At 45.2% G+C, this 288,358-nt stretch overlaps 4 protein-coding genes across 7 annotated transcripts; 3 read left to right on the top strand and 1 right to left on the bottom strand.

Annotated features, from left to right (window-relative positions):
- Positions 1–107,637: 107,637 nt before the first annotated feature.
- Positions 107,638–151,758, top strand: LOC311226305 (sodium/hydrogen exchanger 3-like). The gene is made up of 16 exons (XM_084311721.1): positions 107,638–108,503; positions 119,191–119,493; positions 120,588–120,748; positions 140,757–140,835; positions 140,989–141,166; positions 141,803–142,023; positions 142,127–142,329; positions 142,584–142,673; positions 144,089–144,159; positions 144,320–144,449; positions 144,831–144,988; positions 145,535–145,655; positions 149,399–149,572; positions 149,864–149,918; positions 150,024–150,113; positions 150,239–151,758. Exons 1-16 carry the CDS (start codon positions 107,861–107,863, stop codon positions 150,517–150,519), a joined length of 2,958 nt encoding a protein of 985 aa, XP_084167847.1. The 5' UTR covers positions 107,638–107,860; the 3' UTR covers positions 150,520–151,758.
- A 343-nt stretch (positions 151,759–152,101) lies between these two features.
- Positions 152,102–157,233, bottom strand: olah (oleoyl-ACP hydrolase). Of its 3 annotated transcripts, XM_084311724.1 has the most exons (7): positions 156,945–157,233; positions 156,612–156,739; positions 156,352–156,490; positions 156,083–156,182; positions 154,462–154,631; positions 152,615–152,697; positions 152,102–152,340 (listed from the first exon to the last, which is right to left on the bottom strand). In XM_084311724.1, exons 2-7 carry the CDS (start codon positions 156,736–156,738, stop codon positions 152,198–152,200), a joined length of 762 nt encoding a protein of 253 aa, XP_084167850.1. In that variant the 5' UTR covers position 156,739; positions 156,945–157,233; the 3' UTR covers positions 152,102–152,197. The 3 variants fall into 3 exon arrangements, with proteins under 3 accessions (XP_084167850.1, XP_084167848.1, XP_084167849.1); XM_084311722.1 differs by having other exon boundaries at positions 152,330–152,697; XM_084311723.1 differs by having other exon boundaries at positions 152,330–152,697; positions 157,095–157,219.
- Positions 157,234–157,298: 65 nt separating this feature from the next.
- Positions 157,299–240,049, top strand: LOC311227664 (protein argonaute-3-like). 2 transcript variants are annotated; one of them, XM_084313396.1, is made up of 20 exons: positions 157,299–157,435; positions 157,617–157,900; positions 173,300–173,477; positions 174,480–174,600; positions 176,010–176,218; positions 178,944–179,080; positions 185,094–185,228; positions 186,280–186,367; positions 187,244–187,391; positions 187,641–187,760; positions 217,282–217,425; positions 217,949–218,082; positions 220,893–221,077; positions 222,696–222,855; positions 223,233–223,323; positions 227,964–228,158; positions 228,308–228,442; positions 229,691–229,792; positions 238,082–238,281; positions 238,603–240,049. In XM_084313396.1, exons 2-20 carry the CDS (start codon positions 157,882–157,884, stop codon positions 238,709–238,711), a joined length of 2,610 nt encoding a protein of 869 aa, XP_084169522.1. In that variant the 5' UTR covers positions 157,299–157,435; positions 157,617–157,881; the 3' UTR covers positions 238,712–240,049. The 2 variants fall into 2 exon arrangements, with proteins under 2 accessions (XP_084169522.1, XP_084169521.1); XM_084313395.1 differs by having other exon boundaries at positions 217,916–218,082.
- A 45,399-nt stretch (positions 240,050–285,448) lies between these two features.
- LOC311226510 (free fatty acid receptor 3-like) lies at positions 285,449–286,429 on the top strand (the record flags this gene model as incomplete). The annotated part of the gene is made up of 1 exon (XM_084311932.1): positions 285,449–286,429. One exon carries the CDS (start codon positions 285,449–285,451, stop codon positions 286,427–286,429), a length of 981 nt encoding a protein of 326 aa, XP_084168058.1.
- Between the last annotated feature and the right edge of the window lie 1,929 nt (positions 286,430–288,358).

The raw sequence follows: 288,358 nt of genomic DNA, 5'->3' as shown, positions 1-288,358 counted from the left end.
CAGGGAGCCACCCCACTCCCCGCCAGGGTGGAGGCCGTGGCCAGTTTTCCTCGTCCCCGCACCGTACGGGCTCTACAGGAGTTCCTGGGCATGGTGAACTTTTACAACCGGTTCCTTCCCCATGCTGCCCACCTCATGCGGCCCTTGTATGAGGCCCTGCGGGGCAAAGTGCCCAAGGACGAGTTAGATTGGTCCTCGGGGATGGACAGCGCTTTTGGGGCTGCCAAGAACGCGCTAGCCAACGCTGCTCTGCTGGCGCACCCCTCTCCCACTGCCCCGGTCGCCCTCACGACAGACGCCTCTGACTGCGGTGGGGGCGGTGTGCGAGCAGTGGGTGGGCGGTGCCTGGCAGCCACTGGCCTTTTTTAGCAAACAGCTCCGCGACAACGAGCGTAAGTACAGTACTTTCGACAGGGAACTGCTGGGTCTGTTCCTCGCCACCAGGCACTTTAGATTCCTGTTGGAAGGCCGCCAGTTCACTGCCTTTGTGGACCACAAGCCGCTAACTTTCTCCATGGCCAAGACCTCGGAGCCGTGGTCGGGACGTCAGCAGCGGCAGCTATCGGCGATCTCCGAGTTAACCACGGACATTCAGCACGTGGCGGGCAAGGACAACTTTGTCGCCGACTGCCTCTCTCGGGCGGTCATCGGGTCCGTCCACTTGGGACTCGATTATGCCGCCATGGCGGCAGACCAAGCCACGGACTCGGACATTCAGGCCTATCGGACGGGTCCTACCGCACTGCAGCTGGAGGATGTGGTGTTCGACACAGCTAACGCCACTCTCCTCTGCGACGTCTCCACTGGCCAACCGCGCCCTATGGTGCCTACGGCCTGGCGGCGCCGGGTTTTTAACATGATCCACAGCCTTTCCCACCCAGGTGTGAAGGCCTCGACTAAGCTGGTGGGGGTCAAGTTTGTGTGGCCTGGCCTCCGGAAGGATGTTAGGACCTGGGCTAGCTCATGTGTGGCGTGCCAGCGTGCCAAGCTGCACCGCCATACCAAAGCCCCTTTGGCACCGTTTATAGTGCCGGAGAGGCGGTTCGACCATGTGAATGTGGACCTGGTGGGCCCCCTGCCCCCCTCCCATGGATATACTCACCTCCTCACCATGGTGGACAGGACCACCAGGTGGCCGGAGGCTGTTCCACTGTCCTCCACTACGGCAGCGGAGGTGGCCCGGGCGTTCATCGGCTGCTGGGTGGCCCGTTTTGGCACACCGGGGGACATCACAAGCGACAGGGGCCCCCAGTTCACTTCGGAGCTCTGGACTGCAGTTGCGGAGCACCTGGGGGTGAAGATCCACCGCACTACGGCGTACAACCCACAGGGCAACGGACTTTGCGAGCGGTTCCATAGGGACATGAAGGCCGCTCTTCGGGCTGCCCTTACGGATGGCGCCTGGGTTGACCGCCTCCCGTGGGTCTTGCTTGGTCTTCGTTCTGCCCCCAAGGAGGACCTCCAGGCCTCGTCCGCCGAGCTGGTGTACGGCCAGCCGCTGCGGGTCCCTGGGGAGTTTCTTCCGGGGGCCACAGCGTCCTGGTCCGTCGCCTCCCATCGAGCAGTGTCCCGGGGTGTTGCCGATGCCCTTATTCCCATTCCAACATCCCGCCACTGCCTTCCCCAGTCCTACGTCCCCAGGGACCTGCCATTGGCCAAATATGTTTTCATCCGGCACGACAGCCATCGGACCCCGCTGCAGCCCCCTTATGACGGGCCTTTCCGTGTCTTGGAGGCAGGCACTAAAAACTTTGTTGTGGACATGGGAGGCAGGCCAGAGCGGGTCACTATAGACCGTCTTAAGCCTGCTCACTTGGACAAGGACGAACCAGTTAAGTTGGCCCTACCCCCGCGGCGGGGGCGCCCCCCGGTTTCGGCTCAGACCCCTGCCCTATCCTCTGTTCCGGCCTTGGCCCCTTCCGTGGCCCGGCCGCTGGTTCCACTTATCTCCCTTAGTCCCCCTCTGGTTGAGCGCAGTCGGTTCGGCCGCTTGATCCGTCCCCCTCCACGTTGACTATTTCATGCTGTGATCTGTTCACTGATGGACTGTTCACTGGCTATTAATTAGTTGCAGTTTTTGTATTGGTGAATTCTGGGGGGGCCTGTGTGGTGACCTATATTAAGAGACATTCACCAAGGTGGGCTTGTGCCTTTAAGCGTGTGGGTTGTACTGTTTAGGGGACAGGTTAAATACCACTTCCGGTTCCGGGTTAGGTTTGTTGTTATTTGTAAATGCTATGTGAGTGAGAAGTAAAGTACCTCAACTCGAACCACGTCTCTGGCTCGCTACTTTCTTATCGCCACAATATATATGTATAATAGTAGAATGGATACAGGTTTTACATTTCCAGGTGATTGACTTGATACAAAATATACTATCCAGCAAGTAATTATTATTTTATTATTTTATTTTTGTTATAATACTGTACATACATTAGCTTAGCATATTTACTAAGACGGTAGAAGTATGAATACATATGTGATTAGAAGATCAAGAAAAGAGGGCAGGTTTGAGATTGGTAAATTCAAGGGCACACACACACACACACACACACACACACACACACACACACACACACACACACACACACACACACACACACACACACACACACACACACACACACACACACACACACACACACACACACACACACACACACACACACACACACACACACACAGAGATAATTGGTTTTGTGCTCTGATCCCATCACCTCCAGAACTTTGACAAGTTGCTGGCCTTCACAGCTCTTTCCCCTGTGATTGACACACAAGTCAACCAATACATATAAAAGCACTACAAAATGTTTTATTCATTACCTTCTGAAATTGAATATGAAATTCAAATTGTTCTCTCTAGGTAAATCCATCTATTAAAAGTGAATTACTTCATGCAATGCATACTTAAAGTGAGAGTAAAATGAAAGACTCTGCAATACAAGTGCACAAAAAAATACTTGATTACAATAAGGTGAGTAGCTATAATTCGTTACCTCCACCCCTGGTGATAGTAGAGCAATCAGATCTAGTCTCACTACCCATGTGACAGAGTTCTCCACCCCTGGTGATAGTAGAGAGATCAGATCTAGTCTCACTACCAGTTATGGTTGTGGTGTTCCACAAGGAAGCATACTAGGACCGCTACAGTTCCTAATTTATGCAAATGACATGTCGTCAGCTTGTGACTGCAACCTGTTCCTGTTTGCGGACGACTCAGCCCTGCTGGTCTCTGACAAGAACAAGTTACAGGTTGAAAAAACCCTCAGCTTGGAACTAGGCAGAATCTGCATATGGCTCGCTGATAACAAACTATCATTACACATGGGCAAAACAGAGTCCATTCTCTTCGGTTCAAATAACAAACTCAGCAAGACCGACAGCTTCTCAGTTACAGTGGGTGACAATATTGTCACAAGGAAAGATGAAATTATTACCTACCTGGGTTCCATCCTAGAGGCTAATCTCTCCTGTGACAAAATGGCATCCAATGTAATAAAAAAAGTCAACCAACGAACTCGATTCTTGTACCGGATCTCCTCTCTGGTAAACAAGAATACCCTGAAGACTCTGGCAGGAGCACTCATTCAAGGGTACTACGACTATGCTTGCACCTCATGGTACCAAAGCACCTCAAAGGCGCTAAAAACAAAATTACAAACATCTCAAAACAAACTGGTCAGACTACTGCTTGACCTTACTCCTAGAACCCACCTCACCCCTGCCCACTTTGACAACCTAGGATGGCTTAGAGTAGATGACAGAGTACAGCAACTTGCAATGGGCCTGGTCTACAAGATACACTACACGACCAAGGTACCCATGTACATGTCAAAATACTTCCCAAAGGTCAGTGAATACCACGATCACAACACCAGAGGGAGCTCCACAAATCATGTTAAACCCAGATTTGGCTCAAACAAGGGACTAAACACGTTTCGCAATTATGCCACATCAATGTGGAACGCCCTACCTAAAGCTGTAAAGGAATGTGAATCACTACCCACTTTCAAAACCACTCTCAAAGAACACCTACGGGAGACTGATATTCGAAACTGGCCCCTGTAAATGTCCTAACCCAACCCCCTCGATCCCAATGTACAGTTTTGCTTGTACAGTTGTACAGTGTTCCCCCCCCAACCCCGCCCTACCCAACCCCCCAACCCCTCCCTACCCCCCCCCCCCCCACACACAACCCCACCCAACCTCCTCCAATGTACAGTTTCTACGTCAAATGTATATACTCCCTTTTCTGGACTCTTTTTGTATCATAAACAGTACTGTATTTGCAAATCTGGTATGTCATAAATGTATAGATGTAGCAGTACTGTCTATCTGTATGTCGTGTATGTCATATATGTCCTGATGAATTGAAAATGGGGGACCCTGATGTAAACAAGACGAAAGTCTTTCTCTGGTCTGCATCCCCTTAACAATTGTGTGTATTGAGCTGTACTGTATTGTACCCATTCTGCAATCTGTTAATAAAGTTTTCAATCAATCAATCAATCAATCTCCAATGTACAGTAATTTACCTAGTATGGTTTTGTCAATATTCCAATGTACAGTTTTGCTTGTTTGTACAGTGTTCCCCCCCCAACCCCCTCCAATGTACAGTAAATTACCTAGTATGGTTGTCAATATTCCAATGTACAGTTTTGCTTGTACAGTTGTACAGTGTTTCCCCCCCCAACCCCTCCTACCCACCCAACCCCACCCAACCTCCTCCAATGTACAGTTTTTACGTCAAATGTATTTACTCCCTTTTCTGGACTCTTTTTTGTATCACAAACTGTCTATCTGTATGTCATGTATGTCATATATGTCCTGATTAATTGAAAATGGGGGACCCTGATGTAAACAAGACGAAAGTCTTTCTCTGGTCTGCATCCACTTAACAATTGTATGAATTGAGCTGTACTTTACTGTACCCATTCTGCAATCTATTAATAAAATGTTCAATCAATCAATCAATCAGGTATTTAGTACTGTTACATTTGTGACATATACGATATTCAAATATACAGTACTGTAACTGAGGGGTACAATTCCCTGACTGTATTAATCAAGTACTGATATCATTGAATCACTACCGACTTGTACATTACTGGCCAACACCGTACAAAGGTATTCTAGATGACGACACTCGCACAATAACAGGTTTTCCACACAAAATACTCGGTTAGAATATTTATTACATAAAAGGGAGATATTAGATTACATCACTTTGGTCAATTGCGCTTATAAGGCAAATAGAATGTGCATGTAAATCAATAATGGATATTAAGTAAGTAGATCTATGGATCTTCTGGGATAGGGGTACTACCGGTTGTAAGCCAGCAGAGGGAGGCAAAGCTCTAGGCAAGTCAATGGTTCACGGGGCGATGCCCCCTGGAGCAGCAAGGAGAACAGTGGTGATCCCAGGGTGCGCTCCGCGCAGATGAGAGCCGTCGAGCCTCTGTTACGACAGAGACAGGCTTGAGTGATGGTCTCACGGGCAGGTGTAAATCCCACAGTAGCAGTGGGGTAGGCGGTTCTCTGTTCCAGCAGCTTGGTCAAAGCAATGAAGAAGAATAATCCTTGCCCGGAGAGTGGCACCGCTGGCGGGGTGTAAGTCCTCCGTGGTGCTGCTGCTGCTCCGGTGTAAATGCTCCGGTGCGGTAATGCACGGTTGGCCTTGATGTTACTATACTATTAGCACGCGGCAATAAGTGCTCTATTATAGACACACAATTACCCACTTCACGTGGTCTTTGACTCGTAATGAAGGTTTACTAATGAATAGAGAACGATACGACAAACAGACGTATTTAGGATAACACGATTCTATCTTGGGCGATACGAGCCCTGCTATACCGCACGTTACGTAGTGGGTAAGGCTTTACTTGGTAACTGAACCAGACTGAACTGAAGGCGAACTGAAGAGGAACTGCAAGGGGGGTTCTGTATTCTTGCGCCATATTTATATCCACGGTGGACAAATAGTGCCTATCTCATTTCTGTCGCCTCTAGGTCTCGTAGCCGTGGGCGAAAAGCGGGCATGTTCAGACATATCTCGTCGGTACCTTTCAAGTCAGCTCGAGGGGGCAAGGCTTTACTCGGTACCTGGCGCCAGGGGGTCGCTTCCAATAGGGGAATGAATATTATGGTCTGTCCTGCTAGACTAAAGGGATATTCCGTGCATATTGTACAAAGAATATACAAGGGATATCAAACGATATACAAATAGTATACATGGGATCTCAGACAATAAATATATATATTCGGTTTAATCTGACCCTTTGTAACAGCCGCCCCCTAATTAGTCCCACCTAATTAGCTAAGCAGGGACAGATTAACCGCACTGTCCACTACTCAATGTCTGTGAGGGTCGGTCAGTTCACAAAGTCAGGGGTCATGGTCGTCATTAGGCAAGTCGGGGAGCCTTGGCGACTCGATCAGCCTCGCCACGGGTCGGTTGTAGATCCGCCCTTGGCCGAGCACTTCTGCCACTCTGACCTTTCCGTCGGTACCAGTGGTCACTTTGCTTACGCGGCCGGCCGGCCACGCAGCTCGGGGTGGTGACTGGTCTATGGTCATGACGACTGGACGGGATGAAGGGGGGCTTAGGAGGAAGCGGGCCTGAGACTGCTTTGATCTTGGCTTGGCTGTGCTTTCTCCTCCTCCGTCTGTTTCTCTTGTTCGCTCTGTACCCCGTGTGAGGAGGGGCCGGTCCCGGCCGCCCCGTCAAGGAGTCGCTTGGGGTGCTGGGTTCGAGGTCAGCTACGTCTGAAGCGCAGCTGAGGGGGGTGGAGTTCCGAACTCCCTCTGGTACCCACGGTTCTCTCACGGGCCTCTCGCTTAATGTCAATAGCCTCTGCTGTATGGGGGAGAGGCCGGTGTCGCTCGCCTCTGTGTGTAGGCAGCTAGTGGCTGCTGCTCGGCTGAGAGACTTAGCGAGGGGGCCTTGCAATGTCCATCCTAGGCGGGTCTCGACTGCTGCAGGACAGCCTCGGGTTCCGGTATGGACCCGGTCTATCGGGACGATGAGGTCTGCATGGTCGGAGCCTATCAGCAGGGTCGGAGTGGCGCCGTCTATGAGCGGGATAGGTAGTTGACGCAGGTGCGCACACTTATCCATCAGCTGTGGGATGGGGTAGGTGTACTGCGATAGTCCTATTTCTTGGCTGGTGAAAGCATTTGTGATCTTGTACCGTCGCTCTGGCTGCCCGCTTGCTGCGATAGTGAAGGAGACATTCTCGCCCTTTATCGTCTTTAAATCTCTCCTTATTGTCCGAATCGTCATTTGGTTCTTGCTCCCCCGCAGTCCCAGCTGGGCCGCAGCGGACGCGAGCAGAAGGGTCTTCTCTGACCCGTCATCAAGGACGGCGTAGGTGTCCATGACTTTGTCCCCGTGGCTCAGGAGCACTCTGACCACTTTGAGGAGCACACGGGGGGTCCCGCTGTGCTGGTCAATGTGGAGCACTCCTGCTGGTTGGTTGTCTTGGACCTTCTGGTGGGCTCCGCACCGTGCTGCGCGGTAAACGGCGCCCGCCTGGGCCGCTTGGCGCCACTGGTTCACTTGGACGGGGTTCAGTGTCTTATATTCGGCGCACTGTGCCAGCCAGTGTCCGCCGTCGCAGTAGGTACAGTAGGGAGCGGTCTGGTGGAATTTTGGTTCTGGTGCCACCGCCTCGGCGTGGTACATGACCGCGACGGGCCCACTCTGTTGTCCTGGGTGACGCTTGTTGATGTCGTGCAGGACCTCCAGGTGGGTGCCACCGCACCTGCTGCACTTTTTCTTCAGGTGGCACTCAGCTGCTAGGTGGCTGCGCGCGCAGCGGAAGCAGCGGCGGTGGTCCTTGACCCACTGGCTCACATCCTCCGTGGTCAGCTTCTTGAAGTCCTCGCACTGATGGAGCCGATGTTCTCCCTCACAGTACTGGCACTCAATCTTCCACTGGTCCTCTTTCGTCGAGGGGGTGTTGTGGTTGGAGTGCTGCGGTACTGACTCTGATTGGTGCATGACAGTCACCGATCTTCTTCCATCATTTATTCTCCTGGGTCCCTCTCTGGAGCCAGGGGTGCTCCGTCCGAATGTATCTAGCCGTAAGCTGCTGACTTCTCTCGCCAGGAAGTTGGCTAGATCGAGGAGGTTCGGTTCGGGGCCATTAGGGTCTCGGTGGTCTCTCTGCCGCCTAAAGCGCTCCTGTCGGGCGGGTGGCAGCTTCTCCAAGATCCTCTCTACATTTGAGTTGGCGTATAGTTCATGCCTACCCTTTTCCCTCTGCGCTCCCAGCATCCCTACCAGGGACTGCACTCTGATGGACAGGTCGTCCAGTGCTCGATTGTCTGTGGCTGGGGGTAGGCGGTCAATATGCCTTATCTCTTCTATCACGTAATCCCATATACGTCCATATCTCTGGTCCAGCGCTGCAAGGGCCGCTGTGTATGGTGTCGAAGAGGAGGTGTAGGCCAGCGCTATATTGTGCGCTCGCGGTACTTTCAGGTGCTTCAGTAATATTGCATACTTGTGGCGTTCATCAGCGACATCCACCATCATTGTCTCTAGGCACATCCGGAGCTCCGTGTACTGTGCTCGATTCTCATAGACGAAGTCTGGGATTGACGGCGTGGCAATGTATGACGCTGTGGGTGACTGATACATCGGTGAGCGTTGGGGGAGAGGCCTCCTAGGCGAGTCTCCTCTGGCGTGTCGTCTTGGGCTGGTACTTGGTGGGTACCGAAGGTCGGGTACCCAGGTGCTGTTCCTCGGGGCTGGCGGTGCGTCAAACTCACCTGTGAGTTGAGTCGGGGGTTTGTAGCGCAGGGCCTCGGGGCTGACTTCTGGGCTGTACTGGACCTCCTGGTCCTGAGTACGTGGCTGCGGGTCGGGGCTGTACTGGGCCTCCTGGGCCAGAGCACGTTGCTGCTGGTCGGCTTGACACCCCTCCTCTTCCTCCTCCTCTTCCTCTGCTAGGACCTGGAGTCGTCTGCTCAGTCTCTCGGCGTGGTCCGGTTCTGTACCCCGGTTGCTAGGTCTCGTATGGACCGGCTGGGGAGGGGGTTCAGAGACGTGGGCAGGATCTTCCTGTAGGCGGGGTCCCGGGTCGCTTCGTCGGGTAGGGGAGTGTGTCCTAGACCCGTGTCTGGACGATCTCTGAGAGCTCCGTGCGGAGTGAGGGGGTGTCGCCATGGCAACCAGTTTGTCCATCAGCTCCGCCTGCAGCCGGTCGCGCTCTGCCTCGCGCCGGGCATGGGCTGCGTCGCGCGCGGCTTCGCGCTGGGCGTTGGCGATGTCGCGCTGCGCATTGGCGCTGGTCTGGGCAGCGTCGCGCTGTGCGTTGGCGACGTCGCGCTGGGCATTGGCGGCGTGGAGCTGTGCATTTGCGACGTCGGCGCGGCTTCTCTCGATGTTCTCTTCTGTCTGGAGGCGTCTGGTCTCCAGTCTTATTCGGTCGTCCTCGCTCCTTTGTTGCGCCTGAAAGCGCTCTCGCTCACCTGCGTAATGTTCGCGCTCGCACGTCTGTTGCGCTTGAAGTCGATCGCGTTCGGTGGAGGCTGCCAGGGTGGCGATGAGTGCTTGCGCCAGCATCTTGTCCGCCTCGCTGGGGGAAGACGCCGTTCGGGGCGATCGGCTCCCGGCAGTACTGGTTGGAGATCCGTTCTCCGGTTGCGTACCGCGGAGATCCGTCTCCTGGGTGCGCGTCTCTTTAGGGTTGTCTTCCTCCCGGGGCTGGTCGGGGACTACTTCTTGGGTATTGTCTGGGGGTAAAGTCATGTCAGTTCCCTCCTGGTCCCCACCGTGAGCTTGGTCAGTTACTTTAGAACCCACTAGGGCCTCTGTTGGCGGGGTAGCCTGGTTGTTAAGGTCAGACATAATTTTACTTTCTACTTTTTCCGTGTTTAACTTCCCTTTAAAGCTAGGTATTGGACTGACAGAGTATGCCTCTAGGTAGGGAGGTGGCTGTCGTCTGCGCTGCGGGCGATCTAGCTTAGGAGAACCGTTTGTGGAGTGTTCGTCATCGGCCAATTCCATATTAATATTATATTAATATTACGCTAATTATTATCTCGGCTATCGAAGGACCAATTGTAACTGAGGGGTACAATTCCCTGACTGTATTAATCAAGTACTGATATCATTGAATCACTACCGACTTGTACATTACTGGCCAACACCGTACAAAGGTATTCTAGATGACGACACTCGCACAATAACAGGTTTTCCACACAAAATACTCGGTTAGAATATTTATTACATAAAAGGGAGATATTAGATTACATCACTTTGGTCAATTGCGCTTATAAGGCAAATAGAATGTGCATGTAAATCAATAATGGATATTAAGTAAGTAGATCTATGGATCTTCTGGGATAGGGGTACTACCGGTTGTAAGCCAGCAGAGGGAGGCAAAGCTCTAGGCAAGTCAATGGTTCACGGGGCGATGCCCCCTGGAGCAGCGGGGAGAACAGTGGTGATCCCAGGGTGCGCTCCGCGCAGATGAGAGCCGTCGAGCCTCTGTTACGACAGAGACAGGCTTGAGTGATGGTCTCACGGGCAGGTGTAAATCCCACAGTAGCAGTGGGGTAGGCGGTTCTCTGTTCCAGCAGCTTGGTCAAAGCAATGAAGAAGAATAATCCTTGCCCGGAGAGTGGCACCGCTGGCGGGGTGTAAGTCCTCCGTGGTGCTGCTGCTGCTCCGGTGTAAATCCTCCGGTGCGGTAATGCACGGTTGGCCTTGATGTTACTATACTATTAGCACGCTGCAATAAGTGCTCTATTATAGACACACAATTACCCACTTCACGTGGTCTTTGACTCGTAATGAAGGTTTACTAATGAATAGAGAACGATACGACAAACAGACGTATTTAGGATAACACGATTCTATCTTGGGCGATACGAGCCCTGCTATACCGCACGTTACGTAGTGGGTAAGGCTTTACTTGGTAACTGAACCAGACTGAACTGAAGGCGAACTGAAGAGGAACTGCAAGGGGGGTTCTGTATTCTTGCGCCATATTTATATCCACGGTGGACAAATAGTGCCTATCTCATTTCTGTCGCCTCTAGGTCTCGTAGCCGTGGGCGAAAAGCGGGCATGTTCAGACATATCTCGTCGGTACCTTTCAAGTCAGCTCGAGGGGGCAAGGCTTTACTCGGTACCTGGCGCCAGGGGGTCGCTTCCAATAGGGGAATGAATATTATGGTCTGTCCTGCTAGACTAAAGGGATATTCCGTGCATATTGTACAAAGAATATACAAGGGATATCAAACGATATACAAATAGTATACATGGGATCTCAGACAATAAATATATATATTCGGTTTAATCTGACCCTTTGTAACAAGTACTGTTACCCATAGATCCTGACAGAGTATATTCATATGATGGAGAGGGGAGGGACTGTAGAATTTTTTTCATATTTAAGCCAAATAATATATATAATATATTTCTCCCTCCCTCGCTCTCTCTCTCCCTCTCTTTCTGAATATTACACACACACAACACAAATATATATACACACACACACAGTGTGTATAGGAGGTTGCCTGCAGGTCTGGTTTGATTATGAATCAGAGAGAGATAGCCCCGATTGGCCCGTTGCCCACCACACGCTTCTAGGTCAATTACCAATTGCTGTCACGCACCTGTCGTTTGTTTGTAATCAGCGCTCCAGAGCCCTTCATATACTCGGGTCTTTCTGTCAGTCGTTGTCGGGTCGTTTTGGATTACCACTGCTGCTGCCTGTTCCCCCCGTTGTTGTGCCTCGTCTGTTTTTCTTCAGGACGTCTATGGAAGTCGCCGCTGTTGTGTTTCTCTATCTTCCGTTGGAGCTGTGCCTCGTTGCCCGCTTTGCGCATTTGCGCTTTGGTGAGTTTTTGGAACGAACCTTTTGGATTCTCTGTTTTCTGTGTGTTTGGATAACACTGAAGATTTGCCGTTTTTGTTTTGTACTGGGCTCAGCTAAACTTGTGTGTTGGTAACACTGAAGATTAAGTCACGTGTGATTATACTGGACTCAGCTAAGGAGGACTGGACTGCCTCTGTATTCCGTTGGCTTGTTTATTGACCACTCTCTCTCTCTCAGTTCCTCCCCGAGTTGGATCCTGGAGTAGCTGCAGAGCCGCAGAGGCAGTGGCGCTACGCCGCTTCACCATCTCAATACCGGGACGATCTGCAGAGCCGCAGACAACTCTGCCAAGAACATTCTCCCCTTTGTTGTTCTTATTGTTATTTAGCTCATTCCTGTTTCAGAAAAAGCCCTAGTCTTTGGCTAACTCTGAACTACCTGTCTGTGCCGTGCTGTTGGGGTCGGTTTCAAACCATAACAGCCCCTTTGAATGTTATGAATTGAAAATGGGGGACCCTGATGTAAACAAGACGAAAGTCTTTCTCTGGTCTGCATCCCCTTAACAATTGTGTGTATTGAGCTGTACTGTATTGTACCCATTCTGAAATCTGTTAATAAAGTGTTCAATCAATCAATCAATCAATCACGTTAGTTAGCATCCAAGCTAGCCATAACAGTATAGCATCCAAGCTTCTTACCTGGCCAATAATCCTCCTTGCTCCTTCTGGACAGAGGGATTTGTTAAATCATTATATCCACAGTGTGCTGGTCCTCAGTATATGTCCCGCCGGCGAAAAATAAGTGCCTAATAAAGTGCTAAATGTTTGATAATAGAATAGAGGCTTCTAAAGTGCCTACTCTGTTAATAAAATTGTCAATCAATCAATCAATCAATCAATCCTGCGAGGGGATGACGTTCAGACCTATGGTTGGTTCAGACGTTGTCACGTGACTCACGTTAGCAAATGGCACACAGAGGGGAGGCCAGACTACTTAGTCTGCTTTTAGTCCGTTTTAAGGTGTGGGCAGGTCTTTAGTCAGCTCGAATCCGATTGGCTAGTATTGGTTTTTGACTCCACATAATGGGAGGCTGGAGAAAGACACCCCTCCCCTCTCCTCTCCTCTGCTGCAGTGAGCACAGTGAGTCTGACTAGAGTCTGTGTTAGAGAGAGTGAGAAGGAGAAGAGGGAGACATTTAAAAAAATATATATATATAACACAGAGATGAAAAAGAATGATTTTTTATTATTATTGTAAACTATATAAAATAAAAATAAAATATATATTGTTTTATTTCTTTTGTTTTCATATTTCATATTTCATATTAATTCATATTTTAATAATGGGGAAGCCTGGCTTCCGTTGGCTTCCAGGAGGATTCGCCACTGCTCCTGTCTCTCCTCTCTTCCATTCATCTTGTTCCACCTTTCATCTTAATCTTCTTCTCATTTTCCCTCCTTCCCAATTACACGAGAAGCTACTGTAGGAGTCACAAGTTCTGCTTTGAACTCTGCTTCTTTTCCTCTACAATGCTACCATCTGCTGGATTGCTGCAGTTCACCATCATCTCTGATTCTTTGTTCGCCAATCTACCTACCGAGGGAGCTGAGTGAAAGCTGAAGGCCTGTGTTTTCTGTTTTCTGTTTGCTGTGCACGTCTGCATTGTCTAAGTCTGGGTGAATTTTTGTCATTCTTTGTAGAAATGTGAGCTGGTCAGGGGTCTTCCAGCTGGCTGTGACTCTGTGCTCTGTTCTCCCTGGGTTCAAATGTGAAGCCTGGTAACCTGGCACGCAGGTATCCCACTGTGTCTGCTGGTCCTGTCCCTGTCCCAGCACCCTCCTTCTAACCTTTTCAATTTAAACCCCATACCCTTTTACCTATTTCTAGGTTAAACTTGCCTCTGACTCTCCCCAGGCTTTACCACATCCATTGTCTTTTCCCTTACCCTATAGCACAAGTTTCTTTCTCAGCCCTTGAACGTAGCCCATTACTTATCCTTTCCTCCCCAGACATCTTATCCCAAGGTACGTTGTTCTTCTTTGAAGTATACTATGTTCCTTCCCTGCCGCAGGCGTGCTGCTTGTGTGGGTGGCTGACAGGTTGGCCAAGGAGAATGCCGGCTCATCTATCACGTCGATCATGCCCTTTCACTGCCCTAATCCCCCCCCCCCCCTGCCGTTCTCCTGCATCAGGGGGGTTGCCACGGTGATGTGTCATCTCCAGCTTCCTCAGTTGTTTGTCCCTCAATTTTTGGGGGACTTTCCTCCTGATCAGCAACCCTGGATATGCTGATGGTGTGATTGTATTCCTCTCTTTCTGTGGTTCTCTCTCATCCATTCTTTCTTCTGGTGCTTTTGTATCACCAGTTCCCTCTATCTCCTCTCCTCTCCTGAAGTAACGGTGTGTGGTTTACCAGGGGATAGGAGTAGACGACACAGCTGCAAGTTGTCACAGAGTATATCAAATAGCAGCATATGTGCTAACAGGCTGGGGACACTGCTTTAACACGCCCATGCATGAATTTAAAAGCAAACATACAAAGAATTTTTTTTAGTGCTTTTTATGACCGACATATCAAACATGAATCTTAACAAAACAATTTTCTTTTATAATGGCCTCCTATGGGAGCATTTCCATTATTACATGATGTCCAGTTAAAGGTTACACTACAATAACAATGTAAATAAGTAACCTGGTTAAACCCATTGTATAGTGTTCATGACATAGTATTTAATTGATTTAACTGAAGAATATGTTGTTTTTGTTGTTTATGTTTAAACCTGATCTGGTAAAAAAAAAAAACAGTTGTAGAAGATATGCCAGAAACATTTGTCCCTTCTCTTATCTCAGATACTAAATACTCAGAGGGCCAATCAGACTCCAGATGATAGTTCATGTTACATCATCACGGTGTTTACCACCATTTTTAATGCATCGCTGGAGCTGTGTCACGTCCCAGCATGCTTCAAGGCCTCAACCATCATCCCCGTCCCCAAGAAGGCCAAGGTCACGGGCCTTAATGACTACAGACCTGTCGCCCTGACCTCTGTGGTCATGAAGGTCCTGGAGCGCTTTGTCCTGGCCCACCTGAAGCTCATTACTGATCCTGTACTGGACCCGCTGCAGTTCGCGTACAGAGCCAACAGATCCACAGAGGATGCTGTGAACATGGCTCTGCACTACACGCTGGAACATCTGGACTACGTGGGCAACTATGTCAGGATATTGTATGTGGACTTCAGCTCGGCCTTTAACACCATCCTTCCACCCATCCTGGAGCACCAGCTATCCCTGCTGCAGGTGCCGGCCTCCACTCGCAGGTGGATTACGGACTTCCTGTTCAACAGGTCTCAGCGGGTGAGGCTGGGGAAGAGCATTTCCAGCTATAGGTCCACCAGCACCGGTTCCCCGCAGGGATGCGTCCTGTCCCCACTACTGTTCTCCTTGTACACCAACAGCTGTGCCTCTCTACACCCCTCGGTCAAACTCCTGAAATTCGCTGACGACACCACCCTGGTGGGTCTCATCTCCAGGGGGGACGAGTCGGCCTATAGGAGGGAGATCGAGAGGCTGCAGAGCTGGTGCAGCTGCAACAACCTGGAGCTCAATGCTCAAAAGACAGTGGAGATGGTAGTGGACTTCAGGAAGAAAGCAGCCCTGCCCCCTCCCATCATACTGGGAGGCACTCAGGTGGCCTCCGTGGATTCCTCGGCATGACCATCTCCCGGGATTTGAAGTGGGAGCTCAACATCACGGGCCTGCTCAAGAAGGCCCAGGGGAGGATGTTCTTCCTCCGGCAGTTAAACAAATATAAACTGCCGAGGACCATGATGGCCCAATTCTACACGGCCATCATTGAGTCCATCCTTACCCACTCCATCATCTCCTGGTTCCCCGCTGCAGCGGCAAAAGATCTCGCCAAGCTGCAGCGGGTGATTCGCTCCCCCCTCTGCCCCCAAGTGACACTGGCACAATGGCACTGACTGCACTGCACTAGTCCGTACTGGAACTCTGCACTCTTCACTTTATATATATATATATATATATATATATATATATATATATATATATATATATATATATATATATATATATATATATATATATATATATATATATATATATATATATATATATATATATATATGTATTTTATTGATTAATCCTCCACTGCACTGTTTCGTTTCTTGTCATGTGTCTGTGTTGGTGTTGTTTACTGTGAAAAAAGAAAAGAAAATGCATACACTGTATTGCTGCAACAATTACCAATGTGTTTTTACACAAATGGCTCAATAAAGGAATCTGAATCTGAATCTGAAGGGTCTGAATACGTTTATGGGGAGATGGTATGCTTGTAGCCTACTGTACATTGTCTGCCAACTGATATAGGGCTTGGGAACGTGATGTCAGGTATGGTCACAAGCCGCCATCTATAGAGGACTCCAGTTGACTGTGTCGACATCACCAAACTCCCCGCACAATTCCAGAGGTATTTTTGTAGACATCATCATTTGCCAACTGATATAGCGTTACTGTAGGCCTATTTGTAATAATGGCTTTTGCACAGAGAAAAGTAGCTACATTTGTATAAATGGACAAAAACCCATTTGATTCACGCCTTTTGTAATTAACGTTAACATTAGCTAGGCTTATAAGACTACTACTGTGTACCTGTGTATCATTGTACCTGACGACGGAAACAACTACAAAATGTATGCCCATGTCATTTCAGCACTTTGAATTGTAAGGTTGTTATGGATGTGTTAGCAGAGGGCCCAGGCGCAAACAGATACGAGGGAGAGGTAGATATGGATTGTCAAAAGTGAGCACTGCTCCTTTAATTTGAACACTTCGAGCCAGGGGTGAAGTGTGACCAAAAATAATCCAATTGCAAACAAGGGCAGCAACAAAGATATTACAAAAATTGTCTTTACTTCAAAAAGGGTAGCAACCAAAACAAGGAATCTCATAAATGAGAGCAGGTACAAAAACAACAGAGGAACCACAGCAGAGTTCAAGTTTCTTTAATAGTTGTCATACAGAAGTACAGAATACTTTTATACAAAATGCTTCTTACTGTTACGCCCCAGAGACTGTGCAAGACAAGATAAGTATGAAATAAAATAACATAGTATGGCATGTAAATTAGAAGTAAAAAATTAGGTCACAGTGTTCAGTATAGACATATGTACAATGTTCGATGCAGAATAGACGTAACTGAGTTACCATATACATACAATATACTATGCAGTGTACTAATATACAATACTATATAGTGCAAAGCAGAAATGGGATGAGGTACAATTTAGGTACAATTTACAGTAGGTGTGCGAGTTGTAGTGCAAATCCTTTATCAATAAATATAAAGTGTGTTAGTGTGATCTAAAGTGTGGAGAGTGGGTGCTGCAGTGTGTTGTTTGTTTAAGTGAGTGTGTGCGTGTGGGTGTGTGTGCTGTGTGCATTTGATGGTTGTTGCATAGTGTTTATTGTTTGTTGAGCAGCCTGATGGCCTGGGGATAGAAGCTTCTTCTGAGTCTTTCTGTGCTCGCCTTAAGACTCCGGTATCGCTTGCCTGACCGCAGCAGTTCAAAGAGGCAGTTGTTCGGGTGGCTGGAGTCCTTGATGATTCTCTTAGCCTTCCCCCTGCACCGCTTGTTGTAAATGTTCTGGAGGGTGGGAAGCCCCCCTCCAATTGTGCGTTCGGCTGAACGTGTCACTCTTTGTAGTCTGCTACGGTCTTGTGCAGTGCTGTTCCCAAACCAGGAGGTGATGTTGCCAGTCAGGATGCTCTCTATTGTACATGAGTAGAAGTTCCTAAGGATCTTCTGACTGACTTGGAACTTCCTTAGGCGCCTGAGGAAGTAGAGGCGTTGTCGTGCCTTCTTCACAACACTGTCAATGTGTGTGGCCCATGTCAAGTCCTCGGATATGTGGGCTCCGAGGTACTTGAAACTGTTCACTCTCTCCACCGGTGCCCCGTCGATGCTGAGGGGGCTGTAGTCCTTGACCCCCGACCTCCTGAAGTCCACAATCATCTCTTTTGTTTTGCTGACGTTCAGGGAGAGGCAGTTATCCTGACACCACTGTGACAGATTCTCTACCTCTTCCAGGTAGACCCTCTCGTCGTTGGCAGAGATCAGGCCCACCACTACTGTGTCATCAGCAAATTTGATATTGTGTTGTTGTTCCGCTGTGCCACGCAGTCATGTGTGTACAGGGAGTAGAGGAGGGGGCTCAGAACACAGCCCTGGGGGGCCCCTATGTTGAGAGTGATGGATGAGGAGGTGCAGTTGCCTGCTCTTACCACCTGGGGTCTGCCCATCAGGAAGTCCAAGACCCACTGGCAGAGGTCATAGTTCAAGCCCAGGTCCCTGAGCTTGGCTATGAGTTTGGAGGGGACTATGGTATTGAATGCTGAGCTGTAGTCGATGAACAGCATTCTCACATAGTTCCCCTGCCTCTTGTCCAGGTGTGATGCTGCTGTGTGCAGCACATGGGCTATGGCGTCCTCTGTGGACCTGTTGGGGCGATATGCAAATTGCAGGGGGTCCAGGTTGATGGGGAGGGAGGAACAGATGTAGCCCTTCACTAGCTTCTCAAAGCACTTCATGGCTATGGAGGTGAGGGCTACAGGGCGGTAGTCGTTGAGGCAAGGGGGCGTAGATTTTTTGGGTACAGGGATGATGATGGACTTCTTCAGACAGGTGGGGATGACAGCCTGTTCTAAGGACAGGTTAAAGATGTCAGTGAATACCGGGGCCAGTTGGTCGGCACAGACTTTTAGGACGCGGCCGGGGATGCCGTCTGGTCCTGCTGCCTTCCTGATATTCACTTTTTTAAAGGTCCGCCTCACCTCATGCTCTGTTACCCTGAACACTGAGTCTCCATCAGCAGACCCCCCCCCCATTGCCGTGGTTTCTAGGCTGGTGTTGTTATTCACAGCCTCAAACCTCGCATAGAAGGTATTGAGATCATTTGCTAAGGAGATGTCACTGTTCAGTTTGAGGGAGGTGCCTTTGTAATCTGTCATTGTTCTGAGGCCCTGCCACATACCTCTAGAGTCAGCCTGTTCAAACTGAAGTTCAACTTTGTCCCTGTAATGCCGTTTTGCCTCTATTACTGCTCTCCTGACGTTGTATCTTGCCGTCTTGTGTTCTTCCATGTTGCCTGTCACCAGCCCGGTGTTGTAGGCTGATGTGCGCACTTTCAGAGCCTCACGGACGGATTTATCTACCCAGGGCTTTTGATTTGGGTAGATTCTAATTGTGGTAGAGGGGATTGTTTCTTCTACCAGAGTACAGACAAAGTCAAGCACCGTTTCAGTGTATTCGTTAAGGTTGGCTGTGTTGTCACGGAATACATTCCAATCTGTGCATTCCAGCGCAGCCTGAAGTGTCTCCTCTGACGTCACAGTCCAACGCTTAACCTCTCGCGATACTACAGGCGTTCGCTTGAGACTTTGTTTATACTTTGGCAAAAGAAAAATGGCGGCGTGATCGGACTTACCGAAAGGGCTAAGAGCCTGTGACTTGTACCCATTCTTAAATTGCGAGTATACATGGTCTAATATGTTCTCGCCTCTGGTGGGACAGGTCACATGCTGATAGAAATTCGGCAACACCTTTTTAAGACGCGCGCTGTTGAAATCGCCCAGAACCAAAATGGCAGCGTCAACGCTAGCTATCTGGAGTTTATTTACCTCGTCGTGTAACTTTGAAAGTGCGGTCCCAGTGTTCGCGTGTGGTGGAATGTACACTCCGATGAGGATGATGGACGTTAACTCTCTCGGGAGAAAGAAGGGTCGACATTTGATCGTGATAAACTCCAGGTCTGGGGAGCAGTGGTTAGACAATTCCTTAGCGTTGCCTATATCGCACCACTCCTTGTTTATCATGAAGGCAATGCCGCCTCCTTTCATCTTTAGTGACTCTTCTGCCGTCCGGTCTTTGCGGAGAACGAAGAAGTGATCTGCCGGTTCTATTGCATGATTCGGGACATCTGGAGACAGCCAAGTTTCTGTGAAACAGAGGACATTACAGTCCCGAATGTCCCTCTGGAATTGGATCCGTGCTCTGATGTCATCCAGTTTGTTCCCTATCGATTGCACATTGGCCAACAATATGCTTGGCAATGTGGTTCTGTGTCGTTTGGACCTCAATCTGTTTCGGATCCCAGCTCTTCTTCCTCGCCGGCGCGCCTTCTCCTTGCCACGACCACAACAAAGGATTTCGGTGGGCCACTGCTGTTGTTCAGCAATCCGATCCAGAGAGCAATCCAGACGGTAAGTTTTTCTTAATCCAATGTCTATGAGTGACTGTCGGTCATACACATATAATGCACCAACAGAGCTGGTAGGGGAAGGCACAACTAATCTACAAAACAAACACTAAGAAAACGAGACTGTAAAAACGAAAACAAAGATGACAATACAAACTGAAAAACTAGACTTACTGAAAAATAGGGAGACAAGGAACGAATGACAGCGCAAGGACGAGGGTAACAGCAAGGACAGGATACTCAGGAACATCAAGACAGGGATCTCAAAACAAGGAACTCCAATAATGAACCGACAACAAGAGTAGGGAAACACACACCAGATATAGGGGGAACAATTAACACTAGAGAGACAGCAGGGCAATTAGCAAAACGAGACACACATGAGGGAAATGCAGAACTAACACAGGGCTACAGGAAAACACAAGACCAAACACAATGGGGAATATAAACAGGGAAGCACACAGAACTAACTACACAAGAAGACTGAACACTAGACAGAGTAAACAAAACAACATACAAGGAACTAATAAATAACAATTAACAAGGGAACAAGAGACAATGTAGCAGGGGAAGGGCACAGAGAGACATGTAGACATTGAATATACACCAGTGCACCAGGAGGGTATGCATGAGTGAGACAAGGGGAAGTTCAGATGAATGTCCAGCAGGGGGAGGTACAGATGGGAAATGTCTGTGCAAAGGTGGGGGTAAATGTGGGGGTTGTTGAAGAGTACAGGCAGGGGGGAAGGGTCCTAGAATAGGCAGAGGAATATTGTTCATGAGTGGAGGGAGACCATGGGAGAGAATGTGAAAAGGAGGGGGCTCTTGAGGAGTACAGACAGGGGAGAAAGGTCCAGGGACAGGTGGACCCTTACAAAGGTATTCCATCCAAATTGTGAAATAATCCTCACTTATAAATGGTAAAATAATCCAGTCGGGCCTTCACCCAATTTGACTCATATATCTGACTATATTCAATATCCAAATTGTCATGGTCAATCATATCCAATAATGAAAGGTAGAACATCTTTCAATGGTTTTATTCCAAGAAGTGAATCAACACAAGTTACAGACAGGTATACGTTCGTATGGCATTGATTTTGATAACACAGCCGTCAATGGCTACAGTGTACAAGTAAGGGATAGTATCTCCAAAAGGACAAGTTTTGCAACACAATGCATTGTCAATAGTTTGGCTTGGTCCCAGCATCATGAAAAAATTAAGACACACGGTTTCTACACGACAATGACAATATTTTCTTTTTTTCAAAAAGTTTGTAATTGTACTCAAAATTACCCACCCAATACCAGAGTTCTACTACTGTGTTGTTTGCACAAACTGCCATTTATGAACAAAGGATGGTAGCAGAGAACTCTTTTCTAGGGGAGATTGAGACCGATTGTTCTTAAACCATTTTCTGCCTGAGACCCCAATTGGTAAATTCAGCCTAGTCCAGGAACCATTAGGCTGGTACATATAATGTGTATTTTCAACTATTTAAATGACTCCTGTTGAAGTTATGTGTTATGTATGATTGCATATAACTGCCTAACTGTTTCCACAAGAGGGCGCTATAGGCGTAGCTATTGAAGCTGACGCCAGGTAAGAGGTATAAAAGGAGTTGTTACCTCCCCCTCGATCTCTTCCTCCATCGCCTCTCATAAGGAGAAGGTCTCGTGTACTGTTGGGTGCAATGTGAATAAACCACGCCAAAGGCTGAAGAGAGAAACCTTGTTGTCATGAACCTATTATTGTCGCTCCACAGCTGACTGTCAACAACTCCCAACTATGGAACATGTTTGTTAATTTTCTTTCTTTCTAAATCACATCATTTGCAGCACCTCCTTTCTTCCCGTGCTGTTTCAGCTGCCAGAAGACATGGAGACCACACACACACACACACACACACACACACACACACACACACACACACACACACACACACACACACACACACACACACACACACACACACACACACACGATGTACATGTTTTATGTATTTTAGTAGTTAAATAATTTTGTAATGGGCCTACATAAGATTCAAATATTTCAGAGAGTTATTAAAGGCACAGTTCTGATTTTTGGAACCCTGGCCTTTGGAAGTCCTTTCTCACCAATCCATGCTGTTGCTCATACTAGCTCTGGCTAGTTAGCCACAAACCAATGCAAAGTCAATGGGGTCAAGCTCCTGTCGGTGCACACAGTCAGCACACTGACTGAAGACAACTGAAATCTACTCCACAGTGCACACAAAGTCAATTTCAGTTGTCTTCGGTCAGCCTGTACAGACAAGACCTTGGCCCCATTGATTTTTGGCTAACTAGCCAAAGCTAATTTATTTTATGAGGAACAGCATGGATTGTGCTGAGAAAGGATTCTACCAATGAACAACATCATTGGTAAATAGCCAAAAGTACTAGGGTTCCAAAAATCTGAAACATCCCTTTAAAGGTTACATAAAGCACAACCCCATTCACATGGCCATGCTTCCTATTACAGCAGAAATGGTAGAGAATCTTGATACCTGTTTGGCCCTTGTAGTATGAGCCTTCAATATTTCAGAAATTAATAGCAATGTTGTAGATAATATTAGGGGCTGATGAATAAGAGCTCTAATATGTGTAGCTCATAGCTAATACATGTTAAAAGAAGCTTGAAGTGCAGTACATCTTTATAACCTACAAAAACAAAAACAACAACAACAACAACAACAACAACAACAACAACAACAACAACAACAACAACAACAACAACAACAAATAAATGATGTAGAGATTCAAGTCCACTTATTGAGTTCCAGTTCAATAAAGCGCTATACTACACACAGTTTTGCAAGTAGTATCTTTTGAGGTTTGTCTTTTCAGTTCATGCCCTTGGATTTCGTATGTATTCTTTGTATGTGAACATGAAGCCATATGAAGCTATGAGTGCAGTAGTTACACAAGATGGTTGTCAGCGGAAAAAAGAAGACGTAATTTTAACAGCTGTAATACTGTGGCTCATTATTATTATTTTTTTTTTATTGATCTTTTTCCCCCTCCATTTTCCTCCGATTTTCTCCCATCCCAATGTTAGTCGTATGCCAATTCCCAGTCCCTTCCTGGTCGCTGCGCACTTACCCCCCACAGTCAGATCATCTGGGAGAGTGGAGGCTACCACGTGCTTCCTCCGACACACGTCCAGCCAATCACCGCTTCTTTTCACCTGGCAGCGCGGATTCTCATCGAGAGGGCGTAGCGTGTGGGAGGACCACACTATCCCCCTCAAGTCCTATCCGCGCTTAGCAGGCGCCCCGACCGAACTGTAGGAGTCGCTGTTTACAACGACCCGGACCCACCCCGCCAGCTTCTCCCACCCTCTAATACAGCCAATTGTATTAGTGCAGACGGCCAGCCAAGCTGGTGACAACCCCGGAGCTGTGAGCTGGATTCGATTCGAACAGGCGAATCCAGCTCACAGCTCCGGGGTTGGTGACGAACGCAATCTCCGCTCGGCCACCTAACCGCTTTACTGTGGCTCATTATAAACTATATACTCTATACTGTATATCATTTGCATTTTTCATGGAGTGAAAATAGCTCACATGTGTACAGGTAGGCAAAAGAAAACCAGAAGAACACAGTTTGAGGGAGAACATATCGGTTTATTCCATTTCTCAATACCTCCTTCAGTTAGAGTTGTTTGGGAGTTATTGTGTCCAAACATGTTATTAACAATCTGTGTATTGAATTCACATCACTGAAGAGGGAGTCTAATGAACTGTTGTGTGGTGTGTATTGTAAGTATATGGCTGAGTACAGGTATGTGTGCCTAATACCACACATGTACTGTATGTATGTGTGAGTGGTGTGGGTGTAACGTGTGCATGTTTAGTTGTTTTGCATGATGCTGATCCAGCTGGTGTAGCTGCACACACGGACGTAGATGCTGGGGTGTCCCGGCATGGCACAGTTGAAACCCCAGGACACCACACCCTGCAGGACGCCGTTACACACCAGGAATACAAGGTAAGTAACCGTTATTTAAATAGCACGGTACAATTGTGTAACAAGCATTACAATCTACATTTTAAAACATAGAAAGAAAAACACTTACCACAAACTCACACAAAACAAATAGTCAATAATTGGCCTGTGAGCGAATCCAAAGAACTTTCAAAGGGAGACTAACTAAGTCATTCTCACTTGAGACATGAGCTACACAAGCCCGTTGTTTGGATTTCCTAGGAATTGGTGAGTGTGCAACTAATTGTAACAATGCCCCTAATCACAACCCTAACTTTAACCATAATCAAATTATGAAATTTGTCTGCAGGAAATCCCAAATTTCTACTGCTTCTTGCTGCCTGGATATGTGCTTTAATCTGTGCATTGTATCCATTATCTTGCAATTATCTAGTGGCAAAGACCAGTGTTGTACACTAAGGATAGCTGGACAGTGTAGACGTACAGTGTACAAGTAATGGCTTTTCAAACCTGTACATTTTCTGTTCCCTGTTCCCCCCATGGTCTCATGTTCCTTTTGTTTTTGTTGCTTTGTTGTTTCTTTGTTTCTGTTTCTTTGCTTTTGTTTCTTTGTTTTTACTTTGCTCCCGACTATTGTCAGCGACTTCGGGTTATTGAGAAGCGCTATATAAATTAAATGAATTATAATTATTGTAACTGAGGGGTACAATTCCCTGACTGTATTGATAAGTATGGTATCATTAAACCACTACCGCTTTATGTACTTTAATTACTGGCCATACAGTACATGATATATAAATATGATGAACACTTCCCACATTGAATCGGTTCCACACAAAGGTATAATCAAGTATTTATTGCAGCAAAAGGTACATAATATACTTCTCTATTATACTTTGGATGCGCTTATAAGGCAAAAGAATGTGCGTAGGCAAATCAACAATGAATGTCCATTCTCTGGTTACGCAGGAGGTAATTATACAACCTGAATCTTAGGGAATTATATCTATGGTACACTAGTAATATATAGCGGGAGATACTGGAAGGGTCCCCCCGGTTGTAAGCCAGCAGGGGTAGAGGATCTGTCGGTAGTAGAGAGTCTGGTCAACGATGACTAAGGAGACTCCAAGTACAGGAGACGGTGCAATAGTCTCTTGATCCACAGACGAATACAGCTGTTCTCCGTAGACTGTAGCTCCACAGTGAAGAAAGCTAGCCGGCCTCAGGCTCTCTGAGGCGCCGACTCGACCTGGCTCCTCACAGGGTAAATCCCACACGTGTAGGCGTCGGCGATTCTCCGCTCCATAAATCACAGGACCAAAGCAAATATAATCCAGCCGCAAAGGGCTATGTAGTCGTCGGGTAGATTAATCCAGTGTACATGTCCACACGGTTCTCGTCTAGGTCTCCTCGGGTGAAAGCGCCATGAAAGCAGCCCAGCCTGGATAAGCACTCTAGCTGGTACGAGGAAGCGTTGGTGATGCTGGTCACTGTAGAACTTTAGCCGCACGATACACTATACACAAATAGACTATTACTGACTTAATAGAAATATGTCGCACTCGACGGTATAGCGCCAAACTCTGACAATTCAGTTATTAATTTGCACGCGGTCTCAATGCTCTATTTTGGGGCCAAACAGGCCATACTTCACCGCACAAAGTATCGTGGGTGAGGCTTCAACTTATTGGGTAACTCTACTTCTGTATTCACCTGCGCCATATTTATATGCACGGCGAACAATCTAGTGCCAACCTCATTTCTGTCGTATCCCTGGGCAAGGCCGGGCATGTTCAGACATGTCTTGACGGTGGCCTTGAACCTGACTCTGGAGGCATGGCTCTGGCGCCTGTGGACCGCTGTCCAATAGGAGAATGAAATATTATGGTCTGCACTAGGCTAAAGGGACATTCCGTGTATATGTACAAGGAATATACAAGGGATATCAAACGATATACAAATACTATGCAATATATATCAATCAATAAATATATATATTCGGTTTAATCTGATCCTTTGTAACAATTATAATTATAATAATAATAATAATAATAATTATTATAATTATTATTATTATTATTATTATTATTATTATTATTATTATTATTATTATTATTATTATTATTATTATTATTATTATTATTATTATTATTATTATTATTATTATTATTATTATTATTATTATTATTATTATTATTATTATTATTATTTTGACCTTTGATTATAGCTCCACCATTAGCCCAACATTTTTTATTTTTATTTATTTTGGGACTGGGAGGGACTGACATAACTCTAGCATAATGCAATAGTAAGAGGATGAGATAATCCTTATAATTGTTGATTATATGAGAAGGTCAGTGTTGATGGAATAGACAAACACTCCTGTACCACCTGACCACCCAACCCCCGTTTTCTCCATGGTTTAGTCCAGCTCACCTGGCAGCTGCTGGCTCCTCCACTCATGAATCCGGAGCAGAGCATACCATTCTCATTGAACAGGTGTTGGTAGGCACTCTTGCAGATTCTGTCGTCGATGATGGGCTGCCTCAGGCACTGCAGCCTGTCAGGGTAGTTTTCTGAGGAGAGGGAATGAACCAATATGCAAGTGTGCTTGCCAACCAAACAAATATGCTCACTGTATTAATTTGTCCTTACTTCATGGTGTGGTGCCAATAAACATCAAAATTGGGAGAATAATACCCATATATAAATCAGGTGACAAAAATAGTATCAATAATTACCATCCAATATCCGTGTTACCGGCTCTATCCAAAGTGTATGAAAGAGTTGTGTATAACAGATTAAGTGAATACACTACCAAGCTAAATATACTCACCAGTTCTCAATACGGCTTTAGGAAAAAGAGAACAACATATATGGCAATATTAGACCTCATTGAAAAAATAAATTATGCCATTGATCAGGGTGAATGTGGGGTGGGCGTTTTCTTGGACTTATCAAAGGCCTTTGACACCATTGACTTCACTATTCTACTTGGGAAACTGCACCATTATGGCATAAGGGGTCTGGCTCTCAACTGGTTCCGTAGCTATTTACATGGTAGGCAACAGTATGTCGATATAAACAATCACAAATCAATAAAAATGGACATCAAATATGGGGTCCCCAGGGGTCAATTCTAGGGCCTTTACTATTCATTCTATATATAGTAAGCATCACACCTGGACAAGAGGAAGGGGAACTATGTGAGAATGCTATTCATCGACTACAGCTCGGCATTCAATACCATAGTCCCCTCCAAACTCATAGCCAAGCTCAGGGACCTGGGCTTGAACTATGACCTCTGCCAGTGGGTCTTGGACTTCCTGACGGGCAGACCCCAGGTGGTGAGAGCAGGCAACTGCACCTCCTCATCCATCACCCTCAACATAGGGGCCCCCCAGGGCTGTGTTCTGAGTCCCCTCCTCTACTCCCTGTACACACACGACTGTGTGGCTCAGCGGAGTAACAACACAATCATCAAATTTGCTGACGACACAGTAGTGGTGGGCCTGATCTCTGCAAACGACGAGAGGGCCTACCTGGAAGAGGTCAAGGTCCTGGCGGGATGGTGCCAGGAGAACAGCCTCTCCCTGAACATCAGCAAAACAAAGGAGATGATTGTGGACTTTAGGAGGTCGGGGGTCAAGGACTACAGCCCCCTCAGCATCGACAGGGCACCGGTTGAGAGAGTGAACAGTTTTAAGTACCTCGGAGCCCACATATCCGAGTTATTGACATGGACCACACACATTGACAGTGTTGTGAAGAAGGCACGACAACGCCTCTACTTCCTCAGGCACCTAAGGAAGTTCCAAGTCAGTCAGAAGATCCTTAAGAACTTCTACTCATGTACAATAGAGAGCATCCTGACTGGCAACATCACCTCCTGGTTTGGGAATAGAAAGAGTGACAAAGAGTGACACGTTCAGCCGAACGCACAATTGGAGGGGGGCTCCCCACCCTCCAGAACATTTACAACAAGCGGTGCAGGGGTAAGGCTAAGAGAATCATCAAGGACTCCAGCCACCCGAACAACTGCCTCTTTGAACTGCTGCGGTCAGGCAAGCGATACCGGAGTCTCAAGGCGAGCACAGAAAGACTCAGAAGAAGCTTCTATCCCCAGGCCATCAGGCTGCTCAACGAACAATAAACACTATACAACAACCATCAAATGCACACAACACACACATCCACACGCACACACTCACTTTAAACAAACAACACACTGCAGCACCCACTCTCCACACTTTAGATCACCTAAACACACTTTATATTTATTGATAAAGGATTTGCACTACAACTCGTACACCTTACTGTAAATTGTACCTAAATTGTACCTCATCCCATTTCTGCTTTGCACTATATAGTATTGTATATTAGTACACTGCATAGTATATTGTATATTATATGGTAACTCAGTTACTGCAACAAAAAAAAATCTTTAAAAAAAATATATATATATATTTTTTTCTTTCACAGTAAATTATTATTTTTTATTTATTGTTATTTGTTGACTATTTTATATTGTTCTAAATAAACGATTAATTCATTCATGGCCAGATGCCCATTTAATCCTTTCACTGCCACACTGCAGAAGGTTAACCCTTTACTATCAAACCGTCTGTAGTGTGATAGTAAAGGGTTAACCTTCTGTAGTGTGGTAGTGAAAGGGTTAAACTGCTGTTGTGTGGCAGTGAAAGGGTTAACCTTCTGTATTGTCGCAGTGAAATTGTTAACCCGTTGGTAGTGTAGCAGTGAAAGGGTTAAGCCCACTTTCAAGATCATGTTCATATAGTCTATTTGCCATCCCATAGAGCCCCATTGTGAACCCGGAAATTTTGGAACCACCAACGTTTTATGATGGATATGGATAGTACGGGTCCCCAGCACTCAGAAACTGCCGGATGCTAAGTTGTAAATGTTGGGCAACTTTTTTTATTTGCATAATTAGCATACATTTGCATAATCGCCTAAATGGTGACATGACAATGTTGGAGTTGTTTTGGGGGTTATTCAGGATGCTGAATCCATTTATGATACTTAAGAGAAGAAACCAGTTTCAAAATTGAGATCAATATAAAAAAAATTCGCCATGGCATTCATAATTCATATACCCACCCCCGGTGCTGCAGCTGGACCTTAGATGTGACTGCAATGACAGCTCAATACCGCCGCCTGGTGGATGGTCGGGCGAGTTTTGATTGATTGATTGAAAAGTTTATTAACAGATTGCAGAATGGGTACAGTACAGTACAGCTCAATACATACAATTGTTAAGGGGATGCAGACCAGAGAAAGACTTTCGACTTGTTTACATCAGGGTCCCCCATTTTCAATTCATCATAACATATATGACATACATGACATACAGATAGACAGTACTGCTACATCTATACATTTATGACATATCAGATTTGCAAATACAGTACTGTTTGTGATACAAAAGTGTCCAGAAAAGGAGTGTATATACATTTGGCATAGAAACTGTACATTGGAGGAGGTTGGTTGGGTGGGGTGGGGTTGGGTGGGTTGGGTGAGGGCTGTACATTGGAGGTGGGGGGGGGGGGGGGGGGTTGGGAAGGGGACACACACACATTTTACACTGTACATTTGAATATTGACAAAGCCTTACTTGGTCATTTACTGTACAACTAGGTTAGGACATTTGTAGGGGCCAGTTTCGAATTGCAGTCTCACGTAGGTGTTTTTTGAGAGTGTTTTTGAAGGTGGGTAGTGATTCACATTCCTTTACAGCTTTAGGCAGGGCGTTCCACATTGATGTGGCATAATTGCGAAACGTGTTTAGTCCCTTGTTTGATCCGAATCTGGGTTTTACATGATTTGTGGAGCTCCCTCTGGTGTTGTGATCGTGGTATTCACTGACCTTTGGGAAGTATTTTGACATGTACATGGGTACCTTGGTCGCGTAGTGTATCTTGTAGACCAGGCCCATTGCAAGTTGCTGTACTCTGTCGTCTACTCTAAGCCATCCTAGGTTGTCAAAGTGGGCAGGGGTGAGGTGGGTTCTAGGAGTCAGGTCAAGTAGTAGTCTGACTAGCTTGTTTTGAGATGTTTGTAATTTGTTTTTTAGTGCCTTTGAGGTGCTTTGGTACCATGAGGTGCAAGCATAGTCGTAGTACCCTTGAATGAGTGCTCCTGCTAGAGTCTTCAGGGTATTCTTGTTTACCAGAGAGGAGATCCGGTACAAGAATCGCGTTCGTTGGTTGACTTTTTTTATTACATTGGATGCCATTTTGTCACAGGAAAGATTAGCCTCTAGGATGGAACCCAGGTAGGTAATTTCATCTTTCCTTGTGATAATATTGTCACCCACTGTAACCGAGAAGCCGTCGGTCTTGCTGAGTTTGTTATTTGAACCGAAGAGAATGGACTCTGTTTTGCCCATGTGTAATGATAGTTTGTTGTCGGCGAGCCATATGCAGATTTTGCCTAGTTCCGAGCTGAGGGCTTTTTCAACCTGTAACTTGTTCTTGTCAGAGACCAGCAGGGCTGAGTCGTCCGCAAACAGGAACAAGTTGCAGTCACAAGCTGACGACATGTCATTTGCATAAATTAGGAATAGTAGCGGTCCTAGTATGCTTCCTTGTGGAACACCACAGCTCACTGTGAGGGGGGGGGATAGTGTACCGTTTACTTCCACCATCTGTTCCCTCCCCTCCAGGTAGGATTGTATCCAGCTCACTGATAAACTATCAAAACCAATTGCTTTTAGCTTGTCAATCAGAATGGTGTGATTGACAGTGTCGAAGGCCTTTTGTAGGTCCAGCATGACCATGCCGCAGTATTTGCCCGCGTCCACCTCTTGTTTGATGTGGTCGTTCAAGTAGAGAAGGCATGTGTCAGTGGAGTGGGATGTTCTGAAGCCAGATTGGAATTCGTAGATTAGATTTTTTTCCGCGAGGTACTTTTCGATCTGTTCGTATACTATTTTTTCCATGACTTTCGAGATGGATGTAAGGATAGAAACAGGGCGGTAGTTACCCGGGTCTAATTTGCTGCCCTTTTTGTGCAGGGGTGTTACTCTCGCAATTTTGAAGTCCTTGGGGACGTGTCCCTGTTTTATGGAGAGGTTTATTATGTGTGTGATGACTGGGGTGATGGCTGCTGCTGAGTCTCTGAGGAATTTGGAGGGGATGTTGTCATGGCCAGTGGCCTTGTTTGGTTGGAGGGCGCTCAGTTTTTTGAGTACCTCATCTGTAGTTACTATTTCCAGTTTGAAGTCGTCTTTGTGGACGCCTAGGTTCTTGTAGTATGCTACTATGTGTTCTACCCCATACTGCCCTGAGTGGGAGGGTAGTTTGTTTACCAGTGTTGTGGCTATGTTTGTGAAGAAAGTGTTTAAGTAATTGGCTACATCCAGCTTGTCTGTGATGAGCGTGTTGTCCGTCTTTATGTTTATGTTTGAGAACCTGGTTTTGAGTTTTTTACTGCAGCCTAGTTGATTGTTGAGTAATTTCCAAAGTTCACATGGTTTATTTTTGTTTTCCTCGGTTTTGTCATTGATGACATTTTTTTTTGCAGTTTTGATCATGGAGTTTACGTCATTTCTTAGTCTGTTTCTTTCTAGTTTGAGTTCAGTCACGTGGTCTTGGAGTTCACTGCTCGTGCTTTTGGTAAGCTTTGACTGACTTTTACGAAACTCAGAGCATTTTTTGTCTCTGGCTTTCATAGCGGTCAGTATTTCAGTGTGCATCCATGGCTCAGCGCGATTTTTTACCCTGGTGGTTCTTAGGGGGGCCATGTTGTTTAGTATTGATGAAAATTTGGTTTTGAAGCCAAGCCAAGTTTCTTCAACCAGTGTACCATTGAGTTCATCTGACCAGTCCAGACTCTCCAGTTCAAGGTTAAAGGCCTCGCTAGAGTAGGTTTTGAGGTCTCTAGATGTGACTGTTTTGTGACAGCCAGCCTTTAGTTTTAGCTTTTTGCGGGTACAGAATATCATATAATGATCACTTAACCCGCATGCTATAACCCCTTTATTGGATATCTTGGACTTGTCAGAGGTCAGTATGAGGTCAATGGTAGTCTGAGTTGATTCACATATCCTTGTGGGTTGGGTGATTAGTTGGCTGAGGCCGTGCAGATCACAAAACCTATTGAAGGATTTGAAGACGGGTGCATCTTTTTGTTGCATATCCGTGTTCCAATCCCCAATAAGAATTTTTTCCGCATCCTCAGCTCCAGCTAAGCACACATCCATAGTATCATAAAAGCCAGTTTGATCTGGCGGTCTGTATATTGTGCCGACTAGAACAGATTTTGCCCTTTCAAATAAAATTTCCACCCATACGGTTTCAATTGTCTCATGATGAAGGTCAGTACGGGTAATGAATTTGGTGTCCTTATGTATGTACATACAAACACCACCTCCATACTGGTTTCTGTCATTACGGACTATAGTATAGTTCTCTATTTCTATTTCAGGGTCTGTTACAGATGGATCAAGTTTAGTTTCAGTAAAGCATAATAAGTCTACCTTACCGCTCATAAACAGGTTTCTTATTTCGTCCAGCTTATGCTTAATGCTGTTCACATTAAGGTGAAAGATGTGTAGTCCGTTTTTATTAGCTGTGTTATTGATGTCTTCAAGTTCCAGGTAATGGTTTTCTGGTGCTGCTGTGGGGGAGGGAGGGGGGGGGCTTTGTTGTTGTCTCCGTGAGGTCTGTGTGCTGGTGTGTGGGGAGGGGGGATCCTTTGTCCTGTCTTTTCTGGCGGCAACCCTTTGTTCTCCTGGGCTGGTAAACATAGCCAGCCTGGCTAGGTTGGCTAATTTATCAGGCGATTTGTCCGTGGGGTTGCCGGTTGGATTTCTTGTGATTTGCACCGGTGTTGTAGCCTCTGGTTCATCCCGTCTAGTTCTGGTCCCTCGGGCGTTCCGTTGTAGTTGCGCCGGTGATCCAGTAGTGGGCGGTGGAGGGTTGTTGATGTTGGATGATGCATTGGTCGCAACGGTGGTCGTCGCTGTTTGCGTCTGTAGTCCGAGTTGTCTCGCTTGGTACCGAGTGATAACTGGACCTGGGTTCAGCGGAATGTCTCCCGAAAGAAGCAGGTATAAGAAGATCATTGATCTTCTATCAAACCTGCCCGATGGGGGTAAACTCTTTCGTCCCGGATTCGACGTTAACACGCTGTGTATTGCTGCAGTCCCCATGCAGTCCCCTCGCCAACAGGATGTGCCCATCAGTGCATCGATGAAACTCAGTCACATCTCGTTACGGGACTCCCGACAGACACTATGTACATAATGGATCGCTTTCTAAACTTAATAATCAATATGATTTCGGCATTTATTGCGATATACAAACCGGAAATGGACGGTAACTAATGTTAATGCAAGCATAGCTTAGCTATGTTAGCAATGTATGTCATGACATGAATGTGTGATTATTACCCGTTATTATTACCTAGCCTCGCGTCACCAGGCTCTATCCCTCGTCACACAGAGAAGCATCAAGTTTGATTCTAAATATTGTATAGAGTATTCATATGGTACTTTTGCTCTCCTTAATGTAGAATTGTGTGATAGAAGATCTGAGGCACTGAGGCAGAGAAAGAGACCCAAAAGGTAATGCAAATACCAGTTTGGATACCAATAACATGGGAAATACATGTTTTCATTGGAATAGTGAACAGCCCATCCGAAATGTACATCCTGGCAATGTATCCATATTGCTCTGTAATGTAGAGTGTGTGGTAGTGCAGAGACGGAGGATACAAATAGTGCATTCTTCTTTTGTTCATTTCAGATTGACATGTCAAGGAAGAAATTCCTATTTGAGCCCTGTGACGGCAAGGACAATGACTTCAAGACATCTGGACGAAAAGGCATTACAGCTTTGCTTCAGAGGAGTGAAGAGCTTGACGATTCAGCTACAACTGAGACTTTATCGAACATCATTTGCTACCCATATGGTGTGTCAGCATCTGTAGTTTGTCACAAATCATGTTATAGCTCATATACCTCTAAGTCTAGAAATGCAACCAAACGCAAACTCAGCTCATCTGATGGTCAGCTAGGGAAACGTATGTCTCGTTCTCATGCCTTTGAGTTTTCTAAACAATGTCTGTTTTGTGGTATCATTTGCGAACCCAAAGACACCAAACACCCTGATAGATGGAAGCCAGTGAAACAATGCCAGACTGTTGAGACACCAGGAATGCCATCCTTCAAAAACATCATCTTGTCTAAATGTGATGAGCGCCAGGATCAATGGGCTGAGGAAGTGGCTCTACGGGTAAATGCCGTCCTGGACCTGCATGCAGCTGATGCCCAGTATCACACCAAGTGCTACGATGACTTCAAGAGAGTTTCCTCAAGTGCAAGTTCCCAGTGCAGACCGTTTGATAGCTGTTTAGCTGCTGTCATTGACCACATGAATGCAGACAAGTCATCAACCTGGACAGTGTCAGAGTTACATGATATATATGTAGCCAACTCCGGGCACATCTGCAGTAAGCAGATGCTATCTAACTTGTGTGACTTTTATGGTGATGCTGTAGCTGTCATGAGGGTGGAAGGGTGCCAGACATTCCATGAGTAACTCACTCACTCAGTCACTCAAACTGGTAAAACGAGATAAATCCACTGCCACTGATGAAGTTATCACCAAGCTTGTGAAGAGAGTGCAAGCTGAGATGCAGAATATTGCCTTGGACCGTGAATATGACCTTGGCAGCTTCCAGCATGACAAGATCATACAAGCCACAAGTCCATCCCTTTTGAAGTTTGTCTCCCGTCTGGTATCAAAGGAAGGAAAAGTGACCAAACCATCACTAACACTCGCTCAGTGCATACAGCAGCACATCAGTGGGAGCTGGAATCAGACAACCCTGGGGCTTGCCATAAGACTCCACCATAAATATGGTAGCACAGAGCTGGTCAAGAATCTTAACGAGCATGGCATGGTCACCACCTACGATGAAGTCATACAGTTCCGGAAGTCAGCTGCCAAATATGCTTCAGAGGACCCAGATAATTATCTGCGCACAGTTGGAGAGGCAGATTGGCCCCATCCACAGTTGGGGTGACAATTTTGATCTTGTGGTCTTCACACCGAACGGTGCCACACGACTCATGCCATGGCCACTCAGTTTGTGCAGAATCCTGCAGGTATTCTGTTCCCTGGAGGAGCCACTCCTGGTGGTGGGGTCATGACTCATGTCACTAAAACGACCTCGTCTGACAAAGCTTGACGCCAACTACTGCTTCTGCAAAGGCAATGACAGCACATGGTGCAACTCACTGACACACTCGCAGCAAAAAGAAGATGACATTAAAGTAAATTCAGAGGAAGATGAAGACAGTGGGGAGGAGTTTGATGATGAGGATTTTGATGATGTGGATTCAGAGTTCTGAACTTACTGAGTGAGAAGTTTCAGGAAGACTTACAATCCAAAACAAGTAATTATCTATTATTAGGCAGTAGGAGGAAGCGCATATTGTTATTTTGTGGCCTATATGCTTGAGTAATGTAAATACCTTTCTTTTGTTATTTCTGTTTTATTAAGCTATGTTATTGTATTAAGGAACACAGTTTGACCAGTTTTAGTGTTTTTCCAATTTGCTGTGACGTTACAGGTAGTAAATAAAATAGCGGATGCCCTTCACATCTGAGTATTTGTCTTGACAACGCAGATCTTTATACACCTGCCTATCTAGTATCTACTGTACTATGACAATATGACATTACCATAGGAACTATTTGGGGTCAGTAGAGATATTGTGAATACATAATGTCTGTGCTATCCAAATGTAATCATTTCAGTATCCTCTAAAACTTTCTAATTGACTGAAAATGCACCAAAATTGCACCAAAATTTGTTGAAATTTGGTAATGTCCGATATCATCGGCCTACCGATATTATCAGTATTATAACCTTTATTTACCCAGGCAAGCAAGTAAGAACAAATTCTGATTTTATTTATTGTCAAAAGTATGCATAATGTTGTGTTAATTCCACAACAAGAGATATGTAATGTTAATTACCTGAAATTATTCCATTTGGGGGGGGGGGGGGGGGAACCCTGCATATATCGGTATCGGTTGATATCGGTATCGGAAATTAAGAGTTGGACAATATCGGTATATCGGTATCGGTAAAAAAGCCAATATCGAGCATCCCTAGTAAATTCCAGTAAATATTGCAATATCGAAACTCTTGAGTATCATAAATGGATTCAGCATCCCGAATAACCCCCAAAACCCCTCCAACATTGTTGAAATTGATCAAGTAGTTTCCTAGATTTGTCCATTTAGGTGATTATGCAAATGTATGCTAATTATGCAAATAAAAAAATGTGCCCAACATGTACAACTTAGCATCCGGCAGTTTCTAAGTACTGGTGACCCATACTATCCATATCTATCATAAAAGTTTGGTGGTTCCAAAATTTCCGGGTTCATTGTGTTGGCAAATAGACTATAAGCTTACAATGGAACTAAGAAAACCTTGCTCTTACCAAAACGCAATGAGGAATGCAGTAAGGACGGTAACATTAGGTACAACCATCAGTTTATTCATGGCTTGCCTTGGATAATCCACCACTAAAGCCTATAGGTCACACAGTAGTTTCAAGTTTCTTTAATAGTTGTCATACAGAAGTACAGAATACTTTCATACAAAATGCTTCTTACTGTTACGCTCCAGAGACTGTGCTAGACAAGATAGTATCAAATAACATAGTATAGCATGTAATTTAGAAGAAGAAAATGAGGTCACAGTGTTCGGTATAGACATATGTACAATGTTCTGAGTTACCATATAATATACAATACTATGCAGTGTACTAATGTACAGTACTATCTAGTGCAAAGCAGAAATGGGATGAGGTACAATTTAGGTACAATTTACAGTAAGGTGTACGAGTTGTAGTGCAATCCTTCATCAATAAATATAAAGTGTGGGGAGTGGGTGCTACAGTGTGTTTGTTTAAAGTGGGTGTGTGCTATAAAGTGTGTGGAGTGGGTGCTACAGTGTTGTTTGTTTAAAGTGAGTGTGCGTGTGGATGTGTGTGCTATGTGCGTTTGGTGGTTGTTGTTGTGTAGTGTTCATTCATTGTTCGTTTAGCAGCCTGATGGCCTGGGGATAGAAGCTTCTTCTGAGTCTTTCTGTGCTCGCCTTGAGACTCCGGTATCGCTTGCCTGACCGCAGCAGTTCAAAGAGGCAGTTGTTCGGGTGACTGGAGTCTTTAATGATTCTCTTAGCCTTGCCCTTGCAACGCTTGTTGTAAATGTTCTGGAGGGTGGGGAGCCCCCCTCCAATTGTGCGTTCGGCTGAACGTGTCACTCTTTGTAGTCTGCTTCGGTCTTGTGCAGTGCTATTCCCAAACCAGGAGGTGATGTTGCCGGTCAAGATGCTCTCTATTGTACATGAGTAGAAGTTCTTAAGGATCTTCTGACTGACTTGGAACTTCCTTAGGCGCCTGAGGAAGTAGAGGCGTTGTCGTGCCTTCTTCACAACACTGTCAATATGTGTGGTCCATGTCAAGTCCTCGGATATGTAGGCTCCGAGGTACTTAAAGCTGTTGACTCTCTCAACCGGTGCCCCGTCGATGCTGAGGGGGCTGTAGTCCTTGACCCCCGACCTCCTGAAGTCCACAATCATCTCCTTTGTTTTGCTGACGTTCAGGGAGAGGCTGTTTTCCTGGCACCATCCCGCCAGGACCTTGACTTCCAGGTAGGCCCTCTCGTCGTTGGCAGAGATCAGGCCCACCACCACTGTGTCGTCAGCAAATTTGATGATTGTATTGCTACTCCGCTGAGCCACACAGTCGTGTGTGTACAGGGAGTAGAGGAGGGGACTCAGAACACAGCCCTGGGGGGCCCCTATGTTGAGGGTGATGGATGAGGAGGTGCAGTTGCCTGCTCTCACCACCTGGGGTCTGCCAGTCAGGAAGTCCAAGACCCACTGGCAGAGGTCATAGTTCAAGCCCAGGTCCCTGAGTTTGGCTATGAGTATGGAGGGGACTATGGTATTGAATGCCGAGCTGTAGTCGATGAATAGCATTCTCACATAGTTCCCCTGCCTCTTGTCCAGGTGTGATGCTGCTGTGTGCAGCACATGGGCTATGGCGTCCTCCGTGGACCTGTTGGGGCGGTATGCAAATTGCAGGGGGTCCATGTTGATGGGGAGGGAGGAGCAGATGTAGCCCTTTACTAGCTTCTCAAAGCACTTCATGGCTATGGAGGTGAGAGCTACAGGGCGGTAGTCGTTGAGGCAAGCAGGCTTGGATTTCTTGGGTACAGGGATAATAGTGGACTTCTTCAGGCAGATGGGGATGACAGCCTGTTCTATGGACAGGTTAAATATGTCAGTGAATACTGGGGCCAGTTGGTCGGCACAGACTTTTAGGACGCGGCCGGGGATGCCGTCCGGACCTGCTGCCTTCCTGATATTCACTTTTTTAAAGGTCCGCCTCACCTCATGCTCTGTTACCCTGAACACTGCGCCTCCATCAGCAGCCGACCCCCCCCCCCATTGCCGTGGCTTGTGAGCTGGTGTTGTTATTACCAGCATCAAACCTCGCATAGAAGGTATTGATGTCATTTGCTAAGGAGATGTCACTGTTCAGTTTGAGGGAGGCGCCTTTGTAGTCTGTCATCGTTTTGAGCCCCTGCCACATAGCTCTAGAGTCAGCTTGTTCAAACTGGAGTTCAATTTTATCTCTGTAGCGCCGTTTGGCCTCTGACACTGTCCTCCTTACGTTGTATCGCGCCACCTTGTGGTCATTCATGTTGCCTGCCACTAGGCCGTCGTTGTATGCTTTGGTGCGCTCTCTCAGAGCTTCACGGACGGATTTGTCTACCCAGGGTTTTTGATTTGGGTAAACTCTCATTTTGGTAGTGGGGATTGTTTCTTCCACCATAGTACAAACATAGTCCACCACTGTCTCCGTGTAGACATTAATGTTATCTGTGTCGCGGAACACATTCCAGTCTGTGCAGTCAAACGCAGACCGGAGCGTCTCCTCTGACGTCAAATCCCATTTCTGCACCTCTCGCGAGACTACAGGAGTACTTTTGATTCTCTGTTTGTACATTGGTGAAAGAAAGATTGACGCGTGATCTGATTTACCAAAGCCACTATCAGAATGAGCCTTGTAGCCACCTTTAAATTGCGTGTAACAGTGATCTAGGATGTTACCGCCTCTGGTGTTGCAAGTCACATGCTGATAGAAGTCAGGTAATACCTTTCTCAGATTGGCGCTATTGAAATCACCCAGCACCAAAATGGCGGCGTTAACGTTCGCCACTTGTATTCTATTTACCTCGTCGTGGAGTCTGGAGAGCGCAACGTTGTTACTGGCTTGCGGTGGAATATACACTCCGATCAGGACGATCGCCGTTAACTCCCTCGGGAGGAAGAAAGGACGACACTTGATGGTTATATATTCCAGGTCTGGGGAGCAGTGGTTGGATAATTCCTTCACGTTAGTTGGATCGCTCCAATTTTTGTTAAACATGAAGGCAATACCTCCTCCACGTTGTTTACCGGACTCTGCTGTCCGATCCTTGCGATGGATAAAGAAGTGATCGGCTGGTTGGATTGCGTGGTCTGGAACCTCCGGCGTGAGCCACGTTTCGGTGAAGCAGAGAACGTTGCAGTCCCTAACGTCTCTTTGGTATTGAATCCTTGCTCGGATGTCATCCAGTTTATTGTCAATTGATTGTACATTGGCTAGCAATATACTGGGCAATGGTGTTTGGTGGCGTCTGGATCTCAGCCTGTTACGGATCCCAGCTCTCTTCCCTCGCCGTCTGATTCCTTTGTCTCTGGGGGCGAGATCCGGTCCTGATGTCCTCAAGATCTCAACAGGCCATTGTTTTGGTTCAGAGAGCTGATCCAGAGAGTAATCCAGTCGGTAAGTTTCCCGTAATCCAATGTCTATAAGTGACTGACGGTCATACACATTAAATGCACCTACTGTTGGTACAGACAAAACTCTTAAAACTATAAATATTAACAAAAGTAAGCACAGTCTCGACGGAGCGCACAGACAGGCAGCCGGTCGTAGCTGTAGCTACTGTAGAGAATGTCTATCGGTCTTCTGAGGATGTTTCTGCTCTTTGCTGCAGTGAAGTCAATCTTTCTGCATTCCTTGTACTCCACCTTTGACATTGCAGTAGGCAACAGCCAATACGCCTTTTCCTGCGTCACTGTCTTTGAGTCCCTCAACTTCACTGTTGCTTCAATGAGAAACAACAATGCTGCTACATGTGTGCAGGTCTCGCCCAGGCCAGCCATACATGTACAGTGGGCTCCAACAACCCTACCAGACTTTTCAGCCATTATCCAGGGCTCCAGGGGTTTTTCTCTTATTCGTTGGGAATGGAGTACCTGAATAAAAGACAACCAAATATAAGCTTGTAAATAAAAAGCGAGTTTGAATGAATGAAAACTTTATTTAACAGATTGCAGAATGGGTACAATACAGTACGGTTCAATACACACAATTGTTAAGGGGATGCAGACCAGAGAAAGACGTTTGTCTTGTTTACATCAGGGTCCCCCATTTTCAATTCATAGTGACATTTATGACATACACAACATACATGACATCATGACATTTATGGCATAGGGACATACATGACATACAGGTATATAGTACTGTTACATTTGTGACATATACGATATGCAAATATACAGTACAGTGTTACCCATAGATCCTAACAGAGATATGCAAATATACAGTAGCCTACTCATCAATTTACTTATTTAATAGGGTTTAATTGTTTATATGTTTATGACCGATCAGCATTTTGATCCAAAAATGTGTACTAGTAGACTATTAGAAAATAATCTTAGGTATTACAATTTCCTAAATGTAAAGATCAGTTGATCTAGTAACGTTATGTGAATCACCTACCTTGGCTTTCACAAGACACATATCATCGATTATCTGGTACTGTGCATCTCTCACCCATCCACACACAATCTGGTTGTAGGCATCCAACCCTTTGTAAGACTTAAGATCTTCATTCGTGTATGGGCTTGGCGAAAATACTAGGTAGTTGACTATATCTGGATAGGCAACAGAAGGCAAAATTGTGGGGTCGCAACTCCAAGACGACGCAGCTAACTCGTAAGGATCTTTATCACCTATTCGTCTGAGTTTGTCACAATATCGCGCCCTTTCCTGCTGACCAAGTCCTTCTCTATATGTTCGAGCAGCTTCCAGGCTCCAGCTTACTCTTTTTGGGTTTAGACATATCTTAAATATATAATTCATCGCGCAATTCATTCATTCGTTCATTCTATCACCTGTTGTTTACATTGCAGTATAACGCCATTCGTGACGTCGATGCAAACACTCTATACAGCATGTATTAAAGTGCACAACTGCAGAAGCCTTCAGCATGGTGCCCCCCACCCTCTGGAACTCTCTTCCAGCTGTTCACAAAGGCTACTTGTGTCCTTGTAATTTATTGTTATTATAATTTATTTGGTTTATTCCTTATGTGTCTTTTTTGTTCCCTATAAAGCGCCATTGGGTTTCTTGAAAGGTGCTATAAATCCAATTATTATCCAATTATTATTACATTATTAAATAGTCCATTTATCGATCACTGTAGTAAAAATGCCATTTTGTGATGTTAGGTGTGAATAGGTGTCAACTATTTCCTCTTCATCACTACTTCATACTGTTTTGTTCCCAAGTGTCATTATATTATCTGAACTTAAAGTATAAAACTGGCAATTTAATAATAATCCATTGAACCCTAATTTTTTAACACCTTCTGAATAACATTTACCTGCTTTGATTTCAGTTGGACTTTAAAGTCATAAAAATGCAACATCAACTATGACTGCTGCTATTGAACCTGGACAGCTACATACAGTACCCAATGTGCAATACTGTTGTTTACTTTAAGATTTGTACACAAATCCTCATTGTCACATATGTATAAAGTGTCACATTCTATTTATCTCATTCCATTCTCCCATACCCATATGCTCATACCATACAAACACATGTATTTCTACTAAAACCTTGCTAACAAAAACATTTCCGGTTATGTGTTGCCTTCAATGTACACCTTTGTCTGTAATTATGTCTCACATAATGTAAAGGGTTATCAAATAAAACTTTTTTAGAGGGGTGAGGTCAGGGGGTGACAGGGACATACATTTACAGGACATACATTGTGGCTCATGTAAATAATGTTTACTAGTCTATATTTTGGTGTGTATCAGGTGTCTCGGCTGGCCATGGCTGTTTTGAACCCTGCTTGCATGGAGGCTGCCGGTCTGTATAACACCTTTATTATCCCCAAAAGGGAAATTTGTTAATACTGTTTTTTACCACTATTTAGAGATGTGGTTGATGTATTGACCTTTGTTGCACATAGGGGTTGAGTTGAGAATATGTGGCTAGCTGTGTTTTGGATGTAGCATTTGGAACCCCAGTGTGACCCCTTGTATGCAATGAAAAGGAATCCATCATTCTCATATTTCGGCATAGACATGCTGACTGACACGACACTATAACGAACCACAGTCAGTAGAGGAGAGACAAAGCCGCTGCTTTGAATTTAAATTTTTTTCTGAACACAACATTGCGGACCTATGCAGTGAGTTTGTCCGTGCAGCATGCATAGGAAGGGACAGGAATGTTTGCCTACTTGAGGCTAGCCGTGGCATGTTTAGTTTTGTCCTCAAATGAACCAGTGAGTGTTGGTTTAACATAATAAATAGGCCCCATAATCCTTGTTTGAATGAATCACTGATTATTTGTGTTTAATATGTCCATTGTATATAAAAAGTACATTAGGACATTAATATGATACTTTAAAACCTGTTAAGCGACTATATAATCGTGCCTACAAGTTCTGTGTAAGGCCGAATCCCAATACCCCCCCCCCTCTTGTCCTATACCACTTTGTCCTATACGCCTCCATTTAGCATGTGGCCGCGTAGGGTTCGAGTTATCACCTGAGAGTTTAGTTTAGTTTATTCGGATCCCCATTAGCCATTGCCACTATTAAGAGCGCTATATAAATCCAAGCCATTATTATTATTATTATTATTATTATTATTATTATTATTATTATTATTATTATTATTATTATTATTATTATTATTATTATTATTATTATTATTATTATTATTATTATTATTATTATTAGTATTATTATTATTATTATTATTATTATTATTATTATTATTATTATTATTATTATTATTATTATTATTATTATTATTATTATTATTATTATTATTATTATTATTATTATTATTATTATTATTATTATTATTATTATTATTATTATTATTATTATTATTATTATTATTATTATTATTATTATTATTACTGGGGTCCACACAAATCAATACAATACAATAAAATCAATACAATACAATCAATACAATAAAACAATACAATACACCTCAATAACACATACAAATATTATAATAAAATATCTAAGTTCACCAATCACACATACCCATCTTCTTAATCACCCACTATGTTTACTTAACTGACAGTACCATTCTTTCTTATATGATTTTTAAGGTGTTTTTTAAATGTCTGTTTTTCTTCAACCCTAGTTAGTGCAGGTGGTAAGGAATTACATGCAGTCATGGCTCTATACATCACAGTCATTTTCATTGCATTTGTTCTTGGCATCCTTACAGTCAGGGCCGCCTCAGGGGGTGTGCGAGCAGTGCGGTCGCACAGGGCCTCGCGGGAAGGGGGGCCTCGCATTTTTTTTTTTTTTTTTTTTTTTTTTGCGAGGCCCCCCTTCCCGCGAGGCCCTTTTTCATCACAGACCTAAAATCTAGTTTTGCTTATATGCTTATATATTTCACATTAGACACGTTTGTAGAATGTGTCTGACTTCCTGCCTCTGCGGCTCTGCAGACTGCAGTTTTCCGGTTTCTGCGGATTTGCTGCTCTACAGATTTTAGGATAGTGTTTCCGGCCCGTCCGCCGTAATACCAAATAGAAGAAGAAGACACACGAGGTAGATAATTCAGCGCTATTCAGAGGAGCGAGGCGAGTGGATGTCTTTTCAAAAGCCGCATGGATCAGAAGAAATTACACCGTGGGCCAAGAAAGTCTCCTTCCAACTTTACCATTGGCGCCGCTGCCGCCGCATTGATACTGCGTTATGGTGAGTCAACCTATGATTATATTCCCGCCGTGGACCTATGCTCTCTTTCTCTCTCTCTGGAGCCAAACTGGTCGACTAGCTAATATAGTACTACTAGTAGCTAACGGTGTGTGCCTGGTGTCAGCGCCTGTATTGCTTTTCTCATGTTGTAGTTTCAGTGGTAGTGCGTTAGCTAATGGTTAGCGATAGCCGGGTTGAGCTAACTGGCTAACTGATAGCATCAAAGTAACGTGCGCAGCCAGCAGCTAACGTCGTAGCTAGCTGCCGGCTAGCTGCCGGCTGCGCACGTTACTTTGATGCCATCAGTTAGCCTAGGCTAGAGTTAGCTGTTAGCTTGTGCTACGAGTCGACCATTGACATTAGCCGTGAGAATAGCAGGGGGTTCTGGCTTATTTTGTCCCGCCAGCGAGAGGCCTTTCGTCAACGTGGAGACCTGTGTTGCGGCCTTTCGCCCTGCGTTCCTTTTGTGCAGGTAAGATTAATGAAAATGTCATGACATTACCCCACTCTTCCTTCCTTCCCCTCCCGAATGTTTTGTTAATAACGATGTTTTTTTCCAGGCAAAACATATGCTACTTCACAACATTTGGAGATACGACATGTGCTGTGTGTGAATGTCTTGGTCGCTTGTGTAGCTTGGGTAGCGTTGGGCCGTTGGCCAAAGCTGTGTGTGGCCTGGTGTCACAGTACCTGGCTAGCCTATTTAGCTGATGTCGGCCATTGGCTCCTTGCTGCTTTGGTTTCTCTGGTATAGACCCTCTTCTTGTTGGATTTAAGTGTTGATCTTTGTCCTTTTGGATCTCTCATACATGCTCTAGTCTCTCTCTAACACACACACACATGACAAACACACATGTTCTCTCTCTCTCTCTCTCTCTTTCTAACACACACAGTCTGCCTATGGCGGCCTTTCTCGATGGCTAGGCTGTGCTCAAGGATCTTCAGTCACAGTGCTCAGGTATTCTGCCACTGTGTACTCTCTGTTTAGGGCCAAATAGCATTTCAATTTCTTTCCAATGTGCTCTCTCTCTCTCTCTCTCTCTCTCTCTCTCTCTCTCTCTCTCTCTCTCTCTCTCTCTCTCTCTCTCTCTCTCTTGGATTTAAGTGTTGATCTTTGTCCTTTTGAATCTCTCATACATGCTCTAGTCTCTCTCTAACACACACACACACATGACAAACACACATGTTCTCTCTCTCTCTCTCTCTCTTTCTAACACACACAGTCTGCCTATGGCGGCCTTTCTCGATGGCTAGGCTGTGCTTAAGGATCTTCAGTCACAGTGCTCAGGTATTCTGCCACTGTGTACTCTCTGTTTAGGGCCAAATAGCATTTCAATTTATTTCCAATGTGTCTCTCTTTCTCTCTCTCTGTACACTGTATATTGACTGTAGAACGGGAGCTCTCTCTCGCTCTCTCTTTTGCTATATGTTGACTGTATCATGCCCCGCCTCGGGCAGCGCTATTATTTAAGAATATGTTGACTGTATAAAAAAAAAAAAAAAAAAAAAAAGTATATATATATATATATATTTTTTTTTAACCTTTTGGGGGGGGGGGGGGGGGGGGGGGCCTCGCGTTAAATCTCGCACAGGGCCTCGCATTTCTCCCAGGCGGCCCTGCTTACAGTACATCTTTCCATTGACACATGCCTGGTGGAGTAACTGTATCTGTTTATTGTGAATTGTATCTTGTCATATAGACAAGCAGGTTTTTTGTTCTTATATATATTTCTAAAAAACATTATGATATTTACATTTAGTCTTTGTTCTACCATTAACCATGACAGTTTTTCATGCTTACTATGTTTGACCTTTTCCTACAATTCAGAGCAAGGCGCGCTGCTTTGTTCTGTGTCATTTGTAGTTTTCCCAGTTTTTCTCTTCCAGCACTTCCCCAGATCACCGGACAGTAATCCAGATGTGAAAGGATCAGAGCCTGGATAACATGGATCACTGACTCTGGAGTTAGGAATTCTGCACATCTTCTAATTAACGCCAGCCCTCTCCCCATTTTTTTTGTTATGTTATTTATATGCGTTGACCAGCTCAGATGACTGTCCAATGTTATACCTAGTAGCTTTGCTTCTTCTACCTGTTCAATTTCAGTTCCCCCCATCATTATTTTTAATTTTGGATTAGCAATTGACATATGGTGAGAACCCATTAAAATACACTTTTAGGCCCACTACTAGGCTGGGACAGCGACCCATTGGTACTGACTGACACTGGGCTGGCCCAATCACATCTCTTACTAAGCACCCCCCGCCAGTCGTGCAGGTACATGCACATACATGACTGAGATGGGGCCGTGGTACATGACTGAGATGGGGCTGTGGTACATGACTGAGAGGGGGCTGTGGTACATTACTGAGAGGGGGCTGTGGTACATGACTGAGAGGGGGCTGGTATACAGAACTGAGAGGGGGCTGGTACATGACAGAGGGGGGCTGGTATACATGACTGAGAGGGGGGCTGGTACATGACTGAGATGGGGCTGTGGTACATGACTGAGATGGGGCTGTGGTACATGACTGAGAGGGGGCTGTGGTACATGACTGAGAGGGGGCTGGTATACAGGACTGAGAGGGGGCTGGTATGCATGACTAAGAGGAGGCTGGTACATGACTGAGAGGGGGCTGGTACATGACTGAGAGGGGGCTGGTACATGACTCAGATGGGGCTGTGGTACATGACTGAGAGGGGGGCTGGTACATGACTGAGATGGGGCTGTGGTACATGACTGAGATGGGGCTGTGGTACATGACTGAGATGGGGCTGTGGTACATGACTGAGAGGGGGCTGTGGTACATGACTGAGAGGGGGCTGGTACATGACTGAGAGGGGGCTGTGGTGTACATGACTGAGAGGGGGCTGGTAGATGACTGAGAGGGGGCTGGTATACATGACTGAGAGGGGGCTGGTACATGACTGCAGGGGCTGGTACATGACTGAGAGGGGGCTGGTACCATGTATTGTGCATCATTGTAGGTCAAACTATTAAAAAGTTTATTTCCACGGCAGCCATTTTGGATTTTGGTCTCTCACAAATTTCCCCCGCCTTTTTAAAAAATACACCCTGGCTAAATTAGTTTATTAGCCCTCCTAGATGACAAATCCATTGAGAAACGAAGTGCCACAGATGACCCAACTACTAGGTCCATATTGTATCATCATAATATTATTTTTAAATCATTAGGATAAGGGTTCCCTTGATAAAGATGCATGAAAAGGCTGTATCTCAACTGTAGCTGTAGCTCAACTGCAAAAACTGCTTTTTTGATTTGATTAGATTTATTTGGAAATTAAAAACACATCACATAAAAACAAATTATCTTGACCAATTTGTATTCCTGAGGATATCACCTAAAAGCATTCATTAAAACACTTATTTCCAAGGTGGTCTTCGATGGAAGACATAAAAACACAGCACATATAGCCTACTCAACTGCAAATTTTTGCTCAACTGCAAAAATGTATGCCTACTTACTGTATGTATTAGCCTACAGGGAAAACACATTCACAACAGGCAGCAACGTTTATTTTCAGCCAAGTATAGTAATAAGGTAACTATTAGGATGTATGGATTACTTACTCTTTTTTTTTTTTTATCAATTTTTTTTTATTATTAATTACATGAAACAGGACAACACAATAACCACAGTAACAAAAAACATAACTTCACAGGAGAATAACAAACAATAATAATACAGAATAATAAATTATAAAGACAAAAAGAAAAAGAAACAGCGTCCAACCTATCAAATATAGATGGCTACTTCAATAACAAAAAGGGTCTTCAAAACATGGCAACCTTTCCCCACCTTTACAAAGTGGAGTGACTTAAAAGATTGTTTATGAGAGTGTTGCCGCAGATTTACTGTAGATAGCCTAGGTCCCTTACACCTGCTCAAGACTGCCAAACTCGCAGAAGGTAAAATGTAAGAAGAAAGAAATTCTTCCTCCAAGTTGGTTGACAGGTCAATCAGTCTGCCAATATTAGTTCCTTGGGGAGATGGCATGTGAATTGACATATAGCGCAGAATAGCTAAATACCAACCCCCCCTAAAATCCCCCCAGTCAAAGTTAAGAAGGACAAGACAAAAGGGCGGTTAGGTGGCCGAGCGGAGATTGCGTTCGTCACCAGCCCCGGAGCTGAGCTGGATTTGCCTGTTCGAATCCAGCTCACAGCTCCGGGGTTGTCACCAGCTTGGCTGGCCGTCTGCACTGATACAATTGGCTGTATCAGAGGGTGGGAGAAGCTGGCGGGGTGGGTCCGGGTCGTTGTAAACAGCGACTCCTACAGTTCGGTCGGGGCGCCTGCTAAGCGCGGATTGGACGTGAGGGGGATAGTGTGGTCCTCCCACACGCTACGCCCTCTCAATGAGAATCCGCGCTGCCGGGTGAAAAGAAGCGGTGATTGGCTGGACGTGTGTCGGAGGAAGCACGTGGTAGCCTCCACTCTCCCAGATGATCTGACTGTGGGGGGTAAGTGCGCAGCGACCAGGAAGGGACTGGGAATTGGCATACGACTAACATTGGGATGGGAGAAAATCGGAGGAAAATGGAGGGGGAAAAAGACAAAAAAAAAAAAAAAAAAGAAGGACAAGACAAAAACCAAGACAGACAAGACATTTCCTCCTCCCCCTCCCCAGAGACCGCCGGACCCCCCCGATCAAGCGCCCCAACCCCGCTCAGCCGCACACGGCGGTCTTTACCTTCTCAGCTGCTGCGAACCACAGGTCAATTCCAGCCTGCCCTACCCCGATCACCCGGGCCGTGGATATCTCAAGATAAATCACATCCAATAGAGTTAGGGACCAGTTAATCATTGTAAGCTTCTCAGGCTCCTTCCATCTCATTGCTATTAGCTTCTTTGCTGCTATGACGCCCGCTAGGACAACCCTTTTCAGTTGTACGGACGCGGGTAGTGTCGTTATATCGTTCAGGAGTAGCGTAACAGCTGTGAATGGGATAGTTAAGCCACACAGATCTGAAAGTTTGTCCGTTATTGACCTCCAGAAGCGGGCCACTGGTGGGCAATCCCAATACATATGCATATAAGTGCCAGTGGCCTTTTGAGAACACAAAGTGCACCGAGAGTCGGTTATCAGTCCCATAGCATATAGCTTCCTAGGTGTAAGATAGGTCCTATGAATATAATTAAAATTAATTTGCTGGTGATTGGGGTTGCGGGAAGATAATGCCACATTTGCCCAAACATCATCCCAGTCAAACTCGGGGTCCAACTCCGGGATATCCACACGCCAGATTGTATCCAATGATACATTTTTATACGTGGATTGAATTAAGAGCGTATAAAAGTCGGAGACAAACCCTCTGGATGTCGTCCTGTCCACTATGAGCCTGAGGAAGGGGTGTGGGTGCAAGGCTTGAGCCCACGGTACGCCATGCGCCCTCAGTGCTGACCTTAGTTGAAGGTAAAGAAAGAAGGACTCGCCGGGAAGATCATAAAATTCTCTTAAGTCCTGAAACGCACGGAGGCCGTTCTTATCATAAATATCCTCCAGAGTATGCACTCCCCTCCTTTGCCATTGAGGAATATTAACCGGCTTGTGTCCAACAAGTAATTGCTGGTTATTAAAAATTGGAGAGTCCAGGTGCCATGGGCATTTAACCCCACACGACCTCTGTACATTACGCCACGTTTGGATCACGTGAGTTATGATCGGTCCATACCTCAGCCGGCATTTCGAAATAGAGACAGTGGAGTACACTACATCCTGCAATCTTAGCGGAGATACCGCCGCCGCTTCTAAGGAGCGCCACGATACAGCCTCTACAGGGTCTAGCCAGCACATCAGAGGTCTCAGTGAAAAGGACCAGAAATAAAGTTTAAAATCAGGGATTGCGAGGCCCCCATCTTGTTTTCTACGTTGAGTAGTAGCCCTTTTGATTCTCGGGCGTTTGTTATTCCAGATAAACTTAGATACCATCGATTGTACCTTGCGCCAGTGGTCTATTGGAGGGGGCAGGGGGAGCATTGAGCTAATAAAATTTATCCTAGGCAGGATGTTCATTTTGATTATGGAAGCCCGGGCTTGTAAGGAGTTAGGAAGGGACGACCACCTGTCTAGATCCTGGCGTATTTTATCATAAGTACCCGTGAAGTTGTACTTAGTAGTTTGGTTCAGCGTGGGGAATATCTCTATGCCCAAGTATTTAAAATGTTCTACTATGGGGATATCAGCTGGTAGTCGTACCGCCTTGGCCAGTTCATTAAGAGGTAGGCAGGCTGATTTGTTCCAGTTAATCTTAAAGCCTGATAATTTACCAAAGTCGTCGATTATCCTCAATAATTTTGTGGCCGACCGGGAGGGGTCGTCCATGAAAATCAGCAGGTCATCCGCATAGAGAGCAATTTTGTGTGGAGTATTATTGACCATTATGGGGACGATGTCCTCCGATTGCCTAATAAATTGGGCCAAAGGTTCGAGGGAAAGCGCGAACAGTCCTGGGCTCAGAGGACAACCCTGTCTAGAAGATCTGGAGACTGGAAAGAGTGTGGAACAGTTTTTGCCTGTGTGGTAAATTCCCACAGAACTTCTACAATAATTTGAGGTTATTGTAGTACAATACAATGAGATTGATTATCTGGAAGGAGGAGGAAGGGATCATACTTGATAGAATTGTTGATCTCCTCATCTGACTTAAGCAGATGAGAAATAAACGTGTACGCCAGACAAACCAGAACTGTAGTTCAACTCAACTGATTTATTTGAGCCAGGGCCAAGAGTGAATAGAAGGTTGCCTTTCACATACAAAAGATTATCAGAGAACATTAACAGGGCTGTCTGTGTACAGAAATATCACAATCAGGTTTGCATCTCAAACCTCAATAATGTACATAAAACGGTCACTTGGTTAACATAATCTGAACATACATTAACCATACTGCACACATTATACATGAGTAAATCTGGTTTCAGACATTAAGCTTAAACAACAAATGGTGTTTCCCATGTATTTACTCACATAAAATGCAAACAGCACAGCAGTCTCTCGATGGTGGAGGGGTGGAGCCGCAGACCCCTGGGGTTGGTTCGGTCTGGGCTCCTGAACTACCCATTTGTCTCCTCCTATATACCCTAATTTCTAGCCAATAATAGCTTTACATAATACAGTTGGTCCGTGGGCGTCTTCTGTGAGCGGTGGCAGCCCCCACCTCCGGGTTTCTCTGTGTGTTGTCTCACGGGTGGGGGCTGGCCTGATGTCCTCTGGTGGGGGGGGGTGTGAATACACTTTGACCCTTTGGGCCAAATTACCATACAGTACTAATCTGATCACCTAGTGGGGGTGGAGAATAGCTCTCTGTCACCCCTGTTTCATCTATATTTAGCACTGAAAACCCACTCTGCTAGCCAGTATACAAGGTTATTTATGAAATTCAACTCAATATTACCACATTTCCCCGTTTTGACGATTCTTATCGTCACATATGATATATTGACTTGATTTTCTATACCTACAAACCATACAATTTAACAAAATAACAAAAATCATAAATTTTGAATTTTTCTCAATTTTTTCTTCTCAATTTTTTCCATTCTTCTTTCGTACATCTCATCAATTTTGGCCTTCTTGTTTTCTTCTTTTCCCACAATTTAATCTAAACATTACACATTTAAAGTATAATCCATCACAATTTTTTAAAATTACAGTATTCGTTTACATGATCTGGGGAGGACACAGAAATTATTATTCATTCTTTCATACATTTTGCTTCTCCTCTCTTGTTAATTCCTTTTCCAAGTCAGCCCAATCACATTTTGCATAATCAACTCAGTTGGTCTTCTCACCTCTCCCCCCTTTATGAACATCCCATGGACATAACACCTACCACCTCAGCGCACAGTCGACAGGGAGGGCGGAGCATCACTCAAGGGAAAAAAAAATTTCACCAGAAATTATCGGCCATAATCTACACCTAATATCCTACCTATGTGTATGTGTTTAGTACTCTTGCGTTGTGTCATAATCTATACCAGTCGTTACCGTTCAGTCACCTCCCGTTCAACATACCAATCAATCACACAGAGGCCCTTGTTCAACGCTTTGGTTGCACAGTCTCTGACCGTTTTCGCCCCCCCCCCCCTCCACCCCATGTCGGCCAGCCTCAGCTGAAGCCAATGTTTGTCGGCCTGTGACCTCGTCATATTTTGTCCCATGACTGTATTTCCATGGATCTACAGACGACTCCGTCAGTCTGGAGGCTTGACCCAACCTCCGGCCTCTGTATCCAGGGCCATATTGAAGGAGGGGCAGCGTCTACAAGCAACCTCTCTCCACAATCCAACAATCTCCCACAGGAACTGACTGAACGGGTTCACACCATTGTGTCATAATCTAATGAAATGTATTCCTACACATTTTTCCCATGATCCCTCCACTTGTGATGGTCCATCCTCCCCCTCCGACTGAACTGCAAGGGAACAAAACACAAAACAAATTTTCTTCACACAATATGTCAAATATTCTCAAGAGAAGCCAAATGTTCAATCATTATGCAAACGTGATGGGACCACTTAACTGCCATCGATCTGATCCAATGCATCCCAGCCTCGATCTGTCCCAATGCATCCCAGCCTTCAACAGTCCTCTCACCAGATCATGACAGAGAAACAACAAAAGGCAAATAATCAAAAAAACATTCCAACAGATGTGAAAGCAAATCAATGAAATTAACCAGCTCCAACCGCAGACCACCCCAATGGTTATTTGGAAAGAAAAGAAAAGAAATCCAAAACCCTACATCTAAACCCTTCATACCTAAAACAGTAAACCAATGAAATAAAATAAAAACCAGGTTTTCCAAAACCACCCATTCAACATCTCATCACCCAACCGTTCCATTCACACATGTCAGTGACTTTGACACCTCTTAAGCCAGCACATTTACCCTCTACAGGCCCCATTCACACCCAATCAGGCCACACAACCATAGATCAAAAATAGACAAGAAATTTAAATTCAATACCCTCATCCAATTGATTACATCAACACAGATACATCATACCTAAACACATTTTGTTATTTTTAAGACTAGTTTCACCTTAAGTGAAAGCTAAGTTGTGTGTGTGTGTATGTATGTGTGATCAGACTGTGTGAATGTGTGTCTGTGTGTGTCTGTGTGTGTGTGTGTCTGTGTGTGTGTGTGTGTGCGTGTGTGTGTCTGTGTGTGTGTGTGTGTGTGTGTGTGTGTGTGTGTGTGAATGGGTAATTAAGGCTTCCTGGCCCCCATCCCCCGCTCAATCATTCACTGAAATCAAAAGGACATCTCAATCTCACACATACATACAAAAATTAAATTTAAATAAAAAATAATATCTGTACCAACTCAACCAAACATCCAATTTCACAGTGTCACAACACATTCAATCCTGAGAGCTTTTTTTAAAAAAGAAATAAAAGCAAAACCCAATCAAACATCACAATTCAACATCATCCACCCTTCATTCATATTATAAACATATACCTTTCACCACACTCGTTAATCACTTCACATCTCTGACAAACAAAAGGTTAGTTCTTCTGCGCTCAACTCTTCTGCTCTGATCTCAGGCTACTGTTGGGGAAAATGTGGATACGGGGGTGGAGGTAGGAAAGGGGTTAGTCTTGACTAGTTTAATATAGGTCAACTAGCAGGGCTCAAAGACACTAGGGCGACAGTCTGGCTGATGTTCTTAAAACAGCCTCAAGATAGGCAGATGGACATTTTAGTACATCATATCGTGTGCTCTAATCTTGTGTCTTTTCTCTCTTACACACATACACAGCACACACACACAGACACAGCACACACACACAGACACACAGACACACACAGTCACACAGACACACAGACACACACATACACAGCACACACACACAGACACAGCACACACACACAGACACACAGACACACACAGTCACACAGACACACACACACACACACACAGCACAGACATACACACCGACACACACACACACACACACATTCCCTGTGACACAATACACACACGTCTGTACACAGACGCACACACACACAGACACACACACACATACACACACACACACACACACACACACACATCTCACTCTCTCTTCAATGTTCTTAATGTTTTACATCATATCGTGTGTGTACATCATATCTTGTTTATCTCTCTTCGATGTTCTTAATGTTTTTATCTAAATCTATGTTCTTCTTAAAGTCTTTATCTCTCTTCATGTTCTTAATGTTTTTATCTCTCTCCGATGTTAAATCTACGTATCATCTTAATGTACGTCATGTCAGATCTGACATGATATGATACGTCATCATATCTGTCATGGGGGGGCAGGACTGAGAGGGGATTTAGGGGACAAGCAGAGGGATTGGGAGTGAGAGTGTTTTTTGTTCAAGCTGTGGTGATCCTCTGCTCGATCCATAGCTTTTGCTGTTAAGAACTTCTTTTCCTAAATAAATTACCTACTTGTTACAATTGGAAATATCGTCTCCTGCTGTGTTAAACAACCATCAGCCACAACATTTGGTGACCCTTGACCTGTAGACCGCCCTGCCGGGCCCCCTCACACGGCCAGCTCCGGACCTCTCCCGTAGAAATTCTGGCGGTGTCGACAAACAAACACAGGTGAGCATTTTTGCTTTTGATTAGAATATCCGTAAGAGATTCTGAGGGAGGAATAAGTTGAGCTGACTGTGTGACGGGGGTCTGGATGGACGGCTAAAACGAACACGACTGGTGAGGTGTTTACACTGGGGCGATTCCTCTTTTAACAGGCTATAAGGGCGCCACTAATCAATTTTAATTGCATGTTTTCGACCTCTGGTCAAATTTTTCTCCATCTCTTCAAACCTCTCCCCGACCCCTTTCCCTGATTTCTTTACGACACTCTCCACATACACACATAACTGTGCCTTCTGTCCTCTGTAGATAAGACTCTCAATTTTCAAAACAAAAACCGGTACCGCTCTGCTGTTATTCAAAACACACTATCACAGCTGGCATTCTCTGTGTCAAACTAATTACGTTTACGGATACACTATTGTTCGTTTTCTTATTGGCTTGTGAGGTTGTTGCTACAGAGAGGCTAGCTGTCCTACACACACACACACACACACACAGTCACACATACAATACACACACACACACACACACACACACAGACAGTCACACACACACACACACACACACAGTCACACATACAATACACACATACAATACACACACACCCCCCCATCGCTTAAAAAGTTAGCTATTACACCCCAATAGGACGCACCAGGTTGGGGAAAAAGTAGGGTTTGGATCAGATCAGGCCCCTGATCTCTCTCTCTCTCTCTCTCTCTCTCTCTCTCTCTCTCTCTCTCTCTCTCTCTCTCTCTCTCTCTCTTCTTTCGTACATCTGTAGAAGATAACTCATTCTGGGCGTAGAGCCAGCTAGCAAATCTGGGCGTTGAGCCAAGAGAGATAGCTCTCTCTCTCTCTCTCTCTCTCTCTCTCTCTCTCTCTCTCTCTCTCTCTCTCTCTCTCTCTCTCTCTCTCTCTCTCTCTCTCTCTCTCTCTCTCTCTCTCTTTCTTTCGTACATCTGTAGAAGATAACTCATTCTGGGCGTAGAGCCAGCTAGCAAATCTGGGCGTTGAGCCAAGAGAGATAGCTCTCTCTCTCTCTCTCTCTCTCTCTCTCTCTCTCTCTCTCTCTCTCTCTCTCTCTCTCTCTCTCTCTCTCTCTCTCTCTTTCTTTCGTACATCTGTAGAAGATAACTCATTCTGGGCGTAGAGCCAGCTAGCAAATCTGGGCGTTGAGCCAAGAGAGATAGCTCTCTCTCTCTCTCTCTCTCTCACTCTCTCTCTCTCTCTCTCTCTCTCTCTCTCTCTCTCTCTCTCTCTCTCCTGGGTTTGCTGACCCCTGTTGGTGGGCCAAGGTGTAGCATACAGACTCATCACATCTCTTTCTCTCTTGGGTTTGCTGACCCCTGGTGGTAGACATACATACATACACACACACACACACACACACACAGTCACACACACACACACACACACACACACACACACACACACACACACAGTCACACACACACACACACACACAACCACACACACACACACACAGTCACACACACGCACACACACACAGTCACACACACACACACACACACACACAGACACACACACACACACACACACACACACACACAGACACACACACACACACAGTCACCACACACAGACCACACACAAACACACACACACACCGACACACACACAGACACACACACACACAGTCACTACACACAGACACACACACACAGTCACACACACACACACACACAGACACACACACACACACACACACACAGACACACACACACCGACACACACACGCACACACACATTCCTGTGTCCCGGTAGACAGCGGGTTGTGACGCACACACACACAGTACGCACACACACAGTCACACACACACACACACACACACAGTCACACACACACACACACACAGCAAAGACACACACACACACACACACACACAGACACACACACACCGACACACACACAAACACACACACATTCCTGTGTCCCGGTAGACAGCGGGTTGTGACACACACACACACACAGTCACACACACACACACACACCGACACACACACACACACACACACATTCCTGTGTCCCGGTAGACAGCGGGTTGTGACGCACACACACACAGTCACACACACACACACACACAGTCACACAAAGACACACACAGTCACACACACACACACACAATCACACACAAACACACACACACACCGACACACACACAGACACACACACACACAGTCACACAAAGACATACACACACACACACACACACACACACACACAGTCACACAAAGACACACACACACACACACACACACAGACACACACACACCGACACACACACGCACACACACATTCCTGTGTCCCGGTAGACAGCGGGTTGTGACGCACACACACACAGTACGCACACACACAGTCACACACACACACACACACACACACACACAGTCACACACACACACACACAGCAAAGACACACACACACACACACACACACAGACACACACACACCGACACACACACAAACACACACACATTCCTGTGTCCCGGTAGACAGCGGGTTGTGACGCACACACACACAGTCACACACACACAGTCACACACACACACACACACAATCACACACAAACACACACACACACCGACATACACACATACACACACACACACACACAGACACACACACCGACATACACACACACACACACACACACACACACACAGTCACACACAGACACACACACACCGAGTTGTAGTAGCGTTGTAGTGGTAGATCTAGGTTAACTGTGTCCTGGGGTAGAGTAGTGGTAGATCTAGGTTAACTGTGTCCTGGGGTAGATTTAGGTTAACTGTGTCCTGGAGTAGAGTAGTAGTAGATCTAGGTTAACTGTGTCCTGGAGTAGAGTAGTAGTAGATCTAGGTTAACTGTGTCCTGGAGTAGAGTAGTAGTAGATCTAGGTTAACTGTGTCCTGGAGTGGTAGTTGTAGAGTAGTAGTAGTTGAAGTACAACCACACACACACATACACAACACAATAAACACACATACACACTAAACAACGATGCATACAGCAGAGGACATACTGTTAGACCGGAACCCGCTCATAAAGAACCTAATTCTTAAGGTTGGTGTCCGGTGGCAGAGGCGTACAAAGGCCGGGGACACAAAATGGCCTTCCGGAGGTACTTTTGATCTCGACGTATGCGAAGAGATGAATGTAATGATTCGTAACCACAAGCCAGGCGACAGCAGCAAAAAGAGGTTGAAAAAGAGGACAGAAGAGTCCCAGAAGGGGAGAGCATACAGGCAGGAAGCTTTAGCGCTAAATCAGAGAGAGACGGATATAGGGAAACCAACATCCCCACCTTATGTCACGCAATTGCCGGTGGGCACTGTGACAATAAGAGGAGAATATGAGGAGACGGAATTAGGGACCCCCGCTAGGTCAGAAACCCCCGCTAGGTCAGAAACCTCCGCTAGATCAGAGACCTCCCTTAGGCGAGATACCCCCCCCAAACTGACCCCGCAGGATCTCTATCCGAAAGTCCTGGCGGCATATGGCGAGACAGTACGTCGGAAGTTGTATGATGCAGAGGAAGAGGAGGTAGAGAACCTGGGCAGGCAGAGGGAGGGAGTCGGGGGGAAGATAGAGGAAGAGGCCCGTCAAAATATGGCACAGCAGACATCAGGGAAACACGGGGCGTGTGGCCACACCAAACTGTTGACTGATGAGGAAGATGAGAACGACACGAAACCAGCACAGGAGAAAGGAAACATTACAGGAACCCTGACTTTCGCCCCTACATTCCTGGGAAGTGTGACAAGTACAGGCCAGTTTCCCCTGCTAATAAAGGGGAACGATATCTTTCACATGCCATGGTCACCTCTAGACATCGATGGCATAATAGCAAGACTACCGGACCTTTCAGAAGGAGCCTCCAGGTGGATCACGCAGTTTGAGGAAAATACGTCATCTTTTCTGCTAGCAGTGGGTGACGTCAAATCCCTGTTGACGCGCTTGCTAGGAATTGGTGCCTGCCGGGACATCATGGGTGATACATCGATGCGAGTGGCATGCGACACGCAGGCCCATGATGGAGACATATTCAACGCGCATAGAGCGGCGTTGTGGTACAAACTCAGGAATCAATATCCATCACGTATTAATCCGGCAAAACTGGCGGGCAACCCCATAATGGAGACGGAAGGGCCTGGCACCTATGTGAACAAAATACTGAAGGAGTGGAGAGGTGAGCTAGGACACAACCCAGAAATAGACCCGTTGCAGAGGGCGATGTTTAGAGAAAGTGTGATGAGAGGGCTTCCAGAGGTGGTTAAGAATAGACTGGAAGACGTGGTGGGGTTAATGGACATGACTTATCCTTTGTTCTGTGCACATGTAACACATAGTGTGGAGAAGCAAAGGGCTCAGGAGCAGAAAGTCAGGGATCAGGATAGAAATGACTCAAGGAAGTTAACTCAGCAACAACTGCAGCCCCAAAGGAGGTTGCAGGCAGTAATGGTGTCATCTGCTACCTCTCCACCCATGCAGGACCAGGGACCCCCGCCTGCACCTCAGGTAGTGAGAAGCTATGGCTATAGTTCACAGAACCAGGCGTCCAGGCGGCAGGCAGGGAATGGGCAATCAGGCCCACGGTTTACACAGGGACCGGGGAACGAACAACAGTTTCCCCGTTTCCACTGTTGGAACTGCGGCATGCAGGGACACAGGGAAATGAGATGTAGGCAACCATACCGTCCCGGCTCGGAGTATGGAAGACCCGTGCGCCAGGGGGAGTCACAAGGGCCTCACGACCAGGGGGAGACAGGAGGGCCCCGAAACCAGGGGGGTAATCACTAGGGGTGCCCAGAGAATGCGACGGGGGGAAATCAAATGATTGTGGTTTCCAAGGGAGCTGAGCAAGAACCTATTCTGCAGGTCCTAGTGGAGGGCAAATTAACAGAGATGATGGCAGACACTGGAGCAGGTTTTTCCTGCATAAAGCAAAAATACGCCGCTCACTTACCCCAGTCTGGACAGTATGTTCGGACGGTCGGATTCTCGGGAAAAACACAATTAATACCCACATCAGATCCAATCTCTATGACGTATAACAACAAGACCATAACAATACCTGTATTAATTTCGGACAGCACCCCGCGCAATCTCTTGGGACGAGATGCAATGTGTAAACTAGGCTGTAAAATCCTATGTACGCCTGAGGGGATTCAAATTGAACAAGACGTGTACCAAATGATGCTACAAGGGACGGGGGAGAAAGAGGCCACTGTGTTCTGGCTGGGCAACATAGATGCAGAGCTGCAAAGGGTCTGTGACCCCTGGGAGCCATTTCTGAAAACCCAACTGCCTCAGTCTAGACAAACAAACATGGAGGCACATTGCACACTACAATATTTGACGAATAGTGACCTAGTTAGGAACAAGGCATGGTTGCAGGGACAGCCCGAGCAGGTGCAGATTGACTCATCTACGATAATTGTAGGGAGACAGGGCGCGCCGTTGAGGGTTAACACGGGTAAGTATCTACGGGAACAACATAGACTAAGAGACGCCGCCCCACACATCACTCTGAGAATAAATCCTGGTTACGAATCCGAACATCTAGGTTCAATGATACAGGAATCCGAGACTCAAAGGTGGGTCTCCACGGAATCTCCGCTAATTTGGAACAGCGCAGATGGGAGTTTCATAAAAATAATGATTTCCTTTTCAGTTTTGGCAAAACCGCAAGTAATCAGATTACCAGGAGACCCTTGCGTTATTCCAGAGGCGGATGCTTTGCTGGAACAGGACATGTTGGCGCGCACCCCGGAACGGTTGTGGTCAAAACACGACACAGATGTGGGTCTAATATTGTCGGCACAGCCAGTGAAGGTCAGGTTAAAGAAGGGTTGTAGACCACCCTTTATCAGACAGTATACAATGAAGCCAGAGTCGGAGGAAGCTATATCACATCAGATTGAGGGACTGTTAAAGGGGGGAGTGCTCGTCCCTTTCAAATCCAGATGTAATACACCTATCCACCCAGTGCTAAAGGCGGATAGGGCTAGGTACAGACTGGTACACGATTTGAGGGCGGTGAACGACGTGGTGTCTGGACCAGAGGCGGAAGTCGCTAATCCACACACCCTCCTGACAAACATCCCGAGTAGCTCGCAGTACTATACGGTCATTGATCTCACGCAGGCATTCTTCAGTGTTCCATTGGAAAAAGAGTCTCAGTATCTGTTTGCTTTTACCCACAGGGGGAACAATACTCTTACACCCGGTTGCCACAAGGGTTCGCGCACTCGCCGCATTACTTCTCGAAGGCGCTCAAGGAAGACTTGCAAGGAGTGTGCGACACACTACTCAGCACGGTTTTACTGTATGCAGATGACATTCTAATCTGCTCGGATACACGTCAGCAGTGCCATGAGGACTCCATCAAAGTTTTGAGTGGATTAGCCGTGGGAGGCCACAAGGCATCCCGTTCAAAACTGCAGTACTGCCAGCCAAAAGTTGAGTACTTGTCTCGCGTCATTCAAAAGGGCATAAAAAACATCTCACCCACGCAACTCGAAGCTGTATCCAAGGCACCTAGGCCATTGACGGTCCGACAGATGATGACGTTTTTAGGGATGACTGGGTACAGCTCTGAGTGGGTGGAGGACTATACGATAGCGACAGCGCCGTTGAGGATGATGATAAAAGAGGCGGGTACAGACAAGCTTCGCGCTCCCTTGACATGGACCGAGGAGGGGGAGGACGCGTTCATAAACATTAAGCGTCTGTTGTTACAGGCCCCTGCCCTGGCGCTGCCGGATTATGAGAAGTGTTTCCACCTATTCGTCTCACATAGAGCGCAGCATGCGACAGCTGTCCTGACTCAAACACAGGGGGGGAGTGGGAAAAAACAACCGATAGCATATTACTCTAGAGCTCTTTCGCCGGTGGAGCAGGGTCTGCCACCTTGTTATCAGGCCCTGGCCGCAGCACATTTGATGTATGAGAAGGCAACGGCCGTGACAATGGGATATGACATTTGCATTTGGACACATCACAAATTGGCAAACTTGATTGAAAGAGGCAAATTTTTTCTGACCAGCCAACGGCAACAGGCTTACATGAGGCTCCTGCAGTACTCGGACGTTACGATAAAAACATGCCACGGCAGTAACCCGGCGGATCTGGTACCACTCCCGAGCGAGGGTCAACCGCATGAGTGTGAGGTGGAGGTACAGGCTTTCGTGAAACTCCGTCCTGATTTGGGAGTCGACCCGCTCGCGATAGCAGAACTCTCACTTTTTGTGGATGGGTCCTGCTATCGGGAGGGGGAAAATTTAAGGTCAGGATACGCCGTCGTACAGTGCAAACCTAACGGAGAAACACTAACAAGAAAGGCCGGACAATGCATGCAACCATGTTCGGCCCAGCTTGCAGAACTAATAGCACTAACAGAAGCATGCATAATAGCTAAAGATCGCACGGTTAACATCTTTACAGACTCTGCGTATGCGCATGGCGTATGCCACCTATTCGCGGCCATTTGGAAGGCAAGAGGCTTTAAGAAATCGGACGGCTCACCGATCCTTCACCACAAGCAGGTTGTGGCGCTTATTCAGGCTGTAAAGTTGCCCAAAAGCATTGCTATCGTAAAGTGCCAGGCACACAGAAAAGACCTGTCCTTTGTGACGACGGGAAACAACGCGGCGGACGAGGCCGCGAAGGCGGCGGCTGCGGTGCCGTCCACGGCTGTTCTGATGTTTGCGGCCGAACTGACGACTGAGGTAACTGAGGATAATTTGAGTGATCTTCAGGACTCAGCCACGCAGGCCGAGAAACAGTCGTGGACGGAGAGGGGGGCTGTAAGGGGGGCAGATGGTCTGTGGAGGAGTCATAACGGTTTGATAGTCGCCTCCATCGATCTTCTGTCCTTAGTGATACCTGAGGCTCATGGTGTTGATCACTGTGGAAGAGCAGAGACCCTGAAACGAATCACGAAAATGGGATTTTGGTCCCCAAAGCTTCAGGCACAAATTGACGTTACACTAGCCAGGTGTTTAACATGCTTACAGGGCAATGTGCGCAAAGGAGTACCGACAGTGGCGGCTTACACACCCCTCCCTGAGGGACCATTCAGACATCTGATTATGGACTATACAGACATGATAACGCCAGTGCAGGGCAAACGATACCTCCTGGTAGTAGAGGACTGCTTTAGTCGCTGGATTGAGGCCATTCCATCTAAACACAAGAACGCGGACACAGTGATCAAGTTCCTGTGTCGCGAGGTCATTCCGAGATTTGGAATTCCCACGATATTACAAAGCGATAATGGCCGCGAGTTCATCGACAAGGTGGTTAAAGGGCTGATGCAGAAATTAGGTATAAGACAGCGCCTTTCCTGTGTCTATAGTCCCGGGTCGCAGGGGAAGGTGGAAAGGGCCAATCTGGTCATTAAAAACAAACTGTTGAAAATCTGTATGCAAACTAAGCTTAACTGGATTGATGCTTTGCCACTTGCTCTGATGGCCAACCGGAGTGTTGAATGTCCCGTGACTAAGACGGGGAGGACGTGACCCTCTTGCGCCGCCCCTGTGCCTCAAATAGATCCGCTATCAACTCTATCTTTAATCTTTCAAAATGTTCAGTTGCTATCGCTATTAGCTCTATCTTTAATTTTTCAAAATGTACAGTTGCTATTGCATGCACTCATCTGTGTCTCACCACACACATGAGTGCATGCTTACCAACTGTCCGTCTGCAACACTACTATCACCGACATCTAAGAAGGGAGATCCCCCCTTGAACGGCCCTTCTAAGGTTTCTCTCCTCCACATTGCCTGTGGAGCTTTTTTTCCCTATTGTTAGGTTTTAGTGAGTTTTTCCTTACCTTCGCGTGGGGTATGTCTGGGAGTGCTTGCATTCTTTCATTTATTTGCATTCATCTAAAAAATGTTTGGACCCTATGGTGTTCTTGTTCTGTTCTTGACTTATTGTTATGTTGTCTTCTTGACTTGTTTAAAGAAGACCTGTACGGCCCATGGGGACATTAACGTGTGTTGTCGGGCCCTATAAATAAATTTGATTTGATTTGATTTGATTTAGAAGCAGCGTAAACCGCCAAACACAGCTAACACCGCATGAAATGCTTACAGGCCGCAGCATGCCAGCACCGCCATTTAGACACCTGGCTAGGGGCCCGGCATTAGATATTTTTGAGCAAGATCTGAAAAAATATCTTCAGCAAGTGACTAAAATACATGAAGCTGTGTTTCGACAGGAGCAGAGAAAGGAGAGAAAGGGGGTGAAGGAGGCGGAGAAGGAAGCCACCAAACCGAGACTGATCCCTGGGGACTTGGTCTTCGTAAAGGTCCACAAGAGAAAGTGGTCATCACCCCGGAGAGAGGGCCCGTACGAGGTGATCCGATCGACTGGAACGGCAGTCCAAGTCAAAGGATCAGCGACCTGGTTCCACTTCAATCACTGCATAAAGGCCAGCGGCGATCTCTTGGGGGATACAATCGATCGCAGTTATGCAGAACCCGACATGGAGGGTCCGAGACGGCAACTGGAAGGTGCAGTGCCTGCTGATGCTCCCGCAGATGTTGGCAGCAGTGTGCGGACGGTCGGCCGGGCACAACGACGTCATTGAGAACCGTCACGGTCGACCCGTCCTTGAGGATGACGGGTTTGAGTGGGTAGGAGTCCCACGGGGTCCCGCTCAGGCTCAAGTACCAGCAGGCTTTCATGACCAGGCTCAGAATCAGGCGCCCCCTCTTCCCTCCATCGAGGAAGGGGGGGAGAAGATAAGACTACAACCAAAAGGGGTGTTTCCCGTAGGACTGCAAGGGCATGTTTTTGATTTTGACCATTCCCCCGTTACAGGCGGGGATACTTACCATTATACTAACGAGGATCGGGTTGTGGGGGTAGATAGGAGGGTTGAGCCTGTCCCGAACCAATCACAGGGGACAGGGGTGAGGGGAAAAAGGGAGGTCAAGGACACTGAGTCGGAAGAGGTGGGGGGACAGGATATGTTCCAGAGGACAGCCGGAACGTTGAGGGACTCAGTGGGCTCACTCTGGGCCAGGTTGAGGGGTTTGCTTCCTTCCGGGGAACAAGATGGGGGCGACTATGACTATGACGAGGAAGACCCGGAGGCTGACCCGATGTATAGGGCGGCTTTAGGGAATGAGTGGTTTAAGTGGGTCCAGTACACGAGCGCGCAGAATCAGATAGAGGATTGTTATGTCTGCTCCAAGGCACGTCCGGATAGGCTGCTGGTGAAGGGCACAAAGTTCAGTTGGGCTCAGTGTGACAGGGACGCAGAGGCATGGGAGGGGCCCCATAATAGTCGCCCTTGGTGCGAGGCAGAGTGTTTGGGGTTTCTCGGCTCTAGTCGTTTTAAGGCGGCAGGAAACGTCACGGATTTCAAGGATATCACTATGCGGGAACGTTGTAGGAAATTGGATGTACGTGTGCAGGGGGTAGCGACGGGGTTGCCAATACCCAGAGGTGTCAAACTATGGCTGACCAAGGATTTCGAGTGCTTGCAAAAGGAGGGGACCCGGGATGTAGGGGAGGTGGCAGAGGGGCGGTGCACTACTATTTGGAGCATCACGACTAACTGCACGAAAGAAGGAAAGTGTGGACACGGGGTCGTGTTAAAGGGAGTGGATACCAACCCACGGCCTGTAGCTTGCCCTTTTCATGTCCAGGATATGGCACTGGCGGACCAATACTGGCTCTGCGGCGGTAGGAGGTTGAGGAATACACTTCCTTTAGATTGGTCAGGTAGATGTGCCCGGGTTCAGGCGATCATGCCAATGGTGGTTCTACCATTATCAGTGACGGAAGGACCTTCTGAGTCTCCTATCTCTCGAACGAAGCGTAGCTACAAGGCAGACCCAAGGGTGTATCTGGACAGCATAGGACAGCCAAGGGGCATTCCAGCCGAGTTCATGGCTAAGAATGAGATTGCGGCAGGGTTTGAGTCTATTCTGCCATGGATATCGGTCAATAAGAACACCGGGTGGATCAACTATTTGTTTTACAATCAGCAGCGGTATCTCAACTACACCGAGGAGGCGTTGGATGCAATGGGGGACCAGATGCACGCGACCAGTACGGTGGCGTGGCAGAATAGACAGGCTCTGAACTGGTTAATGGCGGAGAAGGGTGGAGTCTGTTCCATGTTTGGACAGTACTGCTGCACATTCATTCCGACGAATGTGGGGCCAGGGGGAAAGTTCTCCGAGGCCATGGCTAAGCTGAAGGATTTGAGGGAGGAGTTGAGGGGGAATTCTGGCCGGAATGAAGAATGGTGGGGGAGTGGGGTGTTGGAAAGATTGGGACAGTGGGGAAGCATAGTGATGCAGACGGGGATATCCATTGGGGTGGCAGGGTTGATATTGGTTCTCCTTTTCTGTTGTGGTATGCCTCTCTTGGGTAGGCTGGTAACTTCACATGTAACGAGCCAAATGCTGATGGTGGGACAGAAAGAGATTGAGCCACAAATCGGGCCATATCCTCAGCTTTATGCTGCCTTAGACGGAGACAAGGGGATAGAGGATTAGGGGTATGGTGAGGTAGGGACATTTTCTTTTTGTTGGTTCTTTCCTTTAAGAGTGACGGGGGATGGTCTGAGTGCAGTTTTGTTGGTTTATTCCTTTAACTAGGAATTTTAGTCTGATTTTCTAATGATCCTTCGGCATAGAGATTGCAACCATTGAAAATCATTGCATTATTTTTTATTTTGTTTTATTATTATTTTTTGTTTATTTTACTCGTGGTCCTGGTCAAACCGGAATGGGAAGGGGCATCGGCAGAGTGTCGGTTCTGAGCCTGAGGAAGCATTGAGAAGAAGTGGTCTGGGGATCGGTTCTGGGGACTGGAGGGACAAAGGGGGGGGCTAACGCAGTGGGCAAGATGGGCACCTCCCGTCGAAGATGGGGGGACACGTGGTGAGGTCGGTACCAGCGCCTCCCGTCCAGGCATGGGGACATGCTTCTACGAGGACTGGAGGTGTGGCGTGGTGGTTGCTGTATTGGCAAAATGTGACTTTTGGCAATACGGTGAGGAGACTATGGCGTGGGCATGGAAGGGGGGCTGAGCGATGGACACTGGGACTCAATGTTATGGAAGAGACAATGTCATTTTTTTTGGGAGGGATGTTCTATGTTTAGTTCTGACGGTCAACTTCTCCTTTCCCTGATGAGAGTCGCGGTTTCCGGCCGGAACTGTGGCTCATTTGGTAAGCGGTGGAGGTTGGGGGGATTTGTCTGTCAGGTTAGGATTATAAATTGGGGTATTTTGTTGATTAGGGAGGGGGTAGGCTCCCCGAACCTCTAGTCAACAACAGGCGGCAGTGGGCTCGCAAGAGTCTGGGCGCACGTTAAACACATACCTATAGTGCTGGGGAGAAACTGAAGGCCCTCGTGCGTAACGAGGTATGAAATAACATACCACTGTGGTACCGTCTAGTCGGCCCAGGAAACGTCGCACGTAAGTTGGTGTGGGCACTGGGTGGTACGTGGGCGACAGTCCACACCTAGGAGCAGGGCGGTGCACCGGAAGGGGCACAGCTCCTGCCGTGAACAGGCAAGGCTGGCGAAAACGGTCAATATTTCCATGCCCAGAGCAAGTGGGGTGGGGACAAGACCGTCGGTTTCTAAACTGAGTGGCTGATAGGTACTACGGACAGTCAGCCGCTTGGGGTCCTGACTTGATGACGGACTATGAGGTCGCTATCGACTGGGTCGCCAGCCGGTTGGGAGAGCGTTATGACCCTGTTTATAGTCACAGACACGCGGGATGTGGGACCGTGAGTGACTGGACAACAGTGGCATGAATGCACCTGGCTCAATGTACAGTCAGGCCACAGTAACCTTACTAACCGATACAGGGTTAGTAGGCGAGTTGTGCTTCTGTGATCAGCAGGTTTGAAAAGAACCACTGGGAAGCAGAAGGATAAGGGGTGTCAATTCAGAGGAATCTGGATTGTCTCTCCTAAGGTTGGAAAGGGACCCAGCCTTAAACTGCACCTGAAGGTAAAATAAGGGGACTGCTTCCGTTCATGAGAGGAGACCTTACCGCCGGAAGTGGAGACCTGCATCTCTGTTGGGGGAGAGGGGCCGACGTCGGACAAGGCAGTCCTGAGAAAGGAGCTGGTTGTTGCGTCGTAGCGGACTGCCTAAACCTTACGGGGAGAGGTGCATCTAAGTAGGGGAAGGAGTGCATCCGAACGGGAGGAGGGTACTCTTAACTGGAAGGAGGTTAAAAGGGTCAAAGCGAAGAACGGTAGTCAGCCTTTGTTGGTCCGTTAGGGGTCCAGTGAATGAAGTAAGGTTTCTGGTTTAGATTAGGCATTTAAACTTTTATTATATAATTGTGGTTTCTCGTTTAGTTAGACGTTCACATTTTCTTGGTTATATGATTTGGGTGGGACTAGGGATAGCCCCAAATGGGGGAATGTTGGGGAAAATGTGGATACGGGGGTGGAGGTAGGAAAGGGGTTAGTCTTGACTAGTTTAATATAGGTCAACTAGCAGGGCTCAAAGACACTAGGGCGACAGTCTGGCTGATGTTCTTAAAACAGCCTCAAGATAGGCAGATGGACATTTTAGTACATCATATCGTGTGCTCTAATCTTGTGTCTTTTCTCTCTTACACACATACACAGCACACACACACAGACACAGCACACACACACAGACACACAGACACACACAGTCACACAGACACACAGACACACACATACACAGCACACACACACAGACACAGCACACACACACAGACACACAGACACACACAGTCACACAGACACACACACACACACACACAGCACAGACATACACACCGACACACACACACACACACACATTCCCTGTGACACAATACACACACGTCTGTACACAGACGCACACACACACAGACACACACACACATACACACACACACACACACACACACACACATCTCACTCTCTCTTCAATGTTCTTAATGTTTTACATCATATCGTGTGTGTACATCATATCTTGTTTATCTCTCTTCGATGTTCTTAATGTTTTTATCTAAATCTATGTTCTTCTTAAAGTCTTTATCTCTCTTCATGTTCTTAATGTTTTTATCTCTCTCCGATGTTAAATCTACGTATCATCTTAATGTACGTCATGTCAGATCTGACATGATATGATACGTCATCATATCTGTCATGGGGGGGCAGGACTGAGAGGGGATTTAGGGGACAAGCAGAGGGATTGGGAGTGAGAGTGTTTTTTGTTCAAGCTGTGGTGATCCTTTGCTCGATCCATAGCTTTTGCTGTTAAGAACTTCTTTTCCTAAATAAATTACCTACTTGTTACAATTGGAAATATCGTCTCCTGCTGTGTTAAACAACCATCAGCCACAACACTACTCTGATCTTAGGCTCTACAGCCTCTCCTCACATCAGCTCCTCTACTCTCACTTCAAAGACGGACTGGAATCCATCTTTAATTCAGACCTATCCATGCCTTCCAGTGCACAGACAGATCCAAATATTCCCTTATCAAAACAGTTAACATTCATAAGTCATAACCCCAAATGAATGCCTACTTTCTTGATTGTCTCACTCACTAACCCAGCTGTTCCCTGACAAACCTTCCCCTGTCTCACCTTCCTGTCACTTCCTGGCCCCCTGGCCCAGTACCCCCACTTCCTGTCCTCTGCTCTAAAAATAACGCCATCTGTTATCTCACTTTGACTGTTCCCTCCTATCTCCACCTGTGGCCTCTTTCCTGTTGCATCTAATCTCACGCCATCCTGTCATAAAAAGAACATGTAGCAGCTCTACATCTCGACCCCCCTTGGGCCGTTTACTGCCTCAAAGGGATTCCTACCCCCCGGGCAATATAACCTCCTCAACTTTTGTCTCTTTCATGCTCCATGCATACAGTCTCCCCTGAGCATAAAGGCTTTTGACACAAAGACCCTATCTCCTCACTTCATGAAATAACTCCATCTGTAAATCATTAAATGGTTAATCACACTTCTCATCTTCCCAGAGGCAAGCCGCCCCCCAGAGTCTAAAAGTAATACATTTTCCCGTCCCTAACAGCCAAACACAGAAAAATTACAGACTAAACAGCAAATCATTACAATTACTGCAAAAACACCATCATACAGTCATCAAAACAGCATCTAAACCAAACCCCTTGTCACTAAATTATCCCACTGTGACCCAAGGATTTTGCAATCAATTCCTAATATAAACCATCAGCTTATGTACATCAATGGCATTAAAGATATAACATTCTAACAGTATTTCAGCATAACAATGCAACCAAATAACATATACGCCCACAAGCCTACATCATAAAATTATAATCTCCTATAAGTCGGAGGCTTGTGTCAACATTTTAACAGTGTATTAAAGATTTACCAATCTAAAACAAGCATAAACACATGTCCTAACCATATCAACAGTGTATTAAAGATTTAACAATCTAAAACAAGCATAAACACAACCTCATTCATCTCTGAACAATTGCACTCTAAACAGATTTTAAAACTCACATCTTCACAAAACAATATTTATGCATATTACAAACACCAGCATCTTTCATTTAGAAAAACATTACTAGTGGTTAGGTCCAAATGCTCCTTTCTCCATACACGAGTGATAAATTGATTCTACTGCATTCTACTTTGTAGAACATTTTACCAATTTTCAATAAAAGTTATGATGTATTTAAAACGGGTGACTCCGTCTCTGGTCTGCCTCCCCTTAACAACTGTATGTTTTTAACAACTGTATGTTTTTAACTAAACAATATTTTTAATCAATCACTACTCATTCCCCCCTGGTTAAAAATATACCCCTGTGTATCAAAGACAATAATACAACCTACCCCGTATAGCCGGTTTGTGAACTCCAGATTTATCATAGGCAATGTATCCATTACTTCATTTCTCCTCAATAGGCTCACTGTATTGTTTGCAGCCTAAGTAAACCCTTACTGACCATCTCCCCTAACCTAACCACCATATATGTTACATCTCTTCCCCTGTTTACACAAAAATACAATGTACAATATACAAATACCGCCATATTACATAATGCAGAATATTCTCTTACCCGTTATTTCTGTCCCCTGAGCGAACTATCACGAATGCACTAGACCCAATCCACGCTGTACCGCGCATGCGCAGTAGCAACCGATGCGACCGTTATAACGTTGCCACGACAACCAAAATCTGCCACGACATTCATAACATGCCCCGTCATTCATAACCTGCCACGACATTCATCACGTTCTCTACCCCTTCCCCAACATCATTCTCAAAACTCGAAACGTAACATATGCCGCACGCAAACGCCACACAACACCGGCACGCAAGCTAACTAGCTTAGCCAGCTCTAATGCGACGTTCAAGGCCCTCACGGAAGCCGTGCCTTTCAAGATCCGTTCATCCACGCAATTCGCTCAGTACCAACCAAAGCATTAACAATTCACACAAGCTTAAAACAACCAACCACTCTAACAGAAAATCATTTTTAAAACATTCACACAAACCAACGCCGCACACATAATTCAACACGAATCCTCTCTCCTACCTACTCCGCCTCACTCCATAGCACCGCGAACGTTACACACTCTCCACAACACCATGACGTCATCAAGCAGCGACTCCTTAATACCATACACTATCGCTACCGCATCAATAATAACCCTCAAAACGGCCACAATCTCTCCAGTCTACGTCTAGATTCGCCTCTTACCTGCAATCGCCGCCACAGTGTCTAATCATTTCCCTCATAACGCCATCGTAACGTCCCCAGTTTCACCGCGGACTCTTCCACAGAGCTAAGCTAGCTAGCCCCAACCACCAGTAGGACTCGCCTCCGACCTATGTTCGTTGGTCATTAAAATATCACAACAAAACAACAATAAGCTCCCACGTTTCGCCAATCATTCATAACCATAGCCATAGTCCCCCATACAATTCCTAACCATAGCCATAGTCCTCCATACAACCATTAAGTACTTATCAGTCATTTCGACCGAACCGTTTTTGTATCACAGCGAACGTAATCGAATCAACAGGCCGGTTTCGCTCAAGATTAAAAAGGACCACCCGATCCGTTCGATACTATGCCTAAGGACGACATATATAACTTCATTTAAATTAGGCCGACTGGTCCCTGCCGACACGTACCATCCATTATCGAGCCTTCTTGAACACGCCGGCACCCTCATCTTCTATTAATTACTACGTGTTAATCCTGTAATCGCACAGACCCCTGCGCTGATCATGTTATCTCACTCCTCCTTACCATACCTGACTTGCATTGTTCTGAATAGTAGCAGAGCTCTGCACTCTTCCCATATTCTCTGTACTTCAGTTCGTCCCATAGAACTATTCCCCGTACCCTATTACACATAGCTGTCCCCCCATTCAGAACAATTAAATCAATCCAACTCACCCGCGCCCCCTTCCTGAGAATAATTTTAGGGCAATTATATACTCAGAACGCGCCCCTGTCGTATACACCAGACAACCGTGCTTCCTAGCCAGAAAAGCCTTTTATCTGCCGTCATGCGACGCTAATTCCAATAACCATGATTAGATAGTCTGTGCCCCACCAATACGTCACCCCATTACATGCCGTATCTTCTTGGTGCAACTCCCCCGTACAGTTCATAAAGTATATTCCATACGAGTTAACCAACCCAACCCCCGTGGCCCGCATAGGCCGAGACCGGCCTCCTGTGTCTGAATAAACATACAAACATAAAAAGCCCACGTTTGCATGTTCACTGCACAACAAGCGCAATCTCCATACCTCCGGACATCCTAACCTAAGACACCGCACCCCCAACCCTGCATGCAAAAGCCATATTCACCGTGGGTCCCAACCAGCGGCGTACACAACCAACCTTCATCCTGTCCCTCTCTCTCCTCCATTCAGACAACAAGCCCATCGTCTATCACTCCAAACGCAGCAACACCCCAGCTCTTTGCCCCGTGTCCCCAACACACAGCAAGGTCCAGATTTGATATGACAAGACCCTACCGCACCTTTCCAGGGGGAGACACAAAGGGTGGGAAGAACGGCACCATTTCTGTGGTAAATTCCCACAGAACTTCTACAATAATTTGAGGTTATTGTAGTACAATACAATGAGATTGATTATCTGGAAGGAGGAGGAAGGGATCATACTTGATAGAATTGTTGATCTCCTCATCTGACTTAAGCAGATGAGAAATAAACGTGTACGCCAGACAAACCAGAACTGTAGTTCAACTCAACTGATTTATTTGAGCCAGAGCCAAGAGTGAATAGAAGGTTGCCTTTCACATACAAAAGATTATCAGAGAACATTAACAGGGCTGTCTGTGTACAGAAATATCACAATCAGGTTTGCATCTCAAACCTCAATAATGTACATAAAACAGTCACTTGGTTAACATAATCTGAACATACATTAACCATACTGCACACATTATACATGAGTAAATCTGGTTTCAGACATTAAGCTTAAACAACAAATGGTGTTTCCCATGTATTTACTCACATAAAATGCAAACAGCACAGCAGTCTCTCGATGGTGGAGGGGTGGAGCCGCAGACCCCTGGGGTTGGTTCGGTCTGGGCTCCTGAACTACCCATTTGTCTCCTCCTATATACCCTAATTTCTAGCCAATAATAGCTTTACATAATACAGTTGGTCCGTGGGCGTCTTCTGTGAGCGGTGGCAGCCCCCACATCCGGGTTTCTCTGTGTGTTGTCTCACGGGTGGGGGCTGGCCTGATGTCCTCTGGTGGGGGGGGGGTGTGAATACACTTTGACCCTTTGGGCCAAATTACCATACAGTACTAATCTGATCACCTAGTGGGGGTGGAGAATAGCTCTCTGTCACCCCTGTTTCATCTATATTTAGCACTGAAAACCCACTCTGCTAGCCAGTATACAAGGTTATTTATGAAATTCAACTCAATATTACCACACCTGTCAGTATCATCGCAGACGGCGAGGCATACAGGACTTTAATCATATGAATAAAACTCTTCCCAAGACCCATGACCTCAAGTACCTTCCACAGGTATGACCACTCAAGTCTGTCAAACGCCTTCATGGCATCCAAAGACAGAACTGTGGATGGAGTTGTATTGTCTTTACTGTTATCGATTACATGCAACAGCCTCCTAAGATTATCTGCAGCCAGACGCCCCGGGATAAAACCAGTTTGATCGCAGTGCACCAATACAGACATAAATCTCTGCAGGCGACGGGCCAGCACCTTGGCAAACACTTTTAAATCGGCCCCGAGAAGACTCAAGGGTCTATAGCTACCACAATCATTGGGATCTTTGTCCTTCTTGAGAAGTAAAGAAATCAACGCCATATTGACATCTCTTGAGAACTCCCCTTGTTCGATAGCGTAATTGATCATATCGAGCATCAATGGACCCAGTTGGTCCCAGAAAGCTAAATACACTTCGGGTGGAATACCATCCCAGCCTGGTGCCTTACCCCTCTGCATTTCAACAATCGTCTCCCTCAATTCCACGAGAGTAATCGGTCTCCCCAGTTCCTTGGCCTCTTCCTCAGAAATGTGGGGTATCTCAAGCCCGCCAATGAACGATTCAAATTTAGAGTCATCAAGATTACCCTCTGAGCTATATAACTGTGTAAAACTCTTTAAAAGTGTCATTGATCTTTTTCGAATCAGTAGTGACTGCACCCTGGCTCGTCCTAATCGAGGGGATATCCGAGAAATGATCATTTGAGCGTATTTTCATTGCCAATAGATGGCTAGGTCTGGAGCCGTGAAAATAGTAATTTTGTCTTGTCCTATGTATCAAGAACTCAGACTGTTGTTTAAGTATGGAGTTTATTTCTTTTTTGACTATCTTACGTTGTGTGTTTAGTCGTTCATTATAGTTAGTTTGCAAGGATGCGTATAGGTCCGCATATAATGATTCCAGTCCTTCTAGCTTTTTTGACCGGGATTTTCGCAAATTGGAGGCAAATAGTGTGACATGACCCCTGATAAATCCTTTCAATGCGTTCCACAGGACCCTAGGGTCATCTACTGTGCCAACGTTGATCTGCAAAATTCAGCTAGTTTACTCCTAAACTCAGAACAGAAGTCATCGTTCTTTAGCAAGGTCGAATTAAAACGCCATCTGGGAGCTCTTGCGGAGAGCCTGCCAAAGGTTGCCGTAAGGAAAATCCCCTTGTGGTCTGAGAGAGCCAAGGGAACCAATGAGACATCGAAACTATCAAACATATTAGGGGACGCGAATGCATAGTCAATTCGAGAGAAGCTTTTGTGTCTGGCTGACAGGTGAGAGTAATCTTTGAGGGTGGGGTTGGATAAGCGCCAAAGGTCTGTGAGCCCCGTGTCCTTGGCCCACATCCTAAGGGCCTTAGAGGCCCGTTTTTGGTCGCTCGTTTCAGAGGGCCCGGACCTATCCATCTCCGCATCCCAGCACGCATTAAAATCGCCACCCACAATGAGAGCGTATCCATTAAGTTCCAACATATTCTTCGTGATTGTATTATAGAACGCTGAATCAAATGTGTTAGGAGCATACAATGCTATTATAGCCATCTTCCTATGCAAGAATTCAACTTTTGCTATAGTAATCCTTCCCTCCGTGTCCGACCATACATCCAAGACTTTGATATCAAGGTTACGTCTTGTAACTATGACTACTCCTTTCGTCTTATCATCGGCTGAGGATGAGGAGATAACGTGATATTGCCGATTTGCCAGTCTTGACACGTCACCTACCAATAAATGCGTCTCACTAAGGAGAGCAAGGTCAATATTTCTCCTCTTCAATAGCCAAAGGACACTGGCACGCTTGTGTGGGGCGTTAAGCCCTCCTGCGTTCCAAATTAAAATATTCAATTTAGCCATGGTCGAGCTCGTCTAAATGCGTAGAGAACATACCAGTGCAGCCAGGCCGAGTACAGAGGCGCTGATCCAGGCGGGCCCAGACGGTCAATCCCAGGAGTTCAGAGGAGGAACAATTACACACATATAAGACAACAGTACATAAAACACATAAAAATACCACCCCAGCTACAACCCCCCCTCCTTCTACTCTAAACCCTAACCCACCCGTCCTATTATAAGCCCCCCTATACCCACTCTCCAATCCCCACCCTATGCCCCATCCACTGAGGATGGTCATCTTCCTATCACTTCCCACTAGAGACATGGATCCAAAAAGACGCTCCCCACTCCAACCCCCCTCTAGATAAACCCCTGAGTAAACCCCCACTAGTCCAATAAACACAAATAATAATAAAAATAAAATTCAATAAAGATATCGGTCGAAAACCACCTGAGCCCTGGCCCCAACATAAGACAACCATAATGGTAAAAATAGCCATTATTAAATAATAACTCCACATCAACCTGCAACCATCTATTTCCGAATCTGCGCTTCAACGTCGCAATGTTATAGCCCAAATGGGTACAGGAAAATTCAAAACAAAATTAAATTAAAGCATCCCAGCCGATAGTCTAAGGCAGGATCGGGTCACAGGTTAATTGTGCAAAATTGTGTGAACAATGTCAATTAAACAATGACAATAATAAGAAAGGGAAAAAAGGGGTTATGGTTAAAGTGCACCCCTGAAGCAGTCCCTCTGATCAGGCACAACGGCTGAAATGACATAACTTATGTAAGAATCGACAATAATAGGAAAAGGAAAAAGAGGGTTATGGCTAAAGTGCAAGCAAAGTTAAACCTGACCCAGCCTGTTATCACATATTTATGTATATTCGTTCGAGAGCCAACGTGAACCTTGGCCCTAACATGACAGCTATAATGGAAAAATTAGCCATTATTATATAATTACTCAACATCAACCCTGTGACCATCTACCTCGTAGTCTGCATATTAATGTTGCAACATTATAGTATAAATGGATAAAGGAAAATTCAAAACAAAATCAAAGCATATCAGCAGTTAGTCTAAGGTAGGATCGAATCACAGTTAAATTGCTCATTCAAATGCCATTAAAACAGCGACAATAATAGGAAAAGGAAAAAGAGGGTTATGGCTAAAGTGCAAGCAAAGCTAAACCTAAGCCAGCCTGTTATCACATATTTTATGTATATTCGGTCGAGAGCCAACGTGAGCCTTGGCCCTAACATGACAGCTATAATGGAAAAATTAGCCCTTATTATATAATTACTCAACATCAACCCTGTAACCATCTACCTTGGAGTCTGCATATTAATGTCGCAACGTTATAGCACAAATGGATCACGGAAAATTCAAAACAAAATGAAGGCATATCAGCAGTTAGTCCAAGGTAGAATCGGATCACATTTAAATCGCGCATACAGATGACATAAAAACAGCGACAATAAGAAAAAAAAAAGGAAAAGAGGGTTATGGCTAAAGTGCAAGCCATATAACCATATAGCCATAAAGTGCAAGCCATACCCGACCAAACCTGTTATCATATATTGTATATGCATATTCAACCGACCTTGGCTTCTACTATTGGATCCCAAAGCTCAAAACAACCTGGATATAAAAATAAAAGCATACCAGAAGTTAGTTAAGGACCCGATCACTCTTGAATTGTGCAAACCAATGTCACTTTGAACAGCAACAGCAACCAAAATACGTAACCATTAACGGGTCTCGAATGTCTCAGCGCAGACGATAGACGAAGCCCGCTCAGCTAGCCCGAGGCTAGCGCGTAAGCTAGTGATGAATCCGGATAGCACGTTAGCCTATTATGTACATTGTTCAGCTAGCTCGTTAGCTTCCAAAGAGGCGATACACAAGTACGACCATGAGGTCAGCTTTAGCAAGTAACAGAAGTCATTGGGAAGCCCCGCTAGTTGGATGGGCAGTGGGCAGTTAGCATGTCTGGGCATGACAGCAAGTATTTGTGAATAGTCGGCCTAATCATTGTATATAGGCCCACACCGCCAAGTCACTCACCCGACATAGATATTAAGCAACAGTCCCGGGTATCCCCGCGAGATATTCCTTCGCTTTAGCCAACGACCAAAATGAACGCTGACCATCGACCTTCTCCAATACAGATAATTTTGCGGGAGCGAATAACGTGGGCCTCAGGCCTAGTTTCCATAGCTTAGTCAGGACCACCTTGTATTCGCCTCTCTGTGCTTGAACCTCCGGCGTAAAGTCTTCGAAAATGGCCACTTTGTGATCGCCAAGCCTCAGATTACCCCTTCTGGTACGAGCCGACCGCATGATGAGTTCTCTCTGCTGAAGCCTGTTCAGCTTGACTATGATGGGCCTCGGCTCTTTGTTCACGCCGGGAGAAAACCTGCCCGCTCTGTAGGCCGACTCACAGACAGGAGGCGAAGGGAGGACGTCCGTCCCTAGTATTTTCTGCAGCAGTTCGGGCATGGTCTCAGAGAGACGGCCTTCACCGCTGGCCTCCGGTACTCCAACAATCCTGACGTTGTGGCGTCTATCCCGGGACTGCATCTCCTCCATTGCCGACTGTAGTTTGTTGACTTCAGCCTGCCTAGCCAGCAGGGCGGATTCGAGACCCGCCATCTTCTCGCACTGTAATGATACCTCCGTCGTTAGCATGGCTAGTTCGTTAGCATTAGCCGATGAGGCAGCGTGAATCGACTCCATCTTGTCTGTCAGCGGGACCACCGCCAGCCGTATCTCTTCCGATATCTCACGACGGAGGTTGACACAAAAATCCGCCAACACTTTCTTCTGTGCTTCAGCGACGCGTGCCTCAGAGTCTGCGTGTAGCTTGGTCATGACCAAGAGCACAGCTTCGCTTATTTCCCCGACACCGGACGACGATGCGGCCAGGCCCGGTGGTGGTGGTTTGCTGGTTGGGGCGCTCATGGCTCTAGTTTCCACCCCCGTCATTGCAGAAAGTCAAAAAAAGGCGATGACAGTATACTAAACACGACGACCTAGCAAACAGATAAAAAACAAATAAAAATAAAATAAAGACTAATGGGGAGAAACGTATATTCAGCACGGTAGAAGGGAGCTCATGTGAAACACGTCTACTCCATGATCGCTCAGCTCCGCCCCCTTATGGATTACTTACTCTTAATAACTTATTACTATCTGTGGTAGCTCTAGTCTCCACCTACACAAATTGTTTTGTGCTGTCCATTGATCATGCACCTTCACGTGGTAGGCACATTAACTGTAGGTCAAACTCCCCAAACAAACACACCATTGATTTAATTGCCATATAAATCACATACAAAGATCTGACTATTACTCCTCTCTGAACATGAATATAAAACAAGAAGGTGATCTATTAACTGTGTAAACCTTATGCAATATATTCATCATTGTTATTTGAATACTTGAAATCTGTATGAACTGAGTAGTTAGTATCAAATGAAATAAGATGGAACAGCTCCATGCATTCATTGGATAAACAACTATTTGCTCATTACCAGTAGGTATTGTTTAAATTGTACAGCTTTTTGCACATCTTTGTCAGGGAATTCCAACAATTCTGGACCTGAATGTACCAGTTAATTCTAATCATCTCTCTCTCCTTATGTCTAGTCAAGCCAGGTTGTGGAGGAGAGAGACAGGGATGAACAGGCTATAGACTACTTTGCCCATCCTGAGCCTGCTATGATGCAGGTGTTTTTACATCACCACCCAAAACAAGATTCAGCCACTTGTCCATGGCACTTACTACCCAGCTTTGTAGTGGGTTGGGGGAATAGTACAGTAGGTACGCATATTTAAGGGACCGCAAGGATGGTGTACTGGTGGGTGGTGTCCGACCGATTATAGTGGGCCGGTCTGGGCCAAAAAAATAAATGGACCTCCCTAATTTCTAAACCCTGGCTACGGCCCATCTTCCACAGAGGACGACGCCATGTACAGGGTTGTATCGTCCGCATATATAGCCACCTTCGCTTGCTCTAAAATTTACGGCAAATCATTTGTATAAATGGTGAATAACAGAGGTCCAAGGCAGCTTCCCTGCGGAATTCCATACTTAACTTTTTTCGCTTCAGATAGGCTACCGTTAAAAAATACTCTCTGGTTTCTACTGTATAAGTAGCTAGTTATAAATGGCTGATGCGTACATATATAACTCCTGTTAAATTGCATAAGTTTAATGATAATATTCCAGATACTTGTATTAAGTGTAGTGAGGCAAGGGGGACACTGTTCCACTGCATATGGGAATGTGTGAAAGTGAAAACCTTCTGGCAAGATGTTATTGATCTGATCGATAAAATTTTATCAAAGAAGTTGCCATTGAATCCCAAGCTTTTTATTCTTAGTTTATATCCTACCCCACATCTACAACGCAAAGAGTTTAGATTTTTAGATATGTGCATATTACAAGCAAAACGTGTAATAGCTCTTAATTGGAAAAATGTTGATGGACCAAGAATTGGTATGTGGATTAAAGAAATGGCTTCAAACATGTCAATGGAAAAGATGGTGTATATTGTTAGACGTAAACAAAACATTTTTGATAATGCCTGGGGACCGTTTGTGTACTTCTTAAAGCATAATACGAATGTTGGGAACTTGCTTCAACAAGAACAGGATTAGGGGGAGTACTGTGGGACAACTCTTATTATTGTGTTAAAAACGACAAGAAACACCCTTTACTTAATGTGTAAAACATTTTGGTTGTATTATTATTTATTTATGTTTATTTTTTATTTTTTATTATTTAAATCTGTATCCTTCCTATGTGAACCTGTTTTTGAAGTTAATTATTATTTTGTGGGGTGGGGTTAGGGGAGGGAGAACGGGGTGAAAATGTTTGCTGAATACTGCTCTGCTGATATACATGTTGTAATTTGCAAACTAAAACCCAATAAATATATTGTTAAAAAATAATAAGTAGCTAGTTATCCATGAAACTGCCGATGAAGCAAAGCCATAGTCTTTAAGTTTCCCCAGTAGTATTTCATGATCCATGACATCAAATGCTGCACCGAAGAGCTATGGGGGCCCCCGAAACCGCACGCCGCCAGAATTTCGCTTGACTATTTTTTCACATATTTAGAGGAATATCTCATTAGGATTAGAGTCTAATACTAATGATGAGTAATGACATCACACAACAGTCTTCATTAGACTATTGTGTGATGTCATTATTCAGTCTCATTCTTAACCATCAATATTTGCTAATTTTCTTACTCACCTCTGATATATAATGCCATATTTACTTATTTGCATTTTGCATCTGATAAAATACAACAATTTAATTTGACAAATGAGACAACATTTATGAACTTGAATGAACATTTATTTAACTCTGTCTCTGCACTTATAAATAACAAACAAACAAACAAAAACTAATGGAAAATACATTGTTGTATGGCACTTAACAGCAGCATTTATCAGGATACAGTAACATTATCATCTGATAGAACATGCATAAATACTTGTATAAATCTAAATAAATAAATAATGTTATAAACAAATGTGCACAGGTAATCAAGAACTGAATAAAAAAATGTATTGCACTGAACAGAAGCATAATTTCAGTAGCAGCATCTTCTTAGAACAACAATAAAAAGTAACTACTGCAGCATGTCACCAAATAAGCAGCAACATTACGAGTAAACAACAGTAATAAAATGCATTCTTCAGTCTTTCTCAGCTCTATTCAGTCTCAGTTCAGCTCTCTTGTCTTCCTCAGTTTCAATTTATATTTTTGGGTGCAATTATTCCTTTAAGCCATGTATGCCTACATATCTTTCACCAGGCCATACCCATTATAATCTAAGCATGTCTCCAATCCCATGTCAATGTGTGGCGGCACGGTGGTGTAGTGGTTAACACTGTCACCTCACAGCAAGAAGGTCCAGGGTTCGATTCCCGCTTGGCGACCAGGTTTCCATGATGCCAGTTACCCAGGTGGGGTATCTCCCAGGCCTTTCTGTGTGGAGTTTGCATGTTCTCCCCGTGCTCGCAAGGGTTTCCCCCCCGATAAGATAAACCCAATGGAAAAACATGCACAACAACAAGATCGCTAACGCTGTGGCGTCCTTGACGAAGACGGACAGGAGCACTTGGATTGGTCCCCTGGCGCGGCTCACGTTGACGCCTGTCTGCTCCCGGCTGCCCTTGGGGGGGAAGGACGACGGGATGGGTTAATCGCAGATACGAATTGCATGCATGCATCGCATGTGTGCCAATTGATGACCTCGGAGCAGGTCCTAAAATTAAAAAAAATTAAAAATGAATGATGATTGGATTTTTTTTTAAATAAATTTGTGAAAAATTTGGCAAGAACACATGATGCTCAGCTTGATTAGAATCTAGTGTTTCTTAAGTAGCTGTTTTGCTGCTTCTTCTTCACCAAATGGGTTGGAGTAGCGTTAGTAGACACGCTCATGGGCGACGCATAGCTTGGAGGTGAAATGCAGCCTATTCCACAACATTAATTACTCGGTTCTTTTAAAAACTGAAAAGAAAAATATTATCTATTAACAATTTATTTAGGTAACATAAATAATACAAATTCGTACATTGAAAAATATATATATAAAAGAAAATTTTAAACTTTTTTATATGTATATGTATGTATGGGATATGTATATTTTGTATGTATCAGCCTATTTGTTTTTTGCAGAACTTGCTATAACATATTTCCCTTTGAGGAAATACGCTGAATTGCATGTAGCTTTTTTCCATCTCACTTTTCTCCAGATGCACACCGTTCCAAAAAATTCGTTTTCTGCATTTATTATGTTTTTATTTATACAATGTACAGGTGATTAAACTGGGTATAAAATATATAAACTAGTGCTACTGGGTGTAGTGCTAATCAGATGTACAGAGTTGTAATATCAATATGTACAGTAATACAGGTATAAAGACAGTATGGTCGTAGTCATACTGGCCCGCAGCGTAACTAGTAAGAGTAGGTAAGGGATATGTACAGATATATAGATATAGTATCTACAGATATGTAAAAGGATTATATGCAGGTATGTACAGACAGGTGGATAGATATATATGGTAAGAATAAATATATATATACAGCATTATTGTACATGCTATCATACAGAGTTATACAAGTTATATGTAGGTGTATACGTAGGTATATAGGAGAATTATGTGCAGGTATATTCAGACAGATATGGATATGTATATAGGCGGTAGGCTACATATAAATATATAATGTATTGTGGCAGATCTCACCCCCCCTCTCATGGATATGTGAAGGATGGGAGATACTTTTGCCACGGAAGGAGTAGAGAGAATTAGGTAGCTGATTAGTACTGATAGAACACACCTGCGCATCATTAGTCCACCCACATCTCACGTGCACACGCCCAGACCCACACACTACAAAACCACTAGGTTAGTTAGGAGTAAGTTGAGCGGAGGTGAGGTTGGAGTTGTTGTTTATTGAGAGAGAGAGATTGTAGTATTCGGAGTTGTGAAGGTGAGAGGTAGTGAGAGGAGAGGTGAAGGCGAGTAGGTGTTCTTTGTGTACTGGACCCTGGACTGGCTGAGAAAATCCCTTGTGTATAGACCCTGGACTAGACGACTACCCTGAATAGTGAACAATCCCTTTTTCTGTCGACGAGCCTGTTTTGTGTTTTTGACCCTCTGACTGAATCACAACCATTCTTTTGCTTTTTCCCGCTGGATTCTGCCTTGAATTCAATAAATACTTGTATTGATTGATATTGCTCTTGTGTGGACATTCAAATTTGTTTGTATTTGAACCCCACCAGGCTCGTCACAGTATATATGTGGTATACACAGCACTGTTGTACATGCTATTATAGAGTATATGGGTAGACTATAGTGGGGTGGGCAGTTAAGATTATTATGATTACTATGATTACAGTGTAGGGAAGCTGTAGACAGTGAAAGCACTAGGTAGGTATAAATTGAGTAGGCAACAGAGTTCATTGGAGGATACATCCTGGAAACCGGCCCCGGTAAATGTCCAACCCCCCCCCCCCCCCCCCCCCCCCCATCCCCACACACACCCACCCAACCCCCTTCAAATGTATATATATTTTTTATGATCTCTCTTTCTTAAACAGTAGGCCTACTGTATATTTGTACGTCTTGTATGTCATAAATGTCTTGATGAAACAGTACTGTATGTCCTGTATGTCATAAATGTCTTGATGAATTGAAAATGGAGGACCCTGATGTAAACAAGACGAAAGTCTTTTTCTGGTTTGCATCATCTTAGCAGTTGTTTGTATTGAGCCGTACTGTATTGTACCCATTCTGCAATCTGTTAATAAAGTTTTCAATCAATCAATCAAATCCACATCCATGCAGCATTTTAACATGTTCTCATGAACCGGTAAGCGAGGGGTAGTGATGATGGATAAACTGGAATAAATAACCCACTTGGATGGATAGATTTTACAATAGAAATCCAAAACATTGGGTCACTCAAGGTGTCATTATCAGGCCAAACAACAGCTGTGTGCAGAAGTTGCCATTTGTCGTTCTGAATGGCATCAACAAAGACGGCTCAAGGTCTCTCTAAAATTAACTGAAACCCTTTTACGAGGGTGAACACACAAAGGTGCCCTGAAGACAAGGCCAGTCAAACACCAGACTGTGTGAAGTCTCCTTGATGGAATGCCCGCTTGGGGATGACTCAGCTCTGTGTAGGAACAGGTGTTAAATGACTCAGCATGGGTATGATGGCCACAATGTGAGTGTGTTTTGGACTAGTTTGCACCCATATGTATACCCCAATTTATTAATTATGCCCATTCCCTTCCTGGTTGCTGTGCTGCCCTGTTGTCATGTGGAGTTGACAGCCACTTCGACAGCTAGGAGTTTCACTGGGAGAGCGTAACACACATGCTATCTCCCCCATATCTCCTCCCTGCTGAACAGGGACCCCGGCCGTCCAGTAGGAGTTGCCATTGTAATGACCAGAACTCATACCCACCGGCCCCGAACACTGCCAATATTGTGTTTGTAGGGACAACTGACTGACCAAGCCGGAGGTATCGTTGACACCTGGATTTGAACCCCGGGTCTCTGTCGGAGGCAAATTCTGAGATTTGTTCTTCCTGTATAAAAACATCTCTAATTTAATGGAACATATGATGCTTTTGGTTGTGTTTTATATTTTATATTTCCCATTCCAACCATTTTCTTAAAAAAAAAAAAAAAATTCTACTATGAAACTTCAGGTTGGTACAAAGAAGGTCAATTCACTGGTCAATTTAGTCGTTATGCCAATTCCCCCCCTCCCCTACCTGGTTGTTGTGCGCATGTTCCTCCTACTGGTCGGTACAAGGGAACCCTGAAGTCCACCACATGCTTCCTCCGACACATGTGGAGAGACAGCCAGTGGCTCTCTTCTCACCTGGCAGCGAGGACTCTCATTGGTGAAGCGTAACACGTGGTGGGAGGTCACGCTGCCTTCACCATTTCCTGCCTTTCGCTGAGCAGGCGCCCAGACCTAACCTGTAGGTGTTGCTGTCCACAACGGCAGATTACTACCCTCGACTTCCCTCCTGCTAACTCAGCCAAACGAGTTAGTATGACGATCGGCCCAAGCCGCAGGGCAATGCTGACTCCGGGAGTCGAGACCGCAGCCTCTTGCATTGGTGACGAGCGCAATCTCCGCTACGCCATCCGACCGCACACTGGGCTTATGTTGACACAATATCTCTGTGCCACTTCCTCTAACTCTAACCTGGAAGGATGTCCTTCATATCCAACTGATCTCCATGCTGGTTGATAATCACTGTTTTTATTTAACATCCTCTTCTGTGACACCATAAACAATTGTGTGATGGATTGACACAAAATGGAGGCGACATTTCGCTCCACACTGATGCAGTCTTAAACTGATGCAGTTATACTATATTTGTTATATTATTTGTTATAGTTATACTAAGTTATATTTATATGAATTTGTTATAGTTATACTATAGTTATACAGTTATACTATTTCTGCCCCCCTCCTCCAAACACACACACACGCACGCACGCACGCACGCACGCACGCACGCACGCACGCACGCACGCACGCACACACACACACACACACACACACACTTACACACTTTCTTATTTGTTTTGCCATAACAAGACACAGCACTGCAGTATCATTTTAATGGCAAATATTTAGACAAACCAAAAACAATCACTACAAGGATTAGGTGCAAATATGAAAACGGACTATTGTGTTTTGTCATAACAAAAACTGCACTTCACTGTCAAACGTATGTGGCAAAGATGTAGCGGAGAGACAAACAACACACTTCATTAAAAGCGTATTATGGTTTACGTTTAACAATGAAGGAATCCTTGAATTTTCATTCATTAAAGAGGCACTTCACCAAAAGACAATGTTGATTTATTTCACACATACTGTAATCTCACACACGTAAAAAAATCTAAAAAAAAATCTGCACACGTTAATTTAGTTTGACAGTTATTGAGGGTAAATGTGTTGCCCACCATGTCATCGGGGATACTGAATCCTTTTGTTGTGTTAATTACAGCTCAATGAAATTATAAGGTAGCAGTCCCTATAAGACATGGTATTGCTATTTTTGCATCTTCATTTCATTGAGCTGTAATTAACACAACACAACACAATGATTCAATGACCCCGATGACATCACTGGTGGCCATATTCAAACTAATTTAGTCTCAATAACTGTCAAACTAAATTAATATGTGAGAAAACGGAGAGTTTAGAGTTTTTGGATGTGTGTGAGATTATGTGCAAAATGAATCAATGTTTTTTGTATAGTGCCCCTTAAGAGTTATAAGAATTGTTTGGGTACTGACACACACACACACACAAAATATAGGAATACTGTTATAGCATTGTACCCTATTAAAAATTCCAAGTAAAAGTATTGAGGTACTTGTAAAAGTAACACTTGCTCCACATTATTATTAACTTTCTTTATGTAAAGCTAAAATAATTGGTTGTCATGTTATGGTTGCCCTAATGGCTTCTTCTTTGAGTTGACTGGCTCAAACTTAAAAAAGTATGAATTGATTGCATATTTTGTATGAACCCTTTTATTAAGAATTACTTATATGTGTTACAGACAAATGTAGCAGCATGAAATGAAGGATATTTTCTCTGAAGTCCCCTTCATTTGTTCTTAAGTGCAGTACTTACTTCACCCCGGTAGAAAACTTGTTTTAATGACCACAAACAAAAGAATGAGGAAGATGGCAAGAATCTTTCCAGTGGGTGTTTGAGTCTAGGAGACAGGAGCGTTTTTGTTCTCCCTGGTGTTCAACCCCAAGGGAATGGTCAAATTCTTGTTATGGTTTCCTCTTTTACATGACTCACCTTTCATCGCATACAGACTCACCTGTTAGGAGCTGAGACGCAGTCACATCTGAAGGGCCTCAAAGAGAAAATCCAATCTGAAAATAATCTTGGAACTATTCAGTTTTCATTTGTAAAACGTAAATGTAAAAAGGGCCGCCCAAATTTAGATGGAAGAGAACCAGTGTCAGAGCATGTTCCTCTCCATCCAGTGGACAATGTAGTTACGTTTAAGTTTAAGTTAAGTTAAGTTATTTATTTATTACCCAGGGACAGTGCACATTAATCAACATCTTCAGTTTCCACATCAATGTAAATGTGTCAAAATTAGCTAATTATCTAGTTTTCATCTGTAGTCCCTGCCTACCATGCATGTCTTTATGGTGTGGGAGGAAACCAGAGTACCTGCAGGAAACCCACGCGAACACAGGGAGAACATGCAAACTCCACACAGAAAGGACCCCTGCTGGGGTAATTTGCTGAAGATGTATAGTATAATCTGCTCAGTTCTTCTGTGTTGTAATACAATTTTTGGGGTCATGAAATATATGTTAAGATGTTTCGATATAAGGGATAATGACGACAAGTATAATTTTTTTTTTTTTTTACATATTACTAGGGTGGCAACCGAAAACGCTCTCACAAGGAAGTGCATGGGCTCAGGTGGTACTGATGGAGGGAGAATGGATGGAAGTAATTCATAAGATCTATGTGATGGAAAGGTTTACGTACGCACTGAGACAACAGAAGGAAAGGTGGATGGCTCCTGAGGCCGGACTTTGTGTGACTGTGTGAAATATGGAGAGAAATGATGAATGCCCCTGTGTGTTATTTTCATTTATTTGTTTGTCATTTCTTATTTTTCTTCGTTTCACGAGTGTAGTTTTTGTTTGCATGTTTATATTAAAAAAATATAATAATTACCAAAAAAAGGAGATACATGTACATGTGTTAACGTGTATCACAAGCAGGTGTGGCCTTTGATATCCATTATGTAAGGGATAATGTATAGCTACAAGGTCATTGTCGCAAAATAATTGACCGACACGGAGTTTAAAATACCGAGGCGCCTCGCCAAGGTGTTTTAAACGTCAGTGAAGGTCAATTATTTTGCGACAATGACCGAGTATAGGCTATACATTATCCCGCTTATTACATGGCTAACTTACTAACAATATACCTAATTTATTTTACACCATCGACAAGACGAGATCAAATGCAGACGCAGTTCTGTTCTGTTTGCACTGATGACTGAGTGCAGCTGTGCATATGCTGAGCAGCTTTCATGACTGCGATCTGTGTGTCAGTGGGATTGATTGGTCCAGCTGCGCACAGCGGTCATTATTGCTCGGCAGAGGTCCATTATCGAGTAATAACGGACCTCTGACGAGCGCTATTGACCAATCACAATCAAGCATTTCGGCGAATGTTAAAACGCCATGTAATAATGATATATAAATAATGGATTTTTGTTCAGTTATACCTTATTATGGGTGGATTGTATGATGAACTATTCATGTTCATGAACATTGATTCAACTGTCTACTGTCATTGGAATGTGAATTCTGTTTTGTGGTGGATTTTCCCTTGATGCTTCCTTAATCCTTTCTCAGCCTCTCCTTTTGTAAATACAGTGCAGTATTAATTGATTTAATTGATTGAAAACTTTATTAAGATTGCAGAATGGGTACAATAAAGTACGGCTCAATACACACAATTGTTAAGGGGATGCAGACCAGAGAAAGACTTTCGTCTTGTTTACATCAGGGTCCCCCATTTTCAATTCATCATGACATTTATAATAATAATAATAATAATAATAATAATAATAGATCAAATTTATATAGCGCCTTTCATAGAACCCAAGGTCGCTTTATGACATACAGATATACAGTACTGTTACATCGAGACATTTATGACATACAAGATATACAAATATACAGTACAGTTTAATAGACAGAGATTATAAAAGAAAATATTCGAGGGGGAAGAAACTGTACATTGGAGGGGGTTGGGTGGGTGGATGTGGGGGTGGGGGGTTTGGACATTTACCGGGGCCAGTTTTGAATTGCAGCCTCCCGTAGGTGTGAGGATTGGTCCGATTCCGCACGCTTCAAGGTACCAATTACCTTCGCGCACCTGAAGTGAGTTCTAATCAGCTCGGTGGAGCACTTATATACTCTGGTGTTCCTAACGTTCTGTGTCGGGTCGTTTTGGATTACCACTGGCTGCTGCTTGTTCCCGTGTTGTACCTCGTCTGTTTTTCTCCAGGACGTCTATGGAAGTCACCGCTGTTGCTTTTCTCTGTCATCCGTTGGATCTGTGCCTCGTTGCCCGCTTTGCGCAATTGCGCCTTGGTGAGTTTGGAACGTACTTTTTGGATACTCTGTTTTTCTTCGCATCTTCCTGACTCGGGACCTTTCTGTTTTTGTGTGTTTGGGTAACACTGAAGATTTGCCGTTTTTGTTTGTACTGGACTCAGCTAAACGTGTGTGTTGGTAACACTGAAGATTAAGTCACTTGTCAAGTCAAGTCAAGTCAGTTTTATTTGTATAGCACATTTCCAGGCAGCGGCAGCTGACACCAAAGTGCTTCACAAGCAAGTTGATAAAAACAAAATAGTGTGAGGCAAGGTATAAGATTAAAAGAAAGAAAAAAAAACATAGCAAAGCAATGAAAGCAACAAAAACAAAACAATATGGTGCAAGATATAGGATTAAAAACATAATAAAGCAATGAAAGTAATAAAAACTGGTAGGACACAGTAAAACAAAGAGGATAGAAGGGCCAGGGGTCTAGTGGTGGTTAAGTAGGGGGGAAGGCCAAGGAGAACAGGTAGGTTTTCAAGAGTGATTTAAAAGCCTGTACGGTCTGGGCAGTCCGTACGCTGAGGGGGAGGCTGTTCCACAATCTAGGCGCTGCGGTGGAGAAAGCTCTGTCTCCCCTAGTCTTGAGCCTGGTTCTGGGTACCACCAATAGCATCTGGTCAGCTGATCTGAGGGATCGTGGGGGGTGTGGCGGTGCAGGAGCTCGGACAGATAGGAGGGAGCCGTGCTATTTAATGATTTAAAAACATTTAGTGCTAATTTAAAATCGATCCTGAAGCTAACAGGCAGCCAGTGGAGCGAGGCCAAAACTGGGCTGATGTGTTTGTGTTTTCTTGTTTTGGTGAGGAGGCGCGCGGCTGCGTTCTGCACCAGTTGTAGGCGGCGGAGGAGGGACTTGTCGATGCCTGTGTACAGAGCATTGCAGTAGTCGATGCGGGTGGTGACAAAGGCATGTATCACCGTCTCTAGGTTACTTTGGGAGAGGTATGCCTTTGTCTTCGCCAGGAGTCTAAGGTGGTAAAAGCTGTTTTTAACTACGGCGCTGACCTGTTTATCGAATTTAAAATTGCTGTCGAAGATGACCCAGAGGTTCCTGACAGAGGTGGAGAGGTTTGGGCCCAGGGGACCAAGTGCGTCAATGAGGGGGAGCGGGGGGGCACTATTAAAAACAATGACCTCGGTTTTCCCTTCGTTCAATGTCAGGGAGTTTTCGGACATCCAGCACTTGATTTCTGCCAGGCAGTCAAGCAGTGGTTCTATTGACGTCTTCCCTTGGGTGGGCTTTAAGGGGAGGTAAACCTGCACGTCGTCGGCGAAGCAGTGGAATGAGATATTGTGTTTTGCCAAGATCTGGCCTAGGGGGAGTATGTATAGGAGGAAGAGAGTGGGACCCAATATCGAGCCTTGGGGCACCCCGCAGGTGAGGGGGGCCACAGAGGAAGTGAGATCACCGAGTTGGACAGAGAAGGTCCCTTGTGTTTATACTGGACTCAGCTAAGGAGGACTGGACTGCCTTGTATTCCGTTGGCTTGTTTGTTGACAACTCTCTCTCTCTCCGTTCCTCCCCGAGTTGGATCTTCGAGTAGCTGCAGAGCCGCAGAGTCAGAGGCGCAACGCCGCTGTGCCGTCTCTGCACCGAGACGAGCTGCAGAGCCGCAGGCTACTCTGCCAAGAACATTCCCCACTTGTGCTTTTGTTGTTTCTTCTATCCCCTGTTATTTTGGAAATAAATACGCCCTGGTTTTTGGCTAACTCTGAACTACCTGTCTGTGCCGTGCTGTTGGGGTTGGTAACAAACCATAACAGTAGGTGCTCTTTGAGAGCGGTTTTGAAGGAGGGTAGGGATTCACATTATTTTACGGCTGTGGGTAGGGCATTCCACATTGTTGTACTCTTTAAGTTATGCTATGACGGCATATTTTAAGTGATATATATATATGTCATATTGAACATCCGGATGAAGACATTTGATTTGCTATCATGAGCAGTGGTGCAGTCGTAATATGGGAACTGGTAACACGCCACGCCACGTGCGCGCGCGGGTACGTGCATGCGCACAGAACTGATTTATACACACACACACACACACGCACGCACACACACACGCATACACACACACACACACACACAAGCGCATATACGCAAGTGCAATCTTTCTATCATACAAGCTCTTCTTGCTCTCTATTTGTGTGAATGTGCGCGTGGAAAGCTGGCGCGCAGCACAGACGCTTGATTCAATATCATAAGCAGGTAGACCCCCATCACGAATTCCGAGCCACATTAGTATTCACCTCCACTGCCTGTGTCACACAGAATGAAGGGGGAGATGCATTCAGATAGCCAACACCCAGACACTTAGTCTACCTGCGCTTTTTGTTATGTAAAACGGTGGCCGGGTACTTAGTCACAACGAATGGATACAGCGCATTTTTGTGTGCGCGTACACGCGAGTACACATCCGTGCGCGATCGCGCGTACTTCTGCCTCAGTGATCTGGTAACACGGCGTGTAACCGGGTGTGACCACAACTGCACCACTGATCATGAGCGCCTTTCAATGGTTCAATCGTTTTTTCAGAATGAGAATCAGAATCAGAAAGGTCTTTATTGCCCCCATCCGCGACAACACAATATTACAATTGTGTAACAATATTAATGACTACACGGAAACAGTGCTAGACTTTGTTTGTACTTTGGTAGAAGAAACAATCCCCTCTATCACAATTAGAGTTTACCCAAACCAAAAGCCCTGGGTAGACAAATCCGTCCGTGAGGCTCTGAAAGCGTGCACCTCAGCATACAACGACGGGCTTGTGACAGGCAACATGAATGACCACAAGGCAGCAAGATACAACGTAAGGAGGACAGTAATAGAGGCAAAACGGTGCTACAGGGATACAATTGAACTTCAATATGAACAGGCTGACTCTAGAGGTATGTGGCAGGGCCTCAGAACGATGACAGATTACAAAGGCACCTCTCTCAAGCTGAACAGTGACATCCAATTGGTAAATTATCTCAATACCTTCTATGCGAGGTTTGAGGCTGTGAATAACAACACCAGCCTACAAACCACTGCAATGGAGGGGGGGGTCACTGCCGATGGAGACTCAGTGTTCAGGATAACAGAACATGAGGTGAGGAGGACCTTTAACACTTTGACTGCCGGGACCCGTCTTTAGACGTCTTTCCTGGCCATGCTAAAGTTGCCGGGGGACGCTGTACAGCGTCCTTATATCAATATTTCAAAAATCTGCGATCGGATTCATAATGTCCCTCCGCTGGCCTGAGATCCACCAGCAGGACCCACTGAGCTCTCTGGCGGTTCAGGAGCGCCATCTGGTGGCCGATCGGCGCAACCGCTTAACAGGAAGCGCAGTAGAGGTTTTGCTGGTCGGCCATATTACTTCCGGGCACTCGGTATAGGTTCCGGCACTCTAGCTCGTCACACTACATAGCGATCGATTGCCAATAACTCGATAAACAACATGATTTGGACGTATATACCATTATACAAGCTGGAGATGGACCGGGTAATAATATATCCCATAATGATACAATTTCTACTCGACGATGATCGCCCAACGGTGCGCGGAGACTGGGGTGAGTTTCAGCGTGTAACGTTACCGTCTTCGATAATAACTGATATTATCAACATTTGACCCACATTAGATGATTGGTATAACGCTGCCCACGGAATTATAAACGCCCCCTCGCCCATCCGGTCAACATCAGATGACGTGTAGTAACTTCTAGAAGTACGTCTAGTTGGAATTTTTTATATCGCGCTGATTGCCATCAAACTGTATTTCATCATCAATATAATGCATTTGGGGCTATATATCACGTTCTGGAGAAAGCTGCAGAAAGAGATGAAAACATACTTATACATTAGACCATACTTTACTATGAATATGTGAATGAAAAAGTTTAACGTTGCTACACAATGAACAATACATATAGGACTTTGAATGGGCCCTAATAATGGCAATGTAGCAATAGAATTTAAAAAGTTATAGCCCTGCAAAGAAGGGGACTTTCTCCATAGACAAATAGCGCTGGCAATCTATGGTATATCATTAATTTAACCTTAGGCAACCAAAGTGTTAAGAAAGTGAATATCAGGAAGGCAGCAGGACCGGATGGTATCCCCGGCCGCGTCCTAAAAGTCTGTGCCGACCAACTGGCCCCGGTATTCACTGACATATTTAACCTGTCCTTAGAACAGGCTGTCATCCCCACCTGTCTGAAGAAGTCCACCATTAACCCTGTACCCAAAAAATCCAAGCCTGCTTGCCTCAACGACTACCGCCCTGTAGCTCTCACCTCCATAGCCATGAAGTGCTTTGAGAAGCTAGTGAAGGGCTACATCTGTTCCTCCCTCCCCATCAACCTGGACCCCCTGCAATTCGCATATCGCCCCAACAGGTCCACAGAGGACGCCATAGCCCATGTGCTGCACACAGCAGTATCACACCTGGACAAGAGGCAGGGGAACTATGTGAGAATGCTATTCATCGACTACAGCTCAGCATTCAATACCATAGTCTCCTCCAAACTCATAGCCAAGCTCAGGGACCTGGGCTTGAACTATGACCTCTGCCAGTGGGTCTGACGGGCAGACCCCAGGTGGTGAGAGCAGGCAACTGCACCTCCTCATCCATCACTCTCAACATAGGGGCCCCCCAGGGCTGTGTTCTGAGTCCCCTCCTCTACTCCCTGTACTAACATGACTGTGTGGCACAGCAGAACAACAACACAATCATCAAATTTGCTGACGACACAGTAGTGGTGGGCCTGATCTCTGCAAACGACGAGAGGGCCTACCTGGAAGAGGTAAAGGTTCTAGCGGGATGGTGTCAAGAGAACAGCCTCTCCCTGAACGTCAGCAAAACAAAAGAGATGATGGTGGACTTTAGGAGGTCGGGGGTCAGGGACTACAGCTCCCTCAGCATCGACGGGGCACCGGTTGAGAGAGTGAACAGTTTTAAGTACCTCGGAGTCCACATATCCAAGGACTTGACATGGACCACACACATTGACAGTGTTATCAAGAAGGCACGACAACGCCTCTACTTCCTTAGGCGCCTAAGAAAGTTCCAAGTGAGTCAGAAGATTCTCAAGAACTTCTACTCATGTACAATAGAGAGCATCCTGACTGGCAATATCACCTCCTGGTTTGGGAATAGCACTGCACAAGACTGTAGCAGACTACAGAGAGTGGCCCGTTCAGCCGAACGCACAATTGGAGGGGGGCTTCCCACTCTCCAAGACATTTACAACAAGCGCTGCATGGGTAAGGCTAAGAGAATAATCAAAGACCCCAGCCACCCAAACAACTGCCTCTTTTAACTGCTGCGGTCAGGCAAGCGATACCGGAGTCTCATGGCAAGCACAGATAGACTCAGAAGGAGCTTCTATCTCCAGTAGGGATGTGCATCTCCATCACTGAGGCCGATGCGATGCGCATCTCGATACGGTGCCAACGATACGATACATTAACGATACATTTGAAGCACCGGGCGATGCGATACGATTCACCCCTGTTGAGATACGATACGATTTGATTCAACATAAGGCGATTTGGGGCGATTCGATGCGATTCAACACAATGCAAAATAATGATACAATTTTATGGTATGACAGAGGATTTGGTTGTATTCCTTATATGCAGCTTATATTATTATTAAAAATAAAAGAATCTACTGTAAGACAATTTATATAAAAACACACATATACACACTACTGTGAGACAATAATAATCACACACAAAGGGATAATGGCTTATAGCAGACTTAACGATTTTATAATATTTCAGATAATGAAATTAAATGTTTATCATCAACTATCCAGTTAGTATTTATATTGTAACGTTTGGCCACTTTAAATCATTGAGAGAGAGAGAGAGAGAGAGAGAGAGAGAGAGAGAGAGAGAGAGAGAGAGAGAGAGAGAGAGAGAGAGAGAGAGAGAGAGAGAGAGAGAGAGAGCGCGTTTGAGTTTGAGCGTTCTGATGCTCCGTAGCTAACCACACCATGATGGTATTTTGTCAACAACACAGTTTGGACCTGGAGGAAGCAATATAAAGAAACGAATTGCCAATAAATATGAAGTTATCTTTGTTTCAGTTTTTTATCATCAATTACTAATGTCCTCATATGAAACCCTCCACCTAGACTCCGTCTGGAGGAGGGATATACCAGACCTGGAAAGTGATTTTGATTGGCAAGAAGCTTGGGCAAATGTTCGACTCACATCAAGGAACCCGGACCATCAACAAATCAATCTTAACTATATTCACAGGACATACTTGACTCCTATAAGACTGAAAAAAATGGGTCTTATACAAGACTCCAAATGCTCTTTATGTACAAATGGGGACGAGGGGACATTTATGCACATGTACTGGGACTGCCCACCAGTTAAGATATTCTGGAAAGAGGTGACCCAGCAATTATCAAATCTCTTAACTTGGAATATACCTGTACACCCCTCTGTATTACTGCTGAATGATGTTTTTGAGTGTGCAGTACATCCACAGCTAAAGAGATTGGTTTTATCGGGTAACACTGTGGCTAAAAAGCTGATAGCATCAAGATTGTTCCAACCGGAAAAAATTTGCCGAAAGGTCTGGATTATTACATATCTCGATGTGATCTATCAAGAAATATCTACAGCAAGAATTTTGGGTCTCAATGAATCCAAAATGACATTGTGGTTAGAAGTGGTGGAGAAAATAAAAGCTAGCATATAATGGTAATGTCTGGTTAGGAGCGAGGGAAAATGGATGGATTATCCAATGGGGGGTCCGGGAGGGGGGGGGTACGAGCTGGAGCATATGTGTGTAGGTTTTTAGATAACAGGTATTAAGGGTATATCCTATATATGACAATTAACTAAAATGTGATTTCATTGGATGTGCACTGTCAACTAATGCTTGTATATCTTATCGTGTGTTGTCATGTTTGTTTATGTGTTTGTTTAAAAAATAATAAAAAAATAAAATACAAAAATATGAAGTTATCTTTGAACCTGTTGTCAAGCGTCGTCAATATACCCCCCCCCCCCATTTCCTCACTAATGGAACTGGTGTTGCAGAGTCACGTTAGTTAGTTAGATACTGTAGTTTAGCGTTAGCTGAACGGCTAACGATAGGTTATGACTATAACCAAGTTCTGTTAATTAGGGGTGACGCTTGGCATCACTCATGCACTCCCTCGCGTACGTGCACGCGCACTGAATAAATTCCACAAATGTACCTTTAATACCAGTATTAGTCTGACCACACCCAGGTTTCAGGTTTCAGGTTTTTATTTAGACTCCACAACATAAACAGATCATTAATCCAGCTTACATTGCTGTCAAGGATAGTAACGTAAAAGCCTCTTGACTTATTTCCATCGTTGTCCTTGGGTGTCAAGGATGCCAGAAACACACAACTCATTACAGAATTAATCACAATTATTATCTTTGCATAATAATAATGGCACAACCCTAAATTAATACAAAACAAAGCACATTTGTTGATACAATGTTCATTTATTCATCAGCTTACCTTCATAAGCAGGTGTGTGGTCACCTGCTCCCCTCCTACCCAAGCTTTCACCACAAGGTGAGGTCAAGGGCTGCAGCGGTGTCGGATGCCAAGCGTCACCCCTAATTAACAGAACTTGGTTATAGTCATAACCTATCATTCTGTATCATTAGGGGATCCGCTTGGCATCACTCATGCACACAGGGAGGCCAAGCGGAGCCACTGGCCGACAAATACACCCCGCTGAAGGCCCCCCACAACCAACAGAACAGGGAGGGCCGAGCCCCCCCGACCCCCCCTAATGGAGGGCACCCCCCCTATTAGAGGTTTCCCGGGAGGGCGACGGACCCGACCGTGCGAAGAGGCACTCAAGCAACTCAACGCACAGGGTGAGCAGACCGTGGCTTGACCCCACGACTACACACACGCACAACCCGCATGCCACCCGGGAACGAACGGAGGGAAACAACCTCGTTACTGCCCCCAGAATCCCGGGGTCAAGGGCAAACCCAACCCCGTGGCAAGGCCGTAGCAGCGGAGCGCGAAGGAAGACCCAGACCCACCAAAGGGACTGGACCCCCTGGAACGGGGGCCCGGAGAAGTCCATGATGCCAGCATCAAGACCCCACCAGGTGGGCACGTAGTGCCCCGCCCCCCACATCGCCAGCGTATTCGGACAAAAGGCCCCTCAGCCGAGCGGGCCCTGTCCTCCCCAATAGTACACTGCCTGGCACACTGACCCTGCAACAGGCAGTCAGCATGGCCGTAAGCACACAAAAAAGGTTAACCAACGGAAGCAGGCAGCGCACCGAGGAAAACCAGGCAACAGGCTGTTAACCCTAGCCTGGAGACTGCGGACGAGACAGGCGCCAGAAAGGACAGCTGAACACAGCCGCCCCGGCGGAAGGGGCGTATGCTGGCGTAGTTGCATGACCAAGGCTTCATCCAAAAAAAAAACACCCAGAGGGGTCGAGGCAGAGAAGGCTGACACGATTGGCAGACGTCATGAACGTGCAGGGGCACCCTCAACCGGTTAACCCGGGAGTTGACACTGCAGCAACACACCAGAGAACCAACCACCCAGGTGTCACCCCATGCGGTGGTTGGTCCCATAACCCCTCAGGAAAAAAAGCCCAAAACACACCTGCGCTGTCGCAGCCCGTGTTCCAGTTTCCAACAGGGTTATCCCGGGCCTACGGGTCAACGAAAACATTACTTCGGACCGGGCCCCGTGATACGGGGAGCACAGGGTCCCCCGAGGAGGTCAAGACCACCCCAACAGGCCCCTCTTCGCCATGCGTAAGAGAAGAGCGTAAGAATGGAAAACCAGCCCCAGCACCCCGTACTTGGTATTCCCAGGAGGTCACCCAACCAAGTACTAACCAAGACCAACCTGCAAGGCGGCCGAGATCCGACGAGATTGGGCGCGTACAGGTTGGCACGGCCGTAAGCCATTACGACAGAGTAGAATACAATGTACCCAACAAGGCTTCCATAGCGCTCAACCCTGTGACACCCGGACCGACCTAGCATTTTTCCCCCTGAAAAAAACCCAAGTCCCTCAGGGTACCAGAACAGCAGATCTGCATCCCCGGCGGACAACGGGTCCAACTGATCCGGACCAGCGCGACCAGAACCAGTCCCGTGCCCTAACCACGCCGACATGCCAACTCCAGGAGAAGGGGCAGATATGCGTGTTGATCTTAAACATAAAAAGAAGGCGCCACTCAGACGTTCCGGTGCGAACCGCGCCCGGCAGCCCACCCCCAGGGCGTGAGACCCTTCCACATATGTTCAGATCCATTCCGTTATCATCCCCTGATATGAACGAGAACCCGTCGACAACCACACAGGGCGTCGGAAGAGGAAAAACCCCCATCCCGATTGCTCTATAAAAACGCTGTTTTAACCCCAAGCAATCATGGCGCGCCAGTCAGTTACCTAATGTCCAACAGAACATCCTGAGTTAGCACTATGTGTGCGTTGGGCATATCCACATCAATAATAGGCTATTTAGACCATTTTATTGAATCCCCAAGACGCCCAGGGGAACGACAAGAGGGCGGGATGCAACCAACTCCATGAATGAATGAATGAAAACTTTAACCAACAGATTGCAGAAAGGGTACAACATAGTACGGCTCAATACACACAATCGGTAAGGGAAGGCAGACCTGAGAAAGACGTTAGTCTTGTTTCCATCAGGGGCCCCCATTTCCAATTCATCTAGACACATCCAACTCTTTATAATAATAAAGAAGAAGCATCACCCGTATGAACCCAACTGCACAGCTGGGAGTAAAAAACCCGTTTTCACATGATTTTACATCCAGTCACTCTTTTTTAATCAGAGAGTAAAGACTAGACCCTCCCAGAAAAACCTTCCCACACGAGTGGTAGTCATGAGAAAGACATGCCAACTGTGAGTCACGTGACCAACTGACTCAAGTTTACACATAAATCGAGCGCAGCAGACCCGTGAGCCCTACGCTCTAACTCGACACCTTAAGACACCGTAACTCATGGAAGGCGTCGCCATAGCAACACCGCTATGACGGGGGGAAATTCTGCCGGCTCCTCTCTGTAATAGGAGTTGGCAGGATAACCCCCCCCCCTGCCAAGACGTCTCACCGGCTCGGCCCTGACTGGCTCAGCAGAAGAGATAAAAATCTCCTAAACCAATCAAGTGGGAAGGAGGGGTTTATTCGACACCCCCTCACAAAAAAAACCTTCGTTCCCTACACACAGAACAACCGTAGCCATTTTGAAAACCTCCGGTTGAATGCTAATGTATAGCGTAAGCTAATACAATGCCCGCTACCCACAAAATGTGAACAGGATTTACAACAAAAACAAGTCGCATGTGTGTGAATCCTACACCCGTTGACTATGTCGTACATAGCAAAAAACGCTGACCGAGAGTAACGGCTAGGCCGTGGAACGTGTGTGTACGAGTATTACTGCAACTAACAACACAGCATTGTGAGACACATATACTTAGTTCAAGCAATGGAATAACACCAGTTTCTACCTGCATGTGGAGCGTCAGGCTAATAGAACCTATTACTGAGTGTATGTTGCAGACCTTGCTTAATCTCGTAACACAACACGACTCATCTCACAACGTAAAAGTGCAGATCCATATTTACACAACCCCACCATATGATTTGTTGAAGAAACACACAGTTTGTTCGGCCAAAACATAGTCCCCCTTATGTCGGGGAACTTCTTTATTATCACAAGTTGTTTTAAGGCACAAAATCATAGAGGGGCCGGGGAGGGTGTAAAGGAGAGGGGACACAGAGGGGAAAAGTCACTCTCAGCGGCGTCTGCCACCTCGCGCCGCTCGAGTCTTGCCACCCCGAGGAGCCCCGGAGGGACGGTAGGTTACTGTCTGCTGGTCACGACGTTCCCTACCGTCTCCTCCGGTCGTGGATGGGCCGGCGGTAGCAGAAGCGCCGTCTCTTCTCCTGGCCTTCTTGGAGGGGCCAGCAGCGGCGGCGGAGGCAGTGGTAGGGACGACGGAGACAGCTCGACGTCGTGGAAGCCTTCTGACTCCACCGGCAAGGACGGGAGGCGGAAAATGGGGTTGGAGGATGGATCTCTCCTCTGCCATCTCTCTGCATGTTGAGGTCATCAACCGCAGGGCTTTCCCGAACAGACCAGCGTCGGAGAGGGCGGACGTCAGAAGAGGGGCTCTCTTCCGTTCCGGCACACGGGCCTGCTCCAGCCAAAGATGACGCTGGCCCAGGGTAGCCAGGGCGCGCACTTTCCCCATGGCTATGGCCAGCACCTGGGAAAGGTGCAGGACAGCTCCTGCCGCCTGGGTGATCTGATCGCATTTTACCTCGTTCAGATCCGTGCCGCCCGTCATAATCCCCGATACAAATCTAGCCAGGTGGGCGATGTTAGACGCCGCAGCCAGCGATTGTGTACCAGCGATGAATGACTGGTCACCCCAATATGCCAATCGCCTAGCCGATTTACCCTGGAGGACCGGCTTGCATAAGGGTTCCCACACCATATCCGGACAGAGGAGAGCGGCCATCGGACTGTCAAGCCGAGGCACGCCCTCCCCCATACCTTTGACTAACCCCGACACCCGCATAACTGGTACGTAGGCGGGGGTTAGTCCCATGATGTTGGCAACCGCCTGACCCTGACGAACATAGGCCCCCATTGAGGGGAAAAATGGGTAGACAACATCCACCCCTCTCACTGGGCGACGCTGCCAGCGATGACCTATGAGATCATCAGGGACAGGTGCAGGCAATGGCAGCGGCAGCGGCACGCCGTTTGCGGCAGCGGCTACCGCCATGAGCTCGGGAAACAAAGCCTGCAGTTCCCCCTACGGACCTTCCTCCACCGAACCCGCATCCCTCACATGCAGCAGGCTGCAACTGGTCAAGGAGCCACAGTCTGATGTGGCCGATAGTAGGGCATCCTGCTGATGAGGCCAAGGTGGTTCCTCGACATCCTCGAACAGGGAGTCCCATGGAGCCATTTCTCCCCCCTCCGGTGTTTCTTGGATAAGAGGGATACTCTCCTCCACGGGACCATCATACAAGAATCCGTCCGCCTCTTCCATGAAGTCCTCAGTTTCCATCGGAAATCCAGAGCCGGACGCATCCTCGCTGGTCTCCAGCAGTTCCCCAAACCCAGGCCGTTCGCGCCTGCATGCTACCATCTTGCGACGTGAACGGGCAGACGCGAAAAGTTTGCGTCGCAAATCCTCCGGCTCCAGGACAATCCCCCGTTCACCAACGGACGATTCCCTGGAACCAGAGGAACCAGAGTCGAGATCAGGCCATCGCCGGAGCGACGGCACAGACTCCTCGGCTCTTCGGAGAGGCAAACTATCCATCGCTGTCTCCTGGGCTGGGTCGGCAACCACGAAAGTGGCAACAGCCCAGCACCAGAACGCACGACGGAGGCGGGAATGGAGAACCGCTGGTGAAGAGTAGGTCTAGTGGGTCTACTCTCCGCAGAATACATTATGACCCAAACTTTTTCTTTACAACAGATATGAGAGAAGAAAAAATTTAGCACAATGTAGACTTGTCACAACTCTTTTCAACTAATCAACACGTCAAGTGGGGTACTACCGAGGCACTTCCTTGTGGTGAAAGCGAGAAGGAGGGGAGCAGGTGACCACACACCTGCTTATGAAGGTAAGCTGATGAGGGGTGTGGTCAGACTAATACTGGTATTAAAGGTACATTTGTGGAATTTATTCAGTGCGCGTGCACGTACGCGAGGGAGTGCATGAGTGATGCCAAGCGGATCCCCTAATGATACAGAACTGGCTAACGTTAGCCAGCGGCTACTAACGTTAGCCAGTTGATCAATTCTATTCATGTCTCGACTTCCACTGTTTGTTGATAACTGTGACGCGGCTCTCGCCTTCTGTAGTAGCGAAGCAAAGATAGTATCTGCTGTGTGCACTGCACTGCTGACAGAAGTGGATGAGAGGAAATTATGAATGAATCGGTTTTGACCGATGCAAGTTGCAACAGATGCTACAACAGATGCATCGCGAGTTCAACCTGAATTCTAGCCGATGCGCACTTATTCCACCGGTGCACTTGCATCGTGAAAGTTTATGCCGGTGCACCGATGCGAATCGGTGAATCTTAACATCACTAATCCCCAGGCCATCAGGATGCTCAATGAACAATAACAAACCATCAAATACACCCACAGCACACACATCCACACGCACACACTCACTTTAAATAAACAACACACTGTAGCACCCACTTTACCCACTTTAGACACTAACACACTTTATATTTATTGGTAAGGAGATCTGCACATCAATCTCATACCTCAGTGCACCTCACCACCACAAGGTGGCACCACAAGCTAAGCTATACCTCACCATTTCTACACTGTACTGTATCTGCATTGTATATACTGTACATTATACTGTATATATGTATATTGAAAATGTTTGTTTTGTTTACACTTGTTTACGTACTTGACTTTCTATTTTATACTTATATTATACTTATTTTATACTATCTTTTTATTTTATCTAGCACACTCTCAGGAGCAAAACAGAAAGAAGCATTTCATGCAAAAGTATTCTGTATTTCTGTATGACAACTAATAAAGAAACTTGAACTTGAACTTGAAGTAGTTTTCACATACAAGGAATTAGCTTTGGTCGTTTTCAGACAGACAAACAGACAGATAATAAAATAAAGAGGTGGAGTAAAATAAAATTACTTAACTTAACTCTTGAGGACGATTTGCACGCCAGCGCCCAACGCCACTTTGGCGACCTCTAGTGGCTCGGGTGTGCATATTTTTTTATCCGTTCAGCAGTTCTCGAGTTACATGCCGATATGTAAGGCGTGCGCCAAAGTCTTTAGCAGACCTTTTATTTTTTTGAATACCACTCCCGACTCCCGTGGCTCTACCTCCGTCAATCATTTGGCGATGTCGAACATTATAGGACAGGGTTGTAACCAATGAGTGTGGCTTTCCAATGCTATCCCACGTGGGGATGAGCGAATCAGGGATCTAGGTAAAAAGTCACAAGCGAAAACAGGAAGAGAAATTTCCGCCGAATGCATTGAAGTCAATGAGGAAATGATTAACTGCAGACCTTTTTTTTCTCACATTTTACCAAAATCGCTCTACATCACTCATTTCTGAACGGATTTTTATGAAATTTGGACATGTACTACACAAGACTTCAGTTTTTTCAGCCATACCAATTTTTTTGGAAATATACTTTTGGATATTGCAACTACAAGTTTGTCTACAACTTTTATTTTTTTATTTAACCTTTATTTATCCAGGCAAGCAATTAAGAACAAATTTCATTAGCACTAAAAGTGAATTATCTTTATTGTATCAGAAACTTCAGAATGTTATCTTTCAAAAGAGACCAGGGTCATGCATGTGCTATAAGTATAAAGTATAATATTTTGGTTTGCAAAAAAAGTATGCAGTCCTCAAGTTCAAGTAAAAGAATGGCCACGTTTGGGGGCGCCAGTTAAGAGGTTAAGCACAATAGAATATAATATAATTATGAAATAAAATATAGGCCAGGGCTGTACAACTGTAAATAAAGAGGTCAAATAGAAAAATATGGGATATAAACTAAATTAAATATAGCACAATAGAATATAGTACAATTATAAGTAAAAAAATCTAATAAGAATAGGAATAGGCCAGGGCTGTACAACTGGGCAAGATGTGGTCATGTATATACACTAATTACAATGAAATAACAATACAGTGGGATGGGATAATTTAGCAGTATTTTATCAATTAAAATATAATGGGATATTTGATGTATAGATTTGGTATATTTTAGTTGTCTGTAAAAATGTCAATGCCAATGCCAAAAGAACGGAAGTCACTTGCCACTATCACTCATGTTGGCAACTGCTAACAGAAAAAAATAGGCTTCCCAATTTGAACAATTTACTCATAAATAAAAAATATATTCCCATGTACTGTTTCCATAGACCTAGCGTTCCAAATATAGTCCCTTTAAGCGCATTCCTCACACGCACTTATAGGTTGCCTATTTCCAAACCCATAATAATTCTTTGCTTGGTGCGAGTCTGATCCGGTTCTCACTGACCCCTGACTTAAAGTGGTCAGGTCAAACCCACATACTCCCCTTCACTCTGCACTGTCCTTGCCCTGGCAACTTTCCAATCACCACTGACCTTAGATAAATTACCCAGTGTCTACATCATGAAGCCCGGATAACACTGTCAACAGTGCTGTCGTACGAATAGCTCTCCAGAGATCCACACTGGTGCTTGTAAAAGAGCCTTCGTACCAACACTGCAGTGGTTTGGATCTGGGTACCAAAGGCAAAAAAGTTTGATCTGAAAATCAAACTTAATGTGCACTGTAATCACAGAAACACTAAGCACGGAGTGAGTTTGGTCATTACAAGACATGTCAGAAGGATATGCTCCACGAAAAAAAAGCTGAATTAGGAATTCATATCAGACTTTTGCCTACAGCTTTATTTGGTCTTTCCCTCATTTACCAACAGAGGCACAAATGATGTAACAGCAACACACACTGTTCAGTAGTTATGCTCTAGTGATGGGAAGGCTACTAATGTAATAACTCTGATATGCTACCCTGGTGAACAGGAAATAAACTAGTTCTGAATCCTGACTAATCGTGTCTATGTGGGGAATTCAGCTGAACTAGGTTCATCCTGATCATGGCAAACACTTCCTTGTTCTTCAGAATGCTCATCTTTACACAGACTAATCCTGAGGTCACGGTTAATGAGAATACGCACTGATATGGCTGTTTAAATTGTAACCGAAAGGGATTATTCCAGATTGGAGAGAAAACAAACTCTTGGTTAACACACCTGGTGGAAAGACCTCTGTGCCCAGACTAAGGTTCATTTACAATTCTCTTGTCACCTAAACACACGTTGTATATAGTGGCAATGGAGGCTCAACACGGTCCCTGTTGCGTGGCACGAGAGGCGAAAAGGGATCAGGCACAGGTGGCTTGTTCATCATGTGGGGGACAAATGAGTCAAACGTTTTCATCGTCACACACACACACACACACACACACACACACACACACACACACACACACACACACACACACACACACACACACACACACACACACACACACACACACACACGGTTTGGATCTCTTGAGAAGCATTAATAGGGGGAATATCACTCAATTTAAGAAATCAGGACAGTCAAAGCAATATTTGTGAACATTAACAAATTTTCCCAAAGCCAGAAACGAGGGAACAGTCTTGTGATGAAATCAGGTATAAAGATTTTGTGGAGCCGTAGAATGTTTGAGTTTTTATACCCATATGAGCATTTTTCTATTGTAGTGTTATTAGTTTAGAAAATCCCCATGGGTGCTCTCCCTACCACCTTTACCATGGGACCATATTCACACAGTGGCCATTTTTCTCTTATGTCTCAGGTTGGGCTTCCTTTCCTCTCTCTTGCCACCTTGCCAACCTGAGCATGGCATAAGCGCAAAATGGCTGCTGTGTGCATTAGGTAAAACATGTATTGTTTTGGTTGTGTGGGTTGGAGTTTAGTAACTTTTTATACTGCACAATTCTGCACACTAGACGACCAAAACAGACTAATTTAAACAAAATCAAAATGCAATGCCAAGCAGGGCTTTGCCTAGATGTCGCTGTTTGACAGCATTACAAATTCTACCTTTAACTTACATGACAAGATAATTATTACTAGTTTTGCTCTATCATGTTACGTTTTTATTGCTTGCTTGCCACCACAGTCAGGATAGCCGAAACCTGTCCAATCTTCCGCCGCAGACTAAAAATGCACTTCTTCAATCAATATCATAAAGAAAAAATAGATAGTCTTTCACTGTTATGCACTTTACTACTAAGTAATCTACTGTGCCTATATTACTACCTATGCTAATATGTCTATACCACAATGCACTGAAGAGTGTAGCACTCAAGTTCAATACTGTTTGACGAACAATGTCACTTACCCATTACACATTACCCATTACCCATTACACATTAATTACCTACCTGGGTTCCATCCTAGAGGCTAATCTTTCCTGTGACAAAATGGCATCCAATGTAATAAAAAAAGTCAACCAACGAACTCGATTCTTGTACCGGATCTCCTCTCTGATAAACAAGAATACCCTGAAGACTCTGGCAGGAGCACTCATTCAAGGGTACTACGACTATGCTTGCACCTCATGGTACCAAAGCACCTCAAAGGCACTAAAAACCAAATTACAAACATCTCAAAACTAACTAGTCAGACTACTGCTTGACCTGACTCCTAGAACCCGCACCTCACCCCTGCCCACTTTAACAACCTAGGATGGCTTAGAGTAGACGACAGAGTACAGCAACTTGCAATGGGCCTGGTCTACAAGATACACTACACGACCAAGGTACCCATGTACATGGCAAAATACTTCCCAAAGGTCAGTGAATACCACGATCACAACACCAGAGGGAGCTCCACAAATCATGTTAAACCCAGATTCGGCTCAAACAAGGGACTAAACACGTTTCGCAATTATGCCACATCAATGTGGAACGCCCTACCCAAAGCTGTAAAGGAATGTGAATCACTACCCACTTTCAAAAACACTCTCAAAGAACACCTACGGGAGACTGCAATTCGAAACTGGCCCCTACAAATGTCCTAACCCAGTTGTACAGTAAATGACCAAGTATGGCTTTGTCAGTATTCCAATGTACAGTGTACAGTGAGTATTATTATTATTATTATTATTATCATTATTATTATTATCATCATCATCATCATTACTATTATTATTAAACAGCATTCTATAAACTTTAATTCCTTGAGGGGAAGAAAAAAAAGTTTTTGGAACTGATTTTTATTTTTTATTTTTTATAATTATTTTTAATTTCCTTTCTTTTCCACAAAGAACAAACCAAAACTCAACACAGTAACAATAATAATAAACAAGACTTCACAATACAACAACAATAATTTGAACAGAGTTTTTAAAAAAAAAATTATTGGTGAAGTGATGGCCTCAAAAAGCATATTCAGTCATCTGAATGGACAAAAGTACCAAACCTCCCATTGAGGAAGTGGTCAAACTAGCTGGTCTGGCTACAAGGTGGGAGGGAACACAAGAGCATCATGGGTTGAGCTTCACCTGCTGTGAAAAGGTGTATCCTTGGCAGAAAGAGAGCAGAAAGGGGGCAACGTGCACAGACCAGGCAGGTGGTGTTGACATATACCTGAGAACTCTGAAGAGAGAGAGAGAGAGAGAGAGAGAGAGAGAGAGAGAGAGAGAGAGAGAGAGAGAGGGAGAAAGAGACAGAGGAGAGGAATGAGAGCATTTATGCACTTATCCATTTCATCCACTAACCCCACTAATAGTGAATAGCTGTCTGTGAGTGCATGGGAAGTGTATCTTACCAGAACACGGCAGCTATGTGGCGGTTTGCACTCTTTCTGTTGATGTTACTGTTAGTCATCGGTGGACCGAGTCTGGCCAGTGATTCCCGGAGAGAAGACAACCATGACACTGAGACCAGCATGGGACATGGCACCGGGACAGGTACTGAAAGTAGGAGAAGCACAAGGACTGATCATAGCAAGGAACATGGAACGGACTCAGGCACAGGCCATGGAACGGACTCAGACACAGGCCATGGAACGGACTCAGGCACAGACCATGAAACGGACTCAGGCACAGGTCATGGAACGGACTCAGGCACAGGCCATGAAACGGACTCAGGCACAGGCCATGAAACGGACTCAGGCACAGGCCATGGAACGGACTCAGGCACAGGCCATGGAACGGACTCAGGCACAGGCCATGAAACGGACTCAGGCACAGGCCATGAAACGGACTCAGGCACAGGCCATGGAACGGACTCAACAGACCATGGAACAAGTCACGGCAATGGGACAGAACCCGGGGAACATGGGCACGGAGGACCCATCACCACCTTGCCCATTGTCAGCTGGAAGTGGCACCATGTCACCGTCCCTTACCTGGTAGCCATCTGGATCCTGGTCAGCTGGCTGTGCAAACTCAGTGAGTTCCACTTAACCTTTTGTCCACAACAAGCTGCTCAATCCACAGTGGTATTTACTGGCGACTCTGGACTTCACCAACAAAGTGATGTTACTTATCGCTGCTGTCCAGCGAAAATCTGGTATCTCCAATGTTGATTATTTTTTACTTGAATTGATTACATTGGTCTCTTAAGTTGTGAACAAATTTCATGACCCTTCAAGACCATGAAACCCATTCAAAACCCGACATACAACTCTCAAAATACATGGGGTGTATATCTTTTATATAATTAGGGGTGAAAGCTTCAGTTTCTTCAATTCATTGAATAATGGTTAACCATAGCTGTGGATGAAGATACACTGTTTTATTACTTTAAATTGCAGTCAGTTAAAATGTTTCATCTAATTGGAATAAATTGTCTGTTTAGGTTCATATTCAAGTTTGGAGACAAAGTAATCTGAAAGTAATCAGATTACATTACTGCATTACTACATGTCTGACAGGCTTGGCAATGAAAAGAGAACGACAAGCCAACATTCGTTAGTTCTCTGCCTGAGAAGCGACAAGCGACGCTCGATTTCATGGAATTTCACTATAATGTAAGTTTACAAGAAGTATAACATATTCACATTATTGAGTGATTGTCGCTTTGGAGCTGCAGTGTTGTTGCATTGGCACACGTTTCACATGTTGGGCAAGACGTCTCGCAAATCTTTGTTGCAGACGGTAGATGGTGAACGACAGCAACAATCAACAATCGCTCCAAAAGTGGAAATATTTTCTACTCTGCAGGGTTGCCTCGCATGCATGCACATGTAGATGCAGAGAACAAACCAATGTTTGCTTGTTGTCTTATTTTCATTGAAAATAAGTGGCACACTTGCAATGTCATCAACTGTTTGTTGAGCCCATTGTGGGCTTGGCAGACAATAATCTCGTCACTTATTGTCCTCTTCCATTGAAGATGAATGGGACACTTGCAATCGAGCCACAATTTTAAGCAGGTATTATATAATATATAACAGATAACCTTTTCAAAGGAACCTTCGCAACTCTGAATATGGGTGATTTGATTGGATCTGCTAAGGGGTTGATCTAGAGATGCATTAGATAACGTAACGAAATAATGAGTTGGACAACAAATGTGTGGCTTGGCCTCTGTAAGGTTTGGGTCAGTCTGAGGTTCCATCAATGGGCCATGAACACCTGTCAGGCTCTTTTTTGGTATGCGCTGTTGTGGTCACAAAACATGGCCATTGGCACCTCCTGTGTACACAACAGATGTAACTGAGATATAACACAATGGACAATGTGTTATGTCATTTACAACGTACTGTAAATGTGTATATGTGAGTATGTATTTGTGTGTCTGTGTGTGTGCGTGTGCGTGCGTGCGTGTGTGTACGTACCACAGTGTGCATAAATATGGGAGTGATTGCCTGCCTATGATGGAGGAAACACATTTAAGCAGATTTCAAAGGAATTGTAATAAATCCCTTTAATAAACACAAACAAAAGAAACCAAAGTACATACAGTATGTGTACAGTTAAACGCAGACTTTCTGCCTTCACTTTGTAGTGTAAACAGAGGCACAGACAACAGTGTATTTTATTCAGAATAAGGAGGGTGCAGCTTTTCCAACCTCTTCACTGCGAGCTTCACTTCTCAGTCCATCTATTCCTCCTGGTTTTAATTGGGAGACAGTAGACAATGGATGCTGCTGGTTGGTTTACACACCTTGTGGGGCTAGGTATTTCACTCTCCACCGTTTTGAGTAAATACACATAATTTCTCTGCTTTATAGGCAACTAATATGAATAATTTCTGCAAAAATACCATTTTCTATTCATTTTCTAGTCACCTTAGTTGATCCATTTTGCTATTCAAGTTAAGTTCCGTTATTAATCCCCTTGTTGGGGAAATGCAGGTGTCATAGTAGCATGGGGGAGGGGGAGGGGAGGTATGGCAGGGGAGGTATGGCAGGGGAAAAGATAATCATAGAAATAGTAATATAATGATATTAGAATGTATAATGACAATAGTATATAACATAATAATAATGATAATGATAATAATAATAATAATAATAATAATAATAATAATAATAATAATAATAATAATAATAATAATAATAATAATAATAATAATAATAATAATAATAATAATAATAATAATAATAATAATAATAATAATAATAATAATAATAATAATAATAATAATAATAATAATAATAATAATAATAATAATAATAGATTGTTCACTATGAAACTGTGTGTGTGCGTGTGTGTCACCAAAGCCTTTATTTAGAAAATATGCATATTTTGGACCTGAAATGGACTGTTTGGTTTGAGTCCTCGCTAGTGAAACCATAACAAAACTAAAGTGTGCATTGACCATATTCATATGGCGGCCATTTTGCTCTCATGTCATGCTCAGGTTGGGTTCCTTTCCACCCTGTTCGGGAATAACATGACAGAGAAAAATGGCCGCTGTGGGAATATGGTCAATGACATTCTATACCAGTGTAATATAATGTAACTCCCAGCTTGAAAATAACCTTTGTCTGACCTTTCCCATTTTACCATGAAGTTGACCTCTCTTTCTGTGTGTTTAAAATCACATACAAGGCTCTATGGTCATTTAATAATGATTGAAAGGCTTTAGTTAAGGGCTGGCTGCTGTTTAAAATGAAATATGAGGTCATTAGTTGATATGGCTAATTGTGTGAATTGACGCATGGCATCTTAGTTCTTTGTCCTTGGGCTGAAGTTAAGCATTCAGCCGTGAAGGTGCAGATATTAATCCACAATCTTAAAACGGTAGCTATGATAAAGATCAGAAAACAACATCTCACGCTCTGATTGATTCACTGATTCAACTTCTGATAGCATATTACACGTTCAGAATGTTTCATGATTTGTAAATGATAGAACAGGCTTGACATGAACACATTGGATGCCAAAAACGAGTATACTCGTTATTGCCTGCCATGCGTTGTGCGCCAGAAACGAGTTAACTCGTTTTTGGGATCAATATTTCATTTTTTCGCCATGGCATTCATAATTCATCCAGCCTCCCTCCGAGACTGCAGCTGGACCCTGTCTGATATTGCAACGCCTCAATACCGCCGCCTGGTGGATGTTGGGCGAGTTACACTTCAAGCCAAACCGGAAGTAGCGCTCGGTGCATCGAGGAAATTCCTCCGGCAGTAATATCTTGTAACGTGGGTCTAGATACACACTCGAGTGTATGGGATCGCTTTCGAAATGCAATAATCAATATGATTTTGGCGTTTATTGCGTCATACAAACGGGAAATGGATCTAGCAGATCGACGTCAAATAATTGGAATATTTTTCCTCCAATCTCATCGGCGAACGGTAAGAGGAATATAACGTTATTTCCAGCCCGATTGTTTATTCATTTCACGGCAATCCATCTGATCAACATATCAACCCATACAAAATAAAGCCGTTACTGACGATCAAGGAATTATAAACGACCCCCCCCCCTTTCCTTCACGCATGATGAAGCATAATGTATACCGATCATATAGATTTGAATTTTTGAATATAGCGTGTATAGGAAAGAAACGGCAATCGATAATCTATCATATGCGTCAGGGCCTATAACTTTTTAGGAATTACTGCAGAAAACCTTAAAAACATACTTATATTCACGAGGGTACTAACACGACAATGTATGAATGAAAAAATATAACGTTCCCACATCCGGAACGATAGATACCCGATGTTGAATGGGCCGCGTGAATATTTTAGGCAACCAACTTGCGTCTAGCCACGCCCCCGCAGCGACGCGGCAGCGGCAGAGCGGAGCGGCAGACCATAGTAATGTCGATATAGCTATAATATTTTAAAAGTTATAGCCCTGCAAAGAAGGTAAACATCTCCATAGGGTTACAGCACTGGCAGACTGGGCATAAGGATGGGCACAATGCCTGGCAGACAATGTGTTAAGGCTTGTCCTATTGTCCGGGACAAGTAAAAAAAATGGTCGGACAAGCACAATACAATTGAACTTGTCCGACCGGACAAGTAAAAAAATAAATATATATATATATATATTCCCCAAACAAATAGTAACGTTATTCCATCTGATCAGAAAGTGCCTGTCTCACAGTGTCACACTGGAAACTCTCAATCTCTGTACGTCAATATTACTTGTCCCGGACAAACAGTGAGCGTCTTCTGAGTACTCGCTTAGTAGTTGACAGTGGCACGAGACCCGCGAAAATATCAGAATGTTTAATAAAAGTTCCCGCGGGGCGGCCGGGTGGCGCAGCGGACTAAGCGTCTGCCCACCACCACAGAGACAGTGGGATCGAATCCAGCTGTGGTGCTTCCGGGTTGGCCGACCGTCCATACTAACACAATTGGCAATGTTAGAGGGTGGAACACCCTGCAAGGGTGGGTCCTGGTCGTTGTAAACAGCGACTCCTACAGTTCGGTCGGGGCGTCTGCACAGCGAGGGAAAGACCTGGGGGAGGTAGTGTGATCCTTCCACACGTTACACTCTCCCAGTGAGAGTCCGCACTTCCAGGTGAAAAGAAGCGGTTGATTGGCTGCACATGTGTCGGAGGAAGCATGTGATAGCCTCCACTCTCCCAGACCGACGGGGGTAGGTGCGCAACGACCAGGAAGGGGATTGGGAATTGGCATTACGACTAACATTGGGATGAGAGAAAAAAGGAGGGGGAAAAAGATCAATAAAAAAATATAAAATAAAAGTTCCCGCGATACTGGCCATTCTCTCAGTCAAGGGAGTACTTTATGAGCACAAAATCATAATAATTGTCCAAATCTCTTGTCGGTTTTATTTATTTTTTAATAGGCCTTTATTTTCACAAGTACATTTTGGACAAGTAAGTTTAGCTTTCAGACAAGTAAAATATCTCAAAAAGTTAATGTCAAACCCTGGAACACTATTGTAAAATTACTCAAATTAATGATAGCAAATGATTGTAAGTAAGTAAGTATTTTGGAATCCGAGTGATCTCAGGTTTGTTAGCTTCAATCAGGCTCTAACTACATGGTATGCACCTGTGTGAGAACCTGGGTGTCATGGAACTGGGGAAGTCTTACTATTTGTGTCTTAACATCAATAGGGCTATTGTGCCTTGTCTTACTCAAATGGAACTGGGCAGTGTGCCACAGAAAGCAAACAGCTCCAAGTAATGTTTATGGGAATACATATATACTTTATAAGATTGTATATATAGTTTTGTTTGTTATTAAACAAAGTTAAACGTAATTAATCATAATAAAATAAATCATAATCATTAACTCATAATGTCACACAGTTTTGCATTTGAGCTCAGCATGTGACACTTTGAAAATAAAACCGAGTAAGAAAGAATGTGCAATTGTCACCCATGAGTTTATGCCTTCACCTCAAGACAATGACATGGTTTAACCAATACTGAGTAATGTCCATGTCAATCATTACTATGGAAAGTTTTGAGATATAAATATGACTGCCCCCCCCCCCCCCTGCCAGTAGACATGCACGCGCGCGCACACACACACAACACACACACACACACACACACACACACACACACACACACACACACACACACACACACACACACACACACACACACACACACACACACACACACACACACACACACACACACACACACACACACACACACACACACACACACACACACACACACATTCTTGAACAATAAATACCAAGTGTGAATATAGAATAAACATATATAAGAAGTCTACAAATCAATTTAAGAAAAAATCCACATGCGCGTCATGATGACAAATTAGTACGTGAGGTAGAAATGGATGAACAGGAAGACCAACAATGCAACAGCAAGGTGTCAAAGATGACTCAATAACCAGAAGGCTTCCAGAGAAGCTGTTCATCTGCCCCCCCTCCTCCCACCTCCAGCTGACATACTGTATAAAGGGGCTGAACCGGTGGATTGTGCACACCTCTGTACTTACTGCACCACTGACCACAGACAGTAAAGGGAAGATACAAAGTCAGCGAGAGAGAGAGAGAGAGAGAGAGAGAGAGAGAGAGAGAGAGAGAGAGAGAGAGATAGAGAGAGAGTGAGAGAGTGAGAGAGAGAGAGAGAGAGAGAGGGGGGGGGCATAGGAGATGATAGGAAGGTGAGCGAGTGCCGGTTGGACTGTGCAGCGATTATTGCACACTCACACACATTATATTCTGTACAAAATACCTGCAAAACAGTTGGGATGCCAGGACAAGACGACACTGGACATTTGGGGGCTTAAGGGCAACGAGGAGAAGTCAACCGGCATCGACTCACTCACTCAGACTCAGGACTTTTAATTGATTTATTCTATTTATCTACGTTATTCATTTGATATCAAAACAAAAATGAAATGCTGCCGGACCACATACCTCTGGCTGTCGGGGGCAGTGTTGCTGGGCTGGCTGGTCTCGGGGGTTGTAGTAGTGGAGGGTTGTGAGGCGACACGCCAGAGGTTGCATCCGGGGCCGGGATTGAACCACAACCACAGCGGAGGGGGACACGGCTCTGACATCACAGGGATACCGGTTGTGACTTTTAAGTGGCACCATGTGGAGGTCCCCTACCTGATCACACTATGGATACTAGTGGCCGGCGTGGCCAAATTGGGTAGGTACTGTTGTGTAATAATGCAGGATGAACAGCACGTTGCTAAGATGCTGGAAGCATCAAGTCCAAACTGAGAGAAGAGATCTCCGCGCACGTAGATCTATGCACTTCATTTTTAGCTTTCGGTCCTTCAGACCTTCATCAGAGCATGCATCATACATCACTGTTTTGGTGTATTTTTGGATGGTTTTGTTTGATGGTCCTGGTTAGTCTTTCTTCTATTTCTTTTTTCCTCTTATCTTCATTGAGGGTTAAGGTCAGGGATTGGTGTTCCATTATAATGTGGGCCTGTGAAGCCAGTTGAGACATGGAACACTGATAATAATGGACTTCAAAATACTATGGACAACAAATGAACGTCACTTGACTTGGAAATGGTAGATGGACTGAAGTCAACAAGACAATTAAATCATATGAGAAGGGGACATAAGTTGATATAGCTGGTATCAAAAAGGAGACCACAATAGCAAGGGTAGATAGTAGACCTTGCAGGGTCAATCTCTGAAACTTATGGAGTAGTTTGATGAATGTTACAGGCTGAAAACTGCCCCATCAGGGAACATACTTTGTTGGCTGCTATGACTCAAGCTGATCTTTAATCCAGAGTAAAAAGATGATGAGCATGCTGTGAAATTGTTGCAGCTGAGAATAAGAGAGAATTGACCTTGACTGATAATATATATATATATAATATACCACTCAACTGAGTCTATTGATATCTGTCTACCAGCCAGACACAAAACAACACCAAATAACCCTATCTGAATTCTTCACAGAAAAAAGTGCAAGGAACCTTAACTTAACTCTCTGTTGTATGTGCCTTGTACAATCTTAACAGTTCAACAATCAACAAAATGATGAACTTGCACCTTTTTAGACCGTTTACCAACTTGATCATGACAATGGTTTTGATTGAAATTGATTGATTGAAAACTTTATTAACAGATTGCAGAATGGGTACAGTACAGTACAGCTCAATACATACAATTGTTAAGGGGATGCAGACCAGAGAAAGACTTTCGTCTTGTTTACATCAGGGTCCCCCATTTTCAATTCATCGTAACATATATGACATACGTGACATACAGATAGACAGTACTGCTACATCTATACATTTATGACATACCAGATTTGCAAATACAGTACTGTTTGTGATACCAAAAGGTCTGAACAATGGGCCTGTCAGTTTAGTCAGAGCAGATTATCTTACTTAGATGACAAATAAAACAGTCTCAAAGTTTGTGTTCCTTGTGTTATATATAGTGTGCTACTGCTAAATTTAGTTTGATTACATGTAGTGAAACTCTCCAACGCTGATCATCTATTCCCTCACATCACAAGAATCAGCTTCAGTAATATCACCCTCCCAAAACACAAAGACATGCCAAGTAAACATACAAGGTGTTAACAGCAAGATCAAAGGGGACATGGTTGTTTCCCTTTGCAAAACTGATTTCACGTTGCAGTGATATGCCATAAATAAGCCTACTGTAACAAACAGTAGCCAAGAGTAGCCCATCTTAATGTTATCAACACAGAAAGTGATCCCTGATTGTCTAGAGTTTACAATCACGAAATCTTTGACTATTTGAAATCGTTGAAAAATCACGAATCTTTGACTATTTTAATATTTAGCTCATTATATTGAGTATTTCATATTTTATCTCACTCACACAGCTTCCATGTGCTACGGCATAATCACTAAGAGAGAGAGAGAGAGAGAGAGAGAGAGAGAGAGAGAGAGAGAGAGAGAGAGAGAGAGAGAGAGAGAGAGAGAGAGAGAGAGAGAGAGAGAGAGAGAGAGAGAGAGAGTAGTCATTTATCAACAATGCTAATCTATTTGTTTTCTTAACTTTGAAATAACTTTAACTCAGATCCGGTATAAGTAACTATTTCCACATAGGTTTTGAAACAAGCTAAATATTTCCCAACACAGATAGCCATGGGAAATGGAAACCCATTAAAACCAAAGAATCTTCTAACTTAATCTTTAACAGAGTTTGGTCTACCCAAGCACATGAAACGACGAGCAAATACATATGTAGAGCACAACACGTTGCCCATGAATGATAAAATATCAAAATAGAAAGATTTACAGAGTAGTCTACATTAATGTATGAGCTGAGCTGTGGTTAGATGGAATCAAATAAAAAGGTAATCTCAAGCCTAACTGAAAGCTTCTGAAGAGTGATTTGTGTAGTCTTATACACGCTACCATACTGGTTAATAATATGCCAAGAACAAAAAAAGTTATACTTTTTCAGACCCTGAAACCGGTTGATCATTTGCAAATTTCGTAACCTCAGAGGAGTTTTGGTTTTAGTTGTGTGATACTTAGTTTGACCACCTTGCTTTCTATGCTCGAGAGTGGTGTCAGGTTAGGAAGGGCAGGTAATAATCATGTCAGTCTCATGCGGTCTGATCTGAAAAGGGAGAGTAGTCCTTGATACGGCACATAGTCTTTAACCCTTTCACTACCACACTACAGACGGTTAACCCTTTCACTACCACACTACAGACGGTTAACCTTTCACTACCACACTACAGAAGGTTAACCTTTCACTACCACACTACAGACGGTTAACCCTTTCACTACCACACTACAGACGGTTAACCTTTCACTACCACACTACAGAAGGTTAACCCTTTCACTACCACACTACAGACGGTTAACCTTTCACTACCACACTACAGACAGGTTATCCGTTGTGGTGGACCCACAACATTATTGGGATTTTGAAACAATGAAGCCATAACAATTCATGTAAAGATAACATATGTTAACTTTATCTCAATTACAAGCAATATAGACAGCATATTATGCTTCATATTTGCCATTTACCTCTGCTGGATCACATTGATCAATACAAATATGAGAAGTGCTATTCGTTTTGTGTGATGAAATGTGATGTCTGTAAAAAAAAACTAAAAACTACAACATTATAATTAAGACATGAATGGAATAAATCATGTTTAACAAATATAAATGAAACAAGGTGGAGGCAGACAGTGAAGGTACACAGTGAACATTTTTGTTTAATATTTACCATGTTTAAGCTACTTGTTTTCACCTACAATTTCCACACTTTTGGGTCCAGTGGACCCCATTACCACGTATGGAATATAAATGTATATAATGATGGCGGCTGGGTGGCGCAGCGGACATTGCGCTCGTCACCAACGCAAGAGACACCGGTATCGAATCCGGCTGTCAGCGTTGCCTCCGGCTTGGGCCGGCCGTCATACTGACTCAATTGGCAGAGCCAGCGGGAGGGTAGTCGATGGGTGGTAGTCTGATCGTTGTAAACAGCGACTCCTACAGGTCGGTCAGTGTGAGCCTCCCACACGTTACACCTCGCCAATGAGAGTCCGCGCTGGCAGGTGAAAAGATGTGACTGGCTGCCTCCACATGTATCGGAGGGGACATGTGATTGGCTTCTATCCTCCCTACGACTGGCCAGTGGGGGGCACATGCGAGCAACGATCAGGACAGGGGAGGGAGAATTGGCACGAGAGGTAAATTGGGTTGGGAGAAAAATCACAGAAAAAAGAGGAGAAAAAAGTTGATAATTTATTTTTTATATAATGTATATGTATATAAATGTGTAGGGGGGTGTGCACAGTGTGTGCTCAATGAAAATGAGCCAATGCCAATGAGTCTCAGGTTGAAAAAATAATTTATTGTATCATTTTTCTTTTAGTAAACATTGAAACACCACACAAGGGACCAGTGGTTGCCATCCGTCTTTTTTTCAGGGGCTAGGAACTTAGAAAGTTTGAGAACCACTGTCCTAAATCATCACCTCTCTTCCCTCAATGGCAAAGCCCCTTCCTACATTTCTGACCTACTCACCCCCTACTCCCTCCTGTGGTAGGACCCTTAGATCGGCCAATCAGGGGCGTCTTAAGGAACAGAGGGCCAATCTCAAGACCAATGCCTGCTTACCTGCCTTTGTAAAGCACTTTGTTTGGCTTGTGTCATGTAAAACGTGCTATATAAATACATCTGATTGATTGATTGATTGATTGATTGATTCCCTGTATCTTCCCATGCAGTCATCGAGTCCAACCACCATGTGACCAGTGTGATCCCGGAGAGTGCACTGCTCATCTGCTTCGGCTTCATCCTGGGCGGCATCATCTGGGGGGCGGACAAGATGCAGACCTTCACCCTGACCCCCACCGTCTTCTTCTTCTACCTGCTGCCACAGGTCATCCTGGACGCCGGCTACTTCATGCCCAACAAGCTCTTCTTCAGCAATATGGGGGCCATCCTCACCTACGCCGTCATCGGGACCTGCTGGAATGCCGCCTCTGTGGGGCTCTCGCTCTGGGGGTGCCACATGGGAGGGGCTATGGGTAAGAGAGGTCACCTCCTCTGTTGAGCAGACCGATGACTTACAAAACAGCAGAGCCCCTTGTACTGAGACATGAAAGGAAGGATGCATGTATAGATATGCCCTGTCCCGATCAGCTGACCTGATGATGATATTCCTAAAATGTACACTCAGCACTCAGAGATAGTGTAGTGGTTAAGACCAACACCCCTGGGACCAAATGTCCCTCAAAATATACACTCAGCACTCAGAGATAGTGTAGTGATTAAGAACCATGCCTCTGGGACCATGAGTCCCTCAAAATGTACGCTCAGCACTCAGAGATAGCATAATGGTTAAGACTAGGGATGTCCCGAAGACTCCCGATCGCATTTTTTTGCTCCCGATCTGATCCCGATCATGTGATTTTGAGTATCTGCCGATACCGATTTTTCCCAATCCGATCTTTCGGCAATGCATTAAGAAAAAAGAAAAGAAAAAAATGCAATCAAGTTGACCCTTAAGGTTGTTTTTTTATTTAACAGTATCCCCAATTCCGATCTTCTGAAAATCATGTGATCGGCCCCGATCTCCGATCACGTGATCAGATCGGGACATCCCTAGTTAAGCCCCACATCTCTGGGACCATGTGTCCCTCAAGATTTACACTCAGCACTCAGAGATAGTGTAGTGGTTAAAGACCCACACCTCACTGGGACCACATGTTCCCCTGCTGGCCTGGGATTTAATCCCACCAGAACCTTCTCTCCTGTGTCTTCCTCTCAGCCTTCCTACTGTCTCGATATTTTAATTCCATGCACACACACCCACATTGATCTGAATATATAGGACTCATGTTGAATGCGCATTAACATCAGTCAAATGTTTACAAATCTATGATGTCTTGTGGGCAAATGTACACTTGACTTCCAGCAAAAGGAGAGATAATTGAGGTATTTCCAGGAGCTTAACCCTTTCACTACCACCCTACCAAAGGGTTAACCCTTTCACTGCAACAGTACAGAAGGTTAACCCTTTCACTGCCACACGACAAAGGGTTAACCCTTTCACTACCACACTACAGACGGTTAACTGTATCATGTCATGTATCTTCTTTTTCTGCCCTATATACTGTAGGTGACATAGACATTGGCTTGTTGCAGTACCTTCTGTTTGGCAGTCTGATCGCTGCTGTGGACCCAGTAGCCGTGATAGCTGTGTTTGAGCAGGTCCACGTCAATGAGGTCCTCTTCATCATGGTCTTCGGGGAGTCACTCCTCAATGACGGTGTCACAGTGGTTAGTGTTCCGTCTTCAAATACTAACAATAACCTTAATAAAAAGAAATAAAGTAAAGCAGAATGGACCTGGACAAAACTGTATAGAACAGAATAGAATAGAATGTTTGGTCTTGGTCTATTATTACTATTTCCCCAATTATCTCATTCGCTTGTCTTAACTGGCCATTTCTTTTACTTGAACTTGCAAGACTGCATACGTTTTTGCAAACCAAAATACTATACTTATAGCACATGCATCCGCCTGGTCTCCTTTGAAAGATAACAATAATGAAAATCCACTCTTAGTGCTAATGAAATAGAGTAACATAGGTCTGAACTTGAGTTGTAGAAAAACTTGTTACGCATGTTTTCTTTCTGTAGTAGTTGCAATATCCAAAAGTATATTTGCAAAAAAGTTGGTATGGCTGAAAAAACACACTGGGTCCATAGCCTGAAGTATTGTGTAGTAGTACATGTCCAAATTCCATAAAAATCCATTCAGAAATTATATAGAGCAATTTTGGTAAAATGTGAGGAAAAAAAAGGTCTGCAGGTTTCCATGTTCTCATAGACTCCAATGCATTTGGCAAATTTTTTACTTCCTGTTTTCGCTTGTGACTTTTCACCTAGATCCCTGATTCGCTCATCCCCACTTGGGGTATCATTGGAAAGCCGCACTCATCGGGTTACAACCCTGTTCAATAATTGTCAAGATCGCCAAATTATTGACGGAGCTTGTCGGGAGTCGGGAGTGGTATTCGAAAAAATTAAAAGTCTGCTAAAGACTTTGGCGCACACCTCACATATCGGCATGTAACTCGAGAACCGCTGAACGGATTTTGTCGCCTGAAATGGCAATCAACAGGCAACAAATAGGGCATTAAAAATATGCACACCCGAGCCGCTAGACGTCGCCAAAGTGGCGCATTGCGCCGGTGGGCAAATCGTCCTCAAGAGGGCCTGTATAAGAGGTTATTAAAGGGATAGTTGATTTTTGTATCCCTATTTCCTCCTTATCAATGATGTGGTCAATCAGTGGAGTCCTTTCTCAGCACAATCCATGCTGTTCCTTGTACCAGCTCCTGCTAGTTACAGTAGCCACAAACGAATGCAAAGTCAATGGGGTCGAGCTCCTGTCTGTACAAGCTGACTGAAGGTATTTATTTAATTTATCAACCTTTATTTAACCAGGAAGAGACCGAAGTCTCTAATTCCTATAGGGAGACCTGGAAGGTAACGAAATCTACTCCACAGTGCACACAAAGTAGATTTCAATCACCTTCAGTCGGCTTGTGCAGACAGGACCGCATTCACTTTGCATTTGTTTGTGGCAAACTAGCCAGAGCTAGTTTCCGGTTCGCTTGTTAAAGTGTCCATGACACTGAAACCCTCCTGACTAGCAGTTTGGCGCCTTGCATGGTTGCCTCCGCCATTGGTGTGTGTGTGCGTGTGTGTGTATGTGTGTGTGCGCGCACAAGTGAGTGAATGGGTGAATGTGAGGCGTAAGTTGCAAAGTGCTTTGGATAAGAAGCGGTATGCAGTCCATTTACCATTTTAGGCGAGTCAATATATGGTTTAACCCCAAAAAAATTGATACAAAAGGTTTTTCAATGGATTCTGGTAGTATTGGGCGTGCTAAATAACATACTAAAAGTCGACCAAAATCGACCCCTCCGAAAGCCGTCATTTCCAAGATGGCGTCCCAGATGGCGCCGGGGCGATTAAAATGGCTATATCTCAAATTAAGAAAATGGTGCAAAGGATTTATCAACTGATTCTGGTACCTCTGGGCATGCTCACTAACATACTAAAAATCTAGGAAAATACACCTTCCAGAAAGGCTTCATTTTCAAGATGGCGTCCAAAATTGCGGCTGGCCAAGCTTAAAATGGCTATATATATGTCAATATAAAAATTATATAAATGATTTTGTCATTTGATTCTGGTACCCCAAGTACCCCTAGACATACTTAGGAACATACTAAAGTTTTAGGGAAATACACCTTCCGAAGAGGCTTAATTTTCAAAATGGTGTCCAAAATGACGACTGGGAGCTTAGAATGCCTGTATCTCAAATGGGAAAACATTTCTAAAGGATTTATAAACTGATTCTGGCACCTCTATACATTAATAACTAGCTAAATATATCTGCTAGGAATGCATCATTTGCATCATCAAAATGGCTGCCTGTAGCTTATTTTGGCTAAAATTAAAATTGGTTATTATATTCAACCTAGAAAGCTGGCTTTGGTGTTGAACACAAAATAAATGACCCACTTATTGTGGTCTTTAGGCCTACTCATCATCATCTTCAGGATCCTCTGGGAGAAACTTGTTATGTGGATTGTCACATTCATGAAGTTGACATGGTCCACAGACAGTAGTACAAGGTAGTCCATATTTTCTGCATGAGCAGCGAAGTGTCTTGCAGGCAGTGGTACAGTTACAATGAATGACCTTCAAGAGACTGTCTGGAGCAGCATTCATTGTTGACATGAGTGGGACAAATCTATTGTCCTGCAGGTTCCAGCCCCAGTCTAGAGCATCTATACCATCATCTGTTCCCATCCAGACCATGACCTGGTAGTATGCTCTACGACAGTGGAATTTGGTAGCAGATTCAGTTGGTGGTAGACGTTCAGGCGTTACCGTTGATGAAGCTGAGACAACCTTCTTGCTGAAAATGTTATATCTCATTTTTGCAAGCGAATCTGTGCACTTTCCACCAAAAAAGACAGCCATTGCTTGGCACCCAAGGTCATCGATCACATCTGTTGTCTGGTTTGGTACAGTGAATGCATTGGCACAAGCCTGAAGGACAGGATCCCCTTTTACAAGTTTTTGGAATGCTGTCTTTTTGCCAACTCCGAAGATCCGGGAAGTTGTGTCACAGCCAGTCACAGCATGGACGGACAGCAACTGAGAACACACATCCTGTCCGAGTACTTCTTTCAAATGGTTTATGGCGTACACTTTAAAACTGCCATCAGCTTTCGACTTGTCTGATCTGAAATAAAGGCCCTTGCTATCTCTCTGTGCATAGTAAAGAAGTAAGACGACGAGATCAGTATCTTCTCCAATCAGCATCGTGGTGTGAAGAAGAGATGATCCCACTGCGGCCCTTACTATGTCTACATCAGCATCTCCAAGTGAATTGACCACAGTGCAATCCCGTTCTTTCAGTTCATCACTTATCATGTGGATCAGTTTCTGTTTATTCAGATCTCTTGACAGGAACTCCTCCTTCTTACCTGAGAACTCTGTCTCAGCAGTGAAGTTGACAATGGGATGAATATTGTTTCCTCTTCTTTGATGTGTGTTGTCTTTAATGGATGGCCCATCCTCATAGCCATCAAACACAATGGTTGTAGCTGAGCCATAATGTTGGATGGTGAAGTCTGCATATGACTGTGCAATTTTACCATAGCTTTGTCCGTGCTTCCATTGTATTCGGTGAAGGAGTGAACCACCATCAAGAACATAATGCTCCGTTTCTGGTACAGAATCTAGGATTGCATCACTTGCATGATCACAGATCGCGTGCGCTAGTTGTGGTTTATCAGCTTTGCGGAAGACGTTTCCGGCTTCAAAGAGGGCAGGAGGGAAAGGACTGAGTTCGTAACGCATAACCTCCTCCAATGACAGCTCTCCAGTTTGGGAGACAATAAGGAAACGTTGAAAAAGAAGTGCAGAATCAATGATTCGATCAGGAGCAACCTTGATAGACGATTTTTGTCCAAGGGTTATGGCTTTATCCTTTCTACTAAATGAAAATGTGAATGCCGGCTGTCCGATCATTTTGTGCATGATGTTGCGTCCAACAGAGTCATAATCATGCACGTTCACTCCATCCTCAGCGACAACACCTGTAACAACATTCCTTAAAGAATAGTCTGGAGAGAAAGGTGAACATATAGCAAGTTTTGAAGTGATCTTCTCCAGGTCAGCAGCATCCCTTTTCATCCTTGCCTCTGTTGAATCCTTGTGCTGTTCTGATGTTGTGTATGTCTGGTTTGAGAACTCCTGCAGTGTTATACTCTGATGTTATACCCTTTGACATTGTCCAAAGGGATCTCTGATTGTTGGTCATTCCACTTCCATGTGTCATCCCTCCTGTAGTCTTCAATGACCTCATCAATGTTGTTTCGATTACAAGATCTGAGCTGAGGCCTGCCCATGATTGGCTGCTGCGACGGATAACATGAAAACCCTTTTCAAATTGTCTGAAGACATCTGGGTGGTTGATGTGAAGCTGACTCATCTCTTGGACATAAAAGTGTGCCGATTTCAAGTAATTGTAATGCCCAGCCGCAGCGAATATCGGCATGCATTCAGAAACAGCGCGTAGGTGCAAAAGCCAGGAACCTGTGCGATCTGCTGTTATCAGTGACCTAGCAACTTCTAACATGTGTTGGTAATTTAGCCACAACTGACTAGTTTTGGATCTAGCACACAGTTCCATCTTCCTTTTTCCCAGCTCTTAATTTATTGTAATGAGGGTCTCTGATGTGAACACTGTTTCCAATGGCATTTCACCCTTAACTATTGAGGTATACATTGCTTCAGACTGTTCAACCATTGCTGCAAATTCATGACTATCATCTACCATTTCTGATATTATCATGCGGTTAAGACATTTGTCAACCAGAAGATGGCCACGGAATGCTCTCTGAACTGATTTGCCTGTCATCATATGGGCTACTGAGTTCTCCCCCTAGAATGTCCTTAAGTCCTGTACCGTCCATCAGTGTACCAATTGCTCCTAGCAAATTCATAAATGTGTGAAATCCTCCTAGGAGCAGGACAAAGGACTTGAGGTGACTGCACTGTGGTGAATCTAGGATTATCTCTGCTGCTTTCCAATATAGGGGTTGGTCAAATGTAACTACTGGGGCAAGGTGGTGTTTGGATGCCAGACCACAAATGAACTCCAGTGTTGACAGAATGCATGTTTTGTCTCCGGAGTACATGTCTATCATTGGTAAGTATCTCACTGAAGACTGCCCTGGATGTTCATCTCCCTTATGAATAATGTGCATCATCCCCTGCCAACCAGGTGCAGGCTGTTTGAAATTGAACGATAACTCCCAAAGCAGATCAACCATCTTGTTACATTCTGCAAGTCTTGGAAGTTCTTTAAATGTGGTGTCTCTGCAAAAGTGTTTGGCAAAGTGATAATCTATTATCACAACTTTTGACCTCTGCACAAGATTCAGTTCATTAATTCTGAACCTCGGAATCCTTTGGTCTGTCTTCTGTCCTGGTGTCAAGGCAGCTATCATGTCCATCCCATGAAATGTCCCTTTCCCATCAATTGTTAGAATATTATGATCTACATTGTCTGCAGCAAATAAGACGGTCGTGTTCAACAAATCAATATCCTTACCAAGCATGTTTGGTGCAGTACAATTTGCAGCATTCATTTCAAACCTCTGCAGTTCAGAATAGGAAGAGCAGAATCCCATCTTATTCAGCATATCTACAATGAACCGAGACCGGTTTAAGTGGTGCATTTGCACTGCTAGGCCAATTTGCAAAGGGGCAAGGACAGCTCGTGGTCGGACTGCCTGTATGATTGCGTGGCCAATACTAGCAATTTTCTGCTCTGTCTCTTTACCGACAAACAAAGCTTTTAACACAATGTGGAGTGATTGTGGAATATAATCAAGGGCATTCTGTAGTTTTAGTGTCTCTGTAGTCGGGTACTCATTAACAGGTGGAACATTAGTCATTATGTCACTTTTTATGAGTTTTGCAGCTGTTTCAAGTAAGTGTCTCTTCTCAGACTCTTCATCACTGTTTTGTTTTGTGTTGTTATAGTAGGATCTGAGTATGTCTGATGTTTTCTCTCTTATTGTAACAATACAATCCAAGCCATCTCCTTCTGCAATAAATATGCTATTTGCATATCGTTGCATCAGCAATGTTTTTAGGTATTGATTACTATATGGGATGGAATCGGCCTTAGACAAATACTCTTGCATTTTACACCTAAGTGCAGAAACGGTCAGCTGTCCATCATCATTCGTTTCAAAGTAAGCACACATTTTTGAGAAGGCTTGTTCTTGGTCCTCATTCTTTGGCCTTCCAGACTTTCTCCGCTTTGGATTACAATCAGGCTGAAATTCCATGGGAACATCACGGTCACACCGGAAATGTGTGCTACAAGCATTATGATACACACAGTCTGCAGCATGTAGATCACTATTATAGTATTCAATTCTACCTTTGACTTTGAATGACCACTCATCATTTCGTTTATCACAGCTTTGCAATATAGACTTTGCAAAGTTGTCTGTTTTCACGTAACTGTAGTCGGCACGTCCTTCATGAACATTTGTGCCGCAGAAAAGGCAATCAGTTTGGCTATTGAATAGAGCTTCAGACTGCCTAGTACTAGTCCTTTTATTAGTGGTACTTGATTCACCGCTCTGTTTCCTCTGTAAATGTAAATCAATATCTCGGCTATGTATGTACATTTTGCGGCATTCTGAATGTACTTTCATGCCAGCAGTCACATGAACAGTGTCACCTCTTTTAACACTAGCTTTATTGATCCCATCAGCACCTTTCTGACAAATCTCAACAAAATCACTTCCATCTTCCAATTTACAAATGGGACAGATCTGGGCACTGAATTCACTCATCACTTTAGAAATCAGATAATGGTCAAAAAGAAGGATTCAACTATGCTAGCTTGAGAGCTGGAGAGTGCAAACACCTCTGGCAAAGACTAGGATGAAACTGGGGCTTAAATAACACTGCCAGGCCAGACACGCCCAGGCATGCCCAAACACAGGACTAGGTCAGAAAAGAAAGAAAGAAACTGATTCAGAAAAAGAAGGCTTCAACTATGTTAGTTTGGGAGCTGGAGAGTGCAAACACCTCTAACTATAACAACTATAATGGTCAAAAAGAAGGCTTCAACTATGCTAGCTTGAGAGCTGAGAGTGCAAACACCTCTGTCAAAGACTAGAATGAAACTGGGGCTTAAATAACACTGCCAGGTCAGACACGCCCAGGCATGCCCAAACACAGGACTAGGTCAGAAAAGAAAGAAAGAAACTGATTCAGAAAAAGAAGGCTTCAACTATGGTAGTTTGGGAGCTGGAGAGTGCAAACACCTCTAACTATAACAACTATAATGGTCAAAAAGAAGGCTTCAACTATGCTAGCTTGAGGGCTGAGAGTGCAAACACCTCTGTCAAAGACTAGAATGAAACTGGGGCTTAAATAACACTGCCAGGTGTCGGGTTCAGTTAATTTGACCTTGGAGAGACGGTAAGGAGAAGGTTTTAGGTTCAAGGATTTATTACAGAGTGAATAAAACAATATTACAGAGAATACACATCACAGCTGTGGAGTGGACACAAAATCAGTACTTAGCTCAGGCTTCGCAAAGACGTGTGTCCAAATACTTCCTCCCTTGTCAATTTATACTCCATGCAACACGTCTAAACAAGGAGACAGACTGTAAACCGAGAACATCACTATTTTAGCTTTGTCACAGGTGGTTCATTAGTGAAGGACATACTGTGGGTCGAATTAGTGCATTTCTATATGACCATGGCCTGCTTTAATACAGTAAACAGCACATTTTGTAATAGTATACATATTTGTAGATGGTTGTCTATACATTCTTACAATGGATAACTGGAACAGTAGATTGATTCTTATGGCATATATTTATGCATACTGTAACTAGCTTATCTTAGTAGGCCAAATCCTGCCTTCTCTGCCTGTGCTTCCTACCAACAGCTGCATGGCCTGGTCAGAAATAGCTGTTGGTATTGCCACACACTAGAGGAGATTTTCAACACATAAGAATGATAGAAGAATAATTGTATTAATGTTGACAATCCCTCCTTTCACACCAATTTTATGGTGTGAACAACTGAAAACCACAAACCTACCATAATAATTACCAAACCATAACAGAAGTTAATATGATATGCCAAATCCTCCAACCCTATTGTGTGAGAGCGAAAACCCCTGCGGGACAGTACGATTTGGTCAAGGGGAAACTCTACTCACCATCTCTCTGTCCAGACGAAGGTATTTTTTAATACACAATGGGTGAGACCGCATAGGCAGTAAAATATAAGGCATAAGCTTCTGACATTGGCGTATGGTTGGCAATTATACATGGTGTAATAACTAATGAAAACATCCATATAACAACCGTATATTATATCTGCAGTATAAAGAAATAAATATGTGGTGTTCCACACAGTAAACACACGTGCAGCATGCTAACAATGCATTAGCCAAATCTAATAACATCACCAAAAACCGCGGAAAAAATGTGAAGAAGGGATGTCATGCCTGGAAGGTCACACTCCATCCCTCCTTTGCGTAGGGCGCAAAAATATAGCAATAAACGTACGAAAAAATCTTCTTATCGCTGGACCCATCTTCTTCACGTGAGTGATCTCGGAATTATTCTGATAATAATTAGATTATTTGCATTTTATCATTATCACCTTCCATCCATTCCATGTCATTCACTCAACTCGTCTTTCATTTTACCAGTAGGGCAAGCTTGATTTGGAAACAATGGCCCCGATTTATTCACTTCCCATCTGGTGTTCTTTCATACTGGTGTTCTTTCATACTGTTTCAACAGGTTCTAGTCATGTTATTAATAATAATAATACATTTGATTTATAAAGCACTTTTCAAGAACCCAAAAACGCTGACCGTGAGTAAAAACAAAGAAACAAAGAAACAGAGAATCACAGGGAATGAGCAACAGTATGAGGACAGAGGACCTTTAACCACGGGTAAACAAGTAACAGATGCAGAGTCCAGTAGTCAGGGAAGTAAGGAAGCCGAGGGGAAGGGGCAGGTGAGGGAGAGGAAGTAGGGAAGGGGAAAGGGAGGTGGTAGGTTGGAGGAGGGTGGTTATGGGTAGGGAAAGTTCAAAAAACAGGTAGGTTTTGAGTCTGGCTTTAAAGGTGGAGAGTGAGGGAGAGTCACGGACAGTCTGAGGGAGGGTGGTCCACCGTCTGGGTGCAGCTCATGAAAAAGACTGGTCACCAAAACCTTTAAGTTTGGATGATGGGACAGTGAGGGAAAGAGTGGAAGAGGACCGGAGGGAAACGGGTGGGGCGGTAGGGGAGAAGGAGATCACATTATCAGTCAGGTAGGGGGGGCCAGGCTATGGAGGTGAACATGCTGATAAACAGGGGTCTTTCCTGGTGATACATGAATACTTTCCTGAATACGGAATACGGTTGCTGAGCCCTTTTGACAGGCGGAAATAACAAACTGAGTGAGGTATAATTGTTGGTCGTGTTTTGTTTGGGGAGGGGTGAGAATTGTGGATTGAGTTATGTCTAAGGTATCTACAGACTCAATATCGTCCGTTTGCGCCGTTTCTGTTAGTTCTTGATCAAGTAGCCAAATTGTCATTACTTTGATTGTTCCAGCGCAGCCAAATCGGTTCTAATCTCTCCGACTGTTCGAGAGGGTGCCTGTGCAGGTACACAATGTGTGAGGTGGTGCCAATGAGCTCCTGTTTTTCCTCTAACTTTCAGGGCGTGGGATGTGTGTTCAACCACTTCCCAAGGCCCTGTCCACCTGGGTTCAGTCCACTTTCTTTTGTGAACTTTAACCCGTACCCAATCTCCAGGCTTAACAGGAGTCTTATCTGCTTCCTCCTGATCCTCCTCGGATCTCTGAACCTGTGTAGACAAGACTTGAGTGATGTTAGTGAGGGCCTTTAGGTAATCTTCCACCTCTATCTCCCATATGTTCAAAGTGGGTTCACACACTCCCTCTCTAGGTGGGCCTGGCATTGGTCTCCCTGTCATTAACTCATGAGGGGAGAGATGAGTTTTCTCATTTTGAGAGGACCTCATAGACATCAATGCAAGAGGCAGGGCATCCACCCACTTCAGCTTTGTCCCATGACAAGCTTTTGCTATCTTCCTTTTCAAGGTCTGATTTGCTCGCTCGACCAAACCTTGCGAGGCAGGATGGTAAACGCTGCCATATTTGTGTTCTATTCCTAAGTATTTTTCCACCTCACCTAGCTTTTGGCTGGTGAAATGAGTCCCATTGTCGGACCTTATGAGCCGGGGGACACCGTGCCGTGGAATTAGTTCATTTTTTAGCCACTTAATGACCGATCCAGCATCCTCCTTTTTACAGGGGATTGCTTCAACCCACCTGGTGAATCTATCCACCATCACCAGTATGTATCTGTAGCCCCTTACAACGTTTTCAGCCCCCATGTCAGTGTAGTCAATACAAATTTCCTTAAATGGTGCATCAGGGACAGGGAACCTTCCCATGGGGAGCTTGTATGTTCTTTTGTTGTTGTATGCATTACAAGTGTCGCAATCTGTAATGTAGTTTTCTATCATGTCCTTCATGTAAGGGTGCCACCATTGTAGTTCTACTTCCTTGGTGGTTCTCCGTCTGCTGACGTGGGTGGGGCCATGGGCCTGTTTTATGAGTAGCTGGCATAGTTTTGCAGGAGCTACTAGGCGGCCGTCATGTGCCCTCCAGATTCCTTTTTCACATTGGGCTCCTTTCCTTGCCCATTGATTTTGTTCATAAGGTCCTGCTTCTTTTTGCATTTCTCTAATGCTGTCTTCAGTTAGCTCTGGTCTGTTTTCTTCCTGGAGGCTCACCATCTGTCCTGTGTAACCTCCTGCTTTTTTGGCCGCTTTGTCTGCTGCATCGTTTCCCCGGGCTATGGGTGAGGTCGAATTCTGATGTCCTTTGCACTTTATAACGGCTACCTCCCGGGGGAGCAGTACAGCCGCTAACAGTTTTCTGAGTGCTTCTGCATGTTTGACAGGTGCTTTCTGGGAGGTGATGAAACCTCTTCTTATCCACTGGGGTCCATTGACATGAACGGCTCCATGGCCATACGCTGAGTCTGTGTAGATGTTTACTCTGGCACCTTCACTTAATTCCAGTGCTCTGGTTAAGGCTTTGATCTCCGCCAGTTGTGCTGAGGCTGGTTGTGGTATGATGGCTGCTTCCAGAGTTATTGTTTGGGAACCTTTTTGTTGTACCACTGCGTAGGAGGCAACGTTTCCTGTTTCACCCTTGTAGCAGCATCCATCACTGTACATGACCTTTTCTGGGTTTGGTAGTGGTTCCTCTTGTAGATCTGTTCTGATTCTCAGATCTTTCTGGGCGATGTAACTACAGTCATGTGGTTCCAGGTCTTTTGATGTTAGTCCGGTGGCTATGTTCACTCTTCCTGATTCATAGCTGATGTGTGGTTGTGTGAGGGTCTCAGAAACCTTGATTCTTCTGATTGGCGAGAAGGTGAAGGCTTTGGAGCTCAGGAATGCGACTACTCCATGAGTTGTGTTTATCTTGAGGGGGTGGCACATGACCACATGAGCTGTCTTCTCAATGGCTCTGGCGAGTGCCGCCAGGTGTCTTGTACATCCTGCTTGACCTTTTTCGATGTTGTCGAGTTTTGAACTATGATATGTTAGTATCCTTCGTTCCCCCTCCTTTTTCTGAAACAGAACTCCGTTTACCACCCCTTCTGTTTCAGAAACATCCAAGTAGAATGGTTGTGAGTAGTCTGGAGTGCACAGGTGAGCAGCCTGTGCCAGGGCTTGTTTGGTCTGGGTGAATGCTTCTTCTCCTTCCAGTGTCCAATCCAGTACCGCTGTGAGGTTCCTGTTGCCAGCTTCTGTAATCATGTCCCTCAAGGCCTGAGTTAGGGACACATAGTCAGGTATATGGGATCTGCTGTAACCGGTCAAGCCCAAGAAAGCCAACATCTGTTGCACTGTTCTTGGTTTCCCATGGGTGAGGATGGAGGTTCGTTGAGATGAGGACAGCGTCAGGCTGTTTGCTGAGATGAGCCTTCCAAGGAAAGTAACGGTTCGTCTTGCTATCTGGGTTTTCTCCTTTTTAACCTTGTAGCCAATTTTGGCTAGGAATACCAACAGATCGGAGGTGGCTTTTAGACAGGTCTCACCAGAGGGGGCAGCCAAGAGCAGATCATCCACATACATAATCAGAATGACTCCTTCCGGCAGTGCCAGGGTGTCTAGGTCCTTCTTCAGTGCTTGGTTGAATAGTCCAGGGCTACCCTTGTAGCCTTGCGGCATCCTATTGTAGGTGAGTTGAAGTCCTTTATAGGTAAAGGCAAACATATCTTGAACTTCTGGATCGAGGGGCAGGCAGAAGAATGCATTTGCCAAGTCGATGACGGAGAAGTGGGTATGTGACGGATCAATGTTCTGCAGCGCCACATAGGGGTCAGGCACAGGAAGGTTTTCTGTTACTGTTGCATTGTTGACTTCTCGCAGGTCATGGACCATTCTCCATCCATTGTTTCCTGCTTTGGGTACTGGCAGTATGGGGGTGTTCCAGGGAGATGTGGTGTGTCTTAAGACTCCAACTTCTAGGAGTCCTCGGATGGTGTCATCAATTCCATTGATCTGTTCTGGTTTGAGTTTGTACTGGGGCCTCCAACAGGGGGTTTGGTCTGGCTTGAGGGTGACTGAAACTTCTCTATTGGCCACTAGTCCCACATCATAGGGGCCGGTGGTCCATAACGTATGTGGGACGTTCTGCAGCCATTCTTCCGTGTCTGGATGGTTAGTATGTTCTCTTCCATGGTCCCGTTCTAATTCCTGTTTTTCCAACTGGCCTTGATCAGTGCCGTTGTGAAGGATTCTCCACATGGTGCCTTCAGGATTGACGAAGAGCTTGGGTGACCTGGTGGGTAACCATGTGCTGGCCAGGGCTTTTCTCATCATATGGCCCAGTGACCTTGCTTCTTGTCCCACTGCTACCGCTAGGGTGATGTGTGGGGTGGCTTCTTCATCCAGGACATACCACTGTTGTTGTTCTGGGGTGAGTAGGCATTGTGCAGCGACTCCTTGTTGTCCCACATAGAGGTCTGATATCTGTATCTTCTCAGTATTATTTTCTTTGTCCTCTTCCCAGGCTTGTTGATACTCCTCATCAGGTCGTCTGAGGTAGTTGTAGGTAAGATGAAGGGGGTCTATCGGGGGCCCAAATGCTCCCAGGGTGTTTATCCAAGGTTTCCATAACATGTAACATCTTTGTATTTCTGGGGTGTCAATACCAGTAGTGAGTAGCCTACTCCAGTAGACTTGAGTGGTTTCTTGTGGGGTGTCTGGAGTTCCCAACATTAATATCCTTTCTCCACTGCTGTATGTTGTAAGGTTTTCAGCGCTTCCAGGGAGGCGCAGGATAAGGCCATCTGGAGAGCAGAGGATTACAGCTCCTATTTTGACCAAAAGGTCTCTTCCTAATAGGTTGACGGGGCATTTGGGTGCGTGGAGGAAGGAATGGAGAAGAGTTTGACAGCCTACTGTGGTGACCAATGGCGTGGTATATTTCTGCATTTCAGATTTTCCCGAGTATCCAACTGTGTTGAGAGTCTTTGTGGAAAGTGGTGGGGACTTTCCCTTGAGGCTGGTGATAACCGATACTGCGGCTCCGGTGTCCACCATGAGCTGTATTATTTCACCCTCAATTTCACAGGTAACCATTGGTTCTTGGTGGGCCGGTACCGCTATACCTGTGGTTGGATCCTTTGGGCATCTTCATTGTGGTCCCCACTCTTCAGTCTCCCATGCTGACATAGGCAATTGGGAGGCATTCGGCGGGTAACCTCTGGATCCTTCCTGTTGCGGAGGTCCTCCTCTTCCTCTGGGGCTGTATCCTCCTCTAGGGTTGCCCCTCTGTCCGCCTCTGTTCTGTATGTTCTGATAACAGTCGCGGGCCCAGTGGCCACCATGTCCACAGATGTAACAGCCAGTTGGTTGTGGCGGTGGATTGAACCTCCCATTTCCTCTTCCTCTTGGTGGCCCTCTGTTCATTGGAGGCCCGTATGCCTGGTATTGGTATGGGGGTGGGTACGCATAGGGAGCCATGGGAGTGGGGTAAGCGGGCCACTGTTGCTGTGGTGGTGGCATGGGTGAGGGTACAGTGGCTGGAGCTTCCACAGCTTCTTGTTGCATGGGTGGCCCCATGTGACCCATCAACATTTGTTTTTTCCCTCTCTTTGCCCTGTTGGCCTCATCGTCTTTCTCACTCACTTGCATTTTCAACAGTCTCTTTCCCAATGTCTTTATCTCTTCATCATTGTCGTTTTGAATTTTCTTGTGCTTGTTGTCATAATGGATGAGGTGGGCTTTCCATTCCTCGTCGTCTTTCGTATCCAGACCCACAATGTCCTCCAATCGGTCTTGCACTGCCTGGGGAAGGGCATGTACCACTGCGTTTCTCCACAACATGGTGGTGGCATTGGAGCTATCATGTCTTTCTCCTGTGCTTTCCAACCACACCTCTTCACACTTTTTCAGGAAGGCATGTATCTCCTCACCCTGTTCCTTCTTCAGACTGGCTAGGGAGGAGAGAGTCCTTGTAGTGGGGTATACATCTCGGACCCCAGCCCAATATAACTGTCTGTGTTGATTGAAATTATCTTCATCTGGGGAGTTAGTGCAATTTGCCTGGGTATCTATGGTTCTTGCCTTTAGTCTTCCTTCCAATCTTCCCATCAGGGCCCTGAGATCTCCCAGACATAGAGTATCTCCGGCAGTAAATTTCTCAACCTCCATTATCCATCGCTGCCCTCCTTTGGCCAGCGGGGGTAGCTTCGCCACTAAGGCCTCCAGGTCCCTGTGGCACCAGGCCTGGTATATAGTAAGTCCATGATGAGTGGCCACCAGAGGGCACATGTTGTGACCGGCTGCTCCTTGTCCATGGTGAGAGGTCACAAGGGGGCACTGACCGGCTGCTCCTTCCTCCCTCTCTCTGGCTCTTTCTCTTGCTCTTGTGTGGTGTCCCACTGGAGTGTGTTGTAATAGCATTTCTCCACCTGCTATCTCCAGGGATTTTCCTCTGGGGCTCTTCTCATCACCTCGTAGTTTCAGTCGTCCTTCTAGCACTATGACTTTGTCCACCCCCTCTACTTCTTTGACGTCATTGTTTCTGTCCCATGGCTCTGCATCGGCCGTGTATCCATTCTCTTCTCCCCCACTTTCTCCAGATGAGAGCTCCTTTGAAGCTTGACTAGTACCTGCGCTGGTCCTGTATGTGTCGCTGCCCGGACTGTAGCATGTCCTAGCTTCCACCTTTTTCCTCCTTGCATCTACATTCTTTGGTGTCATGTTTCCTTTTGGGCCTGACAGTCCCTCCTTATCGCTGGAGCTTGCTTGCCCTTCCCTGCAGGCCTCTATTATTTCAGTGGTGTTATGTCTGAGGGCTCGGATATCATGGATCAGCTGTGTCAGCTCCCTGTCTTTACTGGTCTCGTCTACTTCCAGGATCCCGTTTGTAATATGGATTATGGGGGCCTGTGTTTGTTGAGGGAAAAGGCATGCATTGGTGGGGGGTGTATACTCTGGGGGTGTTGTGTCTAATAGGTTGGCTGGGTTAGGGTATAGTGGAGGGGCAGAGGAATTTGAGCTTGGAGTGGAGCAAAAGTGAGGCTGTAACGGGGTGAAAATGTCTGACCTGTCTTCTATAGAGACTGGACAGACAGAGACTGCTGATATTGGGGTCACATGTTTAATGTGCATTAGGAGACAGGTCACTTTTGCCATCTGCTTCAGGGATTTGTCTAATGCTGTTTTGGTGGGTCCCATCCTGTGTCTTCCGCCTTTCTCCCATGCAATAGTCCTCAAGGAAAGCTCCCCTTGCTCATGGTTAAACACATTTAGTCTGTCTGCCACCGAAGGAGCCGGCGCTTCGTTCTGGGGGAAGAGGTTCCTCATCTGCCAATTCTTTATCAATTTCTCCATAGTCTTCCTTGTCTTACTTCTGTCTTGGGGCTCTGTGGTCACATCGAGCCGTAGATACACTTTCTGTAGTACAGATTGGGTGGTTTCTTCAACATCCGCCATCTTGGTTTGATTGAGACTAATGTTGTATACTGCAATGAGCGTGTGTGGGATATATTATAGTAAGACTGTGTGTGTGTGTGTGTGTGTGTGTGTGTGTGTGTGTGTGTGTGTGTGTGTGGTGTGGGTGTGTGTGTGTGTGTGTGTCCTAAATAGCACGTTGTGTGTGTGTGTGTGTGGGTGTGTGTGTGTGTGTGTGTGCGGGGGTGTGTGTGTGTGTCCTAAATAGCACGTTGTGTGTGTGTGTGTGTGGGTGTGTGTGTGTGTGTCCTAAATAGCACGTTGTGTGTGTGTGTGTGTGGGTGTGTGTGTGTGTGTGTGTGTGTGTGGGGGTGTGTGTGTGTGTGTGTGCGGGGGTGTGTGTGTGTGTCCTAAATAGCACGTGCTAGACAGCAGGGGGTCTCCTCCTATGTGTGTGTGTGTGTTTTATAAATAGGATTTGTGAGACTACAGATGCCTGTTATGTTTAGATAAAAGTTCTCTGTGTATGTTTTTGTAAAAAATAAAACTTGTTGAATATCATAAGTAGTAGGGTGTAGTTTGTCAAATATATAGGTAAATACTATTTATACACAGCCTATGACCGTTGTAGGTCAAATACTTTTTGCCTTGCCAACCCTCTCTGTTTATTCAATTTTAAACTTCTGCGCCAGTCAGCTAATTCTAAAGATTCCCACCCCGTCCACAGTGTAATCTTAAAATTCTTGGATGCTTTTGACTTCTTCCATTAATATTTGAATAGTTCAAATAGATCAGGAATGTCTCATTTCATCCAAGTATTTTGTTAAGATCAGCCCAGTTTAAGCCACCCACTTTTCCCCCAGATCTCTACCTAAACGGCCAGCCAGATTGTATTGAAATTGTATTCAGTCAATCAGCCTTTTTTTGAAAACCCTTTTTGTTAGCACCGCAAGGTTTCCATAAGGTTCTCAAAAACATGGACACCGTTTAGGTTTAAAACACACTGCTTTGAGCTATTGCTCACACAATCAAAACATAAATGAAATATAACATCACCTACCCAGTACTTTTTCCTTTATTCCCTAGTCATGCCGTTTAAATAGGTTTACAACAGTCTAAGCTTATTTTGCAGACTTGAATTGTAGGTCCTGAGACAATATAGGGGACTAGTACCAGGACAAGACAAAGGTAATATTAATCCATATGTCCGTAAACTGCCCGCACCCCCAAACGTAATCAGTCCTGCATTCAATGATTGTCTGCCCAATATCTCTGTCTTTACAGGCAGGCCTATATCCTTTTAGGTCTTTGTTTACACTATGTCATATATCTGTCTTTTCAGGCAGGCCTATCTTTTGTAGGACTTTGGTTTACACTATGGCATTTAACATATAATACTATTCAGGTATAATCCCCGGCCTTACAAAAGGTCTTCTGGCACTGTCCCAAGCAAATACATACTAGCACATCACAGGGTTATACAGTATCAGAATATAATATTGATTATTCACTCCTTTAGAAAAATGTCAATCTGACTTTAACCAAATTGTTATCCAAATGTTTTGTAAATATAATGGAGAGAACACTCACGGTTTCAGGCACTGGGAGACACTCATACTATTGTTAACCTATGCAGATTTCGATATAACAGGCTATGCTTACCTTTTCTGATGGATCCGTTTAATGAGTGCCGCCCAGTCCTGTCCACGAGTGCCGTCTCGTTCCAGAAGCCAAATACCCGTACCGGCCACCAATTTGTCGGGTTCAGTTAATTTGACCTTGGAGAGACGGTAAGGAGAAGGTTTTAGGTTCAAGGATTTATTACAGAGTGAATAAAACAATATTACAGAGAATACACATCACAGCTGTGGAGTGGACACAAAATCAGTACTTAGCTCAGGCTTCGCAAAGACGTGTGTCCAAATACTTCCTCCCTTGTCAATTTATACTCCATGCAACACGTCTAAACAAGGAGACAGACTGTAAACCGAGAACATCACTATTTTAGCTTTGTCACAGGTGGTTCATTAGTGAAGGACATACTGTGGGTCGAATTAGTGCATTTCTATATGACCATGGCCTGCTTTAATACAGTAAACAGCACATTTTGTAATAGTATACATATTTGTAGATGGTTGTCTATACATTCTTACAATGGATAACTGGAACAGTAGATTGATTCTTATGGCATATATTTATGCATACTGTAACTAGCTTATCTTAGTAGGCCAAATCCTGCCTTCTCTGCCTGTGCTTCCTACCAACAGCTGCATGGCCTGGTCAGAAATAGCTGTTGGTATTGCCACACACTAGAGGAGATTTTCAACACATAAGAATGATAGAAGAATAATTGTATTAATGTTGACACAGGTCAGACATGCACAGGCATGCCCAAACACAGGACTAGGTCAGAAAAGAAAGAAAGAAACTGATTCAGAAAAAGAAGGCTTCAACTATGGTAGTTTGGGAGCTGGAGAGTGCAAACACCTCTAACTATAACAACTATAATGGTCAAAAAGAAGGCTTCAACTATGCTAGCTTGAGAGCTGAGAGTGCAAACACCTCTGTCAAAGACTAGAATGAAACTGGGGCTTAAATAACACTGCCAGGTCAGACACGCCCAGGCATGCCCAAACACAGGACTAGGTCAGAAAAGAAAGAAAGAAACTGATTCAGAAAAAGAAGGCTTCAACGATGGTAGTTTGGGAGCTGGAGAGTGCAAACACCTCTAACTATAACAACTATAATGGTCAAAAAGAAGGCTTCAACTATGCTAGCTTGAGAGCTGGAGAGTGCAAACACCTTTTTTAGTAAGCTATTTGTATTTGTATAGTCATTTTAAGCTCCTGGGCGCCAGTTTGGACGCCATCTTGAAAATGATGCCTTTCCGGAAGGTGTATTTTCCTAGATTTTTAGTATGTTCACAAGCATGTCTAGAGGTACCAGAATCAAGTGAAAAATCATAGTTATATATTTTTTTCTATTGAGATATATAGCCATTTTAAGCTTGGTCTGCCGCCATTTTGGACGCCATCTTGAAAATTAAGCCTTTCTGGAAGGTGTATTTTCCTAGATTTTTAGTATGTTAGTGAACATGCCCAGAGGTACCAGAATCAGTTGAGAAATCCTTTGCACCATATTCTCAATTTGAGATATAGCCATTTTAATATCTCCACCGCCATCTGGGACGCCATCTTGGAAATGGCGGCTTTCGGGGGGGTCGATTTTGGTCGACTTTTAGTATGTTATTTAGCACGCCCAATACTATCGGAATCCATCGAAAAACCTTTTGTATAAATTTTTTTTGGGTTAAGTGCTTTTTTTTCACAGATTGACTCGCCTATTTAGCTAGTATGAGTCACAGTATGGATTGTGCTAAGAAAGGACTCATTGGTAATGGTAAGTAGGAAATAGAGCTAGAGTTCCAAAAATCTGAACTACCCCTTTATTCTATATTGTGTTATCATAAACGAAAACGGCACTGTGAACCAAATGTAAGCATAATGTTTGTTAACAAAATTGTCGGCCCTGCATACTGTAGTCACTTTTCAGGAAGCTCTATCTTCAAACAGTGTTCCAGAGATTACATTTTCCTCTGAGGACAGTTTGTTTATTCAGTTATGAAAATATAGAAATTATTCACATTTAATGTCACATAATAAAAAGTACAAAACATTCTGAAGTTGTACAGAAATCCAGCATTGGACAATAAACTCCTACCAAGTGAAGTGTGAAGTAAACAAACATAGGCCACTTCAAATCAGAGAACCAACATACCTCACTGAACTCTTGCCAACTAGCCTGTACATTACCCCAGTTCAGGTCAATCAGACTAGAGGGGGTTTGATCATGTTCTGTACCAATATAACAGATATTTGTTTAATAATTAATCACACACTATTCCATTCCATTCTTTTCATTACACAATGCACAATGAGACATGAAAGGGAAATTAAAAGTACATACTGTACATAACCACTAACTATAAGTTTATAATGTAATGGTTTCACCTGTATAGTCATTCCTTGTGTATATCTCTGAAGATCGTCGTGTGGTTATTCTTTTTTTGTGTGTAAGTACATTGAGAGTCACTAAACATACTTAAAGTATAAAGACAATTCTGATTTTGAAAAGGTTTCCTCTCTCCTTAACCACTTAAAGTTGTAATTAACAACTAGTTGTCAACCTGTGTCCCTTCAGGTGCTCTTCAATGTGTTTGATGCATTCGTGTCACTGGGAGGGCCAAAGATCGATGCAACAGAGATCATCAAAGGCATAAGTATGAGCTATACTACACATTTATTTATCCATCCATGGTGAAATTCCCACATACACATAGTACACTATAGGTCTATAGTACACATTGTGAAATCCTCTTAGCTCATGTGTCTTCATCTCAGTGTCGCTCTCTCTCTCTCTCTCCCTCCCCCAGTCTCATTCTTCGTGGTGGCCTTCGGCGGCTCCCTGGTGGGCTTGGTGTTCGGCATACTCATCTCCCTCCTGACCAGGTGCACCAAGAACATCCAGATCATCGAGCCAGGCTTCATCTTTGTCCTGGGTTACCTCTCCTACCTCACAGCGGAGATGCTCTCCCTGTCTGCCATCCTGTCGTGAGTTACTGTCCTGTTGGTTTATTTGCTTGTGTGTCCGTCCTGTGTCACTGGCATGTGTAACCCAACAGGTCCCCGGTGCTGGGAAACCAAACATCTACCGGTCAGCCAAAGGTTCCCCCTGACCAAGGGAGACATTAGGCTTAGGCTTCAGGCAGGGCTACTCTGCTACATGTGCACACTTTTCCTAAAGAGGGTACTTCCTTAAAAGTACCAGGAGTTCCATACTGCATAGACTAGAGATACAGCCTACTGGACAGGGGGCCCAGGTATGGTCTTTGCTCATGTCATCAGGGAAAGTGCTATGGAGAGAGTGTGTTGCCCATCCATCTTGCACTTTGGTCCCTAAGAGTGCTGCATGTTAAATACAAAGAATTGTGCTGCATGTGTAAAAGTTTAAAAGTTCAATATGTGCTAAATTACATATTGAAAGGGTTCTTTTTATGACATGTATTCAACCAGGAAATCGAGGCCAGCGATGTCAAGTGCAAAATTGTATTTAGATTTTTAAACCTGAAAAGGGCACCTGAGGGAATTGGCCATTATCCTGTATGACCTGTCTGTTCGCTGTATCATAGCGATCTGTTTACTTCCACTTTGAGTACAAAATGGATTCCTAATCTTGTTGTGTTATAGGATTGTTTTCTGTGGCATGGCGTGCCAGAAATACATCAACGCAAACATGGACGAGAAGTCCGTCACCACCGTCAGATATGCCATGAAGGTGTTCGCCAACGGCTCGGAAACCATCATCTTCGTCTTCCTCGGTATCTCGGCCATCGATAAAGGATTATGGGTGTGGAACACAGGCTTCATCCTCCTCACACTCCTCTTCATCTTTGTGTACAGATTTATTGGTGAGATGATATTGTCTATGTTCTTGCCAGTTTAGTATGAATAATAATTCACATTGTCTCAGTGTGGCTTACAAGCATGTGTGTATACACACACACACTACAGGTGTCTTTGCTCTCACCTGGATCCTGAACAAGTACAGACTGGTCCCAGTGGAGATGATTGACCAGATCATCATGAGCTATGGTGGCCTGCGAGGGGCAGTTGCCTATGGCCTGGCCATGATGCTTGACGACAATAAGATAAAGGAGAAGAATCTGATGATCAGCACTACACTCATTGTAGTGTATTTCACTGTCATCCTTCAGGTAACACGCAACAGTCAACTACTACAGATGAAGAAATTAGCCTATTTTAAGTTTTCAGATGAGTGATTGTTCTATATCTCATTATCTAAAGATGGTAAGTTGGAGTGTTGTGTACATTCATAGTAAGACAATATGAGTGAAATAATTGGGTTGACTGTACAACTGTGAGCACATTGATGTTCATCTGAAAGCCACATTTTAAGTTCTCTCTTGTTAGGTAATTATTGGGTCAAACATATCTTTCTTGGTTGCAGGGAATGACAATGAAACCCCTGGTAAACTGGCTGAAAGTAAAGAGAGCTGCAGTGACAGACATTACTCTTGTACAAAAAGTACAGGATAAGGTAAGGTACCAAACAAACTATTTATCCTCGTCAGCTGTTGCCATGCATGTTGTGTTTAAGAGTGTGTCTGACTCTTAAACCTGTCTGACCACTAAGTGTGTCTGACTCTTAACCACCAAAACCTGTCTGACCACTAAGTGTCCAATTGGGGGACCCTGCTGGTTTTTATCATAAATCGATCAATACAGACCGTATTAATTAATGTTGTTTCTTTTTCAAATGTAGCCAAGAGTAAAGACCTTAACCCTATCAAAACAGCAGTCACCGTGTATATTTTCAGCACCATTTAGGGCTATAAATCACGTTCTGAAGAAAGCTGCAGAAAACGATAAAAACATACTTATACTTTAGACCATATTTTAGTATGAATATGTGAATGAAAAAGTTTAACGTTGCTACACCCTGAACAATACATATAGGACATTGAATGGGCCATAATAATGGCAATGTAGCAATAGAATTTAAAAAGTTATAGGCCTGCAAAGAAGGGGAACTTCTCCATAGACAAATAGAGCTGGCGAGGGATGGTAAATTATGAATTTAACCCATGGCGATCAAAGTGTTAAGATTTTCCGAAAATAAGAATTTATTGGAAAAATGCTAATTCTATCTCTCTTTTATCGTAAAACCGTGAGGAAATGACTAAATCCAGATTTAACACTGCCATTGGAGAGAGGAGCTTTTCCCTATCCATAGATGTATGATTTGGCCATAATAAGGTAATTTATAGTTCATAATTCAATTTTGAATGTATAATTCAAATGGATTATAATTTATTACTGTATCTACAAATCCTTCTGTTTAATCATATTCCCTTTATTCATTTGCTTAGATCTTTTGTACATTTGATCTCAAGAAGGTGGTGGATGAGCTCAGTGAACGAGGTCGGATCCGGCACAATTGTAACATGGTGTTATTCACTGGCAAAGATGCAGACAAAATAATTTATATTCTCCTTTGTTTCATCACAATTTACTCAAGGCTAGTAACAGACACAATATTTCTGACACTAGGAATATATTCCCCCAGGTCCATAGATGTTATCATGTTCCTAGATACCAAGAACATGCTAATTGACTTTGTAGAAGTGGAGCAATCTTCCATTTACTTGGGCATGTACTTTTAGGCAACATTTGTGAAAATAGGGCTACAGCTTAACAGGTTGACTTGTATGAAGTCAATTGGTCTGTTGGACAAAAACAAGAAATAAGTGGGAAAAAAAGGTATAATGTGTTTAACTCAGGCAGAGATGATTGACATGATGATTGACATGGGGTAAAGTGTGTTGTGAAGACTGAAGACACTATCAATTAATTCTATCAATCACAGCTACGATTTCATTCAACAACACGATGCACAAACAGCCTGCTTGTGATCCAGCCATCTTACCAAACCTCTTCATGTTTTCCCCTCAGGTGTTTGACCACATGCTTGTTGCCATAGAAGATATATCTGGACAAATAGGCCATAACTACATGAGAGATAAGTATGTGAACATTAATTTGTAATTGTTTAAAGTTTAAAAAAAAATTATAACCATATCAATGTGGGGGTACATTCCCATAGAGGTTGTATGGAACATTTTGGAAATACAATACACAATGCCGAACCCTTGGCCGATAGTATTTTCACATTTCACTATGAAGGTGGAATAACTTTGAGGAGAGGTGGATGACCGGGCTGTTGATGAAATCATCAGCGAGGAAGAGTCGTGACTACGTCTTCAAGGTCTTCCACAAACTTAACCTGAAGGATGCTATGAGCTACGTGGCTGAGGTAAGGGTGAAACATCATTGTGTTCTTAAAAGGCTGTACCGGTATGGTGATAAACCTACATTAAGTAGATCTACTATTTAGACCAGTTTGGTCCTTTAAAAGGGCTTTGCTTAATGAAAGTAAAAATCGCCCAACAACGTAGGCCTACTGTAACCCAACAAGAATACCACCCCCATTTCTGGCAAAATCACAGTGTATATTTGACTTACACTTTGTGTACCAAAATACAAAACAAGCTAGTGTTAAATGTACTCCTAGAGTCAAATATTCACTGTGATTTGACAACATTGCAGATGAATGATGATATGGAGTTGCTAACGTTTATCTAGTGGTGCCGATTAATAAAACAGATTAAAATATATCACGTTTTTATTGTTCCAGGGTGAACGCAGAGGTTCTCTGGAATTCATCCGTAATGAGACGGCAATCGTGGACTTCAAGAAGAAGTTTGGTGAAGACTTCTCTGAGATGATGCCTGACATCATGGCAGGCACATCTGACGATATGGGAGATCATCACGTGCCAGTTTCCTCCATCCTGTAAGCAAACAAGTGTGACCCACCATCATCACGGAAGAGCTTCCACTTGGCTGTACCATATAGCAACTGTAAATACATGCCAGCACAGGAGCTGTTCAAGCGTAAACAGGCCTTATTTACAAGAAACACTCCTCTTGTCAGCTGCTCTCTTCACATGACAATTCACTTGTGCTTCTGAGGAGACTGTACTAATAACACACATATTTGAAAAGGAAGCTTAAATAAATTAATCTCTTGAAAAATGGCATGGATAAACGCATTCAACAAATCCAGTTCAAATAGACCTAGAGCTGGTATGGTCATGTCCCATGTCTTTGTAGTATAGTCTGCTCAGACTGCCCCCTGGTGACCACGAGCAGCAACACCACTTTCTTGGCCTACACACAGTCCCATGCATTTTTTCCACACCACTGAACCAAGCTGTGCTGCTCTGGCCACCTAGATATTCATTCATCCAGTGCCATTCTAATATAAATCAGCACCGCCACCATCACATTGAAAAGGCCATGAGGCATCATTTTAACCGATGTCATTGTTCCTCTGTAGAGACAACGTGCCGTCTGTGAGCTTGGAGATGCACGAGCAGGATATAAAAGGCATGAGGGAACCTGAGGACATCAACACCCACCACCTGCTACAACAACATCTATACAGGGGAAGGAAGCAGGTAACTACATAGTAACTAGACCTATACTGTACTTGTGCTATATATAATAACAATACATTTTAATCTAATCTGAGATTTGATGATACATTTTACAACCAATCTATCTGCTGATATCCTTTTCCTGTGAAATTGAGAATAGATTAAACAAACAACATTTTATCTTATAGGATAAACCCCTTGAGATGTACCATCTAGTTTTCGAGGGGGTCCCAAAGACATTTTGTTGCAAATTTCCATTGCTATAACCTCAAATGAAAAAGTATTTCCCACAAATAGCCATATATATATAATGTATATATCAACATGCCTTTTAAACAAAGACAGAACATGTTATATTAGAACAAATATGGGATACCATGGTTACTATTTATTTTGCTATTGTTGTGAGGAAGTGCACTTTTGTGTATAACAATACAGCGTATTGTAGTGCCGAGAGATGGGAGTCAGAGACGGTAGCTCGAGGTAGAGCGAACAGCATTTATTTGGTACACAAATACAACATGCTACTGCTACGTTGCGTGCAGTCGACTCACTTGTGGTGGCAGGAAGTGCCACCTCCTATAATGTTCGGGCGGAACTCTTGTTCCTAACAATAGTTCCGTGGGTGAATTATGTACCATTAACAATCACTACACAAGCCCCCCCAGAATTCATCCATGGTCCAAATCCCCACGGCGGGGAGAGACAACGACCCGGCCGCGGCGCGAGCGGACAACCGGGGGCGCGGTGCAAGCGATTGCGCCCTCCACGGCGCCCGGGGGCATGAACCGGCCACGGTGAGTGCGGAAAGCCAGGGGCGGGGAGGTAGGGGCGGCGCCAGCGCCCGCGTCCTCCCCGACACCCGGGGGCACAGACGTCGACGAGGCCAACGGCGGCTCCGTCGTTGGCGGGTCCCGGGGTAGCGGCGGACGGCCTCGGCGGGGGGAGAGGGCCAGCGCTAAGGGCTGGGAAATGTCTACGTGGGCGGGTTCAATCTTGTGGTGGTTGTACCCCACCTCAAAGGCGAGCCTTCGCCAGTCCTCAGGGGCCTGTGGGCTAGGGTGTCCGGTGGATAGGTCATTCAGCAGCGTCGGACCCGAGTGACCAATCGCGACGTCCTCCAGGCGTAGACTGGAATCTGCAGTCCCGAGGGCCTGGGTGTCGTGGTCGGAGGCCTGTTCCGAGCCCCTGTTGACGTAGTCGAGGTCCGGCTGTACAGCTCCGATGACGACGTTGTGCTTCTTGGCGACGTGTCTCGCGGCGCACTCGGAATCGTACGTGAGCTCTTGTCGTGCCGACCATGGCTCCGCTACCCTTGACTCAGAAAACGTGAGGGGTTCGTGGTCGGTGAAAGCTGTAAGAAGGCCGCCTCATCGCGGACACATGCCAACGAAGCCCGTGTCTGTGCGTTTATTAGGCGGCCATATCTAATGTCCACGAGGAGACCGTGTGCACCCAGGAAATCTGCCCCCAGTAGTGGGAACGAAATGTCGGCCGTGATGCAGTCCCACGTGAACCGCTGGCCCCCAAAACACAGTTCCACGGTCCTTGTACCGTAGGTGCGGATAGGGGTATCGTTGGCGGTCGTCAGGCGTGGACCTCTATCATCGCCGGCGGTGTCCTCTTTCGTAGCTGGCAGGACGCTCCTCTGAGCTCCGGTGTCGCAGAGGAACTTGCAACCGGAGAGTGTGTCTCTAATGAAAAGCAGCCGGTTCGACATACCTGCGCTCACCGCTGCTACTGGGCGCAGGTGTCTGCGTTTATGCGTCATGGCGAAAGTGCAAGGGGAACGGCATCTTGTCGCCCTCGCGCCGAAACGTGTGTGGTAATAACACAGGCCTGCGGCAGCGCTGCTCCTGTTCTTCCTCGCCCCTCCCCCCTGCGGCGTGTAACCGCGAGTCGAGGCTATTAGCCCTGGGGCAAAGTGTCGAGTGGCCAGGTAGAAGCGGTCTGCCTCTTCTGCTAAAGCACGGGGATCAGTAGTCGCTGAATTGGCAAGTGCCGTCTGCACGTGTGGCGGCATGTGCCTGAGAAACAGTTCGATAAACAGGAAATCAGGCCGTTCCGCACCCAGCAGGTTTAACATCATCTCCATGTGCTCTGAAGGTTTGCTGTCCCCCAAGCCTCGTATAGCCAGCAAGCGTCGGGCCCGCTCTGACTGTGACAACTCGAATATTCTGAGCAGGTGCGTCTTAAACGCCTCATATTTATTCCGGGCAGGCGGAGCTGTTATGAAGCCTACCGTCCTCGCCGCTGTAGTGCTCCCGAGGCTCGAGACGACGTGGTAATATCTCGCGGCGGCGTCGTCAACCCCTCGTAGGGCGAACTGCGCCTCTGTCTGAGCGAACCACGCCGCCGCAGAATGCTCCCAAAACTCCGGCAATCGAATAATAACGGCATCGTTTGCCATGTTCGGTTCGGTCCCTGATACTTCAGCGAGACCAACGTCGGGGTCACCAGTGTAGTGCCGAGAGATGGGAGTCAGAGACGGTAGCTCGAGGTAGAGCGAACAGCATTTATTTGGTACACAAATACAACATGCTACTGCTACGTTGCGTGCAGTCGACTCACTTGTGGTGGCAGGAAGTGCCACCTCCTATAATGTTCGGGCGGAACTCTTGTTCCTAACAATAGTTCCGTGGGTGAATTATGTACCATTAACAATCACTACAGTATACAGTATATCGGTATAAGACTGGTATAGGCTGATCATAATGGGATATGGTGTTACGGTTTGTATGCGACCCGCAATAGCACAACACAAGACAGGTATGAGAGTTAGCCAAAACTTGGGCATAATTTATTCACAAACAAAAAGCGGCACTGTCCCTTTAAGGGAGAACAAAAATACACTGGTGAATCTTCTAGAGTCCATGAATGAAATGAAAGTTCTGAGTCTGGTCCTGTTCAGACTCACCAGAACACTGCCAACGGGCAACTCAGCCAACAGGGGTCCATGAAAAAAGGAGTGAGAACATAGGCATCCTCCCGTGGAAGCATAGAGAGCGATGACGATGTCTCACACCAGGAACGCTGCCGACGGGTAACTCAGCAAACAGGGGTCCATGAAAAAGGAGTGAGAACATCGGCATCCTCCCGTGGAAGCATAGAGAGCGATGACGATGTCTCACACCAGGAACGCTGCCGACGAGCAACTCAGCAAACAGGGACCCACGAAAAAGGAGTGAGAACATAGGAATCCTCCCGTGGAAGCATAGAGAGCGATGACGATGTCTCACACCAGGAACGAGGCCCACAGAGAGAGAGTAGGGCAGTAGATGGCACAACATCTCACCCCAGAGATGCGGCGGTAGATGGTAGTGTACAGAACGACCTGGCAATGAGTGGAAGGCAGTCGGCAGTACTTGTAGTCTCCCGACGAGCTGAATGCCAACCACTCTCAGGTGCGTGAGGTAGAATGTTCAGCACGCCCCCTCGTTGGGAAGCATGCAGTTCTTACCCAGCCCTCACATATGGGATGACCAATATACCGGTCTAGTTCTACTGGTAAGTTTTGTCTTTAGCTTCAGCCTGGCAAATAAGGATGAAACCACACAACAAAGTGAATTATGACAACTGTTGATGCTTGTCCAACGGTCATGCTATTGAAGCTTTGTCAAAAACGAAATGAAGATCCAATTGGTCTGTGGACGAGTGAATTGTTATGAATTGTCCAAATCTCCTCAGTGTCTTAAGTCAAATCAATCCTCGTCCTCTGAAGGTGACTGTAAATCCCTCACATTCTTTTTTTCCTTTACTCACAGCACAGGCACAGGTACAGCAGAAGCCACTTTGAAGTCAACAAAGACGAAAACGAAGTACAGGAGATTTTTCAGAGGACCATGAGGAGTCGCTTGGAGTCCTTCAAGTCCACGAAGATGGGTGTCACTCCACCCAAGAAGATAACCAAGCACCCAAAGAAAGACCAGCCACAGAGGGTGAGGTCTCCCTACACTCGTCCACTTGACATTTGGGGGGTATAACAAACATGTCTGTCATTTGTCCAAATTTCAGGGTAGGACATTTGGAAAGAAAATTCTGGGTCAATGTGTTTACATTTGTAAAATAATAAATTTTCTGTGCTTAAAATCCAAATAGATTATTGAAAATATTCCAGAAGTAAATTCAGCATACCTGTGTTTATGCTATAATTTAGTTGTATGGCAGGTGTTTGATTTATATATTTCTTTTTGCCACCATTTCTAATATATCATGCTGTGTTGATGTAGGTGGCAAACGGAAAAACTATGGAGGGAAGTAGAAGCCATCCATACAGCGATGAAGGTGTGTAGTTGCTTTTCAGTCCTCAAAGATGAAGGTACATTTGTAGCAGTCAATGTACTTGGAGAAAACATAGTTTTAAATCTCAGCGTTTTCCGTGTTCCTCAGACTTTGAGTTCTTTGCGGGAGATGGTGCCTCTGGCGGGGGCGGGGCCTCTGGCAGCTCCTTCCCCATGAGAGTCACCTACCAGGCAGGAGGTAACGCAGCGCCGTTCTCTACTACAGTCGACAAATGAACATCCTTCAGTCTGCTCACCTCTGTTTGACCTCGATGATCAATTTAACACAGTTTCAATCCATGTCTTTCCCTCCGTCTGGTCTAGCTGGAATCGAGAACCCGGCCTTCGTGCCAGAGATGGAACCTGTGGCGACGATTCAGATTCCGCCGTGGCTGGCCGAGGCGGAGACAGACAACAGCACCGTGGCTCCTTCACAGAGGGCCCAGCTGAGGCTGCCCTGGACGCCTACCAACCTGCATCGCCTGGCTCCTCTCCGCATCAGCACTCACTCAACTGATTCCTTCCTGCTCGCAGACACGCCGGCCACACAAGGGGGACACGATGACCCTCCTCCCCCACCCCCACCAGATGGATCCCGCATGTAGCCCTCGTCGTCTTGCTCACCCACTTTGACCCCCCCTACCCGCCTTGGTATTGACTTGACATTATTCTGGTTGCCAAAGACACCGTCCACAACCTCAGACTTTGACCCTTCTACGCTCAACATATTTACTAGGGGGTGTTTTCTTTTCTGGTTTATTGTTTAATCATAGTCTCACATTGCTAGACGAAACCCTCCAGAATCCCATAACCTTTGATCTTCTCTTGTTGCTCTTCACCCATGATTTAGCACATAGATCGAGTAGTATGTAGTATGTTATTCACCAACCTAGTTTAAACGTTATGTTTTCTCATTCTCCCCCGGTTCATAATCATGATACAATAAAATGTATCCAACACATCAAACTAAAATAATTTCAGTGTGACATTCATTTTGAATATATATATATTTAACCCTTATTTACCCAGGTTATTCAGTAATGACCTGCTACAGTACAGACTCAAACCACTGCACCTTGGAGCGGCCCAGCAGTACAACCACAGTCTTCTACTGTTGGCCACTGACCACCTCCCCTGGAGCACTTGGGGGTCAAGCGCCTTGCTCAAGAGCACTTCAACAGTAGTTGATGAGATAGAGAAGACTATTGTTCATTCAGTTCCCTCACCAAGATTTTCCTACCGGTCTGGGGATTAAACCAACACCCCTCTGTCCACTCCACCAGCCTGGTTCTTTAACATTTAACCCTCTGTCCACCAGCCTGGTTATTTACCCTTTAACCCTCTGTCCACCAGCCTGGTTCTTTAACCCTCTGTTGACACGCCTGGTTCTCCCTCTGTCCACCAGCCTGGTTCTTTAACCTTTTGGCTACAACTGCCCCAACATAACGCACAATATATTGTAATGAATTGGGAACAATTCATTAACAAAAATGGAACCTATGTCTTTCTTTGATCATATCTTGTGCCAGAATGTGATGCAATGATCATTTTAGGCACATTGTAAATATGTAGATTCGTTTTTTTTTTTTTTTTTTTTAAGCATTTTTCATTGCAGGATAATATGTAGAGTAGAGCCAATTGTGAAATCAAATCCAATTTTATAATTTGAATTAAGTGCTTAGTGCTTTGTGTGAGTGTGTGTATGCGTGCGTTTGTGCAAGTGTGTTTGTATGTGTATGTTTATTATTTTTTTCAATCTTACTTGAGGTCAAATATTAAACTTGAAGAAGAAGACTATTGCAAATGTCACTTTTACGATAAAGAGATACTATATTTATTCACCAGCCATGTTGTTTGGTGTTATTTTATTAACATTTCCAACATATCAAATGTGTAGAATAGTAATAAATGTCATAGGATAGAATTCTTGTGTACCTTCACCACAGCATGTTGTTACTCATAACACTTACTGAGTGGATGTGGTTTTGAATTGTACCCTTTAAAAACATGTATTTATCAATAAAAAACAAACACAAAAACATTTTTGTTTAAACTAAATTATTTAACTTGAGACAACCAAATTGTAAACTCTCCACATCCATAACATTAGAAATACATTTTGTATATCATCGTGTATCATTTAGTTGCAAATATTAATTGCACATAAATTCGAGACGCCACTTTTGACATCACTTAAATACTTCAAGGATTCCATTCCATTACACAATTTGTATAAAATGATGCTTAGCTGTAAGACTTTGAATACAATTTTTAGACGCTCCACTACAAGTAGTCCATTTCCGCTGTTTCCAGGTGTTTTGTTATGTAGTCTAAGATCATTTTTTCATTTTCTGAATCCTTCAAGTAAAAATGAGATCCGTCTAGCATTTTCACTGTGAAATCCCCAGACGAAATGTCTTTCCAAGCTGTGAAATGAAATGAAATAAATAGATTAAGAGGTATCAATGAATTCTGAACGGTGACGTAATTTGCTGACATCAGAGGGGAAAGTCATAGCAATAAGCCATTTAGTCATATACCTGCATTTGTTTTACTATTGTGCCTGTGCTCTGCTTATAAAGTCATGAAACATACAGTAACAAACAGACAGAGATTCCTCATGGGCTGTTATGACTGCGTAAATGTTATTGAAACACATCACATGGAGAGCAGTCATGCAAGAGACATCAAAGGGCTGACCTTGTAAGTCATGTGGAATGTCCTGCTTTCCATCAAAGCATGTGACTGGGCAGGAGAGGAACGGACTGCTTGGCTTGCTACACCTGAAGGACACGAGTACAACGCCTTCGCTGTTACAATCATTGAGCAATCATTTAATGGAGATGTTCAGGCACTGGATGGTGTCTAGAAAAGCAAAAGCAAAACTAGAAGTCTCATCTCACTGGTCTACAAGATACACTACACCACTAAGATACCCATGTACATGTCAAAATACTTCCCAAAGGTCAGTGAATTCCACAACCACAATACCAGAGGGAGCTCCACAAATCATGTTAAACCCAGATTCGGCTCAAACAAGGGACTAAACACGTTTCGCCATTATGCCACAACAATGTGGAACGCCCTACCCACACAGCCGTAAAATAATGTGAATCCCTACCCTCCTTCAAAACCGCTCTCAAAGAGCAGCTACGGGTGGCTGCAATTAGAAACTGGCCCCGGTAAATGTCCAAACCCCCACCCACCCAACCCCCTCCAATGTACAGTTTCTTCCCCTTCAAATGTATATATATTCTTTTATGATCTCTTTCTCTTAAACAGTACTGTATATTTGTATGTCTTGCATGTTATAAATGTCTTGATGAAACAGTACTGTATATCTGTATGTCATGTATGTCATAAATGTCTTGATGAATTGAAAATGGGGGACCCTGATGTAAACAAGACGAAAGTCTTTTTCTGATCTGCATCCCCTTAACAATTGTTTGTATTGAGCCGTACTGTATTGTACCCATTCTGCAAATAAAGTTTTGAATCAATCAATCAATCAGGCCAGGGCCCATATTTACAAAGCATCCCAGAGTAGGGAGTAGTAGAGTAGGAGTGCTGATCTGGGATCAGTGACTAGAACACTCGTCATGAACTTATTCAAACTAACAGACTGACGCTGACTCTAGATCAGTACTCCCCGGCTTTGAGAGGCTTTGTGAATATGGATCCTGGGCTGGGTTTCCCAAAAGCATCTTAACACTCATAACACGCTATTATGTTCCACTTAAAATCTGTGGAATTAGTACAGAATTTCCACATCCGGTCATTAATTCATTACATTTATATAGCGCTTTTATATACTCAAAGCGCTCCCCACAATGTAGGGTGGAAATTGCCTCCTTCACCACCACTGGTAGCACCCAACCTTGGGCTACGCAGGCTCAATGGCTGCCATACACTGGCACCAGGGCCCAGGCACACATCACACTACACAATGGCTGAACGGCTCAGGAGACAGGGATTGGTACCAGCCAATTAAGGGGAGGGGATGATTAGGTGGCATTGATGTCAGAGACCTGATTTGGAATTTGGCCAGGAACATCGGGGAACCCCCTACTCTTTGCGATAGGCGTCCTGTGTTCTTTAATGACCGAGATTCAGTCAGGACCTCGGTTTAGCATCTCATCCGAAGGACGGCACTCGCAGCTGTACAGTGTCCCTATCACCGTAACAGGCTGAGGGGCGTTGTTACTGACTAGTCCAGAGGACAGAGTGCCCCCTGCTGGACAACAACACCACTTTCCAACAACGGCCTTGACCGGGGCTCGAACCGGTGATCTTCCGATCATGAGTCCAGAGCTCTACTCATGTAGCCACGCTGCTGGTCATTACCGCTATGAGATGCTTTTCAGTTGAAAGAAGAAAGAGAGAGAGAATACCAGTACAATGAATCTTGTTCCCACGGCACTAACTGAGAGCAATGCATACAGTCTGCATCTCATGTTTTTGGGTTGCCACGGTATTATTTCAAATAATTTATTCTTAAGTCTGATTAGATGATGGTTAGCCAGAAATAAAGACAAATAAAAACTCACCTGTAGTTCTCCACTACATGCAGGTCGGCCTTCAGAGCTGGAAGGAAGAGTTTCAGAACCTCAGGATTGGTCAGCAGCTCAGGGGGAGTGCCCCCTATTGAGGTCATCCACTGGAGGAACTCCTCATCCGATAGGTCACTTCTCTTTGGAGCATGAATGCGTGTTTCTGACTGAAACACAAGGACAACTTAAAGGAACACACCAACATTTGGGGAACTTAGCTTACCGTCTTCTCACCGTCTACCGTCTTCTCACCCATTACATGATTACAGACTGTAAGCTAATTTCCCAAAATGTTGGCGTGTTCTTTTAATACTGTAATTTACAGTCTTAAAAGAACACGCCAACATTTTGGGAAATTAGCTTATCATCTTCTCCAGAGAGAGACAAGAAGATAGATACCAGTTTCCTCTCTGTGTGTTCAGTAGAAAGCTATCTAGCTGCATGTTAGCCTAGTTTAGCACAATAAATGGAAGCGGACATGACCGGTTAGCCTAGGCATTGTCCAACTAACACCTCTCCCGAAGGCTAACCGGTCATGTCCGCTTCCATTCATTGTGCTAAGCTAGGCTAACATGCAGCCAGATAGCTTTCTACTGAATGCACAGTAGAGGAAACTGGTATCCATCTTCTTGTCTCTCTCTGGAGAAGATGATAAGCTAATTTCCCAAAATGTTGGCGTGTTCTTTTAAGACTGTAAATTACAGTATTAAAAGAACACGCCAACATTTTGGGAAATTAGCTTACAGTCTGTAATCATGTAATGGGTGAGCCCTGAATGCAAAACGCCAGAGTTGTTTTGGACTTCAACCGAAAACCATCTCTTCTCCACAAGTGTTTTACACACCCTTCCCCTGAAACTAAATGTATACCTGCTGGCTAGGAGCAAAATTCATCCAGAATGCTTTCCCCCAAGCCATCAGACTCGTTAACAGAGCCCATTGACGCCCCCTGGAAGCTGCTATGGTCGAGGGACCACAACAAATTGAATTTCACTCTTTCTTTACTGTAAGGCACAGCCGTAAAAAAATTTTAATCACTACCCACCTTCAAAACCGCTCTCAAAGAGCACCTACGGGAGGCTGCAATTCGAAACTGGCCCCTGTAAATGAACAAACCCCCCCACCCAATGTACAGTTTCCTCCCCCTCGTATGTATATATTATCTGTTAGGATCTGTTTAACAGTACTGTATATTTGCATACCTTGTATGTCACAAATGTAACAGTACTGTATACCTGTATGTCATGTATTGTCATAAATGTCATGATATATATCTGTATGGCCCCCATAAATGACCACCCCCCCCCCCCCCCTCCCAATATACAGTTTCCTCCCCCTCGTATGTATAGTTTCTGATAGGATCTCTATTTAACAGTACTGTATATTTGCATATCTTGTATGTCAGAAATGTCATGATATATATATGTATGTTGCATATGTCATAAATGTCATGATGAATTGAAAATGGGGGACCCTGATGTAAACAAGACGAAAGTCTTTCTCTGGTCTGCATCCCCTTAACAATTGTGTGTATTGAGCCGTACTGTATTGTACCCATTCTGCAATCTGTTAATAAAGTTTTCAATCAATCAATCAATCAATCTGTGGGTTTTACACACGTAAGGCGCTGATGCACCAGACAAAAAGAGGTGAATGGGCTCCAGCTTGTGGACTTTCTTCAGAGCATCTGCTACAGCGAAGCTGGTCATGGCACCAAAACTATAGACAAGAGTATAGAAATGGGACGTTGGTTACTTACTTCCAACTTACTGTGTGAAGACATCACTCAAGTGTTGGGGTTAAAAGGGAAGAACAGAAATGGAGCAATGTGGGTGAGAGGAGTAAGGAGGGGGGCAGATAAGAGGTAGTATCTTATTATCACTCATGCCTGTGGCCAAAGAGGGCAAATGGCTTCTCCTTCAGAACTGGTAGCAACACACCAATGACCTCATCGACAATCTGCTGCATGCTCTGGAAGAAGGGCTCCTTGGCTCGACCTTCCCGTCCAGGAAGTTTAACAGCATACACTGCAAATGAGAGGATATTATAAACAATACATTTGGATATTTAGATATCCAATGGTAATTGTCATCTAGGTCGTTTAGAGGAGAGAAGTCAAACCATCACTGGGTCAATTACAGTTTTTACCTTCAATTGAGCTGAGTACATGTCCCCAACGTGCATAATGGATGGATCCTCCACCTGCCCAAGGGAAGCATATCAACCTGGCCACAGCATCTGGCTTCTTGCTGAAACAGTTAATCACCTTGTCCATTCTATTTGACAAAGAAGAAGTGGTGAGGTTGCAAGACTGGTGTGTATTTTGATTGTAGGTGGTACTAGAGCTAATAAATTGACCTTTGGATAATTGTACACAATCAAACACAGATTGTCATGGTTGGTTGTAGTAGCATACTACCAAAAACAAATGATCGGTTATAGACTCTATTAAATAGAGGATTATAATGACATTCTGCCAACCTGTCTGTTGGTGCTTCATATAAATCTCTCGCAACTGCTAAAACTTCCGGGGTATCCTCTGAAATCAAGACTAGAGGGACATCTGCAGACTGGCGTGTGCACCTTCAGGAATGGTGATGTTGTTGATTAAGTTCTACTAACACTACTAACCGTTAAGTGCAGCCGCGTATATTATTATGCCAAGTTCTGCACCAACTGTGACTCTAGGGAGGATCAACGTAGGTCTGTATAAAAACGTGCAATTGTAGAGGGATCTAGTAAATAAAAATCCGAAGTGATTAACGGAAAATAAAAACTTTATGGGAAGTGACGTTTGGTATTTCCTGACGGGTTTCCCTCGGCGGAGGAGGGAGAGAGAGCGAGAGAGAGAGAGAGGGCGTCAGTGGAGCTTTTCAGACCGGTTTCTCACACTTCTCACCGGACAGCGAGGCCCTCTTTACCGATTGAACAACAACAGGCACAAGTGGAGAGCAAAGCTTGTTATTGACCAGGTAATTTCCACGTTGTTGTTTCTGCGTTTGGATGTGCTATAGCTTTAGTCGTAGCTAGCTGGCTAAGCTAACGTATTAGCTCATGCTAACGCTAGCAAATTGATCCAACAACTCCGTGGCTTAACGTTAGCTGTCACACAAATGTTTTTAGAATTCAAAAGTGCTTTTTTCCCCCTTCCAGCCTCAACGCAGGGAGCTTCGACGAACGGAGGAGGACACATTTTGTTAAAAAGTTTTAGCTGTCAACTGCGATAGAGAGAGGAAAGGAGGACCTTCGGCCAAGTGGAGCCCCTGAGCGGCCCGGTTCCACATCAACGACCGGAGCCGGAGTGCGGCGGCGGCGGCTCGTCGGAGTGACAGCGAGCTGACCTGGAGCGCAGCACGTCTGCTGCCTGCGCACAGATTTGACCACTGGGAGCCGGGGTGTCCGGACAGAGACCTCATGAATGGAAATCGGAACTTCAGGTGGGACCTTCAAATTAATATTCATTCATTCATTCATTCAAACAGTACTGTATTTGCAAATCTGGTATGTCATAGATGTAGCAGTACTGTCTATCTGTATGTCATATATCATATATGTTACGATGAATTGAAAATGGGGGACCCTGATGTAAACAAGACGAAAGTCTTTCTCTGGTCTGCATCCCCTTAACAATTGTATGTATTGAGCTGTACTGTACTGTACCCATTCTGCAATCTGTTAATAAAGTTTTCAATCAATTCATTCATGTCACAGATGTAACAGTACAGTCTAAATACATTACCTGTATGTCATGTATGTCCCTATGCCATAAATGTCATGTATGTTGTGTATGTCATAAATGTCACTATGAATTGAAAATGGGGGACCCTGATGTAAACAAGACAAACGTCTTTCTCTGGTCTGCATTCCCTTAACAATTGTGTGTATTGAGCCGTACTGTATTGAACCCATTCTGCAACTGTTAAATTAAGTTTTCATTCATTCATTCATTCATCCATTCATTCATTCATTCATTCATTCATTCAGAGTGTGTATCCATGTGGTGGCTTGACAAAATGTGTCTGAAACGACGATCAGGAACGAGGAACATCCATCCACCCAAATGTTTACTTACTGGAGATTGAAAGGGAACAGGGATTTCAATATGGAAATGGGCTATTTCAACACAGTCAAAGCCATATTGAAATCCCCGTTCCCTTTCAATCTCATCTCCAGTAAGTAAACATTTGGGGGGTGGATGTTGCTCTGGTAAGACACCAGTAAGGTTTAGCCTACTACTATGCGCCATGTGTGTTCTCCGAAACCAGTCTCTCCCGTTTTGCCGGCATCGGCATCATTTTCTGGCGGCTGTCAAAAGCAGGTGGTGAGCACTTCAAGTGTGAAGTCCGTGTGAATCTGGCTGACTAGCCATCACGAGCAGAGCAGGCTTCATGCAAGGAGGTGTGTGTGTGTGTGTGAGAGAGAGAGAGAGAGAGAGAGGGAGGGGGGCTTCTACACCAGCTGGTGTCATGGATACAGTAGCTATTGAGTAGTATTCACTGTGGCTTGCCTTGTGTTAATTACCAAGTTAGCGTGATAGGGTGTAAAGTCAATTTACTCATGCCCAAGGGCACCAGTGCTGCTTTGTGGAGTATAATTAATAGCTTGTATATTATTTATGTGTGTGTGGGGGCTGTTTTTGACTTAAGTCAGAACAGAAATGCCTTTTTTGTGTGGATAGAGGAATTCTATTGGCTAGATTTCTTTTGGTGTTTGGGTACGAAACATGCTATTGTTAGAACAAGACCCATGTAGCCAAATGTACAGCATTCGAGGAGTATTCATTGTGTGTGTGTGTGTGTGATGATGAATGTTCTTAAAGGCCAGAGAAAATGATTGGCACCACCACCGCCAAAAAGTAAAGGGTAGGAATGGAGACACGTTTTCATTCTCTAGTTGATTGATACAAGGATTAATGCTGGAAAACAGGTAAATCTCAGTGTTATTTTTTGTATTTGCTGTAGTGGTTGAGAAAGCCAGGGTTGATTTATGTTGGTAATGTTATGTGTTGTGAAGGATCAGATTAAACCGAATATATATATTTATTTATGGATATATATTTAATAGTATTTGTATATCGTTTGATATCCCTTGTATATTCCTTGTACATATACACTGAATATCCCTTTGGTCTACTAACAGCCCATAATAGTTTCATTCTCTCATTGGACAAGAACTTGGCGCCAGCAGCCAAGCCCCTTGGTTCAAGTTCAATCGTGCCGACGAACATGTCGTTACTAGCCCCGGTTCCGCGTAGGAATACGTCTGCCGAAATACGAATGGTACTATTTGTTCACAGCGCATATATATATGGCGCAAGTAAAGTAGAACTTCCCTTAGCCCTTAGTTCTTTACCCTCCAACCTAGTGGCAAGACGTTAAGCCTCACCCACGATACACGTGTGGTGCAGTATGGTCAACTTGGCCTCAGAATGGCATTGAGACATCGTGTGGATTAATAGTTGAATTGTCATAGTTTGGCACTATACTGTCGAGTGGGACGTATTTCTATTAAGTTAATAATAGTCTATTATGTATGGTGCATCGTTCGGTTAGAGTTATAAAGTGAGCAGTACCCCCATCGTTTTCCTCGCGTTATCTAGAGTCTTAACCAGGCTGGGCAGACCACGTGTGGTGCTTTCATCCGAGGAGTTCTGGGCAAGGACGAGTGGACCTGCACATTGGATTACCTTACCCGGACGACGGCGAGCCCTACACGGCTTGGATTATCTACTTGCTTTGGGTGCTTTGATTATGCCATGGATAACAGCCAACACTGGTAAGTGTTGGAACTACCCCCGAGAGGAGTCCAGGTGAGACGGCGCTCTAACCCGAGTGAGGTCGCCTCACGTCTCTTCGTTGTGGACCGGCAGCTACCGTCTACAAGAGGGCCCAACTGTATTCATCTGTGGACCAAGGTTCTGTGGGCACCGTGTTCAGCACTCTGAATTCTCCCAAGAAATCGTTGGCCAGATGGGATATCGCCAGCGGCTCTCCTAACCCCCCCCCCCCCCCTACTGACTTACAACCAGCGGGACCCCCCTTTAGTATATCCAGCTATAATCATTAAGTACCATCGCTATAGTTCCCTAAAGAACCAGGTTGTATACTTGCTTCCTGCGTAACCAGAGATTGGACATTCAATGTTGATTTGCCTACGAATACTCATTTGCCTTACAAGTGCATTCAAATCATAAATGTCATTACGTGAACGTTGTATATACCCTTTGCTATATATTAAAGATTCGACGGATACATTTGTGTGGACTTGGTTTCATCAGGTGGGAAAGTGTTCATCATATCTATATCATGTACTGTGTGGCCAGTAGTTAAAGTACATAAAGCGGTAGTGGTTTAATGATACCATACTTATCAATACAGTCAGGGAATTGTACCCCTCAGTTACAATTGGTCCTTCGAGCCGGATGGTAACTAGTGTAATATTAATATAGTGTTATTAATATTGAAATGGCCTATGATGAACACTCCACGAAACGGTCCTCCTAACGTAGAACGCCCGCGGCGCAGACGACAGCCACCTCCGTACTTAGAGGATTACGCTGTCAGTCAACTACCTAGCCTTCTACAAACGGTAAACGCGGTAAAAGTAGAAAGTAAAATTATGTCTGACCTTAACGACCAGGTTACCCCGACCACAGAGGCCCTAGTGGGTTCTAATGTAACTGACCAAGCTCATGGTGGGGACCAGGAGGGAGCTGACATGCCTTTACCCCCCGCCAATACCGAAGAAGTAGTCCCCGACCAGCCCCGGGAGGAAGACAACCCTACAGAGAGAGAACTCTGCACGGAAGAAGAGGAGGAGAGCGCCGAGGAAATAGAGCTCCAGGACTCCCCAACGAGTACCGCCAGGAGCGGCTCACCTCTACAACCGTCTTCCCCCAGCGAAGCGGAGAGGATGCTATCACAGGCGTTCCTCGTCAGCCTGACAGCCTCTACCGAACGCGATCGACTCCAGGGTGAACGCGATCGACTTCAGGGTGAACGCGATCGACTCCAGACACAGCAACGGAGCGAAGAAGAGCGCATACGCCTGGAGATGAGACGCCTTCAGACGGAAGAGAATATGGCAAGAGACCGAGCAGACACCCAGCGTGCCGCTGCCGGTGCCCAAAGAGAAGCAGAGCGCGACCTCGCTCTCATCCAGCGCGAAACCGAGCGCGACAGACTACAAGCCGAGCGCGACAAGCTACAAGCGCAACTAATGGAGCAGCTGATCCTCAAGGCAACACCCTCTCCCTCCGCCAGGGGTTCAAGGAACTCGTCGAGACAACAGTCAAGGGCAGCGTCTCCTAACCGAGCAAGCGACCCTGAACTTGACCAACAGACCAAGCCTATACCCCCCGCAGACCCCCTTCCCCGACCGGTCCAAGCGAGACCCAGCTACAAGGAAGGAGCAGCATACACTGCGGAGAAGCTAAATAAACGACTACAGGATCTAGAGGACCTGATAGAAGAAGAAGAGGGAGAGGAGGAGAACCAAGCCCGACGACGGCACAGTACTCCACCGGACCAGGAGGTCCAGTACAGCCCAGGCTATACCCCCGCGGCGCTGCGCTACAGACCCCCGACTCTATTCACGGGTGAGCACGACGCACGACCAGCCCCGAGGAATAGCACCTGGACCAGCGGGCCATGGTACCCTGCCGGTACCAGCCCACAGAGAGGCGCAAGAGGAGACTCGCCTAGGAGGCCTCTCCCCCAACGCTCGCCGATGTATCAGCCATCCACGGCGTCATACATTGCCACACCGACCATCCCAGACTTCACCCATGAGAATCGGGCACAGTACACGGAGCTCCGAATGTGCTTAGAGACAATGATGGTGGATGTCGTTGATGAACGTCACAAGTAGAGCTGCCGCGGTATCGGTATTACCGCGGTATCGCTGTTACATCATGCCCACCGCAGCGTTGGGCTGAATACCGGCATCACCGCTGTTTTTTATTATATTATTATTATTATTACGCTCTCGTTGGGCTTGCGGCTCTGCAGATATACCCTACTTCTCTGTCGAGATTCCAAGCGACCCTATTGGGTACCAGAAAAGTCACATGAAACACTGCAGACCACTGATTGGTCAGAAGAGATACGCGTCACATGCTTGGAGCATCTTGCAGTGCGTTTACTTCCTGAATCTCAGCCATCACAACACGGCTAATAGTACGTTAGCTCCCACCGGAGACCGGAGTGGATTACCGACGCCGTCGCTCCTCAGGGAACGAGGCATAATGATTTTACTGCAACGAAATGTTATAATAAAAGCCCTTCGTTCTATTCACTTGTCTGATTGAAAACTTTATTAACAGACCGCAGAATGGGTACAACTCGGCACGCTCTGAGCAAAGAAAGGAACTTAGATATTAATTGAGTAACGCTTGCCTTGCTATGTGGTCCGGTAAATACGAACGTGTAACTATACTAACGTTAATGCCACAAATCGAATGCCTTTGTAATCATAAGTAGTAACGTTATAATAATAAGAAGAAGAAAGGGTCGGGGGGGTAACCGGCGGGCGCGACACCGAGGGGAGACTTCGAATCCGTGTTTCACTTTTAATAACGAATGCGTGCATGCCGAATCCCAAACAATATTCATGCTGCAAAGTCATCCTCTAAAGATAGACATTTAGACTAGAGTCAGGCTATATGCTATATAAAGAGTAGACTACAAAAAAAATGCATTCAAACTTTTTTTTTGTGTGTGTGCGGTAATACCGCAGCGGTAGGAAATATTTTGCAAATGTGTGCGGTAAGGAAAACATCAATACCGCGGCAGCTCTAGTCACAAGTATGCAATATTACTGAAGCACCTGAAAGTACCCCGAGCGCACAATATAGCGCTAGCCTATGCCACCTCTACGACCCCATACACCGCGGCTCTAGCAGCGCTGGACCAGAGATATGGACGTATATGGGATTACGTAATCCAAGAGATAAGGCATATTGACCGCCTACCCCCAGCAACAGACAATCGCTCATTAGACGACCTGTCTATAAAAGTGCAGTCCCTGGTAGGTGGTCAACCTCCACGTTGTATTTTTGTTCAATAAACAATGTGGACTAGGCCAACAGTGGCTTTCATGAAGAAGGGAAAAAATAAGTATTGAAATTGACCCAGTTTTAGCGTTTTTATCAAAACATTTTGTCTGCCCAACACAATCAACATGCACATGCATATTTTAATCAATGGTTTATAACGTGCACGTGTAATGTCGTCACAACAGGTATTGGTCACCAGGGGGCTCACCAGGGGGCTCACCAGGGGGCGCTGAGAGTCACACAGCTAGTGGCAGGCAGAGAGCCTTGCTACCATAGATATATGCTTGCTACTACTAGCCGAATGGAAATGTATCTGTTTCACCTCACTATTGCTCCGTGATTATAGCCATCCATCCATCTCTAAAGCTAACCACTATTTGTAAAAGCCACAACCACGTTACCATATTTGTAATAATGTAAATCATTGTGTCGTTGTACACATAGTGTTTATAACGTTAGTAGATAACATAGCTTAGCTTGGTAGCTATTGTGCTAACAACATATCCCGACATCCGGCTTGCTGGCCGGCATGAACGGCCGACCCAAAATGGTTCTCTCCTCTCTGTACACCCCGACCCGTCCCCACGGGTGCCCTGCCGGGGGGCCCATGGACGCGACGGCGGCGGCAGCCGCAGGGCGCCCGAGCCCGCAAAGGCTAGTGTTACACGATAGCTATGAGCTAACTAGCGCTGCGGGCTCCGGCGCCCTGCGGCCGCCGCTGTTGTAGAGTCCACAAGCTTCACTCGGTGCATCAGTCACGAAAGGGGCTATGATGAGCTTGGCAAGCCAGAGTAAAACACAGTTTTCATTCAATCAATCAATAACAACATTAACCAGACTCTCGTTGTGTCTATTATGCTAACGTTACCTCATTGTGTCTATTCTACACAGATAGCCTCTCGTGTCTATCTGCTAACGTTAGCATTAGGCTAACTAACGTTACGTCCCTAACCCCCAACAACAAGCGTAACTAATCAGCGATCTTTTTGTCAGACTAAACTCTCCGCTCGGTGGCAAATTGTGTTGATGTCTGTTTTGTTTCATCAATAAATGAGGCAGAATACACAGTGACTGTATCCTTTTTTATTGCACTTGTTTCTTGCTGCAAACATACAAAAGACATCCTACGCGAGACATCAAAGATGGCGGCGTTCTGTTTTCGTTCAGACTCCCCAAACAGTGACGTCACCGTGTCTCTCTTCTGACCAATCAGTGGTCTGCAGTTTTTCACGTGTCATTTCTGGAGCTCTCATGCTGATCATCAGCAGCCCTGCCTCCCCACACGGAGACAAACTGAGTACTTTATTTTAGTGGAAAAGCAACATTAGATTCGGCTCATTAATATGCAAGCCACACCTGTTGTGACGTCGGCGTTTGATAAGCTTTTTTGATTCGCGCGTGCATGTTATTCGTGCGTGGACCTTTTTAACTCTTTCAGAGTGGCATTTCCGGTGTCAAATGGAAAAAAATAAATAATGAAATTATATACCAATGATGTAAACTACCCATAATTGATCAGTAGGGTTTAACCTAGAGGTTGGGCTTTAAAGGTAGTCCGTGTAACATTGAGCTACCAAGATAAAGTCATGGACACTTACGCCGTCCTTGATGACGGGTCAGAGAAGACCCTTCTGCTCGCGTCCGCTGCGGCCCAGCTGGGACTGCGGGGGAGCGAGAACCAGATGACGATTCGGACAATAAGAAGAGATTTAAAGACGATAAAAGGCGAGAATGTCTCCTTCACTATCGCAGCAAGCGGGCAGCCAGAGCGACGGTATAGGATTACAAATGCTTTCACCAGCCAAGAAATAGGACTATCACAGTACACCTACCCCATCGCCAAGCTGATGGATAAATATGTGCACCTGCGTCAACTACCTATCCCGCTCATAGACGGCGCCACCCCGACCCTGCTGATAGGCTCCGACCATGCAGACCTCATAGTCCCGATAGACCGGGTCCATACAGGACCCAGAGGCTGTCCTGCAGCAGTCGAGACCCGCCTAGGATGGACACTACAAGGCCCCCTCGCTAAATCTCTCAACCGAACAGCAGCCACTAGCTGCCTCCACTCCAGAGTGACAGAAGAAGACACCACTCTCCTGCAGCATGTCGAGAGGCTATGGACACTAGAGACAATGCCCTTTAAGAACGAAAAGAAAGACATTCGTTCTAAAGAAGACATTTACGCCATAAACCTCCTCGAGCAAGGGACAAAGAGAGTCACAGTCGGCGGAGTGATGAGATACGCAACTCCACTCCTGAGGCGAGAGGGAATGCCCACCTTTCACGCCACGAAAGAAGCTACGGAGCGGTATCTATTGAACACAGTGCGGCGCCTAGCCAAAGACCCCGCTCAAGAGAGTGTGTACCGCGCTGAGATTGAGAAGCTAATCACAGCGAGACACGTAATGAAGATTGACATTAAAGAGGCCGATCAGACGACCGAATCATGGTACGTGCCGCACCACAAGGTCCACCACAACGGCAAGGATCGCATTGTGTTTAACTGCAGCTACCAGATCGGATCCCAGAATCTGAATAAAGAGCTCTTGCCCGGCCCCACACTCGGCCCCTCTCTACTAGGCGTGCTACTACGCTTCCGCCAGGACAAGGTGGCTATCAGCGGGGATATCAAAGGGATGTTCCTGCAGGTGAGACTAGTGGAGGAGGATAAGCCCCTACTGCGGTTCCTATGGAGAGAGAGGATCGGAGATGAGCACCCAGCCATCTACCAATGGGAAGTCCTCCCCTTCGGAACCACATGCAGCCCGTGCTGTGCTACATTTGCACTGCAGAAACACGTCGCAGAGGACCCAGCAGCAGATGAAGAGGTCTGACACTGTGAAGAACAGTTTCTACGTGGACAACTGTTTACAAAGCGTTTCGACCCAAGAAGAAGCCGAGGCTCTCCTACTCAAGCTACGCGCCTCCCTGATCAAAGGCGGCTTTGATCTCAGGCAGTGGGCCAGCAGCGACCCGCACGTATTGCGCAGCCTCTCCCCCGCGGACAAGGCTGCCAGCAGCAAGACCTGGATGGCGACAATCCCAGGAGAAGCCCAAGAAATGACACTAGGACTAGTCTGGCGCTTCAAAACAGACTCGCTCCACTATAGACACAAACCCCTGACCACGGAGCAGGGAAGGTCGACGGCGATACCGACCACCAGACGGAGTGTGTACAGAACACTCGCCAGACAATATGACCCGTTGGGATGTATTCTACCTTACACCACCAGGGCAAAGATGATTGTACGAGCACTATGGGACAAGGACCAGGGCTGGGACGACCCAATACCCGCACCCCTTGCCTCCACATGGAGAGAGTGGGAGACGGAGCTCCGCTCACTCCCAGGCGTCAATATACGCCGCAGCTACTTCCCACCCACAGTGAGGCCAGAGACATGCAAGATGGATCTACACGTCTTCAGTGACGCCTCCGAAGTAGCCTATGGATCTGTGGCCTACTTGCGTGCCCAAGAGAAGGGAGGAGAGATACACACCGCTTTCATCCTGGCTCTCTCAAGAATAGCCCCACGAAAGCAACAATCTATCCCGCGTCTAGAGCTCTGCGCAGCCCTAGCAGGAGCGCATCTAGCCACGTTAATCCAACGTGAACTCACCATTCCGGTGCACAGAACAATCTTGTGGTCAGATTCCACGACAGTACTCACATGGATCAAGTCTGATTCATGCAGATACAAAGTCTTCGTGGGAGTCAGAGTCACCTTCAAGAGTTAACAGAAGCAGCGAGCTGGCGGTATGTGGACACCAAACACAACCCAGCTGACGTCATCACCCGAGGAATGTCCCTAGATGACCTCACCCGTCACAACATCTACAGTGACGGACCAGAGTTCCTCAAGCTCCCGGAAGGAGAGTGGCCTACGCCCACCCCACGGGAGGCGAGTAAAGAGGAGGCTGAGAACAAGAAACCTATGTTCTGTGGACTGAGCACAGTCGCCTCCACAGACCCCAACATAGATGACTGCCTCACCCTACAGAGTGCGCAACTAAAGACATTCCTGTGGCACCACCCAGAGATTCAGCCCACCACTGACATTTCAGCAGCTGACTACGAAGAAGCAGAACTTCTTCTACTACAACGAGCCCAGAGAGACTCGTTCCCCGATGAGCTAGACTGTCTACAGGGAGGAAAGCCCGTCCCATCAGACAGCAGACTGCTCCACCTGGCACCCGAGAGTGACGCCCATAATCTCATCAGAGTGGGTGGTCGTCTGCGGAGAGCCCCCGATCTACCGGATGACGTTAAGTACCCGATAGTCTTGAACAGCCGACACAAGGTCACAGAGCTGATCATGAAGAAATACGACGAGGATGTACACCACGCAGGAGCAGAGAGTCTTCGCGGAGATCAGACGTTGCTATTGGATACTTCAAGGGAGAGAAGCAGTGCGACGCTTCCAGCGAACCTGTCTAGACTGCCGAAAGTGCCGCTCGCAGCCCAGCATACCCCGGATGGCTGACCTACCTCCCTGTCGCCTCCGACTCGGCGACAAGCCATTCCACTCCACAGGCATGGACTGTTTTGGCCCGTTGTATATAAAGAAAGGAAGAGGAACCGAGAAGCGGTGGGGTATTGTATTCAAATGCATGACCACCAGAGCGATGCATATCGAACTCCTTCCAACCATGAGCACAGACTCATTCCTTATGGCCTTCCGAAGATTCACATCACGGAAAGGAAAACCGTCTACATTGTTGTCTGATCACGGGACAAACTTCAAAGGCGGAGAAAGAGAGCTGAGAGAGAGCTTCCAAGCTATGGGCCCAGAACTTAAGACCCACCTCGCTCCATCCCAGATTGACTTCCAGTTTAATCCCCCGAACGCACCCCACTTCGGTGGAACCTGGGAACGAGAAGTACGTTCTATAAAGACAGCCCTGTACGCCGTGCTTGGGGCCCAGACTGTAGCGGAAGAAGTCCTAATGACAGTCCTCACGGAGATCGAGGGAGTATTGAACTCCAAGCCCCTCGGCTACGTCTCCAGTGATATAGCAGATGTCGACCCAGTCACCCCAACACACTCTTGATGGGGCGGCTGGACCCCGCGCTACCCCAGACAATGTACAGGCCTGAAGAAGCGAACGGCCGAAGAATGTGGAGGTACAGTCAAGTACTAGCTGACAAGTTTTGGAACAGCTTTCTACTCCACTACCTACCGTCTCTACAGACCCGCCAGAAGTGGGTAAAAGAGAGAGACAATTTGACAGAAGGAACAGTCGTCATGATTATCGACCAGTCACTACCCAGAGCTATGTGGCCGGCTGGCCGTGTAAGCAAAGTGATCACCGGTGCCGATGGCAAGGTCCGAGCAGCTGAGGTGCTCGTCCAAGGGCGAACTTACACACGACCCGTGGCGAGGCTAATAGAACTGCCCAGACTCCCAGACACTATCGATGACGACCATGACCCCATGACTTTGTGAGTTGACTGACCCTTACAGCGGACCTTGAGTGGTAGACAGTGCGGTCAATCTGTCTCTGCTTAGCTAATTAGGTGGGACTAATTAGGGTGCGGCTGTTGTGAAGGATCAGATTAAACCGAATATATATATTTATTTATGGATATATATTTAATAGTATTTGTATATCGTTTGATATCCCTTGTATATTCCTTGTACATATACACTGAATATCCCTTTGGTCTACTAACAGCCCATAATAGTTTCATTCTCTCATTGGACAAGAACTTGGCGCCAGCAGCCAAGCCCCTTGGTTCAAGTTCAATCGTGCCGACGAACATGTCGTTACTAGCCCCGGTTCCGCGTAGGAATACGTCTGCCGAAATACGAATGGTACTATTTGTTCACAGCGCATATATATATGGCGCAAGTAAAGTAGAACTTCCCTTAGCCCTTAGTTCTTTACCCTCCAACCTAGTGGCAAGACGTTAAGCCTCACCCACGATACACGTGTGGTGCAGTATGGTCAACTTGGCCTCAGAATGGCATTGAGACATCGTGTGGATTAATAGTTGAATTGTCATAGTTTGGCACTATACCGTCGAGTGGGACGTATTTCTATTAAGTTAATAATAGTCTATTATGTATGGTGCATCGTTCGGTTAGAGTTATAAAGTGAGCAGTACCCCCATCGTTTTCCTCGCGTTATCTAGAGTCTTAACCAGGCTGGGCAGACCACGTGTGGTGCTTTCATCCGAGGAGTTCTGGGCAAGGACGAGTGGACCTGCACATTGGATTACCTTACCCGGACGACGGCGAGCCCTACACGGCTTGGATTATCTACTTGCTTTGGGTGCTTTGATTATGCCATGGATAACAGCCAACACTGGTAAGTGTTGGAACTACCCCCGAGAGGAGTCCAGGTGAGACGGCGCTCTAACCCGAGTGAGGTCGCCTCACGTCTCTTCGTTGTGGACCGGCAGCTACCGTCTACAAGAGGGCCCAACTGTATTCATCTGTGGACCAAGGTTCTGTGGGCACCGTGTTCAGCACTCTGAATTCTCCCAAGAAATCGTTGGCCAGATGGGATATCGCCAGCGGCTCTCCTAACCCCCCCCCCCCCCCCCCCCTACTGACTTACAACCAGCGGGACCCCCCTTTAGTATATCCAGCTATAATCATTAAGTACCATCGCTATAGTTCCCTAAAGAACCAGGTTGTATACTTGCTTCCTGCGTAACCAGAGATTGGACATTCAATGTTGATTTGCCTACGAATACTCATTTGCCTTACAAGTGCATTCAAATCATAAATGTCATTACGTGAACGTTGTATATACCCTTTGCTATATATTAAAGATTCGACGGATACATTTGTGTGGACTTGGTTTCATCAGGTGGGAAAGTGTTCATCATATCTATATCATGTACTGTGTGGCCAGTAGTTAAAGTACATAAAGCGGTAGTGGTTTAATGATACCATACTTATCAATACAGTCAGGGAATTGTACCCCTCAGTTACATTATGTAAACACTAATGTTAGGGCGACCCAGTGGTAAACCACATAACGCGCTGAGTCGCGGCACGGCCGACCTGGGTTCGATTCCCGAAGCCGTCGTTATTTGTCGAATGTCTTCCCCCCACTCTGTCTCCCGTTTCACCTTTCTCTCTCTCTCTCTACTGGACTGCCCAGTAGAATAAAGCGATAAACGCTAAAAAAGAAAAAAAAAAAAAATGTTAGGCTACGTTTAGACAGAGAGTCTGAACAGAAACCGCAAAAGTCGTCTTGCGGTCTCACTTTTAATTTTGCGTTTAGACTAGCGTTTTGGGATGGAATTCTGCGTGCAGACGACGCTGTAACGACTCGAGACGACGGAGCCCCACTGTCACACGATTGGGGCATATGTCACATGACGTGCTGTGAAGACCCGCCCTACTCTGCCTCTGATTCGCAGACTGTGGGTGGGGAATGTGATTGGACCAAAGCAGAGTCACTCACAGACAGTGGGTCCAGTACTAATAGTTGTGATAGCCGCGGGACAGATTCTTGTGTATTTAAAAGTACTGCCAATGTAGCCTTCAGGTGATCGCCATGGATAGAATCAGACATGCTTTGTTTACGCTTCTAGGCTACTGGCGCATGCCTGTGATGTAAGCAGTACGCGCAACGAGAGCCTTGACAACCCTTTCGTCATCGTTTTATGCGGTTTGACAGTTTAGATGATAGCGCAAAGGTTTATCGTTTCTAGGAATTCCACCCTGGAAGGTGGTCTCCCTTTTTTACGGTTTCACCCCGTAAAAACGCTGTTTCCGTATAAACTAAAGGCACATCCGAATTTTTTTTTTTGCGGATTCACCTACTAGCGTTTCCGTCTAAACAGTAAAACTGACTAATGTTTTACATGATTTACAATGCCTTTTATGAAAGTTCCAAAATGCAGTATTTTCCCACCTGCAAATAAAACTTGAAGAATGTAGAATGTGAAGAGAATCTATGGGTGGTGATGTTTGGAATATCACAATTTCATTCAATTTAAATGATTAGGGTCCTTCTGCAATCTATTCCTTTGTGTTAAAGCTTATTGTATGAGTCATTCTGCATGGAAATCTAAGATTTAGTGAGCTAACGTTACATTTATTAAGTCATGAGAAAGTTGAAACCATATCACAATACTGAAAAGAAAACAAAAATAGCCTTGATTTTTGGAATTTGTGATACATTTTCAATCTTAAAAGATTCCCAAAATCCCCCCACCACTAATATGGTCTGGAAAAAACTCTATTGGGGCTTTAAGTTGAAAGAGCTTGATGAGTATTGTATGTCCAAGTTTAGTTGTGCGTGGAGTCTAATATCAGTTGCCCACTGCATTTGGTGGAGGATGGAGGCAGCACAAGAGGAGTGTGGTCATCACCTGCTCCATCCCTGCCCCCTCTCCCACTCCGTTGGTGCTTTGGGGGGTAGTGGGGGCACAGTAGTAGTTGGTAAGAGTAATTTGTGTTTTTATATATTTTATTTAGTCCTGACATGTTTTAAGATTGGATTATTTTGGGTGTTTTAATGTAAAAGTACAATATAAGATATATATATATATACAGTATAAGATGGGGAAGAGAAATCTGGACGCATCTTTTCTTGCTCGTGTGTCAGCATGCCTTTAGTTTCCATGGAGACACGGCAGCCCACATGGGTGGCGTTGGCATGGTAACGACACATGGGAGCCAGAGAAGCAGGGGGAAGCATCAGCAGAAACCGAAAGTGCAATCTTTTTGAATGATATGGCACAGTCGCTGCCGTGAAAGACAAGTTTTGACAATTCTCCACCCACTCATCAACTCGTCACTTATTCCAAGAGCATTATTGTTGCAAGACATTCTCCTTTTTTCCCCAACATAACTTCTGCAATACAAAAGGCTTTATACTTTGTATTGCTATTTTGCTGATTGTGTGTCGTCTGTCCCCCTTTTGTAAGCACTGTGTGTGTCGCTCTTCTGACTCATAACAGTGGGAAATGTGTGGTTGTGTGTGTGTGTGAGGTCATTGTTTGGCTGTGCAATTTCCAGCCAGGCTTTCGTGAAAATAGGTAGGAAGCTGGCATGGTATCTGACACACACCCACTGCTCCTCTTGTCAGAAAGAGGCTGAGCCATTTATTCGTTTATTTGGAAGGGACAGCATGTATTAATGGACAATACATATAATGCACTGTAAATACACAGGATTTAGCAAGGGATGCTAATTTTCATCCTCAGTCCCCAAACATAAAACAAATAAAATGCAAAAACAGAGCCATTTGGGAGTGGTTTTAACTGGTCATCGTTATGTAAAATGTCACTAATTTCTGCAACCTTTTATAGCATTGATGGCAGATGAGGAAAAGTATCAAAGGCCTCTTTTCTTCTTCCTACACCAGATTTCCTCAATCGGTGGAACAAACGGAAACGGTCTTGAACAGTTACTTTTCAGTTTTCACTCCCTCAGCCCCTCTCTCTCTCCTTTCTGTTCTTCCCATCTCATCTGCCAGTTCCTTCCTCCACAGTGCATCTCTTGTCTTCCTCTCTGCCCCTCTGGCCCTGATTGCCTCAGCCTTCCTTCCACCTTGTCATCACTGATCACCGGATTGGAGGAGATAAAGCCTCAGTCAATCATGGTCTTCTTAGTCCTTTCACGCGAGATCAGTGTCCCTCATAGAATGCATTTTAGAAATTAAAACCTTTCTCTTAGCCTATTTTTACTTGATGCAAGTAGTGCTTGATGATGATAAATTTGAATCCTGACCGTCTGTATAGATTTTGACCATGGACATGTGTGCAGTAGCTTGAATGGTATTTTATAGAATATACTGTCTGTTCTTGTAGGAGCCGTTGGGGCCCAAGCCCAAGCCCTCTTCGCTTTGCCACGGCGGCCTGGCTATGGCACCATGGGGAAGCCCATCAAGCTGCTGGCCAACTGCTTCCAGGTGGAGATCCCCAAAATGGACGTCTACCTCTACGAGGTGGACATCAAGCCTGAAAAGTGCCCACGTCGGGTCAACAGGTAAAAACAGGTTGAAACTAGTATTTTTATTTTTTTTATCCACTTTTTCTCCTTATTTTCTATTTTTCTCCCATCCCAATTTCGTATTATCCAATTCTTCCCTCCCCTGTCTTGAACGTTGCTACTAGACTATGCCTCCCACTGGTTGGCTGTAGTGAGGATAGAAGCCTTGCATCACGTGTCCCCTCCGGTACACGAGGAGGCAGCCTGTTGCATCTTTTCACCGCAGCAGCTCGAACTCTCAGTGGCGAGGAGTAACGCGTGGGAGGCTCACGCTGCCCCCGCTATTTCCTGTTTCCGCCGCACCGGCGTCACCCAACCGACCTGTAGGAGTCGCTGTCCACAACGTCCAATCCCCACCCACCGGCTTTCCCACCCTCTAACACTGCCAATTGTGTTAGTATGACGGCCAGCCAAGCCGGTAGCAACGCAGAGAGCTGGGCTCGATACCGGCGTCTCCTGCGTTAGTGGCGAGCGCCTTGCCCACTGCGCCACTCAGCCGCCTTGAAACTAGTCTTTTAAAGGCAAAGTAAAGAGCTGGATCAGGAGAGGCAGAACATGGGTTTAATTATATTTTATTTATCTTAGTTGTTTTTATTTATTTAATTTAATTATTTATTTATTAGGTTTTGAGGGGTATATTTTGTATTTGTATTAATTGTATTTTATTTTTTATCTCCCTATGTTTTCCTCCCCCCTGCGTGGTGGGCACACCTTCCCTTTACCCACAGGCTCTGACAAGTGCATGTTGTATCATGCATTCTTACTCTAATACACCTACACACATCCAGGCATACACCAATGGATCAAGCCCAGTCATAGACTACAAAGCACATTTTTCTTAATTGAGAACCTTTTCTTAATAAGTCTACCCTCATTCCATGCCTGAGAAATCAGCTTAACATGTTCAAACCAAGTGCTTGCTCAATACAAACTGTCAACGGGTGAAGTGGCTACGTTCTGGTTTTGTATGAGCGTAGAGTGTTGTTGGATGTTTTCCAGGGAGGTGGTGGACTCCATGGTGCAGCACTTCAAGGTTACCATCTTTGGGGACCGCCGGCCAGTTTACGATGGGAAGAGGAGCCTCTATACTGCTAACCCACTGCCTGTCGCCACTAGTGGGGTAAGACTGTTTATTATGTATATTACCCTCGCATCATTATGCTGTTCAGTAATCTCTGGCAAAAATACAAAGTAAAGGCCAATGCATACTTGAACATAAAAATTATGCTGGAGCTATCTGCCATCCTGACTTATGCCGGTAGAGCTTATGCGCAACTCTCAAAAAATGTAACTACCGGTATACTATAACTAACTAGGACGACATGACACTGCAAGCGCTGTAATTGCCTTGGGCCGTGCATTTCCATATTTACCTTGATGTGTGAAGACAGCATTGTTCTTGTGTAGAAGAGAGATTAGCAAAGAAGATCCACATTTATATGTAGGCTATATTTGTAAAGATTGCAAGATGCCACCAAATTCATTGTAAGAGATAGTCGAGAACATGGGTTTTTGGACACCCTCAGAACATGTGCAAATAATCAACAAACTTTTAAGATGAAATGAACTGTAGGAGACGAGATGTGGGGATGCAACAGGAAAAATACTGGTACCTCCCGCCCCTCTGTTGTTCCCTCTCCTGGAACATGGATTACAGTTAGGATGAAGACAACAAGGTAGTTATAGCAAGCTCCGATTCACTCCTCCTCTGTTTGTCCCAATGTTCCAACTATCCAAACTTGCTACACACGTACGCAGAGCTATGAATGCTCCTATCCGCTGTGATCACCGGCAACAAAATACTGGTGAACTCCATCTTGGCCTTAACCACTTAAGCCCTAGCCATATTTTCAGAAAATATGCCTAAAAGTACATGCCCAAGTAAATGGAAGATTGCTCCACTTCTACAAGGTCCATTAGCATGTTCTTGGTATCTAGGGACATCTATGGACCTCAGGGAACGTATTCACAGTGACAGAAATATTGTGTCTGTTACTATGCTTGAGTAAATTGTAATGAAACAAAGGAGAATATAAATTACTCTGCTCATTCAGCACCTTTTTGAGATGAAGTGTACTAAAAGTCTAAGCAAATTAACTGAGGACTGATGATTTACAGGGTTTTTTGAAGATGCAGTACTGAATTTTGCCATCCGGACTCATGCAATTTGAAATATGGATATAGAATATCAGGCCTATAAATTACCTTATTATGGCCAAGTCATACATCTATGGATCGGGGCGGGCCATATCTCCTCTTTCCAATTGCAGAGGAGTCTGGATTCAATTAAAACGTCTTTTCTAGACTTTTACAGAAAGGTAAAGAAACGATATATGTTGTATTTTATGGCAATAACGTTGAGGTTTGTTCGACCTGTGAGATATAACCACGAAAATCATGTCAGAAAAATTACGTCCACACATCCACACAGCTGAATGCACAGACGCGCATGGTAGGTGTTGTGCCAGGTCAGAAAAATAAGTCCCAGGAACCGCTCGGTCATTTGAACCGTGACCCTTTGCTCCTCAGGTGGACCTGGACGTCACGCTGCCGGGGGAGGGGGGGAAGGACCGCCCCTTCAAAGTCTCCATCAAGTTCGTGTCCCTGGTTAGCTGGCATACGCTGCATGAGGTGCTGACGGGTCGCGCTATACCCGAACCCCTGGACCTGGACAAACCCGTCAGCACCAACCCCGTTCACGCCGTGGATGTCGTCCTCCGCCACCTGCCCTCCATGAAGTGAGTTCCTACTTCCTACATCGTCATTATTATAATTTTTTATGATCCACTTTTTCTCCTCTTTTTCTATTTTTCTCCCATCCCAATTTAGCCGTGCCAATTCTCCCCTCCCCTGTCTTGAATGTTGTTTGCATATGCCCCCCACTGGCCGGTTGTAGGGAGGATAGAAGCCTTGCATCACATGTCCCCTCTGATACATGTGGAGGCAGCCTGTCGCATCTTTTCACCTGCCAGCGCGGATTCTCATTTGGATGAGGTGTAACGTGTGGGAGGCTCACACTACCCCTGCCATTTTCCTGTCTCTGCTGAGCAGGCGTCCGCCAACCGACCTGTAGGAGTCGCTGTCCACAACATCCAGATTACCACCCATCGACTTCCACCCGCTAACTCTGCCAATTGAGTTAGTATGACGGCCGGCCCAAGCCGGAGGCAACGCCGACAGCCGGAGTCGAACCCGGTGTCTCTTGCGTTGGTGACGAGTGCAATGTCCGCTGCGCCACTCAGCCGCTTTCATTATTATAATCTTTTATTTATCCAGTTTTCTGGCCATTTCTTCTCTTTTTCAGCAATGCCCTGTTACACACACGCAGGCTGCCCAGTACAACCACAGTCTTCTACTGTTTGCCACTGACCTCGGCCACTGGAGCAGTTGCCTTTCTCAAGGGCTTCTTTACGGTAGTTGTTTGGGGGATAATGCGGCTCCTTTACTTCCCCCACCCAGATTCTCCCAGCCGGTTTGGGAATTCTAACCGGCGATGTTCCGATCGCAAGTCCACTTACTCTGATCATTCTAACCATAACCATTAGGCTACCGCTATCCCCTTATTGTACTGAAATATCGTTGTATATTCTTGACCCCTCTTAAATAAAATAATTCTGCGTTGTTAGGGTTTCGAGTAGATGCCAGGTAACCTTATCTCCAGAAAGTGCCCCATGGTGTCTTCCAGTTACTGTACAATTACATTTAGTCATTTAGCTCAGTGGTTCCCAAAGTCGGGGTCGCGACCCAAAGGTGGGCCGCGAGCAGCCACGGGTGGGCTGCGAGATGATTTAAAAAAAATATATATATATATATTTTTTTTTTTTTTTTTTTTTTTTTTTGTCAGGCCACTGAACTTAGAAGCAGGACAGGACAGTGTTTCTAGTTGTATTCAAAAATGTTATTCTATTGTATTCTAAAATGTGACTATATGGTTTTATATTAACTTAATAAATAAACAAAAACGAAAAATCTACTTATTTCAACGAACATTTCAAACTAAATAACATCGGTCACCTGGCAAAAAAAAAAAAAAAAAAAGCTAGACGATGTGCATTGGGCCGCGGCTCTCTGACGCCTCATTTTCTGGGCCCCGGCCTGAAAAGTTTGGGAACCCCTGATTTAGCTGACTAAATGTAAACGTCCCAGTCACCTTTTACAATCAGTTTTTTTCTGGGGCAGCTCTAGATCTTGCATCTTGATAATGAAACCACATGTTCTAGTCTTAGCTATATGGATTCTTTGGGGGGGGGGGGGGGGGATGGGGATTATTAATGTTTACAAATATTAAGCGATTTAGGAAAAGCATATATGAACATTTACTTAATTGAGCATGGGAAGAGTAGCATTTTTGGCCTTTGTCTTTAAAAATAAAAAGGTTTTAACTTTTTTCTTTATCATGACATACTAGGAAGGCTCAGGGAGACCAGGGACAGACGGTTCTTTATTGTGATAGTAGAGACAGTAGAAAGGCTCAGAGGGAGACAAGGGACAGACGGTTCTTTATTGTGACAGTAGAGATGGTAGGAAGGCTCAGAGGGAGACCAGGGACAGACAGTTCTTTATTGTGACAGTAGAGACTAGGGATGCACCGTTCCGACTTTTTCAGTCCCCATACCGATACCTGGGTTTGGGTATCGGCCAATACCGATACCGATCCGATACCCATTGTCCAATCTTTTTTCCAAAAAAGTTTAAAAAAAAAAGAAATGTATCCACTTTTATTTTATTTTTTATTATTAAAATATATTTTGTTTTTAAGAATTGTAGTGTGTTTTTGATTTGTTGTAAACAAAGACAGAAAATAAACTTAATTCATTCAATTAATAAACTGTATGCCATTGCCTCACTGTCACTGTGTGGAAGAGACTGGGATCATTATTTTGTGCAAGGCAACATCAGGCTTGACTTAAAACATTACTTTTTCCTAACTTAGTGAAACTAAATGTAACAAATTAACACATAGTACATTTATATCTATGTGTATTTTTTTACCGATACCCGATCCAGCTATTTTACTGATATCGGCGGCCGATACCGAATCGGTGCATCCCTAGTAGAGACAGTAGAAAGGCTCAGAGGGAGATGAGGGACAAATCGTTTTTTATTGTGACAGTAGAGACAGTAGAACGGCTCAGAGGGAGACCAGGGACAGATCGTTTTTTATTGTGACAGTAGAAACAGTAGAAAGGCTCAGAGGGAGACCAGGGACGGATCGTTTTTTATTGTGACAGTAGAGACAGTAGAAAGGCTCAGAGGGAGACCAGGGACAGATAATTTTTTATTGTGACAGTAGGGGGAGACACAGAATGTGTTCCACAGGCCAGGAGGGCTACTTAAACATTACATCATCTCTCTGCATCACAGTTTTTTTGTCAGGGAGGTAATGACATGTATCAATGGATCAATATTAGGAGGTTCCATCCGACTGACGTCCCCTTTGTGGAACCCCATCCCCACACCCAGGTACACCCCAGTGGGCCGCTCCTTCTTCTCCTCTCCGGAGGGCTACGACCACCCGCTGGGCGGAGGCAGGGAGGTCTGGTTCGGCTTCCACCAGTCGGTGCGCCCGGCCATGTGGAAGATGATGCTCAACATCGACGGTGAGCGAGTGTGTTTTCTGAACGCTTTCATCCGGATAGACCACAGAGTGGATCGGCAGCTGGGAGAACCCCCCCCCCCCCCCCCCCCCCTGAGTACAGGGAAGTTATGGCCCAGAGGGTTGGGAGAAGACGGTGGGAAGACTGTAAACTACAACCAGAATCCCCAGCATTATCTGAATATGATGTTTCATTGTGCTTAATATTAAAGGGGATAATGGTGAATTTAAAGTATTCATACTGTAACTGGGGTCCCCCTGTGATCCCCTGTGACCTCCTTGGGGAACTCTGGGGGTCCCTGAACCCCACCATGATGACCTCTGGACTAAACTATTTACCTTTTTGAATTGGTTGAGTTGAGTGTTGCAGGCAGCTAGGGTTTTGTCTTTATTTTAATTGCATTTTGTTTCTAAATTTGGGGGAACTGATGAATCGTCTGAGGACCTTCCTTCTGGTTGTGTGCAATATTTTGTTCTGCATTTCTTTTATCGCTTAAAGAATTCGCACTAATTCCAATATGTTATTTCCATGGCCTAGGAAAGTTATGTCATGGTGTAACTGAGGGGTTACAAAACCCTGACTGTATTAAAGATTGTGATAGATTAAACCACTGCTAATTATTATTATTATTACTTGCCAGACAGTACAGTTATAATATGGCAGACACTCAGAATAAGACGGCACGGTGACAAAGAAATATCATTTATAGTATTTATTATTATGCAGTAATTGTACAGAATGGGAATTAATGGTCGCGCTTGTATGGCGAAGAATATGAATAAAGTCAGTGAGTAGCAAAGTCAGTTGGAATGAATAATTCCTAAGCTGGGATACTAGACTAAACGCCGCCTGGCGTAGGATGGCACTATAGTGGGCAAACGATGGTACCGCTGGAGACAGGGGGTATCCTCCCAGAGATGTAAGCTCTGGAGGAAAGAAGAATGTTCGGATACTCTGCCTGTTCACTTGAAGAAAGGGGGTTCTCGTACGGAATCCAGTCCTTATAATCCAAATGCTCAGCAGCAAAGCAATAGCTGTAATCCAATTGCTCGATAGCAATGACGATAGCTAGCTAGCTTCGGTCCTCGAAGCTAGCCCGTAAGATCTTCAAGGTGGTTAAATCCAAACGACAGTGGGTATTAACGAGGCTCTTCTCCACGGTAGTACGTTCCACAATCACTATAATCCAACCAATACTGGTTCTGCAATCGCCGCAGTAGGTTCCAATATGCACATGTCCAGTAGTTCCACGACTAGGCCCTCCTCGTGTACTGGCACTAATTACTAAGTCCACGCACACTTGCTAAGGTTTCACTAGTTACTAAACAAACGAACTGCTGGGTAATGCTACATACCGAACGAACTGCTATAACACGATTCACACTAAATGACGACTCTTTACTTCACATTAAGCTAAGTCGAACTTGACGTTACTGCATTAACTCTGACACTTTTACTATTCACTTCGCACGTTAGGTTCACAACACTCTGTTTAGACGAACTGCTTCACACTACATTAGAATCACACTACTGCTGCTGCGCCTTCCACGATATATATACTTAAGTGGCTTTCTAGTGCCAAGCCTCAGCTCTCGAATCAATGCGCCGGCACCAGGCATGTTCCAACATGCCCAGACTCTCCTTTGAACCTGACTTCAGGGGCGCGTTGCCTGGCGCCGAGAACGTCAAGGGCATTATCCAATGAGGAAAGTGAATATTACTAGGATTCAAACGCAGGCTTAAAGGGATATAGCTTATATATATAAATAATATACAAGGTATATAAAACAATAAAAACGTAGATTCTCAGCTTTAATCTGGCCCTTCACAACACATGGTGAACATGAGCTACTCTCTCTCCCAAAGCCAGAAACCAGAGAAGTAAGACTCAAACGTGTGATGTCATCAGGTATAACGTCTGGAGATGCTCCAGAGTAGGGTTGGGCACCGAAAACCGGTTCTAATAGGAACCGGTTCCTAACTTCCGGTTCTGGAACCGGAAGTAACATATTTGCATTTCGATTCTTAATTTCGATTCTTAAAAAGAAAAAAGAAAAAAAAATTACTTTGTTAATTAATACCCTAGTTACAGTACAGCAACCAAATTAAACTGTATCAAGTCAACTGACGATGTGAATAGTATGAACAAAATTTAAGATTTTTCAAAAAAATAATTATTCTCCTCCGAAATAAGCTGTGACCTGTTTTGACCTGCACCTCAAATAATCGGAATCGAGAATCGTTTAGAACAGGAATCGAAATGGAAAATCGGAACCGGAATCGTTCAAATCCAAACGATGCCCAACCCTACTCCAGAGACAGTTGAGTGAGACTACTTTGTGGACCCACAGAACATTTATCCTCAAATGAGCTTTATTCTCCGTTCACAGTGTCACCTTTACCATCAATTCATTGTCTATGGAGCAGCTTAGACTTTATACTTGATGACATCACAGATTTAGCACTATGGTTTTCAGGTTAGGGAGAGAGTTGTTTGTTCTCAGTAATATTGCTGGACTGTCTTAGACCATAGGTATAACATGTATGATTTATTAAATTGGGTGTAGTTCCCCTTTAACTCATTCTGCGCCATACCTGACATTTCTCGGGTTATTTCAGTTATTTAGTTCTTGAGAAGCGCTTTACAAATAAAATGAATTATTATTTATTATTATTATCTCGCCAGCGGTTGAGCACCATACCTGATTTCTCGGGGTGTTGATCCTTTTTAATTTTTTTGTATCCACTTTTCTCCTATTTTTTTTGTATTTTCCTCCCATCCCAATTTAGTTGTTATGCCAATTCCCCCCTCCCCGTCCTGGTCGTTGCGCGCATTTGCCCCCTACTTGCCGGTCTAGGGAGCCCTGAAGTCTATCACATGCTTCCTCCGATACATAGGAGACAGCCAGCAGCCTCTTTTCACCTGGCAGCGAGGACTCTCATTGGGTGAGTGTAACGCTTGGGAGGGCACACTACCTCACCCAGATCCCTTCCTCGCTGGGCAGGCGCCCTGACCGACCTGTAGGAGTCGCTGTTTACAACGACCATATTACCACCCACCGGCTTCCCTCCCGCTGACACTGCCAATTGTGTCAGAATGGCGACCGGCCAAGCCGGAGGCACCGCTGACAGCTGGATTCGATACCAGTGTCTCTGCAGTGGTAGGCAGACGCTTAGTCCGCTGCGCTACCCGGCCGCCCTGGGTGTTGATCCTTTGATCTTTTCCCTCTGATCCCCGTTCTAAACCATCATCCGGATCATTCTATGTGTCCCTGGCTCGTTTGCCTATGTTGGAATTGCAATGCCGATCGAATCTCACCAGGTGGCAGTATCGCCTACCTTTTGAACTCTGATAGAAAGGGAACAGGAGAGGCAATGAATGAACCAGACTATCGAGACTTGCTCTGAGCGGGAGGAGCTCTTCCAAAGCAATCGCTAGCAGATCTGCTCACCTCAAAAAACCTATAGTGTCCCGTAAACACGTGTAATTAGATATAAACGAGTAATTGCCATCGCCGATGGGATCATTGGAATTATTGTTTTTGGATTACCTTCTGGCTAAGGTAAGGACCCCCTATGTCTATTTTACCGAACCTGAAATATGTTTCTGTAACGATCACAGTGGCTTACTTTACCGGACATCAACCAAGCATGTTGTAACGATCGCATTTTCGGGGTAAGACTACCCCCCCCCCCCCCCCCCCCTTAATTTGTGAAGGCACATGCGTACATGGTATATACCTTTTATTTGGGGTTTCAGGGGATCAACCAGAATGGTTTGGGCTTATTGCATATAATGCGTTTTATCTCGCGATCTATGAAAAAAGACTGGATTATCTTGGAATTGGACGATGTTTAGCGTGTAATAAACTACAAACTACAGTGTGTAGAAACAAACTCTTTTTTACATGTTGGACTAGAAATAGTGTCTGTCAAATGAGCCATACTATTGTCTCCATAGCTATAATGTACAATAGCTCCCGCAAAGATCGTGAAATATCGTGAAAATGGTCATGAAAAGCTGGCGCTAGACAGTGAAGGATGGGGGAAGCTTATGGCGTTCAATGTGTTAATGTAGATAATAGTCTTTCTTTCTTTTTGGGGGGGATTTCTTCACTTAAATTTGTATCATCCTTGTGCAAGCTCCCATTGACCTATGCAACTGATACTACCTGCTGATTGTGAAAACCTCATCCGAGCGATGTGCAGACATTCCTATATATATATATATATATATATATTAAAGGGGATGTTCATTGCTATTCCTTGCACTATTTGGGCAACTTTACACAATTCCTGTGAGAGAAAAAAATGCATTGTTTTATATTTCTAATGAAGTACTCAACCATAATTTTTCTCCCTTTGGATTTCAGGCTGTGTTGGCCTGGCTCCACCCATAAGCAGTTTGAGTGACAGTCATCCACACAGTCTGCGACTGGCACAGAGCGAGATAGAGAGAGGAGGGGGATACTAATTAATTTCGCCACGGGGGGGCATAATTCCACGGGACAATGCATTGGTAACTTGTTTAAAATGACAATATATACCTCTGTGATTATTATTGTATGGATCGGAATACGGGCATGCGCGTGGGAGCATGCGCTATGATATTACAGTGATATGCTAGTGCTCCCGACTGCGAGGGAGAGAGGGAGGGAGCGAGGGAGGGAGAGAGGGAGAGAGGGAGAGAGAGGGACACACACACACACACAGGGAGAGAGGGACACACACACAGGGAGAGAGGGACACACACACACACACAGGGAGAGAGGGACACACGGAGGCACGGAGCATTTATTTTACACACAACCTGTGTAAATGCTCCGTGTGTGTGTGAGAGAAGACTCTCGGTCCGGTCCCTCTCTATCTCTCTCGCTCGCTTGTTCTCTGCCTCTGTCAGACTCAACCTGTTTGAGGAAGTGTCGGGTTACACTATGCGCTACAACCACAGAGCCAATCGGAACACAATCGGCTCCATCAGCTCCTTGTTACGTCACCTTGCGAGTCAAATCAGAATGACTTAATTCACTGGAGGAGGAAATTGTCTCAACTGAATTAGAGCAAATAGAGCTATACTTATCACCACGGTATAACATGCGAACATATGGATGGAAAAATGTATTCTTTTTCACATATTGAACGATAGATAGTTGATGGGCCATAGTATTGTATCCATAGCTATAATATAGAATATAGGTATAGCCCTGCAAACACCACCACTTATTCCGATCTCTTAGAGCATTGACGTGGTAGGAACAAAAGATGCTCATTAAGTCTGTGGCGTCCAATGAGTTAACGTTTAAAAATATATATACATATATTATTATTATTATTTTTACTAGACTTCACTCGGGTGTATTATTGATACTCTCATTGGGCCTCATTCATGAAGCGATATAAAAACAGATTTCGTTCTTAACTAGCATTTCCTCTTACCTTGTTCTTGTTTTGTTCTTACCTAGGATTCAGCAATGTTTTCTTATTGTTGCTTTTCTCTCAGGCAAGACCAAATTCTAAGAGTGGTCGAGAGCACTCTTAACCAGATAAGAAACTCTTACCCAGATGAGAAACATTTAAAAAAGCCTACCATTCATAATAATACATCAGATTTATATAGAGCTTTTCTTAATGCTCAAAGACACTTTACAAAACAAACCATATAATACAATACAGTTTTAGTAGATAAAATAAAAAAAATATATATAAAAAAGTGAGAGAGGAAGGAGTTCATGGGCTGAAAGCAAACCATTGGTCAATTGCCCCCAAATACGACTTTATAAACCCAGAACTTTTCAATAATAATAATTTATTATAACTTATTGCGCGTGTTCTGCTTCTGAAATGGATTATATATTGCTGTTAGATGCTGGCTGCCCAGGCCGTACGCATAGAACGCATATTTACAACCTCTCCTCTCTCCTCTCCTCTCTTCTCTGCTCCACACCTAAATTAATTAATTAATATATATATATATATATATGTCTTTATTTAATTTGTATGTGACTTTGTCCTCCAGTATCTGCCACGGCTTTCTACAAGGCCCAGCCTGTCATCCAGTTCATGTGTGAGGTCTTGGACATCCACAACATAGACGAGCAGCCCCGCCCCCTCACCGATTCCCACAGAGTCAAGTTCACCAAAGAGATCAAAGGTATGCCGCCTCGCCTCCTCAGCACCAGCGTTGTCAACAGACGCTAGATTTTAATTTTTTTTGCTTTGCTTTGCAGTCACAGGCCTTGACACGGGTAATACTGCATTGCATTGCCTCGTCTGTGTTGTTGCATTGCAAACCCCTCCCAATTTTCTGCCGTTGACTAAAAGCACACCTCTTCATTCAATATCTCAAATAAAATTTAAATAAATACTATTTATTTTCTACTATGTATATACTACTATGTACTTACGCTACTATCCCTATACTACTATCTACAATGCTAATATGTCTATACTACTATGCACTCCGAGTGTAGCACTCAAGTTCGACATTGCTTGACAAACAATGCCACTTGCCCTTAGTTGCCAGAGGTGTACCCCTCCTGCTGACTTGTAAATCGCTTTGGATAAAAGCGTCGGCTAAACGTAAACCCATGGTTCTAGAGCCCTTACATTTTAGTAGCATTAGAATATGCTCCTAAATATGTCATATTTACCAACCAGAAATTATATTTTCAAAGTAGGGATGGTAATTTTCACTAATCGTGCTCCGTGAGGAGTCTGGGACACCTGCACACTGTCTTCATTGGCTCCATTCTTCACAAATAATTAACAGACGATGTAAACAAACATTCCCGCCCTCCCCCATCCGACCACTGCCCCAGCTCTAGACTTGTTTTTTTTTGTTCCATTTGTCAGCATATGCCTGAAGAAGGTCTCAGATTATATACTATCACTATATACAACAGGCAGGGCCAACAGTGACCAATCATCATACACACTTCATTAGTGGCAATAGACTACACCTCGTAGCTCACGGTCATCTCTTCTTACAATAGATACTCCAAAATGACTTTCTTGTGCTCTTAAATATTTGAATGTAGGAGCATTATTCTCCTTGGAGAAGATGCCACCATAGAACCCTGAAGCCCTCGTTAAAGTGGAACTCTGTAGACTAGGCCCGGGGTGGATGCCTCTTTCACACGTTGACGATTGTGGACATTTCCCTGACGATGATCCATATATCTGCCCCTGCCATCTCTTGTCAGGTTTAAAGGTGGAGGTGACTCATTGCGGAACCATGCGCAGGAAGTACAGAGTGTGCAACGTGACGCGCCGCCCTGCGAGTCACCAGACGTAAGTGAATGAATGAATGATTTTTTTTTAACAAGTATAAAAACTAAAATATATCTGTTCATTTGACATATACAAAAGATAATAAAAAAAGACAAAAAGAGAAACGGATAAACAAATCATAGTTTACCCTGTTCGAAAAAGGAGTAGGAAGAAGTATACTTTTAATTCCTACCCCTTTTTAACTATCACAAATGATAATTTAATCTATTGTTAATTATATGTATAAACGCTGTATCTCTATACAATCCAATACATTTATATATATACATTTATATAATAGTATAATATATACTAAATAAAAACTATGATATACATAATTTTTTAAATTTTTTATTTACATCTTACACATACGCCCAATCAACACACTTCCTCTTTCAGAACCCATTTAAGAAATATTTTTTGTACATCTTTTTAAACTGATTTATGTTTGTACGGTACTCTGTTTTAGCTCTAAATCCAGACTGTTCCACAAGTCCACCCCACAGATTTACATGCACATACTTTTCATTTTGGTTCTGACACTGAGTTTTTTAAAGTTTAGCTCTCCTCTCAGATTATAGCCACCTTCTCTTTCCCTGAAAATGTTTTGTATATCTTTTTGCAAGAGGTTATTTCTGGCTTTGTACATGATTTGTGATGTTTAAAATTTGACCAGATCCATACATTTCAAGGTGTTTGATTTAAGAAACAGTGAGTTTGTGTGTTCTATATATCCTGCCTTGTTTATTGTCCTTATTGCTTATTGTGTCGACACAACTCAAGCCGTTGACCCTGAACCCAGAGCTGCCGTTTGCCTCGGTCGGGACAAGTGGACAATCTCTGGAGGTTACAAATCTTCTGTGTTCTTTTTTTCCATCTCCTCGTCCCACCTTGCAGATTTCCGTTGCAACTGGAGAATGGTCAGACGGTGGAGCGCACGGTGGCCCAGTACTTCCGAGAGAAGTACAGCCTGCAGCTGAAGTACCCCCACCTCCCCTGTCTGCAGGTGGGCCAGGAGCAGAAGCACACCTACCTGCCCCTGGAGGTAAGCGACGACGGCAGCGGGGGACAAAAAGCCTAAGACTGATTCTAATACATTCACTGGCCAATAAAGAGATTCTGATTGTGACCAGCCAGATGAGTTGCTCTCCAAACCCTTGCCAGCACCATCAACACATAAATCAGTTTGTTTCTACGAATTGATATAATTCTGTACATAACTCGATATATTACTTTGAATCCAATTGTTTTGTAAAACATGGATGCCCTCCTCCTTCGACTTTTTTTTTTATAGGTGTGTAACATCGTTTGCGGACAGCGCTGTATCAAGAAACTGACGGACAACCAGACATCCACCATGATCAAAGCCACAGCTCGCTCTGCCCCAGATAGACAGGAGGAGATCAGCCGGCTGGTGAGTCCTGCGCCCTGGTCCTCACTGGACTGCAGGGCCAACAGCTTCTAGATGCACTAGATCTAGCATCGAACCTATAGATGGGTGTCCCTGCAACGCCACAACAGATAAATGTGCACAACCAGGGGGCAGAAGCAGGGTTCACACAAGGTCCTTAATGTGCTTGATTTTTTACCAAAAAAAGTCGAGGCCTGGAATTCCTTGAAAACAGCAAATTTTTTAACAAGGTGCTTCAAAAGCCCTTGAAATTCAAATCAACCATTCGCATTGAAAGTTTTGTTCATCCAAGATACAATTATTCTGAATCAAGAAATTGCATTTCTTTTTAATTTAAAGTCTAACAAATAGTTGGAAATTGGTTTTAAGCCATCAATATTGGATTTTTCTATAAAAAACTGCATTTAAGGCAAGACACCCCAGGTGAATAGGCAAATATAATTTTTTTTGTTGATTTTGAGATGTTATATTTTGCTTCCTAAACATGTCTTCTATGAAACTAGTGACAATAAAACGTCAATAACACACATTTAGTTGTTTATTTTACTTCATTTTGCCTTATTGCATCCATAAATGTGCAGATATTTAACACTTCCAGTGCCACTGGTTAACATGGTAAAACGTGGTTAAATGCCAGCACCCACTTCAATGATAGCGTTGTGAACGCATAATCTCTGTCTTAAATTATGGCTATGTGTCTAATCTGCCCGTCGTTTATCAATGACTTGTTTGCAGTCAACATTGTCGAAACTGATTGTTTTTTAATCGATTCATTTCCGTTTTATAGCATTTTGAAAAGCTCTCGTTTTCAAGGAAAATATAAAGATTCCGTGATCAAAGGCATTTACTGGAATATTCTGGAATACACAAACTTATTTTTTTTTGATCAAATATGTTTTTTTTTTCTCCAACATGAAACAAAACATATATCACAAACAATACAATAATAATACATAAAAAGACTTCCCAAGACAATAACTTAACACCACATGACAAGACAATAACTGATAGACTGTACAGTGATCATCCTACATGGACACTCACTCGTTCTCCCCCCCCCCCCGCTCACCCAAGGACCTCAACATGAGTCACACTCACAATACATTATTCAGTAAAAAAAAAATAAAAATCAAAACAAAACAAATTCCCAAACTTATATGCGTTCTTTTAACTTTGCCACTGCAGCCAACCAAATTGCAATATTAGATTCCTTAACCCCTACAACACGTGCCGTGGATATCTCCAAATAGATCACATCAAGGTCAAGTTCAAGTTCAAGTTCTTTAATAGTTGTCATACAGAAGTACAGAATACTTTCATACAAAATGCTTCTTACTGTTACGCTCCAGAGACTGTGCTAGACAAGATAGTATCAAATAACATAATAACATAATATAGCATGAATTTAGAAGAAGAAAATGAGGTCACAGTGTTCGGTATAGACATATGTACAATGTTCTGAGTTACCATATAATATACAATACACAATACTATGCAGTGTACTAATGTACAGTACTATCTAGTGCAAAGCAGAAATGGGATGAGGTACAATTTTAGGTACAATTTACAGTAAGTTGTACGAGTTGTAGTGCAATCCTTCATCCATAAATATAAAGTGTGGGGAGTGGGTGCTACAGTGTGTTTGTTTAAAGTGGGTGTGTGCTATAAGTGTGTGGAGTGGGTGCTACAGTGTGTTTGTTTAAAGTGAGTGTGTGCGTGTGGATGTGTGTGCTATGTGCGTTTGGTGGTTGTTGTTGTGTAGTGTTCATTCATTGTTCGTTTAGCAGCCTGATGGCCTGGGGATAGAAGCTTCTTCTGAGTCTTTCTGTGCTCGCCTTGAGACTCCTGTATCGCTTGCCTGACCGCAGCAGTTCAAAGAGGCAGTTGTTCGGGTGACTGGAGTCTTTAATGATTCTCTTAGCCTTGCCCTTGCAACGCTTGTAGTAAATGTTCTGGAGGGTGGGGAGCCCCCCTCCAATTGTGCGTTCGGCTGAACGTGTCACTCTTTGTAGTCTGCTTTGGTCTTGTGCAGTGCTATTCCCAAACCAGGAGGTAATGTTGCCGGTCAAGATGCTCTCTATTGTACATGAGTAGAAGTTCTTAAGGATCTTCTGGCTGACTTGGAACTTCCTTAGGCGCCTGAGGAAGTAGAGGCGTTGTCGTGCCTTCTTCACAACACTGTTAATGTGTGTGGTCCATGTCAAGTCCTCGGATATGTAGGCTCCGAGGTACTTAAAGCTGTTGACTCTCTCAACCGGTACCCCGTCGATGCTGAGGGGGCTGTAGTCCTTGACCCCCGACCTCCTGAAGTCCACAATCATTTCCTTTGTTTTGCTGACCTCTATACCTCTATAAGGTAGGTGAGAAACCATACCTTCGGGCAGAGTTTGTCTGGGTGAAACCAACGTGAGGCAATAAATTTTTTTGTGGCTGTGAGGCCGGCCAAAAATGAGTCTTTTCACCTGTATAGAGGTCGGAAATTGAGAGAGATCATTCAATAACAATACAGAAGGAGATACAGGTATGGTTAAAGAGAAAATGTCCGAGAGCTGATATGTAACATTTTCCCAAAAACTCACAACGGGGGCATTCCCAGACATATGCATAAATGTACCTGTGGCGCCGTTTGGACACAAGGTACATAAAGAGTCAGGTCTGAGACCCATTGAATTCAATCGTCTAGGGGTTAAATAAGTCCTGTGAATAAAATGTAGGTGAATCTGTTGGTGATCTGGGTTGTGTGAGGATAACTGAACATTTTCCCAGACTGCATCCCAATCAAAATCTACGTCCAACTCCGGAACATCCTTTCTCCAAATCGTATCCAGGGGAAGGTCTTTATACGAGGACATGAGTAAATGGCGATAAAAGTCAGAAACGAAGCCTCTCGATGTCTCTTTGTCATAAAAGAATTTGTGAAAGCGGTGATGCACTAGTGGAGCGTCCCATGGCACTCCATGAGCCTTCAGAGCTGCTCTTATTTGTAAATAAAAGAAAAAGGAGGTTCCGGGGAGATCATATCCGTTGGATATATCCTGAAAAGAGCGGAGACCAGAGTTATTGAAGATATCCCCCAATGTGTGTATGCCTTTCTTTTCCCATCTAGGGTATCTAATAGGTTGTTGTCCAATAAGGAGAAGATTGTTATTAAATAGAGGGGAATGCGTGTGCCACTGATGGCGTTTTTTACCCCCTTTCTGAGTGTCACGCCAAGTCTGGATCACATGTGTGATAAGAGGGCCAAATCGTAATTTACATTGTTTAATTGATATGTTGGTATACACAATATCCTGAAGTCTATATGGGGACACCAACTTCTCCTCCAATGGTCGCCAAGATACAGCTGCTTGAGCGTCAAACCAAGTGATCAAAGGTCTCGGAGAGAAAGCTTGAAAATAATATTTAAAGTCTGGAAATGCTAAGCCCCCATCGAGTTTACTCCTTTGGGCAGTTGATCTCTTCAAGCGCGGGCGTTTATTGTTCCAAACAAATTTATATGAGGCAGAGTGCAATTTCTGCCAGTAACCAGCAGGAGGAGGTAACGGGAGCATGGAGCTGATAAAGTTAATTCTGGGTAAAATATTCATTTTAATTATTGACGCACGGGCCTGTAATGAATTTTTTTATTTGGACAATCTATTAAAGTCATTCGTAATCCTGTCACCCAAGCTGGAGTAATTTTACCTTACCGTCTGGCTAATAGTGGGGAATATTTCAATCCCGAGACATTTAAAGTGCTCCACCATAAGTATGTTTGCTGGTAGGATGGTAGCCTTCGCAGGCTCATTAACACTTTGGCTGCCAGGAGCCGTGTTAAAGCGTCATTCCCGGCCATGCTCAAGTTGCCGGAGGACGCTTTACAGCGTCCTTATATCAATATTTCAAAAATCTGCGATCGGATTCATATGTCCCCTCCGCTGGCCTGAGATCCACCAGGAGGACCCACTGAGCTCTCTGGCGGTTCAGGAGCGCCATCTGGTGGCCGATCGGCGCAATCGCTTAACAGGAAGTGGCATAGAGGTGCTGGACGGCCGTATTACTTCCGGGCACTCGCTATAGGTCCCGGGACTCGATCTCGACACACTACACAGCGATCGATTGCCAATAACTCGATAAACAACATGATTTGGACGTATATACCATTATACAAGCTGGAGATGGACCGGGTAAATCTACATCCCATAATGATAAAATTTCTACTCTACGATGATCGCCCAACGGCGCGCGGAGACTGGGGTGAGTTTTAGCGTGTAACGTTACCGTCTTCGATACTAACTGCTATTATCAACATTTGACCCACATTAGATGATTGGTATAACGCTGCCCACGGAATTATAAACGCCCCCTAGCCCATCCGGTCAACATCAGATGACGTGTAGTAACTTCTAGAAGTACGTCTAGTTGGAATTTTTTATATCGCGCTGATTGCCATAAAACTGTATTGCATCATCAATATAATGCATTTGGGGCTATAGATCACGTTCTGGAGAAAGCTGCAGAAAGAGATGAAAACATACTTATACATTAGACCATACTTTACTATGAATATGTGAATGAAAAAGTTTAACGTTGCTACACAATGAACAATACATATAGGACTTTGAATGGGCCCTAATAATGGCAATGTAGCAATAGAATTTAAAAAGTTATAGCCATGCAAAGAAGGGGTACTTCTCCATAGACAAATAGAGCCGGCAACCTATGGTATATCATGAATTTAACCCATGGCAACCAAAGTGTTAAGTGGAAGAAAGGCAGATTTTGGCCAGTTGATCTTAAAGCCGAGCAGATGAGGTAGAGACGGAGGGATTCTGCATAAACAGGAGTACATCATCTGCGTATAAGCTAATATGGTGATGTGTGCCTTGAATTGAAATAGGAGATATAATTTGGGATTGTCTTATGTATTGAGCTAGAGGTTCGAGGGATAAAGCGAAGAGTCCGGCACTAAGAGGACAACCATGTCTAGAAGAGCGTGAGACAGAGAAGAGTGGTGAACATAACTTTCCCGTTAAGATCATGGCCGAAGGCCCAGTGTATAGAACTTTGATCATATGAATGAAGCCCTCACCCAACCCCATCCTTCTGAGAACTGCCCATAAATAAGACTACTCCAATCTGTCAAATGCCTTCATTGCGTCCAAGGACATGACCGCTGTAGGGATTGCAATATCCTTGCTGGCATTAATCACGTGGAGTAACCGTCTGATGTTGTCAGTAACCAGGCGGCCTCTTATGAAGCCGGTCTGATCAGGGTGAACTAGAGATGTCATGTGCTTTTGAAGACTGGTGGCTAGAAGACGAGGAAAGAGAGCCGGGGTCCGGAACAGACTGAGGTCCAAACGACACAGAACCACATTGCCCAGCATATTGTTGGCCAATGTGCAATCGATAGGAAACAAATTGGACGACATCAGAGCAAGGATCCAATTCCAGAGGGACATTCGGGATTGTAACGTCCTCTGTTTCACAGAAACTTGGCTGAGTCCAGATGTCCCGAATCATGCAATAGAACCGGCAGACCATTTCTTCGTTCTACGAAAAGACCGGACGGCATTAGAGTCACTAAAGAAGAAAGGAGGCGGCATCGCCTTCATGATAAACAAGGAGTGGTGCGATTTAGGCAACACAAAGGAAATGTCTAACCACTGTTCCCCAGACCTGGAGTTTATCACGATAAAATGTCGACCCTTCTTCCTCCCAAGAGAGTTAACGTCCATCATCCTCATCGGAGTGTACATTCCACCACACGCGAACACTGAGGTCGCACTTTCAAAACTTCACGACGAGGTAAACAAACTCCAGGCAGCTAACGTTGACGCGGCCATTTTGGTCTTGGGGGATTTCAACAGCGCGCGTCTTAAAAAGGTGCTGCCGAATTTCTATCAGCATGTGACCTGTCCCACCAGAGGCGAGAACATATTAGACCATGTATACTCGCAATTTAAGAATGGGTACAAGTCACAGGCTCTTAGTCCATTCGGTAAAAGCGATCACGTTGCAATTTTTCTTTTGCCTAAGTACAAACAGTGTCTCAAGCGAACGCCGGTGGTCTCGCGAGAGGTTAAACGTTGGACCGTGACGTCAGTAGAGTCACTCCAAGCAGTGCTGGGAAGCACAGAATGGAGTGTACTCCGTGATAACACAGCCAATATTAACGAATACACCGAAACGGTGATTGACTATGTCTGTACTCAGGTAGAAGTAATAATCCCCACCACCAAAATTAATATCTACCCAAACCAAAAGCCCTGGGTAGACAAATCCGTCCGTGAGGCTCTGAAAGTGCGCACATCAGCATACAACACCGGGCTGGTGACAGGCAACATGGAAGAACACAAGATGGCAAGATACAACGTCAGGAGAGCAGTAATAGAGGCAAAACGGCGTTACAGGGATAAAGTTGAACTTCAGTTTGAACAGGCTGACTCTAGAGGCATGTGGCAGGGCCTCAGAACAATGACAGACTACAAAGGAACCCCCCTCAAACTGAACAGTGACATCTCCTTAGCAAATGATCTCAACTCCTTCTATGCGAGGTTTGAGGCTGTGAATAACAACACCAGCCTACAAACCACGGCAATGGGGGGGGGGGGGTCTGCTGATGGAGACTCAGTGTTCAGGGTAACAGAGCATGAGGTGAGACGGATCTTTAAAAAAGTGGATATCAGGAAGGCAGCAGGACCGGACGGCATCCCCGGCCGCGTCCTAAAAGTCTGTGCCGACCAACTGGCCCCGGTATTCACTGACATCTTCAACCTGTCCTTGGAACAGGCCGTCATCCCCACCTGTCTGAAGAAGTCCACCATCATCCCTGTACCCAAAAAATCTACGCCCGCTTGCCTCAACGACTACCGCCCTGTAGCCCTCACCTCCATAGCCATGAAGTGCTTTGAGAAGCTAGTGAAGGGCTACATCTGTTCCTCCCTCCCCATCAACCTGGACCCTCTGCAATTTGCATATCGCCCCAACAGGTCCACGGAGGACGCCATAGCCCATGTGCTGCACACAGCAGCATCACATCTGGACAAGAGGAAGGGGAACTATGTGAGAATGCTGTTCATCGACTACAGCTCAGCATTCAATACCATAGTCCCCTCCAAACTCATAGCCAAGCTCAGGGACCTGGGCTTGAACTATGACCTGTGCCAGTGGGTCCTGGACTTCCTGACGGGCAGACCCCAGGTGGTAAGAGCCGGCAACTGCACCTCCTCATCCATCACGCTCAACATAGGGGCCCCCCAGGGCTGTGTTCTGAGCCCCCTCCTCTACTCCCTGTACACACATGACTGCGTAGCACAGCGGAACAACAACACCATCATCAAATTTGCTGATGACACAGTAGTGGTGGGCCTGATCTCTGCCAACGACGAAAGGGCCTACCTGGAAGAGGTAGAGAACCTGTCACAGTGGTGTCAGGAGAACTGCCTCTCCCTGAACGTCAGCAAAACAAAAGAGATGATTGTGGACTTCAGGAGGTCGGGGGTCAAGGACTACAGCCCCCTCAGCATCGACGGGGCACCAGTTGAGAGAGTGAACAGTTTCAAGTACCTCGGAGCCCACATATCCGAGGACTTGACATGGACCACACACATTGACAGTGTTGTGAAGAAGGCACGACAACGCCTCTACTTCCTCAGGCGCCTAAGGAAGTTCCAAGTCAGTCAGAAGATCCTTAGGAACTTCTACTCATGTACAATAGAGAGCATCCTGACCGGCAACATCACCTCCTGGTTTGGGAATAGCACTGCACAAGACCGTAGCAGACTACAAAGAGTGACACGTTCAGCCGAACGCACAATTAGAGGGGGGCTTCCCACCCTCCAGAACATTTACAACAAGCGGTGCAAGGGGAAGGCTAAGAGAATTATTAAGGACTCGAGCCACCCGAACAACTGCCTCTTTGAACTGCTGCCGTCAGGCAAGCGATACCGGAGTCTTATGGCGAGCACAGAAAGACTCAGAAGGAGCTTCTATCCCCAGGCCATCAGGCTGCTAAACGAACAATAATCGCTAAACGAACAATAATCACTATGCAACAACCATCAAATGCACACAGCACACACACCCACACGCACACACACACTCACTCAAACAAACAACACACTGCAGCACCCACTCTCCACACTTTAGATCACACAAACACACTTACACTTTATATTTATTGATAAAGGATTTGCACTACAACTCGTACACCTACTGTGAATTGTACCTAAACTGCACCTTGTCCATTTATGCCTTGCACTATATAGTATTGTATATTAGTACACTGCACAGTATTGTATATTGTATGGTAACTACGTCTACGAACATTGTACATATGTCTAAACTGAACACTGTGACCTCTTTTTTTTTTTCTTCTAATTTTTACTATGTTTTTATTTCATACTTATCTTGTCATGCACAGTCTCTGGAGCGCAACAGTAAGAAGCATTTTGTACAAAAGTATTCTGTACTTCTGTATGACAACTATTAAAGAAACTTGAACTTGAATAACCTTGGCATATAGCTTAAGATCGGCTCTGAGGAGACTTAGGGGCCTGTAGCTGCCACATTCGGTGGGGTCCTTCTCCTTCTTAAGTAAAACGGATATAAGCGCCATATTGACATCTCTAGAAAAATTGCCCTCTTTGATTGAGTGTAAAATCATTGAGAGTAATAAGGGACCGAGTACATCCCAAAATGCAAGATAGAGTTCCGGTGGAATGCCGTCCCATCCGGGAGCCTTGCCCCGTTGCATATTCGCAATCGCCTCTCTAAGTTTAACCAGCGTGATTGGTGCGGCTAACAACCTAGCACTTTCTTCTGAGATCTGTGGTAGGTTGATTTGATCAAGAAAATCCTCCAGCTTGGTATGATCAAAGACCACCTCTGACTTGTACAAGTTGGAATAAAAAGAGCAAAATGTATCATTAATCTTTTTGCGGTTGGTGGTTACCTCCCCCTGTTGGTTCTTAATGGAAGGGATATCCGCAAATTGCTCACTGGCACGTATCTTCATAGCTAGTAGGTGACTAGGCCTGGAGCCGTGAAAGTAATAGTGCCGTCTTGTTCTGTGCATCTGAAATTCAGATTGTTGTCTTAAAATGGAGTTAATCTCTTTTTTCACTACCTTAATTTGAAGCTCCAGTCGACTAGAGTAGTTGTGCTGCAAGGAAGAGATCAACATGGCTTGAAGCTTTTCCAGTTCCTCCAGCTTGGAGAGACGTCCCTTGCGAAGATTGGATGCAAAGAGAGTAGTGTTACTTCTGATAAAACCCTTAACCGAATTCCATAGAATTCTGGGGTCCTGTACAGAGCCAACATTAAACTGCAGGAATTCAGTGAGCTTCTCTTTAAATTGCAAGTTAAACTCTCCGTTTTTCAGAAGTGTTGAGTTAAAACGCCATCTAGGGGCACGGGATGTTATTTTACTGAGTGAATCTTTGAGGAGGATACCTTTGTGGTCTGAAAGTGCTATGGGCAACAAGTCAACATCAAAGCCATCAAAGAGATGTGGGGAAGAAAAAACACAATCAACTCTGGAAGAGGTCTTATGTCTCGACGAGAAGAAGGAGCAATCCCTCGCGGATGGGTTGAGCGACCGCCACACATCAATTACCCCTGTGTCCTTAGACCAGGCCTGTAGGGCTGTGGTAGCTTGCTTCTGATCAGAGTTTTCTGCGTGATTGGATCCCAAACTGCATTAAAATCGGCTCCTACTATTAAAGAGCAATCAGGTAGTTTCAACATAGCTGAAGTTAGTACAGCATAAAAGTTAGCATCATACAAATTAGGGGCGTATGCAGAAATCAGCGAAATTTTTCGGTTAGAGCATTCTATTTTAGCAATGGTGATTCGACCATTTGCATCAGACCACACATCTAACAGTTTAATATTCAAATTTTTCTTTGCTATTATGGCTACCCCTCGGGCCTTGGTGCTAAAAGAAGAACCCATGCTATGATAAAATGTATTTGCCAATTTTGCGTTATCCGCCAATAAAAGATGCGTTTCGCTCAGCAAAGCCAGATCCACTTGCTTCCTCCCTAGCCACGTTAGTACACTTGTGCGTTTATGTGGTACATTGAGACCCCCTGTATTCCAGATCAGGATATTCAAGTTCCATTGAGTACCGAGCGTGAGCGTGAAAACTAAAATAAAACGGAGCGAGTCGACTGAAAAGAAAAACAAAAAACAACACAATCCCCCATTCCCTCCCCCCTCCCCCCCACTACTATAACTTCTCCCATCCGGAGACCAAGCTGCAACCCACCTGGTCGTCTGCAAACTAAAACGCAAACAGCCAGGCAAAAAGCAGACTTCCTTCTCAGTGGCTACACGCCACACTCTCACAACAAATTAATAATTAAATGCCTCTTAAAAGGTAGAAGAAAATAATAATAACAATAATAATAATTATTGTGCTGAAGGGTCTGCAATTAGGTAAAATTAGACCTAAAATAATCCCCCTTTAAGTTAATATGTGGGAGTTAAGTTATTATTTACCACATAATGTTACACTGTCTGCCTATTGATGGCATCTCAGGTTATATGACGGTGCTGCCATCTAGTGGGCCAGAGGTGGTAGTGTTCCCTCGTATCTGCGTCACTTCCTCTATGCTTGTTGACGTTGAACTTGACCGGACACCCAGCGAGAGAAAAACGTACACCCAGCGTTGCTCTCGTTAACGTTATAGTTTGACGGTGACCAAGTATGTAAAGTGGCTTACCAAGCGGACATTATACCACCAAGAGAGAGTGAGTTTTAGTACCCAGCTAATTTGATGTTTAGTAAACGTCTGGGATTAGCATATTACAGCGGACTATAGTATTCCCCATCTATCGTTACCAGTTAGCCGAAGCTAGCTAGCTCGGCGCTAATACCTAAAGTAGCTTCGGCTCATGCTTCGATAGCTGCTCTATACTGGACATATCAGTCGATATATAACACAGACCAGAGAACATTTAGATAGGGTCTGTGTCGCTGTAAAAGGACACAACTAGTCCTAAGAAGTAGCCATAGCAGTAGCCTGTGGTACAGAGGGGACCAGCGTGTCTGCAGCAGCTGTCGGCGTGCGCCGTGCAGCACCGCGGAGCGAGACACTCGGATCCACCACAGCGGAGCATCTGGTCTGCAGGAGCAGACTGGTGGCGCCTATTGGACCGGGCAGCGTCTTCCCGCCCTCATCACCACGCAGCGGTCTACTACTCCTCATCACAGAACTCATCCGGGTCCTTTTCTCACCCCCCAGGATTATTAACTCTCTCCATCTCTCTCATCCTGCAGAGGGAATTGTTCCTCTGACAGTGGTAACCGCGGCAACGTTTGGCCAGAACACTTTAATAGAGCTATTTGGGCGCCCATCTAAATTTAGTAATAGTATTTAATTAGGCATTGTGTAACGTGATAACAATATTTTGTATATCTTTTTTCCCCCTTTTTGCTTATATAAAAGCATTATGATTCAAACAGTTTCCTCGCTCTTTCTAGTTTAGGTGACTCCTTTTTAAGTTATTCACTCAGTTGTGTATTTGGTACAATTAGTTTAAGAGTTAAGGCATCCTACCACACCCCCTAAGGTGATAATTATATACAGTCCTCTAAGCTCCCGCACAATTTGGTCACTTCGAGCCGGAGTTAAACCAGATAGGATGTCACGAAAGAGCGAGGTAGGTTCAAAGGGTCCCCCCCCCCCTTCCCTGAAGGGAAGACACGTGCTCCTAGGGAGCGTAGATTACCCTCCCGACTAGATGACTGTGTCCTGGGTACACCCAGTAGCCCTAGTTCGGAGAGCAATCAGCATGTGCTAAACACATCAGCTGACCGGACAGTAGGGGACTTTACAACCCAGACGGCAGGCACACCCCAGCTAGTAGAGGGTGCTGCTGCCACACCACAGTTAGATCAGACGGCAGGCACACCCCAGCTAGTAGAGGGTGCTGCTGCCACACCGCAGTTAGATCAGACTCTGAGAACAGAGTCAGACCCGACTGACACCCCCCAGCGGCCTGAAGAGAAGAAGAGACACCAGGTGGCAGTCTCATGTAGTAAAGACATAACTACCTTCTCGCCACTGGATACCGCCAACCAAGATGAGTATGAGCAAGATGAGCCTGAAGAAGAAGAGGAGAGTGACTCCGCTGAAAACGACTCGCAACCTGGAGAGGATATCAATCCCCCAGACAGAGTGGAGCCACGCGGCAGGCAGGACTTCAATCACTTCCAACCGGGAGAGTTCTTCCTAGACACTCGCAGAACTAGTAGGCCCCCCAGCAGAGCACAAAGCAGAGGGAGCGTTACCAGCCAAACAGAATTCATATTCCAATGCATGCAACAACAACGCGAAGATGCGCTCGACAGAGAGAGAAGAGCCGCGGAAGCACTGGAGCGGGAGCGCGATAGAGCGGCAGCCCAGGCCTTGGAGTACACCCGGCTCGCTACCGCCCAACTGCAATCGGCCTCTGCCTCCAGGCAATCATCAAGAGCATCCACTAGGAATAACTCACCCCAGCGCCGCCAGCCTGAAAGGGAGGAGCACCCGGCTACGTATCCCCGACCCCGAACAAGGGACAAGGCCGACTCCGAAGACCTGGAAAGGCGACTGGCTCGTCTGCAGGAGGAATATACGGCACCAAGAGAGGTGCCACCCCGCTCTCAATGTGAGCGGCTACCCGCCACACACAGAGCAACCTCCAGATCAACCTCCAGATCCCATCAACATTGGCCCGTAACTGCACCGGCCCCTAGGTACGACCCGCTCCCACAGCGCCCACCAGGGAGCGCCATCCCATTCTTCAAAGACAATTCTAGAAGTCAGTACCATGACATGAGGATGTGTCTGGAGTTCCTCCTGGGCGCCGCCAACCACAGCGAGCAACAGAAGTTCCTCGAGCTGTCTATGCACTGTACGCTGCCTGCGGCCAAGCTCATATGCACTGCCAACGCATACTCCCCCACCCCCTATACTTCGTCTATCCAGGCCCTGGACGAGCGCTGGGGACGCCCGTGGGACCACATATTGGATGAGATCCACTAGCTGGGAGAAATGGCAGACATAAAGGACGACCACGCCCTGGACGCATACTCCTTGAAGGTACAGGCTCTGGTGAGCCTCCTGACGTTTCAAGGAGCCGCCGGCCGCACTGAGCTCTATGCAGGCTCCAACGTAGAACGCTTCATCAGGAAGCTTCCAAAGGAAAGGGAAGAGAGGTTCCGACGGGAACACGAGCGTCTCCACCCCCAACAGCCACTGTCTACCCTGATGGAGCTCTCAGAGTTCCTGAAGTCGGAGATGAGGCACATCCGCCTCCCCAAGCGGGAAGAGCCGAGAGTCAGTGGACGAGACAAGTCCGACCGAACGGGGCGGCCCGTTAGGGTGCTGACCACCGTACATGAAACCAGATCAAAGGAGCACCAAGGGCCCCCGAAAGGCCAACGAGGCTTCTCCTCCCAGAAGAAAGGAGAGAAGAAGACTCCGCCGCCATGCCAGTGCTGCACAGAGGTCCACTGGCTAGACAACTGTCCCGTGTTCAAGGAGAAGACTACAGAGGAAAAGAAACAGTGGATAATAGAGAATAAGCGGTGCTGGAAGTGCGCCCGTGAGCACAGAGCAAAGGACTGCACCCTCAAGGGACCCTGCAGACAGAGCGGGTGCGGGAAGATCCACCTCACGGCCCTCCACGACCTCAACAATAGAGACGACAAGGCTAAGCCTTATGTGGCGGAAGTCCGTGATGAGCCCTCTAGAGAGCTACGCAACTACTACGTGGGCCCCGTGAGGGGCAGCACTCCCCGCGTGCTGTTGAAGATTGTGCCGGTGGTCCTGCGGAACCGCGACAAGACTCTGGAGACCTACGCGGTTATTGACGATGGCTCGGAGCGCACGCTGCTGATGCGTGAGGCTGCCATCGCCCTTGGACTCGTGGGCGACGCAGAGGAGCTGGATCTCCTCACCATCCAACCAGGGCGCACCACTATTCAAGGAGAAAGTGTGGCCCTCACCCTCACACCGGCCGGACGGCCGAAGGAAGTCTTCAAAGTGAGCCGCGTATTCACAGCTGCCGGGTTGTGCCTCTCCAGTTACGGCTACCCGATGGAGTCCCTCATGAAGAGGTACCCACATCTCCGTAATCTGGGGATCAACGCTGCAATGGAGGTGAAGCCCACCCTCCTGCTCGGCTCCGATAATGTGAACCTCACTTTACCCAAGCACATCATCCCGGGTCCACCCGGATGTCCCGTCGCCCTGGAGACTCCGCTAGGCTGGACCCTGCAGGGCCCCATCAGTCTAAGAAATCTGAACGCCCGTCAGACCCACTGCCTCTTCATTGGAGCGGGGCACGAAGACGAGGCATTGCTGGAGAATGTTCAGAGGTTATGGCAGCTGGACATTGCTCCATACAAAAACGAGAAGATACACACTCGCTCCAAAGAAGATAAGGCGGCGATGGATCTTCTCCAAGCCAAGACCAAGCGTGTCTGCGTGCGCTGTGTCCTCAGATACGCCACACCGCTCTTGAGAAGAGAGCCCATGCCGACCTTCAAGGTTCCCCCAGGAGTAGCGAAGCCGTGTCTGCTTAGCACTGAAAGAAGACTCAGCAGAGACCCCGAGACGGCTGCCGCCTACGCCACAGAAATGAGCAAGCTCATAGAGTCTGGACTCGTCAGGAGGCTGAAGCCTGAGGAGGCGGAAAGGAGTACCGAGTCATGGTACCTTCCACACCATAACGTTAAGCACAACGGAAAGAACAGAGTGGTCTTTAATTGCAGCTTTCAAGTGCGCCAGCAGAACCTCAACCGCTATCTCCTGCCCGGTCCGACTCTGACCCCTCCTCTCCTCGGAGTCATGGTGCGCTTCCGACGACAGAAGACCGCCATCAGTGGCGACATCAAACGCATGTTCCATCAGGTGTGTTTGCTCGACGAAGATAAGCCACTCATGAGGTTCTTGTGGAGAGAAAACCCAGACGACCCGGAACCGTCCATCTATCAGTGGGAGGTGCTGCCCTTCGGGACGACCTGCAGCCCGTGTTGCGCCACCTACGCCCTGCAGCTTCATGTCGACGACGGCACCGCACCCCCCGGAGTCTCCGATGCTGTCCACCACAGTTTCTATGTGGACAACTGCCTCCACAGCGTGGAGACCGCGGAAGAGGCCTACAAGCTGGTGCATGACATACGCACCTTCCTGGCCACCGCTGGCTTTGAGGTCCGCCAGTGGGCCACCAACGACCCTGAGGTCGTCCGAGACCTCCCAGACGAAGCGAAGGCTGACAGCAGCGAGACCTGGCTCTCCCAGTCAAGTGAGGACGCCCAGGAAATGACTCTGGGTCTCCTCTGGCGTTTCAAGTCTGACACCCTGTGTTACCGGCAAAAGAAAATCGAAACTCGCCATTACGTAACCAGGAGGTCGATCTACAGTACTCTGGCGAGTCAATATGACCCGTTGGGTTACATCAACCCCTACACGACTCGTGCCAAGGCTCTGGTCAGCGAGCTGTGGACTGAGGCGAAGGGATGGGATGACCCCCTACCAGAGACACTCGGGGCGAAGTGGAAGAAGTGGGAAGAAGAGCTCCCCACCCTCCAACAGATCGAGTTTCCCAGGAGCTACTTTTCCTCGAGCGTCAGTCTGACCGGCAGCCAGCTCTCCCTTCATGTATTCTGTGACGCGTCTGAGAAGGCATATGGTGCAGTAGCGTACCTGCGCGCGGTGGAGCCCGACGACACAGTCCACGTCTCCTTCATTCTTGCACGCTCAAGAGTTGCACCCAAGAAGCAGCAATCCATTCCCCGGCTGGAGCTCTGCGCAGCTCTAAGTGGAGCCCAGTTGGGAAAGATGCTGAAGGAAGAGCTGCACCTCCCCCTTCACGCGGTGTCGATGTGGTCTGACTCCAAAACAGTCATCCAGTGGATCCAGTCGACTTCGTGCAGATATAAAGTATTCGTAGGAACAAGGGTGACAGAGATCCAAGAGCTTGTGGGGATCAGCTGCTGGCGATACGTTTCGACAGATGTCAACCCGGCGGACGTGATCACCAGAGGTGCGACCCTCGAGGAATTGGCACGTCCCAACCTCTACCACCGTGGACCCGACTACCTACGCAAGCCAGAAGAAGACTGGCCTTCTCCTCCGAACTTGGAGAACGCAGAGGTGGAGGTGGAACTTAAGAAGTCCATCTTCTGCGGCCTCACTGGACTCCAAGACCCTTCAAATACTGACGGTCCCAAGGTTGAGGATTGCCAGACCCTAGAAGAGCTCCAAGTACGCACCTTCCACCACCGGAACCCCGGTCCCGGAGACCCGACCCCTCTCAGCGCCGACGACTACGCCGCAGCTGAGATCATGTTGCTGCAGAGGGTGCAGCGGGAGGTCTTCCAGATCGAGATGGCGTGCTTGGGACGGAAGATGGAGCTACCAAGAGACAGCAAGCTGAGGCTACTGGCCCCCGAACTGGACGAGAAAGACCTCATACGTGTCGGAGGCCGCCTACGACGGGCTCAGGGCCTCACTGAGGACAGCAAACACCCCATCCTACTCCCCTCGAAGCATCCGGTGACTAACTTGGTGATTCGTCACTATGACACCAAATTGTATCACCCTGGAGCGGAGCGGCTCTTCGCGGAGCTCAGGAGAAGGTTCTGGATACTTCGCGGCCGGGAGGCTGTGCGGCGTTACCAACGGTCATGCACAGACTGCCAGAAGCTCAGAGCCCAACCCATCATGCCACGAATGGCTGACCTCCCATCCTGCCGCCTCCGTCTCCAAGAAGCGCCCTTCCACAACACGGGCATGGACTGCTTCGGGCCCTTCACCATCAAGGCGGAGATCGGGAGAGCAACTGCTAAGAGATGGGGAATCATCTTCAAGTGCCTCACCACGAGAGCCGTCCATCTCGAGGTGCTGGCTGAAATGACAACAGACAGCTTCCTCCAGTCATTCCGTCGATTTACTGGAAGGAGAGGGCGACCCCATACCTTATGGTCTGATCACGGGACGAATTTCAAGGGAGGAGAAGCTGAACTCATCAAGAGTTACCACCAGATGAGTGAGGAGTTGAGGGACGAGCTGGCCTCCCAACAGGTCACCTTCTCCTACAACCCTCCAAATGCACCCCACTTCGGTGGAACGTGGGAGAGAGAGGTCAAGTCAGTAAAGGCTGCTCTAGCAGCCGCGCTCAGAGGACAGGTTCCGAAGGCAGAGGTCTTCAACACCGTACTGGTGGAGATTGAAGCCATTCTGAATTCCAAGCCACTGGGGTACGTCAGTAGCGACGCGGCCGATCTCGACCCCATAACACCCACCAGCCTTTTGATGGGGCGGCGAGACGCGGCCCTTCCCTTTGCGGTCTACGCCTCCACCGAGATCATCGGCAGAAGACAATGGAGGTATAGTCAGGCTCTAGCCGACCAATTCTGGAAGAGGTTCACCACCGAATATCTCCCATCGCTGCAAGGCCGCCGCAAGTGGATCACTGAAAGAGGCAACCTAGAACCAGGAACCCCAGTCATGATCGTGGATCAGGCACTCCCCCGAGCCCGCTGGCTCACCGGAGGGGTGAAGAGTGTGGTAAAAGGGCAAGACGGAAGAGTCCGCTCTGCTATCGTGGATGTCGGAGGAAGAACATACCACAGACCAGTGGCTCGACTGATCCGACTACCCCCGTACTCTGACTCTGACCAGCCTGAGTGACTACTAGACATTCAGCAGACCTCAGTACTGATTAGCGCCGCAAATCAGGGGGCGGCTGTGCTGAAGGGTCTGCAATTAGGTAAAATTAGACCTAAAATAATCCCCCTTTAAGTTAATATGTGGGAGTTAAGTTATTATTTACCACATAATGTTACACTGTCTGCCTATTGATGGCATCTCAGGTTATATGACGGTGCTGCCATCTAGTGGGCCAGAGGTGGTAGTGTTCCCTCGTATCTGCGTCACTTCCTCTATGCTTGTTGACGTTGAACTTGACCGGACACCCAGCGAGAGAAAAACGTACACCCAGCGTTGCTCTCGTTAACGTTATAGTTTGACGGTGACCAAGTATGTAAAGTGGCTTACCAAGCGGACATTATACCACCAAGAGAGAGTGAGTTTTAGTACCCAGCTAATTTGATGTTTAGTAAACGTCTGGGATTAGCATATTACAGCGGACTATAGTATTCCCCATCTATCGTTACCAGTTAGCCGAAGCTAGCTAGCTCGGCGCTAATACCTAAAGTAGCTTCGGCTCATGCTTCGATAGCTGCTCTATACTGGACATATCAGTCGATATATAACACAGACCAGAGAACATTTAGATAGGGTCTGTGTCGCTGTAAAAGGACACAACTAGTCCTAAGAAGTAGCCATAGCAGTAGCCTGTGGTACAGAGGGGACCAGCGTGTCTGCAGCAGCTGTCGGCGTGCGCCGTGCAGCACCGCGGAGCGAGACACTCGGATCCACCACAGTGGAGCATCTGGTCTGCAGGAGCAGACTGGTGGCGCCTATTGGACCGGGCAGCGTCTTCCCGGCCTCATCACCACGCAGCGGTCTACTACTCCTCATCACAGAACTCATCCGGGTCCTTTTCTCACCCCCCAGGATTATTAACTCTCTCCATCTCTCTCATCCTGCAGAGGGAATTGTTCCTCTGACAGTGGTAACCGCGGCAACGTTTGGCCAGAACACTTTAATAGAGCTATTTGGGCGCCCATCTAAATTTAGTAATAGTATTTAATTAGGCATTGTGTAACGTGATAACAATATTTTGTATGTATCTTTTTTCCCCCTTTTTGCTTATATAAAAGCATTATGATTCAAACAGTTTCCTCGCTCTTTCTAGTTTAGGTGACTCCTTTTTAAGTTATTCACTCAGTTGTGTATTTGGTACAATTAGTTTAAGAGTTAAGGCATCCTACCACACCCCCTAAGGTGATAATTATATACAGTCCTCTAAGCTCCCGCACAATTATTATCATCATTGTTAAACTGTAGGGGTTTAATTAAGTTTAAACAAAGAGTCCTAGAACAGGATCAGTAGTAATGTTAATGTTAAGATAAAGATACATAAACATATATGCACAATACACACACACCTACAACTGAATGATAGCAGAATGATGACAAATGGGCAGCACATCCTGCAAACTGGGGAGGGCGCAACATTGACTATTAGTGTAACTGAGGGGTACAATTCCCTGACTGTATTGATAAGTATGGTATCATTAAACCACTACCGATTATGTACTTTAACTACTGGCCACACAGTACATGATATAGATATGATGAACACTTTCCCACCATGAAACGAAGTCCACACAAATGTATAAATTGAATATTTTATATAGCAAAGGGTATATACAACGTTCACTTAATGACATTTATGATTTGAATGCACTTCTAAGGCAAATGAGTATTTGTAGGCAAATCAACATTGAATGTCCAATCTCTGGTTACGCAGGAAGCAAGTATACAACCTGGTTCTTTAGGGAACTATAGCGATGGTACTTAAATGATTATAGCTGAATACACTAAAGGGGGGTCCCGCTGGTTGTAAGTCAGTAGGGGGGGGGGGGTTAGGAGAGCCGCTGGCGATATCCCATCTGGCCAACGATTTCTTGGGAGAATTCAGAGTGCTGAACACGGTGCCCACAGAACCTCGGTCCACAGATGAATACAGCTGGGCCCTTTTGTAGGCGGTAGCTGCCGGTCCACAACGAAGAGACGTGAGGCGACCTCACTCTGGGTAGAGCGCCGTCTCACCTGGACTCCTCTCGGGGGGTAGTTCCAACACTTACCAGTGTTGGCTGTTATCCATGGCATAAATCAAAGCACCCAAAGCAAGTAGATAATCCAAGCCGTGTAGGGCTCGCCGTCGTCCGGGTAAGGTAATCCAATGTGCAGGTCCACTCGTCCTGGCCCAGAACTCCTCGGATGAAAGCACCACACGTGGTCTGCCCAGCCTGGTTAAGACTCTAGATAACGCCAGGAACGATGGGGGTACTGCTCACTTTATAACTCTAACCGAACGATGCACCATACATAATAGACTATTATTAACTTAATAGAAATACGTCCCACTCGACGGTATAGTGCCAAACTATGACAATTCAACTATTAATCCACACGATGTCTCAATGCCATTCTGAGGCCAAGTTGACCATACTGCACCACACGTGTATCGTGGGTGAGGCTTAACGTCTTGCCACTAGGTTGGAGGGTAAAGAACTAATGGACTAAAAGGAAAGTTCTACTTTACTTGCGCCATATATATATGCGCTGTGAACAAATAGTACCATTCGTATTTCGCCAGACGTATTCCTACGCGGAACCGGGGCTAGTAACGACATGTTCGTCGGCAGGATTGAACTTGAACCAAGGGGCTTGGCTGCTGGCGCCAGGTTCTTGTCCAATGAGAGAATGAAACTATTATGGGCTGTTAGTAGACTAAAGGGATATTCAGTGTATATGTACAAGGAATATACAAGGGATATCAAACGATATACAAATACTATTAAATATATATCCATAAATAAATATATATATTCGGTTTAATCTGATCCTTCACAACAATTAGTCTGTTATTTCTTAAAGTATGCTCTTAAAACTCAGAGCAGAGGGTACCTGCCAATGTACAGTTTCCTCCCTCAAATGTATGTATTCTCCTGTATGTCATAAATGTATGGTTGCCACAGCACTATATATCTGCATGTAACAAATGTTTTCTTTTTTTATCCACTTTTTGTCCCATTTTTCTATATTTTATTTCTCCCATCCCAATTTCGTATCATCCAATTCAACCCTCCCCTGTCACGAACGCTGTTTCTTGCCTCCCACAAGCCGGCTGCAATGTGGACTAAGTCATACATAGCACAAGTCCCCTCCGGTACTTGAGGTAACAGCAGTCGCATCTTTTCACCTGTGCAGCTCGATCTCTCAGTGGCGAGGAGTAACGCGTGGGAGGCTCACGCTGCCCCCGACACTTCCTGATTCTACTGCGCAGGCGCACCAACCGACCTGTAGGAGTCGCTGTCCACAACGCCCGATCCCCACCCATCAGTTTCCCACCCCCTAATACGGCCAATGTGTATTAGTATGAACGACCAGCTAAACTGAAAGCAATGTGGAGCGCTGGGCTCTAACAGGCAAGCCCAGCGTCTCCGTCATTCGTGGCGAGCGCCTTGCCCACTACGCCACGTATGTAACAAATGTTATGAATTAAGATTGAAAAAGAAAAATGAAAATGAAAAAGAAAAAGGGGGGCCCTGATGTAAACAAGACCACAGTCTTTATCTGGTCTGCATCCCCTCAACCACTGAGCCATACTGCACTGTACCCACTCTGCAATCCGCCAGCAAAACCTCCAACCAATCAATCAAACCTTTGCCTGCAGCTTGGGGGTAGTGCAATTAGTTTGCCGCAGCGGGTGGGGGCGATGTGCATGAGTTCGTCCGCCATCACAGCGAGTTCAGAGTTCAACATGTAGATGAGCAGATAGTGACGCGTCTGGTCACCGACGCAGCCAGGTGCTGGGCGTGACGTTTAACTATAGTGAAAAAGCATGGCCAATGAAATTACAAGACCCCCGGCCCATTCATGAAATAAGTAAGCAAACAAAATGCACGATTTGCTTGGAGACGGCGACCATAGCGTCAGCACCCCGATAAACAGTGGAAACTATTATAAAAACAAACAAACAAAAAAGAGTAAATAAGGGGCGATGTTCCCGAGCGACACACAATGTCCCAACATCACCCATCTAAGCACGGAGATAGACAGACAGTCGTGATGTTTAGTGTGTTACCCAAAGTAGACATGGGTAGGATAAACCGTGTCATGCACAAAAGCAATACAAAATATAAATAATATTGATAAGCATAGCTCAGAGTAAATACAAATGTACAATTTACTTGAAACGGAGAGCATAGCGCTAGTACCACGGCAAATAGCAGATACAATTATCCATATAACGTTGTAAACAAAACGAGCAAAAAAAAAAGTAAATGAGAGAAGAGGCTCCCCAGCGACATATGTCCCAACTTTAGCCGTCTAAGGATGAAAGCACGGAGATATAACTATAGAGTCGTGGTGCTCGGTGTGTTACCCAAAGTTTCACTCTGCTGGAGTCGATGTGTGTTGTTTCTTCAGAAAGTCTGTAGCGTCCTTAGGTGAAGCAAGATGTCTTTTTGCGCCGTCTTTGTCTTTGATGAAGAGTCTCGCTGGGTACTGTAAGGATCGTTTATATCCCTGCTGGTAGAGGGATCCCATAACATCTCGGTAGCGGGAGTGTTGTTCCAACACTTCGGGGCAGTAGTCCTCGAAGATTGGCACAGGTTTCCCCCTGTAGGTCAGCGACCCTCTCCTCTTCCGAGCCTCCCGAATAATAGTCTCCTTGGTTCTGAATCGGTGTAGGCAGGCGATCACCGCCCGGGGCCTGGAGCCGGGGGCTGGTCTGGCCGTCAGCGCCCTGTGGCAGCGATCAAGTTTGGGTGGTGTAGCAAGCATTTCCTTGCCCAGAATTTCCACCAGCACCTCGGCAAAAAAATCATTGGGTCGGTCGCTTTGGATAGACTCGTATAGCCCTATTATGCGTATGTTTGACCGACGGCCACGCGACTCAACATCGATAAGCTTGTTCTTCAGTTTGGCGTTGCTCTCCTCCAGAGTCAAACACCTAGCCTCTAAGTTCACCATCCTATCGGACCATGTATTTAGTCCATCCTCCACGGATGTCAGACGCTTGGCATGGTCAGCTACGGATAACTGGAGGTTATCTAGTTTGGAGTCGGCCGAGGCGGCGGAGACTCTGAATTCAAGCGTGAGGTTCTGTATTAGTATGGCAATGCTCGTCAAATCCGTCGGCGCGTCGTCTGTGGATGGTGGATCCGCGCCCTTAGTGTCCTTGTTCTTTGGCCATTTCGATGCCATTATGCCTGTCACAGCCAAAAATTCATTAGTAGCAAAATATCCGAAGAAAGAAAGTATAAAAAAAAAAAAAAAAAGTATCAACAAGGCTTTTTAGCGTAGGTTTGAAAAGTTGGGGAGTTGCAGCGTGGAGAAACATGTCTACCACATCCTATACCGGAAGTCACCCTCCTATCTGGAATACACAAAAACTTATCTCAGGAAATGAGATAATCGATATTTCAGCCCGCTTCTATAGCGTGCATAAGTACACATACTATCGATAATCTAGCGTTTATTTGAAAACGATTCATAAATAGGCAGAAAAATTACAACGTTTTTGGAATACACAAAAACGTTGACATTTTTCGGCCTATTTATGAATCGCTGATATATAGGTGAAAATAGCTCTGATTATCCCAAGACTGGTGAAATAGATTCCTTACCTCAGATCAGATGTTATCCAAAAAGATTATTCCAATTCCTGATCGCCATTCCAAATATCGATCGCGTTTATTGATTCAGCATTGGGTACTGTAAATACATAATCCACGCGTTTTCCGGGCCGGCGATCACAATGGATTCTTCAGTTGGCTCGACGGAAAAGTAAAATGAGGAAACTGCCCCCCCCCCCCCCATCAGTCTAAAGTAATGGGGTGCAGTTACACAGGGAGAGACGATAGGGTGCGGTATCTTCCCAATTGAGCTCAGAGAGAGTCTGCAACACTAACCTGAGGCTTGATTGATGAAATATGAATTCAAATCGCCAATAAATAAAAATACGACAAACAAACGCTATATAGCGTTGGCGGGCACTCAACGGTCGGCATGAACTAACGACAAAACGCGTGGCTGGCATCCAAAGTGTTAATGGGGAAGTGCCTCATTTGCATATATAAACATAAAATTCAGAAAACTTGCAATATATTTTTTCTTAGTTTATATGTACATAACAAACTGGGAAAGTTTCATAGTGATATATATTCAAATATTTGTTTGCCTATTAGGTGGTACTACACTGTACTACACTGTTACTACACTGTTTGTAGCCCGTGTGTAGTTCTGTTCAGTTCAATAACATCATTATTATTATTATTCAGTTATCAGGCATGTGTTTAGGTTGTCAATTACTAATGGTTTGATTAAGTATTGTGTTTGTAAATAGCTGTTTCAAAAAAAAAATATGGCATTTTACAATACAGAACTTTGAAGGCGTTTTCCCAAAAATGAGTTTTTATGCGTTTTTCTTACACGCAAGGGTAGACATGTACCATTCCATAGCACCTACACACACCATACTTTCCACATTTCTTCCTATATATACCCTGCATCTTTTTACAGAGGGGTTTGTTGATATATCATTCATAGCCTGATTTATAGTACATTTAGACCAAAAAACATGGCGGAAATTTATTTTTTATGACTGTAGTCAGCATTCCTGATTCATGGGATGATAAAAAGACATATCCACAATCCCTTCTGTAAAAAGTTCACTGTTATGTGTCAACATAATGAAACCATTAAAAAAAAATCTGGCATCATCCAATGTTGGTATTTATACCCAAACATCATATGCAAATTAGTGCATATTTAATGAGGTAATGCCATTTTGCATAATTATAAACACAAGATCTCAGAAAACTTGCAATACATTTTTTCTAAGTTATGTACATAACAAACTGGGAAAGTTTCATAGTGATATCTATTCAAATATTTGTTTTGCCTATTCACCTGGGGTGTCTCACCTTAAAGTGAATTGTAGCCTTTTTAAATGCACTTTTTAACACATTCAGCGCCACGCTATATCCCCATCCCTGCTGTCTCTGGGCCATGCTTTAAAAGATGGTCATTTTCACGGTGCTTCACGATGTTTGCAGAGCTATATCTATATTCTATTATAGCTATGGAGACAATACTATGGCTCATTTGACAGTCACTATCTCTCGTCCAACATGTAAAAAAGAGTAAATTGTCATGCATACGTTTGCGTGTTATCCCGTGGTGCAGGGTTCGAAATTAACGGGGGCTTGGGGCATAATGCCCTTGAAAATGGACAAAATGCCCTCGAAAATAAGTTAAGGGGGGCACAAAATGCCCCCGACAGTTTACTAATTATATATATATATTTATCCGGTAATGGCGCGTCTGTGTATCGTACGGTTCAGATGACGCGCAAATAAAAAAAAATCATTTGGCGGAGGTGAGCACTGGCTGCTGCAGCAGCAATGCAGCTGAGCCAGGTGCTAGTCAGTTTGTGTACAAATGGCACGCACAATATAAATCAATCTTCATTACGACTTTAAAAACATAGCCATTAACATTACATAGGCCTACACACATCTTGCCATAGCGTTAGGAGTTTGTACAACACAACGCACGTTTTAACTATAGAATCAGCCCGCGAGGTAATACAGTCAACGAAATGTTACCGTAGCTACTAGCTAGCAGAGGAGGAAATGGGAGTCTGAGAGGCGGGGTGTTTAAAGACAATGATAGGCGTTTATTCAACATCCAAGAAGGCTAACATACAACTGTGTTTTACTAACTCCAACCGGGACCATTGCCGCTTTCCCACTGCATGCCATCACCTCCTAACGTTACCGGAGCTACCGGAGCTGATAATAACATTGCCTGAGCTGAAGGTGCGTGACACTAAAATGTCCGTGGGGACCCGGCGCCAACCCATAGATAGTTCCAACTCACCGAATTACGTAATCCACCACAGTTGCACTCAATATTTAAATAATGTTAAATAAATGTAGACAGATACATAATAATTTCAAGCAGAACACTAATCTTTCCATTAAGAACTGACAATCAGGGAATTTAAACATGGTTGACATTGTTTTTTTGTGTTTATATTAAAGAAAGGAAAGTCTAGTGCTGGCTGAGCATATTGTTTGTTTGCACTAAGTTAATACTACAAATGTAGCCTATATTTTTCAGTCAGTTCGGTCTTTGTGTGCCAAACATTATTTAAGGCTGTAAACACTGTAAACTTTTTTATTTTTTTTTAATAAATGAGAAGCATGTTTAGATTTGAGTGTTAAATTTTTTTTTATAAAAATTTACGTATATCGAACCGAACTGAAAACCGTGACCCCAAAACCGTGATACGAACCGAACCGTCTATTTTGTGAACCGTCCCACCCCTACCGTTTATCATAAAAATTCAGTGCCCCCGAAATAAAAAAAAAAAAAACCCAAAATCAATTAAAGGGGGCAAAAAAAGCCCTTGAAATTTTTTTTTTATTTCTAACCCTGCCGTGGTGAATATTGTATAGTTTCAGAGTGATCCGGGCTAATTCCTGGAAGCTGAGTTATGGAGCGCTATGTGCATTTTGCTAAAGTCGTTCGCATTGCTCGCCTGGACGCGATACTATTTCCAAATCAAAGGTATATAATAGGTATTATGTTTCATCATGAAGGCATCAAAGGGGGGGGGGGGTCGTTTTGTGATGCTCTGATCGTCAGCAATGGCATACGTTTTGGAGTACGTGACATATGATCGTTGCGATCGATGTGAAATCATTGTAGGATTTAGGGCTGACCTTCAAAGCTTTTTTTGGCAATCGAAGCTTCGGGGCCGAGCTTCGATTTTAATTCGAAGCTTCGAGAGAAAAAAAATGTAATTTTTTTTAAATTTTTTATCTTATGTTGTGGGACTTGTACAGCACTTTCATAAACTTTGTTGTTTTTAAATGTGCTCTATAAATAAAGTGGGTTGGATTAATTAATTAAGTAGCCCCTTTCGTGACTGAGCCAACAAGGTTTCACTCGGCTGTGTGATTTAATTCAAGGTGGATCGCTGTTGTCGTTTGAACAACTTCAGATTTCATGGGAACTACCAATCCCCCAAATCAAGAATGTTTAAGATGAATGAAGTAAGATTTAGATTATTTGAAATATGGCCTGTGTAGACTAAACTATGCACAGAATTATGTCAGTCTACAAGGTCCGGATTCTACATGGTCCGGCAATGTAGACCTTGTAGACTCCACTACAGACCAATTATCAGTGAATGTTCATGCATTTTTAAGAAGGGCAACTTCCACAAAAAAACAAAGAACTCACCAAAACATCTCAGTAGCACCTTATCTAAATTTTATTTCCTATTTTGTTTATTCATCCCAGTATCTTTCTTTCTTATGTGTGGAATTCTACAAGGCATGTAGGTGTATATGTATTTGAGGATGATATCCTTCAAACAGGCAATAGTGATGATATAATTTGGGCAGTGCTGAGCTGGGTTACTTTCCTCCAGTGTATTTGTCCCCCGGCCCCACCCAATGGCCCCATGCGCGCGCGCACACACACACACACACACACATTTACATTTAGTCATTTAGCTGACGCTTTTATCCAAAGCGACTTACAAGTTCTGTACGACAAGACAGCAAGAAGGGTACAACTCTATCAGCTGAGTAACAATGTTTATCAAAGTGTTGCGTGTTACAGTGTAGGTTAGTTTATTAGGAAAAGTGCATGACAGTAAGGTTAGTCACGGTTAGATTTTTTATTTTTTTTAATCATTTCAGATAATGGTTGAAGAAGTGAGTCTTTAGTCGACAGCGAAAGATTGGACGGGATTCGGCTGTCCTAACAAAAATGTAACACACAGTGTGAAATAAGGTTTCAAAGGGTAGGCGATACTGCCACCTAGCAGGATTCGGTTGGCATTGCCATCTTGAGGTTTCAGAATGAGTCCCAATGATACACTGAGGTCTGTGAGACTGTATAGAATAGGGATGCCCCGATCACGTTTTTTGCCACCGATACCGATCACCGATCGTCGTGAGCCATATCGGCCGATACCGATCCGATACCGATCGTTTTTGATTAAAAGAAATTAAAATTTATTTTTTATAATTTTTTTCTTTTTTTTATATAAAATATATATATTATATAATTAGACTTGTACTTGTATTATCTGCGAGACATCGCCACCACGCAACAAGCTCCACTGTCTGTGTGTACTCTAGTAGCCTCCAGCTACAGCCAGGATTCTCCGGAGCTGCAGCTGGACCTATACTCGAGTAGCCTCGAGCTACGGCCAGGATTCTCTGGCGCTGCACCTGGACCCTATTGGTATAACGTTACTTAACTGTGCTCAGCAAGCCCTCAGCTCGAATACGCATCGAATCAGTGTTATAAGACATTGATATCAGGAGCTATCTGTAGCTACTGCTAGCCGGATATATAACGTTAATACAACGCCTCAGTGAATTATTTAGTTCAATGGGACATTTCGTTTTTAACAGTGAACTAACTTGCGCTAACGTGAGCTACTGTAACAGCTAACAGCTAACGGGTATCATACCTACCTACTATACTTGCTAGAGCGTTTGTTGATGTCAGGAGCTATCGGTAGCTGGCCGGCTAGATACCGTTCGGTTAGACAATGCCTCATCATGTATTAAACTAAAAGTGAATAGTTGACTGGGTAATTTTGTAACGGTAGCTAAGCTAACGTTAACTCAGGGAGAAGCTGACACGCCGTCCTCCCGTGTCTCACTAGACTAGACCCGTGTTTACATGTGTGCGGGAGGGGCTGGACTCGAGAGCAAACGCCGCACCACCGGTGTCTGAGACAGAACTCAGCGACAGCGAGTGATCGGGTTTGACGATCGGTGAAAATAAAACATCACGATCACCGATCGCATATTTATACTGAATATCGGCCGATAACGATCGGTGGCCGGTCGATCGGGGCATCCCTAGTATAGAATATTAAAAGCCAATAAAAGAAAAAACGATAAACCCGAGATTTCTCAGGTTCTGGCGCTCAACCGCTGGCGAGATTTTCGTGATTGGCGCAGAATGAGTTAAATAAAAATAGTGCTTGGAAAAGTACTTGAAAGTCCTTTAATTTCATTTTGCGATGTCTGTGGGAACCCTGCAGAAGGCTATGGTGGACATTGGACAAGTGAAAATATATTTTTGCAGTAAATGATTAAAATGCGTTTGTAGTCTGAAACAGAGGAGGTGTCTGTAATGCACCCCATTTTTTAACAGCATTCATGCATTGACGAGATTTGACAAGATATATAATTAATTATATATTGCTCACACATTAGATTAGATTTAATTGTATTATCATTGCACAAGTACAGGACAACAGAATTAAGTTGGCATCTAAACCAGAGTGCAAAGTAACAGTAGAGTAAATATTCTAAGCTAATGTATGGCTGAGGTATAGTTGATAAAACCTGCATTAGCTGTTACTTTTCAACACTGTTTACTGCCCGCTGGCTGTGCACCTAGTGATAAAGGAGAAACCATTTATATACGGTATTCCATCTTCTAGGGCTGGGTATCGGTACCGATGACCTGATTAATTTAGATTTCCATTTGCCTTTGTTGTCAAAAATGTAATTTGGTCAACTTGAGTTTCCGTTGTAGCTGAGTAGAAACTCGATGCAAGGCAAACTAGAAACATCTGCAGGACTGGAGGTGTGCTAGAAATAACGTTGAGTGAAAATACATCCGCTGAAAAAAGGCATAGATTTTAAATATTTATTTTGGGATTTTAAGAATGCATTTGATTTAAAATTAAATCATTCAACATGATTGATTCGCCCCGACCGTATACGTTCATAACTTCAGTTACCTTTTCAAATTCCATTCCGCCTCTCTCCTCCTTTCCTTCTTCATCACAGGTGCGGAGTGCGAACTACGAGGCCGACCCATTCGTCCAAGAGTTCCAGTTCCGCGTACGTGACGAAATGGCTCAGGTGACGGGTCGCGTCCTGCCGGCCCCCATGCTGCAATATGGCGGCAGGGTGAGCTCTGAACATTTCATGGTACCTGCCCTTTAAAATCGTGTGTGTGTGTCTTGACCTCTTTATTTTCTCAATCGACCTATCTCAAGGCCTGCCCTCTTTTCTTGATCCTCCAATTACAACTGTTGCAGTTGTGATTGGATGATCAAGAAAAGAGGGCAGTGCTTGAGAGGTAAATTCCTCTCACTTTAGCCTAGCTACACGTCCACACCAGAATCGTCACTGACTGTCTATCTCTTTATCTATCTGATGCATCCTTCCCTCTGTATGCATGCTGTTATGAGAGTGCTTTTCGAGTTGCATTTTGAATTTATGACCTCCTGATTTACACAATAGAAATTGGAAAATAGGATTAATGAAGCTTATGTTCTCAACCTTTTTAACATTATTACCATCTTTTAACACATCAGTCTACTGGTCGCGTTGATCTTTTACCCGCCTCCTTATCTTCCGGAAACCCAATCAGTCTGTGTGTCTCTCCCATGTATGTGCCGTGTTGTGTGACCGCCAGCCCCAGCAGATCAACCCTGCACTGTCGTTGCAGAACCGCACCGTGGCCACACCCAGCCACGGCGTGTGGGACATGAGGGGGAAGCAGTTCCACACGGGGGTGGAGATCAAGATGTGGGCCATCGCCTGCTTCGCCACGCAAAGGCAGTGCCGCGAGGAGATCCTCAAGTGAGTCGACCGAAACGCTCCTCCCTCCCTCTTTTGCCTGACTCTCGCGTCTGAATGTAATAATAATATACCTGTGTTTGATTTGTAGAGGCACTTTATAATTGTGGAACAAATCGCAAAGCGATTTAAAATAACATAAAAGCTAGCAAGAGAGTAATTTTTTTTATAAAAATAAGCGAGACAAAAAAACTAGTAAGGCGTAAAAAGAACACTAAAACTAGTAAAAGAGTAAAGAACATGAAATAAGAAGGGCTAAAACTAGTAAAAGAACATAAAAATGTGTGGAGCTAAAACTAGATAAAATCAACAAAAGGCTCTATTAAAAAGATTTTTGAATATATTGCGATATGCTGAGTATTGCGATATTAATATTGCGATATATTGTGATGTATTACCTTTTTTCAACTGCAAATTAAAACTTTGTCAACATATTTTATCTAATAAAATAAAGTCTGTTCATCTCACTTCAATAATTTTTATTGCAGAACATGGTATTTTCTCAAGCAAACGGATGTAAACACTGTAATCTGTGTTGCATGTACCTGACAAACTGAACTGTTTGTATTAGTCATATTCCAACTTAACGGAATGCACATGTGTGTGTGGACTACTGTACTATTACAGGTATTGAAATGAACAATGCAACTTCCTTATACAAAAAAGAAAGACATTTAAAAAAAATTAATAAAACATTTTATATCGATACTTGGCGTCCCTGTATCGATACAGTATCGCCACGCAAAGTATCGCCATACTACTACGTATCGATTTTTTCCACCACCCATATAGCCTACACTCATCCCTAGCCTAATTTCAACTCTAGCCTACTCTCAACTCTAGCCTACACTCATCTCTAGCCTACACTCATCTCTAGCCTACTCTCATCTCTAGCCTAAGCTTACACTCATCCCTAGCCTACACTCATCTCTAGCCTACACTCATCTCTAGTCTACACTCATCTCTAGCCTACTCTCAACTCCTACTCTCAACTCTAGCCTACTCTCACCCTAGCCTACTTGCATCCCTAGCCTACTCTCAACTGTAGCCTACTCTCATCCCTAGCCTACTCTCAACTCTAGCCTACACTCATCTCTAGCCTACTCTCATCCCTAGCCTACTAAACTCTAGCCTACTCTCATCCTTAGCCTACTCTCATCCCTAGCCTACTCTCAACTCTAGCCTACACTCATCTCTAGCCTACTCTCATCCCTAGCCTACTAAACTCTAGCCTACTCTCATCCTTAGTCTACTCTCATCCCTAGCCTACTCTCATCTCTAGCCTACTCTCATCTCTAGCCTACACTCATCTCTAGCCTACTCTCATCCCTAGCCTACCTACTTTCAACTCTAGCCTACTTTCAACTCTAGCCTACTTTCAACTCTAGCCTACACTCATCTCTAGCCTACTGGGGTGGGAATCACCAGAGGCCTCACGATACGACAGTATTGCGATACTAAATATATTGCGATATGCTGAGTATTGCGATATTAATATTGCGATATATTGTGATGCATTACCTTTTTTCAACTGCAAAGTAAAACTGTCAACATGTTTTATCTAATAAAATAAAGTTCAGTCTGTTCATCTCACTTCAATAATTTTTATTGCAGAACATGGTATTTTCTCAAGCAGACAGATGTAAACACTGTAATCTGTGTTGCATGTACCTGACAAACTGAACTGTTTGTATTAGTCATATTCCAACTTAACGGAATGCACATGTGTGTGTGGAGTGGACTACTGTACTATTACAGGTATTGAAATGAACGCAACTTCCTTATACAAAAAAGAAAAAGAAATTTTTATTTTTTTAATAAAACATTTTATATCGATACTTGTATCGATACAGTATCGCCACGCAAAGTATCGCGATACTACTACGTATCGATTTTTTCCACCACCCCTATAGCCTACACTCATCCCTAGCCTAATTTCAACTCTAGCCTACTCTCAACTCTAGCCTACACTCATCTCTAGCCTACACTCATCTCTAGCCTACTCTCATCCCTAGCCTACACTCATCCCTAGCCTACACTCATCCCTAGCCTAATTTCAACTCTAGCCTACTCTCAACTCTAGCCTACACTCATCTCTAGCCTACACTCATCTCTAGCCTACTCTCATCCCTAGCCTACTCTCAACTGTAGCTTACTCTCACCCTAGCCTACTCTCATCCCTAGCCTACTCTCAATTCTAGCCTACACTCATCTCTAGCCTACTCTCATCTCTAGCCTACTCTCATCCCTAGCCTACTAAACTCTAGCCTACTCTCATCCTTAGTCTACTCTCATCCCTAGCCTACTCTCATCCTTAGCCTACTCTCATCCCTAGCCTACACTCATCTCTAGCCTACCATCGTCCCTAGCCTACACTCATCCCTAGCCTACACTCATCCCTAGCCTACACTCATCCCTAGCCTACACTCATCTCTAGCCTACACTCATCTCTAGCCTACTCTCATCCCTAGCCTACACTCATCTCTAGCCTACACTCATCCCTAGCCTACACTCATCCCTAGCCTACACTCATCTCTAGCCTACACTCATCTCTAGCCTACTCTCATCCCTAGCCTACACTCATCCCTAGCCTACACTCATCTCTAGCCTACACTCATCCCTAGCCTACACTCATCTCTAGCCTACTCTCATCCCTAGCCTACACTCATCTCTAGCCTACACTCATCTCTAGCCTACTCTCATCCCTAGCCTACACTCATCTCTAGCCTACACTCATCTCTAGCCTACTCTCATCTCTAGCCTACACCTATCCCTAGCCTACCCTCATCCTCTCTATGTCTCCTCCCTTCCAGAAGCTTCACCGACCAGCTGCGTAAGATCTCTAAGGACGCCGGGATGCCCATCCAGGGCCAGCCATGCTTCTGTAAATACGCCCAGGGGGCGGACAGCGTGGAGCCCATGTTCCGACACCTGAAGAACACCTACGCCGGGCTGCAGCTCATCATCGTCATCCTGCCGGGGAAAACCCCTGTCTACGGTAGCTGCCGTTTCACATATTATTTAATTGAACCTCTTTATTATAGCAGGGGAGATCACATTGAGAAAAGATCTACAATACGGCTGTGATCAAGATTGGATGGCTTTTTTTCTTGCTCTCAAATGCGAGGCGCGGTTGGTGTACATAGAGAATGGAAAGTGCACAGGGTGCAATGAGTGATACCACCGTTCCTACCTCGGCTAACGGGGAGCGAGTGGCCGGACGAAATATGGGTGAGCACCACTTCCGGCCGCTCACTTCCGGTTTTGGCACCTCGCCGATTGGCCACCAGATGGCGGTCTTGCACCGTTGGAGAGTTGAGAGGAGCTCTACAGCACCCGTCAAGTCTCCGTGGGTGAAATATGATTGCCATGACAGATTTTTGAAATATTGATCTCAAATGCTGTACGACGTCATTGGCAGATTAAGCATGGCGAGCAATGACGTCTAAAATCGTCCTTGGCGATTAAAGGGTTAAAAAAATAAATAAATAAAATAATTCCTTTTTTCCGTTTTTCTCCCCTCCCAATGTTAGTCGTTATGCCAATTCCCAATCCCCTTCCTGGTCGTTGCGCACTCTACCCCCTACCGTCGGTCTGGGAGGGCGGAGACTATCACATGCTTCCTCCGACACATGTGTACCCAGCCCACCACTTCTTTTCACCTGGCAGCGCGGACTCTCACTGAGAGTGTGTAACGTGTGGAAGGTCACACTACCCCTCTTAGATCCTTCCCTCGCTGTGACGGCCGGCCAAGCCGGAAGCAGCGCTGACAGCTGGATTCGATACCAGTGTCTCTTGCGTTGGTGACGAGCGCCTTGTCCGCTGCGCCACCCAGCCGCCCCACAATTGGCAGTGTTAGCGGGTGGGAAGCCGGTGGGGTGTGTATCCTGGTCGTTGTAAACAGTGACTCCTACAGGTTGGTCGGGGCGCCTGCTCAGCGAGGAAGGGAAGTGGGGGAAGTAGTGTGAGCCTCCCACGCGTTACGCTCCCCCAGTGAGAGTCCTCACTGTCAGGTGAAAAGAAGCGGCTGGCTGACTCCACATGTATCGGAGGGGACATGTGATAGTATCTATCAACCCTCCCTAGACCGGCAAGTGGGGGGCAAATGCGCGCAACGACCAGGAAGGGAGGGAAGGGAATTGGCATAACGACTAAATTGGGATGGGAGAAAAATACAGAAAAAGGGGGGAGAAAAAGTAGATAAAAATTTTTTACAATAAGTACAAACAAGATAGTGATATGAGTCTCTAGTGCAAAATACAAGATAGTCAGTAGGGTGGTTTGAGTCTCTAGTTCTCAAGTCCCGAGTTCTGACAGTGATAGTTCTGGCAGCAGATCCGGCCGTCCAAGCCCTTTGTTGTAGAGCCTGATGGCTGCCGGTATAAAGGACCGGCCCAGACGGTTTGTGGTGTGTCGGGGGGGATGAGTCTTAGGCTGAACATGCTCTTAATTCTGGCTGGCTCCTCGTAGAGGGGGTGAGAGGGGTTCTCCAGGATGGCTTCTAGCTTTTTCCTCATCCTCCTCTCAGCCACCCCCTCATAAGTAGAGGAACCTACATAGCAGACCAAGGTGGACTAACACGAGGGAATGAATTGAATCCCTTTCGTGGCCCACAGCGGAGGTGAAGCGCGTGGGAGACACCCTGCTTGGCATGGCCACCCAGTGTGTCCAGGTGAAGAACGTGGTGAAGACGTCCCCTCAGACCCTCTCCAACCTCTGCCTCAAGATCAACGTCAAGCTGGGAGGCATCAACAACATCCTGGTGCCTCATCAACGGTAACCTGGGAGATAAAGTACAACATGGCAGGACAAATATGGGGGCTGTGGGAATTCTGGATACAACATGATTTATTCTTTTGATTAACTAAGTTCTCCTTTTGGGAGAGATTTGTGGCAATTTATTTGAGCCCTCAGTTAAAATAAATTATGCATTCACTCAGGGGTCCTTAGGTTGATAACATTTTTGTTCATTCAAGTTTATGTTATACAAAGAAATCACTTCTTAGATGGATACGTTTTTGGTCTCTTTTTAAAAGATTAAAAGAATCGTTTAGAATAACTGATGAATAGTCGTACTCTTGTCCAACGTCTCACTTCATGACTCTCCGTATTTGGCGTTTTATCTTTGGCATCTGTGTCTGCTCTCCATCCAGCCCCTCAGTGTTCCAGCAGCCCGTCATCTTCCTTGGGGCTGATGTCACTCACCCTCCAGCCGGAGACGGGAAGAAGCCATCTATCGCAGCGGTGAGACTTCCCGTCAATCAGCAAATATCACTTCCATTTACACACACCTTTGTCCTAGTGTCCCAGTACGCTGCTGTCACTGTCCACATTATATGTAGTACATTTACAGTACCGATATATATACACTGTATTTGAATTAAAGTTCTGAGAGCAGACGATGACTTAATTGTCAATTTACACATGATACACATGCTGTAGTTCCACTTAACGCACTTTGTAAAGAGAGGTCGGAGTGCACAGGGGTGCAGGGCCTTACTCAAGGGCACCGTAGTTGTATTACAGGGTTCCCACGGTACCTGGAAAACATGGAATAAATTTTTTCATTTTCCATGGTATGGAAAAGTCATGGAAACTGAGCAAAAGTGAACACTTACATGGAAATAGAAACAGTTGTCCTGGAAAATTGTATTGGATGATGTGTAAAATAGTAATAAAATGAAACTATTGAGCACAAAATTAAGATGAGTTTATAAAAACCCTTTACATGTGAACAGCTTTTACTGTAGATAGAAATGGATGATCCCATGTTGTAGAGCATGCTCTTGGCATCCTATATTGGATGTTGGTATTTGATGCAGGCAACTTGGTGATTTTTACTTACATTTTTATTTGACTTACAAACATCAACAACATTACGACATTACAATTGACAGACAAAATTATAAGAAAATAACATAAAAAAGGGACATAAATAATAAATAAAAGTAAACATTGTGGCACCTAGTGAAACTTCTTATGCAAGTTTATCCTCAAATGTAAGTACTGTAGCTGTGTTTTAACTGTGTGGTAAACCTGGGTTTATCAACATTGGTTAGTAAGCAGTGCAATCTTGCTAACTAGCTAGCAACTTGAGTTTGTTTTGGATTTTGTTAATAATGCAAGCACATGGAGTGCAATCTTGCTACCCAACATTCAGTTTGCTAACTAACTAGCTACTAGCTAGTGTTGGCTAGCTTGCATTGCTAGCTAACTACCAATACATTTTCACATTAGGCTGTGACATTACTTCTATTCTAGTTGACATGAATAGTCTAGTCTTGATACATTTTGTAACATTCATTCTTATATCAACTTTTAGCTATTTTGTGATTTTTCGTTTTTTTCTTAAAAAAGATTATACTACTAAATAGGAACATTTGGGGTGAGACATTTTTGAAAAATCATTGATCATGCCTAGACTGATTCTATACATCTATACTGTTAAGCTAAGCTTACTAGTGGGGTTGCTGTACTGAGGAAACACAGGGGAACCAGCCTTATGTTTAGATTTTACAGAGTAAGAGTAGACATACTACCCCTTCTACGTAAGACTCATAATCTAATAAGACTAATAATAAAGGAAAGAGGGAGGAGGAAGAGAAGAGGGGCGAAGATGAAAGAGGAGGAGAAGAAGAAGAGGAGAAGAGAGTAGAGGATGACAGAGGAAAAGGGAGAAGAGTGGAGAGGAGTTGAGAAGAGTAGGAAGAGAAGACCGGAGCGGACACGAGAGGGGATGTGTGGAGAGTAGAGGACAGGATGAGATAGGAGAGGAGTGGAAGAGAGAACATATATCAATCCCAGTGCTCATGTGTTTCAACAAAGTTCCAGTTCAATAAATTGTTGTTCATCTACAGCTTGTTGCATTATTTCATGCATTGATATTATCAATAAGACAATCTCTAAGCATTTACAATGTAGACTTGACTGGCACATCTTTTAAATCAAGTAAGTAGTCAGGTGTCCTAGGGGGTTGTGTGTGAGGGGAGGGGGGCGTGGATGGGGGCGGAAAGCTTCAGGGGCCTATAGATCATCACTTAATATGGTACCTGGAAAATCAGGAGGTAGCATGGAAAAAAATTTCAAGGCAAGCGTGGGAACTCTGCAGCAGCACCAGCTGGAATACAGCCTCCTGTCAGTGCCAGGGATGAAACAAGTGACCTTACAGATACTGGTCATCAGCCTCTCTACCTGTTAGACCATCCTACCAGCAGAGGGTAGAAGATATTATGGAAGAATATATCTTCCATTATTTCTTCCATCACGGTCTGTTTTTATGAGCCATTGCTTCTAGAGAGACTCCTACCCTCTTTTGGTAGTTGGCAGTATTTTAATAAAATTTTAATGTTTAATGTTCTGATTGTGTAGAAGAGTCGTTTTCAAGTCTTAGGGCGCGTTCACACCTACCCTGTTTGCTCCGTTTTAAGTGAACCATGGTCCCTTTAAATCAATAGTCCGTTTCGTTTGGAGAGGTGTGAACACAAACCAAACTATTGTGACGACCAAACAACCGAACTATGGTCCTCTTGAAAAGTTGGGACTCGGTCCGTTTCAAAGTGGAGCATGGTGCGTTTTGCTGTTGGTGTGAACACAATCGAACTATAGTACCTAATCTAGGAAGCAAAGTAGCCTACATTGCATTGCAGTGTGCGCTCCGTAGTCAGACTCGCACCGCGCGCGTAATGACTAGGGATGCCCCCCGGACCCCGGTTTTAAACGGGAACCGGTACTATATTAGAAAATACCGGAGTATTTATAAGCTCCGACGTCCTCGGTACTGCTATCGATACTCTAGAGAAATTATTATTATTTAAAAGTTGCGAACGATCTCTCCTCTCTCTGTCTCTGCACGAGAAGCGAGCCGCAGCGAGTCATTATTACACACACTCCTCGCGAGTCGCGCTACACATACGGGTACTTCGTTCTTATACATACGGGTACTCCTTAATGAAAGCGCTGTCTCCGTGCTGAAGCGCGCTGCACACAGACAGACAGCTCTGAGTCTGCATGCACTGAGTCGTGATGGCGGATAGAGCGAAGCGTTCTAAAGTATGGATATACTTTACAAGGGTCAATGCCGACAACGCACGTTGCCACAAGTGCATCAAAACATTTGCCAGTAAGGGTGGCAATACGAGCAATCTATCAAAACATTTGTTGGCAAAACACGATATTAGTGTGCAGAAATGCGCCGTATTCGACTGCCTTGCGCGCAGTGGTCCATCTGCATCCACGTCCACTGCAGCCGGTAAGCCAAGATACGGAGTTTCCTAGGCTAATAACGAATTATTACAAATAGGCTAATAAGGGGCGGTTAGGTGGCCGAGCGGAGATTGCGTTCGTCACCAGCCCCGGAGCTGTGAGCTGGATTCGCCTGTTCGAATCCAGCTCACAGCTCCGGGGTTGTCACCAGCTTGGCTGGCCGTCTGCACTAATACAATTGGCTGTATTAGAGGGTGGGAGAAGCTGGCGGGGTGGGTCCGGGTCGTTGTAAACAGCGACTCCTACAGTTCGGTCGGGGCGCCTGCTAAGCGCGGATAGGACTCGAGGGGGATAGTGTGGTCTTCCCACACGCTACGCCCTCTCGATGAGAATCCGTGCTGCCAGGTGAAAAGAAGCGGTGATTGGCTGGACGTGTGTCGGAGGAAGCACGTGGTAGCCTCCACTCTCCCAGATGATCTGACTGTGGGGGGTAAGTGCGCAGCGACCAGGAAGGGACTGGGAATTGGCATACGACTAACATTGGGATGGGAGAAAATCGGAGGAAAATGGAGGGGGAAAAAGACCAATAAAAAAAATAAAATAAAAATAGGCTAATAAACAAAATAATTGTTTAGCTACAAATACTACAATCTAAAAACTTTTTATAGATCGTCAAGCTGAGGCGTCAGCAGGGGTGCAGTCGTAATATGGGCCAAGGCCAAACGCCACGTGCACGCGCGCTCCCGCGCATACATGTATCTCTCCTCTTTCATGAGTCGGAGCCCAACACTCCACGCACACACACGCACACACACACACACACACACACACACAGTCTAGGTGATAAGTGCCGGCCGGCACTTATCACCTAGACTTTGCATAATAATAGGATGCGCGCAATTCTGCCTCAGTGACGAAGCCCAAACGTCGTTTGACCGCGTATGCCCAGCACTGCACCCCTGGGCGTCAGCCACCAATGTGTCCCAGGCCAGTGAGCCCAGGGCCACCACACATCCTCCCTCTACCTCCACCACCCAAAGTCCTTTCTCCCTAGCAGCTAGAGGAAGGATGACAGGATAGGGTGAACGAGTGTCACAGGGCTGTGAAAAAGTTTGTTGTCAAAGGCCTGCACCCGTTCTCTACAGTGGAGTCCAAGGACTTTAGGTAACAACTAATCATTCAGTGTATATCGTTTTTTTTTGTATACATAGTTGTCTAACTTGTCTGTTGTTGTTGTTATAAGTTATTATTGAAGCAGCTATTCCCACCACTCCACACATTTACAATAATTCAATCATTTCTAATCTTTACTGTAGGGAGACAGATGACCAATGCTCTCAACTGCAAATATAAAAATCATTAAAAAATAATCAAAAAGAACCGATAAGAGTATCGATAAAGTACCGAACCGTTAAGCAGTATCGATAAGAGTAGTAGTATCGATAAAATCCTAACGATACCCATCCCTAGTAATGACAGTATCTCTCTCTCAACTCAACTACAAATTAAGTTTGCTCAAAAAAGGGCAGTGTGAATGCAAACCAAAATCAAACAATGTATCATTCTCACATTTGGTCCACCAGAAAGTCCGGACTATCCGTGGACTTTCAGATGTGAACACGGCCTTATTTCCATGCCATTGTATAGCAGAGATCGAGCTGCATCGTTGTCTCCCTCTACAGGTGGTGGGCAGTATGGACGCCCACCCCAGTAGGTACTGTGCCACGGTGAGGGTCCAGAGGCCCAGGCAGGAAGTAATCCAGGACCTGGCCTCCATGGTGCGAGAGCTGCTGATCCAGTTCTACAAGTCGACCCGCTACAAGCCCACCAGGATCATCTTCTACAGGGACGGCGTCTCTGAGGGCCAGTTCAGACAGGTAAAACCATCTGCGGAACCCTTTTCAAGTTGTCTCAAACAGTGCTCACTCTAAATAATTTTTTGTATGAATAAATGAAGGTGTGGATTTAACCGTTCGCAACACTTTGTTGGTCGTCATGGTTTTACGAGAGCGGTCTGTGTCTGCAGGTGCTATACTACGAGCTGCTGGCCATCCGAGAGGCTTGTATTTGCCTGGAGAAAGAGTACCAGCCAGGGATCACGTATATCGTAGTACAGAAACGCCACCACACACGCCTCTTCTGTGCTGATCGCAACGAGCGAGTAAGTAGACAGGGATTCATTTTTTTTAATAACCCTGTAAGTAGCACAGGGTTATTATTATTATTTTCTTTACAGCAGCTAAGTAGCACAGGTATTATTTTATAAAAAAATATTTAAATAGCAGGTAAGTAGCACAGTGATTACTATTTTATTTGATAAAAGTGCGTAAATAGCACAGGGATTATTACAAATAATTTTTAAAGAGCAGGTAAATAGCACAGGGATTACTCTTATTTAATTTGATAAAAGAGACTGGACAGTCCACTCCCTTTTTGTATTCTCTCTTTATTGAGACAGTAGGAGATGGCTGATTCTGGTGGGATTAGATCCTAGGCTAGGCGTGATGCGTGAATATTAAAGGCAACCTACTTGTGTTCAGCTTTTCGTTCAGTGTTTCCCTGATTGGCCACACGGCCACGTGACCGCCCTAGCACACGCCCTTATCCGCGCCGCGCCGCTCTGTGTTGTTACGCGGCAGAGAGGACGCGGCAGAGAGTGACCGCGCATGCGCATGAGGCTCCCCCAGGTGCTCTTGAGAGGTGCTCATTGGTTAATGCCTCAATGCCTCGTTGTGCCTCATGTTGTTGGTTAATGCCGCATCGCCGCATCACTTAACGGCGCCATATAACTAACTAATATACTAATACTAATATACTAATATAACTAACTAATTTGCGATGGACCCTGCCGCCAACGTGCAAGCTTTTGTGCCAACGTGCAAGCCAGATATTTGAACATCGTCCCCAAAATGAATGGAAGCGAAATAAAGAGAGCTTATTATTAATCAGTCAGCAGCCTCCAACGGGCGAAATAACGTCACAGCAGTATAGTTTGTTTATACTTCAGAAGTATGATATTTGAACATCGTCCCCAAAATGAATGGAAGCGAAATAAAGAGAGCTTATTATTAGTTTAGAATGAATCAGTCAGCAGCTCTTATGCTCCGCTTCATTCATTTAATTTGGGACCTTGCAGGGACCTCTGCTGCCGCGTTCGCGGCAAAAGGGGGCGGGGGGTCATGGCCAATCAGAGAAAAGCAGTAGGTTGCCTTTAATATTCACGCAGCAGGGATACAGGTGGATTCCAGAGGCATTGGTCCTCTGGTGCGGATCAGCTGGTTATCAGCATAGGGATCACTTTAGGTAACCTGTATTAGCGAATGAAGTGCTACTGGCAGGTAGAGGGCAGCTGTCTGCTTGTACCATCCTATTTTTATCTACATTTCCCCCAATTGTACTTCTCCGTCAGGTTGGGCGAAGTGGCAACATTCCTGCCGGCACCACGGTGGACACGGACATCACCCACCCCTACGAGTTTGACTTTTACCTCTGCAGTCACGCTGGAATACAGGCAAGTCATGCACAGCCTCTCTGCCCGAACCCCACCTGCCTCAACAGGGTCCAGTTGTATTAACATGACCTTTTCACTACCACACTACAGAAGGTTAACCCTTTACTATCACACTACAGACGGTTTTAACCCTTTGTCGTGTGGCAGTGAAAGGGTTAACCTTCTGTATTGTCGCAGTGAAAGGGTTAACCATTTGGTAGTGCAGTAGTGAAAGGATTTAATAATCAGATTTAATATTTTAATAGTGACGGCCTTATGACGGCCTTAGTTTAGACATAATTTAGCCAAAGCCATACATGTAGAAGACATAGCAGCTTTTGATACTAAAGTCTCCAGGATCACTTCCCACAGACATATTTTGGGGCCTTGCCAAGACCTGAGACTGCGGTCTACATAGATGAATGTAATTTCTGCAGTCTACATAGACGCATGTAATCTCTGTCTACATAGATTAATGTAATCTCAGCAGTCTACATATATGAATGTAATCTCTGTCTACATAGATTAATGTAATCTCAGCAGTCTACATAGATTAATATCATCTCAGCAGTCTACATAGATGAATGTAATCTCCGCAGTCTACATGGATGAATGTAATATCTGCAGTCTACATAGATTAATAGAATCTCAGCAGTCTACATACCGTAGATTAATATCATCTCAGCAGTCTACATAGATGAATGTAATCTCCGCAGTCTACATGGATGAATGTAATATCTGCAGTCTACATAGATGAATGTAATCTCTGCAGTCTACATAGATTAATATCATCACAGCAGTCTACATAGATTATTAATGTAATATCTGCAGTCTACATGGATGAATGTAATCTCAGCAGTCTACATAGATTAATATCATCTCAACAGTCTACATAGATGAATGTAATATCTGCAGTCTACATGGATGAATGTAATCTCCACGGTCTCACCCGCTTCCCTACGAGCAGGCATTCTACTGATCTCTTCGGTCTCGTGTTGCTCAGTGTTTTTGTGTTCTCTCATAGCCCTTTTACACCAGCCAGGCTCCGTGCTGGAGCCGGTTCCCGAACGTAATCTCGCACCGGCCGGCGTGTTAGACGGGGATTAATTGGTTCAGAAAATAGTTGGTTTTTCCTCGCGAACCGTGACATCATCAGTGGGCGTGTCATATTCCAGGCTGTGAAGACGGGGAAAGTAGAGAGTCGGCATTGCACTAAACCGATTCATTCAACAGGAAGCGATTTGCGAGTACAATACACCATCCAACCAGAGTGGATAAAGAAATGCTCCAGAAATGAATATGCGTAGGGAAAGGCTTAACGAGTCAGCGCGAGAGCGCACACACAAAAGCAGTGCATGTGAGCGGATCGGCGCGTGAGCGGCTCGGGGAGCGGAGCGGGCGGTTTTGACGTGAGCGACGGAGTGGGTTTTAAAATGGGTCGGCGCGACGTGAGGAGCGAGAGTTCTCCTCCGCTCCAATCCACTCCGGGCCGCTCACAGTGGTTTAACACTGATGTAATATACATGTAGTACAATGCCAAAGCAACAGATGGCGATGTACAAACATGAAGGCCATTTTCAACCAATGAGAAGGGTGAACCGTCACTCACATCCTGTTAGAAAAAGTATATGACGCCATTGTTGTTGTCGTTAGCTTACATGCTAACGTTAATGGCAGCGACCATTGTGGCTAGGCTAGCTATCATCGCTTAGTAGAGCTAGTGAATGGATAAACAACGTTATTTAACATTGCAGAATGGGTACAATTACAATACGGCTCAATACAAACAATTGTTAAGGGGCCCAGGGGGTGTAGACTGTTGTAGTTTGGTCAAATCAAGCAAATTTACATCATGCTCCAAAAAAAAAAAAAAAATATCTGCCGAGCGATGTGGAGCGGGGATCGCTCGATTCAAGGTGAGCGGTGAGCGACTTGGGGGCGGGGTCAACATGAGCGATTAGCGGAGTGGAACAAGCCGTCTAGAGCGAAGAGCGGGTCCTACTAATCACCCCAAAGTACCAGAAAATACCAGAAAGTACCAGAAACTACACCAAAATACCCCAAAGTATACCCCAAAATACCAGAAACTACCCCAAAATACCCCAAAGTATACCCCAAAATACCAGAAACTACCCCAAAATACCCCAAAATACCAGAAAATACCAGAAACTACCCCAAAATACCCCAAAGTATACCCCAAAATACCAGAAACTACCCCAAAATACCCCAAAATACCAGAAAATACCAGAAACTACCCCAAAATACCCCAAAGTATACCCCAAAATACCAGAAACTACCCCAAAATACCCCAAAATACCAGAAAATACCAGAAACTACCCCAAAATACCCCAAAGTATACCCCAAAATACCAGAAACTACCCCAAAATACCCCAAAATACCAGAAACTACCCCAAAATACCCCAAAGTATACCCCAAAATACCAGAAACTACCCCAAAATACCCCAAAATACCAGAAAATACCAGAAACTACCCCAAAATACCCCAAAGTATACCCCAAAATACCAGAAACTACCCCAAAATACCCCAAAATACCAGAAAATACCAGAAAATACCAGAAAATACCCCAAAGTATACCCCAAAATACCAGAAACTACCCCAAAATACCCCAAAATACCAGAAACTACCCCAAAATACCCCCAAAATACCAGAAACTACCCCAAAATACCCCAAGGTATACCCCAAAATACCAGAAAATACCCCAAAATACCAGAAAATACCCCAAAATACACCCCAAAATACCAGAAACTACCCCAAAATACCCCAAAATACCAGAAAATACCAGAAACTACCAGAAACTACCCCAAAATACCCCAAAGTATACCCCAAAATACCAGAAACTACCCCAAAATACCAGAAAATACCAGAAACTACCCCAAAATACCCCAAAGTATACCCCAAAATACCAGAAACTACCCCAAAATACCCCAAAATACCAGAAAATACCAGAAAATACCAGAAACTACCCCAAAATACCCCAAAGTATACCCCAAAATACCAGAAACTACCCCAAAATACCAGAAAATACCAGAAAATACCAGAAACTACCCCAAAATACCCCAAAGTATACCCCAAAATACCAGAAACTACCCCAAAATACCCTAAAATACCCCAAAGTATACCCCAAAGTACCAGAAAATACCAGAAAATACCCCAAAGTACCCCAAAATACCCCAAAGTATACCCCAAAGTACCAGAAAATACCCCAAAATACCCCAAAGTATACCCCAAAGTACCAGAAAATACCCCAAAATACCCCAAAGTACCCCAAATAGTGTGTAATAGTGTAATAGTGTAATAGTGTAATAGTGTGTAATAGTGTAATAGTGTAATAGTGTGATAGTGTGTAATAGTGTAATAGTGTGTAATAGTGTAATAGTGTGTAATAGTGTAATAGTGTAATAGTGTGTAATAGTGTAATAGTGTAATAGTGTGTAATAGTGTAATAGTGTGTAATAGTGTAATAGTGTGTAATAGTATAATAGTGTGTAATAGTGTGTAAAAGTGTAATAGTGTGCTAGTGTAATAGTGTAATAGTGTAATAGTGTGTAATAGTGTGTACAAGTGTAATAGTGTGCTAGTGTAATAGTGTAATAGTGTGTAATAGTGTAATAGTGTGTAATAGTGTAATAGTGTGTAATAGTGTAATAGTGTAATAGTGTAATAGTGTGTAATAGTGTAATAGTGTGTAATAGTGTAATAGTGTGTAATAGTGTAATAGTGTGTAATAGTGTAATAGTGTGCTAGTGTAATAGTGTAATAGTGTGTAATAGTGTAATAGTGTGTAATAGTGTAATAGTGTAATAGTGTGATAGTGTGTAATAGTGTAATAGTGTAATAGTGTAATAGTGTGTAATAGTATAATAGTGTAATAGTAGTAATAGTGTGTAATAGTGTAATAGTGTGTAATAGTGTAATAGTGTAATAGTATAATAGTGTAATAGTATAATAGTATAATAGTATAATAGTATAATAGTGTAATAGTGTGTAATAGTGTGTAATAGTGTGTAATAGTGTGTAAAAGTGTAATAGTGTGCTAGTGTAATAGTGTAATAGTGTGTAATAGTGTAATAGTGTATTAGTGTGTAATAGTGTAATAGTGTAATAGTGTGTAATAGTGTAATAGGGTAATAGTGTAATAGTATGTAATAGTGTGTAAAAGTGTAATAGTGTGCTAGTGTAATAGTGTAATAGTGTGTAATAGTGTGTAATAGTGTGTAAAAGTGTAATAGTGTGCTAGTGTAATAGTGTGTAATAGTGTGTAATAGTGTATTATTGTGTAATAGTGTAATAGTGTAATAGTGTGTAATAGTGTAATAGTGTGTAATAGTGTATTAGTGTGTAATAGTGTAATAGTGTAATAGTGTGTAATAGTGTAATAGTGTAATAGTGTGTAATAGTGTAATAGGGTAATAGTGTAATTTTGTGTAATAGTGTAATAGTGTGTAATAGTGTAATAGTGTGTAATAGTGTAATAGTGTAATAGTGTAATAGTGTAATAGAGTGTAATAGTGTAATAGTGTGTAATAGTGTAATAGTGTAATAGTGTAATAGTGTAATAGTGTGTAATAGTGTAATAGTGTGTAATAGTGTAATAGTGTAATAGTGTGTAATAGTGTAATAGTGTGTAATAGTGTGTAATAGTGTAATAGTGTGCTAGTGTAATAGTGTAATAGTGTGTAATAGTGTAATAGTGTGCTAGTGTAATAGTGTGTAATAGTGTAATAGTGTAATAGTAGGTAATAGTAGGTAATAGTGTAATAGTGTGTAATAGTGTAATAGTGTGCGTGTGTGTGTGTGCGCGTGTGTGTGTGTGCGTGTGTGTGTGTGTGTGTCTGGGTCTCTAGCACTCAAGATGGATTCCCACTTGTATGGCATCTTGATGGAGGAGCTGTGGAACAAGGGAAACCAACCAGGGGGGGAGAGAGAGATAGAGAGAGAGAGAGAGAGGGGGGGAGATGGAGAGAGAGAAGGGGGATAGAGGGAGATGGAGAGAGAGAGAGAGAGGGGGGAGATGGAGAGAGAGAAGGGGGATAGAGGGAGATGGAGAGAGAGAAGGGGGATAGAGAGAGATGGAGAGAGAAGGGGGAGAGAGAGAACGGGGAGAGAGAGAGAGAAGAAGGGAGAGAGAGGGAGGGAGGGAGAGAGAAAGATGGATAGAGAGAGAGAGAGAGAGAGAGGGGGGAGATGGAGAGAGAGAGAAGGGGGAGAGAGGGAGATGGAGAGAGAGAAGGGGGAGAGAGAGGAAGAGAGAGAAGAAGGGAGAGAGAGGGAGGGAGGGAGGGAGAGAGAAAGATGGATAGAGAGGGAGGGAGAAGAGGGGGAGAAGGAGCTATTTATATAGCTCTTTTATCCAAAGCGCTTTACAATTTATGCCTCACATTCACTCACACACCGACGGCGGAGGCGACCATGCCAAGTGCCAATCTGCTCACCGGGAGGAGCAGGGCTTAAGTGTCTTGCTCAAGGACACTCGGACACGCCGCCGGGAGGAGCCGGAATCGAACCGGGAATCTTCTGATTAACCAGACTAGCGCTCGGCTCTACCTCCTGAGCCCTCTACGTTTTTTATGTCTCACTCTTTGTCTCACTAAACCTTTACTGTGTTAATCCCTTCCTGGATGCAGCCAGAGTACAGAGTGCCTCAGTCACTACAGCCATAATGTGGAGACACACACACACACACACACACACACTATTACACACTATTACACTATTACACTATTACACTATTACACTATTACACACTATTACACTATTACACACTATTACACTATTACACTATTACACTATTACACACTATTACACTATTACACTATTACACACTATTACACACTATTACACTATTACACTATTACACAATATTACACTATTACACACTATTACACAAAATTACACTATTACACTATTACACTATTACACACTATTACACTATTACACTATTACACACTATTACACCATTACACACTATTACACTATTACACTATTACACACTATTACACTATTACACACTATTACACTATTACACTATTACACACTATTACACTATTACACACTATTACACTATTACACACTATTACACTATTACACACTATTACACTATTACACACTATTACACTATTACACTATTACACACTATTACACTATTACACACTATTACACTATTACACTATTACACACTATTACACTATTACACTATTACACACTATTACACACTATTACACTATTACACTATTACACTCTATTACACTATTACACACTATTACACTATTACACACTATTACACTATTACACACTATTACACTATTACACACTATTACACTATTACACACTATTACACTATTACACACTATTACACTATTACACTATTACACACTATTACACACTATTACACTATTACACACTATTACACTATTACAATATTACACACTATTACACTATTACACACTATTACTACTATTACACTATTACACACTATTTGGGGTACTTTGGGGTATTTTGGGGTATTTTCTGGTATTTTCTGATACTTTGGGGTATACTTCGGGGTATTTTCTGGTACTTTGGGGTATACTTTGGGGTATTTTAGGGTATTTTGGGGTATTTTCTGGTATTTTGGGGTATACTTTGGGGTATTTTGGGGTAGTTTCTGGTATTTTCTGGTATTTTGGGGTATTTTGGGGTAGTTTCCGGTATTTTGGGGTATACTTTGGGGTAGTTTCTGGTATTTTGGGGTATTTTGGGGTAGTTTCTGGTATTTTGGGGTATACTTTGGGGTATTTTAGGGTAGTTTCTGGTAGTTTCTGGTATTTTGGGGTATTTTGGGGTCGTTTCTGGTATTTTGGGGTATACTTTGGGGTATTTTGGGGTAGTTTCTGGTATTTTCTGGTATTTTGGGGTATTTTGGGGTAGTTTCTGGTATTTTGGGGTATACTTTGGGGTATTTTGGGGTAGTTTCTGGTATTTTGGGGTATACTTTGGGGTATTTTGGGGTAGTTTCTGGTATTTTCTGGTATTTTCTGGTATTTTGGGGTAGTTTCTGGTATTTTGGGGTATACTTTGGGGTATTTTGGGGTAGTTTCTGGTATTTTCTGGTATTTTGGGGTATTTTGGGGTAGTTTCTGGTATTTTGGGGTATACTTTGGGGTATTTTGGGGTAGTTTCTGGTATTTTCTGGTATTTTCTGGTACTTTGGGGTGATTAGTAGGACCCCGAAGAGCGGATTTCTCGCCCGCGCCGATCCGCTCACATGCACTGAAAAGCACACACACACACGATATCTGATTTATTAATGCCAAATAATGGACGACGACCGCAATTGGCACTTGAAAAGTGTAAATAATGGATTAGTCAGTAGAAATTCATGACGGCCCGTTTAGCTCAGCTGGTTAGTTCGATGCATGTGGAGCGAAAGGTCCCGAGTTTGAATCTCTTGCTTACTTTTTTTTTTTCTGTAACGTTAATTAATTTATCAACTCTGGTTGATGAGTTAAGATATTCCTTTATTGATCCCCTTGGGGAAATTCAGGCATCATAGCAGCATGGGGGGGGGGGGGGGTACAGGTAGTAAAAACAACACAAGCAGTGTAAACAAATAAGTCAATATGATTGACTATCTAACCAACTGAAATATACAGTATTCACAGTATCACAGTATTCACATAAGGTGCAGTATGCATAAGGTGGTGTTATTGTCCTTTTTGGAACACCAGAGTGGATAAATTATTTAACGATACAAAAAAAAGAAAAGTAAGCAAGAGATTCGAACTCGGGACCTTTCGCCCCACAGGCATCGAACTAACCAGCTGAGCTAAACAGGCCGTCATGAATTACTACTGACTAATCCATCATTTACACTTTTCAAGTGCCAATTGCGGTCGTCGTCCATTATTTGGCATTGATAAATCAGATATCATGCCATTATGTCATGTTCTACAGTAGGACTTACTACTATATGATACCCATTAAAACAAGTAATTCGAATAATAGAAGCATACTTTGCTGGAACGATTAATTTCAAACGTATACAGCGTGTGTGTGCGCTCTCGCGCTGAGGCTCGCTCTCCACGCATTAGTTTTACCTGAGTAACGCCCGCGTTGATTACGGAGACGGTGGAATGTTGGTTCTGCTTAAATGGGTGTAAACGCGGGCCGGTTCGCCAGAGGGCACCAGAGTTCAGAGGGTTGAGAACAGAGCTGGAGCTTGAACCGGGGCCTGGCCGGTTTAAAAGCGCTATCAGTGGAACTGGTGGTGTCTCTTGAGGTGGGGACTAACTTGAGCCCCCCCCCCCCCAGGGTACGAGCCGACCGTCCCACTACCACGTCCTGTGGGACGACAACTGCTTCACGGCCGACGAGTTCCAGCTGCTCACCTACCAGCTGTGCCACACGTACGTCCGCTGCACGCGCTCCGTCTCCATCCCAGCGCCCGCCTACTATGCCCACCTGGTGGCCTTCCGCGCCCGATACCACCTGGTCGACAAAGAACACGACAGGTGAGGGAGAACTGGTGTTAGTTAAGGAGTCCGAGTTAAGAGTTGTGTAGTTGTGACATAATTTCGGCCTGCGATGCTTGCATAGCATTCAGTGGGAGGCCCAGAACACCTTCATGCCCAGAGAGGTATTGATGACCGGAAGTCGCACGTTTTCCTCTTTCCCGTTGTGAAAGTATGTGTTCCTCCCATTGCTGGTCTTAACCCTTAACCCCCCTTTCCTCTCTGTCTCTCTGATGCAGTGCTGGTCTTAACCCTTAACCCCCCTCTCCTCTGTCTCTCTGTTAACCCTTAACCCCCCTTTCCTCTCTGTCTCTGATGCAGCGCGGAGGGCAGCCACGTGTCGGGGCAGAGTAACGGCCGGGACCCCCAGGCTCTCGCCAAGGCTGTTCAGATTCACCACGACACACTGAGGACCATGTACTTCGCCTGAGCGCTTACTCCACCCCTACCCGGTCTGGTCTTTGCATCCCAGGTGGAAAGTGACCCTAGGGGCCAGAGCGGCTTTGATCCTCTGAAGCACGAGGAGGACGCCAAGCTGTCAAAGGATCCCCTCCCCTCCTCCCCAAGCCAGAGAGAGGAGTACAGCCACGTTATGCAATATGAAACCAGCCAGTCTCCATCACACTCTTGCCCACCCATCCCCCTCTTCTTTCCTCCTCCTCCTCTACTCTTCTGCTGTATTTTACATCACAATGGATTTCATGTCTCTCGTACTGCTCTTTGGGCTTGCAAGTCATGTCCTCGTCTTAACGGTTTTGACAGCAGCTGTTTGGTGTTTTTTGTTTTTGTTTGGTTGATAGTCGGAATGACGAGTACCGAAAAGCAACGGGAAGAGTAGATTTCTTTGGTGCAACGATGAGGCGAATCAGTTGTAGTTAGGATCTGACCTGCTCCACAGCCTATGGAGACTAGCTTAAATTATGCTGGTCCACTCTAGACGTCGTTTTTTTTTTACACGTTTGTGTGCCGACTTACACTATGTGTATTTCTTTTTGTCGGTTCAGCAAAAAGTGTGATTGCCATGGCGACGCCTGTTAGTTGAGAACACTCGTAAATCACAGCTCTGCCCCTTTTATCTTCTAGAAGCGGCGGGGCTGACTTACCAGTTCCTCTACTCTCCCTTTAAGCCAATGGCTTTTCACATAGATATAGTCATACAGCCAGACAGCAAGTGGCACAACTCTGCACTCTTAACAATATAAACAGTGAATGAAATCTCAATCTTGTTTTGAGGGATTTAAAATGGTGTGTGATGCCTTAGTGGAAAGGTGAGAGTTCTAGTTTTAGACTAGAAACACCAACCCTCAGCCATTTAATGGATTTTTTTTAATATATATAAAGAACTCTCTCACATTAAGAGTTCAACTCGGTACAGAGTTTTATATCAAACTTTCCATGTGTGTTTTATTCCTGCTATTTATGAGTTTTTTTGTTTTGTTTTTTTTATTTAAATTTAACATTCATTTTCAGCAATAGAGCACAGTGCACAGTTTATATATTTTAATGACTAGGGACAATGTTTTTTCTTTTTCTTCTCCAGTTTTTAAGTAAGGAACTGACTAATTTACGCCATTGCGAACTCCTTCGGTGCAATAAGGTGTTGATGCAGGAGAGCAGCTTCCTGTAGTGCTCGTCTTGGGTTCGTATTTGTAGGCCAGCGACTAGGTCTCCTCCCTTTTCTACAGGGCATTGTCTACAGTGATTGAGTTTGGGCATGCGACAATGGATTAGAATTCAGGAATGTACAGTGTTTGGACATTCTTATGAACATGCGGGGGGGGGGGGGGCGGGGTTGACACCACAGGACTTGGCTATAGGTTTGTGGTGGTAGTAAGGGTCTGATTGTATTTTCGGAAGATGTGATGAGATTATGACAAAGTGCCTGATTTGTTCAGAGAGGGAGAGAGAGGGAGAGGAACGATTATAGTAAGATGGAAGATTGTTTTGAATTGTATGTCAGTTGGTTTGGATGCTTCTGATAATGCATTTAGTAGTGAACCAGTCACAGAATCTCAGAGAAACGTACTGTTGTAGAATATTATGCATGGGGTTGGACAGCGAGCGCAGTACGTCTGAACTGCCTCCTTGACCTCATGATGCCATTGCAAATGTGAATTATGCCGACTAGCCCGTATCTTGACCAAGTGAAGGAGGAGACAGCCAACTTGGACAGTCTGTCTTGTCCAGTATGTCGCACTGGTAGGATTTCATTTTACGTTTGTACTGTTCAAGTTAAAGCCTTCATATTTCAGAATTCATACCGATTTTTTATCGAGCAAGTTTTGTTGCATTTTGTTATCGGAGGGCATTGTGTTTTTATCGGCCGTGCACTGGCGTGCAGCGCAGTATGCTCCAGAATCAGAAGTCTGTGGGTTTCGTCGCGTTTCCACTTGGACCAAACCAACGTGCCTGGTGGTGGGGGTGTGAGAGGGAGGGTGGGGCTGGGGTGGTCACAGGCCAGGCCGAGGGCTAGGAGGGGTGTGTGTGTGTGTGTGTGGTGTGGTGTGGCCTGGATACAGTACTTCACTTACTGCCCTAGCCACGTGTTATCGGAACCAAACTAGCCGCTACAACAACTATAATATTTAGAATTGAGCATTTATTTAATATTACGTTACGCACATAGCCTATATACCGGTAGTCGTACAAAGAGAGAATACAAGGATTACAGTAAACTGCACTTAAGAAGACGTGTGCATTTTAAGGAGGAACGCAGGCTTAATTTGCTGAGAGACTTTTATTTTGAATTAATACAATCCGGAGAGATTTGGAGTACAGGACTATGATTCACGGCTTAAAGAAAATAGCAGTACAGTTGGTCTCCTATGACTTGGTTGTAGCTACACAGTAAAAGCGTTTCTTGATGTCAAGACATTACCAGCATTTTATTTTTTATTTTGTATTACTTGAACAGCAATCCTAGTCGTGGGCATGTTTAACAGTGTGAGCTATTGTGTCACTAACGATGTACCCTGCTTGTGTGAATAATATCACCCGTACACATTTTTATTATGGGGAATCGTCTCCATTCATATTGCCACAGAATTGACCTCTCTAGAGTCTAGCCGGGTCATGACGGACTGATGCTCTATAGATCTTAATATTGCTGGACATCACATGCATTTTTTCCTCACACTATTATACAATTTTATTTTTTTTAAACATTTTTTATTCTGAACGGAGATATATTTGTATTTAAAGATAATAATAACATGATGCACACACACCACTTATTTTTGCTAACAGATCCTATTATGAGATATGGAACCGTAATGGCTGTAATGTAATATGACGATAGTAATAGTAGTAGTAGTCGCTAAGAATAACTATCCAAATTTAATAATGCAATAGGTTTACCTGTTATATATGTGAAAGCAAAACTGAAGCGTTTGCTGCGTTGACCTACTGTGTGGAGACTGTTGGGGTATTTTATGTTATTATTATTATTATTATTATTATTATTATTATTATTATTATTATTATTATTATTATTATTATTATTATTATGTAGTGAACAGATGAGCCCTCACCCCTCCTCCACTGTGAAGATCTCCCTCCATTAAGAATCATGTTGGGTTTTTTTCATCTCCAACAACCATTTCTGGAAAGCTCTTGAACGAAGCAAACGGGTCCAATCGGCCTGCTTCCATTGGTGCATATTACGTTTCTCAAAATGCCTATATATAGAGTACATGTCAAGTCAAACTTTATAATATATATTTTTTTTCTTTTTCTTTTTCTTCCCCCCCATATTTGTGAGAGAGAGGAGGGTTGAATGTTCATCTTTTGGACAGAAATAGTCCTGAATAGACTGTGCCTTTCTCCATGGTGCTGAAAAACGAGTAAATCAAAGAAGAAATCTTGCATTCATATACATTTTAGGGGCGATGTGCCCCACAGTGTCTACAGTGATAAGTATATATTGATACACGACAATACTGTAAGGTGTGTGTGTGTTCATGTATGGTTTGTGTGTGTGTGTGTGTGTGTGTGTGTGTGTGTATACCTCTGACATATGCCAAGAAAACAAAATATGCATAACTGATCAGTTGGGAGCTGACAGGACCAAAAGGCCTGCATGGGGGGTGGGCGGACAGTGGGCACTCATAAAGCACAACCTGGCAATTTAGCATTTCTGAAATGGGCCGACTCCTACACCAACAAGGTCATGGGTCATATCACGTAGCGCTTTACATGTAGTAGCATTATTTATTTTGATGACCTAGGGACATTACGCGACTGTTTTTGTCGACAGTGATAAGTGTTTTTTTGTTTTCTTCCTCAAGACTTGAGCAACAGTCGAGGTCATCCATTTTGAATTGACAGCAATAAAAGCGACATTATGTTTTTTCTGTGCAATCAACTGGTTGCATGATACTAGGCCTGCTTTAACCGCTCCCCTGTTTAAACCCATACATGCTTCAAAGAGCAACTGGATCTCCTGTTTTGAAGCCCGTCAGTCTAAACCTAGGAGGTGTGGTCGATATACTGTAGGCGTAAGTCTTTTACGTTTGGGCTCTCTGGCCTCTCCCCTCGTTCCGAGTTCTCATGCGCTACGGCCTATAGACGGGTTTTTACGGAGATGAGATGATTCTGTGATGGAAGTTGTGACCCCATGAGTGCCCGATTCCCCACAAAATGAAATCTCTAAACCCTACACCTCTATGGTTAGCTGCATATCATATTCAAGGTCATTTAAAACAATGCTTTGGTTACACAGTATATTAATGTGCTCGGTTTTTGCCTGATTATGAAATCGTGTCACTTTTAGAAGTACAATTGTATGTCGAGACCTTTTTTTTTGTCTTAACACTTATCTGATCCTTGTCCTAAGTTGAGCCTTTTATTTGGTTGTCATATTTAATTGTTTTGATTAAATATTATATGTATGAAACTTATGTGTTTGCATGTTCATTTTTGGGACATTATTACCACAACTTTTCATGGGAATGCAAGAGAGAATTTTCACATGGGTATGCATGAAAGTCATGATCTTTTTTTTTCTAGGTCTAAGCAACATGGAGATCAAATTAAATAACCAGTATCATAATAGATGTTGATTATTTTGCCCCTAACAATGATTGATTTGTAATGGGATGATGACATAAAAGTATATAATTAATGACCACCCCCCCCCCCCCTCTCTGCCAGTGTCACTCTACAGTACTTCTCTAATAAATGCTGAAATTCCATCCCCTAAATATTTTTTATTATTATTAATGATTGATTTATTGTTTTACTTGTATTGGGCTGCCATACCATTACCAGCTAGCCTATACACATTTAGGGGTCCTACTAATCACCACAAAATACCGCAAAGAACCTCAAAGTTTCCCAAAGTATACCTCAATGTACCACAAAATACTGGCTCAGAGGTAGAGCAGGTCAACTAATGATCATATGGTCAGTGGTTTGAATCCCAGCTCCTTCTGTTCACAACACTTCCTTGGGCAAGACACTGAACCCCAAATTGTTCCCAATGAGTCTCTGTGAGTGCATGTGTGAATTGGTGAAGGAGAGGCAATTATAAAGCTATTTGTGCATGCAGGTAGGAAAGCGCTATATATGTGCAGTCTATTTCCCATTCCCAAAGTACCACATATTTTCAAAACAAATGTTTATTTTAACCCTTTCACTGCCACCCGACAGAAGGTTAACCCTGGCGACCGTCAGTTGTGTGATAGTAAAGGGTTAACCTTCTGTCGTGTGGCAGTGAAAGGGTTAAAGGCAGAATCTGTAATGCAGTCAAACAGCGACCTCTAGGCAAAATATCCCTGATTGGTACTACACTTTGTTTACATTTTCTTTGTTTTGGTCTGATGTCTGGATTGGAGTTTAGTGGGAATAAGGGAGGGATTGCAATTGCTATATAAGTGTAAGTTACTATATAGATATTATATTATCTATTTATGTAACAATAGGATTGTTCTATTTAAGTGCTGTTGCACGTAGGACTCTTTTAGAGGTGACACCGAGGGTTCACTTGTGGTGGAACCAAGCTTATGTTGTAACTATAACAACGGTGAATAAAGTACAAGTAAGCAAGTCTGCTTTAACCCTTCATTGTGTACAGTCGGGACACGGACGGAACATAATGAAACATGGTGACAGTAAGCAAAAAACAAACAAAAAATCCAAGAGGAAGCGTTTCAAAGGCTGAAAGACAAAATAGCCAAAGCACCAGTCCTACAGTATTACAACAGAGAAGAGGAGTTGACGCTACAATGTGATGCGTCCGACACAGGACTGGGGGCCGCCCTGACACAGAAAGGTAAACCTAATGTAGCATCCTGAAAATATTGCCTATTATTCAGAACTTCTGACTTGCTGTTTATCTCCCCTTTGTACACAAAGACATTGATATTCTCACGAACAATGATGTGAGTTTATCTTCCTTCTATCGGCTGGAATATGGATGATACACAGTATCGCTGGATCATATTCACCATCCTTCCCCTGTGTGACTAGTAGGCGGGACCAGCAGGGGGCGGTGTCAGGCAGAGAGTGTCGGAGAGAGACGGGAGGAGATATATGGAGGCGGAAGGCGAGCCTCTTCGGCAGTGAACTTGACCATGAACAGTCGCAACGGGCGTGTGCTCCGGAAGAGCCCCGTTGAAGGAGTGATGTGGAAGAGCCCCGTTGGGTACCGACGGGTGACAAGAAGTACTTGCTAGTTGACGTGTTATCCTAGAAGTACCAGCGATAGTGTGTGAGCAAACGGTACAGAACAAAGCACTAACGTTCATAGTAGTCGGGTTACAGTAGTAGTGTGGCGGTATAAGTAGCGTGCGGCTAACGGCTATATCTGAGTTCATCATAGTCGGGTTACAGTAGCAGTGTGGCGGTATAGAGTGCGAGCCCAGATACACGCGGGGACCTACAATCAGTCTGCCCCGGCTACCTGCGACCAGATCTGCACCTGGCTGCCTGCAGCATACGGGAGTTTGCCCCGTTCAACAGAGGTCGTCATCGCCCAGCACACGCTCTCAGCCAGCACTGCCTCTCTGCTCCAGCTCCGCCTGCTAGTATCCTCACGAGAGCGTTCAACGCCATCTTGCCTTCCGGACGACAGTGGCGTGGCGAGGCGGTCATTTTGGATGAGTACAAATGGGCATTGATGCTCCAGAGCTATTATACAGTATACAGTGTAGTGCAGCCTGCGGGCGAAGTTAACGTTGCTACTACCGTTCAATAGGGGAACCCCAAACAATATATGCCGGCATTAAGATAGGACTTCTGTTTGGTATTTTGTGGGCCCACTTGTTGCTTTCTTTCCTTTTCTTTGAGTGTGATAACATGTGTGTTTAATAATATCTTCCCATCCAATTAACCCTTTCCCTTGGGGAAAGTTACAGACCTGGTGCATTATAATTAAAGGCTTTTGAGGTATTATTCTGGCCGTATAATTAGAACCTTTTGAAGGTATTATACAGGGTGAAGGCCCAGACGTGGGCGATGAGTCAAATACCTTGCAGTATATAATCCCTGATACTAACCCAGAGGCGGGTGTACAAAATACGGGTTTTGGGGGTCAGTAGCGGCTCGTGGATGCTTCGCCACTAGGGGCGCTATACCAAACATTTTGCAAACATGTACAGTACCACGCAACCGACTCATGGCAAGACGTGAGCGATTCGACTCACGCTCACGGCAATGAATCGGCTCTTATGAACGAGTCGCTCAGCTGTTACTACAACAACACACAACCAGTCAAATAAAGTATAGTCTAATTCACAACTTGAAACACAATATATAAATAGAAAAGTTAGAAACAAAACTCGCTCCGTCTCCAAACACACGCAGATCTCTCCCTCTCTCCTTCTCTCTCTCACACACAGCGCGACGTGGAATCGATTCGTTACACAATCAGACCTATTATATACCAAGAATAACTTCAGTATGAGTACAGGGCTGTACACATATTTTGCATATTGTTAAACGAGCCAAGGCTAGCTATTAAACTATCGATATGAATCGAAAATCTGGGACCCTGATGTAAACAAGACAAACGTCTTTCTCTGGTCTGCATCCCCTTAACAATTGTGTGTATTGAGCCGTACTGTATTGTACCCATTCTGCAATCTGTTAATAAAGTTCTCATTCATTCATTCATTCAAACATAGACTATATTGAACAAGCCATAATCCACGTATTTTCAATCCAAAAGCGAGAGAGAGAGAGAGAGAGAGAGAGCGAGAGAGACTCACTGTTTAGTTGACACGTCCAGGGCAGGAGGGCTTGCCTTGATAAAGTAGTGTATAATCCACTGTTGATGTATTCCAGACAACTGTCCACTGTGTCCAGACTGCATCCGCCATATAGCTTGTTAGCCAAGTGTTAGCTTGTTAGCAGTTAGCAGCACCACACAACACAAGTACTTCATTCCTTTGTCCATTTCCGCTCGAACAGACTGCAAACTACCTGGCGTTCTATCGCCATGCTCTAAGACAAACTCTAACCTTAACCAACTTTGAAAAGTGCCTAAGCTTAACAGTCTAAAGAACTTGCAGTCACGGCACGCTCTAAGACAAACCGCTGCCTGCATCTCACAACAACACAACTATCTCTACCACCAACGGACCAACCTAGGAATAAGCTAGAATTGGAACATTAGAAATTGGATTCGGCCAATCAGAGATCGTCTCTGTGAAATTCTGCTACGGAAAAAAATACTGGCGTCGGCCAATCAGAGAGCGTCTCCGCGAAATGCGGCTACAGAAATTCTTGACGCTACTGGCTAGACCGCTTCAAATCGCGCCCGGATTCCAACATAATAGTCATATTTCAACACACAGCGCGTTATGCACTGATTGGCTGTGACGGATACAGCGATCAAACTGTGACGCGCACTCAGAGCGCTATCGCGTCTAGCCCGGGCCGAGAAATACGAAAAAAATAAAAGAAACGTGAGTCACTTCCTGCTCAGGAAAACGAGTGTTTTTTATTTTAGATAATAACGTTATATTGTGCATTGGAAATACAAACATACTTAAAATGAGTAAATATTATTCATTTTAAACATGTTTATATTATTTATAGGGCTATAAAACAAAAAACTAAAAAGTTTTATTTTCTTCTTCTCTGATTTAACAGCAGGTGGGGCGGCGCCCCCGTGCGCCCCTAGTGGCAGAGCCGCCACTGTTGGGGGTGTTGATTCACAAACGGAGCTATAGTGGGACTTCGGTCTATGTAGTCATTCTCCTTAAATCATTGTAACTGACCAGTACAATAATAGTAAAGAAGTGGATGGGAGTTCTGTGTGTGTGTCCATTCCTGAGCCGTATTAACCCTTTTGGTGTGGGTAACATACATGCTATTAATTCCTTCCTATTGCACCTTTCCCTTTCATTGTAAGGTTTCTAGGGTCATTGAGGGAGGGTACTGCTTGCGGGTGGAACCAAGTTATTTATTTACAATCCAGTCACTAGGTGTGGGAGGGTGCTAGGGGAATAATTGGGGGAAGTGAGGGCGTCTTGGGGAGTACTGCTGACTGCCCTGGAAGGGAGAGGAAGACCAGAGTACCAGACCAGGGCCCTCATTCATCAATTGTGTGCGTAGAACATTTCTATTTCCACACGTAAGCACGGAATGTAGAACTAGTGTACGCACAGGGAAGTCGGGATTCATCACACGGTGCGTACGCAGGCTCTATGCTCCTCCGTGTTGATGAATACCACTTTGTTCTACCGTCAATGCTCGTGCATGATTATCCATATATGGTCATGAAAATGAGGAAACACCCCCCATGGGATGTGAAATAATGGACTGACCCGAGCGGAACCCTGAGAAACTCCACGAAGATTGTTCACTGCTGTCGAACCAAGAAGACACTATCGCGTATTATGGGATAAATAAAAGGCGGACTTGTAAACGGTGATGTCAGATATCAACGGCTCCCTAAGACCATTGCTGCAATTCTGCCTGGACAGCTCAAAATACTAATAAAGACCGTTCGTTGACCACTGTTTGGCGTTGGTTGTGTGTCATTATAACCGTGCTGTAATATGAATGCCTTTATTAGTTGTGTTCGATTGGCTATATGATTTTTAGAGGCATCTATTTTGTTGTCGGCTAATAAAGACGCGCTGGAATATGACTGCCTTTTCCCGTGTTGTTTGATTAATACCCAGGGAATAAAGTTCTCCTCAATTTTATTCCAAATCGCGATGGATCTCCCGTCAATTTTCTACCTGCTGCATATGATTTCTAGAGGCATACTACAATCTATTTTGATGTCAGTATTGGGTAGCCTATATAAACAATAATAGAGAGCATATACAAGAACAATGAATCTCACTGCATGTATGATGTAGCCTGCCTTTCAATACATGAACTTGAATTCCATCATGTTTGTGTGCGGGACTCACAAGGCTGTTGTCACAATGGGTGGTACCGGTACAGTAATAATTACAGTCCACACAATATCACGATCCATGCCATAGCCTATGTTCTATTAGGACATGATCTGTGACGACAAATGTTCTAGAATGTTTGAAGATATCATACTCTGACAGCATGCCTATGATCAACAAAAACGCGAACTTGAATCCCATCATATACATAGTCTGTCCACTATAGTGTCATTGCAATGCGTTTTCTATTCTTTCTTATACAGTAAAAAGGGGGAAGAACACTATATTCATATGACTTGTATTCTGCTTACAGCTTCGAAATTCCACTTGTTTCGTTTAACGTAAAGCCTTTTAAATATAATCAAAACGTTCCCGTGTTTCTGCGGTCTGCGCAAAATAATAACGAGTTGAGCTTTATGATTTATGATGAATTGAAAATGGGGGACCCTGATGTAAACAAGACGAAAGTTGGTCTGCATCCCCAATTAACAATTGTATGTACTGAGCTGTACTGTACTGTACCCATTCTGCAATCTGTTAATAAACTTTTCAATCAATCAATCAATCAAGCTACGCGGAGCGCAGTCAGTCAGTAGCCTACACCCTGTATATTCCGATAACGCTATATAAACCATGCTGCATTCATTCTGAGAGAAAGATCTATTATTCCAAATGCTATTTATAGGGTTTTGACCATAATTACACTACTGTTGCTATTTTACAATGAACTATAATGAACTACGGTTCGTACAGAACATGCCAGTGTTATTATGCACAGAAGCTCATTTCCTTGTTGTAATAATATATTCTACCACTGGGCGCCAGGTACGCCTGGTCTGACCTGTGCGTAGATGTAAGCACGGAGTCAAGTTCAAATCGAAATTGATGAATCCCACTCTTTGCTTAGAAATGATCGTACGCACAGGGTAAGCACAGATCTGTGCGTAGAACACGTTGATGAATGAGGGCCCTGGTTTGTAAATCCTGGGCCCCATCCACTCCCACTGCCACTGCCAGCCTCCAGTTGACGCTCCTGACCCAAAGACGGAGGTGCAGCTAGCCAGAGTTCTACTGTGTCTCGCTACCCAGTGACCGTGCCCAACAGTTCCCACGAAGCAGGGATAATCCACCCTGCTACACTAAGATAAGATAAGATATTCCTTTATTGATCCCCTTGGGGAAATTCAGGCATCATAGCAGCATGGGGGGGAGGGGGGTACAGGTAGTAAAAACAACACAGTGTACAGGTAGTAAAAAGAACACAGGCAGTGTAAACAATTTGGTCAATATGGTCAACCTCAATACCTTCTATGCGAGGTTTGATGCTGGTAATAACAACACCAGCTCACAAGCCACGGCAATGGGGGGGGGGGGGGTCGGCTGCTGATGGAGGCGCAGTGTTCAGGGTAACGGAGCATGAGGTGAGGCGGACCTTTAAAAAAGTGAATATCAGGAAGGCAGCAGGTCCGGACGGCATCCCCGGCCGCGTCCTAAAAGTCTGTGCCGACCAACTGGCCCCAGTATTCACTGACATATTTAACCTGTCCTTAGAACAGGCTGTCATCCCCACCTGCCTGAAGAAGTCCACTATTATCCCTGTACCCAAAAAATCCAAGCCTGCTTGCCTCAACGACTACCGCCCTGTAGCTCTCACCTCCATAGCCATGAAGTGCTTTGAGAAGCTAGTAAAGGGCTACATCTGCTCCTCCCTCCCCATCAACATGGACCCCCTGCAATTTGCATACCGCCCCAACAGGTCCACGGAGGACGCCATAGCCCATGTGCTGCACACAGCAGCATCACACCTGGACAAGAGGCAGGGGAACTATGTGAGAATGCTATTCATCGACTACAGCTCGGCATTCAATACCATAGTCCCCTCCATACTCATAGCCAAGCTCAGGGACCTGGGCTTGGGCTATGACCTCTGCCAGTGGGTCTTGGACTTCCTGACTGGCAGACCCCAGGTGGTGAGAGCAGGCAACTGCACCTCCTCATCCATCACCCTCAACATAGGGGCCCCCCAGGGCTGTGTTCTGAGTCCCCTCCTCTACTCCCTGTACACACACGACTGTGTGGCTCAGCGAAGTAGCAATACAATCATCAAATTTGCTGACGACACAGTGGTGGTGGGCCTGATCTCTGCCAACGACGAGAGGGCCTACCTGGAAGAGGTCAAGGTCCTGGCGGGATGGTGCCAGGAAAACAGCCTCTCCCTGAACGTCAGCAAAACAAAGGAGATGATTGTGGACTTCAGGAGGTCGGGGGTCAAGGACTACAGCCCCCTCAGCATCGACGGGGCACCGGTTGAGAGAGTCAACAGCTTTAAGTACCTCGGAGCCTACATATCCGAGGACTTGACATGGACCACACACATTGACAGTGTTGTGAAGAAGGCACGACAACGCCTCTACTTCCTCAGGCGCCTAAGGAAGTTCCAAGTCAGTCAGAAGATCCTTAAGAACTTCTACTCATGTACAATAGAGAGCATCTTGACCGGCAACATCACCTCCTGGTTTGGGAATAGCACTGCACAAGACCGAAGCAGACTACAAAGAGTGACACGTTCAGCCGAGCGCACAATTGGAGGGGGGCTCCCCACCCTCCAGAACATTTACAACAAGCGTTGCACGGGCAAGGCTAAGAGAATCATTAAAGACTCCAGTCACCCGAACAACTGCCTCTTTGAACTGCTGCGGTCAGGCAAGCGATACCGGAGTCTCAAGGCGAGCACAGAAAGACTCAGAAGAAGCTTCTATCCCCAGGCCATCAGGCTGCTAAACGAACAATGAATGAACACTACACAACAACAACCACCAAACGCACATAGCACACACATCCACACGCACACACTCACTTTAAACAAACACACTGTAGCACCCACTCCACACACTTTATAGCACACACCCACTTTAAACAAACACACTTCACGGATAGCTTTTCCTCCAAAATGCGCAAGAATCAAAGCACAAAACTGGATGAGCTGGAAACGCTTTACTCAACGTTATTTAATTCTCTGAAATACAACAACTCAACTCGACTAGAAAATCAAGTTAACGTACTAAAAATAGAGATCAATGACATATACAGACAACAATCGGAAATACAAATACGCAGCACAAGACAACAGCAGTACTCCCATGGTTCCAAACCCAGCCACCTATTAGCCATGCGATTAAGAATTAATGCAACATTTGCAGATATAACTACCATTAGAGCACAACAAGTACTTGTAACAGATCCTGTAAAAATAAACGATACATTCAAAGTATTCTACTCCGATTTATATAAATCAGAAATGACCTTCGATCAAAACAAAATGGACACATTTCTTAATCAAATTATTCTCCCTAAACTTTCAGAGGATGATGCTAAACAGTTAGAAATACCGATCACACTAGAGGAACTCAAGAAGGCCATAACCGCAATGAAAAGTGGTAAGGCTCCAGGAAGAGACGGTTTCCCATCAGAAATGTACCTTTCTTGTTGGGACATAATTGGCCCCTTATTACTAAATATGATCTTATACTCAGTCAAGGAGGGGAACTTCCATAAAATTTACAATATTGCACTCATAACAGTCCTCCTTAAAAAAGACAAAGACCCCAACGAGTGCGGTAGTTATAGACCTGTAAGCCTCCTCGGAACAGATATCAAACTGTACTCTAAGGTATTAGCCATCAGATTACAAAAGCATATGACGTCTTTAGTTCACCCGGACCAAACTGGCTTCATAGGAGGCCGCCTGATCACTGAGAACATAAGACGTATACTGCACGTACTTGATGCCGACAAGGAGGACACCATACCTAAGGCGATGCTGTCCCTGGATGCTACAGTATGAAGGCCTTTGACAGGCTGGAATGGTCGTATCTGTGGGCAGTGCTAGAAAGGATGGGGTTAGGAAAAGGATTCATCGATATGATTAAAGTATTATACAAAGACCCATCGGCCATGATTACAACAGGCACAATCATCTCTGAAATATTTCCGGTATCACGCTCTGCCAGACAGGGTTGTCCTCTTAGTCCCGGACTGTTCAATCTATCATTAGAGCCTTTAGCACAATATATAAGACAATCCCAATCCATAGAACCTATCGTAATCAAGGGCACACAACAAAACATTTGTTTATATGCGGACGATGTAATATTATTCATGAAAAACCCCAACACCACATTGCCTCATCTGCTCAAGTTGATTGAGGACTTTGGTGATTTATCGGGATTTAAGATAAATTGGCCGAAGTCGGCTTTCCTTCCACTTAACACCCCTGCAAAAAAAGATACAACCCTCCCAGGACAGATACCGATGGTAAAACATTTCAGATGCTTGGGAGTGGAAATATTCCCTACCATAAGACAAACGGTGAAGCACAACTACACAAAAATCCAAAACAAAATCAAAGACGACCTTGATAGATGGGCAAAACTTAAGAACACAGTACAAGCACGGATATCAATAGTTAAGATGGATGTACTACCTAAAATCAACTTCTTCTGTTCAATGCTACCGTTACCCCCTCCAGAGGGTTACTGGAAAAGATTACACTCCTCCACATACACATTTATTTGGAATAACAAACCACCACGTATAAAAAGATCCACCGCACAGAGAAATAAAGCAGATGGTGGCATGGCATTTCCAGATTTTTTCCTATATTTTAAGGCGTACTCAATAAGTCCATTGACAACATGGTTTGACTCCCAAGCATTAGCATCTTGGAGAAAAATAAAAGAAAACATAGTAGCCCCACATAGACTGAAGGACATAGCATACACTAAACTACCAATCAAGCACTGTGAACGAAAATTTGGCCCCATAATTACTCATGCGATCCGGATATGGCGTGAATCACAAAAAAAAAATCCTAACCCACAAGAATGGCACAATCATACTCCCTTATTCAATAACAATGCTCTCTTAATTGGAAAACGACCTATAAGATTCCCTATATGGGAAGAGCAAGGCATACACTCATTAGGGGATGTTTTTAACAAACAGGGTTTTTGTAGTGATAAAGAAATACGCAAAAAATTTAATCTCACCAAGTCCACATGGCTTTTTCACAAACAGTTAGAGCTATGTTTGAAGTCTCACGGTGTTCCATTAGACAGACCAATTGAACACCACAGATACCACAAATTCTTCTACTCAAGAGAGACATCGAGAGGTTTTGTTTCAGAATTTTATCATCAATTACTAACGTCCTCGTATGAAACCCTCCAACTTGACTCTGTCTGGAGGAGGGATATACCAGACCTGGAAAATGACTTTGATTGGCAAGGAGCCTGGGCAAATGTCCGACTTACATCAAGGAACCCGGATCATCAACAAATCAATCTTAACTATATTCACAGGACATACTTGACTCCTATAAGACTGTGCCGAATGGGGCTCAAACAAGATTCCAAATGCACCCAATGTACAAATGGGGACGAAGGGACATTTATGCACATGTATTGGGACTGCTCACCAGTTAAGGCATTCTGGAAAGATGTGACCCAACAAATATCAAAACTCGTATCTTGGAATATACCTGTACACCCCTCGGTATTGCTGTTGAATGATGTTTTTGAGTTTGCAGTGAATCCACAGCTAAAGAGATTGGTTTTATCGGGTATCACAGTAGCCAAAAAGCTGATCGCATCACGCTGGTTTCAACCGGAAAAAATGTGCCGTAAAGTTTGGTTTCTTACATATCTCGATGTAATTTACCATGAAATATCTACAGCAAGAATTCTGGGTCTCAATGAATCCAAAATGTCAATGTGGTTAGAAGTGGTGGAGAGAATAAAAGCTAGCTTATAATGGTAGTGTCTGGTTAGGTGCGAGGGATAGTGGAGGTACTTCTCAAGGTGGGGTCCGGGAGGGGGGGGTTCGAGCTGAGCATATGTGTGTAGGTTTTTTTTTTAGATAACAGGTATTATGGGTATATCTTATATAAAACAACTAACCAAAAGGTGATCTCATTGGATGTGCCCTGACAATTAATGCTTGTATATCTTATCGTGTGTTGTCATGTTTGTTTATATGTTTGTTTAAAAAAGAATAAAAAAATAAAATACAAAAAAACAAACACACTGTAGCACCCACTCCCCACACTTTATATTTATTGATGAAGGATTGCACTACAACTCGTACACCTTACTGTAAATTGTACCTAAAATTGTACCTCATCCCATTTCTGCTTTGCACTAGATAGTACTGTACATTAGTACACTGCATAGTATTGTATATTATATGGTAACTCAGAACATTGTACATATGTCTATACCGAACACTGTGACCTCATTTTTCTTCTTCTAAATTACATGCTATATTATGTTATTTGATACTATCTTGTCTAGCACAGTCTCTGGAGCGTAACAGTAAGAAGCATTTTGTATGAAAGTATTCTGTACTTCTGTATGACAACTATTAAAGAACAAGAACTTGAACTTGAACTTGAATATAATTTACTATCTGTAGTAAATGCTAAATGCTACAGTAAACCTGTAGCATTTAGTAGTAGGGCGCTCACACCAACTGAAAATGCCCAAATAGAGAAGAGTGTTTAGCCATAGTGTTTGGTATGGAAAAGTTCCATCAATATACATATGGTAGACCGGTGACCGTTCAAGGCGACCACAAGCCTCTAGAAAATATCCACTGCAAGCCACTGCTTAGTGCACAGAAGAGATTACAAAGGATGCTACTCAGACTGCAGCACTATGATATTAGTGTGACATATGTGCCAGGAAGGGATATGTTGCTTGCAGACACGTTGAGTAGAGCATACTTACCAGAGAGCACTAAGGGAGACAGTGAGACAGAGGTAGAGACGGTAAACATGGTTAGCTATTTACCCATCTCAGCAGAGAGGCTGAGCGCTATCAGAGCTGCAACAAAGGATGACCTAAAGTTACAGAGTGTGGCAAATAGAATACTGTCAGGGTGGCCCAAGAGGAAAAGAGACTTGCCAAGTGACATCAGGCACTACCACTTGTTCCATGAGGAAATGAGTTTCCAGGACGGCATCGTTTTTCCGAGGAGAAAGAGCCGTGATACCAGATGCACTCAGGGGTGACATCACGTACAGGATCCACTCCTCTCATCTGGGAGTAGAAGGATGTCTGAGGCGAGCGAGGGAGTGTGTATACTGGCATGGGATGAACGAGGAGATAAAGACCTTCATCGCTAAATGTGGTATATGCAGGTCAGTGGACCCAAGGCAACAGAGGGAGACACTACACCCACATGACATGGCCAGCAGACCCTGGGCCAAGGTAGGGACAGACCTTTTCTCGTTCCACAACAAAGACTACCTGATCACTGTAGACTACTTCTCTAACTTTTGGGAGGTTGACTATCTGTCTGACACTATAGAGCAACACAGTAATTAGAAAACTCAAGGCCCACTTTGCCAGGCAAGGGATACCTGATGTCGTTATTTCTGATAACGGGCCACAGTATGCATCACAAGAGTTTCGACACTTCAGTCAGAAGTGGGGTTTTGAACACAGGACATCTTCGCCGGGATACCCACAGAGTAACGGGAAGGCGGAGTCAGCGGTAAAGACAGCCAAGGGCCTGATGCTGAAGGCTGCAGCGGCGAGAGAGGATCCGTACCTGGCTATGTTGGACCATCGTAACACGCCGAGCCAGGGCCTCAACACAAGTCCAGCACAGAGACTCCTAAGCAGGAGGACTAGAACCCTGCTTCCTACAAAAGACACTCTGCTGGAGCCAGAGGTAACGGACAATGACCAGGGACTGAAACACAACAGACAGAGACAGGAAAAATACTACAATCGCACAGCAAAGGACATGGACACTCTGAAAAGAGGAGACAGTGTGAGAGTACAGCCTGGTGACGCACACAAGACTTGGAGAGTGGCAAAGGTGATCCAACCAGTGAGCCACAGATCATATGAGGTGGAGTTAGAGTCTGGAGGTGTTCTGAGAAGAAATCGTCGCCACCTCAGACACGATCACACCACTATAGACACACCAGGTACAATCACACCTGCATCACCAGTGACTGAGAAGGCCGGCCCGCCAGTCAACCCGGTAGGGAGCCAAGGTACGGTCACTACCAGGTCTGGTCGACAGGTTGTCAGGCCTCAATACCTGAAGGACTATACTTCATGATTAGAGAATGGAGAGAGAGAGGGAAAAAAATAAAAAAAAATAGTGAAATGGGTTATGTGTGCACAATCATGTTTTGATCTGTTGATTGTTGGAGGGGTACTAATGAGTCATTTACACAGTATTGGTGTTGTTTGGATCTGGTGTAAGTAAGTAGAACACAGGTTAAGTAGCTGTAAGTTAAATATCTATATCCTGTATATATCTGTACTTGGAAAAAGAAAGATGTAGGATTGTTCTATTTAAGTGCTGTTGCACGTAGGACTCTTTTAGAGGTGACACGAGGGTTCACTTGTGGTGGAACCAAGCTTATGTTGTAACTATAACAACAGTGAATAAAGTACAAGTAAGCAAGTCTGCTTTAACCCTTCTGTTGTGAAGGGCCAGATTAAACCGAATATATATATTTATTATATATATATATTTAATTGTATTTGTATATTCTCTAATATTCCCTGATATCCCTTGTATATTCCTTGTACAATATGCATTGAATATCCATTCTAGCCTACTGAACATCCCATAATAGTCTCCATTCTACTATTGGTCGAGACCTTGGTGCCAGGCTGCCATACCCCTCAGACCCAGTTCAAACGTACCGCTCCACATGTACGAACAAGTCCTAGTTCCGCGTAGGAATCTGGCTACCGCACCACTAATGGGACTATTTGTTCATAGTGCGTATATATACTGCGCTACTAAAGTAGGACTTTCTTTTCAGTCCAGTTTCTTACCCTCCAATAGAGTCACAGACGTAAAGCCTCCCCGCGACGCCACGTGTGGGAGTAAGGCCAAGTTCGCCTACCATCGGTATTGAGACATCGTGTATATTAATATTTGAATAGTCATATTTGGCACTATATCGTCGAGTTGGACGTAGTCTATTAAGCTAATAATAGTCTGTTAATATATAGTGCTTCGTGCGGTGAGAATACTACCGTAGTCAGTACCCCATCGTTTCGGGCAGAGAACTGGCTGCTTACCCAGGGTGGTTGACCCTATGTGAAGCTGCACCCGAGGAGCCCCAGAGCCGACGAGCGAGTGGACCTGTATACCGGATTATTCTACCGACGACAGCCCGCCTTCCCAGGCACGGATTATGCTTTGGATACTTTGATTATTCCATGGATAAAGACCCCCGACACTGCCGTGTGTTGGAACCCCCCCCCCCTGGAGAGGACGCAAGGTGAGGAGACGCTCTGCAAGACGAGGTCGCTTCACGTCTCTCCCCCGTGGACCGGAGAGAGCCGGCCCACAAAGAGTCCACCTGCTTTCATCTGTGGTCCAAGGATCGCCGGCGCATTGAACGGCACTACAGTGGGTTCACCTGGGATACCCTTGGCCGGACGAGGCAGCCGGATTCTACCCCCCCCCCCCTCCTACTCCTGTCGGCTTACAAGCGACCGGATTAACCCCCTCTAGTGTATCTAGTATAATCATTAAAGTATCATTGCTGTTATTCCTTAACTATTCCAGGTCGTATATTTACCACCTGCGCCTTCAGAGATTGGACATTCTCTATTGATATACCGACGAATACTCCTTGCCATAAAAGTGCATACTATTTCAATTCATAAATGTAATTAAGTGATTAAGTGCTTATTCTACACACCATCGCTGTGTAGAAATAAAGACCTGTTTCTAATTCGTACATTTGTGTTGGATCCGTTTCATCTACGTGAGAGTGTTCATGATAATATATTTATGCCGTGTACTGGGTGGCCGAATATTAAGTACAAAGGTAGTGGTAGTAAGTATCATATCTAGTAATACAGTCAGGGAATTGTACCCCTCAGTTACAATTGGTCCTTCGAGCCGGAGGGTAATTAGTGTAATATTAATATAGTGTTATTAATATTGAAATGGCCTATGATGAACACTCCACGAAACGATCCTCCTAACCAACGCCCGCAGCGCGAACGACGGCTCCCTCAGTACTTAGAGGCTTACGCTGTCAGTCAACAACCTAGTCTTCTACTAACAGTAAACGCGGTAAAACTAGAAAGTAAAAGTATGTCTAACCCCAACGCCCAGACTACCCCGACCATAGAGGCCCCTACGGGCTCTAATGTAACTGACCAAGTTCACGGTGGGGACCAGTGGGAACCAGACATGACTTCACACCCCGCCAGTACTGAAGAAGTAGTCCCCGATGAGTCCCGGGAGGAATACAACGCTACCGAGAGAGAACTCGGCACGGAAGAAGACGGGGAGAGCACCGTGGAGATAGAGCTCCAAGGCTCCGCAAGGAGTACCCCGAGGGAAGGCTCCCCTATACAACCGCCTTCTCCAGAGGCAGAGAGGACCCTACAGCAGGCCTTCCTCATCAGCCTGAACGCCGCTGCTGAACGCGACCGACTGCAGATCCAGCAGCGGAGCGAAGAAGAGCATATACGTCTAGAAATAAGACGCATTCAGATGGAAGAGAATGTGGCCCGAGAACGAGCCGGTGCTCAAAGGGGCGCAGCGCGCGACAGACAGCAGTCGCAACTAATAGAACAGCTGATCAGACGGACAACACCCTCTCCCTCCGCCAGAGGCTCCAGGAACTCGTCTAGACACACCTCCAGGGCGGCATCCCCTAGCCGAGTAAACAACCCTGAACTTGACCAACAGACGAGGTCTATACCTCCCACAGACCACCTCCCCCCACCGGTCCAAGCGAGACCTAGCAACCGGGAAGGAGCAGCATATCCTGTGGAGAGGCTAAACCAGAGACTACAAGCACTGGATGACCTAACTGAAGACGAAGAGGAAGAGGAGGAGAACCACGCCCGAAGACAGCACAGTACTCTACCGGACCAGGAGGCCCGGTACAGCCCAGGCTATACTCCCGCGGAGCTGCGCTACAGACCCCCGACTCTATACACGGGTGAGCACGACGCACGACCCGCACCGAGGAACAGCACCTGGACAAGCGGGCCATGGTACACTGCCGGTACCAGCCCATACCAAGGAGCGGGAGGAGACTCGCCTAGGAGGCCTCTCCCCCAACGCTCGCCGATGTATCCACAGTCAGCGTCATACATTGGCACGCCTATGGTACCCGACTTCACCCAAGAAAACCGGGCCCAGTATACAGAACTCTGCATGTGTCTGGAGACCATGTTGGTGGATGTATTGGATGAACGCCACAAATACGCCATCCTACTGAAGCACTTAAAGGTACCCCGCGCACATAATATAGCGCTCGCCTACGCGACTTCCACCACCCCATACACAGCAGCGCTGGTAGCATTGGACCAGAGGTATGGGCGCATATGGGATTACGTGATCCAGGAGATCCGACACATCGACCACTTACCCCCAGCAATAGACAATCGAGCACTGGACGACCTGTCCATCAGAGTGCAGTCCCTGGTAGGGATGTTGGGAGCGCAAAGAGAGAAGGGGAGGCATGAACTTTACGCCAACTCAAATGTGGAAAGGATCCTGGAGAAGCTGCCGCCCGCTCGTCAGGAGCGCTTTAGGCGGCAGAGGGACCACAGAGACCCGAATGGCCCCGAACCGAACCTCCTCGATCTAGCAGACTTCCTGGCGAGAGAAGTCAGCAGCCTATGGCTAGATACATTCGGACGGAGCACCCCTGGCTCCAGAGAAGGAACCAGACGACTAAATGATGGAAGAAGATCGGTGACTGTGATGCACCAATCGGAGTCAGTACCGAGCAGCAGGAGCCACAGTACCCCCTCCAGAACGGAGAAGTGGAAGATAGTGTGCCCCTACTGTGAGAAAGAACACTGGCTAGCGCAATGTGACTCCTTCCCCAAGCTGAACGCGGAGGAAGCAGGTCAATGGATAAAGTCCAACAAGCGCTGTTTTCGCTGTGCGCGCTCACACATGGCAGCCGAATGCCGCTTAAAGAAAGGGTGCACCAAGTGCGATGGAGCCCATCTGGACATACTTCACGACAGTAACAGACGGCGCCCTTCACCTGCACCATCCAGCCGCAAAGCGAGCGTCATGTACATCGATCCCGCCAGCAGCAGTGGAGCCCGAGTACTCCTAAAAGTAGTGCGTGTGACACTAAGCTACCAGAATAAAGTCCTGGACACTTACGCCGTCCTCGATGACGGGTCAGAGAAGACCCTTCTGCTCGCCTCCGCTGCGGCCCAGCTAGGGCTGCGGGGAAGCGAAACCCAAATGACAATTCGGACAATAAGACGAGATTTGAAGACGATAAAGGGCGAGAATGTCTCATTCTCTATCGCAGCAAGCGGCCAGCCTGAGCGACGGTACCAGATTACAGACGCTTTCACCAGCCAAGAAATAGGACTGTCGCGGTACACATACCCCGTCGCCAAGCTGATGGAGAAATATGCACATCTGCGCAAGTTACCGATCCCGCTCATAGACAATGCTATGCTGACCCTGTTGATAGGCTCCGACCATGCAGACCTCATTGTCCCGATAGACCGGGTTCATACCGGACCCCGAGGCTGCCCTGCAGCAGTCGAGACCCGTTTGGGATGGACTCTCCAAGGCCCGCTCGCCAAATCTCTCAACCGAAGTACAGCCACTAGATGTCTCCACTCCCGAGTCACAGAGGGAGAAACCGCACTCCTGCAACACGTAGAGCGGCTATGGACCTTGGAACAAATGCCCTTTAAGAACGGAAAGAAAGACATTCGCTCTAAAGATGACATTTACGCAATTCACCTCCTCGAGACAGGGACCAAGAGAGTCCCGGTCAACGGCGTGTTGAGATACGCCACGCCACTCCTGCGGCGAGAAGGAATGCCTACTTTCCACGCCAAGACAGACGCCACAGAACGGTACCTGCTGAACACGGAGCGGCGCTTAGCCAAGAACCCCGCCCAAGAGAGTGTATACCGCGCTGAGATTGAGAAGCTCATCACAGCGGGACACGTCACAAAGATGGACATTAAAGAGGCTGACCAGACCACTGAATCGTGGTACGTGCCCCACCACAAGGTCCATCACAACGGTAAAGACCGCATAGTATTTAACTGCAGCTACCAGATCGGATCCCAAAATCTGAATAAAGAGTTACTGCCCGGTCCCACACTCGGCCCCTCCCTACTCGGCGTTCTACTCCGCTTCCGCCAGGAAAAGGTGGCCATCAGCGGGGACATTAAAGGAATGTTCCTGCAGGTGAGATTAGTAGAGGCGGACAAGCCCCTGTTACGGTTCCTATGGAGAGAGAAGCCAGGAGATGAGCACCCAGCCATCTACCAATGGGAAGTCCTCCCCTTCGGAACGACGTGCAGCCCCTGCTGTGCGACATTTGCACTACAGAAACATGTAGCAGAGGACCCAGCAGCGGACGAAGAGGTCCGACACAGCGTAAAGAACAGCTTCTACGTAGACAACTGTCTACAAAGCCTTTCAACCCAGGAAGAAGCCGAGGCTCTCCTGATTAAACTCCGCGCCTCATTGATCAAAGGCGGCTTTGATCTCAGGCAGTGGGCCAGCAGCGATCCGCAAGTACTGCGCAGCCTCTCCTCCGAGGACAAGGTAGCCAGCAGCGAGACCTGGATGGCTACAATCCCGGGAGAAGCCCAGGAGATGACCCTGGGATTGGTGTGGCGATTCAAAACAGATTCGCTTCACTACAGACACAAGCCCCTGACTACGGAGCAGGGAAGGCCGGCGGCGGCGCCGACCACCAGACGGAGTGTGTACACAACACTCGCTCGACAATATGACCCGCTAGGATGTATTCTACCGTACACCACCAGGGCAAAAATGATTGTACGAGCATTGTGGGACAAGGACCAGGGCTGGGACGACCCCATTCCCGCACACCTTGCATCCACCTGGAGAGAGTGGGAGATGGAGCTCCACTCACTCCCAGGCGTTAATATGCGCCGAAGCTACTTCCCACCCACGGTGAGGCCAGAGACATGTAAAATGGACTTACACGTCTTCAGTGACGCCTCAGAGGTCGCATACGGATCAGTAGCCTACTTGCGGGCCCAAGACCAGGGGGGAGAGATCTACACAGCATTTGTCCTCGCCCGCTCGAGAATAGCCCCACGCAAGCAACAATCTATCCCACGTCTAGAGCTCTGCGCAGCCCTAGCCGGAGCGCACCTAGCCACGCTCATCCAACGTGAGCTCACCATACCGGTGTCTAGAACAATCCTGTGGTCAGATTCCACGACGGTACTCGCCTGGATCAAATCGGACTCATGCAAGTACAAAGTCTTCGTGGGAGTCAGAGTCACAGAGATTCAAGACTTAACCGAAGAGTTAACCGGAGAAACAGAGTGGCGCTACGTTGATACAAAACAGAACCCAGCTGACGTCATCACCCGGGGGATGCCCCTGGATGACCTCACCCGTCGCAATGTCTACAGTGACGGCCCCGCATTCCTAAGACTCCCGGAAGGACAGTGGCCCATGCCTATCCCGAGGGAAGCAAGTCCAGAGGAGGTGGAAATTAAGAAGTCTGTGTTCTGTGGATTGAGCACCGTAGCCTCCACCGACCCTAACATAGACGATTGCACGTCCATAGAGAGTGCACAACAAAGAACATTCCTGCGGTACCACCCGGAGTGCAAGTCCCCCGCTGATATGTCAGCAGCTAACTACGAGGAAGCAGAATTGCTTCTACTGCAGCGAGCCCAGAGAGACTCGTTCCCCGATGAATTGGCCTGTCTACAGGGAGGAAAGCCCGTCCCATCCGACAGCAGATTAATTCACCTGGCCCCCGAGAGCGACGCTCATACCCTCATCAGAGTGGGTGGTCGCCTACGCAGAGCCCCCAATCTACCGGATGACATTAAATACCCGATCGTATTGAACAGCCGACACAAGGTCACAGAGCTGATTATAAAGAAATACGATGAGGATGTACATCACGCAGGAGCAGAAAGAGTCTTCGCGGAAATCAGACGTCGTTACTGGATCCTACAAGGAAGAGAGGCGGTACGACGCTTCCAGCGAACATGTCTAGACTGCCGCAAGTGGCGCGCGCAGCCCAGCATACCAAGGATGGCTGACCTTCCTCCATGTCGCCTCCGAATCGGTGACAAGCCATTCCACTCAACGGGTATGGACTGCTTTGGCCCGCTGCACATAAAGAAAGGAAGAGGAACCGAGAAGCGGTGGGGTATTGTATTCAAATGCATGACCACCAGAGCGATACACATCGAGCTTCTCCCGACCATGAGCACAGACTCATTCCTTATGGCCTTCCGTAGATTCACATCACGGAAAGGAAGACCGTCTACCCTATTGTCCGATCATGGGACAAACTTCAAAGGCGGCGAAAGAGAGCTGAGAGAGAGCTTCCAAGCTATGGGCCCAGAACTTAAGACCCACCTCGCTCCAGCACAGGTTGATTTCCAATTCAACCCCCCAAACGCACCCCACTTCGGTGGCACTTGGGAACGAGAAGTGCGCTCCATAAAGACAGCCCTGTACGCAGTACTTGGGGCCCAGACTGTGGCGGAAGAAGTCCTAATGACAGTCCTCACGGAGATTGAGGGAGTACTTAACTCGAAGCCCCTCGGATATGTCTCCAGTGATGTGGCGGATATCGACCCAGTTACCCCCAACACACTCCTGATGGGGCGGCTAGATCCTGCATTACCACAGACAATGTACCGGCCTGAAGAAGCGAACGGCCGACGAATGTGGAGGTACAGCCAAGTATTAGCCGACAAGTTTTGGAACAGTTTCCTACTGCACTACCTACCGTCTCTACAGACCCGCCAGAAGTGGGTAAAGGAGAGAGACAATTTGACAGAAGGAACAGTCGTCATGATTATTGATCAATCACTGCCCAGAGCTATGTGGCCGGCCGGCCGCGTAAGCAAAGTGATCACCGGTGCCGACGGCAAGGTCCGAGCAGCTGAAGTGCTCGTCCAGGGTCGCACTTACACCCGTCCCGTGGCAAGGCTCATAGAACTGCCTCGACTCCCAGACACAATCGATGATGACCATGACCCTACAACCCTATGACTTTGTGAAGTTGACTGACCCCTACAGCAAACCCTTATGTGTAAATAGACAACGCGATTAATCTGTCTCTGTTTAACTGATTAGGTCTGGGACCTATTCAGGGGGTGGCTGTTGTGAAGGGCCAGATTAAACCGAATATATATATTTATTATATATATATATTTAATTGTATTTGTATATTCTCTAATATTCCCTGATATCCCTTGTATATTCCTTGTACAATATGCATTGAATATCCATTCTAGCCTACTGAACATCCCATAATAGTCTCCATTCTACTATTGGTCGAGACCTTGGTGCCAGGCTGCCATACCCCTCAGACCCAGTTCAAACGTACCGCTCCACATGTACGAACAAGTCCTAGTTCCGCGTAGGAATCTGGCTACCGCACCACTAATGGGACTATTTGTTCATAGTGCGTATATATACTGCGCTACTAAAGTAGGACTTTCTTTTCAGTCCAGTTTCTTACCCTCCAATAGAGTCACAGACGTAAAGCCTCCCCGCGACGCCACGTGTGGGAGTAAGGCCAAGTTCGCCTACCATCGGTATTGAGACATCGTGTATATTAATATTTGAATAGTCATATTTGGCACTATATCGTCGAGTTGGACGTAGTCTATTAAGCTAATAATAGTCTGTTAATATATAGTGCTTCGTGCGGTGAGAATACTACCGTAGTCAGTACCCCATCGTTTCGGGCAGAGAACTGGCTGCTTACCCAGGGTGGTTGACCCTATGTGAAGCTGCACCCGAGGAGCCCCAGAGCCGACGAGCGAGTGGACCTGTATACCGGATTATTCTACCGACGACAGCCCGCCTTCCCAGGCACGGATTATGCTTTGGATACTTTGATTATTCCATGGATAAAGACCCCCGACACTGCCGTGTGTTGGAACCCCCCCCCCCTGGAGAGGACGCAAGGTGAGGAGACGCTCTGCAAGACGAGGTCGCTTCACGTCTCTCCCCCGTGGACCGGAGAGAGCCGGCCCACAAAGAGTCCACCTGCTTTCATCTGTGGTCCAAGGATCGCCGGCGCATTGAACGGCACTACAGTGGGTTCACCTGGGATACCCTTGGCCGGACGAGGCAGCCGGATTCTACCCCCCCCCCCCTCCTACTCCTGTCGGCTTACAAGCGACCGGATTAACCCCCTCTAGTGTATCTAGTATAATCATTAAAGTATCATTGCTGTTATTCCTTAACTATTCCAGGTCGTATATTTACCACCTGCGCCTTCAGAGATTGGACATTCTCTATTGATATACCGACGAATACTCCTTGCCATAAAAGTGCATACTATTTCAATTCATAAATGTAATTAAGTGATTAAGTGCTTATTCTACACACCATCGCTGTGTAGAAATAAAGACCTGTTTCTAATTCGTACATTTGTGTTGGATCCGTTTCATCTACGTGAGAGTGTTCATGATAATATATTTATGCCGTGTACTGGGTGGCCGAATATTAAGTACAAAGGTAGTGGTAGTAAGTATCATATCTAGTAATACAGTCAGGGAATTGTACCCCTCAGTTACACCTTCATTGTGTACAGTCGGGACACGGACGGAACATAATGAAACAATTTATATTATACATTTATAAAAATAGGTAGCTCAAATAAAGCTTTCTGATTGGTTCATGGTATAATAATGTATAATAGTATAGTACACCGATGCCCCGATACACACTTCAAATGACAATATTTCATGTGTTTTCTTTAAGGTGATGCAAAGTACCGTTTATATTTGTGAATTATGTATATAATAAAATAATTGTTTTCTTGAATTATTATTATATACGTTATTCCTACATTTCACTTGAAACACAGATAAACCCCTCATTAAAGCTACAATCCTTGGGCGGCTAGGTGGTGTAGTGGGCAAGGCACTCGCCACCAACGCAGGAGACGCTGGGTTCGAGCCCAGCTCTCGGCGTTGCTACCAGCTTGGCTGGTTGCTCATACTAACACAATTGGCAGTGTTAGGGGTGGGAAAGCTGGTGTGTGGGTCCTGGTCGTTGTAAACAGCGACTCCTACAGTTCGGTCGGGGTGCCTGCACAGCAAGGGAAGGATCTGGAGGGAGGTAGTGTGACCTTCCACACGTTACACTCTCCCAGTGAGAGTCTGCGCTGCCAGGCTGGCTGCCAGCTGGCTGCACATGTGTCGGAGGAAAGCATGTGATAGTCTCCGGCCTCCCGGACCAACAGTAGTAGTTGGTAGTATAATAATAAAAATAAAAGCTACAATCCTATCCAATACAAATCAAAGCTAGCCTAGACCCTCATACTGTAACTCAAAACACAGGTCTGTTTTGCTCCCATGTTTACAGACATTACAACCCTTGTAAACTACCATTTTACAGCCAGAAAGGTAAAGTCACATGCTATCACAGTCCTTGTATACAAATATCACTCGCAATACATTTGAGACAGGAAATAAATGTCAAACCAAGAATTATGCTACTATAAAAAAGGTTTCCATATACTGTATAGCTTATACAAAGGTTTCCTATTGGGATCTATACAAGGATCTATACATTTTAAGAGCATCTTTTAAAGCTAGGTCTCTGCATGTGAAACTGGTCAAAACAACCCCACTCTGCCCTCTGGTGGGAAATACAGAACAATTACATCCTGTATTCATATTGTAAAAGGGTCATATACTCCTCCTTTTGTGTCTGTCATGACAAATCTTGACAAAGTTATTGCATTGTACCTCACAGAGAACATTTAAGCGTCGCTTAGATACACTGTTTGGGTAGCTCAGGGAACAAAGATTGAGCCAGAAGCTTATTAAATTTCCACTATATCAATAAAAATGGTTATTCAGTCATGCAAATGAAGGGGTAGTGCTCTGATTTGATCAAACAATGTGGTTTCAAAGAGGGTCATAGATGCCAGTCCCGTTTGAGGATCCAGTAAGGTAAATGCATTGTGATGGAGCTCCTGGTTTTCAAGATTGACAGGTAAGTTACTCTTATTTTAAAAAGATGTGAATGGGTTTGTTTTAACCATTTGATATCAGTAACTTATATCATTTTATATCTGGTATTAATTTAGAGGTGCATGATAAATGGTCACAAACTGTAGGTCAAGTTAGGTAGATAGGAGGCTGGAATGCTATTTAGCTGTGTTAGGAAAAATTGGAGGATTGGTTGCTCTTAGGATTAAAATGGACGTTGTTTAATTACCAGCTAAAAGATAACTCCAAAGCACTCCAAAATGAGTTAAAGAGCATTTATTTAGAAAATAAAATTCCCCTTATGTTATGACTATACAAAGCATCACATTTTCTGAAAGATAGAATAAAATCCCCATTTTGATTTATACTTCCTACTTATCAGTCATGATCTTGTAAGGCGGATGCAAAGGTCCTGGTATGACACTCTGAATAGAGTACAAACCGATTCTCTCGCAAGCATCTGCTCAACCCTGTAAATGTCATCCAACATCTGAATTTGATGGTGATTTATTTCCTATTATAACTGTTAGATGTATAATAATAATAATACTTTATTTGTATAGCACCTTGCATACAAATATTGCAGCTCAATGTGCTTCACAACAGAAAAAAGATAGGCATAAAATGAGCACATAGTGCAGACATATAAAATCAGTTTTTCACATTATGAACTAACATCCCAATAGGCCACCTTGTTTATGGTTTGATTAAGTTTTAAAAATAGACAATAATAAAAAGAGTAAAATAGAATAGACAGAGTAAAATAGTGCAACAGTGCAGTGCAATAATATACTTCTGGATTACTCAGTTTAAAGTCATCTTTACCTTCCCTGTTTGATATCCACAGTTTAAAACCTGACAGTCTTCCTTCCTGTTTGATACCCACTTTGACCCTTTGAACCTCCCTCAGGGCAAACCTCCCTCTCACGGCGCAGTTCCCTCTCTCAGGGCGGAGTTCTAGGCCTGGGTCTTACACAGTTTTAAAGCCTGACAGTCTTTCTTCCTGCTTGATACCCACAGTTTAATACCTGTAATAAAAAGTAAAATAGAATGGACAGAGTAAAATGATGCAATAAAATGGTTCTGAATGACTGTTTAACAGTTTAAAACCGTCTTTACCTTCCCTGTTTGTTATATTTCGATACTGGCTACGCATCTTGCTCGCCTATACAGTTCGTTCATACCTATTGTATACATTGAAAGGTATACATGCGCCTTACATCTACCAAGCCCCGCCCACTTCCGGCTACGTATATAACCCCGTGGCGTGGCTGTGCTCCTCCTCCCTCGTTCTTTCATTCGAAAGTAGCATCTCTGCAGTTTGAGAGTTAGAGATAGTTATTAGTGTGAATTTAGTTTGGAGATGGCAACACCACCAGCGCTTCCACCACTTGGCCTCCACCGCTCATCGCGGGGGTTCCCTGGACCGACTGTCATGGCAGTCAGGTGAGCCCTCGTTGCGTGCGGTGGGGAGTTTGAGCCGCCCGGAGGCCGTGGCGGGCCCCTCTCGTGTGAGGAGGACCCCCGGCCCTGGTGTCCCCGCAGAGTTCAGCCTGGAGGCTGCGTCTTCATGAGGGCCACCATCCAATTCCTCGCCCGGCGTGTCGGGCCTAGCAACCCCGACCCCGTGAGATGCAACTGGAGGAAGAGAGATGGCAGTCCAAGCTTTGTTCTCTCTTCCCCAGACGGACTAAAGGAAAGAAGCGCTTGGTGCTTGCCGCGTGTTGTCACTCTTCAGCCATCTTCCGGAGGAATCGCCGGTCTGAAGAAACTCTGTGACGCGCGGCAAGCACCAAGCGCTTCTTTCCTTTAGTCCATCTGGGGAAGAGAGAACAAAGCTTGGACTGCCGCGCCGCACTCAGGTGAGGCCTGGCGTGGTGACACGCGGCATGCTGTCACTGTCGCCCATTGCACCGTTTAATCGGTAGGCATGAGCACTGGACAGCCTGTATTATATTCCGCTTGGCACGCTCTGGTTAAACCCCCCTGCCCCACGGAACGTGTACGTGGCAGTCAATGTGAAAATAATACTGCTTACCTCTCCCAATTTTGATTGATTGATTGACTGAAAATTTTATTAACAATGCAGTGCGGCTCAGTACACACAATTGTTGTGGGGCGGACCGGGGAAAGACTTTCGTCTTGTTTACATCAGGGTCCCCCTTTTTTCAATTAATCATAATGAAACTGGTCTTATTTGACATGCCCTGGGTGGGAGTCGAACCCGGGGCGCCCACACCACGGGCAACATCGCAGACCACTATATCAAGAGGTGAATTCACTTCTTGGTAATGTGTCTGGATGCCTTTTAAGGGGGAGTTTACTTGCAGTACCGCTACGTGCCACAGTCACTTCACAACACTTGAAGTCCATCGTGACTGTGGATATACTCGCGGTACCTCCGTTACTCAGCTGATAGAGTTGTACCCTTCCTGATGACTTGTCGTACAGAACTTGTAAGTCGCTTTGGATAAAAGCGTCAGCTAAATGACTAAATGTAAATGTAAATGTTACAATAACGTTGTTTGGCTCAGTGCGGTCCGCGAGGTGTCGCCCAGCACATCGATGCTGTACGACCCCCGACCCGAGGTGGCAGTTGGTTGCAGGACCGGGCTAAAATGCCTGTGATTCCCCCCCACTCCCCCGTTTGCATATGTTTTTTTCAATAAAGAGCGTAATTTTTTGGTTGAAACAAACGTGCAGTAACTTCACTCAAATGTGTTTAATGTGTGCGCGAAACAAAATGACAACTGGGCCACGTTACCCTTTCTGATAAAGAAATGTAAGCGGGCAGTGATTGTGTGTCTTATGAAATGGAGCTCGTTTTTAAACAACGTGAGCTCAGAGCCCACAAATGATGGTTGGTTTTTTGTGTGGGGTTTTCAAGCGATAAAAAAGGCATATGCATCGCGTATGTTTTTCACTTATAAACAACACGGAGCTAACACTGCTCATATCAATTATGTCAAGGCAAAGACCTGACAAGGGTGTGTGTAACGAGCGAGAGCCTTGCCAGGTGCGCTCGCCATTAAGGGGAATCCCTGTACGCGTTGACATGATGACGTATGTACGTGGGGTCCCGTCCTGTCAGGATAATTATTATCTGACGTCCTCAGCATCGGAGCCGATATTAACATATCCTGCTCATCGCAGAGAGGGGGGGGTTTCCCCATACCCGCCGATTCGAAAGAGTGGGGTTATGTGTGGGTCCCGCCTAAAATGTCATCACAGGGTCCCAGTTCTGAATTAATCCTAGAGAGGTTATACTGGTAAATTGTCGAGCTCCTTAGCTAAAAATCCCAGCTCATGCTGTCAAATGGATCTGGCTCTGTGGGATAAACTAACGTCGTCCAGTATTACGCCAGTATGTCATGTATGTCATATATGTTATGATTAATTGAAAATGGGGGACCCTGATGTAAACAAGACGAAAGTCTTTCTCTGGTCTGCATCCCCTTAACAATTGTGTGTATTGAGCTGTACTGTATTGTACCCATTCTGCAATCTGTTAATAAAATTTTCAATCAATCAATCAATCAAGTCCCCCTCTCAAAGAGGTGGATATAATGACAGGTGTTTTTTCCCAGGTTCTGTATGGAAATCCTGTGTCAAGGGCCCTGCAGGGGACCGGGTCTCTCCTATCCCCAGATAGGGGAGAAACGATGAGTTGGGGCTTATCTTACCGATACGCCCAACATCATTCACAGGTTTTACGAACCTGGCTCTGCTGTCAGAGCCCGCAGCTACGACAGCCCTGGCCAGACAGGGACCGATTTGAGTCGAGTCCTTTTTTGGCAAAGCAGGCCAGTTACAGCCCCGATGAATGGGTCATAATATGAGGGTCTATCCCCTGTTTTCTGATACCTAAGGGGGGGGGGGGGGGGGGTCCGTACTGAACATATCTTCCAATCAGCCGATTGCAAAAGAAAAGCGTTCAGAATACCATCCTCACAGGCACCTGTTAAGCAACAGCCCACAGGCTAAAGAGGATGACATCAGCCTGCTCAGTGGACCCTGCGGAGGGCGAGAACCCATATCAGTGCTATGAGGCCTCAGCCACTGGACCCGGGGGCAGGGCCACATCCCATGGGACGGTCTTTGCTGAGTCTAACCCGGTGTCCGCCAGGCGACGGTCGAGCTCTGCTCTTACTAAGGAACCTGTCAGCCTGAAGGCCCTGTGCATTTCCGGGAGGAAATGGGGACCGGCATGCCCTGGTCTGTCCGAACAGCATAACGGCGTATATGTGGTCAGACAGGAGGGAGTACGTCTCCGCCAGGCGGCAGTCGAGCTCTGCTCTTGCTAAGGAAGCTGCCAGCTTGAGGGCCCTCTCGAACGCCACAGCGGGGTTTCCCAGCCGGCGGGTGGGCCACCGTGGAGCTGCTTTTGAGCAGTCAGTACCGGTAGCGCCCCCCTGTGGTTTACGGTCAAACGTGCAGCCCCCCCCCCCCCCCCCGCCTGGTATACCGGTTTTAAAAGCGAGGCGGCAGAATTGGGGACCCAGGACTCAGGGGCGTAGCTGGGGGGGGGGGTAGCTTAGGATGATTCCAAGGGCCCAGCACTGGGGGGGCCAACATTTTTTTTTTTTACTAGACATCACTCAGGTGTATTATTGATGCTCTCATTGATACTATGTTTGTTTCTGAAGTGTGTGTGTGTGTGTGTGTGTGTGTGTGTGTGTGTGTGTGTGTGTGTGTGTGTGTGTGTGTGTGTGTGTGTGTGTGTGTGTGTGTGTGTGTGTGTGTGTGTGTGTGTGTGTGTGTGTGTGTGTGTGTGTGTGTGTGTGTGTGTGTGTGTGTGTGTGTGTGTGTGTGTGTGTGTGTGTGTGTGTGTGTGTGTGTGTGTGTGTGTGTGTGTGTGTGTGTGTGTGTGTGTGTGTGTGTGTGTGTGTGTGTGTGTGTGTGTGTGTGAGATATATATATAGGCGGCACGGTGGTGTAGTGGTTAACACTGTCGCCTCACAGCAAGAAGGTCCAGGGTTCGAATCCCGCTTGGGGACCAGGTTTCCATGATGCCAGTTACCCAGGTGGGGTATCTCCCAGGCCTTTCTGTGTGGAGTTTGCATGTTCTCCCCGTGCTCGCAAGGGTTTCCCCCCCCGATAAGATAAACCCAATGGAAAAACATGCACAACAACAAGATCGCTAACGCTGTGGCGTCCTTGACGAAGACGGACAGGAGCACTTGGATTGGTTCCCTGGCGCGGCTCACGTGGCGCCTGTCTGCTCCCGGCTGCCCTTGGGGGGGAAGGACGACGGGATGGGTTAATCGCAGATACGCATTGTATGCATGGTTCGCATGTGTGCCAAATGATGACCTCGGAGCAGGTCCTAAATTATTATTAAATTATTATTATTATATAGAGAGAAAGGGGGGGCTTTGGTAGACTATTGCATTGGTCCATTCATTGAAGATGAACGCAATGCGACATCCTTTACTAGGCTCACCCACCAACAGTGCAGGTGCTGAACTGCTGATCCGAATGTATAGGTAAAAACCATATTATGCATTTTCATCAATAAAAAAATGGCCAAAAAAAATTCCGCTCTCGCGCTTACATTCACTGGGGGCCTACAAATACATTCTTTTATGGGGCCCAGAATCTGGAGCTACACCCCTGCAGGCAGGACTCATTCTGGTTGCGCCGGACAGGATCAGTCTAGCCCGGTGTCCGCCAGGCGGCGGTCGAGCTCTGCTCTTACTAAGGAACCTGTCAGCCTGAAGGCCCTATGCATTTCCGGGAGGAAATAACTGGGCAGACCTGACGTCACGGGCCCCCGCCTCCCCAGCGGGTGGGCCCTCGAGGTAGTTTTTAAGCAGTCAGCCCCTCTAAGCGCCCCTGTGTGGCTCATGGTCAAAGGAGCAGTGCGTCTCCTCTAAGCACGGTCGAGCCCTGCTCTCGCTAAGGAACCTGTCAGCCTGGGTTAAACGAGCAATCCTCTTCAAGGAGTGCATCTCCCCGGTATGCACGGCTACATCGGGGACTCAGGACTCATCCTGAACCCCCACCTACCAGTCAATGATTCGTTAGAATGTGGAACTTGGTGGTCCCGATGAAGTGGTGTCACAGACAATGCCTGGGGAGGACACGTATGCCGCAGCTTCGTTGTCCTCACCAGGTCCCTTTGGCTCATGGACCTGACAGAGAGCCCTGTTTCTTGTGCGGTCCATGGGGCTGGAACCTCCTCTGCATCCCGTCGCTAGGTAACGGGCGGGATGCGTGGTGAGGTAGAGGTGGGTTTTTTCACGTGGCCTACTCACTTTGTGCGTTTTTTGGATACTGCACCCTATTTTCACATTGTCGGTGTTCTATCCCTCCACTCCTCGTTAGGACGAGTGTGAGGGCCAGGACCCTCCCCGTTTTTCTGGTGGTCGTAAAGGGGACCACAGCGGGTACATTTATCGTGCCTTGCTCTGCCGATTTGTCCAATAGGCGAGCAAGACGCGTAGCCAGTATCGAAATATAACGAAGGTTATCCTATAACCCTAGTTATGTGAGTACTGGCAAGCATCTTGCTTTTGCGGCCCTGAGGACCCCTGACTGTCTTTCGAATGAAATTCAGACTCGGAAGGAGCACAGCCACGCCACAGGGTTATATATGTAGCCGGAAGTGGGCGTGGCTGGATAGATGTAAGGTGCATGAGAAATACTTTCAATGTATGCTATATGAACGAGCTTTACAGTATGCAAGCAAGACGCTTGCCAATAACCTTCGATATCCACAGTTTAGAACCCGACAGTCTTCCTTCCTGTTTTTTTTTTTTTTTAACAAGGTTTTTTTATTTGAAGATTCAGTTTTCACAGGCGGTCCCACATGGGCCAAAAGAAAATAAAAATAAAATAAGGCCCTCCCTCCCTCCCTCCCTTCCCCCCACCCCTATACCAGACAGAATAATTCTAAGATACCTTAAAGGGGACCTGCATTGCTATTCCTAGCACTATTTGGGCAACTTTACACAATTCCTGTGAGTCTATGGAAGACATCTGTAAGGTTTATTTAAAAACAAAATCATTGTTTTTCCTTTTAGCTTTTAAATCACCAGACAGCAGTGACATATGCATCTCTTGTATTCTGTAGATAGAGAAAAAGAAAAGTAAGAACATACAATAATAGAATAATAAGCTGAGAGACTAGGAAGGCCAGTCAGATCGCCTCTGTCACATTATCCGCTTCCATACCATCAAAGAAAGTTAGGAAAGGATCCCAAATATTGTGGAATTTTTCGGTACAACCTCTGACAGTATACCTGATCTTCTCCAGTTTAATATGATACATGACATCTCTCATCCAGTGGCCGTACACCGGTGGACCTGGGTCTTTCCATTTGAACAGTATTAGCCTTCTGGCCAATAGTGAACATATGTATTGTGACTGTATGTTTGTCTTTCAACCACTGCACAAATGAAGTTCCGAAAGGAAAATAAAGTAATTTGAAGTTTGAAGTTGAAGTTGAAGTGAACAGAAGGCCAGCATTCTAGATTCCCACCATCTAAAGTGGATGTCCGTTGGGGCCACTCCGAATATTGCAATATCTTAGAGAAGGTGTCAAAGATGGCCTGCCAATAGGTGTGCAACTTTGGGCACGTCCAGAACATGTGGAGCAGAGTGGCCGGAGCCTATATTTTTGAGAGCCTGTCTTTAGACCAGGGGTCAGCAACCTTTTTGACATGGAGTGCCTGTTTGAAATATAGTTGTAACTAGTGTGCCTCAACAATATTCCATGCATCGTACTTTTTTTTCTCATAATCAGGTATTTTTAATGAAAATGTTTACATTATTACATCATTATTGTTATTGTTATTATTAACAATATTATTATGATGGTTGTATCAACCTTAAATCTGAGTTTGGGGGGGGGGGGGGAATGCAATGCAGACAAACAGCTGCATACAGTGCGACCATTTCACTCACATTTGCCCATTCATTTTTGGACACATCACACACCATCGGTGTGTGTACTGTACGTGTGCTGTCATAGCTCCACCTACAGGCCTAATGGAGAACACCAGGAGAACACCAGGATGTGAATGGAGGGTGAATGTGAGGTATATCATGTAAATAAGTTTTGATTGATCGCAAGACTACACTGTAAAAAAATAAATAATAATAACTAGTTACCAGAACTTAAAAATATTGAGTTCAGTTACTGTGCATTAAGCTTTTCAGTTTTCAATCCATAATAAATTAACAGAAAAATAAGTACACAACCACATTATTTCAACCTAATAAAACTATGTTTATTGTCATTGTTTTAAGAACACAAGTTGACCTGGTAATACTCACATTTTGAGTAAAGAAATGGCTTTTAACATGTGCAATGTTCAATGAAATAGAAAAATAAATAATAAAATGTGTTGATTAATCCCACTGGTCACAATGGTGACGTAATAATGTTTTTGTTATAAGGCTCTGCAAATGTTACTGAATGATGTAGCAATGTATTTCCAGCTAAATTGAAATAATAAACAAATAAAGGGTCTCAATTAAATATGTGGTAGTAAAAATAACCTGTGGGAGGATTTCAACAAGATAAATGCGACAACAGTGCAAAATATTTCACTATAATAATTCAAAGCAAAAAAAAATTAAAAATGTTTAATGCTGCCCCCTGTGCCTATGAAAATGCCCCCGCGTGCCTATGCAGGCACGCGTGCCTAGGGTTGCCTACCCCTGCTTTAGACCAATGCAGTCGGTGTACAATTTTAAACTGGATAACAGCATGTTTAAGGCATATGGAGGACGAGAAAATCCCCTGTATTATTTTGTCCCATGTGTCCTCTGTGATTGGCTCATCTAAGTCTGTCTTCCATCTGCCCCTAAGGAGATCCAGAGGTGTGAATGAATGAATGAATGAATGAATGAATGAATGAATGAATGAATGAAAACTTTATTTAACAGATTGCAGAATGGGTACAATACAGTACGGCTCAATACATACAATTGTTAAGGGGATGCAGACCTGAGAAAGACGTTTGTCTTGTTTCCATCAGGGTCCCCCATTTTCAATTCATATAGACATTTATGACATACACAACATACATGACATTTATGGCATAGGGACATATAGGTATTTAGTACTGATACATTTGTGACATAACGGTATTCAAATATACAGTACTGTTACCCCTAGATCCTGACAGAGTATATACATATGATGGGGAGGGGACTGTACATTAGGAGGGGGTGGGTGGGTGGGAGGGAAATATACATATGGCGGGGAGGGAATATATACATGCGGTGGTGAGGAGACTGTCTATTAGGAGGTGGTGGGGGTTTTGGGCATTTACGGTGGCCAGTTTCGAATTGCAGCCTCCCGTAGGTGCTCTTTAAGAGCGGTTTTGAATGTGGGCAGGGATTCACATTCCTTTACAGCTTTGGGTAGGGCGTTCCACATTGTTGTGGCATAATTGCGAAACGTGTTTAGTCCCTTGTTTGAGCCGAATCTGGGTTTAACATGATTTGTTGAGCTTCCTCTGGTGTAGTGGTTGTGGTATTCACTGACCTTTGGGAAGTATTTTGACATGTACATGGGCACCCCGGTCGTATAGTGTATCTTGTAGACCAGGCCCATTGCAAGTTGCTGTACTCTGTCGTCTACTCTAAGCCATCCTAGGTTGGCAAAGTGGGCAGGGGTGAGGTGGGTTCTGGGGTTCAGGTCAAGTAGTAGTCTGACCAGTTTGTTTTGTGATGTTTGTAATTTTGTTTTAAGCGCCTTTGAGGTGCTTTGGTACCATGAGGTGCACGCATAGTCATAGTACCCTTGAATGAGTGCTCCTGCCAGAGTCTTCAGGGTATTCTTGTTTACCAGAGAGGAGATCTGTCTTGCGTTGCTGGTAGGGTTAGCTTGCCTAGTGCAGCTTTCAATACACAGTAGCAGGAGTTGGTTGGGCTTGACGTGCCGAGACAGCTTGTACACAACCCTCAGCCTGTCTGGCCTCACGTGGTATGAGGCTGCAATCCATCACCTGGAAGACAATAGGCGTGGGAAGAGGACTAACAAGCCAACTCCAAAAGCCCTCCAGGGGGTTGGGCGAGGGGCTAACATCCCCACCCCGTAAAACACTATATTGTTACAGAAACGCCAACAAGAGAAAAACAAGACATCAACACCTTGGCCCAGGGAAGAGAAGGGTCTTCTATAAGAAGGTCTATGACACCATGTGGTGAAAGCCAGAAGTCTCTGGAAGCCACACGGCCGATCACCCTTCTTTCGTCCAGGGCTGCCCATATCGGTACGTGGAACGTGAGAACCATGTATGAGATGGGTAAGACATTTCAAGTAGCAGCAGTGATGAGGAACTATAATCTCACGCTGCTCGGAATAAGTGAGACAAGATGGACACAGTCCGGACAGAAACGACTGGCCTCAGGAGAGTTACTGCTGTACTCCGGACACGAAGAGGACAATGCCTCCCACACCCAAGGAGTAGCACTGATGCTATCTAAAACAGCACAGACGGCGCTCATAGGATGGGAAGCCCATGGTCCAAGGATCATCACCGCATCCTTTCGAACCAAGAAGAAGAGGATCAATATGAACATCATACAGTGCTACGCTCCTACCAATGACAGCGAGGAAGCAGACAAAGACCAGTTCTACAACAGACTGCAGTCCATTATAGAAAAGCACCCAGAGAGAGACATCACAATCCTGATGGGAGACCTTAATGCCAAGATCGGAAGTGACAACAGGGGGTACGAAGATATAATGGGAAGACACGGATTGGGGGCCATGAATGAAAATGGGGAGAGGCTGGCGGACCTGTGCGCTATGAACAACTTGGTCATTGGCGGCAGTGTTTTTCCCCATAAGAACATCCACAAGGCCACTTGGGTATCGCCAGACCACATAACCGAGAACCAGATTGACCATGTCTGTATCAGCAAGAAATTCAGGAGGTCCATGCAGGATATAAGAGTAAAGAGAGGAGCAGATGTGGCTTCAGACCACCACCTTGTCGTAGCCAGCCTGAAGCTGAAGCTGAGAAAGAACTGGATGTCGGCACATACAACACGACACAGGTACAACACAGCTTCCTTGAGAGACGCCAGTAAGCTGGAAGAGTTCAGAGTAACACTCAGCAACAAGTTCCAAGTTTTACAGGAGCTGTTGGAAGAGGACGAGTGCACCCTGGAGAACAGTTGGAAGGAGATAAAAGAGGCAGTAACGTCTACCTGCCAGGAAGTTCTTGGCCCCAAGAAGCACCAGCACAAGGAGTGGATCTCAGGGGACAGTCTGCGAAAGATCAAAGAGAGGAGGGAGAAGAAGGCGGCAGTGAACAACAGCCGGACAAGAGCAGAGAAGGCCAAGGCACAAGAAAGGTATGCAGAAGGAAACAAGCTAGTAAAGAAGAGCATCAGAGCAGACAAGCGAAGGTATATGGATGACCTGGCAACAGAGGCAGAGCAAGCAGCAAGAGAGGGGAATATGAGAGAACTGTACAACATCACCAAGAAGCTGGCAGGAAAGTACAGCAAACCAGAACGACCTGTGAAGGACAAAGAGGGAAGACCGATAACAACGGGAGAGGAGCAACAAAAGAACAGATGGATGGAGTATTTTGAAGAACTTCTAAACCGGCCAGCACCACAGAACCCACCAGACATCGCACAGGCTGACACAGACCTACCCATAGCCTGCAACGCACCAACCAGGGAAGAAATTAGGAAGGCTATCAAGCAGCTGAGGAACGGAAAGGCTGCAGGACCAGACAACATCCCTGCGGAGGCACTGAAGTCAGATATAGAAACCACGGTGAAGATGCTCCACCCACTCTTCATGAAGATATGGGAGGAAGAAGACGTGCCAGGAGATTGGAAAGAGGGCTATCTCATCAAGATCCCAAAGAAAGGCGACCTTAGCAATTGCGCAAATTACAGAGGGATCACACTGCTATCAGTGCCAGGGAAAGTTTTTAACAGAGTAATCTTGAACAGGATGAAGGACCTCATCGATGGACAACTCCGCGAGGAGCAAGCTGGTTTCCGCAAGGACCGATCCTGCACAGACCAAATTGCAGTGCTGCGCATCATCGTGGAGCAGTCGATAGAGTGGAACTCGCCCCTGTACATAAATTTTGTGGACTATGAGAAAGCCTTTGACAGCCTAGACAGAGAGACCCTCTGGAAGCTTCTCCGACATTACGGGGTGCCGACCAAGATTGTTTCCATCATCAGGAACTCCTATGAGGGACTGACATGCAAGGTGGTCCACGGAGGGCAGCTCACAGAGGCATTCCAAATGAAGACCGGGGTCAGACAAGGTTGTCTGCTCTCGCCCTTCCTCTTCCTGCTGGCCATTGACTGGATAATGAAGACCTCCACAGCACAGAGAAGGTACGGGATTCAGTGGACACCTTGGACGCAACTTGACGACTTGGACTATGCTGACGATTTGGCACTACTGTCGCACACCCAACAACAGATGCAGGAGAAGACCAACAACGTGGCATCCACTTCCGCGCAAGTGGGACTCAACATCCACAAAGGCAAGACTAAGATCCTCAAGACCAATGCAGCAAACAACACCAACACAATCATGCTGGATGGTGAGGCTTTGGAAGAAGTTGAAGCCTTTACCTACCTTGGCAGTGTTATTGACAAGCAGGGCGGCACAGATGCTGACATTAGAGCACGAATAAGGAAAGCACGTACAGCATTCGTGCAATTACGGAACATCTGGAGCTCAAAAGAACTGACTTCCAACACCAAAGTCAGATTCTTTAACACCAACGTCAAGGCAGTCCTATTATATGGAGCAGAGACGTGGAGAACTACAGCTGCAACCATCAGGAAAGTGCAGGTCTTCATTAACAGCTGCCTGCGGAAGATCATCAACATCCGATGGCCAGACACCATCAGCAACTGCGAACTCTGGCAGAGAACAAACCAGCTGCCCGCAGAAGAAGAAATTAAGAAACGCAGATGGCGCTGGATAGGCCACACCCTGCGAAAGCCCGCAAGTACCATCACCAGACAAGCCCTAACATGGAACCCGCAGGGCAAGCGGAAAAGGGGCCGCCCGAGAAACACCTGGCGCAGAGACCTGGAGGCAGACACCAAGACCATGAAGATGACCTGGAACCAACTGGAGAGAACAGCTCAAGACAGAGATGCTTGGAGATCACTTGTTGACGGCCTATGCCCCAGAAGGGGTAGCAGGCGTAAGTAAGTAAGTAAGAGAGGAGATCCGGTACAAGAATCTAGTTCGTTGGTTGACTTTTTTTATTACATTGGATGCCATTTTGTCACAGGAAAGATTTGCCTCTAGGATGGAACCCAGGTAGGTAATTTCGTCTTTCCTTGTGACAATATTGTCACCCACTGTAACTGAGAATCCGTCGGTCTTGCTGAGTTTGTTATTTGAACCGAAGAGAATGGACTCTGTTTTGCCCATGTGTAATGATAGTTTGTTATCAGCGAGCCATATGCAGATTTTGCCTAGTTCCGTGCTGAGGGTTTTTTCAACCTGCAATTTGTTCTTGTCAGAGACCAGCAGGGCTGAGTCGTCCGCAAACAGGAACAAGTTGCAGTCACAGGCTGACGACATGTCATTTGCATAAATTAGGAAGAGTAGCGGTCCTAGTATGCTTCCTTGTGTCAAGTTGCTTCTATTAAGTAATTCGTAGATTCTGCTTATAGCTTGTTTCTGGATCAATTTACAGTTCAGGATTGAGTCTAAAAGAGAGGCAGGAGGACACAATGGGTAGCAGTCCAAGTTTGAAGTTACAAAGCTCCGGAGTTGCAAATATCTATAGAAGTGTGACTTAGGGATTTTGTATTTCTGTACCAGCTGTTCAAAGGAGGCAAAGTTGTCGTCTATATAGAGGTCAGACAGTGCAATCACTCCACTTCCAACCCAACTGTCAAAGGCCTTATCCATCATTGAGAGGATAAACATGTGGTTTCTTGTGATTGGTGCAGCAAATGATAGTTCCTTAAGGGAGAAGGATCTTCTAAATTGGTTCCATACTTTTATCGAGTGAATGACAACTGGGTTAGAGGTCAATCTAGACATGGGCTGTGTGAACGGGAGTTTAGCGCATAGCAAGGCAGACAGGGAGGTGGATTTTACCAACGCTCTCTCCAGTACTGTCCACCAGGGAGCTGTGTCCTCGCCCTTTACCCAGTATAATAATGATCTTATATTTGCTGCCCAGTAGTAGTACATAAAGTTGGGAAGCGCCATCCCACCCATTGCGCGGGGTCTCTGCAGCATAGTTCTTTTTATCCGGGGTGGTTTTTTGTTCCAGATAAAGGGAGATATCTGGTTATTTATCTTGGAGAAGAATGTCTTAGTCAGAAAGACTGGGAGACTCTGGAATACATATAAAAATGTTGGCAATACGTTCATCTTTATTGTATTGATTCTCCCACCCAAGGAGAGTGACAGGGGGTCCCAACGCTCAATATCTTTCGTCAGATTAGATAATAAAGGTTTATAATTAGCCATATATAGGTCTTTATGTTCATGCATGATCCATATCCCGAGATACTTGAACTTTTTAGGGCTGATTTTAAACGGAAATGAGCTCAGAGGTGTCCGACCCGTTACGGTTCCGACAGGCATCAGTTCGCTTTTTTGAATGTTGATTTTGTAGCCGGATATTTTGCCGAAGTCTGCAAGTGGGGACATTAACTGAGGGAGACTCGTTTGGGGTTGTGATATATACAACAACATGTCGTCCGCGTAGAGCGAGACTATATGCTCCAAACCCGCACGCATGATCCCCTTGATATCAGTGTTCTGCCTCAGGGCCAGCGCAAGGGGCTCCATTGCAATCGCAAAAAGGAGTGGAGATAAGGGACATCCCTGTCTCGTACCCCTATGGAGTTCAAAGTAGGTGGATAGATTGTTGTTGGTACGAACGGCAGCCATCGGAGATGTATATAGAATCTTAATCCATTCTATGAGCTTAGGGCCAAATCCAAACCTCTCCAGTGCGTGAAAAAGATAGCCCCACTCCACCCGGTCGAACGCTTTTTCAGCATCAAGGGAGAGGACCTGTTGAGTTAAGAGACTCTGTGTGGGGCTGTTAGTGACTGTCCAGCTGTACATATGACTGTTTACACCTGTAGTTGTTTACCTGTGTAGATCATTGTCTCCACCAGATATTGCCAGTTGTGTATATATATATCTGTCTCCACTGGAGGGCGCTCTAGGCGTAGCTACCTGGGTATTCTATCTCAGAGGTGACTATAAAAGAGATTGTTCCCACCCCTTTTTTTCTCTCCTCAACGGCTCTCAAAGAGAGTAGAGTGCTGTACAACTACTGATCATATGTGAATAAAAGAAGCCAATCCAGTTCGGGCACAATAGAGAATCCATGCCTCTTGACCACATTATTGACGCCCCAAAGCGAGTTCTGTTAACAGGTTATGGGCCCAGATAACGCCGGGGCGAAATAGTGGAGGTACTGTAGTAAGCTTAGCTGAGTTATAGGCTAGGATAGCACCGTGTGGCTAGTCGCTAGGCCGACCAGAGTAAAAAGCTAAGCATATCATTAACGAAGAGGATGGAAAACCAAAGAAGAGACAAGTGGCCGACATTCATTGGGAAAGCAGAGAACTACGAACTCTGGGAAGAGCGCATGCTATGCTGCATGCACAGAGCGGGACTGAAGGAGACAATCCTGGGAGCCCCCACCGGAGAACTAACAGCGGAACAGCGAGCCCCGGAACGAGCCGCATTCAAGTGGATTCTTGTCTTTCTTAAGGATTAAGGAGATAACTGCTTGGCGCATGGTTGGAGGAAGATAATTTGTTGAGAATGATTAATTGAATACGGATAGCAGCAGCGGGGATAGCTGGACTGAGAATTTTTTGTAAAAGTCTGTAGGGTAGCCGTCTGGCCCCGGGGACTTGCCACTTTGCATAGATCTAATTGCTGATGCAATCTCCGCGACCGTAAGGTCCTCCTCCAGATCCGCGGTTCCTTCCTGTTTGATACCCACTTTGACCCTTCGAACCTCCCTCTCAGGGCATACCTCCTTCTCAGGGTGCAGTTCCCTCTCTCAGGGCGCAGTTCTAGGCCTGGGTCCCCCACAGTTTTAAAAACCTGACAGTCTATCTTCCTGCTTGATACCCACACAGTTCGATACCTGACAGTTTAGAACCTGTAATAAAAGAGTAAAATAGTGCAATCTACAGTACAATCAGCAAAGGGTACGTTTTTAGCTTTTTAAAAAAAAAATATATTTAGAGATCCAGCTTCCCTATTGTCCATAGGTAGTGTGTTCCATAACTTTGGTGCATAGTTTGTGAAGGCTGCGTCCCCGATTCTCTTTAGGCTGTGGTTTGGAACCTTCAATAGACCAGTAGTAGATGATCGGCCGCAATATTCTAGAAGGCACATAGTTGACTAGAGAATGTGCAATGCAGCTTGGTACTGTTCCATTTAGTGCTATGTATAAGGAGGACCTTGAAATCGATTCTAAAAGTTACCAGAAGCCAGTGCATGGTAGCTAATACTGGACTGATGTGGTCTAGTAGCCTAGCTGCCGAATTCTTAATGAGTTGGTGTCGTTCTGTGGTTTTTTTTGGGAGGCCGGTGAGGAGTGCATTACAGGCATGGATCAGTTTTTCAGGGTCTTTTTGATTTATAAATGGCCGTAGCTTAGCTGATTGATTGATTGATTGAAAAGTTTATTAACAGATTGCAGAATGGGTACAGTACAGTACATCTCAATACATACAATTGTTAAGGGGATGCAGACCAGAGAAAGACTTTCGTCTTGTTTACATCAGGGTCCCCCATTTTCAATTCATCATAACATATATGACATACATGACATACAGATAGACAGTACTGCTACATCTATACATTTATGACATATCAGATTTGCAAATACAGTACTGTTTGTGATACAAAAGTGTCCAGAAAAGGAGTGTATATACATTTGGCATAGAAACTGTACATTGGAGGAGGTTGGTGGGGTGGGGTTGGGTGGGTTGGGTGAGGGCTGTACATTGGAGGGGGGGGGGGGGGGGGGGGGTTGGGTAGGGGACACACACACATTTTACACTGTACATTGGAATATTGACAAAGCCTTACTTGGTCATTTACTAGGTTAGGACATTTGTAGGGGCCAGTTTCGAATTGCAGTCTCACGTAGGTGTTTTTTGAGAGTGTTTTTGAAGGTGGGTAGTGATTCACATTCCTTTACAGCTTTAGGCAGGGCGTTCCACATTGATGTGGCATAATTGCGAAACGTGTTTAGTCCCTTGTTTGAGCCGAATCTGGGTTTTACATGATTTGTGGAGCTCCCTCTGGTGTTGTGATCGTGGTATTCACTGACCTTTGGGAAGTATTTTGACATGTACATGGGTACCTTGGTCGCGTAGTGTATCTTGTAGACCAGGCCCATTGCAAGTTGCTGTACTCTGTCGTCTACTCTAAGCCATCCTAGGTTGTCAAAGTGGGCAGGGGTGAGGTGGGTTCTAGGAGTCAGGTCAAGTAGTAGTCTGACTAGCTTGTTTTGAGATGTTTGTAATTTGTTTTTTAGTGCCTTTGAGGTGCTTTGGTACCATGAGGTGCAAGCATAGTCGTAGTACCCTTGAATGAGCTATGTTTCTAAGGTGGAAGAATGATGTTTTTGTCACCTTGTTGATGTGTGAGGTCTGAGTCTAGAGACATCTCATTATCACGGAACCTTTCTTTGCTTTAATAATGCTAATGCTTTGCTTAATAATGATAATGACAATAATAATAACAACAACAATAACACCCCTGTGAAACTTAATGTCATTCTCTTTTTCCAGTGTCTGAGAAAGTCTTGGGGTGTCTGTGACTGATGACCATGCACCTGCTGCTTTCCGTCTACATCATCACCTTCCTGATGGGGGTGCCCACCAACATCCTGGCGTTTTGCACTTTCTATCGAAGAGTGCGACGCAAGCCCCTTCCTATCGACATCCTTCTCCTCAACCTCACTATCTCCGACCTCATCTTCCTGGCATTCCTGCCATTTAAGATGAAGGAGGCCGTGGACGATATGATCTGGAGCCTTCCCGACAGCCTGTGCTTCCTCACCGGCTTCCTGTTCTACGTCACCATCTACAACAGCACCCTGCTGCTGACGGCGGTGAGCGTGGAGCGATATTTGAGCGTGGCCTTCCCCATCAGGTATTCCCTGTGTCGCAGGCCACGCTACGCCGTGGTGGCCAGCGTCTTGTTCTGGCTGGCTTCCTCTCTGAACCTCAGCATCGTATACATCGTGCCCTGTTCCCCGTGGATTAACGGTGCAGTCACCGGTGACAGTGACACCGCCAACGCCACCGCTCCCAACACATGCTACCTGCACTTCACCGAGGCCCAGCTCCAGGTCCTGCTGCCTGTCCGCTTAGAGCTCTTTGTGGTCTTCTTCTGCTTCCCCTTCCTCATCTGCTGCTTCTGCTACTTCAACTTCATCCACATCCTGTCCCGGCTGCCCAAAATCGGCCGGCGCCGGCGGTTGCGTGCCATCGGCCTGGCCCTGGTAACTCTGCTGGTGTTCGCCGTCTGCTTCGGCCCGTACAACGCATCCCACGTGGTGGGCTACATCCGTATGGACAGCGAGTGGTGGAGGAATATAGCGTTGCTCTCCAGCACCTTCAACGCCTGCCTGGACCCGATCATCTTCTACTTCTCCTCGGCTGCCATGAGGAGCATGCTCAATCACTGCTTCAAGAGCCTCAAGGCAAAGTTGCACATCTTGAGGTGTGGAGGGGCTCCCTGCTGCGCTCCGTTAGGTAATGCCAAGACTGACAAATACAGAGAGGCAGCAGCTCCTTGAAGAAATTATTATTTTATGTATGTATTTAAAGTGTACTTGTATGTATATAGCACTGATGACTCGGACGTAGACTTGGACTCAAGCATTGACTGCATTCGGACTCGGAAGGTGCAGACTCGGACTTATTAATTGATAAATATTTATTTATTTTTAAATGTTTTTGTAATAGGCCCTAATCATTTGGCACAAAGATATTGATGACTATAGTAATGGCAAAGTAAACAAACTCCCTTTGAAATGGCGACTGCTGTCAGTTATGTTTAATGTAGACCTTTTTTTTGTATTTGTATGTCAACTCTTTGACTGCCAGAGTGGAGTGGACTCAACCTTGATGACTTGGGTAATGGGGACTCGACTCTGGGTCTTCTTTGGTGACTCAAACACTGGGGACTCAAGACTCAACCTCAAGATTTAGTGACTCGACTACAACACTGCATACGTGTCACAAACCTGAAAAATCCTACAAGCTAATCAAGCACAGTGCCTGGCTGGGACCCCTGCCTCCCCCCAATGGGATTTATAGTCTTAAAACTGAGGCTTTGGTTAAAACCACAGGGTTCAGTTAAAAACCAGGGGATGGCACGGTGAGACAGGAAGGGGGCCAAAATAAATTCTCACCTCAGGTCCCTAAAAGGTAATGGTCGCCTCTGGTTGCACTAGTCCAGGGGTCAGCAACCTTTACTATCAAAAGAGCCACTTTTCCCCCCTCCCACAAAATAAAATGCTCATGGAGCCGCACAACCTATTTACCCTTAAAATGAAGATAACAGTGTATAACGTTTTATATATCCCAAAGCATACCCCACATTTAGCATAAAACGCCTGACAATTGCATACCCAAAGTAATTTGCGATTTATTATACTTTATACTTATAGCACAGTTTGTTGCATTAATGGAATTATAAAGCAACAAAAAGAAAATGTTTGACTTTGTATTGCTGTTTTTACCTGTTATAACAAAGGAAAACCTCAAACTCTTATGAAGAGGAGAAAAAAGACTCGCTGTGTAGACCTATTTTTAAATAAAACACAGAATAGACAACACTGGTGTCTGTAGACCGACTTTGAAAAAAAAACCTGAACCATTCAGGTATATTTGAGTCCTTCCCTTATTTGTGGAACATTTATCAAATAAAAAGTAGTCCACTTTGAAAAAAGACTACCATGTGTAGACCTACTTTGAAATAAAACCCTGAACTATGCAGCTCTATTTGAGTCCTTCCCTTATTTGTGGAAAATCTATCAAATAAAAAGTAAATTTTTCGTTGTTCGCAAATTTCACACCACATATCAGGCATACAGGTAAGCCTGCATCGTTAGTCGTGAAAGCAAATGAATCTGTCCACGCTGAATTAAACCCTCTATTTTCCTCACACTTTCCTTTTTTTGGATTTATCCATGGTTAGATTACTGGGCGGTCGAAAAACTCAAGATTAGCCACTTGCAGACGGTAGGGAGAGGCGCGGGGTGTGACGTACTGTATATTTTAGTTGATGAAATATTTTTTCATTTCAGTGTCACAGTACGACATCGATCTATAAAAAATTCTAAAAAAAAAAATTGGGCAGGGAGCCGCAGCTGATTGGCTAAAGAGCTGCATGCGGCTCCGGAGCCGCAGGTTGCCGACCCCTGCACTAGTCCGAGCATGAAATTCAGTCAATACGATTTGCTACGAATCCTTTAGGATTTCAAGCCCATAGGGTTAAGAAACTGCTAAACTGAGTTAAATGTTTTTAAAAGAAAATATTGATAGTTTAGAAAAAGATCCTACAGCCTCACCGTGATAATGAGCTCCCTCTGCCAGCTGCGGTCCACACGCGCATGCAAACGGATAGCCTCTCTTTAGTGTCCAAGGCACACTGAACTGGGTATGTTTTGTTCAACAGGGAACTTGGTTATTCGTTTATTCTAGGCTTGTATAATTCACAA

Source organism: Notolepis coatsorum, assembly GCF_963971535.1.
Source record: "Notolepis coatsorum genome assembly, chromosome: 4".
Taxonomy (NCBI): Eukaryota; Metazoa; Chordata; class Actinopteri; order Aulopiformes; family Paralepididae; genus Notolepis; species Notolepis coatsorum.
Note: the sequence above shows the minus strand (reverse complement) of the source record. Positions and strands in the feature narration are given on the sequence as shown.

What these genes read in the sequence shown, in the direction of transcription:
- LOC311226305 (XM_084311721.1), top strand. Translation starts at nt 107,861, where the DNA reads ATGGGAAGTGTATCTTACCAGAACACGGCAGCTATGTGGCGGTTTGCA. An exon ending in CATAACTACATGAGAGATAA is followed by an intron (nt 144,160 to 144,319) that starts GTATGTGAACAT and finishes TTCACTATGAAG; the next exon opens with GTGGAATAACTTTGAGGAGA. An exon ending in CCATCCATACAGCGATGAAG is followed by an intron (nt 149,919 to 150,023) that starts GTGTGTAGTTGC and finishes CGTGTTCCTCAG; the next exon opens with ACTTTGAGTTCTTTGCGGGA.
- olah (XM_084311722.1), bottom strand. Translation starts at nt 156,738, where the DNA reads ATGGACAAGGTGATTAACTGTTTCAGCAAGAAGCCAGATGCTGTGGCC. An exon ending in TGTACTCAGCTCAATTGAAG is followed by an intron (nt 156,491 to 156,611) that starts GTAAAAACTGTA and finishes TCTCATTTGCAG; the next exon opens with TGTATGCTGTTAAACTTCCT. An exon ending in TTTGCCCTCTTTGGCCACAG is followed by an intron (nt 156,183 to 156,351) that starts GCATGAGTGATA and finishes TCTTGTCTATAG; the next exon opens with TTTTGGTGCCATGACCAGCT.
- LOC311227664 (XM_084313395.1), top strand. An exon ending in CGCCACCTGCCCTCCATGAA is followed by an intron (nt 176,219 to 178,943) that starts GTGAGTTCCTAC and finishes CCCCACACCCAG; the next exon opens with GTACACCCCAGTGGGCCGCT. An exon ending in GCAGTCACGCTGGAATACAG is followed by an intron (nt 229,793 to 238,081) that starts GCAAGTCATGCA and finishes CCCCCCCCCCAG; the next exon opens with GGTACGAGCCGACCGTCCCA.